The 288,358-nt window shown below is 37.7% G+C and overlaps 2 protein-coding genes across 6 annotated transcripts; one reads left to right on the top strand and one right to left on the bottom strand.

Moving 5' to 3' along the window:
• Positions 1 to 3,663: 3,663 nt before the first annotated feature.
• Positions 3,664 to 10,131, top strand: rgmd (RGM domain family, member D). Its single transcript, XM_081383634.1, has 3 exons — positions 3,664 to 3,927; positions 5,667 to 6,178; positions 8,680 to 10,131. The coding sequence occupies exons 1-3, from the start codon at positions 3,834 to 3,836 to the stop codon at positions 9,367 to 9,369; spliced, it is 1,296 nt and encodes a 431-aa protein (XP_081239760.1). The 5' UTR covers positions 3,664 to 3,833; the 3' UTR covers positions 9,370 to 10,131.
• Positions 10,132 to 22,636: 12,505 nt separating this feature from the next.
• On the bottom strand, positions 22,637 to 235,354 carry celf5a (cugbp, Elav-like family member 5a). 5 transcript variants are annotated; one of them, XM_081385149.1, is made up of 12 exons: positions 234,855 to 235,323; positions 221,106 to 221,188; positions 115,823 to 115,871; positions 71,828 to 71,956; positions 70,126 to 70,205; positions 59,082 to 59,228; positions 50,158 to 50,302; positions 34,698 to 34,913; positions 29,182 to 29,268; positions 28,111 to 28,254; positions 24,998 to 25,164; positions 22,637 to 23,298 (listed from the first exon to the last, which is right to left on the bottom strand). In XM_081385149.1, the coding sequence occupies exons 1-11, from the start codon at positions 235,210 to 235,212 to the stop codon at positions 25,037 to 25,039; spliced, it is 1,566 nt and encodes a 521-aa protein (XP_081241275.1). In that variant the 5' UTR covers positions 235,213 to 235,323; the 3' UTR covers positions 22,637 to 23,298; positions 24,998 to 25,036. The 5 variants fall into 5 exon arrangements, with proteins under 5 accessions (XP_081241275.1, XP_081241273.1, XP_081241274.1 ...); XM_081385147.1 differs by having other exon boundaries at positions 23,041 to 23,298; positions 34,698 to 34,910; positions 50,137 to 50,302; positions 59,082 to 59,255; positions 234,855 to 235,354; XM_081385148.1 differs by having other exon boundaries at positions 23,041 to 23,298; positions 59,082 to 59,255.
• Between the last annotated feature and the right edge of the window lie 53,004 nt (positions 235,355 to 288,358).

Here is a 288,358-nt window from a genome sequence, read left to right on the forward strand (position 1 = left end):
CTTGAAATGTTTTATGTTGTATGTATGTGGCTGTTAATCGGAAACCTAAAGTTCAACAACAAAGTCTTTTGGATTCACCTATTGTCAGGTATGGATGGGAGCAGCTCAGCGTTGATCCCACAGATTGCCTTTGCTTAAGCTTAGCCTTTCTTAGAGACGAGATCTAAAGCTTCTCCTCATTCTGCCTTTGTTTACTTCCTCTATCTTTCTTCACCAAACTGAGAAGACCTTATGACCCTGACTCTAAGGTTACTTGTGTGTTTATCTTTTTAAAAAGAACTGAGCTTGACACTATGTCAACAGCATCTCTTGAGCAGAAGGAAACAACTTTAAGGGGGAGTGAGGGAAAAAAAGGATTTGGTGTTTAAGCAGACAGTGTAGCACCTAAAATTAGGTGTAAATGCTTACTATTTTCAGTCTGCCAAATCTATTCAACCCAACAATGTCAGTGCACAGAAACTCTTTTCAAATGCAACTACTTTTCCAATGCAATTAAATGAACATCAAGTGCAATCATTACAAATTAATACACAACAACTCTCAGGAATAGGGCCCACATAGAACTTATCTTTCCGTACCCCCTAGGGCTCAGTTGGGCATCAATCAAGCCAGTTAAGTGGGATCCTTGAGCAGAGATGGTATCAGTGGCAGCCTCTTACAGGCACACACTTCTGTCCCTGTTATCTATGGTAATTGCTCTGAGACTCTGTCACCAGTGAAGCAAATCTCTCCTCTGTGACTCAAATGCACTACTGAGAAAAGTTTAATTTTAGCCTAACAGTGTGGGTAAACACATTTTTAGTCCTCATTTCTCACAGTTGCACAGTTGAAGGACACTAGACTCCACTTTCAACTGGTGGCTCACATACAGGTTTTGGACAGCTGCCGAAAAATGTAAAATGCAACAAACTGTAAATTTTAAGAGGCTTCAAAAGCTGTGTCCAATCAAACCTTTTGATATTTTGGCTAGTATATAATATAATCTAGTCTTAGTTAATGAAAACAACTCTGGTTGAGAACCACTGGGCAGGACCTGTCAGTGGCCCAATATTCCAGTGCCCTCCATACCAAATAGTGATGGGCCTAATAAGAAAAACAAGCAGCGCGGTGTGGAGCTGCTCCCACAGAGTGAGCACCTTAATGAGGACCATATGGAGCTGCCCAGACATACAGTCAGTGGAAACCCAATGCCTCTTCCTCTTTTTCTTCCCTCTCCTACTCTCTTTCTGTCACTTCCCTGCTCCTCTGTCTCTCACTCTTACGTCCACCTTCGAATTTATAGATGAATAAAACTTCAGGCAATTGTTTTCTTAAAGCTGACGCGTGCAATTTTTTCGCTGTTAAAAAACGTTCGCCAGCTTAATATGCACTCAGAGACACCTCTAAGTTTGTTAGTCCCTTGAAGAGTGTAAACACCGGCTCTGTGGCGTAATGAAAACATTGCTATGTTTGTTTTAATATCCCGAATATCCCAACCAGCCTGACAACAGCAACAGCAGCTCAACCAATGGCGTGAGTTTGGCCTTTTTTTCTTTCAGCCAATGACAGATGAGGGGAGTCTTTGGGAAACCTGTTTGAAAAGAATCAGTATTCAATTCCATTTGTTGTTTTGGCCTCTTACTTGGTCTAATGGTTTGTCTCGTTTTATTTCACTTCTTTTTCTTAACTTACGCTGAGTAGGAGTTCTGGGCTTTTAGCAAATGACCTTCTTCTCCTCTCTTCCCAATACTTCATCTCACTCTCTGTCAAAAAATGTAGTCTCTTTATTTCTCTGGTTTCTCAAATGGAGACTCTCCGTCCCCTCTCACTGGCCTGGCATTCAGTCCTGCCATGAAGCGGATGGCTAATTTTACCAGACTGACCTCATTCCACTATTGTATAAGAACAAGTGAGTCAGTGTCAGGAGAAATGTACTGGCTTATCCCTTCTTTTCCGTTCCTTTCTTTTCTCTTTCTCATTTTTCTTTCTTACCTGATTCATCTCTGTAACTGACTCGCTCCCTTCTTGTTTCAACCAGAGGAATATGTATATTCGCTGGGTCATGCAATGTAATATGCTCACAAATGTGGGGGAAAGAAAGAACCCTTTCTCCGCCCATCAGCCTTGTCAAGTCGTCTACTGGCTTGAGGTGCTTGTAAGGGGCTCACTGATCCATCCACCTGAGTGAATGAGGTATTTGCTTCAGTGGTCAGATTCTGAATGATGCCTCTGTAGTATCAATGCCACTATAGGCCTGAGACAGGAATGACTCCAAAAGTAGTATTTAGTAATTACTATTACCATTTAGTAATTACTAGTTCCATTGCCTATGCACATATTGCTGTAAAGGAGAATGAAATGCAGTTAAGTCAGACTTCAAGTGATAAAACCAACCTGTGAAGATACAAGAATTTAATAACAATATAATCTCAATGTATTTTAAATATATTTGGAAGTATATATGTATGTATACTAGAGCTGTATGATTATTCGTTAAAAGATCGCAATCTTATTCCTAAATTAAAATTATTTGGCTATGTCTATTAAGACTTTGATCACAGCGAACTTTCAAATATGTGTTGGCGCTGCTGCTTCTGCTGATCCAGAGAGCGCAGTTGTCATGTATAGGTATGCAACAGCTTCACAAACAGTCTTTTCAACCACACAGTATCGTTATTTCTGTGTTACAAACATTCGAAATGAATCATTCATGATCAATGAATCATTTGTTCAAAAATGCTGATTCATCCAGTAATGAAACAAGTGATGTCTTTACGAGCGAGTCATTGAATCATTCATTCGTTAAAAAAAAAATAAAAAAAAAATTCAAATTAAGTAAAAACATTTTTTTTTATAGACTGCAGCACATTTTGTCAAAACCTGTAATAAATTACAAATTAATGTGTTGTGTTGTCTATTCAGAATTGTGGGATAATTGTAATTGATCATTTTAAAACAAATTGAGATTCTCAATTTATCCAGAATCATGCAGCTCTAATATTTATATACACATATAAAAAATTAGCTATAATGTCAAAATTAATGTATACATTTTGTGTTTGCTTCAAGGGTACAGTTTCAATGGATCCTCAAAACCATTTAAAACGGTAAGCAATATATTATTTGTTTCCCTAATAACAATGTAACCTCATATCTCAAAGCACTAACTGCAAACATGATCAAACCGTAAACCAGCTCGAAGTAGTTCAACAAACCATATTACACTAGAGAATGTAGGATTAGTGTGAAGCCCATCATGAAACTGAACCCTCAGGCCAGGCTAAGCTATTTTCATTTCTTCAATCTTTCACTGCTTATTACATAGATCAGAATAATCTTTGTAGACTTTCAGCTGTCCAAAGACATGCTCTTGTGGTTTATTCCCATGCCTGTTTTTGGTATGTTTAATTCTTTATCAGTTCATGTATCTGCGAACAAGGCATTTTCTATAAATAAAAATGAAGTATTAGTCTGAATTTACTCTGATTTGACTAAAAAACAACTTCATACCAGGCATGGCAACATTTAACAAATGACTGTAATACACTGTATTAAAAAACGAGACTTGTACTGTTGTACAACCTTAAAATTGCATTGTCTCTTATAGACAAAATCGTTGATTCTTTGATGTGCATATTTTGCACTGCATAACTCCTATAAAGACGTGACTGAGCACTTGTCAGCATTCATGGAGAGGGCTGGCGACTAGAGGCTCCTCCCATGCGATGCTTTTCAGCACTTTTCCTTTGAATGACAGTGGCTGGGGAAGGGAATGAAAAAGTTGTGTGATTTTTCGCAGCCTCAACGCCGATGAGCAGCAGTTGGAGAACTGCAATCAAACTGAATGGATTGGCATGGGGAGAAGCGGCACTCTCAACCTGGCTAAGCGGCAGCTTTGGGACTGGATTTGTCTTTTAGTGGTTTCTATGTGCCTGTTACTCCGACCAGGTAAATCGTTTTTTTTTTTTTCGCTCTTATTTTGCATGCACACATCACGGAGCGAGCGATGCTGAGGGAAAAAAAAATCAACTGTTGTTTGAAGGGAAGTTGTTTAATCAAAACCACTAAAATGTATTTTGAAACTTTAGACGCACTACTTAATGCAATCGCTCATATTAATGAACTATTTAATACGCATTTAGTTCTTCTCTAGGCCAAAGTTGTGCTGCTAACTCGCTAGCAAATCAGCGCCGTGTTTGTGAAAAGATGTAAACCCAGTAACGTATATTCTTTTAAATATTGGCAGTGAGAACCAAATGTTATACTTGCCTTCTGAAAAGATGTCCGACGTGAATCTTCACAATTTACTGGTATTTACGCGCATTGCGAAATTTAGTTAGATATTATATTAGTTTGGCAAAACTTTGGCTAACCTGGCTAGCTTCTCGCCGTGTCGTTTTTTAAAGGTGTTTACTTCGAAAGCCCTTGACTGTTGACGATGAAAGTGAGACTTGACGAGTAAGGAGTAACTTACGCTATTTGTGAACTTGAACAGCAAATAGGGGTTATTTACGCTTTACGTTACTAGCGCGTTTTAACCGCCTACGCCTCTCTAAAAAGCACGCGCAGGATGTTTTTGTGTGTGTGTGTGTGTGTGTGTGTGTGTAGCTCGACAATTTTTAACGTCCGCGAGTGACTTAAATTTGTATCTACAGATTATTATTTTGTTATTGTTAAGTAAATAGTCATTAGACTACAATAATAAAACATGCATAATGAATTCTTTAATGTATTTAATCATTAATATTTAGTATGTAACGTATATGTAAATGTTTAAAATCTTAGACTGAAATACAACTTTGTCTAAATACTGTATAAAACACATCATGATTTAAAGGGTTTAGGTATTGTTTACAAGTCTGTGATGGCCCACGAATTCACAAAATATGCAATACGATCTGAGGAAAGTTATATCGAACTATTAATGCTTTTTGTCAGCTTTTGCTGGAGACATCCTGACAGACCACTATTTTACCATGAGCAATGCACTTAGGCTACACTTAATCTAGAGCAGGAAAATGTACATGGACACCACAGACTAATGCTCTGTCTCACAAATTTGCATATCTTATCACATAGCCTACATTTTGCATTAATTTCCACAGAGTTGTAGTTGCGTGGATGATGATTAGTGTAGAAAATAAACAGTATTTGGTATTAAAATTAACATTGTATTTACCTGTGTACACTACTTCCATGTTATTGTGCAATATTTTCAGTCATTACTCGCACAATACTCTAAAGTCATGGAAATCATAGGTCAAAAGGTGTGGAAACCCTTTAGAATACAATTACTGTGTCTTAGTAATGGGAGTTATTCATATTTTTACTTATGCTACCGAAATTCCATCTCATTTGTTATTGTTGGGCCTCTATTCAAAGCATTTAAAAGTCATCATATGAAATTAAGCAGTTTCACACCTTTGTTAGACCATAACCATAAAGCATTCCATATAAGGAATGTGTCCTTGGTTTGGAATAGCAATCGCCAGCTTGTAGTTCATTGGTTGCCTCGCGTGCAAGTGTCAGAATGACAAAATACAGCTGTTAAAGAGGTTTAGTGTATAGATCGCCAAGCCTAAGAACTTTAATTATGTATATCTCCATCACCAACCAACCATCAAATAATGCTTCTCTCAGTTTTAAATGTGTCTCATTAATGCCTAATTCCTCTTGATTCTCAACAGTGTTCTGCCAAACATGTCGAATTCAGCGCTGTAATGCAGAGTACGTGGCCTCATTTTCACCCTCCGGTGGCTTGCAAGAGGAGGTGCTTCCAGATGTGGACTACTGCATCGCTCTGAGGGCCTACTCGTTGTGTACGCGTCGCACGGCTCGTGGTTGTAGGGGGGACTTGGTGTACCACTCCGCTGTATTCCGTATTAAAGAGCTCTTTGCACAGCACAACTGCTCAAGCGACGGCCCAACGTCGTCGGCTAAAGCACCCAGCACTTCCAAGCCGCCAGTGGTGGACATCTGCAACTATGAAAGCAGGGTGCTCGCCTCAGGACCGGCGGCCCAACAGAAAAAGTACGGACATTGTGGATTATTCGGCGATCCTCACTTGCGGACTTTTCGAGATGAGTTCCAGACATGTAGGGTTGAGGGAGCCTGGCCGCTCATCCACAACCGGTACCTTTCAGTTCAAGTCACAAACGTACCGGTGGTTGAAGGCTCCAGTGCTACAGCAACCAACAAGGTTAGTTGTATAAACAGCCTTCCTGTTCAGAAGCGGAGTCTGATAATCATTATTTTATGAGAATGGGTTAAAGTTCTGAAACCTTCCCATCAGTGCAAGTGATAAAAATGTGAAAAACAAAAGAAAATGGTCATTATCCCCCCCTCTCCCCCTCCGCAGAAGAATTTTTCATCTTTGTGTCCATACAATGAAAGTCAATGGGGTCCAAAACCTACATTTGGACACCATTGACTTTCACTGCAAAGACAAAAAAACTTTTTTTTTCAAAATATCTTCTTCCACAGAAGAAAGTAGTTCCACAGTCGTGTAGCTTTGGAAATCACAAGGAACTTTTCCTTTAATACTATACCAAATTATATTAGTTTATATTATAGAATTACAGATATTGATTACCAAATAAATGTAACTGAAACCTAAGGGGAAAATGTTATTGCACGGTCCAGAGAAATAGTTCAAACCAAAAGCTTGAGAACACAGTCAGCCCAAAATATGATGTCATTAGGGGGATATTTTTCTCTCTCTTCTATTAAGGGACGTGAAGTTAGAGTTGAGCCGTGGTGAAAAAGCAGGACCAAAAGACTATAATAGAATTCCCCAGCTGTTTCACAAAGAGTGGGGGGAGCCACAAAAAGAGGGAATGGAAATAAATTATTCAGCCTCCAGTTACGGTCAGTTAGTTCCTGGAAGGTTAACAGACATGAAGTATTACAGTAATATGGGAATGACAATGTCTGTGTATTTTATTAAGTAATATAATACCAGGGCACATAAAACTTGTCACTTTGTTAAAATCAGTGGCCCCTGAAAGATTTTTAAAGTGTTTATGAGAATAATTGTTTAAGGATTTCTCATTAATTTCTCATTTGGCCCAAGAAGAGCTCACAGGCCTCTACGTCGACACAAGTCATTTTTATTCATTGAGTTCCATAAGTGCTATTTCTTCAGCCTTAAATGTAGTGGACATACTTGGACTAATCATGACTAAATCCTTTTTTGACAGTTGATGGTTTACAGCTCCATGACCTGAAGAGAGTTTCCTAAAATTGTGCAGTTGGATATTCCATTGATTAATCACTGACTTTTACATTAGAGATTGGCAGACGACACCGAATTGTCTGTCTGGGGTTTTCTCCGTTGTTCTACTGCCATCATGTGGCGACAACTGTTTTTCTTCTTTCTTCTTCTTCACTCTTGCAAGCTCTCTTCCAGCGTTATCCTACTATTATTTATATACTGCTATAGTTTTTGTTAATATTTTGAATTTGCTGCTATTTTGTATACTGATTTTTATGTTAAAGTTTTAGTAATTTTGTTATGTGCTTTTGTCATTTTTATGTTTCTGTTTTTAAAATATTTACTACTGTTTTCAGGTTTAAATTCAAAATGTTTTTGGTAATTTTCTCTTCCACATTCCATCATTTTCCTCATCAAATTTAGTATAGATTTTTGGCCTTTTCACCATTTTATAAATGGAGACTGAAAATAAGAAATACTTTGTCCACACTGCACAATGTGAGACGATCACAGCCAATCATAACAGTTTTGATATTTAATACATTGGTTTCATATAATTTAATAAAGTAATGCAGGATCTTGGACCAATGAGGTCGCTGTTGGTTTGGGTGCTTTGTTTGATTTAAGTAAATTTAAGTAAATATCATTATATCTAAGTAAAGCTAAAACTATTTAAAATGTTTGTTAATTGATATAAAGCTGAAATAAAATAGGTTTAAGTCAAAGTACTAAAACTAAAATTGAAATATAAAATAAAGCTAATAAGAAAAACGAATAAAATTTCACAAACACAACACAAAAAATACAAAATAAAAAAATACATTAAAATACACAAATAAAAGCTAATTCAGAAAATGAATCAACACTATAACAGTATAAATAATTTCAAAACACCACTGACCAGGGCTGCTTTTCTCAAAATCATTGTGAGATAAGTTGAACGTAGAGATCATTGGTGCCAATGGTTCTAAGATCTACTTCAGCTTGATGTGCTTTTGAGAAACAAAGCCCTGGTTGATTTAAAGGGCTAGTTCACCCAAAAATGAAAATTCTGTCATCATTTACTCTCCCTCAAGTTGTTCCAAACCTGTATGATTTCCTTTCTTCTGCTAAACACAAAAGAAGATATTTTAAAGAAGGTTGGTAATTAAACAGTTGCTGGTCCCCATTGACATCCATAGTATTTTTTTTTTCCTACTATGGAAGTCAATGGGGTCCATCAGTCGTTTGGTTACCGACTTTCTTCAAAATATCTTCTTTTGTAAAGTCATACAGGTTTGGAACAACTTGAGGGAGAGTAAATGATCTTTCATTTTTGGGTGAACTATCCCTTTAAGACGCGTTGCAACATATAGTTTTTAGAGCAAAAATCAGGCAGCACAAAAACACAATGTTGAAACAATCCTCAAGCCAATTGAAAGCAATTTCATGTATTGATTTTCGGCGTGTGCTATAACTCACCGTTTCCCGTTTAATCTCCCCCGCAGATAACCGTCATCTTCAAGTCCTATCACGACTGCACCGAGCAGAAGGTGTACCAGGCCACCACCGAGGACCTGCCGTCGGCGTTCCAGGACGGCACGCGGAGCGGTGGGAAAGGAGACGGCTTGTGGATCGTGGAGGGTAGCGGGGGTCTAGGCGTACGGCAGGTGAAGATCCACGCTCGCTACCTGGGCACGTCCATCATCGTGAGGCAGGTGGGCCGCTACCTGACGTTCGCCATCCGCATGCCCGAGGACCTGGCGGAGGAGAACGGCGGCCTGCAGCTGTGTCTGCACGGATGCCCCCGCAGCGAGGTCATCAAAGCCCACGTGCTCAACCGGCAGCAGAGCCTGCGTCCGCCGCGACTCACGGGCGGCTGGTACGGGGAGGACGATGGCGGCGAGCTTCAGCCGGGACTCTCGGCGCACGTGGACATGTTAGAACGCGCGACCACAAAGTGTCGAGAGATGCTGCAGGTGGAGGATGTTTATTTCCAGTCGTGCGTGTTCGATCTTCTCACGACAGGCGACCCGGAGTTCTCCATGGCAGCGTATGGCGCCCTGGAGGACCTTAAGGCACTTCCGCCCAGCACTCTGAAACAAAGTTTGCCTAGGACTCCACACATTTATAGTAGAGGAACGATAGTTACACCTTCAGTTTTCACAGCGCTGGTTCTTCTGCTGCTGTTGAACTGATGGAGCTGGTCTAGACGCCAGCTTGAAGATGGATACCCACCAGACAGACTGTTCCGTCAACCATGAAACCCTCCTGGAAAAACAATCAAGCTGACTTCAAACTGTCTGCAAAGTTAAGAGACTGATCCGAACCGACTCATTTCCATTTAAACATGCAGTGTTTTATTCCTTCAGAACGGATGATGGCCACAGGCTTTCTGAATGTGAAATGGAATCTGGAAACAATGAAGGCAGCTAATATGCATTTCTTTTAAGTTATCACAGATTAAAGAGTGGAAACCGTTGATACAGATGTGACGATAATGGATGAAATTATCGTGAAAGACACATAGTATGTCCTATAATGCACATCTTCCAGAATCACGAGTTTAGGTGCACTTCAAACTTTCTACTCGGACATAGGGAAATATATGTTATTTACACGGGATCCAACAACTACATGAAATGCTACCTATATCCATATATTTTTGGTTCTGGGTCCACACATCCACACATTAAGCTACAGTCACGGTAGAAAAGACCTCTTCAAGCTGCTCTGCTTATTAAGGAGAAAACAAAACAAATTCTTTATATAATAATATATTGAAAGAGTGTATATATGTGTTTTATATGTGTACATTCACCTGTGTATAGTTCTTTTAAATGTGATGTTTTGAAGCAGTTTCATCTAGTTAGATATTTTAGTTTGTATAAAACATAACTAATATGTGCTATATTGTGTAATCTGTTGCTTTCCATATTAAAAACAAAAGTTGTGACTACCTCATGATCTTTTTTTCCTCCCCTGAATATGACGCTTTCCAATCCATAGAGGGTGCTATATAGTTGAAAGTTTGTGTAACTCGACATTTTTCAGGTTTTGTCCTTAACAACTCTCTCTACACCAGTGTTAAAGTGTCTTACTGGCAACCATGAGAACTTGAGGTAATGTCATCAGAACACTTTTTAGCGCTATTTATGTAAAAGATAATGTGCAGTCAGCCATTTGTTAGAAAAATACTTACCAAATAAATAACATGAAAAAATAATTCAAGTCGAAATTACTCTTGTTATATGAGAAGAAAAATGCTGCAGAGTAATTTGAGAGACAAAAATTAGCAAAGAAAAATCATAGGAAATAGGTTGCTTGTGATGATGAACACCTCGACTGACCAATCAGAATCAAGTATTCCAGAGCGAAACGACCCTTTTCACAGACTGTGATGACGCGTTTTAACGGTCATCGGCATCGTAAATCCAACATCGTAATCGTAAAAATGTATGTACATTCATAACACTATACTAGGTATAATATTACCTTTGCATCAAATTACAAAAAACTAGTTAATGCTGCTGAGGGTGTTTCTAACACAGCGGCTGTGGTAGTGACGGTAAAGTTGACATCTTTCTCTCTTCGTTCTTACTGCCCTTATCAATATCTCTCTAACGTATACAGTTAGAGTTTTACTTATTATTTTTTGGAGTTTTACTTTTGCTATTTAAGCAAATGGGAACACACACTCACACAAAAAGAGCCTACATTCACCACTATAGAAGTTTCCCCAACCATGATGACTTCTGCTTCAGAGAAACCTGGAAATGTGAAAATGCCTGGTCATATAAACAAATCAACGCATTGCAACCATAGATATGTACACGTAGATTCCTCATTCAACCGCTCCAGACAAGTAGGCGGACCCGCCATCTTGCAACCGTCAGCGTGTCGTCACTCACAGTAAGAATCAATGATGCTCCAACATTGCAGCTTCTGGTTGAGAAATCGTAGAGATTTAAATTTTCCGAAGAAATAGGATAACCTTTAACAGGTGAGTGTGTTGGTTTTGTTTTTATATGTATTAACTCAATATTACATGTTTTTACTATGTTACTTTGCTGGAATTTATTTCATATATAGAGATTCATACAGCTTACGGTTGCAGTCTTGCTCTCGAATGTTCACGGACTGGCTTTGACCGTTCCAATATGGTGGACAGCTTATGTATAGCGGCCCACTAGCAGGTATTTTTACCCTATTATTTTAATGTATTGCCGTAATAAAAAAACACATTGGTTTGTAGCGCACTTAACAGCACTTTGTTATTCTTCTCGTCATTTCCGTACAGCTTACTTCCATGTTGAAAAATAAGGTGGATAGAAGTTTACCCAACTATGATGACTTCCGCTTCAGAGAAACCCGGAAAAGTAAAAAGTGTCATATAAACAAATAAATCAATGCATTGCTACAGCTACCAACCAATTAGAATCAAGATTTCTGTCAACATCATATATATACCTTTTTTTTAGGCCATTTTCAGTTAGTGGACAGATTTTTTTGGACTTGATTTATCGACGACACAAACAGAACCACACAAATTCTAGGACTGACCGGTTAGCCATGAACACCGTTGACGTTTGCCCTTCACTTTTTCAGCAATGCTGTTTGTGCGTCCATTGCTCATGTTCCTGCAAAGTTAAGGACTCTTCAGGCCTCTGGAACTGACGGGGGTCGTGTGACGGAGATTAAAACGTCGTCAGTTTAACCACATTCATCATGCTAAACTAAGCGTTTTCCAACACTGCCCTTCTCTTGTACTTCACCGCTCTCGGCACTCCATCACTCTCAAGTTTTAACTGCGCCCGATGTGAGCAGAAGAAAAGAGGCAGGTTCTTCATGCTAAGAGCTGTCAGAAATCATCTCATGCATTTAGCGCAGACCTGTTGCTAACATGCTGACAGCTATATGATTCTTTTACACCAGTTTTATTGTGTTTTTAATATCACGTTTAATGTGTTTGGTCTTCCTGCTTTACAATGCATTCTGTCTTTTAATTAGTCCTATTATAATGATTATGCTCTTCTGTTCTATATACAGTATTTAATGAGGTATATAAACAAATGTGTAAAAAAGGAGAATCCACTTTGTTCTTCGCTCACTTTGATCTAATAAACAAGGACAATTATTGGGCTAATGAATTAAAATAAGCCTCTAGAGTGATTATAATCACACTGGAAAAATTAATTTGACATTAATAGGATATTTGGCAAGATAAATAGACAGAACGGGACATGTCCGCACGTTGATTGATAATTGATAGATGGATGGCTCTTTTTACAAGAATACCTTTTTAATTAATAATTAGAAACCATAAACGCGAGCATTTAAAGTCTTACTGGATACATTAAAGATGCTGTATGGGATTCTTGGGCTTTAAATAATGTTACTTCGTGACAGACATTGTTGAATAAGTGTCTGAGAAATAAAACTTAACAGAAAAATATATAAATTAAAATCACAAAGGGTATTACTACTCAAATGTTTTTTTTTTTGTGTGTGTGTGTGTGTGTGTGTGTGTGTGTGTGTGTGTGTGTGTGTGTGTGTGTGTGTGACAATTTTCTTAATGAGCTTATAAATCTCTCATTATTATCACCCAATATTGGATTCAATCTTTTTGTCAACTTGTTTTCTTTTCAATTAGGACTAGTTTTATATTTCTATTTGCATCTGATTAATCGTAGGCCTCATTTATCTGAGAGTAGGCATCTAATTTTTTGAGTAAAAAAAGCATTATTTATGAATAATTTTCACAATATTAAATAAAATATGAAGGAAAATTGCTCTGTTTATCACACTAGTGTGCTTTAATGTTAAATAAGGGTGTTTGTTTTGAAATGCTTTTATTTTGTAAAAAATGGCACAGTCACACTTGTGGTGTTCCCGGTCAAAAATGACCGGCCTACAAAAAATAGCTTATAAATCACTTGTTATGCTATATTATCACCCAATATATTGGGTTCAATCTTTTTGTCAACTTGTTCTCTTTCAATTAGGAGTAGTTTTATATTTGCATCTGATTAATTGTATAGGCCTCATTTATCTGAGAGTAGGCATCTCATTTTTTGCGTAAAAAAATCTTTATTTATGAATAATTTTGGAAATATTAAATAAAATATGAAAATAATTTGCACTGTTGATCACACTAGTCTACTTTAATGTTTAGGGCCCTATCTTGCACCCAGCGCAATTGACTTTGTACACCGACACATGTACTGTATCATTCCTATTTTGCACCCGACGCACAGCAGACTTTTCCCTCCACAGACGCACGTCGGTGAATTAGGGAATGAACTTGCGCTCCCGGGGGCGGTTCAGCGAAAAGAGGAGGCGTGTTCCGGCGCAAACGTTCCCTGGTGCTGTTTTGCAGTTTCAGAAAACAATTCCGCCACAGATGAGGAAAAACCTAGTCTAAAGTCAGTGGCGCGTTATTCAGATGCTATTTTAAGGGTGCATGCTTGGCCATAATGTAGCGTGTGCACAACGCGCAAACACTTTGCTTCTCTACTCTACACACAGACGCAGCAGTTGCCATGTTTGCAAACCATACATAATTACAAGGAAAAATATTCCACACGAGGGAAATCATTGTGGTGTCCATTAAGATGTGAAAAAATAGGCATAAATCTAGCTGACACATTTACCCAAATTATTATACGCCTGTTTAACCGAAGCTAATCTGTGTGGGTTTCTCCATCCCCATACAATGTCACTTCTCTGTCTTTTACGGCACTGACGAGAACGTCGGTGTCCTCGGCTGTGAACTGCTCCTGGCGCGCGTCTGGCAAATCCGCCGTTATAATAGCATTCCGCCATGGAACAAGTGCGCCTGCTTTTAAAGGGAATGTGAGATGATGTTCTGAAACCACACCTATGAGTAATGTAGCTACTTCAGACCAACCCATTTTAGATTTGCGTCGGGCGCAAGAGTCATTTATCCCGCCGGTATAATAGCAACAGCGCCCAAGACCCGCCCACAAAGTTACTTGCATTTCGCATTTGATACTTGCGTTTCAGTTGATTTGCGTTTCTTTGATGTTCTCACACAGAAAAAGACGAAGATTTACAAATAAAGATGTTATAGCACAGACACATATAAATGCTTCACAGTGTCTTGCTTGTCATTCATTTTGTAGCAGCAGAATGGTGAAGAAGCTCTGTGTGCATGATGTTCTTCATCAGGTCATTGATCGAGATTCTAGTGAGGAGGAAGCGATGCAGGATGAATCTCAGAAGAAATCCTACCTTGCCTCACAGGGGGGGATGAAGACCAGGACAAAGTTCCATCTTTCGACCAGAATCTAATGCTCCTTCACTGCAAGATTCATCCTGCATCGCCTCCTCCTCACTAGTGTCTCGATCAATGATCTGATGAAGAACATCAGGCACACAGAGCTTCTTCACCATTGTGCTGCTACAAAATGAATGACAAGCAAGAAAACTGTGATGAAACAAAGAACATGAAAGAAAGATTCTTTTGAAACAGGGCCACTGCAGGTAACATGCTCCTGAAAACTACATTTTTCTCTTATTTTCAGTCTCTCCCATTCACTTTCAATGGCCGGCCATTTATGAACTGGAACACAAGTGTGACTCTGTGCCATTTTGTACACAATAAAAGTTTTTCAAAAGTTTTTTCATTTTATTTAATATTTCCAAAATTATTCATAAATAATACTTTTTTTACTCAAAAAATGAGATGCCTACTCTCAAATAAATGAGGCCTACGATTAATCAGATGCAAATAGAAATATAAAACTAGTCCTAATTGAAAGAGAACAAGTTGACAAAAAGATTGAATCCAACACTGGTTGATGATATAGCATAACAAGAGATTTATAAGCTATTTTTTATAGGCCGGTCATTTTTGACCGGGAACATCACAAGTGTTATAGGGTTTTGAACAGAACACAAGGGTTGAAGAAAATGTTTGCATGTCTTTGTAACCTTTTGTCATAACTCATCCTCTATGAAACAACTTTCCTTTTCGGCTGACGTCACATGAGATACATAATTTTTATTCCCGGTGAAATTGTAGTTTCATTTGGAAAAATGGTTACATTACTGAAATCAAAATGGCCTGCAGATGCAGTTCCATATTGATTTATTTCTAATATATTTAATTGCTTGTACTTTTGTTTTTTTACTCTAGACATTCAGGTTCCACGTTGCATACTATTTGTTAATAAGTCTGCGCTACAGAACTTTTTAACAAATGGCCCCTCTACACCTCCAAGCCTGGAAAACCAAGCCTGAAAATTAGGCATCTGTATCATAAATCTTGGAAAGTTATGATAATTTGCAATTCACTCCCTCATCAAAGGCAATATTACCCTAATTTATTATCTTCTCGCGTGTGAGGCGCTCAGAGGCCGTGGAGATAAGAGTCTATCAGGAGGAGGATTGATTTTCATTAACAGATTGTAATAAAGATGAACTGCTCGGCCCGCACGCTGACCAAGAGCCACACTTTATTGTAATTGGGCCAATTTATTTCATGAGCCACTGCCTCCACTTTTTAGTCTCTCCCCTTTCTTTTCTTTTCTCTCTCTCAGTTCATTACTGTAATGTTTCAACCACATCATTTATTCTCTTCCCATATTTCAGCTGCCAGACAAATTGTATATTCACTATTTCATATATCTGTCTTCACAGTATGGACTATTTACTTCTAGACCTACATTATATTACACTTTCTGAAGTGCAAACTGTAACCATTTAAAACAATTTAAGCGATTAACTAAATATTCTGCTATAAAAGCCCTAAATTACATGGAAGGACTTGAATTGGTGAATCTTTTCATTCTTTTATTTACAGAAAACATCTGATTTAACCAATTCACTAGAGGGAATCAGGCTTTCCAACACTACATTTGAAAAACAGAACCATTCTGGATGAACTAATTCACTAAAATGAATTGTCGAACCTAGCTACATATAAATAAGCAGCCCGTTCTCATCCTAGGACGTCATATACTGACGCTTTTGACATTTTGTCTACATCGAACGCACATGGCACCCTTTAGCGTCAATATGAGACGCAGATAGACATGGGCCAGAAGGCGCCTCCTAGCGGTCTAAGAAGGGTGCTTTCACATCTGTAGTTCAGTTCATTTGGTCCGGACCAAGGGTGAAAAATTATACTTTGTAGCATTTTTCAGGCGTTTTGGTTCCTTTTCACACCAGACTGATCGCTCTGGTCCGAATCAGTTTATGAGTTGATAAAACAAACCAAAATGCAGTCACGTGACTATACATCCACATCACTCGTTGGCCAGATATGTCTGGCATGTCCATAACTGCACTTCGTTTGGTCAGAATTAACGTGCGGGGAAATCCGGCAGATAACACGCCGCTGTTTACTATGGAGAGACGACTGCGTGGGCTGATTGTATCCTTCGTCATATTTTATTATATAGTTTGTCTACTACACCACTTTAGACAAACAAGATTATTTGAGAATGAAGCGAGGATGCGGTTGTTAATAATTTCTATCAGGCTCTGTCAGCACCTCCTCACAACCATAGATATCATATAAAGGCTAGATGTCTTAAGGCGGAGTCACTTCCGGCATCACCGGCGGCCATCTTTCATCACACAAATCCTCTTATCTCGCTGAAATCTGGACGGATTTACAAACGGTTTGGTTTCTTACAAACGTTATTAACGTGGCTATAATTCTGAATGCTTAAACATTTTGAACATAATTATTCATATGTATGCAGTAAAATAGCTACATCTTTGACGTTTATAACAAACCAAACCGTTTGAAAATCGGTAGAAAATTTAGCAAGTTATGGTTATTTAAAAGTACATGGACCATGTTATGAGTGAGCGAGCACCCTGTTGTAAGATGGCCGCCGTGTGCGGATGTCGAGCTCCATTGGCCAGCAGCGCGGACGAGACATCTAGCCTTTATATGATATCTATGCTCACAACTTAAAGTTTGTCCGCGAGTGCAAACTGTCAACAAACATTTCTCCTCATCCCATAATCACAGCGCAGCTGACTACGGCAACTGGTTTAGTACAAAAATGCGCAGTTCTTTGGCAGTTGGTTCTGTTCAAGGTCGGATCACGTTCTCACCACAAACGAACCGCTCCAGAGTTCGTTTCAAAACATACCGAGACCACCTCTTCGAGCAGGTCTCGTGCGCTTGTTTGGTCCGCTTTTGGTGCACACCCGAGTGCGATTGCCGCATTCACACCTGCCCAAACGAACCGCACCAGTGGGGAAAACGAACTCTAGTGCGATTCAACCGAACTAAATGAGGCCTACCCATATCCGAACAAAGCTCTGTGCGTCTCATATTGACGCTAAAGGGTGCCAGGTGCGTTCGATGTAGACCAAATGTCAAAAGCGTCAGTATATGATGCCCAAGGATGAGAATGCGTTGAAATAAGAGCGATCCATTTAGTGTGAACCTAATGAATGAACCGTTCAGGACTAACCAATTCACTAGGATGAATCAGACTTTACAAGTCTATGGGAACTTCACGTCTCTAGACCTTTCTTTTTTTTTCACTCCACTGACCTGCGTTTCACATTTTCAACAGCGCATTAAAATGCGTTCTGTGTGAACCGGCCCTTAGCTTACATATGACGGAGAGAACAGTTTAGAATGAATCGGAGACACGCCACGTCAAATAAGCATTACAGCTTGTAAACTGGGAATATTCGGAGACCTTTTACTTGTATCACAAGACCGCTATAACACCTGACTGCTGCAGATTTATTTAGGCGTTGATAGTTCTTCCACAGAAGCGTATCATTTTCAGTTAAAGGAGAACTCCGGTCAATTTTAACATTGAGCTAATTTTTTTGTAAATTTGGAGTGCTGTCAATACAGAGAACAACGACAAAAATCGGTGTTGCCTACACCGTGTTATCCTCTTTTTAAAATTTGCACCCTGTTGACTTCAATGGGGCAAGTACTAAACCTGCTTTTAGCCTCTTAACACCCTTGATGTGTCATTACAAGTGCACAGCCAATGTGAGTGATTCCTTCAGAGTGATCACGGGTTAATCTGACTGCAGTAGATGTGAAAGATATTAATAAAAATTATGTTATTTCAGCCAGCACACATACCTGTATTTACATCCTGTTTTCGGTCGAAGTCCATAGTAATCGATTGTCAAGTTCACACGCGTAATCATAGGTAGCCTACTAAGCCTATGCGTGTGAACTCGTCAATCGATTACTATGGACTTCAACCGAAAACAGGATGAAAATACAGGCATGTGCGCTGGCTGAAATAACATCATTTTTATTAATATCTTTCACATCTACTGCAGTCAGATTAACCCGTGATCACTCACATGACCTGTGCACTTGTAATGACACATCAAGGATGTTAAGAGGCTAAAAGCAGGTTTAAAACTTGCCCCCTTGAAGTCAACAGGGTGCAAATTTTAAAAAGAGGATAACACGGTGTAGGCAACACCGATTTTTGTCGTTGTTCTCTGTATTGACAGCACTCCAAATGTACAAAAAAATGAGCTCAATGTTAAAATTGACCGGAGTTCTCCTTTAACAGCTCCGAGTACGTCATCTCGAAATTACGATTACATGGCGGTAATTGCATGAGAAGTACAATCATGTGACATAAACAACAATCAACACCGTACAAATAATGTTTCAGTATGGTGTTAAGAGGATTTTGTGCTTACCTTTTCACAACTCTGTATGTTATGCTCAATACAATGCGATAAATACTACTGTAAGAACCAAACACAAATAGACTTCATACTTAAATTTAAAATTTTATTGTAAAATTGAAAAAAAGAGAGAAAGAGAGAAGCCCATTAAGTGTTTCTTTTCAATGCATACATTTTCTAAACGTAACCAATAAATAGGCGATTCATAAACAGATTGTTGTCATAAATAAATAAATAAATAAATAAATAAATATATAAACGTTCATAAATGAATTGGCAAATCATTAGATGAGTAGGCCTAACAGTAAAACAATGTAAGCAGCAAGTATTTGAGAAATGTCAACGGGATGTTTGGTTTCTCAGGCATTTGTCTCGGACATATCTTCTCTGTCTCAATAAAATAAATAAATAAATAAATAAATAAATAAACAGAAAGACTGTCCATTTCAGTTGTTCATGCAGCACCGATCACATCGCAGAGACAGATGGTGCACCTCTCGTTCTCTTTTCTTGGAAAATATCAAACAAACATTAACAAGGAAACCGAAAACAACTGTAAACAGCATTGTCTCATCCAGGCTTTAAGAACAGCGCAGGGAATGCCTGGCTCTCCCACTGCACATTTCACACAGCAAAATCAATACTCTTGATATATATTTCCTTATGCTTTGTGCTGAGAAAACCAGAACTTTAACATGATCTTTATAAAGCAAAGAAACCCCCGCCCCACCCCGAAAGCCACCCGCCCACCGACTACTCCCCCATAGAATCTGAGAAATGTGCTGCTGTTCCCTAATATACAGATTTCATATCTATAATAAGCTACTTTCCTTAGCATACAAACCATAGTTAAAGAATCATATCGTTAATATGAGTAGTACCTTTATAACACTTTAACCCCCCCGAAGCTTTCCCACCCTTTCCCCCCTTGAGCATGCTCACAGATCAAAGTTCGGCATGAAGATCTGAGCAACGAAACGTGAACGTGGTTTGAATGAGAAAAACGCAAGTATGAAATGCTGGTGGTCTGGTTTCTCCAGAAATACCTGTAGTGCATAACGTCCCCCCCCCCCCCTTGTTTCTCGCAAACGCAATTTGTATTAACGCCGTCGGTTCACCTTTCAACACATCAAGTTTCATTTTATATGCCTTTCCAATCTCATTTTTTTTTCTTTCAAGCTGTAATGATATCATCCTTCAAACTTATTAAACTTCAGGCACTAGTTGCCATTTTTAATTTGTATTACACTTGCTTTTACATGCAGGCCAAATTTAATTTGATTTTAATAATTCACATCTGGCATGGAGAGATTCTGCGAGGAAGGCCCTTGCAACTTGAGGTTATTAGACCGCCGATGCCCGAGGGCTGCATGTCTGTATATCACGGCGTTCTGATATGCCACCACAGGACAGGAGAGGGGAGATGAAATGGAGAGAGTTCAGCAGAAAAAGGCCATTATAACCTGTGAATCGAATGCGATCCATTCCGGCGCGACCTGAGGCTAAAAAACGGCTGTGATATACAGGCGACGTTAATGTTTACCAGCGAAACTTATTTCTGACGTCCGGGAGATTAAACATTTAACATACAGATATATTTTTAGGTAAGACAAACAGGTCAAATATCCACAGTGGAAATCAAATGAGGTCAAAACATGTGCTTTTCTGTCCTACCTAAATTCTAGAGCTCTGTTTTTGCATCTATTCCGGTTTATTTGTGAATTCCGTGAGGACCTGAACTTCCTGTACTTCTGTCAATATATTATCTTTCGTTTTGGCATTTCTACGAAGGCAGTGCGGAACTGACGAGTTGGCAAACGGCGAGCGGAGCGGAACGGCGGCGTGGATAAAACTGAAAAAAATAAATAAATAAATAAATGTATTAAGAACTTTAGATGAATAGAAAAACAAGAACAGGAAAATAGTTAAAGACCCCATGAAATTGTCTGGCGAGTTGATGCGTTTTCATTTTAAAACAGGAAGTTGGGTCATGGCAACTTGTTTTAAATAGCCAACCGCAAATCCTACACTTAACAAGTATTTTGTCTAATTTTACACTTAAAAATAAATCTATTGAGGAGACACAATAGACATATTCAAGATGCAATTTAGTCATATATTTATGATATATATATTTTAGATCATTTTACTGGACATCGATAATAAAAAAAGACTAATTAATACATTTTTCTGTGTAGTTAGTTGCAGGTACAGCAGAATTAGTGGGAGGGGCATTCTGACTCAAGAGCATCTGATTGGACAAAAAAATCCAAATGGTTTTGGCCTGTTTTCCAAGCTAACAAACAGCCACCAATTCCGACTCCAATTTTGACTTCATCCTAGACTTTTAAATTTGCAGTCAATGATATTTTGGTCCGTTTCCCCAGAAGACTGTAAATGAGGTAACATTAGCCTCAGAGCTAACACACAAACTAAGCATTCTAAACTCCAATTTTGATTTCACGGGGTCTTTAAGATTCTTGTCAAGTGCTTCAGAGTTGTGTATATTTGTGACTTGTCTGAGAGCAAAGCATCAGCTGCGGTTAAGTACACTATAATGTCAGACTCTGTGGCTTTTTCATTGATGGATCAGTTTGCTCCAACTGTAACCCCCCATGGCTGCTATTTGCAAGCTGTTGGTGAGCTCTTTACAGGCTGCTCATTAGACCTTTGCAGACAGTTAGTGTCAAGCTAATCCATACCAGTCTGAGAAGCATATTCTTAGAAATACGGGTTCAACTAGTTGTCCCGCGGCGTTTTCTATATCTTAAACTCATTTATTAGCGAAATGAACTTTAAAAAAATCAATGCGGAATTGATTGTGCAGGTTTCCGAGGCGAAATTTGATTATTCTTTTGAAGATGGTCCCTGTAAAATTCTGATGTGCTTCAGAAATTGTAAGCAATTACAAGTTTGTCACTTCTATTGGTCTGTTACGAACCTCAACTAGGACATTTTGTGGGCTGTGTTAGGGTTTAAGGCTTGGTATCTATGTAACTGCTTGTTCACTTACCAGTGTGCTTTATCAAGTTGATATTCAGCATTTGGCACCAACCGTGCGATGAGTTTGTTCTTGAAAGATGCACGAAAATGGACGATATGAAAGCTCTGCTGGTCCCTCGTAATGGTAAAGTTGGGCGATACTTTACAAAGCACGATCGTAAACCTGATGAAATCAAACTTTAGCAGAAAAAGCACTAAATCGGCGCACAAAAACAAAATGAACATTTCCCATCCCTGTCAAGCGTTAACTGTATTTTTCGGATTATTTACCTGTGCAATGGTACAGCAGTTATATTGCGAGTAGTTTGCGTTGAAGCCACAGGTACTTATTCTGCTCGATAAGTAAAGCTTTTATTGGATAAATATGTTAGTTTATGTGTACTGAATAACTACCCAAGGTTTCGCTAAACCAGCAACACTTCGCACATGCATATATAGATAGTCAGATACTCAGCATTTGCTCTCTGGAATGTGGCCTATTTCTGACATCGGAGTAAAAAAAAAAATTAGTAAAAAAAAAAAAAGACGATGGATGATGGACCCTTCCCTCCCTCTTTTTTTCATCATGAATGAAAATGACTGAACATGCTCCTAACAATCTCCAATCCACATATTCTACTCCACTAAAATAGTATAGCTTTTAAAATACTTTTTTTCTTCATTTTTTTTTCTATTTTGTTTAAATATTCTGAAACCCAGTAGCTATAAATGTAAAAGGAAAAGAAATCAAAATCCCTTTCCTCTTCCGACCTGAAGCGAATATTTATGCTTTTTTTTTTCTTTTTTTTTTTTTTTACTTATGTCATTAGTAGTAGTTTGTAGTATTAGTATTGTTATTAATACCATATATTTCTGTTGAGGAATAAAAATGTTTGGTCCTTTGGTCCCTTTGGGGTGAAAGATTGATCAGTTTCACTGAGGGCATGGAAACCTCGGTGACCACAGAATGTCCTGCGTTTGCTGAAAGACGGTGACAGGAGAAAAAGAAAGAGGGAAAGAGAAAGAAAGTCCACTAGCGGGACAAGAAGAACTTCTTTTTTTTTCCACTGCATTTTTCCTTGGTCTTCAAGTTTAACCCTCATTTGTCCAGTGTGATAAAAGCCATAAGCGCCTCTTCCTTTAAATAGCATATGTGTGTATAATATGTATATAGAAATCGAAGTTGTTCTCGCTTTTTTTCTTTTTTCTTTTTGTTTGTTGCTTGACTGACGGTTCGAAGCTCAGCGAGAGACAGGACATGTTGAGTTCTCTGTCTTTAGAGAGATCTTCCTCTTGTCTTTCGTGCGCTGTGCCGAGTGTGGTTTGTCCACTGGTGCCGGTTCACCCGCAATCCTCCTCTGTACCGAACATCTTCGTAAAATAAATGCTGATATGTCTTCAAAAAAATCCATTCGTGTTGTTCTTGTTTGTTTTGAAAGAAAAAGTTAAATTCCTTTTGAGATTTCACTCTTCAAATCCTGTAAAATAAAAGAAAATGATAAATAAATATACAAAAAAAGTATGTATATATATATATATATATATATATATATATATATATATATATAAATAAATATACAAAAAAAGTATATATATATATATATATATATATAACTGTGTGTGTCTACATTAAATTACTATAATATATAATAAATGTATTTAATATTGAATAACAACAAAATATATAAAGGAATATATTGTTATTTAAAAAAAATTATCAAGCTATTTATTTAAGTACAAGTTATTTATCAAGCTCGTATATTTAAGTTTAATAATTTCACTTAAATGGCAATGCAAATTAACTATTTATTGTCATTTAAGTGAAATTACTTAACTTAAATATACAAGCTTTATAAAAATGATCTTTCTAGAAGAAAATTTCAGATGGCACTTTGAGGCTTTTGCATCTGAACTCTTCATATATATATATATATATATATATATATATATATATATATATATATATATATATATATATATATATATATATATATATATATATATATATAATTATTAGATGTTATATAAATATAAAAAAAACATTTAATAATAATACCAAACATACATAAAAACACACAGGGCCCTATCTTGCACCCAGCGCAATTGACTTTGTACACCGACGCATGTATCATTCCTATTTTGCACCCGCGCAAAGCGCGCTTTTCCCTCCACAGAAGCACGTCGCTAAACTAGGGAATGAACTTGCGCTCCCTGGGCGGTTCAGCGCAAAAAAGGAGGCGTGTTCCAGCGCAAACGTTCCTTCATGCTATTTTTCAGGTTTAGAAAACAATTGCACCACTAAGCAGGAAAAAATAGTTTAAAGTCAGTGGCGCGTTGCGCATGTTATTAATATGCTATTTTAGGGGGGAAGCTTGTCCATAATCAATGTAGCGTGTGCACAACGCGCACTTTGATTCTCTCATCTACACAGAAGCAGCAGTTTTCATTTTTGCAAATCATACATTATTACGATAGATAGATAGATAGATAGATAGATAGATAGACCATTTATTATAAAAGCATACATCTAGCTTACACATTTACCCAAATTATCATAAGCCTTTTTAACCGAAGTTAATTTGGGTGGGTTTCTCCATCCCAAACGTCCCTGACGAGAGCGTTGCTCTCCTTGGCTGTGAACCGCTCCTGGTGCGCGCCTGGCAAATCCGCCGTTACAATAGGAATCCGCTTTAGAACAAACGCGTCTGCTCTTAAAGGGAATGTGAGATGACGCTCTGATTGGTTTATTTCACGTTACGCCCAAACCACACCTATGAATAATGAAGCTACTTCAGACCAACCCCTTTTAGATTTGCGCCGGGCGCAAGAGTCATTTATCCTGCCGGGAAAATAGCAACAGCGCCAAGACCCGCCCACAAAGTTACTTGCGCTTTGACACTTGCGTTTCAGATCGTAAAAATAGGGCCCACAGACTCTCTCTCTCTCTCTCTATATATATATATATAATATCATGAATATTCAATATTTTGAATAATTAATAAAATATTTAATGTTATATATTATATAATACATTAAATACCATTATAATTACATAAATGTAATTTGAATAATTCTTATACAAGTTTAATATACTGAATGTTTAATAAATCATTGAAACAAGTCTCAAGTTTATATTTACAGGTCAAATATCTTGTGTCTTCCAGTTAAGAGTGGTACCTGTGCTGTTGCTGAGAGCCCTGTGTGGGACGGGCCCTGTCAGTACGGGCGGCTCGCGTCCTTCGGCCGTTTTAACTGCACTTTCAACCTCTTCATGCCGATCTGAAAGCCGTTCATGGCCTGGATAGCAGCCTGTGCACTTGCTGGGTTGTCGAAGCTCACGAAGCCTGCAACGAGAACAGACGTGAACCAAGTCGTTTGGATACTAAAACTAACTATATAGCATCATATTAAAGAAACAGTAAAACATTCAAATCAAGCCAAAAAAATGGCTTTTTATTGAACATATTGCAACTTTAACTCTAAAATCACCATATATGCATCTGTGTGGGCTACTTTTGAGCATATTTAAGTCACTGGTGGTATAGAACAGGGACAAATCGCCCCATAGGACTCTGAAACGGGGCCACCCACAGCATACAAACCACATTCGTCCATGCGTCCTTTTAAAAGCCAGTGACCAAAAAGCCGCATTAAAGCATGGATGCACTTTCGCTGGCATCACGAGCGCCATCAGGAACCGGTCGTGAACCGTGAAAAAAAAACGGGGGCTTCCATCGGCCGTCAGCCACCTGAGAGCAGAGTGGCCTAGGCTCTTATCTGAGTCTGCAAATGCCCCCATTTCGAGGCTTGTATCTATAAGACGAGAGGGTCCACGTGGAGGTGAAGTGGGGGATAAAGCCACAAGGCTGCTTAATGGGGAATCTATGTATGTCAGTGCTCTCAGCCAAGTCCCATCGGTCCATCTCGGGCCACGGCCTGCACCGCAGATTAATTACTCTACCGAGCGCCTGTTACCCAGACCTGACATTATGCAGTAAATGCATAGTGTATAAGTCCAGGGCTCCAGACTAACTTTTTTTATTAGGAGCGCTGTAGCCCCTGACTTAAAATTTTAGGAGCGCAAGCAGAAAATTTAGGGGCACACCTTCACATTTTCCCCCTAAATAACTATTACAGACAAATGATTTGATAATAAATAGATTAAGCGTACAGAAATTATGGTGCAGTTTTATTTTAAGATCACAGGGCTCCAGACTAACATCTGAGGGCCGCGGCTCTAAGTTCTACAGAAAGTATTTGGTAGCACTGTGGGACGACAAAGCACTGAGCTTAATTTGAGGTGTATAGATAAAGTTAAATTTAATTATTATCCTTCATAATGTCTTAATATTATTTCAAAAGCAAAATGAGTGACAAAATAGATATTAGGGAGTGAAAATAGCCAATAAGCACCCTCAGCAGCTGTGTACAATGGTAATTTAGTCTTTTAAAAAAAAAGTGAGTTTTCCTACTTCTTGAAACTTTCAGTTTTATAAATAGAGACAATCTTTAAAGGATGAACAAAAATGTTTTGGTCGTCACATTAAAAAAAAAAAAATCATTTTAATAGGATATAGTTTTGAAGTGCTGTAAAAAGATGTGTAGGCTACTTTCATAACCACAGTATACCATAGTTATAGTTATGCCTGGTTCAGAATACGCAATTTTTTTTGTCTGTTACTATAGTCAATGTATCAGATTACACGATTTCGACTCCTAGAAATCTTGTCATGTCCTGGACAAGAAACATTGTCAGACTACACATTGCATTACTAACGCACGCACGCACGCACACACTCACTCACTCACTCGCGCACACACTCTCTCACTCTCTCTCGCTCGCTCGCTCGCTCACTCACTCACTCACTCACTTGTGCGCGGGCGCACACACACACACACACACACACTCATTCACTCGCGCGCACACACACACACACACACACACACTCATTCACTCGGAACCCTTCATGGAGGACCGTTAAAAAATTAAACATGCTAGTCTTCTTGTCGTGATGTAAACAAAGCATCGCACACGCGACGTCGGTTGTCGCCCACTATGAACGAGATGAAATTTACTGGTCGCACATGTGCAACTGGATGTAAAATTTAGTCGCACACTCTGAAATTTTGGTCGCAAAATGCGACCATTTGGTCGCAGTCTGGAGCCCTGAAGTCAATACCGCAAATAGGTCCTACTTCACAAATTTATATCTTATTAACCTCCCCCAGGAGACGGGAGCTGCTATTAATTGTGGCTTGGGAAATGTCTCCCCCTGGAGCAGGAACAGATGTTGATCCATAATGGGCCTTTTTGCTTCACTTAGGAGTTTTTTTCTGGCTCAGGGTTTTCTAAAAGGCAGCGGGTTGCACGTGGAAGCATTACGCTACTTAATTCAATAACGCAATACTTCCTCACTTGTATAAGTTACACTAAGCAAACATATGTATCAACATTTTACTGATATTAGGTGCATACATTTGGATTTGTGGTGAGTGACACCCCTCCTCCACTGTGATTGGATGGTTGGGTAAAAAGTGACAGTGATGAGCGCTGCGTTTTACCAAAAGTTGAACATTCTTCAACTCTCGGCTACCTGTAAAAAAACGCCGAACGCTCAGCGCTTCAGTGTGAAAAAGACGCTCAGCGCCTTGTTACGCTCATGGTGTTTTAAAAACGCGGCGCTCCCATTGAAAACAATTGAAAAAACACGCCAGCCGCGTGAAAAAACGCTTTGGTGGACACACGGCCTGAGAGAAGATCATGAACCCATGTTTACTTGTATAGCACATTTCCCACACGCTGATAGTCTCAGTTTTGCTTTAGAAAACTTGTTTAAGCTTGGCGTTTATGATGAATGCCACTGTAGTTTGTTTTATACCAATATTTTCATTCATGTTCCGTTCTGAATATAGTTACATTTAAAGTCAAGTCACCTTTATTTACATAGCGATTTTTACAATACAGACAGCTTTTACAGAGATAACCACAAAATAATGCAACAAAGTTTGTTTCTAGAAGAAAATAGCGTCATAGTCCAGCTTAAAATAAATCCAGTGATGCTTAATTGTCATTGTCCAGCTCAGTTCAGCTCTCATTTAATGGTATCAATGCAGGCAGATCAATATTATTGTTGAATATTAAAGGCCCCCAACTAAGCAAGCCAAAAGCCAAAGCCGCCTTAAAGGATTTGTTGTGGAGTGAGGGAAACTAAAATGCATGTTTATTATAAAAATACATAATTTTGTACAAAAAATGTATGTGGAAAGAAATGCATGCTGATTTGCCTCACCAAAACATTTGCTCTGGTTGGTGGCTCTATCCATGAAGACCTTGGAGGAGATGACTGTACCAAATGGAAGGAACATCTGCATGAGCTCGTTGTCACCAAATTCCTGCGGTAGATGGTAGATGAAGAGGTTGCAGCCCTCTGGTCCTGCAACACAAACAGGTTTTTATTCACTGTGAAGTTTCCATTCAAGACGAGTTTTTTTTTTTTTTTTTTTTTTTTTTTTTTTTTTTTATATAAGAACTTATATATAAATCATAGACCTTAGTCAGGGTAGCGCCATATTTAATGTTTGTCAGGAAAGAAAACGAGACTGAATGATAGAAGTACTGTGCGTTCAAGGGATTGAAGTGCGTTTAACAACATACCGATTGTCCAGCCGACGAAACGTCTTTCTGAAAAAAAAAAATTCAGTAGACAAAAACTCCATGAAATAGTTTTGACGGTTGTGAGTTATGAAATTTATGTGATCTAGGACCTTCATTCAGTGCATGTCATTGTAAATAATGTGGCTGCATCCGAAATCGCAAACCCTACTATGTAGTGGGCGAAAAACAGTGTGTTCGAATTGTGTCCGAATTCATAAAACAGTACCCGGATGACCTACTATTCCTGGCAAGATTCTGAAGTGGGCATACGATGGACACTTTACTATCCCATGAGGCCACGGGAGAGGATTTATGAATGGAAATGAAGCGACGCAACTGACGCTGGTAGGTCACATGATAATGACAACATGGCTAATGGTGTACGTCCGGATTACATTCATACTACACACATTCATACTATATAGAACATACTTTTTAGCAGTCACAAAGTAATTACATATTTAAAATAAGTACCTACTCAAGAGATTTTGCGATTTTGGACGCAGCCTATAGGTATATCCCACATAGCCTCGTTTTCATCCGGGTTAAATTCAATATGGCGTCTTACCTAACTAAGGTCTATATTGTTCATTTCAGGCATTTCATTCAGTTTGAAATATTTCAGCAAAATTACTATTCACTCATCATCATGGATGTCATATTGATGTATATGCATAGAAACGAATGAAAAATCTCTCACCCTCACCTTCTCTCTGCTGCTGCTGTTGAATGACTTGTGGTGGCTGTGGCAAGCTTTGGCCAATAGGGGTCAGTGTGGTCGCTGGGTAGATGGCTGTACGTACAAAGAGAAATTTGTGAGCACACAGCCTGTATTTATGTGATACAGCATTGAACAAGGCTAGGAGAGAGAGAGAGAGAGAGAGAGAGAGAGAGAGAGAGAGAGAGAGAGAGAGAGAGAGAGAGAGAGAGAGAGAGAGAGAGAGAGAGAGAGAGAGAGAGAGAGAGAGAGAGAGAGAGAGAGAGAGAGAGAGAGAGAGAGAGAGAGAGAGAGAGAGAGAGAGAGAATCAAACTAACAACCATCCATTTAAAGTAAGCAGCACAAAAAAAAAAAACGAATTTGTGTGTATGTGTGTGTGTGTGTGTGTGTATATATATATATGTTATATATCATATATGTTGTGTATAATTTGCCACATGTATTATTGAAAATACAATATTGCGTGCTGGCTCGGTCACCTTTCTAGAGTCGCGACATCAGCTATTTCTATATGCAGCGTGCGTCACGGTCGATGATTCGCGCTGATAATACTGTGCTGGTTTGTTTAATTTTTAGAGTGATTATTAATTATTTACGGTAACAACAACATAGTCTGTCATAATCTGTGTGTAAACAATTTCTACAAAATGAAGTGATGACAATTAAATTAAATCAAGCTATAAAGGTTCAATGTATCCTTCCCACGTATACATATATATATATACAGTGAGGAAAATAAGTATTTGAACACCCTGCTATTTTGCAAGTTCTCCCACTTAGAAATCATGGAGGGGTCTGAAATTGTCATCGTAGGTGCATGTCCACTGTGAGAGACAAAATCTAAAAAAAAAATCCAGAAATCACAATGTATGATTTTTTTAACTATTTATTTGTATGATACAGCTGCAAATAAGTATTTGAACACCTGAGAAAATCAATGTTAATATTTGGTACAGAAACCTTTGTTTGCAATTACAGAGGTCAAACATTTCCTGTAGTTTTTCACCAGGTTTGCACACACTGCAGGAGGGATTTTGGCCCACTCTTCCACACAGATCTTCTCTAGATCAGTCAGGTTTCTGGGCTGTCGCTGAGAAACACGGAGTTTGAGCTCCCTCCAAAGATTCTCTATTGGGTTTAGGTCTGGAGACTGGCTAGGCCACGCCAGAACCTTGATATGCTTCTTACAGAGCCACTCCTTGGTTATCCTGGCTGTGTGCTTCGGGTCATTGTCATGTTGGAAGACCCAGCCTCGACCCATCTTCAATGCTCTAACTGAGGGAAGGAGGTTGTTCCCCAAAATCTCGTAATACATGGCCCCGGTCATCCTCTCCTTAATACAGTGCAGTCGCCCTGTCCCATGTGCAGAAAAACACCCCCAAAGCATGATGCTACCACCCCCATGCTTCACAGTAGGGATGGTGTTCTTGGGATGGTACTCATCATTCTTCTTCCTCCAAACACGTTTAGTGGAATTATGACCAAAAAGTTCTATTTTGGTCTCATCTGACCACATGACTTTCTCCCATGACTCCTCTGGATCATCCAAATGGTCATTGGCAAACTTAAGACGGGCCTTGACATGTGCTGGTTTAAGCAGGGGAACCTTCTGTGCCATGCATGATTTCAAACCATGATGTCTTAGTGTATTACCAACAGTAACCTTGGAAACGGTGGTCCCAGCTCTTTTCAGGTCATTGACCAGCTCCTCCCGTGTAGTTCTGGGCTGATTTCTCACCTTTCTTAGGATCATTGAGACCCCACGAGGTGAGATCTTGCATGGAGCCCCAGTCTGAGGGAGATTGACAGTCATGTTTAGCTTCTTCCATTTTCTAATGATTGCTCCAACAGTGGACCTTTTTTCACCAAGCTGCTTGGCAATTTCCCCGTAGCCTTTTCCAGCCTTGTGGAGGTGTACAATTTTGTCTCTAGTGTCTTTGGACAGCTCTATGGTCTTGGCCATGTTAGTAGTTGGATTCTTACCGATTGTATGGGGTGGACAGGTGTCTTTTTGCAGCTAACGACCTCAAACAGGTGCATCTAATTTAGGATAATAAATGGAGTGGAGGTGGACATTTTTAAGGCAGACTAACAGGTCTTTGAGGGTCAGAATTCTAGCTGATAGACAGGTGTTCAAATACTTATTTGCAGCTGTATCATACAAATAAATAGTTAAAAAATCATACATTGTGATTTCTGGATTCTTTTTTTTAGATTATGTCTCTCACAGTGGACATGCACCTACGATGACAATTTCAGACCCCTCCATGATTTCCAAGTGGGAGAACTTGCAAAATAGCAGGGTGTTCAAATACTTATTTTCCTCACTGTATATATATACACGTATATATTACGGAGATTCTGGCCTTGCCACTGGTTTCAGCAAGCGGATCCAGAGCAGCGTTGGCGCCTACGCTCTGTTGTTATGTATTGTCATCACTGCCTCGCATTCTTATTGGTTTGCTGGCATATGGGGGGAGTTAATGCGCAGGGAAAGCTGTCCGCAAATCGCTCTCCCAAGAGGAAAAATGCGCTTTTTATTTTTTTTAAAGTGTTCACCTGCTATAGTGTTTCTTATTTGTCGTCTCTTAGATAGTAGTCTTTCTGCTGATGCACCGTACCGTTTAAAGGCACACTATGCAAGATTTGTACCTTAATATAACAGCTTCGAAATCATTTTGATGGTAAACAAACTCGTAGTAGGGCGAATCATCCCAATAGCAAAGCGGGGGTGGGGGGTGGGGTGCCGCTGGCAAAACCAGCAATGCAGGTTTGAGAGGTGGCGCCCCAACAAATCACGAATCACGAATTGCTTTACAGCACGACGTCACATACATCAACAACATATGAAGCAGCCTCTATGGAAGACACTAGCACGCATTTCAGACGTGAATCATGGCAGAGTCGACAAAGAAAACGAAGAAAGCACGGTCGGAAGAGTGCAGAGACGGCTCTGCGTGAGTGGGATTTACGACAGTAACGTTAAATACAAGTACTCCACAGCGACTCTAGGGGTCGCTGTTTGAGAAAAACGGAAACTCCATAGTGTGCCTTTAAAGGTGCGATACTAGTGGCACCTAGTGAATTACAAGAACATATTTTGCAAACGCCCATTTCGCAAGTCGTTCCTCCCTCAACTCAAACATCACAATCACAGCTCTTACGGGTGCTTGTGATGGCACGTCTCAACAGGTAAATGTAGGCTACTTTCAATAAAACATATTACAAATACTTTTAGCTATGTTGCTATGTGTCATGAGAGTAAGCATCTGATTATGTTAAATGTGTATTATTTTTGTGTATACTCACAATAAAAACAAAGTGTTGTGCTTTTTGCCAAATAAAGAAAAATAAACACGAGGCGAGTTCTGCCTTCTCTCTGCAAGTGTAGTCCATTCTGAAACGCGTCCGAAAAAGAACAATAACTCAGCGAATACTCAGTCAAACAGGCATACAGATGCACAGGCATGAAGCTTGAATTCTCTTCTTTTTAATGAAGTAATTTATATAAAAAACAAATATTCTCATCTTGTGAAATCTGTATTAAAAGAGAGCGATTCCAGTCGAGCTAATTACATCTGATTCAGATGTAATGTGACTCCGCCCACGGAGAGCGTGCGCTATTCAAACGCAAATGGCTGAGGCAATCCGCGCAATCCTGTGAACGCCCTCATATCAGCTCGAGAAAACACACAAGTTTATTCAGATCATTACTTGTTCACACCGTCTTGCAGCGCTGTGAGGAATAATAATAATAATGGAAAATGTCCCTCAGAAGTGCGGGTATATCGAGGAGCGAGCTGAGGAATACTAGTAAGTTTTTTCCTTATCACGTGAATTTCTTCACGTGGGTTTCTGTTTATGAATGAATGAACGGCAGAGATGCGCGCTGTTTACCACAGCAGGCAAAGACAGTTTAAATTTAAATCGCGTGTGTGAATGAATGATGATGTTTCAGCAAGCTGTATTGCTATACTGAGATGAGTAAAAATCGACTGAAATATGCTGAAATAAAATGTAGGCTATTTGTATAAGCAACGTATTAAACTGCAAATTAACAATATGCCCTAATATTTCATGAAAACAACATTACAGTTAGGCGAAATATGAAAGTAATGAATACATAGATAAAATGTAGGCCTATAATCATTTTTTTTACAAAGAAAGAGTACACTTGAAATATTGTTGAAATTGTAATATTGTTGTAATTGTAACCTTTTTAATAAAATGGCAAAACATATTTACAAGATAGATGTAAGCAAAATCTTAAATGGTCAATATAAGTCTTCTTCTAAATATATCTTTTGTCCTTGCATTGTGGCTCAGTCAGTGTCACACCTGAATGAATGGCTAATTATGCAGAGTCATTATGCAGAGTGGGTGTTCTAAGTTGTAAACCACTCCTCGTTCACGCCCCCTCGCATATTGGCTTTCCAAGCAAAACCTGTTTTACATCAATTTAAATCAATGTATTGTTTTATGTGAACGATAAAGCAAGACTATTTTCACATAATTTTGAAGAAAAAACACTAGGCGAGGACATCCATTATTCAAAAGTCTTATTGACACATATTTACTATGTGTTTTGTGGCCTTATTTCAGAAATTTTATTTTTTATTTTTTTTCAATAACCATGCATAAACATTATTCTCTCAAAAATGAAAACATGTACATACACGTGGCTCACATATTATGGTAGCCCTGTTTGTGCTTTATAAAGTGAATTTACACCTTTGCCATTAATATGTTTATAAGCAACTGAAAAAAGCACAAATGTCAGGGCATGTCAGAACATCTCAAGGGCCCCAAAAACAGCCCAGACCCCAGAGGGTTAACTCAGGTTGTGGAATCCTGGTGCTGTTCACTCTACAATGTTAATTAGTTAAGTAATTCTGTTTTCATGATATTTTTGTGAAGTTGCTTTGTCTTATGTCCACACATTTGTGTGCTGTTTTAGTTCAGCGATGGCTAATTCAGGAAAGCAGCAAGTCTAAAGTTTGCACCCTTAGTGAGCGGAGCGAGGTGTGTATTATTTGGCTCCATGTGTAAGAGAAGGAAAGACATTGACTGTTACAAGAAATGTTTTGTTGTGTATCTTATACCAGAAAAGTACATTGGTTAAGTGAGCAAATTATTGTTTTATGTGTTGTTATTTCTAAATAACTTTAAAGGTCACTTGATTTGCATTGCACATACACAAATGCATGATGATGCACTGTAAAAGAGGAAAGGATTTATTTGTCAATTTGTGCTATGCCAACGGTTCATTAACCAGCTATTTGTGTGTTTACTTCTAGTTTTCACAGTGCTCATGCTGATTCTAGAAGGATAAAAAAAAGGAGCCAAGGGCTGCTACACTAACACTCTTGTCTAGAGCAAACGTGAGCATAATAAACCCATCCAACGTAACTGAATTGGGCGCTTTTTTTTATGACTCACCACCCAGCATACCTAGTTAAAAAAGTCACCACTCACCACTAATACACATATTTCAAACGTTCACCTGTATATTGCTGCACCCCGGTGAAGGCCTGCTGTAGGGTGTCCGCAGCTGTGGGGCTTTGGGTGGAGTAAGGGGGCAGTCCGTTGGTGTACATGGCCTCGACCGCTGGGTGTCCATTGGGCTGGTGAGGGATGCTGGTGAAGCCGTTGACAATAGGAGTGACGATGCTGGGGACGGCTGATGTGGTGATGTTGGCAGGTGGTGAGCTGAGGCCTGCTGAGCCAGGAAAACAAACATAGACAGCACATTTTAGGTCAGTACTGCTACCAAACAAAGTATACAAAACGTCTGCAATTTCACATTAAAACATAAAATGTATATAGACATTTTAAAATGCTGTCGATGTGGGATGAGGTCATATACAGCATTATCTTTTTGCCAGTTAGCTTTGAGGCTAATGCTACTGTACTGATAACGATCACTAAATTCACCTGTAACACACACATACATACATACATGCATACACACACACACACATATATATATATATATATATATATAATTAATTGTTAATATCATTTATTTATAATAATATTATTTATATAGAATCTTTTTATAATTAATATATTTTAAATTATTATAGATAAGATACAGATACAGTAGTACTTATAAAAGTAATTATAAAGTTTTATAATAACTCATTAAAGAGTCATTAACAATCATCATTAGACTAGATTATGCTGAATTAATGTCCATGAAAACTAATGGAAATGGCATTGAAGTTTGATTAATATATCAAACTTTATATATAGATGAATGTAGATGAACTGCTGAACTGCTCCATCTGCAAAAGAATCCTTTAATAGACCCTTGCTAGCATGGGTCGGTGTTTGATCCCAAGCCTTGAGCGTTTCTGAGCTGTGGCTGTACAAACTACAAAACAGTTCCCATAGGATACCCTTTCAATCTGGATCCGCGGACAATGCTGGAGGATGGTCGTCATGGAAACCCCCAGCATGCCTCAATTATAATGTGGCGAAAGACCCTATAGAAAAGTCTTTATAGAAATATGACCGAGCTGATGGATTCGAACAGGTTGTAGTGCCGTTCACTTACACCATGACAGAGTGTGAACCAAGCTCTTGAACACAGAGGTTCCCAAAACTGTACTCAAGCCTCCCACTGCTGTAACCTGGGGGAATTCCAGTGGGCCGAAGAGAGCTCTCTACTCTCGTTTGTGCTATTTCCTGTTCCTAAGCTTTTTCGCGATTGTTTGCTTCCCACACAGCACATTGATGAATTAGATGACGCCTCTGCCCCATTCTTTCCGGAGCCCAGGAGATCGGGTGCGTTCGGGGATGTCCGACAGGCAGCTTCAGCCCTACCGACCACACGTGCGGGCCGAGCGGCAGCTGCGTGCTGTTATAATGTTGGGAATCTATCATTGTGATGTGACGCTTTCGAAAAGCTGAGCGCTGACGGGAGGATCCAGCCCGCAGGAAGGGTTAGGAAACAGACTAAGCTAGTCACCGAAACTCAGATCATGTTCTGGTTGAAGAATAAGACTTCAGTAGGCATCAAAAAAAGCTAGCAAGACAAGACAAATGATACAACTAGAGTGATACGAATAGAGTTAGCTCTGGATCTCATACAGATAGTGTTGCTGAATTCCACTGCACTGTTTTTCAATTGTACACTATGTAAACATGTGCTAGATGGACATGTTTGCTACGTTTGTTTTTTAAAGTTTTGTGCATGATACAGCCTTTAAAAAAAACATGGTTCTCAAGTTACAAAAAGTTCTGAAGAAAAATCTAGACATTGCATTTTTTTTCATGCATTTTTCCACACAAATAATGCGACTGATTTCAGTAAAGTTTGATGTTAGCATGTTGCTAAGCTAACAAAGATAAATTTTAACTAGATTTTGCTAATTTTACTATTACTTTTTGGTACTGAATAAAATTTACATTTAAGTTCTATGGATAATAGGATGGATATGGATAATCCTTTTGTTCCCCCCTAATGTTTTCCGAACCTCTATGTTCTGATATATTTTAATTTTAACTGTACGAACAAATAATTTGATGTTAGCAAGTGGCTAAGCAAACCAAAACAATTTAACCCTCTGATGCTCCGAGCGTAGTGGTCAAAAACGACAGTTTTTTATTTTTTTATTTTTTTTAATGAAATGAATGTACTATATTTTAGTTTGATAATATTTTTATTTAATATTTTGTTTTTTTTAGGGGATTTTATGGTACTCAATTATATCTATGCAGTATCCATTTATTCACTTTTTGTGCATAAACTTTCATAAATTTTGAATGCTTTGGAGCACAGACTTAAGTTAGGTTTTCTTTTAAAGACGACACTTGGCAGACTATTGATCAAGTGAAAAAAGTTTTAAAAAGTGAACCAAAAAACTCACAGAATTTTAAATGTAATGTTATGAATATTTTTCAAATTTTTTATATGAAATATATATTTTCCAAAACATGTTTAATTATAAAACTGTGAGAAAATCAAATCCATAAAGTTGTGTTTCAAATTTGAGCTTAAAACATTTGCATTTAATAAGATTTTGTTTGGCCGCAGTACCAAACACTTCCACTAGATGAAATTTGTTTCCCATTCATTTCCAATGCAGTCATTTTTGACCGCAAACAGTACAAGTGTGACTTTTTTTTTCCAGGAACATTTAACCTTTTCAAATTATGTCCATGCTTTTTTCTGTGTGTGTACACATAGAAAGTTCCAAAACCTTTACGGAGTTTTGTACCATTCCAATGAAGTAAAAATTTCTAAAAAAACAAAACGCTTACATTTTTCGGTAAAAAATTACAGAACAGCACCAAAGGGTTCAAATAGATTTAGCTGTTTTTAACGGTTACTTTTTTGGTATTGAATGAAAAATATATTTAATGTGTACAATTTATAGATTGTTTCCTTTAGGAACGCTCCCCTAAACTCTATATTCCGATATATTTAACCTGCTATATATCATGTTTGTATTATTCACAAAAATCTTCTGTGGTTTTAAGTCTGTCAGACATAAAGTGGGAAACCTTTCTGGAATATACTCATTGGCCTATAAAAATATGCAAAAATGATGGGTAACATACACAAGTTGAATAAACTGTTGACTAACATGCTTTAACTGGTATTTCTCTTAATATATCCACCATTTTGAATAGGCATTCTGGGATTGTTTCATGTAAAAAAAAAATACACTATGTGACTAGGTTTTGGAATAGAGCTAATGTTCATAATGTTATTAAAACTGTGTTGAGAAAATCAAGTAAATCAGTTTACTATTCTATACTGTAAACATTTTTATGCGTAATTCACAAATCAACAGAATCAATAGGCAATTCTTAGTGTGGAACCAATTACCCACTGTATCATCCTTCTCTTTGTGGTTCTGCGTAGTCCATATCATAGCAATTTGTTCCAGATGGAGTCTATTTTGGCATCCAATTCCAAAAGTCCAGAATGAATCCTTCTGTTATTAAAGAAATCTTTTATCTGTCACGCCCGTTAGTATGTTGAGCACCACGAGATGTCGAGTATTCTGCAAATACTGTTATTTCATGTTAGGGAAGTGTAATTGGATTTACATTACTGCAATCTGCCCTCGGTGCATCATGCTGATTTTCACCCGATGGTGACTACAATGAGGAACAGCTTACCATATGCACCAAAAGGATTTATTATGCAAATTATACACTGAAATCAACAAGGAACGCTGGAACCGTATCGGTAAGCAGTGCAGCCAAACCAATCACAATAACTAACTCCCATTACATCCATATTTTTTATACAGAGGCTGGCTTATGTTTATTTACTCCTGCAGAGGTTTGCTCTGGTGTAATGCAACGCAATGAGAATATTTAGTTTTACTTTATTTTGATGGTCCCTTTAACACATTCTGTTGACTATAAGTATAGTTTATACTTTACTGACTCTCATAAGTAAAGTAAAGTAAAGTAAAGTAAAGTGTTAGTAGACTGGTAGGGTTAGAATAAGTTGACATGTAGTTGCAAAGTTACTTGTAGTCAGTAGAATGTCTGTTGGGGGACCATCAAAATAGAGAGTTAGCAAATATTAAGCAAAGAGTCTACTAATACTTTAATGAGAGTTAGTTGACATGCAGTTGCAAAGTTACTTATAGTCAACAGAATGTTCAAAAGGAACCAAAATAAAGTGTTACCGAATATTTATGCTAGTCTACATATACTTTTATGGCAGATGCACAAAATTTTGTCAAAACCTTTACACCTATAAACTTGACCACAATTTACCCTTGTTTTTAAACTAGTCTTCATGTCGTTCCAAACCTGTATTTTTAGTAAGCACTAAAAATCATAGTGCTTCTATGTTGATTTTGTTTGGAGCTCGACAGCTCCAGTCCCCATTCACTTCCAAAGAGCAGCGTGAACATTCCGCTAAACGTCTCATTTTGTGTTCAACGGGAAAAAATCGACACCATTCGGGACTGTTTTGCATTAAGTTTTTCTCACATTTGGAGACAGAAAAATGGCAACATACCAAAAGAAATATAAATCAGTTCACATACGAGACTATTTCATCCAAATGCTGCAGAAATGCAACAGTGGGTTTTAAAGGTATTATAACAGCTCATTTGGTCTCCAAATGATCTTCAATGTAGTCCAATGGAACTTTTAAGAACGCTTTAGCTTGTTAACAAGTCTTAAATAGACGTCAATGCAACTGTAGGCCTCTAAACATTCATTTCAGGTACTTTACCAAACAAAATATTCATAAACATCGTGATTTTACAACCAGTGTCTCCTTTAAACAGAAAAAACAGCATCTTTAAAGGCACCAGGATGTGACACAACTGTGCAGCTGCTCCGCTTGAAACGCTTTCAGGCTTTGGTACGAGCACAATCTCGATTTCGCGGCCCCCGTGAGACAGAGAACAAAGTCAATGGGTTTTATGACCCTGAAGGCACACAAGGTGAACTCAACCGTCCCCATCATGTCCCGCGCCTTTCGGATGGCTCGCAAATACTGCATCTGACACCTCATTAACTTCGTCCGGGGCTTTAAACACAACAGAAACATCCGACATATGCTTAACCAAAGTGTAGCCTCTCATCTGTCCGTGACACATCTCCATTTAAACCGAGAAAAAAACCAGGAAGCAGGACGGGGGCTTTGCGAAACCCATCAAGCCCGTGTCAAGGTACAAACTTCAGGGCAGAGACGAATTACGCGACCAGCCTGGCTGCACAGTTTCAAGCCATTTAATCCCGCCGCTGACAATTAGACTGTCATGCCGTCGACTTGGAGCACTTTGTAGCTCAAGAGCTTGCACCTGCTGAACATTACTCTTATAAAAAAAGAAACAAAACCGGGGAAAACATCACCATGCATCACGGTAGCGATACATCCTCTAATAGAGGGCGCCATCTGGCTGAGCTTGTACGCACCATCGCGCTTAAGTGCTTTACATCTGTTAATAGAGCGGCTGCGCCATTGTTTTCAGCGAGCGCTCTTAACCCCTCTGTTGCTCTCCTAAACGCTGCATGCACCGCGGGACGTCACCACGTTACCTCCGGATGACGACGCACAGGTTTCTAGGTTACTCCGGATATTGAAACCACATATAGTGTTGTTGCACTAATGTCATATCAAATCCTCTTCATTGTAAATACCATTTACTTTTTTGACCTTGTAACATGGTATTCTCTGAATTACCTTGGGGTACTGAGCAAATGCCATGTATATGAATAAGATAATCATTCAGTACCATGGTATATATAGTATAATCTACTGATACTATCACTTTACCATTGTTCTGTCAGTACCTTTACTTAAACTATATAGTTATTATTACATGCTTAATAATAAACTGTGTTAATGTACAGAAATAACAAATTGATTTCACATTTTAAAAAGTGAAAATGTATGAAATTCATATTTATTTATTGAAATAATAATATAATAACATATTATTATTATTATTAATAATCAATCAATCATATATGCTTAACATTAAACAGTGTTAATGTACAAAAAAATTGTGAAAATGTGCATGTCAGAGCACATTTTTTGTATATTTTTAAATCTCATATTTAAAAAAAATAAATGTGTGAAATTCATTGAATTTATCAAAAAAATAAATAGAATAATGCAAAATATGTTATTATAATTACTACCACTATTAATACTAACAATAATGTATGCTTGTAAGAAATCTAATAAGTAAAATAATATTACTTATTAGAATGTTTTTGATAATACTTAACACAGCGATACTTTATTGGGCCTGCTGGCATTATAACTGCAATATTCCAAAAAAAATCCATATTGAATCCGAATATAACTGAAACAACCTTGAATGAATCAGTTCAGTCACCCTGTCCTACCAATTACATTTTAAGATTCCAAATGTAGCCAGGTTATGTCAGTCATGATATTGTTTATACACTACACAATGTGTTAAAATGGCTCATTGTGGTCCATATCATAATAATATTTACCAGATGTCGTCTATTTTATAATCCAGTATCGCAAATATTTGATCTGTACCTCCATCTGAGCACAATGAGATGTTCTGCTAATACTTTGTGACTTCAAGTTAATGTTATTTCTAACACAGAGGATATTTCGCTCTAATAATATTCCACGCTTGTGCATTAACTAAAAGATGGAAATCTGAAAGCGGCCTCAGATGATGTGACAGCTGTTCTGCCGTTCAATTGTACTCTCGCCAGATGTCTTCAGATTGCAGCACAATTCCCTAAAAACCACTTCATGATGGAAAGATGGAAGAAGGCTTTTGTTTTCAATTTTAAAGCCTGATCCAAAAACATTTATTCTGTTTATTCAAGGCGGCGCGCAATATTTCTCCGGCAACATTAGCTCTTAATATCGAACCAGATTCCAGTATAGTCCGTGCTTCCACAATGCTTTATACACAAGTCAAAACCAATCAGAGCGAGTGTGTGCTCAGAGGCAGATGTATTGAATAAACCAGAGGTGCTGTGCCTGTCAGGGAGATGCAAATGAATGAATGAACGAGAAAAAAAAAAAAACGTTATGAATATCTTATTTATTGTAGTCCTTGGAATATTTTTAACGCCAGCCGCGCTTTCTCGCCCAGGATTAATAATGCAACAGATTCCAATAGGTTCAATAATGGAAGGCAATCAGAAGAGCAGAGCTCACGCGCGCATACAGGAGCGTGTCCAACGCTGCGCATATTTCAGGACATCTTGCGCCCACAGGAGATCCGACAGTCTCTTTCAATTAAGTCAGTGTACGAGAGGCCAATTCACCCCAGCAGCTGTATTGCATGTTAATATGACATTGATCCCAGTCAAAGAGGATACAATCCAAACATAAGAGAGTGGTTGTTTTACACGGAGATGGATCATTTTTGCGAGGAATGAAGAAAAAAAATGCGTGGTTAAATCAAGGTTTCATGGAGACTTGGTATTTACACTTGGTATTAACACTTGGTATTTACATTGTACAGCAAGGTACTTAACAAGAATACCAAGGTGCATGTCCAAAAAAAAAAAGAAAGAAAAAGAAAACATTGTATTACCTTAGTACTAGTGTTATTTTAGTATAAATGAGATACTATTATAGTTTTTATTAATATTTATTATAATTTTAGGTAAAGTTTTAGTAATTTTGTTTTGTGTTTTTGTCAATTTTTTATGGTTTTAGTTCAGAAAAAAACACATTAGTCCCTTGGTACATGTCAAAATACCATGCTAGTACCATGTCTAAAAACCATGAATTTACACCAGGTGAGCATGATTCATTGGAATTTTTCCATGGTAATACTATGTTTGTGTGAGATGTACTAGGTTTCATAGTCATTTGCCATTGTAATACTATGTTTTGTGGTGTTTACCATGGCATTACTATGGTTTTATGGACATTTGCCTTGGTAACACCATGTTTTTTTTGACATTTACAATGCTATTAACATGGTTTCATGGACATTTGCCGTGGTTACACCATGTTTTTGTGACATTTACCATTGAACAATTGTGGTTTCATTAAAGGAGAACTTGGTAGCTTTTTTAACTTAATAAAACTGTCTAGAAATCATTTGGATGGTTAAACAACCTGTTCTGGTGATATTGGTGACTTTCCCCGCTCCCCCCAGCGTTCCCAGGCGGAAAACCAACCTTGCAACTTGTTCACTACCGTCCCGGCAAGATAGAAATTGGAAGTCTCGTGAGAAGCGAAAGCGAGAACGAGAACGAGCGCGAAACACAAATTGCTTTACGGCAATTCGACATAAACACACACGCATTTATGATGTATTACCAGATTACCCACCTCAGTAGACATAGCTCCACGCGATACAGTTGGCTTGCTCCGATCAAAACAAACGCACATGAGCAGCGGTAGAGAGGGGGAGGAGGCCGCCGCAAGTGAGTTTTTTACGACTGTGTTGTGAAATATACGCCCCACCACAGCTGTAGGGGGAGCTCGTGGGGAAAACATGCGACAACAAAAGGGAAAATCAGCGAAGAAGTGACTAGAGTTCGCCAGAGCCATAGGGTGCTTCTCAATTCTTATTTGTGCATCCTCGTTTCCTCTCCTCGCTTCCTTTCCTCGCGTCTCAGCTCCGCCCCCTGTAGGATGCGAGGGAAGGCTGCAAGGAAAAGACGCGAGGACGGAGGGATCGAATGAAAGCTTTTTTTATACATTGGAATCCTTGATCACTCGAGCGTCACTTCACCGCGTCATCAGCAGCGCTCAGAGGATCTGCCCTCATGTTGTTGAAATTTGTTTATTTAAGAAATTCATAATAAATAATAATAAAGAAAGATACCCTGTTGAAATATGTGAGATGTGTGGTTTATATAAACTGCAAAAGTAAAGTATAAATCAAAATTATTGTGACCAATGTGAAGGGGGAGGAGAATTTATACGTGCGTCACGTTTTAGTCGATAAAACTCTTCCGCATAGGATGCACCTGTGTATCCTCGCTCATGACTCCTCAGGAAGCCTCCTCACTCCTCGATCCTCGACTCCTCGCGGTGCAATTAGAGAATTGAGATGTCCTTCAAGATGGCTGAGCTCGATCGGTTTCCGGGTCATAGGATGGAGGACGGAGGAGAGAGGAGACGAGGAGGGATATTGAGAAGCACCCATAGAGAGAAAGAGTTGCGACACTCCCATAGACCTCCGTTGTAAACAATGGCGGGGCTTTTAACCGCCTACTTCCGGGATTTGAAGAGCGGAATAGTTCTAAACACTGTCATTTTGGCGTTGGACCCCATTCACTTACATTGCTGCGCGTCGAGTTGTTCCAGAGTTAAGTTGTTGAAATATCGACCTCTTTTGAATTGTCAACTGTCTATTTTGTATCAGAGGCCCTTTGCGATGCTTATACTGGTCTTCATTTGTACATGCACAGCGTAATTATTTATATTTTATGTTAGTTGTTTCAACCAATTTTCAAGCACTGCCTGCTAACTTAGCTAACGTCAGTTAAGAGTTCGGTAATGAATCGCTGCCACCTTTATAGCAACTTTTATTTAATTTATTTTTTTGGGGATATACTAACTTTTCATTATGTTTTATTGTCTTGAGTGAAGCGGCTTGTGAGAACAATGCTGGACCTCTAGGATTGTTATGGCCATCACCAGTCCTGTCTGTTTCATGGATCACCTGCCCCTGGTTTTTGTTTTTCTTGTTCACACAAGCACACATTTTTGTTGTCTGTCATTGTTTAATAAAAATAGTTTATTTGAAAACCTTCATTTGTATCAGCAATGCTTATAAATTCGTTTTTAATCTGTTATAGTTTTGATAATGTGTATGGCTTAATATTAAAATAATATTCTTAGTCTTAACATGATAATGTTTCACGTTGTGGTCCTGGGGGTGGTCACTTTCATCAGAAGAAGTGAGCTAGCTTGAGCGAACTCTGAACGGACCGCCACGGCAGAGCTCTTTGCGTAATCACGAAGGTAGGCTAATGGCTGAATCAAAATTTATAAGCAAAATCACGGGAATCAATAGCCTAATACAGCCCAGTTGTGCTAAAATAAATATCATGAGACGTCCATCATCAGATGAATGATATGGAAAAGTTAAGTTAGAGCCACTAAAGACATGCGAACATGAACACTAAGCTTTTCCCTCCAAAAATATAGCCTAAAACTTGTCTCCAAATGCAAAACTGACATTAACAAAATGCAATAACAGCTGAAAAAGTACTTGGGGTGTGTTTTATTTTATATTTACCGTTCAATAATGCAATCGCTGCTGTCTGTCCCATAGAAGAACATGACAGCCAGCGTATGTTTTAGAACTATTGGGGCTTACATGAACCACGTGACAGCCATAGCGGCGACATCAAAGAGTGTCGCAACTCTTTCTCTCTATGGCTCTGGAGTTCGCTAGAGTTGCTGAGTTCTCCTTTAACATGTGCCATGGTAATATCATGTTTTGTGACATTTACTATGGTAATATCATGGTTTCATAAGGATTTTCCATGATAATACCATGTTTTGTGACATTTACCATGGCCTTACAATGGTTTCATGGACATCTTGCCAGGGTAATACCATGTTTTTTACATTTCCCATGGAATTAACATGGTTTCATGGACATTTGCCATGGTTATACCATGTTATGGTAATACCATGTTTTGGTAACATTACTGTGGTTTCATGGGCATTTTGCCATGGTAATATAGTACCATGTTTTTAACACATACAATATACCATGGTAATAATATGCTTTGGACATATTAGAAATAAAATGTAAATACTATTTACATACTATATATAAATACTATTATGCATATCAAAGTACCATAATATTGACATCTGATGCTATAACTGTACCATGGTAGCACCTCAGTCATTTTGGTAAGCATTGGCATTCATACCAAAGAAAAAACTTGTTTAATTCTATAATATAAATAGTTGCAGTCCTGCAGTCTTGTGATTTTCAGGATTGCTAATACAATGGGTGATGATAAAACAAACATGCAGTGCGAGATGGATGATCCGTGATGGAAAAAGCGCATGTATTGCATTGCGAGTGTCTTGACAAAACATTTGACAAACCGTCCTGTCTGTTTGACTTAATATTTGAAGTAGCAAGTGAGTACATCTGCATGTAATGCCACACATGGATAACCTCAGCCTCGTAGAGGAGGAGTGTGGCTTGACAGCTCTGGAGCTTTAATTGGACGAGGCTTTTATGGGACTGGATGGCGGCTTGTAAAAGATGGAACCGTATTAAATCTATATGTGATGCCATTGGGAGCGTCTTGCTGTTCCAGCCCCTCAGGTAATAAAGCTTGTGTTTTAACTTTGCATGAGAGCGCAAGCGTTTGGCCATTCCACGGTCAGTCAATTAGCCACAAAACTAATAATGTGCTTTGAAATCATCTGGTCAGTTAGCTGCAAGCTACTCATATGTTGCCAAACTATGCGCTTTACCGGGAATGACAAATGATATTGTCCGGTGTCGTGGTGTACAGTGTAAATTGGTACAGCAGTGCTGTTGACAAAAGAGGAATGAGCTTTGTTAAAGCTGAGCATAATTCACTGGGTGGCATGTTTTCCGAAGAGATTGGAAAAGTGCAATACTGCTGCATAAGCAAATGCCGTAAGGTGGCCATTATCCAATAAGATCTCATTGTTTGTTTAGATTATATGATAACGGGGTGTTGGGAAAGACAATCAGAGCAGTCGTGTGTCCTAATTATCAAAGCTTCCCTAAGACGGTTAAAACGTACAATCTGAAATTCTGACACGAGTGCCATTTAGGAAAACTCAGCATTTGTGTTTTTGAAAGGTAAAATGTGACATGAGATGGGATTTGCTTAAAATCAGGGCAAGAAAGGTTATATAGTTTAGCATTTTTTTCTGAAATAGTTTATAACTAATTTTTTTTTTAAATGGCATCAGAATAAAACCTCAAGGGCTATTCACACTTCCGCTAAGTTTAACGCAAAAGGTTGCACGAAAAAGACATTTGTGAAATTGTGTATAGTTTGGTCAATCCAAAAGTAATCCTTTCTGCAAATTTTCCCTAAAGTTTCAGTACAAAAAACGGAAGAAATTTATGAAATTTTGTATAGCCTAGTTTTTGTCAATCCAGAAGTAACGCTTGTTGTCTTAACACAATGAAAACCGCAAGTTCACGTTTACATGCACAGTTCTGTTCATCCAAAAGTTATACGTACTGACTTCTAAATAAACCGAAAACAGACCGAACACGACTACGTTTAAATGCGTAGTTACACTGAAACTACAGCAGGTTTTTAAGTACCTTCACTTTAAGTAACAGTTGTCCAAGGAGACGTGACAAAATGCACAGTTGGATATGTGATACATTAACTTTTTCCCCGCCATTGATGGAAATTTCCGTCATTTATGAGACAATGCTTCCCCGCCATTGACATAAATTTCCGTCTTTCTGTGTTTTTACTGTTATACGGTAAGGGGCGCACAACTCCTGAAAGAGTACTGAATCTCCAGATCAAAAGACATGTGAAAAAGAAGCAGAAACAAGCGATTTCATATGCAAGTAGATGCTTACGTAAATTAACGTCATCATCAACATTATGCATAATTATGCCTGATGTTACCGAATGAAATGTCGACCCAAGGCGAGGTATAGGACCTTGAAGCATTAGGGGTGTTGATGGACTCGATCTACTACGTCTATGTTTTGATCATCGTTCTGAATCCGATCTGGACGTAGTCTTTGACAAAAAAAATAAAAAATAATAATTCTCAGCTTTTTGCTTAAAATGTTGCTTTTTTAAATTAAACTTACACACATTGAAGTGTTGATAAAAAAGAATGCATGAATCTAGAATAAATGTGTTATTTTCTTTAAAAGCAGAGGGTTTGTTTTCTTTTGGTTGTTATTTTTGTGAAAATGATCATAACTGCTGGCAGTGCCTAGCAACTTGGCGCACAACGCGGGCATGTACACGTGCTGGGCGAAGCCGAGCTACAATTGCATTATATAGGTGCACAAAAATAATTTTTAGTCGCTCTACAGATAAATTATTGCTTTAGTCCAGCTAAAATTTTACTCTTAAAGTGTAGGGGAGAGCCGGGACGATTGAAATGCGGGACGGATGAAACACTGAGATTTCCTTGAAACTCACTCACATCATGTACGTCAAATTTCGTTAGCACGTACAGCACGCAATGTCTACCTTACCTGCGAAAACATTTCTTCTTTACGTCGAGCCGTTTTGGAGTTTAAGCCGCAAAGCTGTTTTTGAGTGCGGTAAGTGAATTCTTTCGGGCGGAACTTTTTTTTGACTGACAAGTTGGATTTATTGTTTTATGTACTAGTGTAATGATAATACATCAGGTGTATTAGTACTGCAACACACCCTTAAGTGTGCGTTATCAGAGTTTTTTAGTAGTTTAAGGGCAAAAGAGGTTTAAATGACAGTAGGCGCTGTCGGGACGGTTGAAACAAGTGTTTCAACTGTCCCGACTGCGCATCATTCCAGTTAAACCTGGTCATAGCCTATACTGTTCATAGATTCACATACTGTTCCTAGACTTGTGTTTCTTTTAATGCAAATTAATTTTCAATTACGCAACACATCTCTTTAATAATCATCAATTGTCCAATCTTCAATCTTCAATAGATTTCATTTATCGTCTTCTGGTTGACCTAGTTTTCTTCATTTTAACAGGCTGTTCAACTAGCAAACACTCAATTATGACTCAAGGAAGAAATGTAAAAAAAATACCTGTAAACGGATTTGTCTGTCTTCCTCAAAATAGCCTATTAGAAAGATTACGAAATGCGCATAGGCTTATCGCCTATTGTTTATTGGGCGACAGAACAAAAATGGTTAATATGAACCTTTAAAGCTCCAGTATGTGACTTTGGTATTTGACCACAAGAGGGCGCAGTTTCCAACAATAACAAAGGCGAAGCTTGATGACGCTATGAAGGAGGTGACGATGGGAGATGTGGTTTATAATGCGTTTTCACCATCTAGCGATGTATCTAAATGGAATTAATGAATCATGATCACGGATGAGGTAATTTATTCGTTTTTGTATTACCTGTATGTCTTATCGTATTATTTTATGTCATCATAATTAATGAACTGCAAGGGACGTGAAATGTTATGCTATATTAGGCTATCCCGTTACAACATACAGCTATTTGTCAAATGATTTGTTTGGTTAATGTTGTGCAGTTTTACGTTTTTTATGGTTAATGCCGTGTTGTTTAACGTGTTCAAACCAATATCTAAAAGTAAATTTGAACGAACATTTGCAAGTAATGACTAAATATTTTTTTTAACATCATCTCCGATTGTAATTGTACTGCCATAATCTCGGTCACCACACGTGATAAAAAGCCTTACCAAAGTACAAAGAGCAATATAACTTTGTTTATAAGTGCTATTATTGATTTGTTTGTTCTTACCTGTCTCAATACACTCGCGAGAGAGTCTCTGACAAGTCCAGACGCGCAGCTCTCTCCATCTCGAAAACACCTGCCGATATTTATCCGGGTTTTATTCCTCCGTTTGTCACACAGTCCGTGACTCCGCGTGTATCCGAATATGGACGCTTTCGTTTTGTTGGCACTTCAATACTCGCCAAAGAGTTCGTGATCCATAACAGCTATAACCATACAGTCTATGGCTATAACGCTTTAACCACCACTTCCGCATTTTACCATGCGATATTCCGGTGATGTGGGTCATATTTTTTATTTTATTCCTTTTTTTATTCTTTGTCAGATGTCTTTATTGTTTATTGTGATAAGAAAAAAACCTCAATAAAGTTGTAAAAAAAAAAAAAAAAAAATCCGGTGTGGTGGAATATCCTATCACATGGTCCACCCCGGAAAGAAGGATAGAGAGAGCGGACATTGCGTCACTGAGGCGCGACATTTCTTTTCCGGGACGGCCAGTTATTTAAAATCGGAATTTCTCTGAAATAAAAAATCTTTGGAGACTTTTGAGATATTGTAAGTACATAACTGGAGGAAATATATCACACTGTGCAAGTTATTTTTGGAAATTTTATTACAAAATCCCTACATATTGGAGCTTTAAATTAAAATAAATTACAAAATATGTTTGTAACAATATGTACACAAGTTACTTGTCAGGTATTGTTCACAAAAACAAGCATTAGATGAATAGTTGCCGTTTAAACTGTTATGTTTCATCCGTCCCACCCATGCGTTGCAACAAAGCACAACTGCCGTTCAAAGTCAAATTTTAGTTAAATCATTCAATATTTGTACCGAATAACACATGATACTAAGAGAACACATATGTGAGTTGTTGATCACAAAAAAAAAAAAATCTATCTGTAACCTTATCTTAGAAAACGGCATTTATCTGAACAGTGTTTCAACTGTCCTGGCTCTCCCCTATGTAATCTTGTGAACTGACTGTGTGCGGCCCAGTTAACATAATGCTGTAAGAACGACCCCATCCCGTAAGAGAGGTAATGAAGCGCTGTTGCTCACCCAGTGTCTGATGAAACTCACCCGACACCGGGGTCATGGGAGTGGGCGGCAGACTGTTGATATTGAGTGCCCCCATCTGGTGGATCTGGGTGGTGGGAAAGGCCACGCTGGGCGCCAGGTAGCCTCCGTGACTGGCAGCCATGAGGGCCGCCTGCTGTTGCATCAGCTGCCGGATAGAGGAAACACAAAGCAGAAAGAGAAAAAGAGAGAGAGAAAAGTTACTAGAAGCACACAGGCTACATGGGGGCATGATGGATAGGCAGTGCTTCGCAGAGTAGAGGAGAAAGTAGAGCGGAAAAAGAGAAAAATGTGTCAACCTATGTTTAGTGAAAGCGTCCATCTTCCCAGTCAGAGGGCTGTCACAAGCCCCCTTGAAACATTTCAATAGCTGTCGGTCTGGCTCATTCTAATAGAGGGATCGACGCACATATTATTGTAGTCCTTAAGGGACCTGGGAGTTCGGAGTAGGAAAAATTGAATTGTATTCATTTTTTCCCTTTCAAACTTTAAGGTAATGCTTTCTTCATGGCCTTGACAGCGAAACTTCTCCCACCCCCCCACCCCCCGCACTTTCCTTTATGACGTGACAGCTATCAAGGCTGAATATATCACATTTACATTGAGGCAGATATTCTTAGATCCAGACCCCATGCATGTACACAAGAAACGTGTTTGTATGTCTCGTCTCTGCTAATAATGTGACCAATATTTAATTAGTTGGGAATGAAAATGAGGCTGGCAATAGATTTTCAGGAATATGCAACAATGAAAAAAAATATATACATTTTAAATAATCTCATATTTTTGTCATATGTGACCCTGGATCAACAAGTAGCACGGGTATATTTGTAGCGATAGCCAAAAATACATTGTATGGGTCAAAATTTTTAATTTTTCTTTTATGCCAAAAATCATTAGAATTTTAAGTAAAGATTAAAATATTGTAAATTTCCTACCGTAAATATATAAAACATTTATTTTTGTGAGTGAATGCAGTACAATCGCGAACATAAATGGACAACTTTAAAGACGATTTTCTGAATGTTTCGATTTGTTTGCACCCTCCGATTCCAGATTTTCAATAGTTGTATCTCAGCCAAATATTGTCCTATCATAACAAACCATTCATCAATGGAAAGCTTAGTTATTCAGCTTTCAGATTATTCAGAAATGTAAAAAAAATTTACCCATGTGACTGGTTTTGTGGTCCAGGGTCACATATATTCTTTTTCAATTGGAAATACGTCACATTACAGAAGTAAAATGGGTTACGAATGGCGTTTCACAAGTCATATCCACTGGAAATTTGTGTAAAGACGCATTTTCAACTAAAGTCTATAAGCAAGAACAATACTTCTGAAAAACGTGACACTAAACTATTCCCATCCAGCAAAAGAATACTACAACTAATCAAACAGCATTCCTGTAGATCACAGCATTTAGACCCTGAAGAGGCCAAAAGTAAGATGCAACCTCATACAATAATCATCCAGCTTCCTCTCTTCATTTGAATACTGAGGATGATATGGTTCATGTAGGCACATGGTGCTTTGCTCTCTGCCGGTGTTTTATCCCTAGATAGTAGAAAAGCATTCATTTTCTCTCATCGGCCTTGTCACTGAGCCTGAAACATGCCGTCCACCCCCAAAACAAATCTATAAGCCTCAACTGCACTATTATCTATAAACTCCTTCTTTCATTTGCATAATTCCATCAACAAACTGCTGAGGATCATCTATTATCCTACAGGTAATAATATAAGGTAAATGTAAAAATTCAGCACAAATATGCTAAATAAACTACATTAATTCAGAGGTATTAATTTTTTTTTTAAATTAACCCTATTTTTTGCAGTCATAGGTTAGACCTATATTAAATATACAGCTTAAATAAATAAATAAATAAAAATATTTCAGAGAATCTATCTTTAACACGTGCATTTTGTACACCGGCAGATTTTTTCACTTGTTTTAAATAAATTAAAAATACTTAGTTTCAAGATATAGTCTTTAAAAACTATAATATATTTAAAATATTTATGAAAACAGTATAATCTTAGATTAATAAAATATGAAACCAAACTATCGTATCGTATGCAGTGTTGTTTCTCGAGGAAATGTCTCTTGTTTTAAGGATTTTTTCAAATATATATATATATATATATATATATATATATATATATATATATATATATATATATATATATGAAGAGTTCAGATGCAAAAGCCTCTAAGTGCCATCTGAAATTTTCTTCTAGAATGATCATTTTTATCAAGCTCGTATATTTAAGTTCAGTAATTTAACTTAAATGACAATTAATAGGTAATTTGCATTGCCATTTTAGTGAAATTACTGAACTTAAATATACGACCTTGATAAAAATGATCATTCTAGAAGAAAATTTCAGATGGCACTTAGAGGCTTTTGCATCTGAACTCTTCATATATATATATATATAAAAACACATTTCGCCGCCTGAAGTGTGTTGCTAAATTGTCACGTAGGTGAGTTTGCAAGAATTTTGGAAGTTAAAAATGCGTCACGGACCACCGCTTTAATGCATTTGTCAACCTTCAAGACAGTCTGGTCTCTCTCCGCCATGTAATAGCCATGCCACAGTAATCAGATGCTTTTGTGCCCATCTCTTCCTTCCTGCTTGAATGGGGAGTCAGAGTTAAGCTGGCTGGCTCTAGCCGGGTGACAGTTTACTAATGCCCTTTAAAAGCCAGAGGGACAGGCTTTGGGCAGAGCATAGTGCGGTGAGTTGAAGACTTCCATATTGTAATTTCCCTCCATGAACGGCTCGGATAATGTCGCCTTTCATGGCTGCCACCAGATTGCCTCAGATAACGATGTGGCATTCAGTTCTGCTCTTTAGGAATTAAAACAGAAAATTGGAGGCCCAAGCATGTAATTATGTTGGGGAGAAGTGAGCAACATCAATTTGTTCTTGGAGGAGGTGGAGGGGAGAAGAGGGGAAAAAAAGAAAAGAAAAACAAGGCCCTTCGGCTGTCGGCGGTCGAATGAGACTATTAAAAAAAACATCTCTTGTGTTATCTCTGTTATTCTCATTTAAAGGCATAGTTCAGACAAAATGTAACATTTTGTCATCATTCACTCACCTGTCATTCTAAACCCTTTATTTCATGCGTAGAATATAAAAGAAGTTTAGCAGAATGCTAGCTGATCCATTCAGTCCAATGAAATTGAATGGTGACCAAAATTTTGAATGTTTAGCGCAATAATGTATGATCAAATTTGATGGTGATTTTATGGTGTTTTTGTGTTTTCAATGGAAATATTCCATACAGTGAAAGAAAATGGCAACCAAGATTTTCAGTGTTTAAAAACTGAATTACATGTTTAAAACTTACTAACGTAAAGGTGGTATACGACTTTCGAAGATTTGGAATAGCACAATGCACTTTTACTGTGATTTTATGGTGATTTTGTGTATACAATGAAAATATTCCATACAACTAACATAAAGGTGTTGTACAACTTTCGAAAACTTCTAAGGAATTTTATGGCTTTTTTTTGGTGTAGTTTTAAGTCTTGACAGCCATGGTCTCCACATGCTATTAAGAAGAAATGCGTAAAATAAAATCACACAAGTTTGGAACGACATGAAGGTGAAATAATAATTATAAATAATTACATAATTACAAATAATTATAACAATTCAACTGGGTGAACTATCCCTGAACATTTCAGAACCAAAACATTATCCAGCATCCTGAATAGAAAGGAAGCATTCAAGCGCAAGCAAAAGGCACCAAATTGCCTTCAGCGAAGTCTTCATCACTGAGGTCGTAACCTTTTCTTCCTTCAAAATGGAGAAAAAAAAACAGAAGCGGCCACGGGAAGAAGTTGTCCGGGCCACGGCGTTCGTTTAGAGTCAGGCATGTGGGGTTTTTTATGGTTTGCCGGTGGCATTAGTCTCCCTCGGAGCCACCAGGCAATCACCTCTTTATCACTTGGCAATTATCTACCCAGAACTGCTCTGTGTCTCTGCCCACCTCTGCCTGCATCACACATGACCCCTTACAGTCGGTCTGGCCCTGCTGCAGCGCACAGAGAATGGCGGGATGACTGGAGAGATATTTATAGAGAGACAAGAAATGGAGTGAGCTGAATGCGAGGACCCTGGTTATTAAGGTCCCTGGCCCTGTAAGATTGCCTGAAAACGGCTTCGCTCCTTTTTCTGCTGTTTGCTGAGGCACATCTTCAAGACTAAATTCAGAGATGGTGCCAACATCGTTTTGGTTGTACCAGAGCTTGTTTTAGGCCTGAAACATAGTTTACGCAAGCGCAGATTTTAATGCTTGGTACTAATTAACATACATACATTCCTTCTTGGAATGCACACTTTTCTTTTTTTTAAGCAGTATTTTGTCTTGATTTCCAGAAAAAAATGCACATTTTTAGAGATTTTTTTACATGAATTATAAAAATGTAATATTATTACAATTTAAAATAACTATGTTCTATTTTAAAACAATTTATTCGAATGTTCAGCATCATTACTTCAGTCTTCAGTGTCACATGATTCTTCAGAATTTTGGTGCTAAATAAAATTTTCTTATTATTATCAATGTTGAAAACACTGTAAAAAAAATAATGTTTCAACTTAAAGTAAGTGTTCGTGGTGCTTTAACATTTACGTGAGTCAATTTGAAATGTGAAGTTGTACTAAGTGACAACTTGGATATTTGAGTTGACTAAACTTAAAATGTTACTGCAGCACGAACAGTTACTTTTTTGAAGCTGCAGTCCGTAACTTTTGGCGCTCTAGCGGTTAATAAACAGAACTGCACGCGTCTTGGGGAAGAACACTGCAGCCGGACTTACTTCTCTCTGTTTATGTCTATGACGTGTCATGCAGGTACTGGGCTACTCCGCAGTGGTGACGACCCGACCAGTCTAAAATAGTCAGAATATAAACACTTATTATAGGTGTACCGTAGTGATTCAGGATAAGACAAAAACATGGTTTGGAAATTGGATTCACGATGTACTTGCTTATTATTTAAATTGTGTACATTTTACGGATTGCAGCTTTAAGTTGAAACAACTTTTTTTTACAGTGCAATTTTTCCTGCTTGATATTTTTCTGTAAACCATGATAAACTACCATTTAAAAGTCTGGAGTATGCAAGATCGGGTTCAATTAATCAGAAGTGACATTTCTATTTCAAACAAATGCTTTTCAAACTTTCCATTCATCAAAGATTCTTAAATGCACGATTTTTGATTCTTTATTCACAATGATTCATTTTCATCTTTAAAACAAGATGCATTTATTTGAGAAGCAAAAATCAATTATGAATATGGTACGTAGTTAGTTTTGTACTAATGTCCACTGTAGCGCCCCCTGTGGCAATGCTGAGAATGCAACATGTATTTGTTTTGCTTCATGAATTACTTTGCAAGAATTCTAAAAACATATCTTGCATATCTAAAAGCATTTACGCACATGTAGAATATGTTTAGGTGCGCTGAGTGCGCTTCCATTTAGGTATTTTAGTCTAGTACATTATGCGCAAAAAGGGTGTTTATGTACAGTACATAGTCCTATTTCTGCAAAGTGTCCATTTACACATAAAAGGACATTTCAAGTGAAGAATACAAAGTTCTGCTGAGAAACGAGGGGTGAGATTCTATATTTCTATATAACACATCAATCAATTTGCTTTTTTTTAGATGGTCTATAAGATTTTTTTTTTTTTTTTTTTTTTACAAACGACGCATTAAAACTAAAATGCTGTTTGAAACAGATGCCTAAAAAAGAAACAAACACTTTTAACGCTCTTCGAATATCAAACACTGTTATATTTTCCAACAACAGGGGGCAATGTAGGTCAATAGCAGAACATGTGCCCCCATCCTCAGCGCCCTCCTCCCCAAAATACCCAGACAAACATTCCCCTCATTAATGTTGGCTTCAGAACATTCTGAAGTGCTTTCAAGCAATTTGTGCGTCATATTAATCTAATGCACCGTCTCTGGTGATTGGCGTCAAGTAAAAGAGATCTTTCTGGCTTTCCATCAACAGCCGCGCTTTTATTCATCTTCCAAAAAAAAAAAGAGAGAAAAAAAGCCGAAAATGAAGATGGCTCCGCTTAGAAAAAGGAAAAAGATCAAACACGAGGCAGCGGGAGAAAAAGACAGATAAAAGCTGTTCGGCTTGTATTGACAAGAGCGTCTGAAAGAAAATTAATGTTTCTCGCTTCCATGGCGTGTTTATGTCACCCCCCCCCCCCCCCATTCCACTCCAGAGACGAGGACGGGGCCGCATCTGATATTTTCAACATCTTCATGTAATACTGAATGATAAGCTGTTTGTCAGATTTAGGAGTTAGATGTACCTTTTTAAAAAAATGCTTCTGTCTTTTGCCACGATGTTGTCAGCACTATTACCCCTCCAATTTGCGCTCAGATGCCCCCTCCTCTGCTCTGACTAAAATCCAATTTACTGGCTGTCAGCTCAACCCAGTAATCCTCTGCACAGCTGTGTTTGTGGAAGGAGCCTCTTAATTTGCTCGTCCTCCACGTTTCTAAATGTACCATTGCCATATCTGAAGCTAAATGTTAGCTTATGCTGTTTGGCGCAACGAATGCCTGTCGGAAACCCTTTCAGGCTCTGCTCAGGTGAGAAAATGAGTGAACAGTAGAACATGGAAAATGCTAGTGGAGTTAGCGACTTCCTAACTTGCTGCTACAATGCTAGCATGGCTACTATGCACTGCTAATACACTCGTTTAGGTGTTTGAAATGTTTTTAGTAAATTGCTAGGTAGTTGCTATGGTGTATTGTGTGTTTGCTGGTTGGTTACTTACTAGCCCAAGTCGAAATAGCCACAAAAAAAGTGATATTTTGGAAACAATATGAAAATTCCATTCAGAGTTTAGAAATATCATGAATGCATCTGGTCGCTACCAGCCCTATATTAATGTTAAGATTGAAAGGTAGGGTTAGGGGTAATACTTGTTTTTGTTGTTTAAGCAATTAGCACTGTGATTTTCATAACCAGTGAAAACTTTAGAATAGGCTGTGAGCTGGGTTTGCACTGGTTTAAGTTGCCTCTTAAATGCAGGATTTTTAGACTGTTTTATCATCTGCCAGATGAAAATTGTAAAGTAATTGCTTATAAAAGTTAAAGCCAACATCTACTAAACAAGCTGCACAATGTGATTAAGGCTATCATTTATATCAAATAACACACTAACATTTACTACTTAGCATTTGCATTTGTTCAGAGTAACAATTATGAAGAAAGAATGTTTTGAGGAAATGTGTCCAAAATCCCTATACCCTCATTCACTATTCCCTACATTACTAATATAGTTCACTTGAGGAAGTGAATGAAAATGCGTGAGTGAATTCACTGAATTCGCCGGAAGGGCTGCCGATTTTGCATAGTTTGTGCTTGCTGTTTAATAATCATTTGAAACTTAGCAAACTGGCAGCTCTAGTAGTAAGATGAAAAGATTTATCTTGAACTCATGGAAACTATGTATAAACCTTAACTAAACAATTCAATAATTAAATAAAAAAATTCACCTTTTTGATATTACGCTGTAGCCACATTGGACCAGCGGTTTGGTAAATGGATGGATGGATGATTCAGCTGCGGCTTCATCTTCTGATCAGACATGGGTATTCATTCAGCGCATGACTCTTACAGTGCATTATGAGTATCTCTAGCCGTTCTGAATACCTCAGTCGTATAGCCTTTATTGCAGAGCATTGTGGGATGGAATGAGTGCACCCGATAACGTCCGTCCACTATGGTTTCAGACACCACTACAAATGCCTGTCCACTCAAATAGTGCCCTATTTAAGGGTATGGGGGCGATTTTGGACACAGCCTAAGAATATTTAAAGTCTTCTTTTCTGGCTATGTTGACAATTTCGTCCATACCTTATACTGACACCTAGTGGTTTGTGGAAACAGCATTACACAAAATCATAAGTTGCCATGTGTTGTTTTTGTTAACTAAAACTAAAGTCATCATCTCAGGCGATGTGCATATAAGATTTTTAAAAAGTACATTTCATCACATGTAAAAGTTGGAAATGAGGAAAAAAAAATAGTGAGCGCCTTATTTCTATGTATCTGGTTTAAAATAATGCGCTTGTTTAGACAAGTCAAAAACAGAAAATATAACGAGCAAAAAAGAAGACCCACTTAAAAAGTCGCAAACTTTGCCACAAGCTGGATGCGATATCATAAGGCAGTCGGTTTCGACAAGGGTGGGTTGTGGCTTAGGCTGGAGCAGTGAATTATAGAGAAAGTGTCATTGCCACTGCACCCTGCACCATCTCTGACACGGGAGATAAAAGTCACTGCCAACCTCTGGGAGCCACAGCAACCACCCCGTCTGCCTTCCCGCACGCTGCTCTCGGACCATTTGCATTTCCCGCGGACGCTTCGCATCTCATGAATGCTAATAAGGGTGTATTTTTCAGCATCCCGGCCCGGCCCCCACACGTCTTCTGCTGCCATGCCGCTGTCTTTCGCTGGTCGATGCCAACAATTAATCCTGGCATTTACAAGAAAAGATTTGTCTATGCTTATCAGTACATAAACATAAGTATATCTATCTACTCCATATAGAGGAACTAACTAGAAGGATAGTTACTCCCCAACAGTTTTATAGTATCTTCCCTTAAACTGAACAATGTCCCCCATGAATGAATATTAGGTACTGACTCAACCTCTCTGCAGCTTTTCAACCTCCCACGTACTGAAGGAACCGACGCGTGCTATAAATAGCCAGGTGAAGATTTTCCTATGGAATATTCTGAGTCACTCTGGGAACGTGAGCGAGGACATGTGGGCGTGCGGGGATGGGGAGGGCACATGGGCAGCTATGAGATCATCAAAACGTGTCGGGCCTGGAGGTGTCCAAGTGCCCCAGAGAGGCAGGGGGGGTACTCACCGCATGTGCGTAGGTGCTGTAGGTGCTGAAGGGCAGGGCGATGGCAGGGTTGAAGATGCCAAACTGGCCCACCATCTGCTGCATGCGACGGATGGTGCGCTCCTTGTCCGTGTCGGCAAACTTGACCACCAGGCTGGACGACGCGCCCTGAGGGAGGAGAGAATCGGAGCCAGTCTGAGGAGAGAGGGCAGGCTGCGTTTAACCTCCCGCTTTGCAAGCGAGACCCATGACCACCACACAAAATACAACTCATAATGTACATAGATACTTGATTCTGAATTATGGTGCGGTCACATTAGCGATATTTCAGCAAAATTTTTAGAGGAAAAAAGACTTGTCAATAGTGTAGTGATGGCGAATTCACATGACCAACTTGAATCATGAATGTGTGGATTCTTATTGAAATGATTGGATTTTACGTGAAATTTTGCTGAGGAACGGTAAATGTGAACGCACCTTTACAGTAACACGCTATAGAATTCAGTGGAATTTTAGAGCAGGTCAACATGTTAACAAAGAAATCTAATGGACTGTGGTAAAGGGATAGTTCCCAGAAAATTCTGTAGTTTAAAATTCCCGTTCACACCAAGAACGTTAACTATAAAGAAGTTATCGTCCACACCAATGGACTATAAAGTTCTGTTTTTTCTAAATGCGCACTGCGTCTGCTGCTTTAAATGCTTGAACTCTTTTAAGCAGGATTGATTCTTATTGGCTGTCGATGTTTTTACCATTCATAAGCTGGAAAAAAAGTGATTCCAAAGTTATTGTTCCTCTGTGTTGTTATTGTATTACTGTAGTTGTGGTGTGAACTTCCATATTCTAACAGAACTATAATAATTATAACATTTTTATAGTTATACTTATCGTTCTTGGTGTGAACTGCCTTTTACTCAACCTCATGTTATTTCAAGCCTGTATGGAAAACTAAATAAGAATTTTTAAAGAATATCCTGAATGGATATTAAAATGAAAGAACCAAAGAACCATCAAAAAATAAAATAAAATAAAAGTGGTCCATACAACTTGCACACAACTCATCAAATCTTTTGAAGCCATACAACAACTTTGTCATAAATAATTGAAATGGTAATAATTATTATAGTTCTGTAAGAATTGACATACTTGACATTTGCTGTAGCTCTACTAAGCACATTCGCGAGAGTAAAGATGCTTGAATGAATCATGCTTTTGTGAATGATCCATTCTTTTGAGTTGGGTCTGAATGATTCGTTCATCAATTGGACTGATCTGAAACTCAAGTTCAATTTGCAATGGATTTTCAGATATTTTAAACTAATTATTTTATCACATGACTTGAAATGTAGCATACAAGTCATATGAACTACTTTTATAGTGCTTTATGGCCTTTTTAAATCTACTTTTATTGTATGCAAAAGAGCATTTCAGACAACAATTTAAAAAGTTTTAAAAACTTATTTTGTATTGCACAGAAGAAAGTATGTCATCCAGGTTTGGGATGGCATGATAGTTAGTAAATGATGAATTGTTATGAGTTTCGAATGAATTGTCCCTTTAAGAATGATCAAAAAACATTGCGTTCCTACTGTATGTGAAAGGCATGACCATGACTATTTCACTTCAACTCTTCCACCAAACACAAGATGGTTGGATGCATCTTAAATATAACAAAGACGTTTTCAAACAAAGCCTCAACATCAAACCTCATGCAATCGAACAAATGCATCTACAAAGCTGTTAGTGGCATCAGTAGACTGACATGAGCCTTGGCAGCTTGACCGTTACATAACAAAATCTATTTCAGATTTTCGTACTTGATAGGTTATGATATTGCTCCTGAAATATCAAATGGATTAGCCGAAGAACGTGGGTGTGTTTTGAGATTGACAAGGCCACCGATGATCATGTTCTGACCTTGGATGTGTGGGTTTCTGAGTCCGTCTCACTCATTCTCTCCCGTACCGTGGTAATGAAACACCTGCTGCGAGAGCCGCGCTCACATTCATTATGAATCTCTCAATGATTCGATGCTACACTTGACCTTTATCAGCCTACAACATCCTCTGTTCCAGCACTATATAGTCAGAATAAAAAAATAAATAAATACAGAATCGATTTTGGCAAAAAGGCCGAAATATGACTGTGATCTGACGGCAGAGAAAGGTTGTGCATCAGCCAAGATAAGAGGCTAGCTGAAATTGATGTGAAAATGTCGATAAGCAGCCACAATATGGGGAAATATCAGGTAAGGCCACTAGCCATGTCTGTACAGCTGAATAGGGGGCTGTGCTTTAAGACCTTAACTGGTGGATCATGACCCAACATTGGGTCGAAATTCTATATCTGGGAAGGGAAAACACAATGTTAAATAGCAATATTTAAAAAAGCATCTAATTACATAATTGTGCATAGTATTGGGCAAAAAAATTTATCCACTAAGATTCAAAAGGCATTTAGAAACTGAACATAAACCAATTTTATTTGAAGTATAAAGTCGCAATCTGGTGATTTTGTTTACTGATAAAATTGCACCATTTTGAAATACCTTTTACTTTAAAGGTACAGTATGTGAGATTGAAATGAAATGAGAGATTTGTTTCCCCCACCCCCTCCTGCTCAGACTTGACGCTCATGCGGGTTGCCAGATTGAGGACACACAACAGGAAAGAGCGCAACTGACAATGGAATGCGAGGAGACTTACTTGGAATGTAAGTTGACTGATTTATTGATTATTGATGAGTTGATATCACGTTTTAATATGCACCCATTCATAGAGATTTTTAGATGGGTGCGGAGGCTTTTTAGGTAGGGTAGAATCTGTGATCTCTGACCCAGTTTGTTCGCTGGCTTCCATGGCTGCAATATGCTGTGTTTTCCACCAACTGGCAACCTGTGATGGCGAAATACTATTGGGAAAATTGACGTGCGATATCGCACAGACCAAAACAAAAACAGACATTTCGACACGGAACGCACATTTCAAAGTAAAATAACTTGTCTGTAGCACTGTTTTTCAGAGAAACGAGTGTGTGAACTCAGCATATTTCCTAAATACATTTTTTTATGCTTTACTACAGTCAAAAACCTACATACAGCACCTTTAAATTGAATGCTGCAATGTTCTGGTTTACCACAGAACTGGCTGATCCAGATTAAAACTCTTTATCAAACAAATGCTCAAAATGCTTATGGTGAATGAGAAAAAAAAAAAACTGGAAAACCAGAACAAAGACTGCTGAAAAAGTAGGTGGTCAGTGTTGTGCTCTGTATTGTTGTCGGAACACTTAGTGAGGGCCGAGAACAAAGCAATCAGTCTGCACATCCAAGCTCAACAACTCTGGCTCTAGGCATACGGCACTCATGTGGGCGTTTGAAGGGGTTGCCAGAAACGCAACGAAAGCCAGTCGCTGGGGAGGATAAATGCAGATTTGATTTTCGATTTCACTCTGTTTGAACCCTCATGCCCTTAGCCTTCCCCAAACTTTTTTATTGTATTGTTTCCTCAACTGCTTAGTTAGGATATCATTACCAGGGACAATATCAATGCATTCAGTCACTGTTCATTTGGCGTTCTGCACGACTAAACAAAATGGAACTTTGCAGGTCAGGAATTGTACCACAAGACAATCTCCAAAAAAAAAAAAAAAAAAAAAAAAAATCTCCTTATCTTCTATCCCTTCAGGTTTTTTATCACCAAAGCAGTTAAAATTATTTCTGGGTATAACCTCAAGGGAAACTGAGACATCTGTGAATTGGAATAAAAACTTTTGGCGTTTAGAGAAGACTGGCGAGATATGTAAAAAGTTCGAACAATTCTGTCATCATTTACTAACCTTTATGACTGACTTTCTTCTGTGGAACACAAAAGAAGATATTTTGCAGAATGCCGAAGCTGCTCTTTTCCATACAATAAAAGTGAATGGTAACTAGAATTTTCAGTGAATAACATAAATGTCACTCTGTTCCTCTGTTTTAAACATATTGTTTTACTTCAGAAGACTTGGAATATAGAGTGCAAGACATTTGGACTTTTTTTAAAAAGCTTTTATGGTGTTTATTTGTACTTTTTAGAGCTCGACAGCCTTGTTCACCATCCACCTTCATTGTATAAAAAAAAAAAACTTGTTTTCCCTGTAACAAGAGTAAATGATGACAGAACATACATTTTTGAGTGAAATATGCCTTTAACGTTTTGAACTACTGGTATTAAGTTGTATGCAAACTGTAGGCCTAAGCTGTCATTTTAATATTAACCTCAAATGCGATTATCTGCAGCGCTCAGACTATTTATTGAAAACCTAGATGTTCTGCACGTCACCTTAAGCTATTAAGGAGGAGAACAAAATATTTACTTCTTAGTTCTTGGGCAATGCAAATAAAATACGAATTTCAATATTCTTTTAGTCCTCAGTTTATTTGGTATTTGTCCAATCCTTTCTTGACTGTTTGTTTGCTTTAGCTCTGAGGCATCCAGCGAATATCAGGGCCGAGGGCTTGTTGGTCCAGCAAGATATAGGCTTGTGGGAGAATGTGATAGAGAGAGAGGGAGGAAAAGGGGAGAGAGAGTGCTGGTTGATCTGTGAAGTAAAACTCTCATTAAATTTTAAGCCGCCAAGCACCCAGAGGAATTCCCATAGGTCCAGGACCCAGCGAAATGGATTCAGGAGAGAGAGTAAAACTGTGGGAATAAAAAGTGCAGCTGTTCAACAGAGGAAGAAGGAGGGAAACGAGGCCCTGGAATCAAAGAGAGAGGACCGCATCTTTACGAGAATGAGCGGCGCATGGGGCCACCGTGGTGCTTTCCCGATTCTTGAGGTCTCTTTCTTAACGTGGACCATAAAAGCACTAACTAAGCCATATATCTGATATAACTCTACACATCTGTCTCTGTGCATTAACTGTGAATAAGATAATAAGAAAGGATTATCTTGCGCATATAACATCCAGCACTGGAGCAGCTGAGCAGAACTTCTTCTTGTAGCAATCGCTTAATTTTTGTTGTATATATATATAAAAAAAAAAAAAAATTAAATGCAGATATTAAAATGTGTTGCCCATTGAAAACGCCATTGAAATTGATGGATATATATATATAGAAAAAACAATATATATACATGTATGTATGTATGTATGTATGTATATATATGAAGAGTTCAGATGCAAAAGCCTCTAAGTGCCATCTGAAATTTTCTTCTAGAATGTTCATTTTTATCAAGCTTGTATATTTAAGTTCAGTAATTTCACTTAAATAGCAATTAATAGGTCATTTTCATTGCCATTTAAGTGAAATTACTTAACTTAAATATACAAGCTTGACAAAAATGATCATTCTAGAAGAGAATTTCAGATGGCACTTAGAGGCTTTTGCATCTGAACTCTTCATATATATATATATATATATATATATATATACTGTATATATATTTTTATTTAATTTTTTTCTTCAAATATCAACACATTTTTATATCTGCATTTAAAAAAGAAAAGTGAAAATGTACAACAAAAAATATATATAAACTTATGTATGAAATATGTATATTTCAATTGAGACAATTTTATTTGTATAAATATTGAGAGATTTTCTAAAAACAATGCATGCAATAGTTGTACATCAAAATATATACATTAAAATTGGAATCTAGTAACAAACCTAAATATATAAATGTAAATCTCAAAATAGTAGAAAACATGAATATAGTTCTAAATCCAAACATATATTAATACATCTTTGTAATATATTCAGATGTACATATTAAATATGTATTCAAATGTACAACTAAAGAGAAACACGATCGAAGATGATATGAGAGATATGGAGCTAAAACAGTTGTGCAGAGCAGTCATTATACAAAAATATTTGATCACAAAATGATGCGATTGAATTATTCCAAGATGTAACTTCATTTTATGGTGCTATTATTTCAAACGAGTCTACTTTATTTTAAAATATGAGGAGATTTTAGATCACACTTTAGTTTAGGGTCCAATTCTCACTATTACCTATGACTTTTGCCTCAAACTCCAAATTGCTTTTTATTAATAGTTAATAATGTAGTTGTGTAGTTTAGGTTTTGGGTAGGATGTAGAATATGCTCATGCAGAATATTAATAAGTACTAATGAACAACCAATATCCTAGTGATATACATGCTAATGAGCAACTAGTTAACAGTGAGAATTGGACCCTAATCTAAAGTGTTACTAGTTTTTATATCAAAATGCATGTAAACCTCCAGCATCATATTCGAGCTCAGGCTGTGCGTAACCAGACATTGCTGTCTGCAATTTTGGGCCACTATTTGTCCCGTAGTTGTTGCGCAGATATCCACACAGTCATGAGGAAATGAAAATCCAGCTGAACACATTGCCATTCAACCATAGACAGTGGCAATCGGTCGGCGGCCCAAACTCTCCTAAACCAAGGAGATTGTAATATCAGATAGCAGCGGCAGTTTCATTTTCCTGTATTTGTTGAAATACCGTCAATCCCTGGCGTACACACTCGGCTGGAAATGAGACCGAAGCAGGGGGCTAGAGTTCCTTGACCCTTCCAACCTTCTCCGGGCGTAATTTCGTCCCTGGTCTTCCATTGTACAAGGCCTTCCTGAAGTCTGCCAATTTGCTTTACCGCACGGCAGTGTAAATTTTTAATTGCCCCACGTCCAAAGCACAAAACGGGAAGGGCAACGGGGGGTGGGGTGGGGTGGGGGGTGGTTGGCCGTGCACGGAATAAAGCGAATGTCAAAACCCTGCTCGCTCTAACATTATGTGCGCTTCGTATTTGTGCATATGCATACGCGCACCACGTTAAGTCCAGAAACATGCAAGCTTCTGGAGCTGAAAAATTAGTTTAGAGTATGTAGCTCTGACCTTATGGCTATGCTAGCAAGAGAAACATACATAAAAGAGGGGGAAACATAGAAAGTGGACTGCGTGTGCATGCATACTTGTGTGTGTGTGTGTGTGTGTGCATGAAGATAATGCACTGACTGCGATGAGCCGGGGGGATTTGAGATGAATATAAGATTGGATCGACTACAAGCATCAAGCATTTCTGCAATAAGGCCAGTTTCTTGCTGCCCACAAGCACATCACTAGCAGACTGCGTTATGCATTCGTATTTAAAATGAATTAGCACTCTTTTCTTCACTGGACTTCTTACTGTAATAACTACAAGGGAGTGAACTGAGGGTTGTGGGAGGCTGGCTGGTGTACAAAGCAACAAATGAAAACTTTTGCATGCTAAAGGAAGTTTTTGTGTTTATCATAGCAACAGTGAGCATTAAGACATTTTTATTTGGTTTCTAATTCTTTTGCATTGCACTTTTCTCACTTACATTGAAATCTTATTGGACTTTTTTGGCTCAAAATTAAACCAACTAAATTCTGATTGGCTGCATTTTGTCATTTCAGATTTTATTTTCCCATTTTTATTCACATTTTAGGGGTTCTATTTCTGTCACGAATTCTGCATAGTCCCGCCTATATTTAAAACTTGTCCAAAATTGTTTTTGACATTGCTGTACATTAAATCTGAAATATATTCTGATTGGTTGTCATTTGTCCGTCATTGTAATTTTTGTCTAGACAAACTCATTACTTACTGTTGCGTCACACCTATTTCTGCTGCGGCTTCTATTCCAATCACTTCCACAGTGAAATCCCTTTGATCTAAAGTCTTGTTTCTCATAAACATTAAGGGGGGGGGGGAGTATGCATTTCATGCATACTGAGTTTTTTACACTGTTAAATCCACAGAGTTGGATTCCCATGCTAAACATGGACAAAGTTTCAAAAATTAAGTTGTACGTTTGATGGAGCATTTCTGAACCAAAAATACTCCTTCCGGTTTGTCACAAGTTTCGGAAAGTTTTTTTCGAGTATGGGCATGTGTGACGTCAGATGGGGCGGAATTTCCTTATATGGGTCCTAAGGGCACTTCTATCGGAAGACTTCAACCGTAGACCAGAGCAAGAGAGCGGAAAGCAGTACGCCCATCAAAGAGCTGTGCTCGGCTTTAGGGAAGTATTTGCCGGATTTGCAGATCGTCTAATGCTTAAGGATGGAGCAGTCCCAACGATAAAGGTTCACGGTCGTGCGATGGAACCGCAGGCGGTGAGTAAAACTGCTTCAAATGTCTGTGTGTTGTTAGCTATCGGCGCGTAAGCACAGCAAGTAAACAACATGATCACGTATAGTTAATGTATCTATGGAGCATGCGATGTATGGTGTGTGTGTGTTTAAATACATTTGTTTAGCTGGCCACTGTAGGTGTCTGTTTGTTTATTGTAAAACCACTCCAAACAACAATACACAAAGAGTGTGAAAATATGTTGAAATAAATGAATTATTTCATAATAAACCACACAAAGTGCGCTTCTTCATTGAAATGCGCTACTATTCCATTGTTTTTCTACGAAAATACTAGTCTGATGTGCAAAACTGTTCCGCTTGCTACTGCTAAGTCACACACAATAATCCATAAACCAATTCATGTCCTCATAAACCACGAGTAAACACACACAAATGTTGTAAAACTCGCGCATGACATGGTGTTCTAAAAACACTGCGCTCAAGTTACATTACTACTTTTAAAAAACTCTCGAGACCTTGTGTTTTTCCCCCATTTCACTGCCCATCTCACGTTTTTCTAAGCAAAAACGCGTTCTGTATGTATGCACGTGATTCTTTAGCTCCGCCCACACGGCACGCCTCCAGCCGCTCGTTTTTTTTCCGGAAAGACTCGGTACAGCCTATCTTTCTTTTATAAATATAATACAACTAAAGACTTTTTGGAGATATGAAGGATGCAATACTACTCTATAGGTGCTCAAGATTAACATGAGAATGACTGAAACTGAGTGTGTGTCTGACATAAAACACGTCACGTCACAGAGCATTTTGCTTTGATGTATTAGTTATCAAAATGATTGGATATTTTTCAAATCATGTGTTACTTTAGTAACTGCGAGCAGCATGAGATTCTCTGATGGCGGACCGAGGGCGTGAGAGGCTGGTGGGTGTTCAGTAAGTTCGCCATTGCTTCTTTTGAAGAGTTTGCAGATAGATGAGTGCTTCATCAAGCCCTGCCTTGAGAAGAACTCCATTATCTCGGCTAAACATCTCACTTTGGCACCTGGGAGATGTGCGAGTCGTGACCCCTCCCTCTACAACTTCAGACTCAAGAGAATGGAGGCTGGTAAGGTTTTCCATAATCAATTTACCTTCCGAGATGACTATAAACCTTTTCCATCCCTCCCCTGTGAGCTTCCTCCACTCTTCCTCTGTCTCTCTACCTCTCTTTTTTTACTTTTCTATCTGGCGTTCCTTCCCGCTCTCTCTCTCTCTCTCTTTTTCGCTCTTCCACTCCCACCTCAGTACATGCCAATGAATAATTCACCAGTCAATGTGGTGAAAGGTGAGGTAAACAAGTCTATTGCCTAATGTCCCGGGAGGATGAAGGGAAGGAGAGAGGAAAGGATGTCTGAGTGTGTGTGTGAGGTGAAGATTTTAGAACTGTGGTTTATATTTCAATGTCCCTGAATCATTTGTACCTCAGTTGACCCTAAAGGTTATACAGAGAGCGGATCACACCACAGATCCATCTCTCTCACCGTTTCTCTGGCCATTTCATTCTCTTAAAGGGACAGTTAAACTAAAATGATCAGTTACATTTTACCAGGAAATAAAAATGATCAGGACATTCTTAAAAACATCAAAGTCATACAAGTTTGGAACAACATGAGGGTGAATGGAAAATAAAGACAGAATTTTCATTTCTGGGTCAACCGTTTCTTTAAAAATGCCGCTGCATTGTGGAAAATGGGGAAAAAAAGCACACACTAAAATGCATTTCGAAATTCCATAACTCGTTTGTATCCAACTGGAGTCTTTTAGCAAATAAAACAGCAGCGTGTGAGCTACTTCTGAGAGCCGAACAATGTGTGTGTGACTGAATAGCTGTGTGATTCAGACAGGCTGTGCTGAATAGCCGGCTTTTTATGGCTCAGCGTCCAGTCCTCGAGATTGAAACGGCCGGACAAAGGCCACTTGCTGATATGCTGGCAATGCAGCTATTCAACAAAACAATATGGCCAAATATGCAGTTTGGAAGTTGAAGTGACTGATCTGTTCTTACTTGTGGTGCTTGGAATTGATTTAATTGCCTGGTTCACCTTCATTCAGTCGCAAAGTATTTTCGAAAATATATCGAAATATATAATTGCAACTACTACTACTACTACTAGAAAAAAATGAAATTGGTGGACATATATATATGGGCAATTTATCAAATTTGTAATTATATAGGTGAATTTTAAAATGTGAGATGATTGAGATAACATTTTTATGACGAGGCAAGATTAGTTTCGTTTGTAAAATGTAATGTGGTGTGACACCTCAAAAAAGATCTACATTTCTGAATTAATAAAATAAGAAAAATTAAGAATGTTGTGGTCACACCACATGACTGATTGGCGGACAAAGTTTTTCAAATATATATATATATATATATGAATGATTATATATGATAATTTGACCCCTTTATGATTAGGCAAGATTATTTTAATTTGTAAATGTGTCATATGGTTTGACTCCCCAAATCCTTAAATTTAAGAAAACCAAAGAAATTTGTATATATATTTAAAAGAAACACGTTACTTTGGAAAATATATTCCAAAACAAAATAATGATTAATGTGTGTACACATGTGTTCAAGGTGTGAGTAAAATGTTTTTACTGGTTACACCACATGACATTTTCAATAAAGTGAAACTTTAAATTTGAACATGTTTTTCAAAACCATATAAAACCCAAAGAATACAAAAAGTAATTTTTTTCTAAGCACTGAAAACAAGATTTTTTTTCAAAATAGCCCATAGAATGATACAGTGACCCCAAAATATATTTGGACAGGTGTATGAAAGTCATCGTGACCGCTGATTGTCGAAGGAACATCAAAGAAAGAAAGCATCAGTAAAAAATATTTTTTCTGTGTAATTGTGTGTGTGTGTGTGTGTGTTATAGAGGAGTGTGTACGTGTTATAGAGGAGTGTGTACTCACTGGCATGGTTTGACTGCCGTGCAGGGCGCTGATTGCGGATTGAGCTTCAGCGTGTGTGGAGAACTTTACAAAGGCGCAGCCTGAAAAAAAAAGACACACACACAAAGGTACACAAACACTTTAGCCACAGCGTAGAGAAGCGCATTAAAACACTGGAGAGAGGCAGAAAGCCCTCCAACGGTAAGCAAGCTTCTCCTCTAGAGACTGTGCTGATGCAACAAGCGAGCTATTTACTGCCACATGCCCATCTATGCAAACAAATCTCAAAATACGGGATAATTGATATCATTTTAAAACGCCGCCACAGATATTCATCACGAGAATTCAAACCCTTTTGGGATTCAAGAGCAGTCGTATTGAAAACCGTTGAAAAACCTGTCAAAATATTAAGGATAGGTCTTAATGTGCCTTATACAAGCGTAACGCGTTTTATACAGTTTTTATTTAAGAATTAAGCATTTTTGGCAGAAACAGGCTTTGAAATGAAACACATTAGGAGCTAAATGAAATGTAGTTTTCTTGTCTTATTGTACAGGGAATGGTTTGACATCTATCCTTTTCTTCTCTTCCATAAGACTGGATATTCACGGATCCACCCCCTAAGTAGCAGAAATAATCCTACAGCAATTTTCGTAACACTGGCAAGGGGAAAACTCCGACTCCCACAGTGCTTTTCCAAATGCCAGGCTGTATTAGCGTCTTGCAGTGTCCCTAAAGCCTCGGTGGGCAAACAATGGAGTCTATAAAAAGTTTAATGTTCAAATATGTGTTCTTTTTCTCCATCTCTTAAGAGTCTTCAATGTTGAATGAGCGACAACTCAGAGCAAATTGTTGGTTCTTGGACAGCATAAAATGTCAACATTAAATTTTAATATTATATTTAACAGAATATGCAAAGAGAACATAAAATGTAGGGAGAGTTTTGATAGATTGTGAAAGTGGTTGTTTCCAGTATACAGCATACATACAGGTCAAAAGTCAAAACTTTGGAATAATTAAGATTTTTTTAATGGTTTTGAAAGAAGTCTCTTACTCTCACCATTTACTTGATCAAAACTGTAATGTTTTTAAATATTATTACAATTTAAAATAACTTTTGTATTTGTTCAAATATTAATTATTATTGGTGCTCAGTTTTTAATGAAATTTAAAAAAAAAATCACTTTGACAATTTTAATGTGTCCATACTGAATAAAAGGTTTTTTTATATATATATATATCTTACCCCGGACTTTTGAATGGTACTGTACAACAGTTTCCACAAAAATATTAAGCAGCACAACTGTTTTCATCATTGATAAACATAAGAAATGTTTCTTGAGCAGCAAATCAGCATTTTAGAATGATTTCTGAAGGATCATGTTGATGCTGAACATTCAGCTTATCGCAGGAATAAATTACATTTTAAAATATATGAAAATAGAAATTGGTTATTTTAAATTCTAATATTTCACAATATTACTGCTTTTACTGTATTTTTTATCAAATAAATGCAGCTTTGGTGAGAATAAGTAACATACAATACTTTCAAAAACATAAAAACATATAGTGTATATATAATATACATTTACAAACGTGTGTGTGTGTATATATACCGCTAATCATTCACAATAAGACCAGAAATGTGTACAAGAAAGCAAAAATTTCATGTTGACTGATAATATAACATCATGCAATAAAAAAAAAAATGACGTAATCCCACCTTTGCTGTTTCCATCCGGACCTCTTAGCACAGTGCACTCCTCAATGACTCCGTAGGGTTCGAAAAGACGGTACACGTCCTCCTCCGTCTGTTGTTTGTTCAGCATCCCGACGAACAGCTTCCTGTCTTCTGAAGCAAAGAAAAACAGAGCGAATGGAACGACTGGCGTAACCTCTCACCTACCCATTACCCACATACATTACTATTGTAAGCACAACCCAAATACTACTCAGACTTTTGGTCCTTGGCCAGCATGGGCAAACAGGGACTGCTTTTGCTTGGCCCATTTAGCTTGTGGAATGGAGTCGCAGCAGTAATTGTTCCCCGTGCCAAGTCTGTTCATTTTAATTTGGGGGATAATTGGGTTCAACCCCATGTTGGAAATGGTGGGTAGGCCTGAGGTGATAGCGCTAAGCTGTCGTGCTTAGAGGCTCGCTTTAATAAGAAGAAGCAGACTGCGAAGAGACAGCACTTTCTACGAAACTCTGGAGGGTGTAGATAGACCGAGAGCGCCGCTACCGCTGACCTGGAATTCAAACTAATACGGGTTGTTTTTGTCCCGTTCTATGTTTAGTCTATGGTAATTGGTTGTATTCACGGATAATACCTTTTTTGACCGAGCTGATATCTTCAATGTTATACAAAAATGATTATCACAAATTATAAAGAGCACTATGCCAGGTGATACTGCCAAATAATTTCAACACTTGACAACTTTTGCAAGTGAAACTCAGTGGAATATCCTATTGAATATTGTAAGGGTTGAAAGCATAAATTCAAACTCATCATCATTTAGCATTAAAAAGCAAGATTCTTGTAATCAAAGTTTAAGTAAGCAGAACTGGGAGATTTTTATTTTGCACTCATATATTTTAATTGCTCTTAACTTAAATATTTGAGTAAGCCGATGTATACATTTAACTTAAAATCATCATGTAATCTCAATTACAAAAATTTGAGTAGTTGAAACTTGGTTAGCTTTAACTAAACAATTCAGTAAATGCAAACTTGCAAATTGGTAACAATGCTTCGATAGCATTAGTATAGCATAGCAATTGCTGAACGAGTACAGCAATTTAGTGCAATTAATACCTGTTCTCAAACCAAGCTTATGCGCTCCACTCATCACCATGAAGGCAACCCCCCCCCCCCCAAAAAAAAACATAAACACAGAAACTCTTCTAAATTAGCATAGCAAAACATGTAACACTACTAAATATACCACTTAACATTAATCTTGCTCAAAAACATTATATAACACTTAATTTTAGTATTTACTTTCCCAGAGTGCCATGGCAAAGCATGCTGGGAAATACCAGCCCACTTTCAGTTAAATTTAAGTTTGTGTAAATTAAAAGAAGCAAGTTCATAAAACTTAAAACAATGAAACCATTCTGATTACTTAAAATGTGTCAGTTTGGTGAACTCAAAAGAAAAAGAAAGTTCTGAATACTTAATTTAATTTAAATAGTTGAATTTAAGTTTACCCAACTTCATTTTGAGCATTAGGAGATACACATTTTGAGCATACAGACACAAAAAAATATTCAAAGTTTCACTCATAGACATCCACTTTTGCCATGTACAGACATAATGAGGTAACCTGTAGAAAAGTAGAGTCACTAAAACTGAATTATGAATAATGAAACACTGAATTATTTAACACACTATTATTCAGTTTCTGAACATTTTCCTTTTCAACAAGAAAAAAAAAAAAAACAAGGCTGGGTCAAAAATGGTGGTAAGTGTGTGTCTTGCAGCCTCAACAGAAGTGTGATCCAACTAACCCTACAACTTTATCATTGCATTGATCTTTTTGAATATGTGTCAATGGGATGGATGTGTCTATTGAGTCTTCCTAAGTCTTAGTCGTATTGATATTCCTTCATTCGCTCTGGAACCTGGCCGGCTCCGTGTCTCGCCCCGGCAATGACGTGCTCTAAAATAATCACGAGTGTCAGCACGTTGTCTGGGCCTCGTGCGTGCTCTTTATCGTTTGTGGCAGGATCAGAGGGTATGTATCAAAATAGAGGCGATGCATTGTGACATCTGTCACGTTACATCGGAGAGCATTTATCTGCAAAAAAAGAAGGCCCTGAACTGGAAAATAAAAGGGCGGGGATGGGACCTGGGGGGATCTTCCGATCTGAAGGTAGGTTGGTTAAGTTCCTAGACGGATTCGCATAGATGTGGCCTTGAGGTCTTGTCGTGCTTCTTGTGACGTCTCAGCTCAAGGAAACGGGTGATGGTACTCTGGATTAATGTACGAAGCTGACCGGTATGAATTTAATACCGCGTGTGCTTCACCTCAATATTTATGCCACAAGCACTGCTGTGGTAGCGTGCTTTAAAATACACCCTTGCGGCTGTCCCATGGCTGACAGCTGAATGGAATAATACTTATGGCCGGAAAGACTGTAACAGTAACACACACTATAAATCAGTATATAGCTTGACGACAACTTAAAAGAATGGTTCATCAAAATTTTTTAATTCTCACATCATTCCTAATCCCTATGACTTTTGTTCTTTTGTGGAAAACAGAAGACATTTTGTAGGATGTGGTGGTCGCTCTTTTCCACAAATTATATAATCCATGAAGAGTGTAAGTTTCAGTCTCTCAAAAATTACCATGAAAGTAGCCAATTTTAAGTTGCTATTCAGGCGCGCATAATTTGACTAAATTGAGTCAAATCTCTTTTTTTTATCAAAACCGGTCAAAATGATTTGTCAGATTTGAGAGCAAATCATTATTTGAGTCAAACTGTTTAATTGAATCACAAAACTAATCTGAATAATTAGTTGGCAAATCAGATAGATCCAGTTCTCAAGTTCAACTCTCTGACTTCAGTCTGTTTCTAACGCAAATCTATCATATAAATATATTTGAAGTTTCAGTCCCCATTCATCGCAATTGCATGGAAAACCTCAACCAGCAGTGTTCACAATTTCTCCAAAGAAAATAAAGATTAAGGTGAGCAAATGATGACAGAATTTACATTTCTGGGTGAAACATTCCTTTAATGCGTTTCCCTTTAAATTGTTGGATACTTTATTTATCACTTTAGCTATACTCCTGTTTTTCCATGATTCAATAAACCGCAAAAGTTTTGAGAACCTCCAAGCGATTTATAAAATAAATCATCCAGAGAATGTTTTCATCACTCTTTTTGACAGGGATGAGGGATAAAGCATCACCACAGGGCCGCCGTAAGAAAATAAAAACAGACACTGCGACTGACATTACACAGAAAAGAAAATCACACAATCACACACCAGTCCATTTTAGGAAATACTGGAATACAATACAGACTGCATTAAAGGAACGTATGGAATAGCATCGCAATCTTGCATTATTCACCTTTTTTCTGTTTAGTCAGATGACAAAAGGTTATGAGAGTCGACTGTAGTCAATAATGCAGTCGCAGTCCATAAATAAGCAAGCAAAGTGAGTTTATCGACAGCATGACCACAACAGATTCATTAAAAGGCACTGGAGTGTAACACATGCTGTACAGTATCATATTATTTTGAACTATAAGTGCACTTTGATAGAGCGTTCAATCACTACAGTGACATTAAGGTGTGCTGCAGCGTTCTCATCGCACGTTTAATTGATTAGCACTCGTGATATTTGCATACTTTACTCCCCTGTGTCCTTCATATTGGGTCCGGCCCCACCAGCTGTGATACCGCCTCAAAAAAATGACTCCTATCAAGCTTCATCAACTTCAGCGGCTGGGAAGAGTTTGTTTAATACATCACACATTAAGGGGTGAATAAGATTGCTAGCTTCATGTCTAAGGGAATTTACATGTACGTCCTTGTGATATGACTGAGAGCAAATTCTTATTTGTTTAATATCATGAGTGATATTCGTTATCTTTATTATAAGAAGTATGCTGCTAGACTGCAGAATCAAAGCTATTAGGCATTGACTATAGATGGAGTTTACTAGTAAATATCTTAAATAAAGAGGACAGAATATGGGATTTCATATATTTGATGCCTCAGACCCACAAATATGATGATCCTAATGGCTACGTTCACACTGAGTTGATGGCAATGAAATTGAAATGCTGACATCCCACCATGCAAAAACTAATTTCCGGGAGACGGCTCAACACCCCATGATATAAAAAAAATATATTATACTATTATATACATTCAAAAGTATTTGTGCACCGAAAGTGAAAGTGATGTAGTTGAGTGTGATGAAAAAAGAAAAAGTTCGAAAATCCGAACGCAAGTGGTAACAGGAGTGATAATAACAGGTCTAACGGTAATGCATCTTGGCTGACCACTTGTGATCGGTTCACCAAAAATGCATTTTAACTCTTTCCCCGCCATTGACAGAAATTTTCGTCATTTGCAAGACAACGCTTCCCCACCATTGACGGAAATTTCAGTTATCACTGTTATACGATAGGGGGCACTATTACGCATCTTCTGAAATATCTCCTGATCAAAACACAGGTGGAGAAGAAGCAGAAACAAGCGATATGCTACTGTATGTAATCATGCACATGTAAAATAACGCGATCATCAACATTAAACAGCATATAAATCAAAACTGCCTAATGTTACTGAATGAAAATGTTTGGGGGCGTTGATGGACTTCAATGTTTTGATCATCGGTCTGAATCCGATCTGCATGTAGTCTTTGACAAAAACGCTATTTTCTCAGCTTTTTGCTCAAAATGTTGCTTTTTTATGAACTTACCCACATTCAAGTGTCGATAAAAAAAAGAATGCATGAAGCTAGAATAAAACGTTTTTCTTTTTATCTTTTTTTATCAGAGGCTCTGTTTTTTTCTTTTGATGTTTTGCATATTCAGACATTCATACATCAAAATATTCTGGGGGCATTGAAAAATTTGTGAAAATATTCAAAAATACTGGCCGTGGCTGGCAACTTTTTAAAAAGAAATGCCGGCAGGGAAAGAGTTAAAGGGATACTTCAGGATTTAGCATTAAGCTTTATATTAGTAGAAAACCTGTAGTATTTTCGAATTACCATGCTTTCCACCCTCATATCCCCCTGAGACAAGAGATTTATGTATTTTTTGTCTGGAAAAAATCCTCCGATGACGCAAAAATCGTCATTTTGCGTCATCGGAGGATTTTCTGGCCAGAGGCTAAAGACTACAGCCAGTAGATGGCGTTGTTCCGCATGTTTTCAGTCCGCCCATAGAGGGTGGGATCTCACTCACAGAATGTACACAGTGTCAGGCGTCTTTCTTTGGAAGCTAAGCTAGCAGGCTCTTGTTCTGTGGAGAAAGCTGAATAGTAGGAGAAAGCTGAGTAAGTAGGGGTTACCATCCTCCTTTTCCCGGACTTGTCCGGCGGGCGAGATCATTCAAAATTGTACGGGATTCAGCTTTTGCGTTCTGCGGTCGCCATTCATTGTTTACATGCACACCTTTTGTTTCAATCTAACTGAATTCATTCCGATTGGTGAATCTGAATGTAGTGTTTGCATGAACGCTAAACAAGTGATCGGTTGATGTGCGTTTTACCATTGCTGAGAAAATTCCCGCTCCTCCGTGAGAGATGCGAGACCCGGCGCGTCTCAGTAATGACGCCACCGGCCTCGCGCCGTTCTCCCGCGGCCGTCAGCCTCGTCCTGCTCGCTACAGTAAACATAATGAATGAATGGCGACTGTAGAACGCAAAAGCCGAATCCCGGACATTTTGGGCGATCTCTAAATCCCTGGCAAACTCATCACGTAGGCTAGCCTTGTTGTTTGTTTTCAACTGCGCTCCCTTACCGGTAGGTGTGGCCTCCTAAGGCAGCGAAGCAAGTGCATTCTGGGAGTTGTTGTCTTTCATCCACATAAGCCAAAAATACATTTTCTGGGTTTTCTCAGTCTAGAAAGCTCCAAATTCAAAAATTTCTTCACATTTCTTCTACTTAAATGGCCTATTTTAAATACACATTCATCTTCCCAGAGGTGAAGTATCCCTTTAATACCAGGTGGACACAGGCTTTCTCTTTTTCTTATCAAAATACACAGACTCAAATGCAGGACTGACAACCTTTTATATATACAATATATTACTATATACAGTACGAAAAACAGTCGAAGTGGCAAGGAGAAAGACTTTTTTTTTTCTGTAACTAAAGTTGTTACACAAATATATATATATATATATATATATATATAATTCACAAACTAAATGCAGATTTTATGTTCTCTAGCCCTCCATTTTCTGAGGCTCCCACAAGCCCAATTTGGACACATTAAACACACCTAAACTACAAAAAAATTATCATATTTGACAAAAAAAATCATTATAGATATCGATCCTTCTGAATAAAGGATGTGAACATTACATTAACTGCAGGTTGATCTACCACTGAATGCTTGAAACAGTAAAGCGCTAAACCTAGACCGAATTGCTATCGCGTTTTTACAATTTGTATCCCGCAAAAAGCATCCATGGAGGCTCTCAAAACATGCAGACCGTGTCCTGGCTCGCATGAGAAGATCCTGCAGCCACGGATAAGCCGGGATGAGTGTGGGAGGTGAGCGGTCGGTCGAGTTTGTAAATTATTGTCCTGAGAGAGCCGAACGACAGTGAATCATCACTTTTGGCTCTCTTTTGATTTTGCACAGGAAAGAGAGTTTGTGGAGGTTGTCATGAAAACGGGCTGTCAGTCAAGCCTAAATGGGGTTCGCGGAAAGCAGAGGGTCATTCCTAAATCTGCTGTCGGGCATGCAGTGTAAATTCCATTGTCTGAGGCGGTGATAAGGAGAAATGATGAACAATATTAGCATCTTGATAAAAAGCAACATACGAATGAACAAACACATTAACTGAGAATTACCGGGTGGTGATTATTCAACCGGAGACTGAGCAAACCGAGAGAAAAGCGCTCGGGTTTACCGTGCAGATAAGTGATGCAGACAGATAGGATGGGCTGAGATAGATTTTGCTGCTATTTCCACTTGGCAGACCAGAATCGAGCCTTTGAAAGAGGTGCGCGGCCCCGAACACTAATTAAAAACAACAACAATTACCGCATGCAACAAAACACAACCTCAACAAACAGACAGAGAGGGTTAAAGTAATTAACCTACAGAACAAACCCGGTGGATTTTGATCCAATTCATTATATGGAACATATCTTGTTTTTGTACGAACACTGGCGGAATATTCGCATCCGTCAGGACTCTCATATCTGGCAGCGATGATCGGGGGCTTCGAGGTCTTTTGGCTGCTGTCAAACTTGAGACGCATTTTCTCAGCTCTTGGAGTTTTACCTCCCGTGAGTTAATCTGAAACAATCAGCCTCGGATTAGCTCACCGAGTGTTTGGCCAAATAGATTAATCTACATACAGCCACAGACGTTTGGCAGTTTCTATCAAACAGACGGGCATCAAAATTTGATCAAGCGAAGTAAAAAAAAAACAAGTCAACAACTTAATTTTCATAACATTGTGTGCCAGAGTTACATAAACCTAAACCGCTTATGTAACTTTGCCACACAAAATATCCCAAAGAGTTCACTTGCAGGAAAGCAGGCCTGCTGGTAGGCTACAGTTCATGAAAAAAGTTTTTGCAAATATAAAGCTGTTTAATCATATAAATGATTTCACTTTTACATTATAGAGTAATATAGTAATATGGTAGGATAAGATTTAAGCTTTATATTTAAGTTTATATTTTTATACGTCAACTCAGAATTCCAATTAATGCATTTTGAAATGTTAATTATTAACATGGTTAAATATAATTATAAATATAATTAAATACAAAATTATGTATATTAGTGCTGTCAAACCGATTAATCGTGATTAATCGCACCTAACATAAATGTTTATATGTAAATGTTTATACAAAATTTACATACTTTTGTTACATGTGATTAATCGCAATTGACAATTATACAAGATTCTACTCATTTCTTTTAAAGACAATTTAATGTAATTTAAGTTAAAATGACTTAAACATCCAAGTTGATTGTAATCAACAAATTTAAGGCAGCAACTTTTTTTTTTTTTTTTTTTTTTTTTTTTTACAGTGTATGTGATTTTTGTCATATACCACCCTAGATTTTTGCTGCATTTTTGCTGCATTTTGAAATGTTAATTATTAACATGGTTAAATATAATTATAAATATAATTAAATACACAATTATGTATATTAGTGCTGTCAAACGATTAATCGTGATTAATCGCACCTAACATAAATGTTTATATGTAAATGTTTATACAAAATTTACAAACTTTTGTTACATGTGATTAATCGCAATCGACAATTATACAAGATTCTACTCATTTCTTTTAAAGACAATTTAATGTAATTTAAGTTAAAATGACTTAAACATCCAAGTTGATTGTAATCAACAAATTTAAGGCAGCAACTTTTTTTTCTTTTTTTTTTACAGTGTATGTGATTTTTGTCATATACCACCCTATATTTTTGCGGTTTCATGAAGTGTTTAATTCACTATAATTGCTTGAAAAAAGTAATTGGCTGTTTCATTACAGGTTTTGCCAACTTACCCCATTCATTTGTGATAAAATGCCCCCAACAGAAGGTCAACATCTGCTTTAATCTTGTTCAGTAGTTTTGTTTTGTTTTGCCAAGACTTTAAAGTATGAGTCTACACAGAAAATATCTTTCAAAAATAAACCAAACCTGAAGAACAATCACTGGAGTAAAGTGTGACTACTAGCCTCTGTCTCCCACATAACTTGATAAATTGAATGTATTGAAATAAGTATTTAAAAAATATAAGTATAAATGGTTACTCTTTATTTTACGGTGTCATTGTTACAGTGTAATTATATATTTAAGTACTGAGTAATATTAATTAAGTGCATGTACTTACTATAGAGTTAGAATTAGAGTTTGGTTAAGGGTTAGTTGCATGTAATTATGCATAATTTACTGTTAATACTATTGTAAGTACATGTAACATATGTAACAAGGACACTGTAAAATAAAGTGTTAACGTATAAATATATAAATTACATTTATAAATATAAAAATATTTCATGTAATTATTTAATTAATAATAAAACTGCAATACTAAAATTGTGTTTTTAACACAACTATAGGTTACTATATAGGTAAACAATAACAACACCACAAAATAAGTCCAAATAATGTTTTAGGAAATAATATAGTTTAATAAAAAATGCTTAAACCTACTGCTTACCAAGTATTTGACTACGCTACACTAAATCTTCTGAGCGTTAACTACAGTAAGTGAACCGAAACGGCGCATAGTTTAATCTAAATAGATTTGCGGTATTCTGGTTGCGCCTGCAGTTAACTGCTAGGTCAACACATAAAATAAAAACAGCCGGCTGCAGAGATGGCCTTCAGACTGCGTGTATAAATCACAGGCAGACTTGAAGCAAATGGCCAACACATTTTCCATGTCACCATTCGATCACAAACGACGTTGAAACAGGGGGGAAATATCTGTGCGCTCTAATAGCACTCTTCGATGGCTTATAGCTCTCCTGTAAGGTCCTACTTTAACAGCGAGGGAGGTAGGCTATAAGACGTGGGTTGTTTAAAATTCAGCGTTTAGAAAATTCTAGGAGTAATCGAAAGGAGTTTGTTTGTCCCTGGTTGACGCGTCATTCGCATTCAGTTGCGGCGGGAAACCTTGAACATATTATAACTGACCACGCACATATAAAACCTCTCGTGTGTAGGAGTCCCGAGGCTAATATTCGCTCTCGAATGAGGACGTGGGGGAGGAAACAGTAGAAGAAACGGCTTAAAATATTTTATCTCCTCTGTATACTTCACGGCAAATTTACACTCGATATGATAACACACGTGAAATATGACCTGCTACCTTGTCGGCTTCAACGTATTACAGCGGTGCCCATAAATCTCCAGACCGCCGCGCGACGTCCACGCGAGCTGTAGTATATAAACATTTACAATACTGCAGGGCTATTTATACTGCCTACCTTCATAATGCCATTCGCTGGGCTCTTTGGAGTCGGTTATGATATGGATTTTGTTTTTCATTACATTTATGGCTGTTTCAATTTCATAAACAAGTACAGCTTTTCTTTCATAGCTGTCGTCTGATGTAGGCCTACATAACGCAGTTGCCAACCTGTCTCTTAATTATTTTCTAATTTTTCGAGCTTCAAATGGTTGAAACCCCTTCACTTTAACAGACCCTACACACGCATACACTTTTCTTCACAAGCCCCTCAACCACATTAGTTTTGGTTGGGTAATGAGGTAGCCACATGCTGTAGTGCACTCTAATCATTAACCTCTCCTTTCTTCCTTTTCGGAGGACACGAGACAACAAACTTCATTAAGAGGTTAAAAGCAAGCAGGCATGAGTCTCAACATCACTCATAAAAGCGACAGAGTGAAGAGGCCGATACGGCCTTCTGGGAGCAAAGCAAAGCTGCTACAGAGGACGAGAGGTGAGTGAACAAGAGTGATACAGTAACTCATAAATGATGGGGAGAGCCAGCATGGAAAGCAGAAGCTGGCCAGCCTGATAGCAATATTGGCTAAATATACATATATATATGCACATTTTGTTGTTGTTGAGAAAAAACCTGTTTGGAAATGACACACTTCCCCATTAAGATATTTTACCTCATGTAATTAATATTAATGAACTAAACCAAGCCTAGCACAACTTCCTATAACAACAATATTTTATTCATAGTTGGTTCAACAATGTTTTAGGCCTAATTATTCAACTTTTATGACTAACTTAATGGCGTTAATGGCGCCCATTTTCAATTATTGTTTCCATTACTTTTTGCAATCTTATTTTTGTGGACTAAAATGATATGCAAATCACTCATAACATAGACTAAAATTAATGAATATGACATGACAACGCACCGACTAAATTTAAAAGACATTTCCATCAAAAATTATGACTGAAAGAAAAAGAAAACAACCCAACTCTTTTATATTTGGAAGTCAAAGCACTGCACAGAGCAGTTCGTGAACACACCGAGATTAAAAGATACATTCGGGATGCTCCGGCATACATGAAATGATGATTACAGTCGCACCCCTGACCTGACTAGACCATAGATAACATCTGTATTATGTATCAATAGTAATATCTGCTGACGGCGGTATAGGAATGAGTTGGAAAGTGTGAACGGAAACATTGCAAAGTATGACATGAGGGGATTTTTCATTTGATTTCGATTTTTTTTAGTCGTATGGTTGACATTACTTTTATTGAGTCATTTTTATTGACATCACATACTGTCTGAATAGGTATTGCATTTGATGAGTTACGAACTTTGTGACTAAAATCGCATACTGAGTAGGTATCCCATTTGAAGAGTTACGAATTTCGCAACTAAAATTTCATACTGAGTAGGTATCGTATTTGACGAGTTACAAACTTCGCAACTAAAATCGCATACTGAGTAGGTACTAAATTTGATGAGAAATGAAATTCGCAACCAACATCACATACAGAGTAAGTACTGCATTTGACGAGTTACGAACTTCACAACTAAAATCGCATACTGAGTAGGTACTAAATTTGACGAGGAATAAACTTTGCACCCAACATCACATTTTGAGTAGGTGCTAAATTTGATGAGAAACGAACTTGCGACCGAAATTGTGTACTGTCTGAGTAGGTACTAAATTTGATGAGGAACGATTTTTGCAACCAACATCACATACTGAGAATGTATATATATGTTTTTATATATTGTAAATGTTTTTTTTTTTACATATTATAGTATGCATGTACTATGAATGCAAACTGGACGTACTACATCTGCCATGCTGGCTTTGTCGCATCCTACGAACCTACAGTTGCAACACTTCACAGCCATTCACAACTCGCAAGTTTGTACCTCATCAAATGTAGAACCTATTCAGACAGTATGTGATGTCAGACAAACCATATGACTGAAAAATCGCATGAAATACACTCATGTCATACTTTGAATGTTTCCAGCTCATTCCTACGCCGCTGTCTGCTGATATTTCTATTGATACATAATCGAGATAGTATCTATGAACTAGTCAGGTAAGGGTTTGGGACTGCATTAAAGCATCCTCATTACACACGAGGTCAGAGGATCTCGAATGTATCTTTCAATCCATATTCATTCTCTAATCTCAGTGTGTTCACGAGCTGCTCTGTGCAGTGCTTTGACTTCAAAATCTGCAGAGTTAACAGTTACAGATGGGAAAAATGCTGGATAAGGTAAAGTGGCAAATACATAAATAAAAACATAAGCCCTCGAAAGCTAGTCCCATATCTCTGTGATTTCATAATAATGTAGGTTGGTTTCCTCCGTACAGTATACAGACTGAAATTACAGTGTGCTGCAAACTGATAAACCTTTCCTGTAACTCCTCACCTACTCTCTCATTGTAATGCTGTTTAATGCAGTCCGGAGAAGACTGTAGGAAATTGGCTCGGGATAGTGTAGTAGCTGAGAGACCCGTAGGCCTGACATTGACTTTGAGCAGATACATCTTCACACTCTGTGTGGGGTGTGTAATTTATAGAAGTAAATAGGATAACTCAGCTTGACAGAAACATCCTGACTCGGTTATGCCATTTAAAGCTTATTAGGATCAAGTCCAAAATAGAAGATGAACATTTCTGGGTGGTCAGACAGACATCTAACATAACCTGAGGGAATATCAACCATATTAGATTAATCAAGCAGATGTGGATGGGCCAATTGCAGGTGACCTCATCTAAATCTGCACGAGATTTATGTTTACGTTTGCAACTTAAATATGAAAAAAATTGAGGACATGGTACTGCAATGTCCAATGCTAAAACTTAAACCAATGGAAGTCTGAAATGCAATAATTAAGTAATATCACATAATATCACATAAGTGTGATGTTGCTTTTGTATAGCAGTCCAATAAACAAGGAGTTAATATTAAGTACAATTCATATTAGAAACAACATTGTAAAATATTTTTCTCCAAAAAGAAAATCATTCCAAACAAAGCCAATGCAGAACCATTTATTGACAACACACAGTGGTGTTGCTGAATGAATCAGGGGTTTTGAACAAATCAATAAGTTTTGAACAAATCAATTAAGTGAATTCATTAACTCACTCATGAAGACAGCCACTTGTTTAGGTCTCAAATGAATTCATTTTTTAACAAATCAACTGAGTAAATGATTCTATGACTCAGTCAAAAAGACTTGTTTTGTTCATGAATGAATTGATTGATGGAATGATTCACTGACTGACTCATAAAGAGACCTAATTGATTCATTCCAGAATGATTCAGAATTGAATTTTGAAGTGAATCGTTTGAGTGAAGGATTAATTACTAAAAGTCAAAAGACTAATTTCGTTCCTGAATGAATCAGGTTAATGAACAACTCAATGACTCATTCATTATTGGTGTATATTGGAATGCCATTGAATTAGACACAAAATACCAAACATATTTCTATATTTATTTGGTTTGATATTTTGTTATGTAATGACATATATTTGTAACTATGGCTTAAGCATCCAAATACTTTTTTGGGCAATGTAAATGCAATAGTGGCCATCTTCATTGAATTAAGTCACATAATCCGTGCAATTCCTACAAAATGTATGCCACACATCATAACTACGGACTTCAAAACAGCTGGACTCTAGGTTATGAAGGAGCCTCAGTCTTGTGGGGTTTTAACTAGCAAGAGTGGAGCTTCAATCCCAATGCTGCAGGCCTGCCTTTCCCCTAACACTTATTAAAAATAGATTTGAGGGAGAGACTCTCTCTCCCTCTCCTCTTTATAAGCTTTATCTGCAAGCTTTGACAGGCCCATTTGTTTTGATTTTTAGGATGGTGTGCTTGGTACTTAATGAAATACTGTAACTATCTATACATTGACTGACATGTTGGGTGAGGTGGCTGTAATTGGTCATCGGCTGTCATTTCCTACCACTGTTTCGCCATTGTACCCTGGGGTAGTTTGATTACATTTGTGGTTATAAGTATGGGAAAATATTTTCTCATATACAACTGTCATTATGATTTTTGATGTACCTGAAAATGTTGAATCCATAATAATTAAATATTACAGTATTTTTTCTCTTTATTGTAAGGGCAATTATATTTTAAATTGCATTCAAATTATCAATTATCTTTACATATGATATTTTTGTTCATGAGGATACATGCAGAATTAAATCAAAGTCTGTGAGCCTTTACAATAACACAATGCACTTGTCTAAAGCACTACAGCAAAAGAAAGTTTTGTCGCTTTAAGACAATATACAGTATATGCTAGTGTACTCCGTTCACTTTAGGCATATACATTGCCGTTCCAAAGTTTGGGATTGCCAAAGGCTGCATTTATGTGGTCAAAAATTCAGTAAAACAATTATACAGTGAAATATGATTACAGTAACTGTTGATTCTTTAGTGTCACATGATCCTTCAGAATTCATTGTAATATTGTAATTTGGTGATCAAGAAACATTTCATATTGTTATCAATGTTGAAATGTTTTTGCTGCTTAATATTTTATGGAAACCGAGATAAGGATTTTATTCAGGAATCTTTAATGAACGTAAAGTTCAAAAGTTCAACAGCATTTTTCTAAAAATTTGTACTGTTGGTTCACTGTTTAAATGTATTGCATCCTGGCTGAATAAAAGTATTAATTTATTTATTAAAAAAAATAAAAAATCTGAAAAATGGACCAAGAATAGTGATGACTCATCCTGAACTACCATAGATGTTCAATCCAATCAAATGCTGTCTAGAATGCCACACCCTCTAATAGCACCTGTAACTAATTAGCAAGCAGCAAATCAAAGGTCATGTCTGTAATGAAACTAAAACCTACCGGCCTTTAAAAACGAGACGAGCACTTATATGCCCTGCCTCTTCCTGTAAAAAATTATAAATTAAATTTATCACTGTAGAATAAGCTAGCACGCTTGAAGAATAATTTTCCCCAGCCGTGGTTCTTTAGCCTCATCTAACCTTAACACACTAGGATTTGCTATTGCTCATGGCAAACTCAGCTGATTCTTACGATAGCTCTCTCAGGTCCTTACGAGTAACCCTCAATAAGCGTATGATGAAATAGCAGGGACATTTTCAGATTGTAGCATATTTTAGGATGAGAAACAGTGATTATGTATCTGCCCAGTGGGTACTTCTCATCTAATTTTACATATTTGCCAGGGATTTTCAACCGCTGAGCCTCTAGGGCCTCTTTTTTTATCGACATTGTCCTTCAGCATTCCCAGAAATTCTGATTAAAATCCTAATATCCAATAAAAGTCGGACTTTCAACATTTCTGCACCGTGAAGCTGGCTAAATTGGGCTGGAAGAATCTCTCTGTCCAATAGCTCATTTCCCATTAGCCTCTGGGGGAGAAGTTTAACATTATTAGTGCTGTAGGATTTAAAAATGCTAAACTGCTGTAAAAATTCAAATAATTATGTGGATAGGTTAAAGTTTAAAAAAACAAGCACTTAGACTTGCCCTTTAACAGTGATCTATTACTATCTATGTGTGTGCGAATGTGTGGAGGTTTGTTGCACGGTAATGGCTTGAGGAAAGTTTTTATCTTTGCAGCGCAGAGTCAGCGCCTCATTACGAATTGCACCTCTTTAGCTGTAGAAGTGATACAGAGATGACTGACAGGGAGCAGAACGAGGGGCGTCTTGTATTTCAAATATCAATTGGCGGCGTCAGCGTTGCCGGGTAACGTGAGGGATTATCTGAAATTAGTTCAGTCAATTCATCATTACAAAGGGCAGTCCCTCCACTGCTGATTAGTTATTGTACACACTTGTCAATTAAATCTCCCTGGAGAGCACCACATAGAACAGGCAGTCATAAAACACAGAGGAAGGAAAGAGAGAGAGAGAGAGAGAGAGAGAGAGAGAGAGAGAGAGAGAGAGAGAGAGAGAGAGAGAGAGAGAGAGAGAGAGAGAGAGAGAGAGAGAGAGAGAGAGAGAGAGAGAGAGAGAGAGAGAGAGAGAGAGAGAGAGAGAGAGAGAGAGAGAGAGAGAGAGAGAGAGAGAGAGAGAGAGAGAGAGAGAGAGAGAGAGAGAGAGAGAGAGAGACCACAAGAATAGCAAAAAACAGGCAATGATGGGACATTTTTTCTCTTTTCTGAGGTGAGGAGAAAACGGTTTTGGCAATGTGTACATGAACTTAAATTACACTTCCAAAATAATGCTGAAGAAAATGTATTTATATACACATACTGCATGTATCATATACTTTAACATTTTACAGTTGCTACATGACAGCTGCTGAAATCAAATTTGTGCAGCATTTACAATAATAAGCTATGGGTTCAACAGGTCTCAGTGTCACATATCTGTTTTTCAAGGTTATATTGTTTTCAAACACATACTTACAGCCGAGTGAGCCAATTAAATAATCAAACATGTTGAATAATTCAAAGATATTTTTGCGTAGCTTCAATGTAGTTTGGCAGGCTACAAGCTAGTAGAGAAAAGTAGCTAACTACATTGAAGCTACTTAAGGGGGAAATATCTTTTTAAATATTTAAAAGTTGTAAAGATTATTATTTTTGTTTTGTTTCTTTACTTATTCATGAAAATTCTTTGTACTCAAGTCAGCTACTCTTCATTACTAGCTCATAGTTAGCTACATTAAGCTACATAAAGGGGCAATATCGTTTTACAGAATGTTTTGGGCTCTGTTTGAACTGCAAATTCTATCATTGCATAGTTAAAGGAGTTGTTTAAGTTAACCAAGTAAGTTAGCAAGCAGTAGTTTAAGTTATGAGTAGCTTAGCATGCCACAATTTTAAAATGGTACCCCCAAACACTAGTAACCACTAGAATTTGAGAAGCTGTGCATCGGAGGATCGACTGAAGAGCTACGTATCGGATGAGTTCAACATGTAACACCACATAATGACAAAGAAAGTGGTATAAAAAAGGTGGCAACCATTCAAAATTTGTAAAGGCAGCAAGGTAATTCATTCTTGCATTCAGTGCTCTCACCTTCTTGGTAAGCAACGGATGCCCTTTCACTATATTTGCTCTATAGCTCAGCAACCCGCTCAACTCAATATCACCAATATTTTTTTTCCCCTTCACTCAGAAGTGGTGATGCTCCCATGAGGGGGAGAGGGGAGAGGAGCTAGACTTCTATAAAGGCATAATGATGTGCTCTAAAACCGCAGGGGTGAGCGTAACCTTTCGCTTCGGAGGACGGCGTTATTAGACGAGGCAAAGTCAGCGCAGTCGTTTAAGTATGTCCTGACGGTAACTGCTATTCCCATTAGTTCCTCTGCTGTCTGTTGAAATGCTGGCATGGGGGGGGAGGTGTAAGGGTGGGGGGGAAGGGGGTGATGGAAAAAAAATGCCGCCAGAACAAGAAATAATAGACCTCTGTTTCCTACTATTTCCAATTCAATTTCCAGCCAGTGACCTGAGGTAAGGAGAGGAAATCAATGTGAGTTGGAGGGGGGTGAAGGATTGGGTGTAAGGGGGAAGAGGCAGGCCCTTCTCTTTAAGCCACAGCGCATCCATCAGCCCACAATGTCAAAGTGACAATCCTGCTTGTCTGATCCCGATGCGCCACATCCTCTTTGAACGTAAATTAAACCTTTGAACCGTGGAGTTACCTGTGATTAATATATTCTCCATGAGAGCAAGAGGTGTGAAAGCCTTGATTGATCCCATACTGCTGCAGTTCAGATGGGAACAAAAGGGTGGGGTGATTCCCGGCTGACCCTTCTTGACAGGGGCTAGAAGAGCAGATCTTCCTGCCCTTCAGAAGAAAACGAAGACTGACTTGCACAGCTCCAATCCACACTTTAATCAGTTCATTAAATGCCCCTGTCTGACGAGTAGCCTGGTTTATGGGCCGCAAGAGTACAGGCGAGCTCAAGATGTAGCAATAAGCTGAAAGTATGAGACAAGAAGGCTAGATGTTGCTCTTAAATCTACACACCCTGGGTTGATGAGATGAAACCTGAAGCCCAGGGGGTCTGGGAATCAATGCAGGAGATGGTAGATGTACATCGGCTAATGATGAGAGCATCTACGGAGGAAGCTGGCCTAATGGGGCCTTGTTCGCAAAAAACGTAGACCACTGTTTTTAATGAGCGAAATCGGTCTGCAGGATGCATGCGGCAAAAATCCACAAGTTGTAGAGTACTGTACTTACCTTGAAAAGTTTCACACTATACAGAGGGCATATATGAAGGTCGTCACTGCTTATACATGTTCAAACTCTCTGTGTATATACATTTATCACTGGGGCAGGTGACAGAGGCATTAAACCCCTCGGGGGCATTTGAGGGGCCTCAGCAGTAGAAAAGAAAAAAGGGATGGCTTAGAGGCTGCATAGTGTGGCACCAATGGCTCAGCCTAAATATGGATTCTTCTGTCTGTCACTTTTTTCTTCAAACAAGGCTTTCAAACGTCTGTTGTCTGAGGCGGTCAGAGTCGAGAGACCCCCGGCTCTAAAGTGGCAGTAAAGAAAAATGGAGGGAAATTCACAAGAAGGCGCAAGATTGGGAATAAACAGCAGAAGGGCCAAATTTCTAAAGCATGAAAGGCTTGGGATTTGCTTCCTTTTATAAAAAGACTAAAAGAAAATGAAAGGCTCAGGATTGTGCAATGTTATTTACTGAGTGTGTTTCTTATACTTGCTCTTTCTAAAGTTGTCGGGAACCTTACTAGAGTAACTAGACCTTGTCTAGTCTGAGTTTTGGAGAGTTGTCTACTCTGAATCAAGACCTAGAAAAAGTCTAACTTGCCACTGGCTTACAAATGTCTTTGTTGTCCTTTCCCTCTGTATAACTATTCTAGGTCTTGGAAACTAACTTTTCTTGGAGTTTTCATTCCCCTAGATGCCCTTTCTGCATAACAGAGAGCAAGAACGTGTCTAAGTAGACTTGAGATTGAGTACATGTGCGTGTGCATGCTTGCATTAGATGGATCCCTAGTGTTACTAATCGGCAGCGTATTAGCCTTGAGAGGCACACCACTGTCTCAGATACCAGAGTGACTATAACTGTTGCTGGGCTACAATAGCAGACTGCTGTTGAGAACACACTCTAAGACCAAAACCAAATGTACCATAGAAACAGCTGTAAGAGGCATCTTATGATTGGTTTTGAAACACATCCTTTCATGACTTCAACTCCTTAATGAGCATGCTCAAGATGTTTCTTCCCTTTAACACTAATAATCTCCATTTCTGAAATGAATACTGCTGTGCTTACTCATCAACGAACAGTCACAGACCTTTCGCCTATGTTGCCTATGTGTATGATTAAGATCTCACTCCAGATGTGCATTACGGAGACGTTTCTGACACTCTGGACAAAAATAAATATTTAATATTAAAGTCAAAGGCTCTGACCTGATATTCCTTCTTACCATGAGACAATTTAGGCTTGTCCTTGACTCATGGGCAGCAATACTTGAAATACGTTTAGATTTGGAGCAAACATCAAAGAGACTGACTGCTTACTTTTAAGTAGTTTGCACCCGGAGGCTAAAACGCGGGTTCTGAGGCTGCTGCTCCCTGTAAATAGTTTGGCTTTCAGGGCTTAGGCACCATGCAAATTTCATTCCAGCCTCCTCCTCTCCTGCCTGCATGCTGTGATCACCCAGAGGAGCCACGGGAAAATCGCCTCACATAATAGACCTGACGATTACTTTGGATTCCAGGCTACTGATCGACGCTGTTGCAAAGCGTTGCTGCTTTAAAGCACAGCTCGGGTTGAAATAGATCAAGACTCTGAACATATTTATTTTACAAAGTCAAACATACATCATGTAACTGCCAATGATAATAAGACAATTCCTTTACAATGCTAGAAAGCGGTGTAGCCAAAGTTTCCACTTGAATTGCCGTTGTATTACTAGTCCACAATCAAATAAATACTCATTATATTTGTGCCGAAAGCACTAATCATAACTTAAAATAACGCAAATAGCACAATATTACGGGGCCATAAATATAATTACTTCTAGTGCATGAAAACAATAACAAACTGTCCTAACATGTTCATATTGACTTGGGGCTGCTAAATTAAGTCATTCTGTTCATCCATTTAGAATAGGGTCCATTTAGCTTTCATGTCATTAAAGATAATACAAAATTAAATAAATACCAACATGAAGGAGTTGCTAATTCCTCCCAAAGGCATGTACACACAGAGCCGGTCCATCGATAAGCGTGCCCTTTCAAGGAAATGTTTTTTTTTTTTTCTCTCCATATTCCCACATATCACACTGCATTAGTGCTGAACAAATTTCAGTTAATTACAAAGCAAAATGCTCCCTAGACCTTTTCAATCCCTTTACCATGCTCAGTGGGGACTTGAATATTATTTACTAGAGTAGTGCAAATACATCATTGACAGTTTTGCACATTTATGTCCCACAAACCCTAAGCAACACTTGTTTCTCCAATCTTGACTTTGACCGATACAAAGGCAGCATACTATTCCAGCCATGGAACTTTAATGAAAGCTTTTGCAACGATGCATCCTCCGCTTGGTTGGTCTAATGAGATCCCTAACTGTTCCTGCCATCTGCCAAGCTGAAGTCATGACATTAGCAATGCAGCCAGTCTGGATTCATCCATTTTTATACACTCTTTTCTCTTAAGTCAACAAAAGCCAAGGAACAGACTTAGCAGTCTGCGTGCCAGACAAAAGAGCAGAATTTTTGCTTATATATCATTGCAACATAAGGTCATCGGTTTTGTAGGCAAATGCCCATTCTTTCCTTCCCACTGATGACTTCTCACATTTCAAAAATGGTTGTACCCCCCAAAAAACCTACTAGTGTGCAAGATGAAGATATATATTCTGTGTTTAACAAGGGTGTGGATATACAGAGCTCTATGGTAAATTTCATCTTTATGGGGTCTCATTACATCAGCATTTTCAACCATAAGACACATAGCCTCAGGAGCCTCTAATGTACTCTTAAAACAGTTTAGAATTATTGGCGGTTGTGTCCTGCCATCTGCACTGGTTTCTTTGCCCCGAAATCTTAGATAACCTTCCCTAACCATGCCTGGATTTCGGTCTCCCACTGAAGATTTCAAAACAGAAGTGATTCTTCCTCCTGACTCTGAATAAACATCATGTCCTTCAGAAGAACAGAGCTGACCGAGGCCATGAAGGATTAAATAGTGTCTCCCCATTAGCATTAGCACTTTCCATACTGCTTAGCTCATTCCCTTTAATGGCGTCCCTTAGCTCAGGATTACCTGTTTCTTTTGTCTCTGTTTATTCATCTGTTTGGTTGGTTGCCATTTTTGGATTGGCACTCTCGAAATCCTCTTATCAAATGAACGCCTAAGGTAGCACATGCTAAAGTTTCCACCCCTCCCCCATGAGTCTCCGATCAATGTTCCCACTGGAGAGAAAATTGAAAAAAAAGCAGTACGCCCATCGGAGACGGGATTAGGCCCTTTTCTCCCAACATGCTTAAATTGCTGTAATCTCCTATGCAGATCACATCTGCGGCTAATTGATGGATTTGCTAGAGGATCTGAGAGCGGCTCGTTCCAGTGTGTACTTGTGTTTATTTAGCCCATAGAGAGGCGGTTTGATAGCGGGGAGTGTTCTTCATCTGTAGACCACTCTTTTGAGAAAAGGGGGCTGATCAACAGTGACCTGTTTGTCAAAGAATCTCCAGACACTTCCCAAGGCCTGTATAATTACAATGTTTGTGCGTGCTCTCCAGTGTGCATGTTGTTTTGCATGAATAATGCAATGGACGCCGGGTATATTGCTGTCGCCCGTATAGAGCGGATTGCCGGCCACCTCAGAGTGTACTCGTAAGTGAAATGCAGAACGGAGCATGGTAGCCGGAGAAATGGGTCTGATATACCTCCGCGCTTATGGAATAGTTACTAGCTGACAACGGCATTTTTACATGCGCTTTTTGTTTGCTATTATCTGGTGTTATAGGTTCATGGTTTAAAATAGAGTGATCTGACATAACAGACAGCAACATTTCCCTGAACACTCTCAACATAAAAAGGCTTTTAGGCGGCGGAGCTGGTGATTATCGAGCCAGTTGGTGGGAGAAATTTTGAGCAAGTAACATATAATGAGCTATTATTCTCGTGGGGACCTGGGTTCGAGGCTGGCTTGGGTTAGGTCCCAATCCTGTTAGATCCCAGCTTTCTTTTAAGTGTTTTTGTTTATACAAGTTCAAATATTCAATGCTAAAATTTATGAAAATAAGTCGAAAATAAATTCTAACTCGTTAAGAATAGTATTTTTCTACAGTGTATAATAGCCAATAAAAAAAGCCAATGAACAAAAAAAGCAATCAAAAATATGAGGTAAAGAGGTTTGATTCCTCAACTAATACTTAGTAAAGACTGTACTTGTCCATACGTGGCAAAAAGTACACCAAGGGGGAAAGGGGTTTGTGCATATGGGGAGGAACGAGGAAGTGGTTTGACGGTTTGCTGAAAAAGTACAAATGCGAGTTGGGGGAGGGGCTTGTGTTTGCGGGCAATGATCTATTTTTTCGCCATTATCCGTGCTGCATACGTGGGGCTCATTTACATTCATGGTTATCCAGATAATGAAGCTTTCAATCCAGGGGATCCTGTGGTGAGAACAATGAACCCAATTACCTCCTGCCGCCTGCGAGATGGGATGGCAGACTCTGAGACAGATGGGAGAGGCTGTGGTCGGCCAGCGATCCAATCACATTTATCTCACTCCCCTGTTTCTCTCCACAACCTTCCTCTGTTCATGCTCACATCGCAACTTATCAACAGGCCAAGGCCAAAGCCCCGGGATCAGTATGTAGAACAACCCCTAATGCCTAATCCCCAATGCCAAAAACCTACAGCCTTGTGAAAATGCCAGGTCAAGCCTCTATACGATTCACTGATACCTCCGGGAGTTGTTGAGTATACAGACTTTCTTTATAATCAACATCATACAAGCATCTTAATAAATGCTTCTGTTCATATTGTGAATAATTCATTGGTGCATGTTACTTCGAAGAAGCTCATATACCGTAACTTGCTCCATCTCTGTAATGACTTTTCTTTTCAGGTGACATCACCAAACCCTCCCTTTTTTAGCCCCTCCTCTCCAACCACCTGTCATTAAAGGCCACTTTTCACAATCCAATCAAATCTCGATAGATAAAATAAAATTCTCATCCAGCTTTTGTGTTTAGCATTGTTTAACTATAACAAAAAATATATATATTTATAGAATTAATATCAATTTCAAACATTTAATATTTTTTATTCTTCCCTCACTCTTTTGTGCCGTAATACATGCAATGCAAATGTTCGAGAATGTGTTAGATCATTATACACAGCAAAAACAAAAGGCTTATTTTACAGTAAAAATATCTAAAAATCCCTAAAACAACACTGCATAAGACTTGTTTTCACAGATTGTATTTTGTTTTACTTTTTCTAAGTGAATAAAATCGGCCGGTGCATTAAGTACTCAAGTATTCATCAAGCATTTCAGGTATTTTAGAAAACACAAAAATGCTTTCTAAAAACGCATTAAGAAGTTATTGTTTTGCAGCGAATGAAATGCGATGATGCATTTTTCTCTACTAACAAAATATATTTTTATTTTAGGCCTCCTAAATTCTCTTTCAGTAACTTTTACAAGTTTTTGACAAGCCATTTACAAGACTGACAAATATTGCCGCCAAAAAGCATCAAATCATGTTACAACATGAATATTTCATAACAAACACAAACTATTTACGTTAAACACTCCATCAAACCTTCCAAGCGGATCGTTAAAACCTCTCAAGTCTCCTCAGAATTATTATTGTGTCCCATGTGAGATCCTAATGTTTGACTAGAACTGTTACCGGCTTCACCTGTTATTTCATCACAAAAGCATCGTTTATTACATTACACTTATTCTCCTCGGCTGATGACAGCTGACTGGAACAAAGAATAAATATAGCCGAGAGAGTGGATGGAAAAGGGCCCAAACAGCAGTTTCCTGGCAGCACCGGTAGGCAGGCGAGGCTTGGAGGAGATGACAGAAGCCAAAGGATTAATGGTCCCACTGGAAGCCAAGGTAAAGCACGCCGCTCCATCCTGACATCTTTGTACTTGTAAGAGCACACAAATTAACCAGGCGACACGGTGAATAATGGTCAGGGCGCTTCCATCAGTCCTATTTAACAATGCATGCAAAAGCACTAAATGCGTTTTGGGAGGGCGGTGGGGGCGCGAAAATATAGAACAGCGAGAGGTTGAAAAGATCATGTTGATGTACGTCCCATGTCGAGTTGTAAAATCATCATTGGGCCTATAAACATTGAGCACTCACAATATAACCCATTAGTGGCCGCAAACAATTTGCTCTATTTGGCACTTTATAAAAAAACATTTGTTTTAAACGACTAAATCTTTCATTAAAGTTGGTTTTTCATGTGTCTGTAAACACAGCAAATGATAATGGCCAGAAGAATATTTTTAATGCGAGCACTCCGAATGCAACCCATTAGTAGGAAAGGCAGTTTACCACAAAGAAAACACATCAGATGTGTGATGTGCTCTGCTGTCTGATGCGTTTAAGCAATATATGAACTGTGCTAAAGTGAAAAAGACAGCTAGGATGGATTAATTTAGCTTCGAGCCCATGTAAAAGCCCTGGGTCTTATGTGGGGTTGCCAAGTACTGTTCTCCAGGGAGACAATAGGCTGTGTTGCATAGTCTGTGTCCTTAAATTGTGAGGTTAGGCCTCTCAATGTCCTTTAACTTCTGATTATAATAATTGTCTGATAATACTGTAAATACGAAAGCATGACCAACCTTAAGAAACTGAATCAAGGTATATGAGTATATAGAAGCTAATCAGTAGCATTACCTACGAATAGGGTACACAATAGGGTTTAAAACATAAAGAAAAAATATTATAAATATTTATTAAGAGTATACAGTATTTATATCAAAAATAATAAATGGTCAGTTAAAGGAGGAATTTAATATTCAGACAATCTTGAATGTCAACCTCAGGACTGTTTTATTATTATTTTAACCAAAATTTAGATGTTTAAATACAGTTTAAAACCCATTTTCTAGCAATTAACATTGAATAATATAATATAATATAATATAATATAATATAATATAATATAATATAATATAATATAATATAATATAATATAATATAATATAATATAATTTGTCTTACAATTAACAGAATATCTTAATTGTGTAAAAAATTAAGACATTTTTTGTTTTTGGTGATTTGAATAATTTAAACATTTAAATTGAACTGATTATGAACTGTTTATTTGAACTCTTTACTGTGAATATGAATTAAACAAAATCTGTAAACAATTATGACAATTATAATTTTTGGAAATGTAAAAGGTCAAGATCTCTAAGGTGGGACAGGCCAAAATCCTCAATTATCTTAGTTTATCAAATTAGTTATCTTCTCAAACAAAATAAATTAATAACTAGTGCCTTTTGCTTAAAAAATAAAAAATAAATAAGATGTAGGCTATTTGTAGAAAGTGCCAAATTCTTAGAATCTTTCTTTAGTTTATGTGGTTTTCTCTCCTCAACAAGTGAAACAAATAACATGACTAACTACCAGTGCTCAAAGTAGCGTCTGACTACACGCAAACAATAGAAAGAGAAACTTCACCAAGGGTTCGCAGCTGTTTGCAGATGTGTCATTCTTCCGCAGCATCCTGCTTCACTCACTGTGTCTCCCACTAATGACCAGGAGGTCTGAATTCACCAACTCCCTATGGGAAGACAGCTGCCGCCCCACGCCATTCCTCTCCAGGCGTCTGTCGAGCTGCGGAGCTGGCTGTGATCCTGCCTGAACGAACTGCCGATCTGCTATATTGTGCCAGCATGGTGGCTAAGCCCATGGAAAGCCCGTCCAACCAATTTATTCTTCCCAGAATGCCAAGCAGTCTGTAATGGGGACACTGGGGAACAGAAGCTCTGGGGTCGACTCAGAGACAGGGGGCGATGCATTACAAAAAGAGCATAGCCCAAACATTCGCCTTAAAAAATAGTTCACCCAAAAATTAAGATTTTGTCATCATTTATTCCCCCTTATGTTGTTCCAAACCTGTTTTACTTTCATCTGAAGAACACAAAAGAAGGTAATTTCTTAAGAACATTTCTACTGTTTTTGTCCATATAATGTAAGTCAATGGGGTCCAAAACAAAAACATTTGGACCCCATTGACTTTCATTGTATGGACAAAAATACATATTTTCAAATCTCTTCTTTTTTGTAAGTCACACAGGTTTGAAAAGACATGAAAGTGAGTAAATGATGACAGAATTTTGGGTGAATTATCCATTAACATAAATGGTAACAGCTATTGCAAGTTATATAATATCATGAACAATATCAAAAACCTCATAATTTTTTAACCATTTTCTGTTCCACTGACTTTACTCTCATTGGTAGTTGTGATGGTATTTATTTGCATAAAGTTGTTTTCATTTTTTTCTAGGTTATGCAACCGAATTATATGTCAATAACAGAAATTGCAGACTTTTATCGACCTCTGGTCACTTTAACGCTGCAAATCCCGTCAGTGTGAACAGCAAATATTACGAAGACAGAATATTACAAAGAAGAAAAAAAATCCCAACAGTGCAATAGACTAGAATTTAATACTTACTGCAAAAAAACAGGAAGGTGGAAGGTAACACCTATAAAACCAGATGTGAATTATTCACAGAAGAATAAAGCGCCTTCTGATAGTATTTTTCATAAACGATCCTCGTTCTGCTGAAAAAAAAACCCAGCTTAAACCAGCGAAGCTTAACCAGTACCCCAAACCATCCAAATAGACTAGAATGATAAGGCTGGGAGCCTGGTTTAAGATTCTTTATGATTTCAAAAGAGTAATGTTAATATACCAAAGAAATTAAACTACAAAAAGTGATCTAGACTAACACTGATGTTGGTACTTTTACAGAGATTCCTTATTTTACCTTTGCAGTGCTGCTGCTGAAGTACAGAAGCCCTATTGAACTTCTTTTGTTGGACTAACGAATCATGCAAGTCACGTACAGGCTTCTGATAAGCAGAGTGCCTTCGGAAATGTTTGGGCCAATGGCAAGCATGCTTTAACTGCGCTAATTTGCAGCAGACTGGCAGGGCTTTCACACCAGTTAGAGACGCACTTTAGATTTTACCAGCAAGGTGAGACTATTTTTATGGGCTGCTATAGTTTCATGCTTTGCCTGATGACTTTTTCATCTGCTTAACGAAATCGCCGGGGAACGGAAAATACAAGGAAATCATAATTAATGCCAGCCTGATAAATTGAAACAAATAAGCACGCCTTAAAAAAAAAGAGCTGATTTTAGGATGCATTTATCATCACAAGTGCTTTTTGTATTCATTTTCTGTGCACTTTCGAACCATAAACTATTTCCCCTGGCCAAAATACATCATTGTAGTTTGCTTATAACCCCATTTGACGTTTAAGTCCTGCAGATGGTCTTAAAGGCTCTTTATTTGTGTTTTTGCCATGTTAACACATGACTTGTAAGTATACCTGTGCCCGTGCCAATCTCAGGTTGGCACAGGTTTGTGCCAGAAAGCTGCTTTGCTGCATGTACGGCATACCTAATCCAGGTGGTGTTCTCCAGAGTATGCCAACATCTCCCGTTTCCAAACAAGCTTTTGATAGGTGGACAAAACCCCTGGCTAGCTAGCGTACATGCTAGTGCTAGTACATGTGTAAATGAAACTGGTAAGAATAAGGCAACTTAAGGCCCTGATATACTCATGGCTAAGTTCTTTGCTTCTTCGCTTAGGGGTAAAAAGAAGATTGAAATACATAATAATTGATATACTGTTAGCAAACATCCCAGCGTTTATCAATATCAGGACTCGACATTAACGCTTGCTTGCCCAGGACAAGTGGATTTTTTGAAGGGGCAAGTGAAAGAAAATTGTATTTACCCGAACGGACAAGTAGCCTGATTAAAACTTCAGTGACAAAAAATAACTAGGGAAGCATCGAAACGCGAGAATGATTCTGATTTTATTACATTCAGTGTAAACAGTGATTGATAATGGATAGTGTATTTATGGTAACAAGGTGGTGCTGTTGAGGCTCGCGCTGCCAGTCTCTTTATGAAAGACTTTCTTGGAGAAATCAAAATGAGCGTTACAGCACACAAGAAACAAACAGAAGAAGCATACTAAAGTAAAAATTCTAAATGTTGAGTTTTTTCATTTATAGCATATGATATAGGTAAGTAACATAACACGATCAAGGGAGCTGTTTTGCCGAATATGTTCACGATTGCAAAATAATGTTACTTTGATTTTATAGTTCAATACTATTAGTTAATATTAAAGGTGGTATCAGTGATTTGTGCTCGTGCACGGCTGCACGCGAAGTCAGAGCTGAAGAAGAAGCTGGCTCAAAACCTCACAACACCCTCCCCCTGTCGGTGATTGGTTGGAACACTATTTGTTTTGGTTTTGAGTGTTTGGCTAAACCATTTGTTTTTGTGTGCAGATCTCAGAGCCTAGGCTGCCTACAGAGACGCGTTTTTTTGACGGCATGCTTATGGGGCGGGCAGCTAGTGGATCGTTAGGAAAGATTAGATGAATGTGATAAAAATATTTTTGGGCCTGAAATCACTGATACCACCTTTAAGTTATTTACAACATAGACACACTATCGACTGTTTATTTCACCAATGGAAATGGTTCCAAACAAAGATCATAGCATAACTACTGTGTATCTCAAAGCAACACTCGGTTTGAATGAATCGGTTGAATGAATGATTCAATGACTCACTCATTAAGTGACTTGCCTACACCTACTGGCGGTTTTCATGTTTAAAAGTAGCATTGCATTTTTCCTTACATTTCTTATTTCTATATTCAAAAATGTATTTAAAACAATAATCTCATAACATTATTTATTGCAGTTGTAATTTTGAAGTGTAAATTGTTTAATTTGATTGGTAACAGCCCTAGAGTGTCTTATTATTGATCAAATGTAAGAATTTGACATGAAAGATGACGCATATATTTAACATAGTAAAAAAAAAAGAAGAACTTTAAGGTAAATAACGCCCTGGGGTAAATATCAAAACTATGCAGATTTAAGTATTTAAAGGCTGAAAGAAATCTGATTAAATTATTGCTTCAGAATAAATTATACTTACACCACCCAAAATCCTTTTTTTTCTTCCCAAGGAAAAGTAGCTTCTTTATTCAGACAAGTGAATAACCGGATTTATTTGTCAGAAGGACAAGCACATGACGAGGCTTAATGCCGGGCCCTGAATATGTAAATGTATTGTGTGTGCACTTTCCTCTCAACAACAAAATAAACGTGCAACAAAAATGACAGCGGTGAGAAACCAGCAGTTCAGAAAGCATCTGATCACTGTGGATATGTTTGAACGAGCTCTGCAATCCGGCACTCCAGTCAAGTCACGTTATATATAGCACTAGATTGCAGCTATATATAGTATTAAACATGAAAAAACGGTGTCAATGTCTCTATCATTTAGAATTACAACTTCAGTTTGTACTATAAAGCGGCTCTCCAGTCTGTAAAATGAGTTTGCTGCATGTTGCCTGAACAAGGTCACATGGTGGCTTAGGATATAATAAAGGAAGGTGGATTTTTCCCTGTAGCTACATGCCTTCTTTAGCTTTAGCTGTAGTCAAGAATAAATTCAGTGGTGTGGAAGTGAGATGAATGTAGACGCAAACGCTGACGGCAGAACAAAGGAGCGTCCTGTGCGGAGGATGCTTCTGCAGCAAGTGGAAAATATTGTGATCTGTGATTATCTCCCTTTCACGTTTCATTAACGTCATCCAGATAGGACCCGAACAGCGAGCCGCATCCCCCCTACAGAGTGATCATCCCACAATCCTCTGATGAAACACCTCAAATGATCCTTTGAGATATCAAAGAGTGAGGCAAATCAAGGAATCTGTAAGAACAGTTATTATTTAATGAGGTGGCAGGGTTTGATTTCAGTTCACGCAAAACAGGTTTTTCGTCAGAATATTAAGACATAAGGCGCTTGTAAATGTAACACCTCACACTACGGAGAAGCCGTGCGCAGATCTGTTGCACACCTGACTTGTGTGTCAAGCAGCAGACCTGTTTTTTTGAGTTGCTCTGTAAATAGAAGTGCTGAACAAGTAAGAAAAAGATTGGTAAATGGTCAGTTTACTCTTTTATATGTAGTAGTTAAATGTGAAAAACATAAGACATTGGGTATCATTCACTATCAAAACGTAAAGTTAGGTCACTTATAATATATAATATGAAGCATATAAGAATGAATAATATTAAAAATTACAATTATTCTAGTATAAACTAAGAATTTATAAATTAATACTAAAGCAAAAAAAAAATGTTTTACACATTAAGCATATATATATCATTTTGAATATGAAGCATACAAATAATAATATATATAAAAAATAAAGAATTATGATTATTAGGGTACGATTACATGACAACTATGCGTTTTTGAAGTTTCACGTACAGCTGACAACACTGTCAAATTGATCTCCGTTCACACGGATCCACAAAAATGACTAAAAACGCTGTTTTATTATAACGCTGTATTATTTTCCGTTTTTAATTGAAAATGGTGTTGTGTAAACTGACCCTTATTATATAAATATATATAATTTATAAAGAAATACTAAAACAATAAATAAAATACAAATAATCAAATAATATAATTTTTAATAATTTATAACATATTTAAAATTATTTGTAATTAGATATTTAATTAGATATTTATTATATTACATATATTATGCATGCACAATGTATCATATAAATATTAAATAATTATAATTACTCATATATGACTACACAGAATCTTTAAATAAATACTAAACCACATAAAAATACTAAACTCTAATTTTTATTTAAATAATTATTTTAAATATAATCATTTATAATATATAGCATATAAAGAATAAAGTAAAAAAATAAACTTACTATATAATACAGTGCATATATATATATATATATATATATATATATAGTAATAATTTATTACAATTTGTAAGCAATTGGCCTAACAAAATAAATGTTTTTAAAATTCTGTAAATGTGTGTTTTGTGTTGGTCCTAAAATAAAAATAATAATAATAAAAAAAAAAACTGTAGAACTGCAAACTTATTAATAAATCATAATTTCTGCATGAAAACGTACATACAGACGTGGGTAAGTGTGTGAGCACGGTAAGTAAATAAAACCCAATGTTTTTACGAAGCACAAAGATCCCACAGTGCAAAATAAAAAAATACAGATTGTATTAAAAATATCCAGAGGACACATGACCTACCAGCAGCCAAAGCTAGGGAACCAACTGACATTAGATTTCAGGGTGGCAACAGGCAAGACACTCATGTTTCACAGCAAGGATTTTCCAGTCAGCCTGGGACAAGAACATTCCCACTTAAGCTTTTAGTATTGCCTTCGAGTTTTAAAGCCAGCAGGACTTATCAGTCCTTTATAGCTTGATTTGATATATCGCAGTTTGATGCTTGTTGTCAGTACCTGTGAGTTACAGCAGGTATGCGGCATGGATTAAAAAGCCTCTCCAGATTGCATTGGCCTTGCCTATTCCCGCTCTAGCAGGGACTTCAAGGTTTTGTGTTAACATTCTGAATCAGTCCCAGCATTCCTCTAAATTAATTCTCCTTTAAGCATAATTTGCTTCTCCCTTATTCCCTCGCAACATTAATAGGAGACAGATGTCCATAATGGAGTCCAAGTTTTTTTGTCCATGCAATGCATTAAATAATAGATTTTTGGGCTATTTTTTTTTCTCTCCAAAAATCCCAGGTGACAATAAAACAAAGTACTGAACTTCTCCATCCATGTGGATGATGTGATGACTGGCAAATGCAATTCTGTTTCTCTTAAATGCACAGGAGAAAAAATGATTGACTGTTTCAAACTGCTTTCAACCAGATTTATTACAGAATATTGTTATGCCATCTGTTGGGGAAAAAAGCAAAAAAAACAAAAAAAAAAAAAAACGGATTTTTATTTAATCTGTAGTCCTCTTCATTCTGAAACAATTTGATGCTTCTTCAAATATGTAAAACTAGGGTTGGATATTCAGAATCGGTTCTTATTTGGAACTGGTATCATTTTTAAATACATATTTAATAAATATTGCCAAATTTGATTTGATGTATTTTATTTATTTTTTGGTCTTCAAGTATTTACACTGTAAAAAAATTGTTTTAGCTTAAAAAAGTAAAAGTGTTTGTGTTGCCTTTAGATTTTAAGTTGAGTCAACTTGAAATATGAAGTTGTACTAAGTGGCAACTTGGATATTTGAGTTGACTAGACTGAAAATGTTAAGGAAGCACTGACACTTACAATTACATAAATAAGACACTTTAATAAAAAAAATACATGAAATCAATTAATAAATATTTTTTTTAAATGCACATTTGTGGTGTTATTAACAGATTCATACATGAATACTGTGCAAAAATACAAACTTAGTTTGTTAATGATTCATTAGTGGACGACTCTTGTGAGCCAGTTCTTTAAAAAAGATTCACAAATCAGTCTCAAATGTGGTTTTGGGATAGTATACTACTAGCATACTATTGTTCTTTTTTTTATCTAAAGAATGGTTATCCACTATAAAGAACCTTTTGTGCAATGTAAAGGTTCCATGGATGTTAAAGGTTCTTCATGGCAGCATAGAAGCCAATAAATAACCTTTATTTTTAATAGTGATACTGCAGACATAGTAATAGTAGTATGCTATGCTATTAAGACTAAATTTAAATTATTAAACAATTCACTAAATCAGCCAGAGTGGATACTGAATTAACATCCAACTCACTCACAGAACCACAGTTGATACTTCTGACATGAATCAAAACTTCATTAAACCACTAAAATAATCATTAACAAACCAGTTGTTAAACTGAAACAGAATGAGGAACAAATTCATTCAATTCCCATCCTTTTTGAAACGCATGCACACAATTGCTGCATCTCTCAAACTTTACACGTACTCACTGCCAGACCAAAAACATCATTTGAAAAAGATATAAAGGAACGGAGCTTCTTATCTCAAGCTAACCCGTTGTCGCCGGTCCGCGTGTGGCTGTTAGCACTGATTCTCCTACTGATCACGTAAGCTACGTCCTTTCCAAGACCGAGATCCCTGGTTCCTTTTTATGATAGTGCATCTCTATTATTAGTCATGAGCTCGCGTCAGGGAAGCTAATCTGAAGTGAAAAGCCCCTCATGCTCTGATCTATCCAATAAGCCTCCTCTGCCATCAAAGTGCTCTTTGAAGTTCATGTTCTCCAGACAGATTGGTTCAGGTGTCAGGTCAGAGTTCCTGTAGCCAAAGGTAACGGCAGTCATTTGAAGCCTTCCAATACCTTTATGTTCTTACCCATCCCATCATGTTTATTGCAAGGGGACAAGAAGAACAAGCTTTGTTCTAGTACAAGTTGTGTGTTTTTTCTGTCCTCTCTTTATTTTACGGTATAATATGGAGAGACTTTTGCTGGAACATGAAAAACATTGACTTGGAAAAATGCTTTGAATGACAAAGTATATATCTGTATATATCTGTATATAGATGTCCATCTGTGGACTATCCTCAGTCGGACTCTCTCTCTTGCTTCGAGGAGCTGGTGAGTGGAACCAAGACGGCATGATATTATACTGTAACTAGAGCCAAAGGATGCCAGAACAAAAGGGGATGATGCATTAAATGCATATATGAATCCGGTTATTCACTTCAAATACTTATACAGAATATATGAATCGCAGAAATTTGCGTTTTATTTTTGACAGCCATAGGAAGCATCTGCATCTGAATCGGTAGATATATTTACAGAACATTTATTGCAGCTCAGATGTGGCATGAATGCATTTACACTGCAATTACAATTGCATAAATAACAGCATGAGATTAATATGTATTAAATGGGTATTAAAAGCATAGCTCACCCAAACATTCCAGTCATCATGTGGAATTGTCACTCATGTGATATTAATATGATAACTATATCATATGATATAAATATGGGACAAAGGACTGGATTTACTAAACAGGGCAAATTAGCATGAGAGCGAAATCCCAAAAAAGCATCGATGGGAGTGGAAAGTTATGCGTGTGATCTACTGATGACGTACAAATTAGAGAACACAAACACAGCTGGATGATTTCCATAAAGACCAATGCAATCTACCAAGAGCAGTGCAAGTTAGCATCTGGTTTAACAACAAGAAAAGTTAAATAATGGCGCACATACCAGTAAATTGACTAGCGCAACCCTTAGTAAATCACCTTGCATGATTCATTTAAATACTCTCCTCCCATAAATTTTACCGCAAAAATAACCACGTGTCTTTAGCAAATCCTGACATTCATTTTTGAATGCCAAAAGAGGGTTTACTGGCGAGTTAGATAGATAGACAGATAGATAGATAGATAGATAGATAGATAGATAGATAGATAGATAGATAGATAGATAGATAGATAGATAGATAGATAGATAGATAGATAGATAGATAGATAGATAGATAGATAGATAGATAGATAGATAGATAGATAGATAGATAGATAGATAGATAGATAGATAGATAGATAGATAGATAGATAGATAGATAGACATGATTTAAAAAGTCTATTAAAAGTAAAATTTAAAAAAAGTGGCTAAAAATAAATAAACTTATTATATTGTTGACCGCCCAATCCCGTCAACAATACAAATCCTCAGTGTTGAGCCTTGGTAAGTGTGACAAAACCCTCTTCACAGCGAGTATTAAAAAAAATCCACAGGTACATAATGGGAGAGCACAGTTATCGATGCTAATGTGCTGGACGTTTTGTTCACGCTTCACAGCAAAGGTTACAGATCTTCTAACTGTGAGGCTTTTACAACCGACTAGTGAGCATTTCTTTCTCCATTACCTGCACTCTCATTTGCCTTGCCTGGCGGGGTAATCAGCAGCCCATGCCGGACAACATGACATGCGCGCACACACACAGTTCTCAGTTATAGTGAGCAAGCGTCGTTTAAAGCCTTTTTGCTGTGCCCTCTGAAGCAGCATGGGCTCTCTTTAATGGTGCATTGCTCCTGGAGTCCCCCGCCGTACCCATGTGTATCTGCCAAGGTCTGGTGTCTGTCTGCTGCTCGGGTATTTTTGGAGGTGTGGTAAGCATCATAAATAATGTACCTGTAAATGATACGTGTTTGGTCTAGCTGACAAATGGAGCAAAGGAGCAAAAAGAAGGGGGAAAAAAAAGCTCTTTGAGAGGGCAAGCCCCATTAAGGCATTTGCACCCTTTGGTGCGAAGAAGATTTGCATCGACTTGCACCCCAGAATTTCATAATTTCAGCTTAAACTGCACAGGAGAGCAGCGAGCATCTATTCCCTAGTGCTCACTTTTAAGATGATGATGAATCACATTATAGCGGCGGGACCGGTGCCAATTCGAGAAATGATGGAGGATGAATTGTTGCTAACGAACGACATATTTATATATAGCTATATGCTGTACAGACACCAATGGGGGGAAAAAAATATTCCCTCATGTTTTCATCCAGAAGTCTTCTTCAGATATCCATTAGTCTCATTCCAGACACTTTTTAAGTATCTCTCTTAAAAAGCAGCCGGCATATGCTGTCATTTGACTTTCTTTGAACTGTAGCATTTTTCTTTTCCATCGGCCAAGCTTCCTTCAGAGTGTTTTAAAGGCTTTTCCAGGCTGAAATTGAAGCATGCTAAATTATAGAATAAAAGAATTACAGACAAAAGTGCAGTTATTGAAAATCTTTCTTACTGATAGATTAGACGGTCCCCGAAACTGCCCATCGGATTGGTCTTAAAATCTCTCTCCATCGCTCCGTCGATCAGGGTCGTTTACCGACTCAAAAAGATACTTTAACAAAAAACGTGCAAATGCAAGTATAATACATACTTAAGGTTTGTAGTATGCTGCACTTATGTTGTTAGTTTGTAATTAGTGTTTACACCATGATGAATTTTTACACATATACAAAGTCTATAAAGTTTAAATCAAAGACAATTATTTAAAAAAAATGGAGAGATCAGTAACAGATCTGTGAAATATAAAAAGCACACAAAAATGTGCCCTAATTTGAAATTGTTTATAGTTTGTATTCAGCTGACTTCATTCCAAGGTGTGAGAAAAGAGGCAAAAATCATGTACAAATTCAGGCAAATACCGAAAAAAGAAGAAAAAAAGTGGTTTATAGAACCAACACACTGACTAAATCTGAATTCTGACTCGCATTATGTCTAAGGATGCTTGTGCTGTAATCCATCCTTGGATTTTACATGTAATATTCATCAGGTTGAGTTTGCTCACTTGCCACGGAAAAACCTTGAGGTATTTTCAGGCCTGCCAAAAAGTGTGTCTGTGTGTGTGATGTAAGACTCACAGGCAGTGTGTTAGAATGAGCTGGGTCTCAAAGCAGTTCTGGATGTAGTCTGTCGTAATCTCCTCCCATCTGCTAAAGGAGCTGCTCTCCCCGCACAGCGCCTGGGCCCTGGCCCGCCCCATCTGGGCTTTTCGGACTCTCCAACGCATTACCCTGACCTGTGTGAACTTGTGTGTGTGTGTGTCTATATATGTGTCGGCACTGCTGTGACTATTATATAGTTTTCTAAAGAAAATTTCTCAATTTTGTGAGTGTCTAAGTCAGGTTTGTACAGTAGCCGGGAGAGCTGCAACTGAAGAAAACACCAGCAAATTAAGAAAACATCTTCATCAGTTTGACAACACATGTGCAGCAAATACTCACAACGCAACCAAAAACAGAAACGCGCTGTAAATACAACGCACATGCAATCAGGATGTAAAAAAAAAATAAAAATACTCACCTTTCAGGTCATCGACAACACCACTGACGAGTAGACATTGAACAATAAGCATGTCCCAGCCAAGTTTGTCACTTGTTGGGGTCCCCTTGAAACATTCCCGTTGTGGTCTGTGCTATTTGAAGTGTGTTTCTGTATTTGGTTTTGTTAGTATTTGCAGCGCATTTCTGTTTGTAGTTGCATTGTGAGTATGTGCAGCGTGTTTCTGTATTTGGTTGCATTGTGAGTATTTGGTTGCATTGTGAGTATTTTCAGTGCATTTCCGTATTTGGTTGCGTTGTAAGTATTTGCAGCATGTTTCTGTATGTGGCTGCATTGTGAGTATTTGGTTTTGTTGTGAGTATGTGCAGCATGTTTCTGTATTTGATTCCATTGTGAGTATTTGGTTGCGTTGTGAGTATTTGGTTGCATTGTGAGTATTTTCAGCGTGTTTCTGTATTTGGTTGCGTTGTAAGTATTTGCAGCATGTTTCTGTATGTGGATGCATTGTGAGTATTTGGTTTTGTTGTGAGTATGTGCAGCATGTTTCTGTATTTGATTCCATTGTGAGTATTTGGTTGCGTTGTGAGTATTTGGTTGCATTGTGAGTATTTTCAGCGTGTTTCTGTATTTGGTTGCGTTGTAAGTATTTGCAGCATGTTTCTGTATGTGGCTGCATTGTGAGTATTTGGTTTCGTTGTGAGTATGTGCAGCATGTTTCTGTATTTGATTGCATTGTGAGTATTTGGTTGCGTTGTGAGTATTTGGTTGCATTGTGAGTATTTTCAGTGCATTTCTGTATTTGGTTGCGTTGTAAGTATTTGCAGCATGTTTCTGTATGTGGTTGCATTGTGAGTATTTGGTTTCGTTGTGAGTATATGTGGTTTTGTTGAGTATTTGCAGCACGTTTCTGTATTTGGTTGCATTGTGTGTATTTGGTTGCGTTGTGAGTATTTGTTTGCATTGTGCTATTTGCATTACATTTCAGTATTATTTCAAACGGATAGGCTTTACCTACATTTTGGGGATCAACTGAACCCAAAAGGATCGTAAACATGCTTGCATTGGACAAAGCCAATTGTACTCATGAGAAAAATAGTTTAATAAACCTTGTAAATAAAACCTTAAAGAAAATAAAAAAAGCATACAGGTTTCTGTGAGGTTTATGTACAAGGTTAGGGCATGAGAAATATTAGACATTACCTAAATGTGACCTAAAGGGACATCCTCACTTGAAAAAGACTGAAGAATAATAGTGCTGTAAATCAATATTTGCCCCCAAATTAATAATATAATTTAATTCTGACAGATAAAAAAAAAAAAATGCAAAAAAAAAATTCTTTAAATGAAATGCACTAAATCAACGCAATTTTAAAATGTACAGCTATGTTACCAATGTTTTTTTTAGTTTGTATCTATCATTAGCATTATATAAAAACAATAGAAGTCTATCCACATATAAATATAATGTCTGCATATAAAAAGCCAAGTAAACATGCATGTGTGCGTATTAAGTGGACAAATCACAAATCAATCTTGTCCTTCATGTGTAAGAAGGTGAGACTGACATTTTTTTGTTGAATGCTCGGGCATGCAAGATGAAATATGTCCTCGTGTGTCCTGAATATGACAGACGTATTGTGTGCATGCATGAGTGTGTTTGGCACTGGAGAACATGATAGCTTTAATGAGACGGCTGCATATGAAGGACTGTCATTAGTGCTGAGAGAGGCAGCAGCCTGGTGATTGCAGTGATTTGGCTCCGCTCTTTTTGACCTGTCCGACCAATCAGAACACCTCAAGAGCTCGCTTCAGAGCCTATGCAATCAGCCAGGACATTGGCCCACTTAGCAACAGCCACCCAGCAAAATGGAGTACACATGTAAGAACAATGTTCTCCAGCAAGCATACAGTCTATGCAACAAATGCTGTAAGATGTGAAAAAAAAAGTTAATTCTGGTTATGTATGGTCAAGTTAGTGAACCAATCGAGCAAAGTTTTGCTGGTGAAGATGATATACCTGCAATGTCTTTCTGGCAAAAGCGGTTTACCAAGGTAGTCTTTCTAGTTAACCAAGATAAAAGATTAGATCACTTAAATATGAATTCTGGCATCAGTTACTCACCCTCATGTCTTTCCCAACCCGTATTACTTTTCTTTATTCCAAAGATCACAAAAGGTGATGTTTAGTCGCTGCACTTTTCCATACAGTGCGTTGTATTCCAAGTCTTCTGAAGTCATGCGTTAAATTTAAGTAACATTCAAAAATGGCTTTGAAATCTTATTCGAGCTTCAGAATATTCAAATTTAGCACTAAACAATTACTTACTGTAGACCCATGCAGCAACCAATCATTCACATCACTTGGCCTGACATGTCAATGTCCAGCTTGAAAAAGAGCATGAAGGTGATTCAATTATGACGGAATTTTCTTAATATTTTTTTCCAAGGGGATAAGTGAACAGTTTCTTTAAAAAACCTGGAAGCGACACCAAGGATTCTGTGTGTAGGGTTAATACTAGATGTGATAAGAGTCTTGGGGAAAGAAAACGTAAACAACAACATCTACGCTATTCAATCTGACTTGTATTTTCCAAACTCTTTAGTCCGAGATAGAGGAAAACAAGTTTCATCAACCTATCTTCATTCTTCCCACTTGATACAAGCAGATAAATCATTATGAGAATGGCAGACTGAAAGCCTACCACCTTTGTCCATGCCTTTCTCTAAGGAAAAAAGGCAAGAAGAGTTTGTTTCTCAAGGTGATTGTAGCAGTGATAAGGGAGCAGTTCTTATTAGGGGTGACAGCGAAGGGGCTGCGGCGGCAGTACTGACTGGATAACCTTGTGCCTGCTCGCCCTTCTGCGCCAGGCTCCTCTGCCTTGCCTCGGCGGGGACACAATCTGCTGGCTGGAATTACCTCGCAGCTGGAGGAAAACTAAACATGATTTCTGACCTTTACTTCTTGTGTTCAACAGTAACCTTTGGTGGTCGGCTTGCACAGACGGGCTGAAATTAAATCCCGACCGCTGCGTGTACGATTATGTGCATGTTGAGGCTGAGAATGACGAGAGAATCAGCGGTTGAAATATGTTCCTTCAATTGCTGTCGTCTGTCTGGGAACCCGCTAGCTTGAAATGTTAATTGAAGCCAATTTGTTTCAACAGTATTTGGAAACCTTAAGATACAAGCTACCTTATTTCTCCTCCCCAAAATGCAGCCACTAAAGCTAATGCAAACTTAGACTGAAGAGTTGTATGAAATTATATAGCTATTTACGGAGCAGATGCCATATATCTTCAAGTGAGCTACCTTATTTCTACTAGAAATGACATTTCATGGCATCCACTGTGTGAATATATCTTCCAGCAAAATGTTATTCTTTGTCCAGGTGCACAGATGACTTAAAGAATACTCACATCTAGGTGGATGGGTTTTTAAACATGCATCTTAGCCTATGCATGTGTGAAGAGGATTAACATATATTTTTCAGACCTTTGGACCAGCCAAGCGTAACTGAAAGCAGTAATCTAGACCCTTGTTTCCCTTTTCGGAGAAAAAAAGCTACAATTACTTATGCTGTACTCGTCCTTCTTTGCTCATTACAGGCTTATTCCACCAACTTCTTCTTTTAGTGTGCAAGTTAGCATGCTTGTGCATGTTGTAAGAGGTTCCCATCCGATGAACTCATTATTCCACAGTGCTCACCCCACTCAATGACACACTCCACATCTACCCCTGACTGTCACATCCGAGCAAATTCATGCAATCGTGCCCACTATCCTTTAGACTGGAGATAATGCAGGCATGGTGAAGTGCGGCTGAATCTTAACCACGAGTGGAACCTAGAATTTAGTCAAGACGCTGAGGGGAAAATTGACCTGTTCCATTTTAGTTGAGAGGTTCAGTATGTGCATGTTTTTTCAATGTGTTGAAGCAAACGTTTGTGGCTAAATTTTCATTTGAGACACATTGGAACTTAATTCCAAATGTATGGTAGGGTCCCAAACCCTTTCCCTAAAGAGTTAAAGATTTAAATAAACATTATATTTGAAAAAAAAAGGTTAATTATTACATAACATTCAACATTCAAGACTAAAAAAAAAAAAAAAAAAGACAAAATTTGTTCCAGGGAGATTTGAAACATGTCCATGATATGCACAAGAACATGCTAAAAAAAATGTAGCAGGTAAAAGTTATTGTAGTTATTAATGCTAATACACTACATTATTTCATTTATCAACCCTTAAAGGAGAATAGGAGGATCACCAAGAGAGCTGGCAAATTTCAAACAACTGCTTCCATGGACCAACTTTTAGAAAATTCATTTACCACACTGACTGGCCTGTGTGGGGCAATTCTTAATTCTAAGCTGGAGGGAAAATTAAGAGATGAAACCTGTCATCAGGATGATTCTACTCTGAAAAAGGACAAGATGGTTGGTGTTGGGGGTATCTGCTCATGGGGGTGGGACTTTGGGGGGTAGAAGATCAAAGCGACTAAAGCTGATTTATCCTGTGTTATAGCTCAAATGCCTCTGAGAGGCATTGAACAGGCCTTCAAAAAGCAATAGCAGCCACCTTTATATCCAGCCTGTGCCAGTCATCAGGCTTGCCTGTGAAGCAAAATCAATCTGTTTCATATCAGAGATACCAGGGGAGAAGGAGAGAGAGTGTGTATGTGAGTGTACAATCTGTCCCCAAAGCTCTTTTTAATGACACATGCTGCATAACAGAGCAAGGATAGAAAAGTGTTCAATAAGGCAAACATGCTGTTATCTGGAGATGAGGACTAATATAAAAAGGCTCGGGTGATACAGAGGGAGTTGTCAGTCAAACATGCTATAATTTCTATTTTCAAATTCCCTTCCTTTTCTGCTCAGCATGGACACACTTACTTGGGCAGAAGCCCTTCAAATTCTCGCTAGCAAAAATGGTACAAGAACCACCCAATCTATGTTGTTGACAATGGTTACTTGAAATAACTTTGAAATAACTCTTAAAGGCCCTCATAAATTCAAAAATGCACATTTCATCAAGCAGCACACTGTTCTTTAAATATAACCCATCACAATATTAATTTAACTAGGCAGCATGTCAATCAGGTGACCCAACCAGGAGATTCTTTCTAATCCATGACCGCATACAGATTGAAATGATTAAAGAAATGCATCTGGAAGAACTATTTAATCACATTAGCTCTATAGACTTAATAACCAGTGACAGAAAGCCCTTGTGGAGAAGGTTTCTTGAGGTTTAGAAGATCTCTTCCTTTGTTTTTCTTTGAACAGGTGTGGTGACCTTTCAACCACTTAATGAGATTATGAGAGTAATTAGAACTGAAGCCACCGAGGGTCCCAACAGTCAACCCGCTTGAACTCGAGAGAATAACCAGTGTCCATCTGGGTGCCACCTCGGAATTAGAGTAAGAAACGTAATTAAGTCCTAATGCATGGATCCTCAACTACCCAAGGGACTGGGGGACGTGTCCATGAAAAAAGTAGCATTAGCGTACATACAGTAGCTAGCAAGCACTGCATAAAGCAATACCAAGTCTGTCAAAGCAGGACACACTCTAGGATTTGGGGTTGGGGAAGAAATCCCCTGCAACCATTAAAGTCACAATGGTGTTGGATTGCTCCTGGGGTGCTACTTTGAGCTGTTCATTTAGGATGATGTGCAACTATTGGGCCTGACTTAAGCACACTCTTCATCTCCAACATGGCCACCGAGAGGAAGGCAATAAGGGACCCAAGGAAACCCAATGGGCGCCTAGGGAGCGCTAAGGCTGGCCACTCACAGGGAAGCCCAAAGACAGCAAAGTGTCAGAGTCAATGCGAACACACACCTCTACAATGGCAAAATCAATGGGGCTTTATGAGGCATCAATCTCCTCTACAAAGGCCTGCTTGTCTACTGCTGCGATGGACCATTTGGATGTGAGACTTTGACATTAGCCATTTTCCAAAAATTGCTGGGGAAGGGATTTTGTTGACCCATTCCTAATGGTTTATCTCATTCCCTTAAAGATTCTGTTATCTGCCGTGTGGTCAAATTGGGAACATTTTTTTTTAGTTACTAAGGGTCATTGATTTTTTAACGTCCTTTGGAACGACAAAATAATGTAATCTTAGTTGTCTGTTTAGATCAAGAATGGACAACTCTGTTCCTAGAGGGACACTGTCCCACAGATTTTAGTTTCAAATCTAATCAAACACACCTAATTTTACAGCAATCCTCAAGACTTTGTTCAGACGTGTTTGATTAGGGTTGGAAATTAAATCTGTGGAACTGTGCAGATCCCTGATTTAGACCATTCAAAGAACCACAAGATTGACCATCAGTCCCTAGAAAAATACCTATTTGACTCCATTTTACACCTTTTTAAGTACAATAAACCCTCCACCATGTTTGTGTGGGTGATTTCAATAGACGGATCTATTTACAGTAAACAGCAGATCACATGCTAGAGACTTAAAACCAAGGTACTTGGCAAGTGTCCTGCAATATAATTGATTGTTAGGCAAGTTGTGCATCCTCGGCCAACCTTGCTCTACCTCCCCCCCCAACATCCATCTCTATGGCATTTACACCTTTTGTTTACAATACGCCCCTTGATTTGACCAGACATCAAGTTGGGGGTTTGGGGCTCAGGGCTCCCGTTCCAATATCTAAGCTAATTACTTTTTAATTTACAGTGTGTCGTTAATGGTCTTGGCAGGGGAAGCAAGGTTAGACAGGCAGCAGAAGCCACTTCCCTTCCGTTCACCAGCACCATGGCCTCCTTAATTAAAATGAATAATCTAGGCATCCATCAGATAGATGGAGAGAGAGTCAGAGAAAAACAATTGTGAAGATAGGAAGGTAGGTAAAAACCCTGCTGAAAAGAGCAGCTTAGGCTAGCACCAATTTCAATGAATTGTTATGGTGGTTTAGCTGGTGGATTTTATCTCAACCATCCTGACTTTTTCTGAAAATAATTGAACGAAAAAGTCTAGAAGCCTGGTGGGGAAATCAGTACACCAGTATCTCGTTAGGTAAAAGCATTCAAAACACAACCAACGCTGGCCAGTTTTGATGGTCTTTTCAGCCAGGAGAATAAAGAAGTAATGTTACAAAAGTAGTTACAAAAGCTACATCAAGAAAAAAAAAAAAGAACAAGACAACTACCTCCACGGCTCTCGCTGTCAGCTGGCTTCACCTGGATGGGGCGAGTCATCTGGAAGAAGAAAAACAGTAGAGACAAGACAAGGGGTTAGCTCAGGCACAGGAAACTGCTGTCACCGCAATAAGCCTACAGCCTGTTGAGCTTATGTCCAAAACAAAACAATCCTGTCTAAATTTTGATCAAATGCAAATATCCATATGTCACTTTGCAGGGTACTCATTGTCCCTTAAACATACAAAATACAAGAGTGGTGATTTGTACCAGCATGCCTTCAGTTGACTCGCACCCTATTTCTATTTTTGACGTGCTGCACAGTTCTAGACACTTTATTTTATCCTAAAATAAATATATTTACAAATGTCATGTGCGTGCATTGATTGCTGTTTTATTCATGCCTTTAAAATGACTTCCAATCATTATAGCAGTTCCAGGTTCCATGCGCACCTCAAGTCAAAATCCTATAGCATGTTTGATTTATATTGCCTGGTCCACTTAGTGGTCTTTAGGGTTGTGTCCCTTTAATGGCACCGACTGAATACGTTGGTACTACCGAGTATCGATTCAAATTAAATCAATCGGTGCCAAATTTCGGTACCTGAGAACGCATCTGGGTACGAGGTTTAAATACAAGTCATGCATGTTCTGCACACACACACACACACACGTGACGCTCAAAGTGTTTTTTAGCCTCTGCAGTCTCACTATTTGAGAACATGAATGCATTTCCAGAGCCGCTCTGAGAGTCACTGAAGTTCATTTTACATTTTACAGTTTCATTTAAGAAAAACTATCGTTATATCAACACACGGAAACTCAAAGGTCTTCACAACAACCCGTCAAAATAAAAGTTTGGTATAATATATTACTGTTGTACAGCTGTATACTAACACTAATAATAATAAGTTATCATCAAAAATGAATTTTTTAAGGAATAATCACTTTTTCTTCTATGTTGTAATTGTAACAGTAGGCTATAAAGCTCAATTGTGCTGCATGTAAAAGATCAATTAAATTAACGTTTTATGTCTTCATTTGATTACAAGAAAATTCACAACACAGAATTTGTGGAAAACAAAACATGTCATAGAAAATAATAATAATATTACTATAATGGTTGTTTTTATTAATATTCAAGCATCATAGACAATGGCAGGCAGCAACCAAGGCAGCTCTGGCATAATGTCAATAACACTTCTACAAATGACTTAATTCTGTACAGTTATTGAGTACAGTAAACATGCCTAAAGTACGGAAAAAAGGTACCTTTGGGTACCGGCACTGAATTTCAGGTTAAAATGTGAATGGTACCCAACCCTAGTGGTCATATTGCTAATACCCCGGACAGCTACTGTACAGCCCCTCATCTACTTATAAAAAGGTTGAAAGCTCTAAAACATTTGGCAAAAATTGGCGAAAAGTTTCAATGACACATTTCATATCAGGAATAAAATGCAACAACTCTAACATAAAATAAGCTTCCTTTTTTATCTCAAAGTCCATTTACTCCTCTCAAAAAGTCTCTAGTCTGATCAGCAAGTTGTTTTATGTTTGCTTTGCCATGCTCGCTTGGTTACAGTGTCTAGCAAGGAGGAAGTGAAATGCAACAACAATTAAAGTGGAGGCAGCCACAAGAGAGAGAGAGAGATCAATGAAGCCCTATTGATCCCTGCCCCTTAGGCTGTGGAGAGTGTCTGGAAAGGAGGGATTCTGTGGGTAGAAGGCTCACAGTAATCTACTAAAGCCTGATAAGAATGGCATTTGTTGGATTAGATGCCTCTGTCATCACAGTTTTTGTGCTCCGTATTTTGCTCGACAAATTTTTTTTTCCATTATCCCTGCAAAGGTTGAAGCTTTCTCGACTGGTTCTTATTCTAAAATCTTGAGCCAAACAGAAAGAAAACATTTGATTTATTTATTTTATTTTTTCCATCTTCTGCCCGTCGTTCAAGGATTCAAAAAGGATTTTGCTGCAGGATCAAAGGATGTTCAAAAGGTTTTTCTATGCTCCCATTTATTCTTACCTGGGGATGTAATGTAGAACAGAGTACTGTAAGTGCAGACTGTTTGATTTTTGGAGCAGTACAGCAACTTACAAAGTGATTCGGGTATATATATATTTTATACTGTAATAATTTCACATGTAAACTTCAAATTAATGTAGAAACAACAAAGGCAGTAGCCTATTTTTAAAATATTATATCTTTTTTATGAATCAAGGCCAAAACCTCTACTGTCTCTATGAAATGTTCTCAATTTTAGCCATTAATTATAGTCATTCAGCATTACAGTATAATTGAAAGCTCTCAATTTGAACATTTATAAGGCTTTATTTAAAAAAATAACAACTTTTAATGTAAGTGAACTTAAAAAATCTTCACATAAACCCATTATAATAAATGTCACATTTACCTGTGCCCTTCAATGCATCAGATATTTAGATAGGTCCAACAGGTAGGATATATACAGAAATTGAATAAAGTTATCAAACACTTCACAGTGTTCACTGCATAAATTGTGAATTAAATATAGATTAAACCTTATTAAAGCTATAAAAGTTATTCAGTCAAAATCTGTATCTTGTTCTTAACATTAATGACATCACAGCAGCAGGTTTATTAGGCTGCTGTCACTTTAAGAGCTGCCGCATATCACGCGGATCTGTTCTCACAACTCTTTACGCTCATATAAGACTTTTTTTAAGACTGTGCTTGCAGGGATACTTGACAAAATGGGCATTTTGACATAATTATGTGTGTTTTTGTCGGTTCAAGCGATGTCTTTATGTGCACACAAGTCGTGTGTGTATCACACAGAGAGGAGATTCACAGACGTGCACCAGTACCGCACTGTTCTCTCTTTTGTGTCTTGAAGAGCGTGAATGGTTTAAAAGCATTTGCATGAATAATAGTTTAATTATTATTAAACAAAACTGTTTAGGATGATAAAAGATCCATCCTGACATCTATATCAGGGTTTATTCAGTGATATAACTGGTTTGAAAGTATATTACCCCATATATTACCAGTAATAAAAGTAATAATCATAAAAGCTGATAGTGTTTTAAAGTTATGTTACATTCGAGAGAACTTTCTTTAATTGTTGAAAAACAGGACAGATCCTGTCCTAAAGGCCTACTTTTACACTATAACATCCATTCCCCAGCATCGTAATCCAATGGGAGCTTTCTATCGATCCAAAACAAACTGCTAATAGCAACACAGCAGGCCCAGTTTGGATGAAAAAGGGCCAAGAGCTGTGCAGAGATTTGCGACAAGATTACCCAAATTTGCAAAGCGCCCTTTGCAGGCTCCCCAGCCATCTGTAACCTGAAATTAAGCCTTTATGAACGCTGCAGCAACTTTCGTCTCATGCAGACGCCAATGCAAAGGCCTGGGAAGCGTTTGAGAGATAACAGGATCAACATTTTGCCTTTCTCCTCAACATATTTTCTTTTACTGTCCAACCGAAAAAAGGTCAGTTTTAAAGACAGGCCAGTCCCATAAAAGCATGACTTGTTCAAGGAGAAACACCATAATGGGATTTTAAAAAGCCTTAATAACATGCTGATATATGAGGAAGAGAGCCAGGCCAGATTCATTAAGTGTTAAACGTATCCATTTTCACCTTGAGGAACTGAATAACCTTCCTCTGAGAAATTATTCCATAAATTTATCCATCGTAAATAATAACTAGCATGGTCTAACTCTTTGTGCAAAGGGGAAAAGGCAAAAGATGTAATTCTTCTGAAGGTCGGAGTTCAGTAGCTTTGTCTTAGACTCCGGTTAAAGGAAAAGTAGAAAAAAAAAGTGTATTTGAAATACAGTAATGCACTATGATGGTGTTGCACTGCAAGAGATTTCTCCATTGCAAAGAACAGCATTTTTACTCAGTTGTTCTCAAGCATAAAGACAAACACAGTCCTAACTGTGAGATATACCCATCTCAAACAAATCATTTGACAAACGCAAACAGTTGCCCACATTAGCATTTATAGATACTTTGCAATATGCATGCAACACTGTGGATGCGACGTCTGGTAATAAAGGAGATTTTGTTTTGGGCAAGGGAACACATTCAGAACTACCTCATGTAAACGCCATCAGTGAGATGCATTTCTAACACGTTGGACTTTTGTGTAAGGTTTATGGATTCACCTCTCTAACTAGTCACTGTCCTGGTCATAAAATGCTGGTGTAATGGTCCATTTGTTTTCCTAAGAGCAATGTGTTTCTCCCTTGTACATTTAGTATCGACGGAACTCAGTTTATTGCATTTTTCTCACCTCTAATGGGATGCCTTACACTTGAGGTACACACACACACACACACACTAATATTCTCAAAAATACTGTATACTATATGTCAGTTCATTTTAAACAAATGTGGGAACAGATGGAGTTATGGTTTTGAATATGTAACAAAATGCTAAAGGCTTAGCCTGTGAATAATATTTAGATTATATGCAAATAATTAAAGCAAATCAAATAAATAATACATTATAATATAAAACATGTTATTCTAAATAAAATATATTAATAATGAATCTTTTGACAAATAGTCTATCTGTAGTAGAGTATTGGTAAAATACTTTCTTACTAATATTATAATTAGGAAATCATTAAAAAATTGTTATTGTGAACTAAAATGGACTAAACTATTAAATAGCATTTTTGTTAATTGAAACGGAGCTAAAATAAAATAAAACAAATAATAAATGAAAAAAAAAGTTCCCTTGACTGAAATAAAATAAGTTTTAGTTGAAGTACAAAAATTACTAAAACTGAAATCATAAGTTAAAGCTAAATAGAAATTAATGTAAAAAAAATCTTAAAGGTATAGCGGAGGATTTTTTTACTTCCGGGTGGATACCCTATACTATTGGTCCTCCTAATTGTCAATCATTCTGGTGAATCAATCAAACTTTTCAAAAAGTGGAGAGGGCGGGACTTATCTAAAATTCGGAAAGATCCTCCGCTATACCTTTAATTAACTGAAAATATAAAAATAATAGCCATTAAATGCTATAATAGTATATACATAATACTAAAATAACATTTATTTTCCACATACAACTATTTGAGGCAGCATTCTGGCTGTCCAAATACAACTAAACAAACGAATTACTACATAAATAAACTATGATTATGTTTATTTAAACAAAAACATTTTGGATTTAAAAAAAAAAAAAAAAATTAAACTGATCACAACCACTCAGCACAACATTAAATATAATTCACAGTCATCACTCAAATGCAATGAAAAGAAAACGCATTGATGCATCACTGCTGCAAACAATTTAAAAAAGTGGTGAGGACAAAATTGGAAATGGCAAAAAATAGGCCACCCCAACCATAAATGACACCAATGCTGTAAACACACTCATTCCACATGCATTTGCATGCACTATAGAAACAAAAAGACCAGCAGTTGACAAACTTGTTTCTCTCTCTCTCTCTCTCCTGGGAGAGTTCACTACGCCTCTCTGCTGCTTTTGTGCCTTTATTGCACAAGCGTTCTTTACTCATAAGATAAAATGAGTTTGCCTTATGCTGTGTTCCTTGCAAAAAAAACAACAACAACACGTGTTCTAATTGTGATAGATTCAAGGAGGTTTCCACACTCGGAATGGAGAACGCAACGAGGTCCAAGACAAAAACAGAGGGATGGAGGGGGTTGGAGAGGATGGAAGGCAAAGGAGAACTGCCTGCAACTGCCAGATAAGATTGCTTCTCAGTTGAGTGGCATTTCCAGAGCCGTGACTCCACCCTATTGCTCCCCCACATATGCTGATAGACTCGCGCTGGCGGAAACGCACGCTTATACGTTTCCCGCCCGCAGCAAAAAGCACCGGCGTCCCTGTGTTTGCCAATCTGTTGTTTAAACTCAGCGGAACAATTCAAATCCCCACATCCCAACAGGAGTGTGTCAGTTGCATCTCGTTTAGGGATGATGCACACGATTCGACACACCCCTCCGGTCGCCAGCATTCCAGACCGGGAATGTATTCTTCGGGATTTCCAATGTAGCCACGGGCGCAACTGTCTCTTTTGTCCTTGTCATCTGTTTCTTTAAGCACACAATACTCGATAATCATGCTGTTTGCTGTGCTGCTGTCTTTCAAAAGGGGGAGCTATCAAACAGGGTAAACAGAAAATACAGTGGGGGATATGAAACAGCCATTCTCCTGAGAGACAGTCTGTTCTCCTGTAGTGATGTTTGATTAGACACCGCTGTGCTGGGGTAGATAGAAATTCAGAACAAGCTGCTCCAAGCAAATCGGGACTGCGCCTTGTTGCCTCCGTCTATGATGAATGTGAAATAATTCCCCTATTTGTTTTACGCCGTTCTGTCTTAAATTGCATGCAGGACATTGAGTCAACATGGATGAAATTGATAGTTTGCAGTGGCTTTACAAACAGTGAATGAGGAAAAGCGTAAAGCACACGTCATTGGATGTATAAGGATGTTTAAAACGCACTGTTTTTTTCCAGGTCAGTGCCGTCACGGCTTACGGAATCCTGAAACACACTTTGAGCTTCGCTCACCTGCTGGGTTTAATGTTCAAAAGGCTTTCGCACCATATCTCTTTTTCTTTTTTTCTTTTTTGGTTCACATGCATCATTAAAACGGCTCACAACTTAAAAGATTTAAAGAATTTCATAAGACGGATTGTACATAATGTATGTATGGATTGTATATAAGATACTCTACAATGATAATGTTTGTTTGGTTAAAGGGTTAGTTCACCCAAAAATGAAAATTATCCCATAATTTAATCACCCTCAACCATCCTTTCAGTCAAACAAAATATGAGTTATATTTAAAAAAAAATATCCAGGCTCTTCCAATCTTTATAATGGGACTGAATAGTAGATTTTGAAGCCCAAAAAACGTGCATCCATCCATCATAAAAGTAATCCATACGGCTCAGGGGGTTAATAAGGCCTTCTAAAGCGAAGCGATGCGTTTTTGTAAGAAAAATATAAATAATTATAACTTTATAAACTCTAATTACTAGCTTCCGGTAATGTCCGTCTGAGCGTTCACGAGAGAGTCGAGTTCAAACTAATAGGGCAACAAACTCAAGCTCCTCCGACATTTCTCTTTACAAATTCTCGTTTTAGACTTTGAATTCGTGACCGGTGTTTTGTTTTGCTCAATCCTCTGCGCTTCCGCGTTCGTCAATACGTCATGTGTCGGGTCAGAGGTCACTCTTCCGCCAGACTCAACTTGTGTACGGATGTTTCCAGATGCTAGTAATTACAATTTATAAAGTTATAAATATGGATAATTTCTTACACAAACGCATCGCCTCACTTCAGAAGGTCTTTATTAACCCCCTGAGCCGTATGGATTACTTTTATGATGGATGGATGCACTTTTTTGGGCTTCAAAATCTCAGTTACTATTCACTCCCATTATAAAGCCTGGAAGAGCTAATATAACTCTGATTGTGTTTGGCTGAAAGAAGAAAGTCATATACATCTAGGATGGCTCGAGGGTGAGTAAACTATGGGATAATTTTCATTTTTGGGTGAACTAACCCTTTATTATAAACAATTACATTAAACAACAAAAAAAATGTAATCTAAAAACTACTGATAATTCAAAACTATAGCAACCCTGCTGTGAACAAGATTGTCTGATTAAGAGTCGGGCATCTTGCGTACGTGCGTGAGCACGCGTGTGTGTGTGTGTGTGTTTGAGCATGCCGGTGGTTTGGCTGGAGTTTAACACTGAGATAACAGCCTATTCCCTGTTCATTATTTAGCATTAGCAGATCATCAAAGCCCCTTCTCCTATGTTATTCCTAACAGGGAAATAAACACCTTTTGACTGGAGCATCCCAGCTGCGATAATTAATATTTCCAATTATTGATTTGAAAGTGCGCTGTGTGGTGACAGCCTTGGGCCTCGGCTCACCTAATAAATCTACCGTACAGGAAGGTGAGAGCGGAAGAGAGAGGGACAGCGAGAGGGAGAGTTATTCTCCAGCAGCCAGCAATTTTTAGTTAGTCTGTTTTCCACACAAAGCTACCGCATGAGTTGTAATATAGAGTATAAATAATATGGACTACTTCTATTAAGCATATACTGTAGGAGCTTGACAGATACATGGAAAAGAGCACTGAGATTTCCTTAACATTTAAAACATAAAACATTTCCTTTGTCCTTGAATTTCCAACAACATGAGGGTAAATAAGACAAAATTAGCATTTTTGCACGTGCTACTCCTTTAAAATGTAACTCATTTGTCTACCAGAGTCACTAAGAGGAAGAAAATGAGACAGAAAATAGATGAGGAAGAAGAACGAAGTGAAGAAGTATGTGCGTGTGAGGTACTTCGCTCCCAGCACCTCTGTGGAAGCCCTGATAAGAGTATCGACCGCACCGACTTGTCAATCGCAAGCGTCTGAAGTCGCAAACTCCAATAGCTTCCCTCCGATTCGCACAATACCGGAGGTCAGATGTAGCTCCACTGCCTTCGACCATTGACTCTGCACTTTCTGAGCCATCTGGAACGTCTACAGTCCTCTGAAAATGTCTATAGCTGCGCTCCAGCTAACGTCGTGTTATCTTACACCACATCAAGCTTGTGCTTTCAGCCTGACGTCCCTCAAAAGGTCATGGGTCCGGATGAAATCGTTTCCCCCCTTAAAGTTCCTCGGCCTCCTAGGTTCTCACCACACGACGAAGCTGCTGACCTTTCACAGCAATACAACCAGGATCCTACTGAAGACCGTCAGAAAGACAGTGTCTGTATGAGCGTGTACAACGGTTCCTGGAGTGAATTCAGCCTTAACACAGTTTATCTGGAAGTGGATGAAAGGTCCGAGCTAAAAAGAATTCAACAAGAACAAATAAAAAAAATGATAAAAAAGACTCTAATCCTACAAACGCTCGCAAGCCACCGGAGTGTCAAAGTGAGATAAAGAGAGAAAGGTGGTGCACAAGAGAGATTCCCTGACTTCACAGCTGCCGTGGTCTTTTATCAGGGGAAGGGCATCTTTCCCAGACATCTCTGGTAAAGGCGTTCGCAGCTCAAAGAAGCCACCTTTTTTTATGAGAGACGTGAGTTTTGTTGGAGGAAAAAAATCTGTCAACAAATTCTTAAGAAGCACCATGGTGTTTGTTTTGATCTCTTTTTATTCTCATTTTCGTTTCCAGCCCTGTCTCGTAGAGCCCTATTTGAAGACCAATTGGTGCCGTTTCATGTCAAAATGTTGGCAATCGCGTTTAGCGACTCTTATGTCTTCAAAGCCTCCTGATGCCAGTTTTAAAAGTAGGGGATGTCAGATGATAATGTTTCAACTTGCTTTACAAAAAGCACTTAAAAACAATCCTTCTGAATGGCTGAATAAGCTCCTGCTCAGAGGATTAGACCACGCCTTCTCATGAATAATTAAGAGGAACTCTGAGTGCTGATGTATCTAAATGCTACTACACAACCTACGGAAGCCATAAGAGGTCATGCATTATTAAGTGGCCTTTCCCCTATCGCCAGCATTCGCATACGAATGTCGCATTTCACCCCCTAGAGGCAGTCGCATCGAATGCAATTGTAATGGCATTTCAAACTGGTCGTGAAGCAACTGTTTCTCTCCGCTTGACAGCATAAATAATTATAAAATAACCATTACTCATAACCACTCATAAATTCTGCATATGATCGGAACTCCACGCAACTCCTGTACTACTCTCCATTGGAAATGAATGACTTCCGGGTCTCTCGCTTGTCATTTGTCGAAAAGATGGCTTTATTTATTTTATTGTTGTTGGTTTTTTTTTGGACATGAATTTCCTTACGACCTCAATGTAACAACAGGCTGTGTTTTCCAGATCTCACTCAAAATTTTCAAGATCTCAACAAATTAAAAGTTGTTCACGTAATCTTGACATAATCCGTTTTCTTGAGATCTAGAAATAAGAGATTGTTTATTGAGTTCTTGCCACAACTTGCCAGTTCTTGTTGTGATATCATCTTGAGATATCACCTTCATTTTCTCATGATTTCAGTGTAACAAAAGATTTTTTTTCCCAGGAATCTAACCTAAACTTTCTTGTGATCTTGACAGGCCCGTTGTGGGTAATCGGGAGAATTCCCGGTGGGCCGCTTCACTTTTGGGCCAGTCGAGGAATTTTTTTTTTTTTTTTTTTTTCACATTTGTCACGTTAGTTAGATTAGGCTACACACGTTCCACATTCTGACACCGCAGCGCGCAGCCTCTGTATGGGTTGTACCATGTGCGGGAGTTCTTCCCTTCCCTCCTATAGAATTGGTTGGGTCCATAGCCCGTCTTTTCCAAAACGTTTTCTCTACCGCGGGCCGCGGCACCGCCGGCGCCTACCGATAGCTGGGCCGGCCCTACCTTAACGCGTCAGGGAGGATGGATGGAAGGTAGAGGCCAGGAGGTATGGAAGCTTGTTTCCGCCACAGAAAAAAAAACATTTTAAAAGATAATTGTGACTTTATTTCTCAGAATTGCAAGATATAAAGTCAGAATTGCGTGAAATAAAGTCGCAATTGCGTGTTATAAAGTCAGAATTGCGAGATATAAAGTCAGAATTGCGTGAAATAAAGTCGCAATTGTATGTTATAAAGTCAGAATTGCGAGATATAAAGTCGCAATTGCATGTTATAAAGTCAGAATTGCGAGATATAAAGTCAGAATTGTGTGAAATAAAGTTGCAATTGCTTCTAAGTCTAATTGAATTATTATTTAACCTTTACATTATTTGTTGAACCATGGTATTAATACAAACTACACAATAGTAAGAGCTGAACTGTTGCTTCATTTATCCAATTTGGAAAAAGTGCTAATTTGGAATTCCACCATGGAAGAAGTGGGCCGGTCTTGGGCCTGAAACTCCCGGGCTGAAAAGTGGCCCCACTCCGGCCCTGGATCTTGACATAACACAAAAGTTGTTTCCTCAAGGTCTTGACTAGATATTCTCATGGTCCTGGCAAACCAATAGTTTTGTCATTGTAATAATGAAAACAGGATGATAATAATAATAATTATAATAGAGGACCTCAGACGCATCTGAAGGCATTCACTCAAAATTGTTTTCAAACCTGAAAGAAATCAGTCCAAATCATCCCTAAATAAACCCTTTCCCACTCATAATTAAAAATAGTGTGCTACTATTGTCTTCATCATGTGCAACATGTGCATATCTGTATTTCATGGCCCCTTCTACAGTACTGTATATCTGGCTAAATCCAGCACTATAGATTTCTGCTTAGAAACACATCAGGCCAGATTAAATAAAGTATGATGTATACACTAACAAAGATGAGAACACACTGGAAACCTTAGCATTTCGACAACAGGATCTCCTAAGTATGTGCTAATACAGCATTCAAGGGTCTTCATGGTATTGTGCTCTGTGCTTGCTTTGCCCTGCTGGGGCGGAACGAGAGGGAAGCTCCCCGCGCTGTCACTGACGCTACAGGATTGTGACGGATTACAGGGCACTTCTCTGACCAATGGGTGGCCAGCATCGCTTCCCGGTCAGTGACCCATAATTCCCTGCATACCTATGCCGAGTTGACGTTTCTTTAATGGGTTACAGACCTCTGGCGAGCCAACGCCTTCTCAGCGCTATGATAGCCTATTAACAATTCACCACAGCTTGCAGTTTTTTGCCTTTTTTTTTTTTTTAAGCCACCCTGCACCCGTCCATGCCACGTATAACCTCTTTCAACCTCGCGGTCCTGAGGGGATGACAACAGCAGAACAGAAAAGGAAAGAGGCAGAGGAGAGAGGGAGGCAGCGATGCAAGTCGACCAAGTGTCAGGTGTGGACAGGAAAAAAGCCGAGGGGAACGACTAGGAGATGGGAGGATAGACAGATGGAAAGGGAAAAAGAGAAAGACCTGAGGCCAGAAGTGGCATTTGCTCAAAGCCATTCACCTATCTGCCATGAGAGATGATGCAATAATGGTAATACGCTCGACTGCAGCGGTTCTCAACTGGAGGGTCGCAACTCAAAAATGGGTCACTGGTCTGTTCTGACAGGCTTTGGACAACATGGTGGGAAAAAAAAAACTATGCAGAATGCAAATAAACCAATAAACCAAATTAAATAGGTTTAGGCTTTTGTTGCTGTACGCCCAATCAAACTCTGATTTTGTCAAGAAACCAATCTTGTTTATCAACCCATTGTCCATTTCTTACAGCGTTCCATTGCACTTATCTCACATGCGATCTAATTCGCCATTGCCTCGACGATCGATAATGAAACAACAGATCTTTGTGTGTTCACTGTTTTACAGAAGGGGCTTAGTGTCTGTCATTGTGAGTGTGTTTTGTACGGACTAGAACTCGACGAGGATCCAGCATGCTTAGTCCATCTGTCTGCAGTCCAGTCCAAATCAACTCCAAAAACACAACTCCACTCTGGCATAGATAAAGAGTATACGATTTAAATAAGGACCTCATTATCTGCTTATATTATCAGCTTGTATTGATATGAATACTGATGTATTGTACACTGGTATATGTATATACACACACACACACTGTACGCCTAACTACAAGGCATTTATGAATATAAACTTTTAATAAATTGCATAAAAATCCATTCAAATATGTTTGTTGCATAAATAATATATAGCCTATTTATGATTTATTGAAAAAAAGTGACTTTCAAATGGGGATAAACTAGCAATTTAGCCGGTAATACCAGCAGTGGAAGTTGAGAAACAGTTGAGCTGACTTTTGAGAAACACATTAAAAGCATTTTCTTTCAGCTTTGTCAGTTTTTCTGTTGAATAACGATATCGTTTTGTAAGAACAGAAAATGAAATCTGCATCTTTTCTCTTTTTTTTTCACTTTTTTTGTTGAATAAGGAGTTACTAAAGTTACTAAACTGAACGAACAACCCGAATCGGTTCATGGAGGTCCCCCTTAAAACGCAAGCTAAGAAGTTCATTAATTACAGCAAAACATCACACAAGCTAAATTCCTTCTTATGCCATAATAGATTTAAATTCTACATGAAAAAAAAAATGTGAAAGCTTATTTGTTTGTTTCTCCTCTAGAATACCTCTCCCTGCATCCTCATATACATCCAGTGCAAACAAGCCAGAAAAAACACACACAGCAGTTTAGACCTTGAACTAGTGTGACCTGAGTGCTGACAGGCAGATGAACTCCAGCATTTTCCATATCCCGCCCCGATGGACTCCAACTACGTGAAAACACGGTGCAGCTATGCAGAAAACATGATGTAAGTGTCTGTCCATCTCAGAGTTCCTCTTTTATATATATATATATATATATATATATATATATATAAAAAAATATATATATATATATATATATATATATATATATATATATATATATATATATATATATATATATATATATATATATATACACACGCACACACACAACATCAGTCATTTCTGCAGAAAATTTTATTGCTGCTTTTCAGAATGCGTAAACATGTTGTGAGTGTGTTTGTTCAGTAAAAACACCATCAAATAACTAAAGCATAAACCCAGACAGCAACATAGTGTCGCCCAGATCCGGCTCACATCTAGCACGCGTGGAATCCACATGTACCAGATGTGGCCCGGATCTGGGCCGACACTATGTTGTAGTCTGGGAAGATATTGTAATTGTACTACAATACAGTGAAAGCATAATAATTTTTATTTCCGAAAAAATTGTTTTTTCACATCACATCAACTAGAATGTTACTTTCATTGACTACATTTAGATGTAATTTTAGCAAAAAATGTACTGAAAGTATGAATAGGAAATGATGAAATACTGAATATTTAAAGGACATCCTCGTCAGCAAGACAAAAAACATTGGTAGCCTACTTTTTCAGTTTTTTTTTCACAACACCCTTCTGTATTGATTTTGGGGTAAATATGCATAATTTAAACAAGCTGAGAATACACTGTAAATAAATCTTTAAAATGTATGGTATAAAAAGATAAGGTTTTACGGATTTAGAGTAAAAATTAACTGAAACAATGTTAATATACCAACCTACAGAAGTACAGTACTTGAATGTTTTACAGTATATCTTTAAAATACACTGACAACAACCAAAAACACAGGCAGTAAAGAGAAAACCACATGTAGAATAACAAATAGCTTTCAAGTATGTGCACCTTCTATATATTGCCATTTACTTCAACTTGTAGAAAATTGGTGTACAAATACAAAACTTATTTGTTTGTTTCAAATTACATTTTTTTTACAGTAAAGTATAAGATGGCGTTCCTTTTCACTTAAAAAAACTTTTAAATAACTAATAAAACTTATATTAAATACTAAAAATAAAAATAACTAATTTTAAAACATACTAAAAATAACTAATTTTCTCAGGGGGAAATATGCAGTGATAAACCAATTAACTGTGGTAAACCAATAAACCGTAATTAACTTGTAGCATTTTACTGTTAATTTTTTACAGAGTACACTCTTATTGGTATCTGAAATCATATTAGCCAAAATATTTAATAAACACACCTGAGATTCTATTCCAATTCAACTCAACTGTGGGCGCGGATTCCTATGGTCATAGGTTACATGGACACATGGGGATACAGCATGCAAGGAAACCCGCAATGTATATTGGGACATTTTCTTACACTTGGGATCTCACTAAGACACTTCCCAAGGGTTGTGGGTTGATTTACCTCTCTCGACTTCCTTCCTTTCTTTAAGCCGTATCCCACTGAGAGACAAGGCCCTTCCATAAACATTTCCATAATCATTTCCGCCACCTGTGTCCATCCCACCACGTTGACAGATGCTCGCTTCCCGTCATCCTATGCGCACAACCATCCAGGGACATTTATTTTACCCCGGCATTAATTCAACAAGGAGCATCGCATTTAAAGGTGTCAACGGTGATGTCCATGACGCTGGAGGAAAGACGGCAGAATGAAAGAGAGATGAAGCGTCTCCCTTGAACGCACTGCACTCTGCGTGAACTCTAGCCTCCTGCCATGAGCTTTGCTTTGTTTAATAATTTATTCATTTTTCATAAAGTTCACATGCTCCCCATTTTCGAAGTGTAAAGCTATGGAAACCTGCTAAATCATGCAGCATTTACATTTGAGGAAGTCGAGCCTCTTCGCTAGCCTTCTAGCTAATGCTTGAGCAATCTTGCGCGTACACATTGCGCTTGATATTTTTACCCACCGCCTGCGAAAGCGTGTTTACACATGCTAGTAATTCACATAAACCAACTCAAACGTGACAGATGATGTATCCATCATGGTGTTAAGAAGTTAAGTGCAAAAAAAAAAATGTCTTTTTCTGAAACTCCGCCTTGGCTGCACTCCACTGGAAATATGACAGCCGAGAATTATGGGAAAGGGTGGGGGGATTTCAAGCGAAAGGGAGAGAGTAAAAAAAAGAGGCCAAAGAAAAGTGATTTAGCCTCCTAGTTCATCTTCATCTGTGTCCTGTCCCAAAGACCTGGTTCATGAAATAAGTCCTGCTGAAAATCAATGCAGGGCCTGAGACTTATAAAGGTGACCCATTCGGAACAGGTGCCTTTTGTGGAGTGCTAAACTCCAGGCTTGTACCGCTAAAACCAAGCTAAGAAGAATTAATGGGGGGCATCGATTAGGTAGAGCGCAACTTAGGATTCACTAAGCAGGGAGTCATTTTAGAGTGGGAACTGTGGCGTCACAGATGGCCATTTTTGCCAATGTGTTTGAAGATCATTTAGAAACCATTGAAAGGGAGAACAATAAAAGTGATTTTTAAATAGAGTTTTCTCGCTCTCTATAACTTGGAGGGGGAAAAAATTTTGATTTTTTTTCTACAACTACCTACTATTGAGCTACAATCTATTTCAGACTTTTGCTGTACTTTATGTCCAAGTGGGAGGTTTTTGGCTAGAATCAGATCAGATATGATACTACATACTCTTCAAAAAATAATGGTTCTTTATTGGCATCTTTGGTTCCATGGAGAAACTTTAACTTCTATAGAAACTTTCTATAGAAAGTTTCTTTGTAGTGGAAAATGTTTTTTTTTTAGATTAATAAAATGTTCTTCACACTTAGAAGAAAATGGTTGTTTTAAGAATTGTTCACTGAAAGGTTCTTTGGGGAATCAAAAATGGTTCTTCTATGACATCGCTATGGGGCCATTTACACAATTGTTTTATGTATTTTAACCAACATTCATTTACACGACAACTGCGTTTTAGGGGCCTGAAAACGCAAACTTTTGAAAATGGGATTCAAAGTGCAAGTCTTTGAAAACAACACTGTTATTGTCTCTGTGTAAACTACAAAAATGTGAATTTGTGAAAACGATGCCGTTTAGGCACGTAGTGTTTCTTTACAAAGTGAGACATCGCCAACTACTGGCCTGCCATGAATAATACAGCATTAGTTGGTTTCGCGGATCCGTGTGAACGGAAATCACTTTGACAATGTTGTCGTCTGTACGCGAAAAACGTGAAGGAAACACTTTTCCATTTTTAGTTCATTGTTGTCGTGTAAACGTACCCTAAGAGTGTAGAAGTGATGCTAGAAAAATGACAAAAAAAAGCTCTGTGATTGGCCAAAATGCAGAATGGAATCTGAAAACATTTTTTAATTTTGTTTTTTGATAAATTTACAGCTAATTTAATCAAAAAAAAAAAAAAACGCATAAAAAAAATCTGCAGTTTAAAAATATAAATCAAAAAAGAAAAAAAAAGGTAAAAATTTTACTTTTATTAAAATTCAGAACTGCAAAAAAATCCCACAAAAAGTAAACTGATAAATGTCAAAAATATAAAAAGACAAAATTCTAATCTTTTTGTAGTTCATAAGCTCTAAATTGTTCTCTCCAAATTCATCATTAGTTTTCTCATCACCTGAGGCTTCTCATTTCTCAAGTATTTTTTTCCACCTTGTTTAAAATAAATCAATAATAAGTCCAGGGGAGACGAATCAACGACACATGTGGCCAGGAGGCATGAGGTCCAACATATTCCCACCTCTCTACCCTTGACGTTGCATCTCTCTCTCTCTCTCTCTCTCTCTCTCTCTCTCTCTCTCTCTCTCTCTCTCTCTCTCTCTCTCTCTCTCTCTCTCTCTCTCTCTCTCTCTCTGTGTGTGTGTGAGAGAGAAAGAATCGAGGGGAAAGATGGTGACATAAAAATTTCTGGTCTATGACAAGCGTGCCGAATCGGATGCCTCATTTATAATGTATATCGTGGATTTGTGAGTGATTTTCCATGCATACTAAAGTGGCACCAGGAAGAGTTTCTCATGGAGATGTGTATGTGTGTGTGTGGGGGTGGGGGTGGGGGTGGGGGGGGATACCAAGATCTAGAACAAAAATGAATAATTTCCTCCAGGTACCAATTTCAATTTTCAGGTGCCGTTTGTACTTCCACGCTGGCACGTCGCACATGTTCAAGAATGCGCCCCTTATAGTGTGAGTCACAGGGATTAGGCATCTCGCCACATAAACAGTTAAGATTATTCAAATTGGGATCAGACATAGCAGCTTTAACATCGTCATGTTTTCAAGTTAGGCCAGGAAGAATGTTTGGCGGATTTGCAGCATTTAACCGACACCGGCCGGTAATCTAATGACGATTTAGCAGGATTACGCCACTGTGCATATGGTGACACCTTCACCTGTTCTGTATCCTTTGGTTGTGTTGGAATAACTTGTTCTCAACTGGTTTTGTGATCCTCAAACACCCTGAAGAAAAGTCCACTATACTAGGGCAACGCAAATATGCATTAATAGTAAAATTCTGTCCGATACCAATAAACAAGTTTTAACGAATAAATATAAAAATATAAAAAGAAAATGAAGATTTGCAAAAATTTAGCAGTGTTATCATATTATTAGTGTGATTAACTTCAAGTGAGTGTCAGATGACAGCAAAGGTAATCTTACGTTATATGTAAACATGAAAAATTAAATGTAAAAAGAAAAATCTCTAATATCAACTGATAACCAATATGGTACAAACATAATGTGCATTCCTAGTAAATATGACCTGGATTACATTAAATACAGGTTTGCAACATGGCCAAAAAACACTGAAATTCAATTTCTGTAAGGTTCAGTTACTGTGTCGGAGCAGCACTTGTAAAAGCAAAACTGGTTGAGAACCGCTGGTTTAAACAACCTAGACAGCAACCATCAGCAATGCAATCTTGCATTGCAAAATGAAAATAAAAAAAGAGAAAGAATGAAATAAATAAACATGACAAGCGGCCACTTAACCGCAGACTCCCAGGCTGAAACCTGATGAGGCCCGCACCCCGGCGAAACTTCAACAAATGCTAAGTGACACGCTTAAGTGGGTTCAGGTTGTGCAACCAGAATAATTCACTAAAAATACAAATGAGGCCACACAGCGGCTGCAGGGAAGAGAGAACCAATAACTATTCGCCCATTCAAATGAGCCTCGAGGTGGAGGGTCTCCTTGGGTTCCCAGGTGCCACGCGGCGGTATTGACCGGCCTGCAGTCATCGAGCAAACACGTAAACGGCCTGTATAGACATCATGGATTCCCCTCATTGAGAATCAATATCAAATAACCCCACTGTTCACTGGCAATTATGGTCGGTATCCAACATCTCAGGCCTCTTTATTTTCCACCTCCATCATTAAATGTGACCTTCAGGCCACATTCTGGCTTTATTCTCCAGGTGGAGATGGAGGCACGGGGAACAGGCTTTTGGGGGATTCAGCTGGGGCCACATGGGAGGTTGCAGGGGCATCTTCTATGACAGATCAATTATGGTTGTACCGCTGGGCTTTGGGCCAGCTCCTCTTCCAAGGCCACTAATAGAATCCCAATGTCACCAATGACATTACTGACTAGATAGGTTAGCCTCGGGTTCTAGAGGTCTCAAGTCACTGTCCCGGTCCTGTCTTGCTGTGACCACTTGACCTATTCTTACTGGAGACGGGTAAACACCGCTTGACAAGGTGCATTGTGATAGCGTGGGACATTGATGTCCAGTTAACCTCCACGCTCACTCATAATTGTCCTCGCCATTGATTTCATGGTGCTACTGATTGCTTCTTGCTCTGAAGAGACCCAAGATTATAGATACGCTAGGTGCACGGAATATCAAATAAATGGTATTTGTGAGGTCTTGCTGCAGAGATTTCTCTTCATTGCGGTTTGACAACTTCAATATTTCGAAACCACTGCTTCTCAGCACCCAGACTGAGTCTACTAGGAGAATCAGAAATTTTGGCCAAGACAGGAAAAGTTCCCCTCAAAATGTATGACTTGTAGAACACAAAAGAAGACGCTTTTTAGTGTTCTTTTGTACATAGAATGAAAATCAATGGGGTCCAAGGTTGTATGGCGTTTATTGTATGGACAATAACAAAAATCTTCAAAATCTCTTGTTTTGTGTTCTCCAGAAGAAATAAAGTTATACATGTTTGGAATGACATGAGGGTGAGTAAATTATGACAGATTTTTTAGTTTAGGTATAATAGTCAAATTTGAAATCCAATTGAGTAAAAGTATTGTTTCAATACTACTTGAGTAATGTAAAAAAACAAACAAAAAACTAAAAGAAAAACAATGGTCTATTATTTGATGCACCTAGTCTGCAATATAATGTAAAGTGTGCATCAGCATGACTGAAAGTGGCATTAACCATACAAATTAAAGAAAGAAAACTGTTAATGGACCAAGTATGAAGCAAACCAACAAAGTCTCATTCTGAAAGAAGCTGTCTTACAAGACGTTAGCAGGATAAAGAGTTGTGACAGCTAAATGACAAAACAATCTTTTTCTATTCCAATTCTAAGTCCCTGATGGGCTATAGTCTCTGAGGTATTTTCTACACTGTCTCAGTTTCACGCCCAACACAAAACCTCTCTCTCTCTAATTCAATAGGGTGGGTTGCTGTCCGGGTGCCTAGCACAGGCAATGACAGCCCTTTTAAATTCTCCATTGCCAATTACACTTATTCCTTCTGGTGGAGAAAGCGGGCAGGGGTGGGGGAGAGGGGGGTAGAGCAAGAAGAAAAAAGGAAGAGAAAACGTGGCGACGATGAGCACTTGTTTGACAGGGCCGATGTGGAGATGGAAATGTGGTAATTTGGAGTAATTCGGCAGTGCGTCGACGGTAGCCGGGCCTGCCTGTCCGTCCACAAGAATAAATGGGGTCAGCCGCGGTTGATCGGCAACTTTCATTTATATGTAAATGACCCCCGTCACCGTAAAGCCAGCATGCAGCCACACGAACACACACACACATGCACTCAAATAGCACGTTAGCTACCATCCATCCTGCCTTAACTCTTTGCGCTTCATTTGCAAAGCATAAATACGCACATACCTCATATATACCCAGTATGTCAAACAAAACTGATGCACGTCTGTCATAATCGTCAATGCTAAGCTACAGGTTAAAAAAAAAACCAGACGCTTACAGCATGTCAACAACCAGCTAGGGCTACACGATTTGGGGAAAATGTCATATTGCGATTATTGAGGTCAATGTTGCGATTGCGATATAATAAACAAATGGTTTCATGAGTCAACTTGCTTGGTTCTCAAGGAAAATGCACATAGAGATTAGTGATAATGATGTGTATTTCTCAACTCAAATTAGCAACAACAACTAAATGCAGTGTTTTCAAATTAAAATAATATTTTTTACAAAATTAAATAACATCTTTGCATTACTGCAAACTTGTAATTGTCTCAATAGTACAATAGTATAAAATAAATAGAACAATAAATAAGAACATTTGTATGCTCATGAAAATAAAATATTTTGAACATTCTATCCAGAAAAAACAGGGACATTTAAGCAGGATGTGTATTGTGATTGTCAAAACATTTGGTAACTAAATAGAATTTTGTTAAGTTTAGTGACAACATGTTACAGTGTTTACATGGTACAATGACTAGGTATAATAGATACATGTTCATTTTTCTCAAGAAAAAATAAATATCTCACCTAATGCTGTAAACATAGAGAGCCCTGTCAGGTATTATTATTAAAGGTTAAAAATAACAATTCAAATGAAATATAATGTTTTTACTAGGCTATAATAACAACGTTACGATATTTTAATGATATAAGTAAAAATATAATAAATATTTAATATAGTGCACATATTTAGCAAAATACTCTTCACTCTATAATTTGTTTAGCCAACTAATGTGCTATGAAATGGCTTTCCTGCGGTAAATGTAACGTTATGTGACATTGTTCTTATTGACCTCTTTCCGCGTTTGAAAATCACTGATTGAACGATATTATGTATGAGGCATAACCATTTCAGTATGTTGTACTGTATCTTTCAACACACCTATTGTTCATTCGTGTTTATTTACTATTAACAAGTAAAGAGAGATGTTCGGTTCACGACCACGATCTGTCACGTCACATTTACAAGCGCCAAAACACTATTGTTTGAATTTAGTAACAAAATTGACAGAATCTGAGAGCTTTTTATTAGTGGTGTAGAAAATGGACAAACAGCTCTCAGAGAGAATTTGTTGTCATGTCCACACATACATTTATTAATTTCATAAAATCGCAGCATTTTACATCATATAATCGCATAGGCTTGACATCGCGATTGCGATTGCGATATGATTAATCGTGCAGCACTAACACCAACATATGCTAACTATCCTTTAGCTTAGCATTCTCATTCACCATACAACTTAAATAGATGCTTGAATTTACTGAAATTTTTGTTAAGTTAACATAATATTTTGCTAAATGTATCAGGTGAAACTTTAAAACAAACAAACAAACAAATAAAACAAACAAACTCCACATTTGTTTTCCCCTGACACACTGAAAGAAGAAAAAACTATTTTTGCGAGACATACGTTACATATGACATACAGTAAAAGCCAAGTTATAGTTATATATGTCAACATTTCAGACAATCGATGATACAGGATTCCATAAGAGATACAACTTCCCATACATTTGGCAAGCTGATGTACTGTTTATTTACTATGACTTATTTATGAGCCTGGGCTTTTGAAGATGTATCGATTTAATTTTCAAATCTTTAGATGATTTTGGTATCAATTAATTCATGTCCAACCTATCACTGGAATATGTAAAAGTGCATAATTTAGCTCTTTGGGTCATGAATTCTTTAGATTTAGACATTGTAAATTATTTATAGTGCTGAGATAAATCTGTCTGCGATATATCTGGCCAAACAGGGCAGCAAAATAGATATTTTTTTTCCTCACCAATAAAAGGTCCCTGTTGTAAATATGAATGATATCTTTTAATAAGGGCAGTTTTTCTTGCATTCACGGTTGCGTTGTTTCTCCTTTAATTTAATATTAAACAGTTCCTGTTTATCTGGAGCATTAAATAATGTGGACGGATATAGAAACACTTTCCTTTCAAAGTTCTCAGAGGCATTCTTGTCTTAATTTTTCAGACTCTCGCGGCATAGCTTGGCATCTAAATTCCTGCTGCAGTTGATAAGGTGGAAAGCTGCATCCTCAGTGCATTCTGGTAAGGCATGGTCAAAGAGATGCTTTCCTGCTGAGCTCAGGCCCTGAAGAACAGAAGCTGACTCAAAGTCTGTCACATCGTATTGCAGCCCACTTCCCAGCATCACACCAACTTAATGTTATAGTTCTTCTCAAATTCTGTCTTTCACGCTAACCATTTAGGCCATACTCTACCCACAATCCTCATGATATACACTAAGGTGATATGTGTGCCAAACATTTAGGGATATTAAAGGTCAATGTTGCATCTTTCCTAATAATTCAAGAAGATTTGTGAGAAAACCCATTCATAATTTTTTCAAACAAGTCTTTGAACTTGGATAAGATGGTCGAAAACACAGGGTATTTCAGGTTTTGACTTCTGCATATTATGAATCAAAGGCCAATCAAAAGCGAATCAAGGTCACCCTGTTTCTCACACAAAGCTATTGTATATTGTATATACTTATAATATAGTACATGAGTCATACTGAATACTTTTATGATAATTCTATGGTGCTTTTGTGGCTTTTTTGCAGCTTGAAAGCATCCGTTCCTGTTCACTGCAATTGTATGGAAAACAGCAACCATCATAGAGGTTTGGAACAAAAAGAAGATGAGTAAAAATCTTTTCTTTGGGGGGTGGGGGTGAACTATCCCTCTAAAGCTACAGCAGTGTCGTGAGGTGAATACTTCGAATAATTTTAACTGGGTTGAGATTATATCTAGTACTTGTCACCTCTTCTTTTTGTTAACTTGCCTTTTTAATTCATTTTCAATTTGTGCAGGATGATGTGGGTGTACTCAAATCATTTGCACGATTAACAAACCTACTGTGTTAAGACTTCCCTCAGAGGACACCTTGGCCTTCAGTATGGAGGCTACCACTTCTCAGAAATTCAAAAGATGTTGTACCCACACTGTAATTTGTATAACCTTGTGCAACCTACTACTTTCTAAAGTTAATGATCAAAGGGTCTACTGACATTCCTGTACGTTTTGTATGTATACTAAGATAATACCTTGTTTTATGTACATTTACTATGGTAATACCATGGTATTATTTGAAGTACTTTGGAGTTCCATGTAACTACTGTACCATAGTATAGGAATAATGTAATAAACCAGTGTGATATACCAAAGTATCATGGTATTAGCATCTGATATCATGCCCATACCACGTTACCGCCACAGTACATTTGTATTAGGGAATATAAAGGAAGAAGCAGTAGTATTTGACTCAGGAAATAGACAAAACAAAAACAATGTGCACAGAAAATCATAAAACAATGAAACTTTCCTCCAACCACCAGTCATTCAGAGAGTCTCTCAATATTTTTTGCACATTATAAATGTGTAAACTTCATTTCAACTTTAACAACAAAAGAATAATGGAATAACAAAAATAAAATAAAAAATAGTGCACTAGGTAGCCCTGTCCACCAGAAAATCTCATTGGTCCAAATTAATGCTGTATTCATTTTCAGAGTGGAAAGACGGGTAAATTACAATGTATCGCATTGTGACTTGTTAGGACACAGTATAACTCTCAATGTGGCTTTAATCGCCTAAAGTCGGGTTGTGCTGACTGTGTCTTCATTTGGATCGCCATCCCCAGCCCCCAAGCCCCTCCTCTCCTGCACTCTTCCTACTTCCAGTCTCTCTCTCTCTCTCTCTCTCTCTCGTTCCATCTGGGTTGGGGAATGAAGACTTCAGGGCCAAGCAAACAAATTCTAATAAATTGCTGTACCGTGACTGGAAAGCTCAAGTTCTAATCCTCCCAGTTTCTCCCACCTCTCTGCATATCGGCCGTTGCATTAATTCTCATCAATGGGCCGTGGTGGTGGTGGTACGGGGGAGTGTGGTCGTGTCCGTCCTGCCTGTTGCACCTTCACTTAAGCCCCCGCATTCATGCCTAGTACTTTTAATAAAAACGTCAGCCACCGTATCGGAGGCCAAACATTGAAGAAAAACATCCTGTAATCTGTCAGGACAAGGGAAGGCGAGAAGGTTGGAGAGAGTGAGAGATAGAGAGATATAGAGGTGAAAACAAGTGGGAAACCAAAAGGAGGCTGACACAGATTGGATGGTTTAAAGGGGGGTGGGGGGTGTAACTGTCACCATGGCAACACCTGACCTTTAAAGGTGAAGCAAAGTTGGGCAAAGTTGTCTCTCTTTCTCACTTAAAGGGGAGTGACATTTAATAGTCCCCACAGGTCAAAGGAGGGTAACAAACACCAAATAAAGGCTGCCAGTTGATTAAATAAGGGACCACTATATCATCAAGATCTCCTAGGCTTTGGGCAGTAAGCCTATCTTTAGGAAGCAGGGTCATATCTTCAAGGACTACGCTATAGGGAAGGTCCTACAATGCATGTTAGCAGCATCCAATGATCCTTTCAGACTTACGAGTCATCTGACATTCCGCTTGGGATTCTAGCTGGTGGACTTTTTGTTTTACGGTTTGACTTCTCATGCATAAAAGTTACTACAGACGTAAAAGGTTGGAGACAGGTGGGGCAATCACCCCAACCCCAATTAACTACTCCTTCAGTACCAGTAAACCTGGCACGATAAAGATCAGTCCTCCCAATACCATCCATCTTTATTGCTCCCATCTATATATCCCTCTATCCCTGTCTTTCTCCATGTCGCTGGACTCTCCGTCTTTTGTCCGTTAATTAAGCAGCACTGCATTCATCCCTAGCATGCCATTGGCCACTGGAACAGATATGGTTCCCTTGAGTTTTAAATGATTCAAACATTTGCCCTTCAATGTTCCTATGGTGGAGTGAGTGTGTATGTGTGTGTGAGGGGATTAGACCCTCGCCTCCATCTGCCTCAGCCCACACGCTCCTCTATAGAAACTCTAGCTCCTCTCTCATGGAAATTTCCACCTCTGTTTCAATCACTTCTTTTCCTGACTCATTTGCTCCAAATGTGTTTCACTTAGTCGATCAGACAAATGACTCAGCACTTTTACACATTCTCTATCACGATTTCAAAATGGTGCCACGAAGATGAAAAGAGCGAGAGAGAAAGTCTACTGAACTTTCTACACATTACACGAAGCAATCAGCACAAACCAAAATAAGTTTACACTACTTGGCTGTGGTGTAGCTGTTGTGACACATCACGTAAGCAAGAGGTGAGGAGGAAGGGGTGGAGAGAGTGAGGGCCAGAAAAACTGGAGCAGCTGTAACCTTGTGCCCCCGTTAGCTCCCAGTTGTAAATGCCCTCTAACTGAAGAGGAGCCGAGCAGGCCAGCGGTACATACAGTAAATACATTAATTACACACTCAATGTGGCTCCGAGCACCACTGTGGCAGCCGTCGAGTTGAGTGGGGGCGGTACACAGAAGACTCTCTGGGGAGCATTGTCCACAATCCCCTTAGCTAATTACAGATGCTGCAAGGGTCCATTTCCCATCACCTTTATGCTTTCACGCCTTTTATTTCAGGCATAATCTCTTAGTAGATATTTCTTACATCCCATAATGAGCCAGTTATTACTTTAGACAACAAAGAGGGTGACGGGAAGGAGGGAGGGGAAGGTTGTTAACAACTCAAACTGTTACGCTATTACGACCCTGCCAAAATCAAATAACTTGTCAAGTTGGCTGTCAGTCTGTACCGCAACCTTCCCCGGAGGTAGACTGGGCGGTACAACTGCTGAGCAACCGCATCTAATAAATACATAAATAAACGCATACATAAATAGTTCATCAGACTAGGCAGAGACATCTGAGACAGTACCTGAGGCAGCAGAGAGAGGGCAAACAGTCTACTCCACTGGCCGAGGAGATGCCTGCCTCCAATGACTGGTTAAGACTATAAACGGAAGAGGGGATTTAGTCTGTCAGTCAAGGCAGAAATGACCCTCTGTGCTGGGGCCAGACTGTAGGCCCACGCCTGGGTAACTTCTGTGCATCTGGTTCGCATGGATCCTGCAGAATTGGGCAGTTTATCTAAGCTCCATTAAGCGCCTATCTTAAAGGGATATTTCGCCCTAAAATTAAAATGAAAAAAAATGAATGAAATTTAAGTCATAAATTACTTACTAAAAGTTTTTTTTTTTTTATGTCCTGCTTGCGCTCATCCATAATGGCAGTGAATACGACCAGCAACAAGCTTTTCAAAATAGAAGCTAAAGTATCGCAGAATGATCCCAAGCGACACGTGTCATATATTCCAAGTGTTCTGGGGGTAGCCTATACAATATGAAATTGAATGTATTATTTAACGAAAATCCTGACCTTGGCAGTCCTGCTAATCCTGACACTTGTCGCATAAAGATAATTCAATGATACTTTTGCATCTTTTTAAAAAAAAAAATAAAAAAATAAACTTCTAGCTGGTCTTTATTCACTGCTCATTTTATGGAAGTTACAAATTACGGAAGAGAAATGGGCGAATTGAACTAATATGTGATCTGGATTCACTCTTAATACAAACCCGTACATGCACCGTTCCCAATCATATTTAAGAAAGGGCGAGAAAGTGGGAGTCAGAAGTGAAAGGAGAGATGTAGGTTTAGGTGGCTCTTCACATGGGCAATGTGAAATATTTCCTGTTATCAAGTTCGCTGGTCAGGGACAAGCATGGATTCCTGTATTGGGAAGATAAGTGGCTCTGATAAAGTAAGTTAACATTGATTAATCCATGAAAACGTGGAACTGCAGAGTTGGGAGTTAATGAGCAGGGTTTTCAATTGCCCCTTAACATGTGCACTCACACACACACACACACACACACACACCAAAGCTCCCTTATTCTTACCAAAGCACAGGGATGCCAGCACTTGCTTCTCTGTTATTTTGGTGTGTTGCTGTCGATCGATGGATCTGACATTTGTTAGCACAGAAGATTCATAATGCAATTGGACCTTAACAGTCCTATTGGACACCTCATGTACAAGAATGTACACCTCATCTGCACAAGAACAAAAAGGTCAGGACTAATATGGGACCTGGATATTTATCTGCAAATGCATAAAATAACAAAGAGCTTTGAGGGGCGATGAAACCCTCGATGAGCACAGGCAGCAATGGATGCTGGCAAATCTTTTCGACACTCTGGGGTCGGGTCGTTTGCTCTCTGTTGGCAAACTAGTAGCAGCAATGCAGGGGGCCAAGCATGAGATGGAATACATGAGCTGTGGAAGCATTCAAGCTCAGGAGCTTGTGTTAACAACAAATGAGGCGGGAAACTGAATTAAGGTACATGGGGAAAAAAGGTTACTGTTTGTTCCTGAAAATACGATGATGATGATGATGATGACGAGACCTTCTCGGTTCAGAATTTTCTACTTGGTTGTGTTACTACTGTGGAATTACAACTCTTAATGAAAAGGTTCTGAAACATAGTGGGTTTAATGCTACACATTTCTAGCAGTTAATGCGACGAGCAGACTTCTGTACTGTTCTCACATTTAGTACAGCCATGAAACAGACTAGGCCAAAACTGAGTCCCCGGCAATAAAGCCAGTGAGATTTCTTGAAATCCTTTTCAGTACAACATCTTCCATGCACATTTTCACACCCACATAATTTTGTCTTATGGCTATACTATTAAAAGACAATGACAATTTTAACGTTTAAGGATTGGCCCCATTCACTTCCGTTGTAAGTGCTGCACTGTAACACATTTTAAAGAAAAGATGCGAAAAATGGTATTGCATTAATGCTGTTACATTGGAACAAATGCTGTTGACAGCTTAACTTGCAATGAACCCTAAATATTCATCTAAAAAATAAACTAAAATAGTTACGTAGCTGGTCTAAGCAAGCTTAAACTGGTCAGGTTTGCCTATAGCTGGTTTAGCTGGTCTCCAAACCTAACCATCCTTCGGATGAGACGTTAAACCGAGGTCCTGACTCTCTGTGGTCATTAAAAATCCCAGGATATCCTTCGAAAAAGAGTAGGGGTGTAACCCCGGCATCCTGGCCAAATTTGCCCCTTGGCCTCTATCCATCATGGCCTCCTAATCATCCCCATATACTGATTGGCTTCATCACTGTCTCCTCTCCACCAGTAAGCTGGTGTGTGGTGGGCGTTCTGGCGCAATATGGCTGCCGTCGCATCATCCAGGTGGATGCTGCACATCGGTGGTGGTTGAGGAGATTCCCCCCTTCTATGTAAAGCGCTTTGAGGTCTCAGATAAAGCGCTATATAAATGTAACGAATTATTATTATTATTATTAACCAGCTGACAAGTGTTCAAAACTAGCAAAACAGAGTTTAGGCTGGTTTAAGCTGCTTTTCCAGCAAAAACACAATGGAAACTGTGGAATTGGAGGTAGAACAATCTGAATGTTTTCGGTGGGAAGATAGAACTAGTGTAACCGGTCTTACTCGACCCGTTACAAGCAGGATTCAAACCGACGTCTCCGACATGGAAGCCAGGCACACTAACAGGAACACTAAAGACCGCAGTCTCTAGAATCAGTGCTAGAGTGCCTCTTGAGATCAGGGGAGTGAGGTTTATCCACACAGCTCGTACTACAGTAGCTTGCTTCTGTTGCACTCATTCCCCTAAACCTCACTCCCACCCGGGTCACGGCACCAGCGTAATCGGTCCTACTCGACTCTCCCCTCCAAACGGGATTCGAACCGGTGTCTCCAGCAAGGGAGGCAGGCACGCTAGCAAGAACACTGAAGACCGCAGTCTCTAGAGTCAGTCGCTAGAGCAACTCTTGAGATCAGGGGAGTGAGGTTTATTCGCACAGCTTTTACTAGCTGGCTTCTGTTACACTTGCGCTACACAGCATTTCTCTATTCACTTTTTTGGATAAGACAGAATGTGCTGCAGCATGCTTGCTAGTATTAGCACTTCATTATCCAAAGAGCAAGGGCAAGGAAAGTTAATCTCAGCATTGGAAAGGCTCCATCTGACTAACAAAAAAATCACAAGCCCTTAAGTCAGGCACAACACTGCTAAGTCTCCCCGTGTCACTCGTGGGGGGCTTTTTCCACAGCTAATTTCCTAATTCCCCCTTGGCTTTCCTTAGAGTGTAAATCAAATGAGATTCAAGACCCTGCTCTCACCCCTTCTTTCCACTCTTCTTCTTCCTCCTCATCTCTCCATACAGACATTTGTTTTAATGCCTTTTTCCAGGAGGGGCCCCTGTTATTCCGAGAAAAAGACGGCACTACAAAAAAAGCCCCCCTCCCATGACAGCGAGTGTAAATCAGCACCCGCTGAGCAATCTAATAGCGCCTCATGGACCTTATATACCGCAGGGCTCCACCAGTCATGCATGCCTGTTATGCATGTGTGCAGACGTGATCTTTCAAAAAAGAAATGTCCTATATTGTCTAAAAGTAACTCCCTCTTTGTTTATCTCATGTAAAGTTGATGAAGGGCAATGAGCAAAGGCCCATAAGAGCAAACCCATTGCCCCGACAAGTCGTAAAAAAGTCCAGTCTGGCTTCTAAATGGCCTTGGTCATTATCTCTCATGAAAAAGCTTCAGTTTATCCATTCCAACAGGGTTTTAGGGAAGTTTCCTGCTTTGGTTGACAGTGACGATGTGGCACAATCAGCGGGCTGGCAGGGTGAGGGGTGGGCAGGGGAGGGGCGAGGATTGGGCTCTCAGTATGTGGCCCCTCAATCCGTCAGACTGCCATCCAACCGGCTCGTCACATCAGGGTATGTTGGAGATATGCCATCGGCACGCTGCGAGGCTCCGAGCCTTGGAAAGAGATCGAGAGATTTCTCCGCACAGCCCGGGAGCCTCAGATAGCGGAATGGCGGACAAGCATGAAAGCCCCTGAATGGGAGTTATTTGCTTCGTCAAACTCATTCCGACTGTGTGCGTCAATGTTTCTTCTTTGTGTGCGTGTCTCTTCTGACGTGGCCTTTTATTGTTACGTGACTTCAGCTATAAAAGCACACATGCCATATTTGATTGTATTATGAATGTCATTTACTAATGGTTAAGCATATTAAGATTTTGTAGGCACATTCCATTCTGGTAACAGCGGCATGTAGGGCGACTGCTTTCAGACTACAGGCAATAATGGCTTTCTATAAGATTTGATAAGATGTGAAATTACATTATTTAGCTACAAAATATATATCTACATGTACAAATTTTATTTGTATGATGTTACGAGCCGGTTGGATGGCAGCCCAAATATCTTTCAAGCTCCCAGGCTGCTGATATTGTACATAATCACCGTCAACCAAAGCAGAGAACTTCCTAAAAAGCCTATCGGAATTTTTTTTTATTAAATTAAATAAATTAAATAAAAGGATGATATTAAATACATATACTATATAATTCAATACAAATTCCAAGCCTAAAACAAACAAAATTAGGCTAAATCAAACAAAACAAAAAGTATGAAAAATGGATATTCATTTTGATATTTGCTAAAGACTATATTTAACAGTATTATTAAATTATTAGTGTTTTTAAATATGAACTGTAGGTGAGTATAAGGTAATATAAATGTGGAAATTAGCATGTCAAATTAAATATCCAATATCAACCAATACCAAAAAAAAAAAAAAAAAAATCTGCCAATATGAATCAGTTATATTGTGCATCCCGACAACACAGTATAGTTGACAAATTATAAAAAAATTCTTGACAGATTTTTGCAATTATATATTAAATGCAATCTACTTTACATGAATATGTGCATAGAATTTAACAGATGGTACACAATGATCAGATTGATATGCAAGTAAATTTAAGCATTTCATAAAACATTTAGTTTTGCCTTTATAAGCTCATCTCCAAGCTGTTATTTAAGTCACAGCAGGAGAGCATGTGTAGATAGTAGCGCGTAAGGGTGAAAGTGCTTCCTATGGAGCAGAGCTTTACTGAGATGCCCATGATTCATAAACCCTTATACGTGACTCATAGTCCTACTACTGACTCACCCTGGAGCGAGGTAGGGTGTGTGTGTGAGCATATGTGTGTGTGTGTGTGTGTGTGTGCACGTGCATGCGTCACGCATGTGTGCGCATCTGCGAGAGATCCTCGGCCTTCAGTTTATCAGCTGAAATGACAGCGAGGGTCAGTGCTGATGCTGAAACATACTAGCAGGCCTCTGGCTTCGAGCACTTCCCCTCTGGCAGGGGGTCATCACTGTCACTCCCTCTCTGACTCAATAACCAACACACACACACACACACACACACACACACACATATATAAACATATATCCCAAGAATGGCTGGCCGATACATTAAATATTCAAGATATATTCACGGTGAATGCCTGATGTAAAATTAAGCAACTTTGTGAATGCGGCAATGATTTATTCATGCATTTACTTGCATTTGGTCAGTAAATATGTCAATAGATTACTTTCACAATGTACTGTGACAAGTGAGCATCAAGTCAGAGATGTTTGAAAAGCACCATAATAATACAGTATACTGTATATGACAATTATTTCATGAATCAGTTCGAATGAATCCGCTGTCAGCTTCAACTAATCAATTCAAAACACTGATTCAGTGATTTGTTTGCATTATCACTACAAAATGTTCATGAAGTTCTCTGTTTTTCATATATTAAATGTACAGTATGGCATTTTTCGCCACTAGGGGTCGCTAACCTATTTACAATAACAAAGGCGTAGATTGATGACGCAACATTTGCTAAGAATTATGGATCTTGTCGTCAACGTCAAGCCGACCAATCCAATAATGTTTATGGATGACTAAATACATCAATGTTTTTATCATGACTGTGATATGAAGCAGTTCGGGATTGCTAAGATACAGCTATCAGCTCCAAACGCGACGTGAGTCCCGCGGATATAAAAGGAATATGGACATTTCATTCTACCGAACTACACACGAGTGCAGAATTACAACTCACAGGTCAGTTTATTAGACAAATTAAACTTGTGAGGTAACGCAGCGCTGTTTCACTTGATCTAACATTACACTAGCACACTAAACTGCATTTGAGTGTGTTAAAATGAATGTGTTAGTCTGTCTGTATGAGACTAGCAGTAAGCTAGATCAACATTAGAATAACATACAGATCATATTCTGACATTTTATCATTGTTGAACTATAAAACATTAATTAGTTTTATGTAAATGTGCTCACCTGTTTAATAAAGTACATGTAGGAGCGGTCGAAGTCTCGGACGTGGAGCTCTTGTTTATATACTGTCTATGGGAGCTCTCGGCATCTCGAAAACACCGCGCTGATATTGATTCTCGTTTTAGTTCTCCTCTTTTTATCCAAAGTCTGCTTGCCATGGTCCATAATGTTTGAACGAAATAACAACAGCGTGCAGATAGACATTGCGAACTACAAAGTTGTCCATGTCTGTCGCTTTGGTTACTATCAGACGGCTCTGGTTCATAGCTCTGGTTGCCATGGCAGCACGAGCGGAAACCAGGGATAACGCGGATATGACGGCATTGGCGGCGACAAAACGGAAATAAAGAAACGGGACGTTTCTCGAATTAAATTACAAATTTCTCCTGGTTTGAAAGTTGTTGGAAACAGTCGGGATAATGTAAGTACACAACTAAAAAAAATATATAACATATAGTGATTTTTGCTATTTTTAAAGCAAAAAGTTACATATTGTGCCTTTAAAATGTTTACATAAAAAAACACAAGTAAACCTTGACATTTAGAGTAATTTAGAGTCATCTTTTCTCATATGAGCATATCAGTGTTGTTGTTAACTAAAACAATTTTTTATATATATATATTATTTTTTTCATTTTAATTTAAATAAATCTGAAATAAAAAAAATGTATTAGATTGAAAACAAACTTTTTTTACACACAAAAAACACAAATTAGAAATGTTGCATTGGCAACTATTTAAAAAATATAAGTACTAAAATGACTAAAACTAACCTGAAAATAAATTAAAGGCTGTAAAATCGATTAATCCCGATTAATAGCATCTAACATAAAAGTGTGTTTACATAATATATGTGTATGTATGTATGTATGTATGTATGTATGTATGTATGTATGCATGTATGTATGTATATATTATTATATATATATATATATATATATATATATATATATATATATATATATATATATATATATATATATATGTATATATATATATATATATATATTATATGTATTTATGTGTGTGTGTGTACATACACATATATATATACACACATACATATACTGTAAACTGTATATATATATATATATATATATATATATATATATATATATATATATATATATATATATATATATATATATATATACACAGACATGCACAGAGAAATATATATATAGTATATAAATATCATTATATATATATATATATATATATATATATATATATATATATATATATACACATACACACACACACATATATTTTTTAAACACAGACTTTTATGTTAGATGCGATTAATCAGGATTAATCGATTTTACAGTCCTAATTTTAATATATAAATATCAAGTTTTCAGCTATCCTGGATACAGGCTTGCACCGTAACATGCATACATTAATGCACAAACCTTAACACACTACCATAAACGCCTGCGGGCAGCTTGCCCTAAAATTAGTCACCCACAGACACATCTTGAATGCATCCATATGATCTATAAATCACTCAAGAACCTTGTGACCTTGTTCTGCAGGACCACCAATTGCTCCAATACCAGCAGATTTTCTTGTCCTAAAAAGCACAAACCCTGGACCTCATCAGTATGGACGAGAAAGGGTTTGCGCACTGGACGATTAACACACAATTATCAGGGTGATATTTTATCCGAACGGCACCGGCTGCCATAGACCCCGAATCGTTTGGCACCGTTTCAGCCTGGCTGCCACCAAGAGGGAGTTTTACATAAATTTACCAAGTCTTCAATGAATGATTTTGGGAGGAGAGAGAAGATTGGGAGCGGGGAGGGAGGTGAAAAGAAAAAAGAAAAAAAAAAGAAAGAAAGAACTTCGCTCGCGTAAACTCGCAAAAACAAGCAGCCGCCATCCTCGGCTTTGTGTGTAATTAAATTCAATAAATAAGCAAAGGTGAAGAAATAAATCAAGTGGAAACTGATGAACAACAGGAGATTAAATGCCATTGAGGCGTGCAAACAAATATTTCAATACCGTTTTTAATAGAGGACGTGCACACACATGCGCGCACACATTCCGCCCTCTCGCCACAGCTGTTGAGCACTGCAGCAATGCACATTCACCCAAAATAATAATCACCATCATCATCATCATCCACAGCACCAGAGGCACAACACACACACAGTCAGCCTTCCATGGTGAGTGCGTCATCTCTTCCAAAGGAAGAACACAAGTCTTTATTAATGACTATCGAAGTTGCAATTAACACTGAATAATACATGAACTACAGCTGTGCAAAGCTGAAAATTAGGTGCTAAAGAGGAGGGGGCGAAATGGCTCCAGTGAATATTAATGAGCTCATTAAACGCAACAGGAACTAGTAAACTGAAGTAAGGACCGCCCACTTGCACCGCTCTGGCTGGATTCACGAAAATCGTGAATTCTTAGGATAGAGTTTGTAAGAATGTAAAACTACACAACTATCTAATCTCCTGTTGCATTCAATGCAATTCTCTCTACAAAGACGACAAAAGGGGATGTAGACAGAGGGGGAAACTACAAGGATTAGATTCTACTGTTGAGATCTGATTTTCTACTGGATGTAATGCTGCAGCAGTAGCCCAGAACATATTAGATTGGGTTTGCATAAACCCTCATTCTGTTGCCTTTCAATTAAAAGATCTTGTTATGGGTGTGCTTGTTGTTCATTTGTCTCAAAAGTATCATAAGATTTGTTTGTCAGTGGTGCATTTAGCTGTTCATGAGTGCTATTAGTCAGCAGTCAATATCAGTGAAAAATTTTAATCATCAGCAAATCAGGCATACAATAAGACATCAAAAGATGTTTAAAATCATTTATTTAAAAAAAAATTTGAAATAAAGCCCAATTCCAAAAGAATAAATTAGTGCTTGCTCCACACTCTAGTTGAGGTGGGACGAATAATTGATAAAACAATACACTGCAAAATTGTTTCCTGCAATACATTGTCAGTACCCTTGCACTAATGCAGATTGCAGCTTACTTTACTGTATACCAAAACAAGCATTTCGGTTCTTGAACAGCTAAGAGTCAGTTTAACCAATTCTAGTATGTTCAGTTTATGTTAAACTCGTGCTAGAGCGATTCAAAAGCATATGGAACTGTCTGTTCTCTAATCGCTCTCGCGGTACTTTGATGTCATACACTGACTGGTCTGTGCAGCGCTGCTTGCCTTTAAGTCGAAAAAAAAAAAAAACAGTTATCAACTTGAAGTGTGCATAACCTGAAGTGGGTGTAGCTTCAAGGGGCGTAACTTGAAGTGGGTGTAACTTGAAGGGGTGTAACTTGAAGTGGGCGTAACTTGAAGTGTGTGCAACTTAAAGGGGTGTAACTTGAAGTGGGCGTAACTTGAAGTGGGCGTAACTTGAAGTGGGCGTAACTTGAAGTGGCCATAACTTGAAGTGGCCATAACTTGAAGTGGGCGTAACTTAAAGGGGCGTAACTTAAAGGGGCGTAACTTGAAGTGGGCGTAACTTGAAGGTGCGTAACTTGAAGTGGGCGTAACTTGAAGGTGCGTAACTTGAAGTGGGCGTAACTTGAAGGGGCGTAACTTGAAGTGGCCATAACTTGAAGTGGGCGTAACTTAAAGGGGCGTAACTTGAAGTGGGCGTAACTTGAAGGTGCGTAACTTGAAGTGGGCGTAACTTGAAGGGGCGTAACTTGAAGTGGCCATAACTTGAAGTGGGCGTAACTTAAAGGGGCGTAACTTGAAGTGGGCGTAACTTGAAGGTGCGTAACTTGAAGTGGGCGTAACTTGAAGGGGCGTAACTTGAAGTGGGCGTAACTTGAAGTGGGCGTAACTTGAAGGGGCGTAACTTAAAGGGGCGTAACTTGAAGGGGCGTAACTTGAAGTGGGCGTAACTTGAAGGGGCGTAACTTGAAGGGGCGTAACTTGAAGGGGCGTAACTTGAAGGGGCGTAACTTGAAGGGGCGTAACTTGAAGGGGCGTAACTTGAAGGGGCGTAACTTGAAGTGGGCGTAACTTGAAGGGGCGTAACTTAAAGAGGCGTAACTTGAAGGGGCGTAACTTGAAGTGGGCGTAACTTGAAGGGGCTTAACTTGAAGGGGCGTAACTTGAAGGGGCGTAACTTGAAGGGGCGTAACTTGAAGTGGGCGTAACTTAAAGGGGCGTAACTTGAAGGGGCGTAACTTGAAGGGGCGTAACTTGAAGTGGGCGTAACTTGAAGGGGCGTAACTTGAAGGGGCGTAACTTGAAGTGGCCGTAACTTGAAGTCTTGCAGGTTGCAGACAGATTCTATTGTCTTGCGCTGCCTGCAGATTATCGTAATAATCATAATATGCGTGCACACTATTTACATTGCGATTAGCTTGATGAGAGTTCTAACTAGTGTTATGTTGTAATGCTTAATATTTGAAACAACCCAATAAATTCCATAAAAATCAGGAAATATACCGTACATTTTTTAAGAACATTCTTGCCTGGAATTCAAATTGTTCTTAAGTATAGTCTTTAGAAACAATCTTAAAAACCACATGTTTTAGGAATACTAAATATTATTAACTTTATTCTTAACTTAGAAAATTAGAATTGTATTCGTATAAATGTTTCATGAATCCGGCCCCTGCTAGAAACTGACCTCTTAACTCTTTCCCCGCCAGCGTTTTTGGAAAAAAGTATCCTGCCAATGCCAGCATTTTTGATCATTTTCACAAGTTTCATAGCCCCCAGGATATTTTGTTGTATGAATACCTGAACATGCAATGTCAAAAGAAAGAACACAGACTCTGATTTTGAACACGTTTTATAGCTTAAGCCATTCTTTTTTTTTACCAACACTTGAATGTGGGTAAGTTTCATTTAAAAAAGCAACATTTTGAGCAAAAAGCTGAGAAAATCACGATTTTTGCCAAAGACTACATCCAGATCGGATTCAGAACGACGTAGATCAAGTCCATAAACACCCTCAAAGCTTCACAGTCCTATAGCTCATCCTGAGTCGACAATTCACTCAGTAACACTAGGCAGTTTTGATGTATGCCGTTTAATGTTGATGATCGCGTTATTTTAGATAGGAATCTGCTTACATATGATATCGCTTGTTTCTGCTTCTTCACCTGTGTTTTGATCAGGAGATTCAGTACTCTTTCAGAAGATGTGCACTGAATATTAACATGAAGTGGGGCTTCATTTTATCTACCACAATTCACAATTTGAACAGCATGCAAAGTTATCAGAAAAATCATTTCAGGTGATGAATCATGCACAAAAAGCCTAGGAATAGTTAACAGCTCACTGGAGACAAAGATTATCAGTAACGACTTCAATTATGGTCTGTTTATCTCACAAAACCACTGCATGGTTTCAAAAGACTTGCAACATAACAGACAAGTCATTCAAATCAGTTTACTGAAACATTTATTGTACTTTTAAGTTTTGTAGCCTGAAAATTTTAGTTCCTTCTCACTTTAATTTCCACAAAAGAAAAAGTCATACAAGGTTTAACTGAAATGACACGAGGGTGAGGAAATGATGACAGAATTTTTATTTTGGGGTGAGCTATCCCTTTATGAAAATGAAAAGAGTACATTTTGAATTCATGTTGTCTTCAAGTAAACCTAAAATAAAATTCTTAAACAAACAACCAAATTTGGCTGAACTTTAGTTTTGGATCTGAGCTGAGAATCTATCAAAGATTGGCACTTTGAATGTGGGAGTTCATTTATTCATTTCAACCTGAGGTGGGTTCTTCTTACTGAATGATCTTTTGACACACACATAAATTTCTTCTAAGGGTCAGCTTTCGCTGTCCTGTTTCTTTCATAAAGCACTTCTCCTACATGTGTGTAGAACCATTTAAGCGTTCATAGTGAAAGGTTTTCAGAGAGAAATACAAGTTAATAAAAGGTAATAGTGGGCTGCTTTTGAAGGTACTCCATTCAAGGCTTGATGATTTGTGATGACCTTATAAACTGCAAAGGTTTTTGGTTACTTGTGTAAGACGGATCTCATATAACTTTTATAATTTTTTAAGGTCACCATAACAACCCTCCTAAAAGTATAAACAGCCTGTAAATGACTACAAATGATTGGTTGAAGCTGAAGTGTATAATTTCACCATTGGAATTTCAAACTGATTTCTCAAATCTGGTTGGTCAAAAAAAAAAAAAAAGTCCCGCTCCCAAACTCACACTATTGGCTGAACCACTGTTGCAGAGTAACTGGTCATTATAACAGTCCTTTTAAAAGTATAAATAACCAAAAAATTACAAAAAAGGTTAGTTGTAGCTGAAGTGTGTAATTTCACTAAATGGAACAGAAACAAATAATGACCGTTTTCAAACAGGTTTCCCAAACTCTGGCGTTCTTCTTCTGGTTGGTCAAAAAAGAAAGTTTCGCCCCCCATACGCACGTGATAGGCTGAGTGACTGTTGCTATATCAGGCTGGTCGGAAAACAGAAACAATCATTTTGATAACTGTCACTCTTTGATAAGACACATAGGATGGGAGGATAGAAATCCAACATGAAATAAAAAATTGACTTTATTTACTAATATAATTCATGTTTTCAGTCTTAAAAGTCGGCATGAAATGAAAATCCACCCTATCCATTTTATAAACGCATGTTATTGATCTTACGGCTCACATTCACATCTGCCTCCATCCAATCAACTATCGATAGATTTAACCAAGCTCCCACCCTACATTATTTTTCTTTTTCAATAATTAATTTCACTCGGATGTACACATTTTATTGGTATGTTATTCCAAAGAAAGAAAGGTTGTCTTCATAGTCTTAAAATCAAAATACAACTTGCTTATTGCCTCTGAAACTATTTTTTCCCACCGATGTAACTCTTGGATAAATATTAAACAATAGCTAAACAGCATTCTAGTACGGTATATAACACCCAACAATTTACAATTTCACTCTGAAATACATCAAATTAAGTAAAATTAGTTGCAAACAACACTTCACGAGTTTGAACATCAAATCTACTTTTGATGAGTTTTGACTACTTAAAATGGGAGACACAATGGCAGCTGCTTTACTCAGGTTACCACTTTAGGTTAAAAGTTATTTACTCTTACTCAGACCACAGGCTGCTCATTGCAGTCCTCTACAATAAAAATTCCCCTCACGTGCAAAAGTTTCAATGCGCAACTGCGCTGAGGTCTTCCTCAGCAACAAACTCGGACTCTGGCACTCTTGAGTGCAGTCATTGCAAAAACTTCCCGTTCATTTATTACTTTCTATTGCTTCCGATAGACTCCGCCAAGGCCTGGGATTGAAACTGCAAGGACGAAATCACTTTCCCTTGGCCCTCGGCTCCCGGCGGAGAACACAGATCCCTTGCTCCCCTCCTTCTCCCCACTTTCTTTCTCTCCAGTTTTAGAACAGCTGCTCTCTCCATATTATCTATCCCCCCTTCGTTTGCCTGCCCTTTTCTTCTAATCCTCACTCCCGCATGTTATAAGTCTCCCTTAGACGGAGCGCTCCGCCCGCTTTGGCGGCTGTACTGAGTTGCTGTTTTGCTGCTGGCTGGCATTTGTCTATTGTTCGACTAAGTTTTCAACTCCCACGATACAACAAGGATTTTGACTTAGCGTGCCAGTTTGTTCAAAAGGACGCTGAAGGCCGCATCAAGAGTTTGGACTGGTAATTGGCTTGTCCTTTAAATTGTGCCTTTTTGAGCCACTTCCTAGCATCAAAAGCTTGAATGACACAAAAACGGAAAAAATACACAACAAAATTGAAAAACAGGAAATATGACAAAAAAATCTAATTGAAAATATTAACAAAAACTATAATAGTATATCATTGATACGAAGGGTGTGTTTACACTTGGCATGTTTGGTTTGATTAAAACAAACTCTGGTGCGATTTCTCTGGTTTCTCGGTTCATTTGAATAAGTGTGAACCAAACGAACTCTGGTGCGGTTCAAATGAAATACGAACGGAACACTGACCAAAGACATGTAAAGGATCCAAAAACAGGAAGATGAGACCCTAATAAGGACAGAATGCTCAAGAATACCTGATTTTTATCGTCATAGTCACGATGCTGCCCATCACATTTCGGTACAGGCATTAGAACCACGACTCTACGCAGCAGATCTTCATTTGTGTGTGTGACGGAGGGATTCCTGCCGCTGTTTTGACTCCTTTACACATCTTAAAAGCTCTTCACGAGTTCTCAGCTAGTCAAAATACAATCATAAGTAGGCTACGCACATACAGCGAGCACATTTATCCCAGCACACAGCATTGTTTTGGATGTTCGGTAAGTTCCGTCACGAAATATACGTAATAAAAGCCGACCAATCAGGTTGTGAAACTATCCCTATGCCTTTAGGTTCAGTGTTAAAATGCCAATGTGAACGCTAGGCAGACCAGGACTAAATGGGTTTTTTTGGTCCGGACCAAGCTAACTGAACTACAAGTGTGAACACACCTTAAAGGGGGGGTGAAATGCTCATTTTCACTCAATCTCCTGTTAATCTTGAGTACCTATAGAGTAGTATTGCATCCTTCATATCTCCAAAAAGTCTTTAGTTTTATTATATTTATAAAAGAAAGATAGGCTGTACCGAGTCTTTCCGGAAAAAAACGAGCGGCTGGGGGCGGGCCGTGCGGGCGAAGCTAAAGCTGTGCTAACGCGCCGAGCTAACAACACAAAGAGACATTTGAAGCAGGTTTACTCACCGCCCGGTTCCAACGACCGACCGCGAACCTTTATCATTGTGACTGCTCGATCCTTAAGCATTAGACGATCTGAAAATCCGTCGATCTGGGCTTTGTTTATAAAACAATCATCGTCAAAATGCAGGGAACAAACAGTCTTACAAAACTCCCTTGATGCTCTGAAAAAACAAACTCCATCCACTGGTCCCTTAACGCTGGGATTCTTTGGGTATCTGTTCAGGGTTGTCTTGCCCTGGCAACCAAAAACCCACTTCTTTGGTGACATTGACTTCCCTAAAGCCGAGCAGAGCGCTTTGATGAGGTACTGCTTTCGCTCTCTCGCTCTGGTCTACGAGTGCGCGCGCGCCCGCGATCTTAACGGAGAAGTGCCCTTAGGACCCATATAAGGAAATTCCGCCCCAGCTGACGTCACGCAGACCCATACTCGAAGAAAACTTTCCGAAACTTGTGACAAACCGGAAGGACAATTTTTGGCACAGAAATACTCCTTCAAACGTACAATTTAATTTTTGAAACTTTGTCCATGTTTAGCATGGGAATCCAACTCTTTAACAGTGTAAAAAACTCAGTATGCATGAAATAGCATTTCACCCCCCCTTTAAAATAACACTGATTCGGTCATTATTTACTCATTCTCAAACTGTATAAAAAAGGAAGCAAAGTCAAGTCAAAGCAACAGAGAACGTGCCACAAAAGCTACAGCTTGCACAGACCTCCCACTTATTGCATTCATGAAGTGCACTCTGACCTCTAACACAATGGCCCAGAGCCTGGTAGTCTATCAGCTTTTATTGGACTCTGGTAAATCATGTCTTGCACTGGACCCTTTGTTGATCTAAATCATTGTAATGAAATGCATGATGTCAGCTGAGGACTAAAGTTCACATGGTCAGTCAATGCGCTGGCCAGAGCTAGGTATGAAGTAGCTAAAATAATGCTATAACGATTTGAAAGCGCAGAAAACATTTGTATCTTCAAAGCAAGAACTTAAAAGTGTGACAAACTGTCCAGATTTACAGTACAAGAAATAAATCTTTTGGTAGAGTTTTTTAAAAAACAATCAGTCGCTATTTAGTTCCATCACAAGAAAGCAATGAGTGTCAAAGTGAAGTCAGCTGAAGTTAAATGAAGATGTCTGGAGTCCTCTTCAGCTAATTTGCATTCTGGTCAATGCAAACCACTGTAATTTTCTGTTGGGTCATTCCGTGTCAAACCAACCAAAGTATTAAATGCCATGGATGAATATTTACTACGTAATCCACTATTTTATGGAGGGGGGTCAAAATTACAATTTTCACCTGATATTTGGACTATCATTATTTATTTATTTTACAGATAGATATGTAGGCCTATTAGTAAAATCTGTTGACTTAACTGCTTTGACATATAATGCTACAAGGATTGCTTGTGTTCTGTCTTCCTATATGGCTATATCTTAAAGATCTAAATGCATGGTCTAAAGTGCACGGTGCAATTACACTTAGGTCTGAATCCACTTCTGCTAGTTTTTAACGATGGGGAAAATGGTCGGCGCGGCGACGCATGGTCTAAAAGGGTTGTCCATTTTCTCTTAATGAGTAATGGGTGTATTTTGGGCGTAACGTGCAATAAACCAATCAGAGTCTCATCTCCCATTGCCTTTAAAAGCCAATTGTTCGCGCCATGGCGGATTCGCTATTTACATGGTGGAATTTGCAAGCGGAAAGACTGAACGCTTCTTTAATGAGGAAACTGATCTGCTCATGCGTGAGGTTAAAGCACGTAAGCAGACCATCTGCGCGTCCCTGTGTGTGTAATAAGCAGAGTGTACGCACGTAGTGCACCTGCCTATAGGCGCATACTAATGTGCCCTTTAAATAACAAAAAAATACTGCGCCATTGACTTTAAACCAGGTTTCAGTTGATCAACGGCGCAGTCTATTTCAGTGTCCTAAAAACAGCAACGTGCCAACAATGTGCCTGAACACATCTCGTTTTCAGACCAGCATAGGTGGGCGCAAATGCATTTGCTATTTAAACAATGTGGCGCAGGACGTGAAAATGATAACTGCGTCAGGCTGAAACTAGCAAAAAACACTTGCGTCGCACCTGGCGCTGCATTGCACCGGGTGTATGATAGGGCCCAAGATCTTACGGATTTAAGAATGAACCACGTTATAAAATCTTCCTGGTCCACTGACATTTATTATGACATCCGCTTCCAACATTACAATGCTAATGAAAACTTCCGTTAACTCTACAATAAGTAAATCCACTTCACCAGCAAATTGCTCTTTGACAGCGATGCCATAGAAATATACAGATTTACCACAAGTTCAAACGCAAAATTCTAAAGATTCTATTTGGTGTTGAATTACTTTCAAACAGGGCCTCATTTATCTTCTTTCACTCTCACAGTCTCTCTGAAGCTCTTTATGGGCTCTGATCACTAATCAATACAAGTGTCACATTGTGGCGGTCCTTCGCCTCTAGCAGCAGTTGACGATTCAGAGCTTCATTATGTAAAATCCATTAAACGCCTTGGTTTCAGCAATGTGGCCTCCAAAGAACACGCTTCTCAAGAAGGCCTAATATCATGATGAAATAAAAACTTAGCTTATCTAATTTACTCAACTGCCACGATCAGCAACATCTGGAAATGCTGTGTACCAACACAACATATCTTGTTTGGTTTTGACTTGGATAATAACCCTGATCAGTTTGGGCATCAGTCATGGAGGTTTTTCAGGCTCATCCAAGGCTTTTCCCACAGGGAGCTGTTCACCTGCTTACAGGGTTTTGCCGCTGCTGCATCATGGTTCTAATTTACCTGATTAGCTAAAACAAACTCCACGCTTCTTCATATGCTCCGTCGATTTATCATGGTCAATCTGCATGTCATGTAGTTTACGGGGGTAATCCAATATGAAGAATGTAAGGGAATTGCTCCATACACTGCACATCAACGAGAAACAAGATACATCTGTGATAGTGGAGTCATTCACCTCAAAAGACGAGTAAAGAAATCATTTGATCATCTCCACAGAAAATGGAGCCCTTTCCTCAAGCTCTTTACATTTTTATCTTTAAAACAATATTCCAGGTTAAAGGATGCAGATAAAATAATTTATTTAAAAAAAAAAAAATTACAAAAAAAAAAATACAAATTAAAATAATAATAATATTTTGTAAAAAAAACAATAATAATTATTATTATTATTATTACTCAGTTTGTAAAAAGTTATAAAACAATCTACTTATTTTTTAACAAATATTTAAAAAAAAATACATAACAATAACAACAATTATTATAATTATTATAACAAGTATTATTATTATTATTATTATTACTACTACTATTATTATTATTAGGAATAATAACAATTATGATTTTTGTAAAGAAAACTCAGTTTGTAAAAACAGTTGTAAAACAGTCAACTTAATGTTTTAACAATTATTAAATAATAATAATAATAATAAAATAATAATAATAATAATAAAGTATTATTATTATTATGTCTCAGTTTGCAACAAAAAAAAACTATTTTAAATAATGATAAAATTATAACAATATAATACTAGAAGACAAAGAAGAATCAATAATCATAATTTAAAAAAAATCGTATTCTCAGTTTGTTTCTACACCCACATATATTTTAACAGTTTTAACAATTATGACTGTTAAGAACTGTAAAAAAAAAAAACTAATATTATTATTAGTATTATTATTATTATAACTCAGTTTGTAAAAAGAGTTGTAAAAAGTAAACTTTTTTTATTATTATTTTCTATTATACACAACTGCTGCATTTAAACCTGGAGTATTCATTGTCATTCAAATGTCATTGGGCAAAATGTATAAATGTGACTAAATAATGATAAAAAGAAAAGACGAGGTGTATTATTATCTGAGACAACACAAAGATTTCAAACACAAAGGCAGATTACAAGACACGTGTAAACCGCCTTTAACGAACAAAGGGCATAATCGTTCTTTGGCTTGCCGGTTTGCATTAATATCATTGTCATTAGTCATTATGAGGTCATAAAAGACACGACTGTGACAAGAACCGCGTTTCTATCGTGTTCAATAAGACAAGGGAATAAACAAAAGATAGAGGCCAGACACCTTAAATAGCACGTCACAATCTTCACAAGAGGAAACATAGCTATTCAAGGGAGAGTCTCGCTGCAAAATATCATCAAAACAAAGAGATTCAGAGAATCCCTCGCAAGCCGTCTTTGAGGAGGGAGAGAAATCTAACATCTCTGACAGCCTTTGTTGAGGGCAGCCTGTCTGTTTGTGGAGCGCAGGGGGTTTGGGGGAGGTGGGCTGCTGCTAGTATCTCTGAACTCGGCTTCAAAGGCATGTTTTGGCAGAAGCTTTCATACCGTTACACGCTGGCCCACTGCTGCTCTCCCGAGAGGAAAGATAGACAAGGAACACGAGGAATAGAGAGATGGGCCGTAACGCGTCATCTACACGCAAGTTTGAAAGTCCCGGCGTATTGGAGTTAGTATATTTTATAAATATTAGTTTATTGCAGTTTGTTTGCAAAGAACCTACTTTTATATTCAAACATTACGAATGGGAATCATAACGTTCTTAATCTCCTTAAGTGACTCAATTAATGATTCTTTTAGTACTGGAATTATTTGTATTACTATATATTATTATTAAGGCAAGACACCCCAGGTAATTAGGGTAAAAAAAAAAATAATAATAATAGATATCACCATACTTCACCAGTTGATTGATTACATTAATAATTGCAAATATTTTTTTGTATTACAATCTTTCTGAAATGTTATGTTTAAATATGCAAACATTAACTAATTAAATATGCACTAATTTGCATAAATGCATAGAACAAAAATCTGAGTCAGGTTCAAAATTCTTGTTTCATTTATATATATATATATATATATATATATATATATATATATATATATATATATATATATATATATATATATATATATATATAGGTTTTTACAGAGGGGATTTTGGATATCTCTATCACTCTATTTATCAGAAAATACTGTCAACAGCCAAAATTAAATACATTTTCACCTTTTTTTAGGATTAAAATGTTGTATAAAATCAGGAAAATTATAATTGAACAAACCCCTCTGTGTATAAAACTGTGAAGTTTGGTGTATGTAAGTGCTACTGAAGTGGAGATTTCTGGCTCAATGTAGGAAGAAAAACTAATTTTGAGGAAACAGCCTTTAAAGATATATACTGCACTTGAAATCTACCGACGCAAATAGATCAAGTGCTCTAAAAGATACAGAAAAAGATGTTTTCTTTCCACTAGTCCACTTTCCACTGAAAAATCACTTCATGGAAAGCCAAAAAAGCCAAAAATGTGTCTCGCCTTAAACTGTTAACACTTATTTTTTTAAACAATTTATTATTATTAATTATGACTCAGTTTGTAAAAACAAAATGTCAACTCATTTAACTCAACTTATTTTATATTATTATTTCTTCTTTATTTTTGTATATATACATTTTTTCCTTTCCATTCCGAAACCTATTAAACATAGTCTTTGAAATTCTTGATTTTAATCCAAGAACCCAAAGTTGATACAAAAAGATACTTTGCAAAACGCTGCGACTTTGAAAAACGGACAGACTTGTCCTATCACCACACTCGATACATTTTCTTGCACTGTTCCCTGGGAAAAGCTGCAGGTTAGCGCGGTTGGGCGGATGTTTAAGGGGGTCACGTAGGAGTGATGGATTAAAATATCTGTACCAAATGAACCCTGTGTGGACACAGCTGTCTCGGCCAGAATGAAAGTCATTGCTCAGAGGGCCGGCTACTGGGCAGCGCAGTGCGGAAAAGTCTAAATGAAACCAGCAATCCCTTTGCTAGTAACTTGCCCTTTGGCCTCCTTTTCTTCTTTGACCAGGCAACTGTTAATCATCATGCAAGTTCCTACAAGATTGAAAAATAATGGAAGGAAAATTAAAATTGAGAGGGTTTGAGGATAGCAAAGGTGCTAGATGTGACGTCTCAGTCATCTTGTATGAATATTTTGGAGATTTTAATGGAGTAAATCACAAAGAATGAACCGTGCCTACTGATAGAGGCGTTTATTTGCAGACGTTGTCTAATGTGGTCGATTTGCAGATTTTTACATAGTACAGACAAAACAAAACAAAACCCAAAACAGAACTAAAAAACAAAACAAAATTAGCAAAACAAAATTAGCAAAACAACCCCCCCCCCCAAAAAAAAAAAAAAATCTACAAACAAAACACAAAGTAGAAATAAACAAACAAACAAACAAAAAAACATTATTAAAATAAAAACAAAACAAAGTTTTGTTTTAGTACTGGAAGAATAACCACTGAAACGTCTTTTCAAATACGTGACTACTGTAGTCCAATTCACTTTTAGTGAATCAAATTCTGGTGAAAACAAAAACAAAAATCAAAAAATATAAAAATAAAACTAGAAAGTAAAGTTTGTCTGGAAAAAAGCCCGGTTTACACCTGGTATTAAGATGCGTTTTGGTTGATCAGATCACAAGTGGACGGCACTAAATTCAGGTGTAAACGGGGTCTAAAACATTTTTAGCTTGTCCACTTTCAACCTCTTCCAGAGGTAGTCAAAAACGCTTTCGACTGGATTGCTAAGACCGGCTACTCTCTGCTTACTCACTTAACGCGTAAACATTAACAGACGAGCGTTACCAGACGGGATTTAAACTTTGTCGGCTGAAGACCCAAGTTTGGTTTGAAGATGAAAAATGTACCAAGCACAATGTTCTCTCACTATTCCTGATTTCTAACACACACTCTTGTGTTTGTCAGAGCAGAAATGAAAGCTGATGCTCTCTGTATGTTTTTCGGTCATCTCCAGACACGTTTATATGTAAATTGCACGAGTTTATTTAATCCATTAGATCAAAATATATGAAAAGGCCCATACATTTACCCGCCCCATACTGTACATAGACCCTTACCTCAAAGAAATCAGGACAGAAGTGGTTGAAAGTGGACAAAAGAGACACCAGGTGTAAACAGGGATGTGTCTCCAAATCTATTGTAATCCAATCAACCAAAATGCTGTAAACAGGGCCTTAAGCTTCCTAGCATGTTTTATCACGTTGTTAGCATGTCTTCGCATGTGTCTAACATTATTTTTGTAGCATGTTTTAATGCATTGCTAGCATGAATTAGCATGTTGCAAGAATTTTAGCATGTTGCTAACATGAATTACCATGTTAATAGCATGTCTTACCAAATTGTTAACATGTTGCTAACATGTTTTAGCATTTTGCTAACAACATGACATAAAAAATATAATTGCTAGTGTTTTAACTTTCTACTAGTATGTTTTAACACAACGCTAACATGTTTTAACGTTGCTAGAATGTTTTATCACATTGCTAACATGATTTAACATGTTGCTAGCATGATTTAACATGTTGCTAGCATGTTTTAACACATTGCTATCATTGAATTAGCATGTTGCTAACATGTCAAGCCTACATAAAAAAAGCTGCCACTTATCTGATAGGTCAGGTATGTGGATTTTCCCGCATTTGTAATCGCTTTCGAATCACTTTCACTTTCGAATTCGCTCACATTCAGCAGAGAGGGAAGGGAGGGGAGATGGGGGTCACAGTAACTCGTTTTGGGAGGCATGGCCCGTAAATGCCACCCCTTGGGAATTTATTCCTGAAGATATAATTATAAAATACAACCAGCAAATCAGATACAAAACACTGGAAGACCCCCCGTGAATCTTCCATTGCTTTCAACGCCAGCTGAAACCCACAACAAAAGAACGACAGACCCAACTGAGTCTTCATCTCGCATATTTCTTTTTCTTTCTCTGTCTCTCCTTCGAGACGCACATGACGCCATCCTCCCCCTCCTAATTTGTTCCTGTTTCCTTTCTTCTTCCACATCTCTTCTCTTTCAAGCTTTCTCTTCCCTCCCTCTGCCTCGGTATTTCTTTTTATATTTCTCCTTGCTCTTTATCTCCGCTTCATACGGAATAACTGTGCACTGGGGTGAGGATAATGAGGTTGTTCATCCAGAACTTCAAACCCGAGTCTCTCCGCCCGATTCTAAAAACAATTCTAATCCCGGAACAAATATTTTGACATACAGACGGAGAGAAAAGGTGTGTGCGATTCCTTGTGTCACATTTTCCAATTCAAGCATTAACAAAACAAATGCAGAATACATAGAATAAACAACCAGCATTTATTTTGTGAGAAGTGTTGCGAATTTGATAGTCAGTTCACCCAAAAGGGGGTTTCATGTACAAATGACTCAATATGTTTCAATCATAACATAATTTGAACTACTCATTTATTGTTCTCCAGTAGCGAGCAGATGTGAAATATCTATACATAAAAAGGAAAGATAATTAAAGAGAGAGAGAGAGAAAGAGAGAGAGAGAAAGATTGATAAAAGAGAGAGTGATTTCCCATCATGCCAAATTGGCCGACCAACATATTGTGCACACAGGCCCGTTAATAGTGGCAAGTTTGTAATTGTAATTGCAGTCAGTAGGGGAAAAAAAAACCATGATGCTACATTGCCCTGCCATATTTACCATAAAGCAGATTAACATGATGTAATTACCACAGCTTGGCCTGTTTAAACAGTATACATGAGATCTATCATAACAAAGAGGTCTAATATGCCTGGAGAGAGTAATCTATTATCATTTCCATGCAAAATGATAGTTGCCAGTCCATAGCATGCTTTTTAGAGCCCATAAAAAAATGAAATAAAAAATAAATACATATAATAAATTTATTTACATCTTTATAATAATATATCAAATGAATAATAAATGAAAAATAAATTAATTACTTTTATATGTATATAAAAATATTATTATTAATTTATATTTATATATAACTAATATATATAATTATATATATATACACACACTCACAATGCATTAAATTTATAAAGATGAATAAATTCATATAAATTATATATATATATAAAAAAATACATTCAACACGTTTTATATTTATATATAAATATGAATATATTATTATTTATTTATATTAATATATAACTAATGTATAATTATTTTTTAATATATACACACAATTTATTACATTAATAAAGATTAATGAATTCATAAAAAGTTTATTTATTTCATAAAAAGTTTATTTATTTATTTATTTATTTATTTTCGTAATATAATATATCAGTGGAATTATAAATTAAGGAATTCATCTAAACTATATATATATATATATATATATATATATATATATATATATATATATATTAAATTAATATACATGACATGTATAAAATAATCTTGATTATATTACATTAATACAATACAAAAAATAATTTAAAAATAATAATAATAATAAAATATATAATAATATAATAATGATTTAATATAAACTACATATTTACAGATAAATATTAATATATATTATCATTGATTTATAATAATGTATAACTAATATATATCTAAGTTATAATACACACACACTTGTTAATAAATTGTTATATATATATATATATATATATATATATATATATATATATATATATATATATATATATATATATATATATACATACACACAATTAATTTATGGCTAATCTCTTGTAACACACCAACTATTCTTCCCTTTTTAAAATAAAAAGTGATTTGGCTGGTGACAGTTTCGGAAAACCGGGATCAGGAGGGTGAAATGAAACGGACAGCTCTCTCTCCTTGTCATCACGTCCGTAATCACAACTCTTGTTTGGCTATCGACCGCGGGCCGCTGTAATTCTGCCGTGTGTTTGCCGTGTGCGTCCAGGGCAGGAGGAGACGAGCGCACGTCTGCCGTAGACAGGGCCTTCTGCTGTAATGGGGAAGCTGTAGAAATGAGCCTGTGTGCTGTTGTACTTTAGGGCAGTTCATCTCTGCAATGAATAGTCCCCTATGGGCCGGATGCTTAATGGCATTTATTAATAGAAGCATGCAGCCAGTAGTTTGGGCCAGAGCCCTCTGAGAGCCCTTTATTAAAGTGTCTGGACATAAAGGGAGGTAGAGAGAGAGAGAGAGAGAGAGAGAGAGATGTAGAGAGAGAGAGAGGTAGAGAGGTAGAGAGAGAGAGAGAGAGAGAGAGAGAGAGAGAGAGAGAGAGAGAGAGAGAGAGAGAGAGAGAGAGAGAGAGAGAGAAACTGCAAATGTGCAAGTATATTGATTGTTCAGCAGAGGAGAGAGTGTGTAGATCGCTGTGTGTGTATCAGTGTGTGAGACGGCAAGAAAAATAGATAGGAAGGACAGCCCCAAGCATTGGTAGTGACAGAGATTAAGGTAAACTAAAGCCTGACTGTCATTCTCACTGCTTTTACTAATTGCAGTTATGCTACCAGTCCAAAAGCTCAAATATTAAAGGGTTATGTACGTAAGCCAACCAAAATAAAAATTCTGTCATCATTTACTCACCCTCGTGTCTTTTGAAACCAGTATGATTATTTTTTTTTTTTCTTCAGAGGAACTCAGATGTTTAGCTGAATGTCCAAGCTGCACTTTCCATACAGTGAAAGTGAATGGTCATGAAAAACTTCACTGAATAATGACTTCAATTTCAGTCTTCTTCATACATAACTTCAGAAGACTGGGAGGATAGAGTATGATTTGTATAAACTTCTTTTATAGTTTTTGTATTTTTTAAGCTTGCCACCTCCAGTGCCAATCAACTTTATTACGGAAAAGTCATACAAGATTGGAATGACATGAAGGTGAGTAAATGATAACAGAAATTTAATTTTTGTGAGAACTATTCCTTTAATTCATTAATCTGAGAAAGATTATATGCATTGCATGATGACTGCATATGAGGTGAAACATTGGTAGCTGGATCAAAAATGTACTAAAAATACAAAAATAATAAAGGAATCCTTTCAAATAAAAAAAAAAGACAGAAAAATCTACAAATTATATCCTTAATTGTCAAGTAAGATTCCCAGAAGCAAAACAACACAACACAAAGCAAAGCAAAAGAAAGCAAAAGAAAGCAGAACAAAGCAGAACAAAGCAAAGCAAGGCAAAGCAAAACAAAGCAAAGCAAAGCAAAGCAAAAGAAAGCAAAAGAAAGCAGAACAAAGCAAAGCAAAGCAAAGCAAAGCAAAAGAAAGCAAAAGAAAGCAGAACAAAGCAAAGCAAAGCAAAACAAAGCAAAGCAAAGCAAAACAAAAAACACAACAAAAAAACAAGACAAAACAAAACAAAAAAACAAAGCAAAACAAAAAACAAAGCAAAACAACAAAATATTTACAAACTATTTTTATTTTTTCGGGAGAAATGTTTTGAATTGCAGTGAAGCGACGCAACTGACACTGTATTGACACTGTCACATCACAATGACAACGTGGCGCATGTAATATGCCCGGGTTTCTTTCATACTACACGCATTCATACTAAATAGAACATACTTTTTTTAAATGTGAAGTATATATTTGTTTAAGGGAAACATACTCAGAAAAGATGCGATTTCGGACCCAGCCATACACTATGCAGTGATGTAAATGCAAATGTTTGGTCAACAAATCTAAGTACACAATCCTGTACATACTTACTGATGCTCTATCCTCCGTACTCAAGGGGGCGACAGAGTTATGTCTGTGCTTTTAAAACGAACATTGCTAGCTATAAACAAGTTGATAGTTTAACATTAACTTTCTGAACAAGATTTTCTTTTAAACCATCGCTCCACTATGACAGTAGTCGACCTGAAAGGAACGAAAACGAACTGGCCTAACAAACGGAAAATAAAAAAGTAAGCGTGCCACTCTAATAAACATATTTTTGATTGAAAAACCATCCACTATTGTAAATAGAAAATGTATCTTACCTGAGTTGGAGAACATGGGGAGTCATTTTGTTGAAAACATGGAAAAGAGAGAAAGAGAGAAAAAAAGAGGAGTTAGTGATAATCTCGAAACAGTTCAAAGCATTTGCAGACCGTTTCATACCTTTGGCAAGAAATCACAGAGCAAATAACAGTATTTACACAGCGGATGAATCCTCATTGGTAATGCTGGCAGTGACATCACTTTGAAATGTTATACTTTTTTCACTTTTATAGGTGCCAAATTCGATGCACACTCTGTTGGTTGTGAAGATCTAAGCGTGAAACACAGTAAGCCCTGGAACAGATAACTGTTTGATGTACGGACTCCAAATAGACACTCTAAACCGGAATGTTATGAATTTAGATGGCTTGAGCGTGTGCGCATGTGTTTAGCGTGCTAATATTGCTTTCTAATGATGCCTTGCACTCTTGACCTCTGATCAGGGGGCGTTCGGGTTCACTTGGTGCGCTTAAAACATTAAATATTCATGGATGCTTCACTTGACCCTCCCACCCACATAAGCCCCACCCACCTGCCTGCGTTTATACCATCCGAGGCCATCTGCATTAGACCGAGTCAAGCTGTGCGCTCTCTCTCACCTCCTTCAAACCCTTCCATACTTCCAGCACGGAGCCAGTTCCCCATACTCTCATCCAAGGCAACCTACACTTGGCACGGCAGGCGGAGAAAACACACAGCTTGTGTCTCGGTGCTCAATCTCGCTCTCTCCCACCACCAGTGCAGAAAATAATGTACGCCAAAGATGATTTTCATACTCCTCGCCCATGCTTAATGTTATGGAAACTGAGAGGAGATTGTATAAGGCTGGGTAATACACACAGGGACGTTTATATAAATCATAGACAGTAAAAGAGGTGTTGATGTATGTATGCTATTGGATTCAAATAATGGCAGAGCTGTAAAAATATTCTTGGCATCTTAAAAAAAATTTTTTTTTTTTTTTCAACAAACAAAATACACCAATCATCAAATATAAAAAAAAATAAAAAATAAAATAAAAATAATGTATTATTATTACTATTTTATTATATATATTCCTTAAATATTCTTGTCATCATAAGATTTTTTTTCATAATTCTTCCAACAAACACAAAATAAACCTAAACTAATTATCATCCATCCATCAATCAATCAATCAATCAATCAATCAATCAGTCAACCAATTAAATAAATAAACAAATAAATATTCTAACAGATTATTTTTGGAATCATAAAATAAATAAATAAACAAATAAATAAAAAATATATATATATATATTTTTTACAACCAACACAAAATAAACCTACACTAATAATTTAATAATCTTTGTGTTAAAATATTCTTGGCATCATAAAATAAATTTTTACAAAATATATATTTTTCAACAAACAAAATAAATCTACGCCAATCATCACATAAATAAATACTCAGTTGTAATTATTGTTATACACCAATATATTTTTTGAAAAAATCATAATATTTTAGTCTATCATATATTAACATAAGGAATTTACTTGCAATTTATAAAGAATTTCAAATTAAACAAATTAATAAATTAAGTTAGATGAGCTTCAGCACTGGACAGCGTCCTATATGGCACAATAATCTGTAATAATTTATTAAGTAATAAAAAACACAATAATCCACTTTCCCCAAACACTTCTGCCATTATCCATTGGTTGACTTAACAGATAGCCCCGCCCCCAACTCATGCAATTAGTTGAGCTAACGTTGCTTTGTTGGGCTGCTTGAGATGTTCAAACAAACAGCGGTTTTGAAAGCTCCACAGAGCCACAACGTTCACAGTCTTCGGGGGAATCAACCTAGAAAGGGCTTATTTATAGTTGTCTCTGCATATTAAGCTGGGATACGAGGAAGTATTTTAACACAGTACAAAATTACACAAACCACCTTGAAAGAATATAGCAGAGTTTGTGTTTCAGCACCGGACAGCTCCCAATGAGCCTCAACTGGGAAATGCAAGGGAGTGGCAACCGGGACGAGCTTACTGAAAAAAATAAAGGGTTTAACCAACAGCGCTTCACTCAACTCCACCGTGCTGCAACATGCCAGGCCTGGAGCGAGAGTGTGCCGGAATGATAAACAAACAAGCATTTTCTATTTTTTCCAAAGGGTGGAGGAAATAAAGCTTGGGAGGAGGGCGGTGAGAAAATAAGACTCAGGGGCATTGGAACATGAGCTGATTTCAGCTGTGCGCAAACGGGCGTCAGAGGATGAGCGCCGAGCGTCAGATGTTTGAGGAGGGCTGACGCAAGAGGGGGAGGATGAAGCTACTGGCGACGTGACGCCTCTGGAAAGTTCCATGTGAGACGAGCGGAACGGGTGCAGGCACGAGCAGAAGCTGGAGAAGCTTATGTTAAAGGATTAGTTTGTCCAAAAAAGTAAGAATTCAGTTATCATTTACTCAGCTTCATGTCATTCAAAACACTTGTTTCGTTTCTCTGTGGGATGCAAAATCTTCAAACCAAGCAGATTTCTGTTCGTCCACGTGAACAACTCTAAGCTGTTGCAAAACCTGCGTAGGGAAATATCTCACCCTCACGTAAAATTCCAGATCTTGTGGATTCCTATTGAAATTTACTGGCTGTCAAAATTCGCCAAACAACAATAAATGTGGCCGCACCTTTAGATTCATGAACGATTCATTCACACTTTGTTAGTGAACCGAATTAAATGATGTTCTGAAATAACCTGGTTCAAAAGAAAATTGAATAACGACTTAAATTTGGTCCTCCATGCAAAGCTTCAGTCCTCATTCATTGTAATAGTAGGGAAAGAGCAACCAGCACATTTCTCAGATTTTCTCCCTTTTTGGTTTGCGGAGGACAGTAAGTCCATACAAGTTTGAAACATCATAAGAGAGAGCCAATAATAAAATAATTATTTTGCAAACTAATTATTAAAGGATTGTTTCAGGGGACTATGTGGAAAAGCGACAGAACATTTTCGGTTCACACAATGCGCTGGTCAGTAATTTCCATTCAGTGAACAGGGATTGGAGCTTTCATGCTTAAAATAGGACAAAAAGACATTAAAATATCCTAAAAGTAGTCCATATGACTTGTGAGCTCTATTCCGAGTCTCTATTCACTGAAAATTTACGCCAAAAATCTTTGAAAAGTCACTGAAAATTACGCCAAAAAATTCACCTCCAGTGAGCTGATAACTATCACGACCAGACCATTGAGAATCAGATCACTCTGATTAATGAACAAATCATTCTGGGTTTGAACCGAATCAAATGATTCACTGAAAACATCCGGTTCAAAATAATGTGGATAATGACTAAAAATGTGTATTCGATCCAAAACTTCAGTCTTAATTCATTGTTATTATGAAGAAACGAGCAACCAGCACATTCATCCCAATTTCTCCATTTGTGGTTTGTGGAGGAAAGTTAATAATGAATACTAATCAAACTGATTCTTTAAGCATTGTTTTGGGGGACTTCATCAACCCTGACCTCTTAACAACTACCAGAATATTTGGGGCCATATTTGTCCTTTCATTTCTCTTCCAGCAATTTAAAATTCATCATCTGCTCGATAAACAGGGATACACTCCTCACATAAATAAGGATTCACACACTCACACACACACACACACCTCTGACATTTTAATCATAGACAGGAGCACTCAGAGTTCAAGACAAAGCCCAATCACTCGCAAGATAATTTGGGCCTCCACTTCAATCAGTGGCCTTGGTAATCGCATCAGCCCCTCTTACAGTCTCTTTTCTCTTTCTCTCTCCGTCTATATCCCTCACTTTTGTTTCAGGCTTGCAGGAAACACAATGGGCTCTTTCATTCTGAAGACATGTTTAAAAAAATGCCCCATTGTCCACAAGGGCGGGCTTCAAATCAGGGGCCACCTGTAATTAATGTTACTGCAATCAAATCTTAATCAAGCTTGTACATCTTGTACTTTGCCCGTAAAAATGAACCGCTCTTTTAAAATGCTAGCGTAATTACAAAAGCAGGCAACAAGTGCATGCAATAATAATGATAATAATGTAGTGCAGTGCATTTGGGATGTCATTTCCAGAGTGTATGTATCTCTCTCTCTCTCTCTCTCTCTCTCTCTCTCTCTCTCTCTCTCTCTCTCTCTCTCTCTCTCTCTCTCTCTCTCTCTCTCTCTCTCTCTCTCTCTCTCTCTCTCTATATATATATATATATATGTGTTTAAAATAATTTTATTATATGTTATGTAATATTATGTTATTAAAAAATCCTGGAGTGAAAGAAGGACAGAGGGCATAGAGAGAAAGGAGTAGAAGCGAGGGATGAGATGGAGTGATAAGTAACTGTTTTGACAAGCAGGAGCGGAGGGATGGAAGTCTTCTGTGATGCCTCATGAAGTGACACCTTGCTGACACGCAAGCGGTCGACCCCCTGCTGCACATACCAAAATAAAGATACGAAAGCACACACACACAGAGAGAGAGAGAGAAAGAGAGAGAGAGAGAGAGAGAGAGAGAGAGAGAGAGAGAGAGAGAGAGAGAGAGAGAGAGAGAGAGAGAGAGAGAGAGAGAGAGAGAGAGAGAGAGAGAGAGAGAGAGAGAGAGAGAGAGAAAGAGACCTAAACAGTCTTCCACATCGCTCTCCTTCTCCACTGTCTGACAGATCCCAGTAGGGTGACAAGGGATAACAGCAGACAGAAGGATCAATTTAAATGATCTATGAAAGATATTAGTAATGACATTTATGAATACTTTATGGAACCTAGAGAATGTCATCATAAATTTTTATATAGGGAAATGAGTCAAGAATATAAAACAAACAGCATTAAATTTTGAGCGAGACATCCATGTCAGAGGAATATGGTGTGAGTAGGGGAAAAAAACGAGAGAGAAAGAAGGAAGACGACGGTACTTTGTCATCCGCCAACTATTCTGGGCCTTCGAGACTCTAGGCGGACAGTATAGAGGCTCCGTCGGGGCTCACGGCGGCCTGTGGGGAAGGGAACTCCAAGAAAACACTGCCATCAATACGCTTATCAGACTATTGATCGCACTCTGCAGGCGTAAGCTAAGTTGATTTTCCTGGATTAGACAAAAAGCAAAGAATCGAGTAAATACAAAATCAGCAAATGTCCTTTTAAATGCTCTTGACCCCTCAAATCTCATTGGTATTTCTCTGGATAAAAAAAAAAAACTATGACTTTTCCAACCAAACGCAAGTACCCAAGATAAAAAACTAAAATCTGAGATCGTTTTCAGTTATAAAATGAATAAACATCTATTTATTTTCTATTTTATTAATCAGTAACTTCATCTAACTTTCCAGGACAAATAAATAAAATATATGCATGAATGAATAAATAAATAAATAATAGAAAAGTTTAAAGAAACTTTAGAAATATTTATATATTTTTCTTTATTTAATCAGTAATTTCATCTTACTTTCCATTATAAATACATACATAAAAAATGTACATGGATGAATTAATGAATTAATAAATAAATTATAGAAACTTAAAAGTATAAAAAATCATATATTTTTAATAAACGCCAAAGATAAAAAAATTAAATGATGTTTGATGTTTTTCAATTATAAAAACAGTTTTTTTAATTTTTATTATTTAATTATTTAAAAGTAAAAATAATAAAACATAAAACGTAAAATATAAATACATTAATGTAAAATATAAACAAATACATAATATAAGTTAAAATATAAAAATATAAATTTAAATTAAATTAAATCAATTTAAGTTCACTTAAATGGGGGGGGGGGTGGAATATTTTGGGGTTGGAATAAAGTATTTGCTTCAAGCACCTCACTAAATTCAACAAGATTATATAATTTTATACTTTTATTTAAAAAAACAAATCACATGCACATTTAATATACAGTATAATGTTACATTTTGACCAAATTTGCGAGGAATAGTGATACCCCATCAGCTTTGACAGTTTGTGCGTTCCATATGCTGCGAACATCCCGTGCACCTTTAAGTTTACATAGCCTACAGTACGGCACAAAGATCTTTCTCGACAAGATCCTCCTTCACTGAAGAGTACGCTCTCTCTAGGGAACCGAATCTGCAAAAAGTTTTCCATCTCTGAAAGCTGTTATTTTTTAGCTTTCCCCATTTACATACCAGTGAAAATGCCTGTTTTTCTACGCACTGATGCCATGACAGGTGAGGGACTATAAAAAGCTCTACTGAACCCTGCGCAGATGGCTCAGCAGAAACACAAATCAAAGATAGAGAGAGTACAAAACTCAGAGTTTTATCATTCCCCATCCTAATTAGAGGCTTTTTAAGGTTTGGCGGAGACTGGGGCAAGTTGTCACAAGTGCTATATCTCAAGTTTTTGAGTCAAAAGTCCAAGTATACAAATGTTTCTTTTCTGTAGCAATGGTTTTGATAGTTGATTTCAAACATCTACACTGGGAGAAAAAAACAAGTAAAATGTAAGTTTCCTGTCATTCAAGTAAATTTCACATATGGAATTACTGTAAGTAAACTCTACTCAACTAAGTTAAGTAAAGTTAATAAAAAAAATAAGTAACTTCAACTTGGCCAGTAAAAGTTTGTTGTGTAATTTCTAATTAGTTGAAGTTAACTTTGCAATACTTTTTACTCAAACAATACAACGCTGAATTTAACCACGCTTTTAAAGTGCATGCTTTACTTAGAAACATCTATGTAAATAATACAATAGATACTGTGTAGATACCATATCTACTGTACATAATAGAAGTAACGCAGCACCTGAACACAGAGACCTCAATACTTGTAACATGATCGTTTTTGAGCATGAATGTATAATTTTGAGTAGAAAATTAACTCCAGATATCACAAAATGTCAAGTTACTAAACCTAACAACAAAAGCAATGATAAAACAGCTGGAAATAATTAATCTGGAAATAAAGCTGGAAATAATTTATCAACCTTATTAATTATTCAAGGCCCAGTGCATGGTGTGAACACCAGTATCAGAAAAGTTGAGTAGGTTTAACTTAATTTTATAACGTTGATATTTACACTTTAATTTCTACAAGCTTGAATTGAGTCCTAATATAGAGTTTACTTAGTTTTTTGAATTCTTCCCTGAACTACCTTTTTCATGTAGAAATGACATTTGTTTTTTTCTGTAGTATCACCACATAATATTTTCTTTCAGTATAGCTCAAAACTTCCATGAATAAGAACCATTTTCAAAACTAATCTAAGTCCAATTATAATTTCTATTGAGGCATGTTGTCACAAATGTCAAAAATGAACCCCCTAAGAAATATTCACTAAAAGTGTGACATCTAACTCCACCAACCCTTATTCTGTTTTAAACGCAGGGCTGGAGTTTTAAAACTAAATGCAAAGTAGAAAAATTCAGTAAATATCCCAAATAACTCTAATATTCCACGTCCAAGCCGCATCCTCTGGGTCATGAGGAGCTTTGTATTCAAATAGCACCTGTTGGAAATAAGCACATCCAAACGGAGAATGATTACAGTGATTTGCGTAAATGCGAGGAGCGTGCTGTAATTGCAGTGTATTGCGCAAGCGGCGAGAACCCGAGCTTGCAATCTCACCCCACAGATTTCAGAGCGCCCGAGCCGGCCAGGCTGAGCTACATCAAAAGAGGGCACGGATACCAACAGTAATTAAATCTCTGTTTCCACGGCAACACGAGTGTGTGCGTTTGACACGGGCCCGATTCGGCTGCTTATTAGCTCTGGCTAAGACGAATGCAAATATTTTGATAATAAGCAGGCGCTAATGACTCTGATGTAAAGGTGCTGATATAACCATCAAGATGTAACACCGTTGACCGAACAAGACTGCATTCATTATGGACAAACTAGAGGCCAGTGACAGTGTTAGTAACTAGCCAAAAGTTGCAATGCAACTAACTTGACCTTTTCAGAGCCATGATATTAGTGCAACTATTTTTAAAATAGCTAATAAATGAACAATAAAAGTAGCAGTAAAAAAAGCAAACAAATGCAACCAAAATGTTGTTTTTGTCACACTGTTAGCGCCTGTAACTTTACTGCCGATGTGAGGCATTCTGATGGTTCACGTAAAAGAACAGCTTCACAGATTCATGCAGAGCATTCTAGGTCTTATTTATAGTGCAAAATGTATTTGAACGTTATGATGATCTCTGTTACAGAAATATATATATATATATATATATATATATATATATATATATATATATATATATATATATATATATATATTTGTTTTTTCAGTACCGTGATATTATTGCAGCTATGTTCAAAATGTATCAAAAGATTCAAAATAATAAAAAAATTATAAATAATAAATGTATGGTGGTAATAATAATTATAATAATAATATATACAATATATAAATATATAATAACAATACAGTAACTATTTTTTTTCAATACCATGAAATTAGTAAAGCTATTTTCAAAATAGCTTTGAAATAATAATAATAATAATAATAATAATAATAGATAATGAATTTATTATAAATAATAATATAAAACAATAATAATTCTTATAACGACAACTATTATTATTATTACTATTATTATTTTTAGTATCATGATAGTGCATCTATTTTTAAAATGTAAATAATAATAATAATAACAACAATAGATAATACATTTATTATAAATAGGAATATAAAACAATAACATTAATAACTAGTAGTAGTAGTAGTAGTAGTAGTAGGATCAGTACTGTGATATTAATGCAGCTATTTAATAAAAAATAATAATAACATTAATAGATAATGAATTTATTATAAATAATAAAAACAATAACAGTAATAATAATAACAATTATTATTATTATTATATTTTTATTTTATTTTTTTATAAGTACCACGCTATTAGTGCAGGTATTTTCAAAATGGTTTACAAATAATAAATGATAAAAATAATAATATTTGTACTATAAAAAACAACAACAATAAATATTTCTGTTATAAATTATTTATAATAATATAAAACGATGTCAATAATAACAATTACTATTTTTTAGTAGTTGATAGTGCATATTTTTCACAAATGTTTATAAATAATAATAATCTAAATAATTTAAACAACAATATTATTAATAATTATTTTAATAAATGCTGTTGTTATTAATAAATAAACAAATAAATATCTTTTTTAAACATGTAACTTTACCCAATTATTCACTGAAGTAGCTTTGTATGCAGAACTTTTAGCTTTGGTGTATAACTACTCTTTCAAAAGTACAACTTAACTGTAACTGACAGATAGATAGATGGTTACGGTCCAGTTATGCTTTTTGAAATCCATTACACTGTATGCCCGCTTGATTTCAAACTGACCCAGCTCTTTCCACGCTCTCAAAAGTGCACATTAAACGGCACTCTCCGTAAAACACATTGAGCTTCCCCTAGCGTGCTCATGCCCTAAAAACTCGTACAGCATCTTCACCTCGTGCGCTCTCTTGCTTCGCCATCGCCGTTGCATATTACAAATGATGTTATTTAGCAAACGTCTAAACCGACACCCGTGGGATGCGGCAGTTGATGGGAGAAAATGCATAATATTGCATAAGGCATTAGCACAGTGTAAAGGCCCGATGATTGGTGTTAAGGTTTTCATTACATGAAGTGAGTAATTGCTTGTCACTCGGAGCTGGCTAGCCCACAATCATCCTCACTTCTGTGTCATCAATCAGCCGTTAAACTGCTGACGAACCGGGCTCCCTGTTTAAGAGCAGCGGCGGAGACCCTTTGTTCGCTTTGCGGGAGAACGCGAAGGAAACGCGCTCTTGTTGAGGAATCTGATGGACAGGACAAGATGTAGCTTTGACTTTGGATCTGTTTCAATGGAAGATGAAGGGGAATAAGTGGGAAACTGGTAACTGTGATTTTTTACAGTAAGACATGTTCCTGGATCGACATATTTTGTTGACCCTGAAACAACATTCCGGTCGAAAAATTTATTCCTAACCCTATCCCTACCCCTAAACCTACCCCTTCCCATAAGTTATCCCTAAAATCAGAGTGAAATGATAGGTGAATAACACTGATGTAGAAGCACCTCACCCTGGTTGTAAGCCTAAACTTGACATAAACTGTAAACTTGTCCCTCAAATCTGATTGGTTGATTGGAATGTTGTACCAGGAAAAAAAACAAAGATGTTGATCCAGGAACAAGTTGCACTTGGTGAAATCAGATGACAGGTGCGCAAAAGTAAAATTTTTCAACTTTAATGCTTAAAGGTCTTTAAGACCTTAAAGGGGGGGTGAAATGCTATTTCATGCATACTGAGTTTTTTACACTGGTAAAGAGTTGGATTCCCATGCTAAACATGGACAAAGTTTCAAAAACTAAGTTGTACGTTTGAAGGAGTATTTTTGTTCCAAAAATACTCCTTCCGGTTTGTCACAAGCTTCGGAAAGTTTTTTTCGAGTATGGCTCTGTCTTACGTAAGATAGAGCGGAATTTCCTTATATGGGTCCTAAGGACACTTCTCCGTTAAGATCGCGGGCGCGCGCGCACTCGTAGACTAGAGCAAGAGAGTGAAAGCAGTTCGCCATCAAAGCGCCCTGCCCGGCTTTTGGGAAGCCAATGTCACCAAAGAAGTGTGTTTTTGGTTGCCAGGGCAAGACAACCCTGCACAGATTCCCAAAGAACCCGGCGTTAAGGGACCAGTGGATGGAGTTTGTTTTCCTGAGCATAAACGGAGTTGTGTAAGACTGTTGTTCCCTGCATTTCGACGATGATTGTTTTATAAACAAAGCCCAGATCAACGGATTTGCAGATCGTCTAATGCTTAAGGATCGAGCAGTCACAATGATAAAGGTTCGCGGTCGTGTGTTGGAAGGGTGAGTAAAACTGTTGAACAAATGTCTCTTTGTGTTGTTAGCTAGGCGGGTAAGCACAGCTAAGCTTCGCCCACACGGCCCGCCCCCAGCCGCTCGTTTTTTTCCGGAAAGACTCGGTACAGCCAATCTTTCAATTAAAAATATAATAAAACAAAAGACTTTTTGGAGATATGAAGGATGCAATATTACTCTATAGGTACTCAAGATTAACAGGAGATTGAGTGAAAATGAGCATTTCACCCCCCCTTTAAAAAGGATTTCTGTGGTCCTAAACGGTGGTCCCACGTTGTACAATTGAGAGAGGTTCAAAGACAGATGCGACCTAAGATAGCCTGTGATAATTTTATGACAGAAGTTTAGCATGATCATCTCACAGTGCGTTTGCTGCTACGACCTACGTCTACTGACAAGCCAATACAAACGCAATATGAAATGGTGTATTGATCAATGTGACATGGGGCTAAAACTTAAAAGTATTACCTCAAGCTCCCTTTGCAAGAGTGTCATCCCAAGTTGGCCTCTTTTCCCTAGACACGACCGTGTCCATTTTCTCCTCTTTCGCTTCCCCCACTTTTTTCAGTGCACATAAAAACCACAATTGCCAAAGTGCGATTCATCTTTCTCTATTTGTATACCACTAGCGCATATTATGACCTTTTATTCTTCTATACTAACTTGCGTCGTAGCCACGATTCAATAGGTGTCAATCGTACAGTCTACATACATGTCGAACAAGTTTATTAAATCAAATGTCATATCAGTGTGACTGGTAATGATCTTATAAAATTGTGGAAATCGCAGTCAGTAGCAGACATAAAAAGGAAAACAAAGACATGCAAAACTAAAGTAAAACACAGGCATAATCATCAATAAAGTCACTATCCGCCTAACTTTTAAATTCCTCCAGCAGTGTTTACTTGGAGAACGGAGTATGAATCTCAATGCCTCCTTGTGACACGTGGCCAGTTGCCTAGATCTCTTCCACATCCGACTGAAAGTTGAGGCAAAGCGTAAAAGACAAGCTTTTTCATTCTTTTCTCCTTATTATTAATTTCTTTTTTATGTAATGAAGTTTCCCCGTGAGAACGGAGGGTCATGTACACACTATTACTGATGTAAGTGCAATCAGGATAAAATGCCAGAGTGCCACAAATGATGATGGCTGGGAGAAAGCGTGTGTACTCTTGCATGTGATGTATGAGTGCAGCCGTGCGTGACATTAGTATTAACCTGCATGTTTGATCTGGAGATTGACTACTAACTCAACCTGTAATCATTCTATCTATCCAATCTATCTATCCATCTGTCCATCCATCTATCTGTTTATGTAAATGTTGACATCTACATTTCCATCCGTTCCCGTCTATCTACTGTAGGTGTCAATCTACTTATCTACCCCTCAGTCTAGCCATCCAACTATCTATCCTTTTTTTAAACATTCATCTATCCATCATTATATATGTCTACATATCCATCCATGCCTGTCTGTCTGTCCATTCAACTCCATATCCATCTGTCTATCCATCCATTTGACTATCCATCCATTTGACTATCCATCCATTTGACTATCTATCTATCTATCTATCTATCTATCTATCTATCTATCTATCTATCTATCTATCTATCTATCTAGATCTGTCTGTCTATGCATTCAACTATTCATCTATCCATCTACCTATACATCCATCTGTCTGTCCATCCATCTATCCATCAGTCTACACATCCATTTGTTGCCTGATCTGTCTGTCTGTCTGTCTGTCTGTCTGTCTATCTATCTATCTGTCCGTCTACACATCTACATATATCTCATTAAGTCGGCTAAATATTGCAGGTGGTTTGTTTACCGGCTCCACACCGACATCACACTCTGAGATTTCTGAAAACTTAATATCCATCATGAAAGAAGCAGCAGGGTCCAGGGGCGGGGCTCAGTCTGCTCCTCTTGCCGGAGTAAACATTGGTTGGGCAGGCAGGCAGAGAAGAGAGAAGAGCGGCAGCGAGGAGCGATGGGAGATCAATAGCTTAATGGAATTAGCCCGGCTTTGAAAACACCTCTGCCAATCATATTTACCGAGGCTTGCTTTTCAGCGCCAAGCCTGCTCAATATTTAAAGCCAGAGCCTATGAATCGCTATCAGCACCTTAACATGGCAGCTGCTGTCCGAGGTAGTTTACCTCTAAGGCTGAAAAACGCGAATCAAGGTCTTAAAGTTGGGATCCGTCTATGGGAGACTGATTTCTTTTCACTTTTTAATACTGTATGGCCAGGGGTGCATTGTTGCCCATGCACAGATGTATTTGGAAGAAAATGCGATTTGCGCTGCCCATGTACACATACGCTTGCACAAACACACTTACGGATTCCCAATGCACCCAGATAACTTGATTCTAAGTGTAGCTGCCCGTTTTGACATTTTAAGCCATTCTACCAAATTGTCTCTGCATGGCACATGCTTAAATCTATATCCTGTCTGGTTTACCTTCCAGCTTTCACCAAACCTGACCTCCTCGCTAAACAAGTTAGAGGATCCACCTAACTTGCCCAATCTGGGTGTGGGGTCAAAGCCATCAAAGACCCTGGAGATCAAGAGAGTCCAAATGCCTGGGCAGGCCAAGCGCACAGCCTAAGAGTCATGTGGCTCGGCCCGATTACGGACGCAGAGCAGATGCCCACCTGCTCCTGCTGAACCTGGCCAAGAGTCGGGCACCCGGGGTCACCCTGGGGCGCCTTAATACGCCCGCTCCATCTGTCGCCTCGAGAAGCGAAGGGCAGAGGCGGCCAAGAGAGCAAGCATTCCTCCAGATTCCATTCCATTCCGAGTCTGGCCAGGTTGGAGAACGGAGGGATGATTAAACTGCCGGTCTTCTCTAGTTACTCCGTTATCACCCACGCACAGAGGCTCGTAGTGTCCCGGCTGACAAACTTGACATTGAACGCGCTAATGTAACAAGGGAACAGGAGCGGAGAGGAAAAGTTGACAAAGCCTTCTTGTCTACTCCGATGCAGCTCAATCTTTCTATTAAACAAAGAAGGCTAGTCAGGAAATGCTGTTTCCTGCATGGCACAACAGAAAAGGTAGGAGGAGGGAAGTTAGCAGGGTGTATGAAGATAAGTCTTGTTTTATATAGTTACATTGGCCACAGAAAGCATTTGTTGATTCTGTCGAGTCAAAAACAATAGTAAAAATGTTACACATACCAAAGTAGTTACAGACGTGACTCTGTAAGGCCACAATTCTCTCACTCTTTCTCCCATCTCTCACTCCTGGTCATAAATGATTATTATCAGTTCAAAGGCTCCCTTTATTCTAATTGCCTTGTAAATAAACTTGCTTGTCATTATTTCTCAAGCCAATTACATGCTGTCTAATAGCAATGCTTAATTAGCACACACTCTGTCGGAAAAGAGTGCGGGCGAGAAAGACAAAGAGAAGAAATGAATGGAAGCACAAGACGAATGTTGGTGGGGAGGGAGGGCGGCATTCTGCGCCTAATTATATAGTCGTCAGTTTTTCTCAGCGAGCACAATGCCCGCTAGTCATTCCCTCCCCTCCCCTGCCTCTCTCGGGTACCGTTCAATGGCCCCATACAATAGCCCTCTCCATGAGGTCTGACCCACAGGCCTTAACAGCAGGTTGGCAAGCCTGGCATTACAGAAAAGATGAAAAAAGACAGTTTGTATAGGAATTACACTCCATTTCCTTTCTGTAAGGATGGCGATTGACAGTGGTAATCTCTCTCTCCAATGACGCCGGACTATTTGCACTGCACTTCAAGTCATTTTCCACTGGAGCAAAAATCATGGCTGAATGTTTCATTTGTACAACATAACAGCGCCCTTTTATTTCTTTATTTTTTTCTATAGCTCTATAGAGATCAAAGTATGATGACTGAACTATTTTATGTGTCAAATTTTATTTCAATCATGACAACTCTTGGAATGGGTTTTAGCATGTGACTGAATATGGCAATTTTAAAGGGACAGTTCACCTAAAAAATAAAATTCTGTCATCATTTACACACCCTCGTCTCATTTCAAACCTTGATGCTCTGATGCTTAAAAAAGTTCATTAAAAGATCATAAAACTAATCCTTATGAATTGAGCGGTTTAGTCCAAATTTTCCGAAGAGACTCGATCACTTTAAATGATTGCATTTAGGCTTTTATTTACATTTAAACATTTGATCAGTGAACATAAACAGAAAAAAGATCTTCATTTGTGTACCAAAGAGGAACGAAAGTCTTACGGGTTTGGATTGACATGAGGGTGAGTAATGTCGTTTTCATTTTTTGGTGAACTATCCCTTTAAAATTGCCATATTCATTCACATAATAAATCCCATGCATGTTTCATATTTCATATTTCATCATATTAATAAACTGAATACAATAACAAACAATCTCTTATTTGGGAATCAAGTTTTGTTGTTAGATACATGTTCTCACTCTGAGCACAGAAAACAGGAACCAACAAAGAAAGTAGAAAAAAGCAATACTGTCCCTCTCTCCAGGCTCTGTTATCGGGGCATTTCAACCAGACTCGGGTGGAGGTGTGGTGATTACAACTGTGTTAAGAGCCGACATAGATCTGTACATGCCAAGATTAGACTCTGGCCATTTACAGGATCCGTGAGCGCGTGTGTGCTTGCGCATGGCTTAATACAAGACACCTGCTGCAGTAATGGTGCTTCTCTTATCCTCATTCTGCATCAGTCCATTGCCACACTTTCACCCCGTTATCAGCTGCCACTCTCCCTCTATCCTGTCCAATCAAATTTGTCACGGCAATGCCGCGGGTGCGGAGGGGAGGGACACGCTGTGCTGATAAGAGCCAGACTCCCAAAGGCTACTTTATTTATTTTTATTCGGTATTTCACGTCTGACGGTTTTTTTTTTGCTCGATTTTGAAATTTCTCGCTCTGCTCCGTTATCAGTTTGGCATTAGACAGGAAGGGGGCGGATCAGGTGGAGATAATATTGGCCACTGTTCAGCTCTGCGATGGGAAACAAAGTTACGGTTTACAAGAGACTGTATAATAACAGTAATTCATCAAGACATTAAGAATGAGAGCAGATATAGACCGGTTAACATACAGTGTCTACTGTGATCCTGACAACAACCTCAAGAATATTATAAATGCACATTTACACTTAGAATTAATTCATTATTCATGAAAATATAAATACTAATATATAAATACTACATTATGTGGACTTTGTTTAAAAGGCTTATTAGACAGAGTAAATAAAATAAAAGCATCCATTAAAACCATTACATTACTCTCAGGGTGAAGTTTACGTCTACGGCCTGAAAGTCTGTTATACAACACATTTTTTAAGTCAGTTTAATGTGATTAAAGTTGAAATGACTGTTGACTGTACTTAATTTAAGGCAGCAACTTTATTTTACAGTGTACTGTTAAGTTAAACATATGGAAAAGTCCAATACATAATGGAAAAATAGAATGTTAGACAGCATTCACCCACAGTGTTATGTTAACTAAAACTATTAAAAATAAAGTAAAAAATAAATGTTAGATGAAAAAGTTAGCTTAAAAAAGTACTAAAATTAGCCTACTAAAACTAAAACTGAAAAGCTAAGTAGAAATTTGACAAACTAACACAATGACAAAATCACACAATCACAAAAATCACTAAAACTTAAATTTAAAATGAAATGAAAGAAAAGCTAATTCAAGATATTAATAAGTACTATAATAAAACTACAAAAATAAGAATGTTGAGTCACAGTGTAACTAAGCGGAATATATGAATATAATATAGAATATAAAAAATAAGAAAATATAATAGATAATAATAGAAAATAATATAAATACCTACTGAAAAACAAATGAAAAATGTTAGTAAATCTGAATCATTTGCATGCTTTTTTACTTAAAAGTGAATGTTTATGTTTAAAAAATAAAATGGTCATTGCGACTTTTTAATCTCACAGTTGTGTCTTTTTTTCTCACAATTAAGAATTTATATCTCTCAATTCTCTCAATTCGAGACAAATAGTCCAAATTGCGAGATATAAAACTCGCAACTGCAAAAAAAAAAGATAAAATATTTTTTTTTTGTTTTTTTTTATTCCATGGGGGAAACAAGCTTCTATACTTTTGATATTGATAGGCTACTACTACCGTCTTCATTTCAACATATCTTGCACCAGCAACTTCCTCCCTCAAACTTTCCTTCCTGCAATCGCTCTTCACTAGGCGCTTTCTTTGTTTCTCATCATTTGAAAAGCATATAGACCAGCAGGAGAAAAACCCCCTGCTAGAACATTTCATCCCTCCTTCTGACCATTGCAAACTACAAATGCATTGCTTTTCCTTTTATTATATGCAGCTAAATTCACAGTGAGGCGCTTAGGTTGTGCAAAGAGAAATGGGGATATTTACAGCAAAGAGACTGCTAGCAGAAACAGATGTAAAATAACAATGTGACTTGTTTGTTCTCCTTCCAGCTCCAAATAAAGTAGAACACAGATAACAGGGTGCAATGATCACTGGCACTGTGAGACGGATACCAGGCGAACATGATGGACTCTGTTTGAAAAGTGAGTTGACTACTAGAGGTATTTTTGTATTCCCCAACTGTCTCAGACAGATGAGAGATTTAGTGCATCCATTCACACTTCTACATGATTAAAACATTCTGGCTAAAATTACAAAAAAAATTCTTATATATATGAAGAGTTCAGATGCAAAAGCCTCTAAGTGCCATCTGAAATTTTCTTCTAGAATGATCATTTTTATAAAGCTTGTATATTTAATTTAAGTAATTTCACTTAAATGACAATTAATAGGTAATTTGCATTGCCATTTAAGTGAAATTACTGAACTTAAATATACAAGCTTGATAAAAATGATCATTCTAGAAGAAAATTTCAGATGGCACTAAGAGGCTTTTGCATCTGAACTCTTCATATATATATATATATATATATATATATATATATATATATATATATATATATATATAAAGCTTGAAGGGTTATATCATTGCCTTTTCCTTTAGGATAGTGCTAGATTACTAACCCTAACCTGGTTTGCTTGTTTATTTCCAGATGGGCAAAGAAACCAAATACTTTCACACATGGCAGCATATAAAGCCTTTGTGCCCGCCAATCCAGCTATGCCTCAAAATATTTACAGACAACGCCTCTGGGTTAAGCACAGCAATTTGTTAGGAAAATAAATGACAAGATGGGTTACAGTAAAAGAGGAGGAAAGGAGGACATGGAACATCAAGCCTGGCAGATATAAAAGGAAAATGTTATTTCAGTTTGCAGGTTGAGACTGAGAAAACAACTCCACAAGGTAGTAGCTGTTAAAACAGAAGATGAGTAGAGTCTGTGAAAAGCGTGGGATGAAGTTAAATTTAGACACGATTGACATTTTGTCAGGGTTGTTGCAATGAGTGATTTGCATTTGCAAAAACTGTCTTAACATATAAGCAAATGGGCACTAAGTTACAACTTAGACACTACTATATTTAAGTACAATTGAAAAAAATGTGTTAAATATATATTTTTAAAATAATATATAAATAAAATATTATTTGTTTAGTTAAGGCTTCTATATATATATTAACTAAGGCTTCTATATATACTTTTAACTATGGTGTCCCACAGGGCTTTATTCTAGGACCGTTAGCGTTTCATAATAAATAAATAAATATATATATATATATGGACCGTTATATAAATATATATCTAGGGCCGTTAGCGTTTCATAATAAATAAATATATATATATATATATATATATATATATATATATATATATATATATATATATATATATATATATATTTATTTATTTATTATGAAATGCTAACGGTCCTAGAATAAAGCCCTGTGGGACACCATAGTTAAAAGTATCAATTGGCAATTCTGAGCAAAAATACTTTCCCCAAAACTGTCCTTTCGAGTTTGTTGAAATAAGAAAAGAAATAAGAACATAATAAATATTTAGGATTCGGCAATATTTCTAGGTTGCTGATCAAAAAAGCTAATATTTATGTATAAAAATCACGCATTCACAATTACTTGAAAAAGGAGTGTTTTACTATTTGCATGCTGTGAATGGCCCTTTCTGAACTGAGCAATTTTGGGGTCACAACTCAGCAGTTTGAGAACCACAGATCTACAAAGGCAAAAACACATAAAAACACGAAAATCTCTTTCAACATTGCTGCAGTTCCTCCGTAATCTACTTCAATGGACAGCAAACTAGCAGTATTCAGGCCAGCGCCTGCATCAACACACAGATTCCTTTTGGCCTTAGACTCTGGCAAGTACCTTCCATCACACATTTCCAGTACGGAGGAGAAATGGGCAAGATTTCCTACGCCGAGCCTCCTTCTTTCCTATGCCTTTCATCAGCCGCCAATGTTCCCCACGCTTGAAACAAACAAAAAGGATGAGCGAGAGAGGGGGAGAGAGAGAGAGAGTGTGTGTGAGGGGGGGATTGGGAGATACAGCTGATGCTGTAATCACCCTGGATATATGCAATACATTTTTCTGCTGGAGCGAAGCTGCCATCTTTCCTGAGACCAGATGGCGACATTACAACACTAAGGTTGAGTGATTACACCTTACAGACCGAGAGGTTCGGGAATGGGTGCGAAGACACGATACTACACCATGAATTATTTTCCCCACTCACTTTTATGTATTCTAATATTTGTATTTTAGTTTAAGACTAAAACATGTGACATTCTTGGTAATTTAATAATACCATGGTTTATTGGACAATATATTTTGGAAAATATCTTTCCATATTGAAGAAGCTTACAGTAACATTTAACACAACGGTACGGTGGGGTCTTAAAGTCTGAGAGCACTAGAGAAATAGTTTTTTTTTTTTTTTCATAAATTACATTATCAGACAACCAATTTAAAATTTAAATAAGACTCTGAATCCCAGTTCTTTTCTTTAAATAATGACAAGCTTCTTGAAGGAAACAAAAGTAATTATTAATTTATTTATATATATATATATATATACATTATATGTATATATACATTTTTTTACTTCTTTAATTTATAAAACGGCCAAAATCTTTGAGAGAAGATAAAAAATTCTAATATATATATATATATATATATATATATGTATATATATATATATATATTTTATTTTTTTTTTATTTTTTTTGGAAAATAAATAATTGTATATTTCAAAATGTTGCTCTAAACCTTCAATTAAAACTGCCATAGATTATTATTAGTGAATAATTGCACCAAATGACACAGCTCTCTCAGAAAAAAAATAAAAAATAAAAATAAAATAAAAATTATATATATTATTTATTTTACTACTTATATCTTTATAATATTTATTACTTTAAAAAAAAACTTTACACTAATTAAATAAAACAATACAATAATTGCATTATTGTAATTATAAAACTGTTTATTTATTTGATATATTTATTTAACTTTTTTACGATTTGAATAGTGACCAAGCTCTTTGGGGAAAAAAAAAATAATTAAATGAATTCTCATGTTTCAAGATATTGTTCTTTAACTTTATTTACAGAAGATAAATTATTGTTAGTTGTTAATTGCACTAAAATTCCTAGTGGGGTTCAAACGTCTGAGATCACTGATGAAAATGCTGATGAAAATTATATTATCAGCATAACAATATGAAGTTCAAATTAGATTTTAAATCCCATTTTTTCAATGAGGTCTCAGTTGTCCAATCTATAAGAATATGGTAATCAAATATGCTAATCAAACCATTGTCTTACCATCTGATACCATCACTGAACCATGATACTCTTTTGTAAGGCCCAATAAGAAACCATCTGCCCTGTCCCACTCTAAAAACGACTCAACAGTGTGCGTGCTCTCAAACCCATCTCATATAAGAGCTACACATGGGAAATGCGCCGACAGACAAGTGTAAGCGCACCTGGGTGGCGTGGTCACACCAGAGAAACATATCCTATCAGAGCCAGGCAATCTTGTTGCTCCGTGGTGGGAACTGAGGATTCGTGAGCCGGACTAATCTTGGAGACAGAGGTCAACAAGTTTGGAGAGTGATGTGGAGAAGATATGACACACCTGTCACATTGCAGCTTCGCCGTGAAATCCAGGCATTACCCATTCAGTGGAATGAAATGGAAATGGAATGAAAGGAAGCGTTACCAAGACTACGCCTGGAGATGGAGTGCAGGGAGGTGAAAATCGGATGTGAAAAAGGAACAGAAAGGAGAGGGAGAAGAGTGAGGAGATGTCGCGGTTACAAGAACAAAGGGCTGGAAAAAGGAAAGAGAGAGTGCGAGGGGCAACTGCCACTTCTCGTGGGGAATATAACCAATAGCGCATGTATATAATCGCTCTTTCCTCCATATTCACTGTCAGTGTGGTTTGGATGTGTTTCTGGATAGCAAAAAAGCATTTAAAAACATTTAAACATTTCAAGACAGACCTACCACGAGATTATTAAATGATATCTGCTATTTATTTTTTATTTTTTTAAGTACATTTTCAGAAATTTTCTGGTGAAGAACTACTTGACCCATAATTCTAAAGAGAGATCATCTTTGAATTCACCAATCACAGAAGTCACTGTGATTGGAAATGATAAATGTGTTAAAGCATTGTGAATGACGTAATACTCTCTGCACACTTTCAAACTACTTATATTTTGTATGTATTTGAAAATTTCGCAGTAAAAAAATAATTGAAGAATAGTTTTTAATTAATATTTATGAAAAAAAAATCTGGATAGATAGATAAAATTCTCATTTCCATCTATATACATAGAAATCCTAATGGTCCAATAATAAAGCCCTGTGGGACCCCATAGTTTAGAGTATCAATAAACCATTATGCAAAAAAATGAATCCAAATGTCAGGTTTTATTACCCAATATGTTCTTGAAGATATTCTTATGAAAAAATAAAAAGAAATAAGAAAATAATAAATGTTTCAGATTCTGTACCATTTATGAGAGTTTAATATTGTACTATAGTTTACATCAACCACATCATTGACAATGCTTTATTGGATTAGTAGTTCATTCCTTTATAGAAGACGTTAGAATATTTGACGTTAGAATATCTCGAAGATAGTTAGCTTAGTTCATTGGTTTAGCTCTTGAATGAGAATTCGTCCAAAATGAGCTAAAATCCATGTCCATAAAGCATATTAAATGACGTAACAGTATCTGCAAACTAGTAGCAAATTATAATTTTTGTACGCATTTGAGTATTTTACAGTAATTGAAATCAATGTTTGAATTAAATGAAAATTTAGGAATTAATTTAAAAATTAAAAATGACATTTTTCATTTAGGCAGCAGAACAAGCTGACATTCACTCGATATTAAAATGAGGCTAACAGATGAGCCAACCTCACAGCAACATCTCTTCAGTAAAGCAAACAACAACAAAAAACACAACAATTATTTCTTTTTAAAGACAAGCTTTCGAAGAATCAGGTCATCCTGACGAGTAATAATAGCTGCGTCTTTAAATTCACAGCCAGGAACTCTCATTGGGCGAGCTTCAGATGATTAAGAACAGCGCGGAAGGGGCGAGTACATATTTGCCCAACGGCGCGAACAGCAAATACGACGACACACATGCAAGACACACCTCTGGCGTCTCTCACCAGCATCATTATTTTCTCTTTCTTTATCCTTATATCCTTCTCTCCCTCTCTGAATTTCTTAAAGTAATTCACTCCCTTCTTCCCCTCTTCTGACATTCACCATCTTTCTCTCCGCTCTCAGCCACCCCTGGCAGGCTGACAGCCGCAACCCCTCCCTGTCTCCCCAAACCCCTCAGGCGCTTTCTCTCGCACACACACTCTCCCTTTCTTTCTATCTCTCCCTCCCCCCTTCAACCTAGTGACAGGGAGTCTTACTCATCTCCAGCCATAGCCCACAGCACTCCGCCAACATCTGCTTATATAACTTGGTTTAATTTGAAGTATCTATGCCCGAACTGTCAGGCATCTCTCTCTACTCTCCTTTCCTCTCTCAACATCTCTTCTGTCCTTTTGTTCTGTTCAGATGGGATCCAATAATAATGTGTTCCGAATACGTCCTTAGCATTGTGCTAGAAATGGCAAGGTTATGGGTTCTAATACTACCAGAGAACATAAAATAATACGCCCGTATTCAAATTTTTTATCAAATTTATTAGTGTATATGATACACCAAATGATTAAGTACATACTTACTTACACTTTCACCCCCCAATGAATTATTGTAGCAGACACATAAAACATTTAATAAACAAAAACTCGACGTCATTTGAGCAATATCACAGCAACAAGAGTGTCACACAAATCAGGCAACTGCAAGATAACAATCGTTGCCTCAACAACTGTGTAATATTCCCAGTTGCTGTGTCTGTTTTCGCCTATGTAAACAGTTTAAAATATAAAGCAGAGCCATTGCATATTTCTGAGCAACATGTTGCGTTCCAGAATAAGTCAGCATTTTTGAAAGAATCAATTGAAAGATTCATTGATTCATCTCATTTCTGAATAAATCCATGTTTTTGAATGAATCAATTGAGTGAATAGGAGTGTTCAACTTGGACCGATCGGTGGTGTATGACATCAAAGCACCGCAAGAGTGATTCAAAAGCATACAAAACCGTCCGCTCTGTAATCGCTCTCGCGGTACTTTGATGTCATACACCGATTGGTCTGCGCAGCGCCACATCAAGTCGAAGACTCCTATTGAATCAATGAATCGAATGAGTTGATTGAATGATTCAATGACTCACCAGAAAAGATTTGGTTGTGAATAAATCAGTGGCTGAATCCAAAATCACCCCCTAAACCCTCAATCACTATTCCCTACGTTAGTCCACTACTGTTCACTTGAAGGAGTGAACGAAAAGGAGTGAGAGAATTTGGACAGTTCTTGAGCATATATCGGTTGTAGACTCATTAGTGCGGTGCAATGTGGGATTAATAAGTGCACTCAATAACGTCCAGTATGGTTTTGGACACCACTACAAATGGCTGTCCCTTCAAATAACGCCCTATTTGAGGGTATAGGGGGCGATTTCAGAATCATCCATTGTTTTTGATTAAATTGTTAGATCGAATGATTCAGTGACTAAGATACAGTCGCTTGTCGCCACCTACTGGCGTACAAATGTAACCTGCAGAAAATCTCTTTCACATACAAATTGCAGGCTTGATTAACTATTAAAAATTTTAACGCACTAAATTATTTAGTATACGGAGCGAACCCTTAACCCCCCCCTCCCGAAATAATTTACCCTAAATGCACTTTCCAAATAATAATACATCCCTAATCTTGTAGTATAGTGATAGTAATCAGGTTCTGAGCCTTGCAATGATGGAGGACAGTAAGAATAGTACTTGGTGCACAAAAGCAAGTCCAAACCAAATCCACACACTAGTTTGAGGAAAAATTGGGTGCCAACTCACTGCGATCCAACCTCCACCGAGTGCTCTACTTGAGTTAATGTGGAATCTTGGTCCTCCAGTGTCGTGGCAGGATACCAAGGGTCCTCTGGCTGGATGTGGGCAGGCAGTGTCGGGCTTGTGATCGCTAACGGACTTCCCCAGAGAGTACGCAAACACATGCAGCGGGAAGATAAGGCCTGTCTGGCTCCCTACTCATGCTGCTCCAGTAAGTCTCCTTGCACGGGGTGCCAAGAAGCCTCCTTGACAATCTATCGCCAAGTGATGCCTCTATTACAATGGCTGCCCCACAGCTACAAGAGGCCCTGCACCAGCTGCAGCAGATTATAATTAGAGGAACCATGAAGTGCCCCGGACACTGGCAATTGATCTGCCTCTGACAGTCCAATATTTCCACCAGGGAAATAAAACCTTGCGCCGCATCGCAGGCTGAAGCAGGGAGAAAATGTGCGTGCGTATGTGTGTGCGCGTAGAGGGAAAAAGTGTTAAGATTCAGAGTGGTTTTCGCGACTTGTCTGTTCAAAACACGCCGTTTTGTTGATTGTGCCATGCAGCCGTCACTCTTTATCACATTGATGTTCAGATGGTCGGCTATCGAGCAATAAGCACAGGCCCTTTTGTGTCCGACAAGGAAGCGGAATGGAATCGCGGCTTAACCACGTCAATTGAAGTCATGTTTTTATTTCTCAAATGAGCTGTATGGGATCTTTTGTTCGCCATTTGAGTGTGTGGCTGTTTAAGGGTAAAAGTAATTTTGTGTCAATTCAACAAATAAATTAGATTTTTTTTTCTTCATCCCGGCATGTTGAAGCCATTGAAATGTTTCCCAGTCTTTTGTCTCCTTCGTGTTTTTCCATCAAGCTAAGCAGCAGATAAGTCTCAAACTCAAAGCCTATCAATGCTGAGCCACTAAAGACGTTAAGAAACTACAAGCAAACCAGTAAGAAAGGCCCAGAAAAGACTTTTTATGGTGAAACATGATGTAATATGGAGAGCACAAGTCAAAATAAAATATTTGATTCAGCCAAATCAATCTTCTCAAATCAAGAGAAAATTGATGTTGGCGCCATATGGGTGATTGAGGGTTCAAACCTGGCTTGCAACATTTCCCATTCCATTTATTTAGCAAAAAGGTGAAAAATAAAACTAAAAATGGAATTATTTAAAGCAAAAAAAACACTATCTTTTGGTTTGTGTTTATATTAATTAGATTATGTATCAATAGCAACATTCTTAGAAAGATCATTATTATGCCAGGTCTAAATTGACAAACGTTTTCTTTCTCCATTAAAGCAATAAGATGTGAGTAATGTTGTATTCATCTCATTTCATTGTTCTCCAGCATTGTTCCATAAATTATTTGCCAATTACACACTAAATACCCCCCAATTATACATGAAGTCATCTAACCTACACGCTGACAGTCCATTATTTAATAATATAAATTTTGCATTATGACATCACAAATGAATAAACCATGAGCGGGTGTGAGGAGTAACAGATTGAAATGAGCAACTGTCCTCTTAATTCTGATTAAGCCGTCAGTCAGACTAGCCTGGCTGAGCCGAACGATCAGAAAGAAGCTTCGTCATAAATACTTGAAGACTCAGTAAAACAGACAGAAATGAATGAGCGAGAAAGAGAAACGAGAGGATTTTAATGGTGGCAATGAGGTTTTATCGTGTACCCTTTTTCATCGAAATTCCTCATGAGACCTTTGAGGACAATGAACTCTGCTGCTGTCATCTTTCATTATAAAACACAAGCGACAAAAAGCTTTTTATCTGTTTTATAACGATCGACAGGAGCAGACACTGGGGTTAGATGTGTTGTGTAGTTTGGGTGGTGGCACATCTTACCCCCATTGTTGTCACATGACTATATCATGTGCATCACATCATCTGTCTGTGATTGAGGTATTTAAAGGTTAAAAATGTGCTTGCATGTCAAAGTAACTGATTAAAAAATAAATAAATGATATATATGTGTGTGTGCATGTACATATATAATTTTAATTTAAGGATTTAAGTAAAAACGTGTCATGTAAAAACACTCAAATGTTAAAAATATAAATATATTTTAAATATTTCTATATTTATGTTAAATGATTAGTTTAATTTCCTGATAATTTACTCACCCTTACGTCATCCAAGATGTTCATGTCTTTCTTTCTTCAGTCGAAAAGAAATGATCAAACATTCCAGGATTTTTCTCCATATAGTGGACTTCAATGGGGTCCAACGGGTTGAAGGTCGAGTAAATTGTCATGAAATTTTAATTCTGAAGTGATCTGATCCTTTAATATATATATAATGTTTCAATAGACAGCAGACACCCTGAAATATAATTTGGCGTATACATTTTACCTCAGTCTCATCTCTATAAGACAAGTTAAATAGTGGCACATCTTACCCCACGTCACCCTATCATGCAGAGTCAAGCTATCAGAGATGTATCAGCCTGTGTATCTTATAGCCAAACATGGAGTACATCAAGGCTCTATGCTTACCCTCATGTCTCATCTCTCTGACAGAAAGTAATGTGCTCTCTTTTCATCTGGGGGCCATGCCTGTATTATCGGTCTATTAGATGTATGGCAAGGCAAGACAATATTAATGGTCTTTCTCCTCTGCAAAATGAAAGAGGACTCTTGAAAAAAGAAACCACTCTCAGTTTCACTCTCAAGGCCAATGATGGTGCGGCAGATGAAAGGAGATTCGAAATGACCACTCTCTTGCTTGAGTAGCTGCTTTGACATATTGTAGCAGGCCCCTGGTTAGTAAAGGTCTGGGTAATTATGGGGAAAAAATAGCATTTGTGCTGTGCACCATCGCAAATTGTATTGGCTGCAACTTAGCAATGGTTTCATGGAGAACCTTTGGCTGTCAAGGCAATGGTTTATGATTTTGGTGGGACATATCTCCTTTCGATATGTCAGAGCCAAAGAATTCATATCGGAATGCAGCGGAGAGAAAACGAAAAATGAATGACGCTCTGAAAAGGCCTCTTGCTTGATCTTTTCACCTCATATGACTACTGCTACATTTCAGCGTTTACAATCAGCTTTGTCTTGTGTAAATTATTATTACTGTTGATTTATTTATTTTTAATCAATCAATCTTTGACAGTACTGTACACACACAGTATACTGAATATATATACTGCGTATGGGCCATTCATTGCAATTGGTGCAAACTGCTGTCCCACAAACAAAAAACACATTTAAAAAGCATATAAGTATTCAAATTTTAGATGTTTACAAAGATCCTTCAATTATCTATTGAATCCCACAATAATATTTAAAATATCAGTAAGCTTAATATATATAAAATCATAATTTATTGGGTACTTTCACAAACCCTAACCCCTAAATTTCAACTTGAAAATCTGAAAATCTCTGTGTAACTTTAAGTGAAGTCACTACCAAACACTTTTTTTCTGCAATTAAGCACACTTTTCTGGGTGTTATTCCATAAAATGTAGTTTTTATGTGTGTTTTAAGTTTCGGTTGTGACATCATGATTTTTTTGAGTGCTATTCGAAAATGTGCCGTCACGACCGAAACATGTATGTTTTGTGTAAAATAAAGCATACTGAATTATCAACTAAGATGTTATTATAGTGTTTGGTTCAATGTATAGGCCTATTCAAACTAATGAAACCTTAACTTTGAAATCAGTATGATTAACTTAATGCCTTTTACAAAGAAAGATTGGGTTCAAAATACAACAAATCTTATAAATAACACTTGAAATATTGTTAAAATTATAATTGTTATTGATTTACCTGTGAAAACTTTTTTTTTAAACAGCAAAAAATGTATTTACAAAGTAGATGTAAACAAAATATTAATAGGCCAATATAAGCCTTCTTATTCAATTATTTACTATTGTGTGTGTTTGTTTTTTTGACAGGTTAGTGACAAATTTTGGGAGAGGAAAAATATTCCAAACCTTTCTGAAAATACAATATGATAATTAACTGCACAATTACTAGAAATGTGTACCTTGGATATTATACAATTTGCATACATACAAAATTTGTGAAAAAATATTTTTTTTTTCAAGACGTTTCCAACTCTGACTTTATATATATATACACACTACTGACTTTGTGTTTTGTATTGTTTATTTTTAAAGGGGTCATATAATGCCATTTTTGTACAAGCTAATATGATTCTTTAGGGTCTAAATTAAAAGTTTGTAATATACTTTAATTAAAAATTCTCATTAGTATTGCAAGAAAACACTCATTTTATCTGGTCAAAAACAGCTCTGTTTTCAGCACGCCGTTTCAGTGCATGTGTCTTTAAATGATAATGAGCTTTGCTCACCCCGCCCCTCTGTTCTGTGCGGACACCGTTTGTAACACAATAACTATAACGCGTTGTTCATTATAAACGTGGGATTATGAATTATATTGAGAACGTCATACATAGAAAACATGCTGTAATGTACCCTGAGTGTAAACCTTAGCTGCATTCAACAATCGCTTAGACGCCATTCTGCTCATAGACAGTGCTCCAGCGTATCAACAATGACCGTGCGGACTATGACTGACAGCTCGCTCACGAGCGAGGGCGGGTCTGTGTTGAAACGCTGCTGTCAATCAACAATCGTGGGAGGACCATCGATTTTGTGACGTCACAAAATCGAACGGCTTGATTTGAGACGGCTTGATTTTTTATCATTTTATGATGGTTGTGTACAGGCACTGCCAACACACATTTCAGTACAATCAACTTGTAAAAGTGCATGTACCATTATATGACCCCTTTAATACTTTCTCATAACGTATTATTATTAATAATTATTAAAAAAATATTCTTATAAAATTTAAATACATAAAATGTTATTAGTATTAAAGTATATTATTATTTTAGAGTTTAATAATAATAATAATAATAATAATAACAACAATACATTAATAAATCATAATCATACTAATCCCTTGACTGATCTTCGGCAGTGAGAAAATCAAACAACATTACTAGTCACTGTCTGGTCATGTGATCTCAACATAGCAGCATCCATTAATTGGTTTAGCCTATATGTTAGAGTAAAACTTGATAATTAGCAAAAAAATATTACAGTGCACCTTTAAAAAGAAAAGAAAAATCACTTCAGCTTAAAAAGCAACAGCAAAAGTTCTAAACCTCTCCTAACAATAGCAGATTCTCGGAAGAGTGCAGCTATCAGAGATGGCAAGGATGATTGAACTTAGAACATCTACTGCATGTAAAGTCAATACCAGGGCTGACACTGGCTTCAATGTCTGACTGCATTAAAGCAGAAATTGTGAGCTTTCTGCATGAATGCATGGGCTAGTGATCTAATTCCTCTTGCTGTGCAGCACATTGGGAAAAACGGGGGTGGACATGGTGTGTGTGTGGGGGGGGGGGGGGTGGGAGGGGGTGATTATAAAGTGGAGTTTGAAGCAAAAGGGGTCGAAGGAGCCTTTCGGCTAATTATAAAGCGCAAGCTTAATTGGAAACCAAAGCAGCTATTTCCTATCATAAGCCCAAGAACGTGTTGTTATCTTTTTTATCTGCTCCATTTATGCAGATAGTTTATAATGAGACCCCATTACAATTATGCACAAACCGAGAACAAAGGCTGACTTGCGCCAAAAGTACAGGACTTTTAAATTAAAATATCTTGTTTAGGTTTGAGCTGCACTATCATGCTAACTCAGAGACCTCAGCCCGAGATGCTTCGTGAGATGCCTTAAAGGGACAGTTCAGCCAAAAAGCAAAATGAAAATTCTGACATCATTTTCTCACACTCGTGTCGTTCCTGACTTCTGCGGAAGGCAAGCTGAGTTAGAGGTTCGCAAATACAGGAAAATGGAATTCACACCTTTCATTGGCAATAAAGACTTCGGGGTGAACGTTCTATATTTAAAAGGCATTAGGCCGGTTGGGTCAAGCAGGGAGGCTGTCTGTAGGCTGCAAACTGGCTGTAGGGAAGCTTTAGGCACAGCACTGCTTCCAATCTCTGGAGAAAAAGCATCGCCACTGAGCAAAAAAGAAAAAAAAATAGCTTTGATGGGGACGGGATTGCGAGGCGCGGGTAAATATGTAGAGCGAGAGGGGCGAGGGAGGGTTCAAAAGAAGCACAGCATTAAAGAGAGAGAGTGGGCACTCGAGCGAGTAAATCTTGGGAGTATTTTTGTCATATGGATGAACAGATTAGTACGGGCAAAGCAGTCATTAAATAGCCTGAAGGATGTGTGTTCAGGTAAGAAGACGCTTCGGTGTTGAACAGAATGATTTGCTCCTGATTTGCATCCGTCGTTAATTGTATTGCGATGCACTGAGGTGGGGAACAATCGAGGAAGGCGATGCTTTTCAACAGGATGAGTTTGTTTTCACATGCAGCACGCACACGCTTTGGCACGCTGTCAAACGTTAGAATAACATGCAAGCTGAAACTTTTTTTCTCATTTAGTCGGCTGACAATGCACGGGGATGGGAAAGCAATTATTTGTTTTCCTTTGAAAGTCAAATTTGTTAAAAGAAATGCATTTACAATCATCCAAACTGCTGAAGCAGTTGACTGTGTTCCATAATGGCAGGTAGACTGTCTGTCTGAAGCCCACGGACAGATTTCTTCACTGGAACAAACTCAATTGAATCCAATGCATAAAATGCAAAAGCTACGCCAATTTAAAACAACACAATTTAATTCTCATCTGCTCTCAACAATCCCCTTTGGCGAGCACAATTACGTAAGTGTTAAAGACAAGGAGCAAATGGCTGAACCAGTTTCAGAACCTTGGACAGCAACACTGACAGCCTGAAGACATGGGAACTAACAATGACAAACAGACAATATGTGCAAGTGTAATAGCCTGTACTAATATTTCATTTGAAATCTAACAAAAGAGGACTATTATTCAAATCATTAATCCCCATGTATAATAACATATAATTGTGCAAATGATCAAATAAATAATAAAATAAGTATAAATAATAATCATTATTTATTTATTTTATTAATAAATTAAATATGAATATAAACAACAACAACAATAATAATAATAATAATAAATAATATATTATAAATATACAGTACTGTTATAATTATTATGGCTTATTTTTATTGTATAATTTATTATTAAATAAATAACAACAATAATAAACTAACTTCAACAAAAACAACAAATATTATTATTATTACACATATTAACTGTCATTGTTCTTAATAATAATAATAATTATTATTATTATTATTATTATTATTATTATTATTATTATTATGTATTACATATAAATAGTATTACACAGATAATTATATAATAATAATTATAATAATAATAATAATTATTATTATTATTATTATAAATATTAATAACAGTTATTGTTGATAATATAATTAAAATAATTATTATGTAAAATATAAGCAACAATATTATAACAAATATTATTATTATGGCTAATTTTTATTTGATAATTTATTATAAAATAACTGTATCAACAACAACAATAATAAAATAAAATGTACAACAACAACAACAACTATTATTATTATTAATAATAAAATATTAATAGCAGTTATTGTTGTTAATAACCATACAAGTATTATTATTATTATTATTATGGTCATTATTATTATACTACATACCTATTACATATGTATTATTATTACTATTATAAATATTAACAAGTTATTGTAAATAATTATAATAATTTTAATTTATTATACAATGAATACAATATCAACAACACAAATACATTTACAACAGCTATTATTATTACTAAAAATATTAATCGCAGTTATTGTTAATAATAATAAAAAGTATTATTATTATTATACATATTTACTACAAAAAATATAGCATATTTATTATTATAATATTAATAACAGTTATTGTTGTTAATAATATTTTTATTACTATTATTATTATATATTTGATAATAAATTCTAAAATAAAAATATGCAACAATTTGTAATAATACTGCCATTAATAATAATAATAATAATAACAACAACTATTATTATTATAATTTTTTATTTATTTTTTAAGTTTAAACCACAGCTATGACCACAGAAACCTACAAAATATGTGACCAAATAAACCTAAAATAAAAATATACTAAAGTGGTACACAAACTTGTTAAAGCCTACTAGCACCCATAATCCTGTCAAAAACTTCCTATTGTGCTATTTTAGCACAACCTACAGATGATAACAAAAAGCAAAAAAAAAGAAAGAAAGAAAGAAAGAAAGAAAGAAAGAAAGAAAGAAAGAAAGAAAGAAAGAAAGAAAGAAAGAAAGAAAGAAAGAAAGAAAGAAAGAAACTCCATGAGGAGAACAAAGGCAAACAGACCAAAAAGAGGAAAGGTTCCCTTGTTAAACATGCAGCCTTGACGTATGGTAGTGCGTGGGTATGTGCGGCGCTTTAAAACAGGATTTGTAATCTTCAGGCTGCTGCTCCCAGAGCTACTGACTGCTGACAACTCACTACTGACTTCCAATCCTGTGGGTGGTGGTCTCACTAAAACCCTGTAATTCCTCATTTCAGAATAATGCATAGCTTTTATCGGAGTAAAAAACTTCTCATTCTCTTGCACATCGATTAGTTCTCAACAGCCTTACTAAATCAAATATACAAGGAGCTGTGGATGAGCTAATGCAACATTTTGTCAACTTAATTCCATTGCATGCAATCAATTTAAATTTGTAAAATGGACGTTTACTTAATACATTTGCAATGGGAATGCAAGATTTTGTTTTTCAGACCCAGACCAACAAATATCAGAAATTGATGCAATTATGATTTTAATCTAACATCCAGCATGTAGTTTATTATTATTATGAATTATTATGCTACTAAATTAAATTGTCTAAAATCATAAACTATCAACAGCCAATGTTTGGTTAAAAAAAAAGTTAAAAAATTGTTTTTATATATATATATATATATTAATCATTAAGAATAATATGAGCTTTTTGTAAAGGAAAAGAATGTCTTATTTGCAGCTCTCTCATTAGAAAATGTGTTTCGAACTCCGCCCTTACTTAAAGCACCGCACAGAGATTCATGGAGCACTTGTCTATTTTTAGCCCAGGCTAAGCCATTTAAATCTGTGCCATGATCTTAATTCGATACCTGAACTTAATTAAACTCATCCCCAGGACCAAAGGGGCTTGAATGTAGCCAATTAGTCTCATAGTGCAAATGACGACAGACTGCTTCATTTATTCTCGTGTAACTTCTCGGTAATGAATAATGCATGGACTGTTTTCAGATGCGTTCCCTCACAGATAAGAATGAGGAGATCTAGCAGAGATGGCTTTTTGTTCGTTTTGGGTTATGTAATCATTAAATGTACGATTATGACACAACATTTTTTGAGAAGCAGTATGTTTAGTTTTTTTTTATTAGCCTATTATTATCATTTACTCACCCTCATGCAAACTGATTTTTTTGTCTTCACTCACCATAAAAGGAAAAAGGAGGAGCTTTTGGAGTCCGACAGCCACTGATTGGACAAATAATTTTCACAGACTGAGATTATGCTTTGTGTTATATTACCTTGGCATTAAATCATAGAAAACTAGTTACGGCTATTGGGTCTTTCTAATACAACGGCTGAAGGAGTGGTGGCAAATTTGACATCTTTCTCTCTTCTGGCCAACGACGAAATCAATCTCTCAATATTTTTTGCAAGTTATAAAAATGCAATCATGATCTTTTCATTTGCTATAAGAGCAAATGGGAATGCAGAATGTGTTTTTCATTCACCACTATATATATAGAGGGTTCCAGAAGTAAAAACTCCATTCATTTTCTCCATAGGGAAATGCTTTTTTTAACTCTAACTTCTGACTTCTAACGATTACGGCGACCTTCTGTGAGGTGCAGTGTTGTTAATCGATGGTATTTGCTTCTCCTGAGGCCGTCAGCCCACATTATTTAAACTTATTCTTAAAATAATAATGTTTAACAGCAGAATTTGTGGTGAAAACTACATTACCCATGATGCTGAACAGAAAAATCCACCAATCAGAGAGTCGAAACAAATTAAAATGCCCAAAATAGCTCGTTAGCTCCACCCACTTACATGAAGAACTGCCAATGACTTAATCAAGTTGGTCTCCCTATGCTCTCAAAATACTTAAACATGTGTATATATGTGCATATTTTGCAATAAACTTAAAATATTTTTTTTATATATAGAAAATCAACATTTTTAAATAGGCTAAGTAGTTGTTTTTAATTTGATTCTTCTTTTCACAATGCTTCATGGGATTGTAGTTCTTTCCCTCACTAAAGTCTTTAAGTACACAGTCTTGTAACGTTATATTTTTGTCCGATTTTCAAACACTTCTTTGCTTCAAATCAAAATTTGTAATGTTATGAATTCACCTCGAAGCTGATTAGCTTGGTTCATGGCTTATAACGTCTTTACAAAGACTTTTGTAAAGAAAATCCCTATAGGAGAAATCAATGGAAAAAAAAATTCCGGAACCAGCGCCGCTGCAAAAATAAGTGGCCACTGTTGTACTCTATAGACGTTTACCCAAATATGACGACTTCCGCTTCTGAGAACAACGGAATTGTGAGAAGATTCCTTTCACTTTCTCTGTGTGAAAGTTCACAGCAATCTGAGGGCGAGTAAATTGATAATTATAACAAGCATTTATTTATTTCAAGACATTACTGTGTGTATTGTCTATTTGCTTGTTCATTAGTTGATTAATGATGAATCATAAATCAAAAATGTAATTCTAAGCACAATTAGCCACATCAATAAATGAGCCTTACACTTCATAAATGATTGTTAAAATTCCACAGAAATATATACGGTCCTATTTTATACCTACACTTGGAACTGCCAAAGTGATAAAGCATTTCATATGCTGCACACCTTGTGTTGTTTTCCCTAATGGGATACAATCTGGTCGCTATCACATTATAATGAGGGACATCTCTAGCGTGATGCACTAACAGACCCTGTCCTCCCTGACAGCAAATACTGTTTTCGAAGAGGGAAAAAAGAAGCATGGCATATTTCTGTATATCTAATTTCCACACTGTGGGATAAATAGCAATATTTCCTGCAATAAAACTAGATATAGACAAACAATAACACCATAAAACAGAATACATTTCAAAAAAGAAGTTTAACATACATAAATAGGTAAACCACTTACATCAGCTCCGCCTAGCAAAAGATGAACACTGCAGCGCTATTACAGTAATATGAATACTGAAGGCCTCTGAGGTAATTTTCACTACAAACTGAAACAAAATGGCGCCGTTGCGTTTGTAGGCCTAGCCTACCATTTATACGAGAGAGCGCGAAAGTAGCGCCGGCTGATTTCAGTTCGGTCACGTTTACTGTTATTTCGTCGAATTTTCGCGGGCAAAATCCAACCATATACACCGGAAATTATATTTTTAAACAGCTATTTAAGGGTTCAAACAGGTCATGCTTGGTTTGAAATTAACTTTTGTGTGAGCTGTGCTTCATATAGCTATACCTTCCTTTACCCCTCACAGCGGATTGGTATCGCGTTTACATTTAGACGACGGCAAAAAATTTTAAATATCAGTCGGCTAGGTGACGCAAAGACCTGTTGCTAACGTTATGTCTGACAAGCCATGCCGTTCTCACGCCACACCATGATCTCAAGCAGTGAAAAATACACCGCGAAGCAGAGAGGACACTGACAACGGCTGACAGACAGGACAGAGCATGTTACTTTTGATAAGAAACAAAGTCTCAACTTTCAAATTTGGTCATTTTTTAAATAAATTTAAACAATAAATACCGTTTTGTGGCTCTTTAATGTGTTGTGACTGATCACTGTAGTGCCTCAGTTAAAGCTGCTCGTGAACCGATCTTCTCTTCCTTCTAGTTAATGTATAAACATGAATAAACAACATCGGAAAGAATGTTAACTGTTTCAACCATGGAAAGACGTCAAGACACACCGTTTTTCAAGTTCAAATCCACCGACGTTAGCTTTGTCGGACAAAGATGGCGGATTATGATTGGTCAGATCGCCTGTCAATCAAATTCCCTGCGATGGGTGAATTGACCAATCAGAACCGAGTATATTAGAGAGCTGTGAAATAGTAACAACACAAAAAAAATAGTTTTATAAATAGTAATAACAAGCTATAATCGTTGCCTAACTTGTTCATTATGTCTTCTTAATTGACTACTAACGCTTACTAACCACATAACGCATATTATCTTATAGACAGACAGTATTTATGTGTTGAATATTAGCCTATATATTTTGACACTCATCTCTGACTGATAACAGAATACTCCCATGTAACATTCAACACTCCCAAACATTTTAACACGTTTTGATCTCTATTGTTACATTATTATGAAAAGCAATATACTTATAAACTTGAATTGAAAAAGAAATTGTTTGCTTTAATGACAACACAGACTTGTAGAGTTCATGTAATCTCAAGAGTAAAACTTGAAGGTCATGTTATCCAGAATGATCTAAAGTGCTTTAATAAAAAGAACCGCAAGATCAATGTCACTAAATTGATTACGTGATTAGTGACAATATTAAATATATCTAACTCATTTTATGTTTCTTTGCTATTAATGTCTCAACATTTGCTTGATGTTCTGTCATCTAATTGCCTTTCACCTACCCTGAGAAACAGGGAGTGGAAACTCACATGCATGCCATTTTTCCATTGCAGAATCCTGGGATAGTGCCAAGTGACTTGGACAAACCCTGTGATGGGCTGTTGCTCTTCCTAATGCCACGATGGTGCTGCACTGAAGCATGGATGGTCTCAGGATGGATGACCACAGGAGCTGGCAAGCAGGTGAAATTAGAGTCTATGATGCCTCTCTATGGAGAACCCAAAAATAAAGCCTTGGAGGAAGCTGACCCTTAGGAGCCACTACAGCGCATCCACCCACGTACAATGAATGTGGTGTTATTAGACACCGGGCAGCCCTTAAACACAGACGAGAGCTGCAGGATGTGTGAACCGGGGGGTTCATGCAGTCTGTGGCCTTTTTAAAGTGAAATATAATAAGCTGGCATCATATATCCAGTGTACATTGTGTGGGGGTTTATATCTATTTATCTTTTCCTGTTTATGTCTGAAAAGGATGCGGGTTGAACAACTGATTGGATGCATAACATGAACTCTTTTCTGTAAAAGTATGTACTGTGGCGGTACCATAGTACAGTGGTGGTAAAACTATGGTGTGCAATAAACTACACCTAATCATGCTGTGGATGGATTATCTCGGCAAAGGAGAAGTGCTCACTAACACCAATTTAGACAGATTTGTGAACAATATTTGAGAGAAATAGGCCTTTTGTGTGCATACAAAAAGTCTTAGATCTTTGAGTTCAGCTCATGAAAAATGGGGGCAAAAACAAAAGTGTTGCGTTTATAATTTTGTTCAGTGTAGTTTATGTGATTTGTATTCATAAATGTAAACATTTTCATCTTTTTAAATGTATGAATACGAATCAGAAGATTTATATGAAATGTTTTATTAAGCTCTAATTTAAATTTAATTCATAATATGAATATGTAAGGATTATTCAATTCGATTTAATGGAATTTTACTATACAATTGAAACTTGTGAATCTTTAAAAAAAAAAAAAGTAAAATAATACCATGGAACAAAATATCATGGCATTTTTTTTTTCTTTTTTTGTATTATATACACATAGTACAGTTTGTTTGCCATATTCATATACCATGGTATTTAAATTATACTTAAAGGTACTTCCAAAGGGGAAAAACTTTAAGTTTTAGTAAAATTTAACTGTAACAGTCGGTGGTACTTTTTTTAATACCTTGTTTTTTTAATACCTTGTCAAAACAAAAAAAATAGTAATGCATAATATAATTTATAATTCATGCATAATATCATGGTACCATTTAATTACCATATTCATAAATCACGTTATTTATTATTTATTTATTCCAAGGCACCATTGTTTTGCTATCAGTGTTAAAGTCCCCATGAAATCAAAATTGACCCTATTTACTTTGTTAGCGCATATTACTAGTCTTGTGGTGAACAATTAATCCATGCAAGAAAATATTTAAAAAAAAAATTTCTTACCATGGTAATCTTTAATCAAAATCTGAAAATGCCCCTCCCCTCTGCATTGGAGGACCTTCTCCGATGACGTAGGTTTGAGGAATTGGTTTGGGCAACGCGTAACCACTCCCCTCAAACCGTTAGTCTGCTATGAGCAGAGATGGAGAGGAGGAGCGCTAGAGTAAAACCCTGCCCTCTGTTCAATATTCCGTTTCACTGGGAAATACGTCATAACACTGGAGAAAAGTCGTTTGCAACTTCCGGTTCACGGGGACTTTAACTAAAACTAATAGAACTAATTTTTGCTCATTGAAATAAAGCTGAAATATATATATTTCACAGCCACATTTCTAATTTTCATTTAAGTTGAAGTACTAAAATTACTTAAACTAAAAACGAACTTAAAATAAACTAATGCTAAGTAGAAATATTAATAAAGCACATAACTAAATGACAAACATTTTAACTAAATTTTAAATATAAAAAGTGAAAATATGATACAAATATATATAAATATACATCATGGTAGTATTAAAAAAAAAAAAAAAACATCCTATTGATCTGCTTGTAATGCCAAAAAATAAGGAGGGTAAAATGAGGACATTTTTAAGTTGGGACCTTAAAAGACGCCCCTCTGTTGGGTGGCGAGTCGCTGCCGTATGCCCAAACTCGTGACTGAATCTTCCCTTTTCTAATCGAAGGGAACAATGGATAGTATATCCATGTGGAAGACTGCCTTCTGCCCGACAGTGACACAGATCGATACATCGTAAATTATAAATAAGGGGAAAATAGGGTAAATAAACCCAGTAAATAAATGTGTGGTTGTCTTGTCTCCCCCTCCTCCCGTTCTCTCACCTAATGGATCGTGGATTGTTCATCGGTCTGATATGTAGTTTTCCACTGTTGCCATGGCGACTGGCCAGCCAGCCCCGGAGGCGAGAGGTGACGGCGAGCTACAACTCAATTCAGCTCACAAACACATGCACACACAACTCAGAAACGGGCCTTAGAGCGAAGACACACACACACAAAGACAAAATATATATACACACTCATGCATGCAACAAACAGCTCGTTTAACCCCAAAGGGCCGATTTACAATAGAAGTATTACTTCAAAAGGGTGTGTTTCAGCTACAGGCAATTTTATTGGCCCCTTTACAATTCTAAATTAATGTATTGACCCTCTTGGCCGGACAATGCGCCGCTATTATATGAAAAACATGCATCACCGTAAGTTTGTGTGCTATCTGGAGGCACCAGGGCAGCGTGATTGCTTTCCTTTTTCTTTCCCCCTCAAAGAACACCACAATATTCAGTCTGCGCGCCGTATAGTGCCACGCTGACATCTTAATGATTATCCCCGGGAGGTTTTTGGTGTTCATCATGGTTCTCCATAATGGATCAGTTCGCCGTGGCACGCCGCTCAGCGCAGTTCACGACCAGAAGCCGCAGCAGCCAGACAAAGACAAAGAAAAACAGTTCGACCAATGCGCTATTCATTTTTATCTAACTTTGGGCGGCAGACTTTCCTTATGAGAGTGGACAACATGGCGTGCGGCTTTCAAAGATGTTGATCGGCTCGTCACACGGAGTGGTTGGGCTCTAAATTGCCTCCCCGACGCGCCGCGGGCGGATTGGCCCCAGCTGTGAGGCATCCGCGCTTATGCTCCGAGGAAGAGATCTCTAGATGCCGAGGCCCAGTCCCCTGCCAGCAGTGAGGCGAACAAATGACATTTGTGTCACTTGATGTCTCCTCGCAACACGCAGTTAGAGTTTGATCAGAATTTAAATATGTTTAGCCTACGTTCCTTTAAACTTTAGTCTAACTTTACTTCTGCAATTCTACATTTTGTATTATAGCAGGAATGAATGCAGCACAGTAGTGACTCAATGTATTTCAGCACCGGACAGCGACTGTACATCAGTGACTGTCTAGTAGTGGTGCACATTTTGCTTACTGTTGAAAGGATGGTTCACCTAAAAAATTAATATTCTATCATCATTTACTGACCCTCGTGTCGTGTTCCAAACCTGTATGACTTTCTTTCATCTGTAGAACACAAAAGAAGACATTTTATCAAAGTCAATAGGGTCCAAACAACATTGAAGCCCACTGACTTTTATTATATGCACAAAAAAGACTTTTTTCAAACTATATCTTCTTTTGTGTTACATAGAATTTTGATGGTTTTGATTCAATTAAAGTACTGGACAGTAGAGCAATTAGGAAAGTAAAGTTGCTAAATATAAACTTTAAATGCAGGCTTGTAGCCTTGTTTGAAAGTTTTTGGGGTTTTTTTATTAAAAGGCTTTGAATTTTAAGGTTTACACATCCTTATAGACCGAGAAAATGATAGATTGTTAGATAGAATGATAGACAGAATGGAATAACTTTAGTTAGGGCAATAGAACTTTAGATAGAACGTTAAATATAATGAAAGAATGATAGAACATTAGATAAAATGAGATAGAATGATCGAAATACCACCAGTAGAATGATAGACAGAACAATAGAAAGAATGAAAGGATGATTAAACATTAGAATAAAAGAATGATAGAATGTTAGATCAATATAAATAATGTTAGATAAAAAAGAGCAACAGAAATAACAACAGAACGACAGAAAGAACAAAAATGATGACAAAGAATGAAGGAACAACAGAAAAAACACAATGATAGAAAGAACAAGAATGAAAGAAAGAATGACAAAGAACGTCAGAAAAAAAAAGAAAGATAGATCTCTAAACATATAAATTTAGCAGAGCACCATGAATGTTCCAAGCTGCACTTGTCCCCGAGTCAATAATCAATTTCAGCACCGGACAGCGACCCTGCAGACCCTTGAGTTTCCAGCACAGGCCTTAACTACATAAAACAATTGGATTTAAACTTCCTTTTCAGGAGAACAGAGACATCTAGTCACACTTTCCGCACTTCCATATGGCATATGTTATAACCGGCTCAAAATGATCGACAAGAACTTGATAATATTCTCACATTATATTAATCAACAGGCTTCCACAAACTCTGCAGCCCGACCAGGAATATCCCTTTAAATCCGGATCAGCGTTCAATGCAAATGACCTCGACTCTACCACCTACGATGCGCTTTCCCCGTGTGCCCATGTTCAGAGTCACGACCTCACATGCTCCGCGCGTGAGTGTTGGCGGCCTCGCTTCCCTAATCTAACCTCCGGGGATCACGGACAGTCCCTTATCACGACTCCTGTCAATCAAACGTAATGACACAACCCACAGCGAATCGGACGGGGGCCTCGTATCCGCTGACAAATGCAGTGCCCTACCTTCTGCGTCCAGGGCAGATCTGCCTTTCAAATGAGCGAGGGAGAGAGAGATATAATGAGAGAGAGGAGGGGTTTCTCTCTGGTTTTAACGTGAACTTCTGCTCTCACACCCCGCTGAAAGTATGGCTTCAAGCTGTCGACATGACCCGATGTCCTCGCCTCCTCCTGATTTCTCTCTCCTTCCTCTTAGTCGTTCCCTCTAGCTAGTGCTAATCTCCCACTCCTTATTGCTCGATCTGTCTTCGCTGGATCCATCGCCTCAGAGACTCCGCTTCTTTTTGTTTGTCATTCTTTATCTCTCTAATTCTAAACAATCTTTCTAGCTCCGCAGCACAGGGCGTCTTTCATTCCCTCTTTCGACGTGATCGGAAGGGGGCACGTGTCGGAAACAATTAGGACCGGAAAAGTGTCATAAAAATCTTGGATATCTCAGCGATAACGTGTCATGAGTTATTCTATATCCCAGTTTCTGCTGAAACTCAATGGGAAAAAAAATGGTTTATATTCTAAATAACCATGTGATAATGAACAATTATGTAACTCATTTCCCTTATTTTTACATTTAGATTTCCTTTGCCGTCATCTAGTTCATCTTTAAAAACAGTCATTTAAAGGGATAGTTCACCGAAAATGAAAATTCTATCATCATTTACTCGCCCCCAAGTTGTTCTAAACCTGTAGGAGTTTCTTTGTTCCGCTGAACTCAAAAGAAGATATTTTGAAGAATGTTGGTACCCAAACAGTTTTTAGGCACCATTGACTTCCATAGTATTTATTTTCCATACTATGGAAGTTAATGTAGCCCCACAACTATCACTTACCACCTTTTACAAGACAAGTAAAAGAAATCACAAGAGGGTATTACTGATGTATTTTATATCATAGAATAAAGAGTGAAAATATCTCGGGCTTGTGTTTACCACATACCTAAAGCATTTAACCAACAAAAAAAACATTGACTTCAGGACTGGAATTGCTAAAATGCTCGTTTCCTGGTTTTGGCCCACAAAAATAAGTCATCCCTGCATCACTCTATAGCTGTGTGGACATCTACCTCCATATAAACTGACACATTTCAACAGTCACACAATATGTAACTCCATACCCAAACCTTGCCCCAAAAATATGAACACTTCGTCTATTCCAGTATCCTGGCTGCAGCCTCCAAAAACCTTCAGAAACCACTGGCCACTATTTGTCTTTCCCTTATCCTCCCCACCTTTTCGCTCTTTCAAAGAGCTCGCTGGGCCGCACCTGCGCTCACAAACCAGCTAAGGGGACAGGAAGACAGATTGGCAGGCGGGAGATGTGGGTCTTCACCGGGGCCCTCGTTCAGCCCTCATTCCTCCTGTCCTGAAGCCAGACTCCTTCAGACAAGACCCCAGAGAGAGAGCACTGTGCCGTAAGTACAACCACTACAACACCGGCTAGTGTACACACACACATACACACGCGTTACGCACGGCTAACCCAGATCACAACGTCACATGACTCAATCCCACAGACGGCTGCTCCCCGGTCCAGCTACAACCTGAAATAGACTAAAAATACCAAAATAAAACACATTAATATTTCTCTCTTTTTTCCCCCAACTCATACAGCCAACAAAAAAGTACTTGTGCCACAAGAACGCATAACTAATAGCCCGTTATGGAAGATTATTTTGTTTTCAAAGCATTTTACCATAACTAAGAGGGTCATATTTGTAATGGAAGACAGAAATTGGCAACAGTCCCGGATATCTGGAAAACATTTAGGGCTCGAACAGGCAGCAGAGCTCCACTTCAATCTGAAGCGTAAATTGTGCTTAAGAGTGAAACAGAAGGTGAGAACAAGAAATTCCAGGCAAAAAGTTGTGGTAACGGGACTGTTCTCCAATCTTAGTTAATTAAGAAAAGCCTTGTCGGCAGTGCAGATCAGGAAGCCATTAGCTTGTTTATGTGCTGTTTTTGTTGTTCCTTCTCACAGGAATGTGCCAAAGTGCACTGCCAGCTTTTCACTAAATACCTTAAAAAGAGCAAATGGCTCATGGGGGGGTGAGGTTTGGCTAAACATCTGGCAAATGTAGTACAGGGAAAAAGAAAAGAAAAAAAAACATAGTACCATGGCACTTTTTTGTTAGTATACCTTAATATACCATGGTATTTACGGGGTAGTCCAAAGTACTTCAAGGAATTATGGAAGCTGCAAATGCTTTGGTAAATCAAAATTATTACATAAAAAGTGATAATTATGAGATAAAAGTTGAAATTGAGATAAAGTCAAAATTTACATGACAAAATGTAGAAATTGGGATACAAAATATCAAAATTGACAATCAAATTATGACAAAAAGTCAAAACTATGAGATTAACAAGTCACAATTATAAGATTTAAAAAAAGCAATTATGGCGAAAATGGATACAAAGTCAAAATTGACAACATCATTTTGACAAAAAAGTCACAATTGTGACAAAAAGTTAAAATTATGGAATAAAAAAACTAAATTGGCATAATTACCTAAATTAATTGACAAATAGTCGAAATTGGGAAACAAAGTAAAAAAAAGAAAAGGGATAATTATGAGATAAAAAGTAAACATTTGCATAATACCATAATTATGGCAAAAAGTAGAAATTGGGATAAAATTGTCAAAACTGCCAAAAATAAATTGACTAAAAGTCGAAATTGGGATACAAAGTCAAAATTGACAACATAGTTATGATAAAAAGGTCATAATTATGACATAAAAAGTGATAATTATGAGATAAAAGTTGAAATTATGAGATAGTCTAAATTGACATGACAAAATGTATAAATTGGGATACAAAATATCAAAATTGACAATCAAATTATGACAAAAAGTCAAAACTATGAGATAAAAAAGTCACAATTTTAAGATTTAAAAAAAAGCAATTATGGCAAAAATGGATACAAAGTCAAAATTGACAACATCATTTTGACAAAAAAAGTCACAATTGTGACAAAAAGTTAAAATTATGGAATAAAAAAAACTAAATTGGCATAATTACCTAAATAAATTTTCAAATAGTCAAAAAAAGAAAAGGCATAATTATGAGATAAAAAGTAAACATTTGCATAATACCATAATTATGGCAAAAAGTAGAAATTGGGATAAAATTGTCAAAACTGCCAAAAATAAATTGACTAAAAGTCGAAATTGGGATACAAAGTCAAAATTGACAACATAGTTATGATAAAAAAGGTCATAATTATGACATAAAAAGTGATAATTATGAGATAAAAGTTGAAATTATGAGATAAAGTCAAAATTTACATGACAAAATGTATAAATTGGGATAAAAAATATCAAAATTGACTAAATCAAATTATGACAAAAAGCCAAAACTATGAAATTAACAAGTCACAATTATAAGATAAAAAAAAAAAGCAATTATGGCGAAAATGGGATACAAAGTCAAAATTGACAACATAGTTATGATAAAAAGGTCATAATTATGACATAAAAAGTGATAATTATGAGATAAAAAGTTTAAATGGCATAATACCATAATTATAGACAAAGTCAAAATTGACAACATAATTATGATAAAAAAGACAATTTCAACTTTTATCTCATAATCATGACTTGGTATCACATTTAGACTTTATCTCATAATTATGAGGGCTTCCGTAAAGAATACTGTGGTAAATGTATTAAAACATAATCTTACCATTTAAAAAAAAGTTTGTATATTCAGTGTCATGATATTTACAGAAAGAAAGAAAGAAAGAAAGAAAGAAAGAAAGAAAGAAAGAAAGAAAGAAAGAAAGAAAGAAAGAAAGAAAGAAAGAAAGAAAGAAAGAAAGTAAGTAAGAAAGAAAGAAAGAAAGAAAGAAAGAAAGAAAGAAAGAAAGAAAGAAAGAAAGAAAGAAAGAAAGAAAGAAAGAAAGAAAGAAAGAAAGAAAGAAAGAAAGAAAGAACTATGTTAATCCAGCTTTTTCTCTCGTTTCAGGGTTGTTGTTGAGAAGTGAAATCCCTGAGGATCACTCTAGTGCAATGGCTTTTTACTATGTACATTACAGCCCTGTGCCATTACACACACACACACACACACACACCCCGTGTAACGCTGCAGTCATATGTCTGCATCTCTCCTCCATTGTGGTAAAGCCATAACAGCGGAAGCGGCACTATAAAACTTCATGAAGTGAGAAGCACAGTCTCGTGTGCAGCTCCGCTGTGATTTCTCATATGACAGCACTGGAGACTTTCTATTCATCACACACTGCTGGCCATGTAACTGCATTACCACAAACCCCAGACGCAAATATCCACCGCAATCCACACGCTCACTTCATTGTCTATCTAGTCAATGAATCAGCGGATTTGAGAGAGAAACAGACAAATGGAGAAAGACAAGCAGGCAGTGGGAAACATGCTCAAATTTTCCAAAGTCCAAAGGCAAACAAATGTTGAAAATGATATTGGAGATTATCAGAGAAACGTAGAATAACTGTTTGCCTTGTAGATAAAAATCAACGACTAAACAAAGGCGATTTTTGCTGTGCTGTTGTTTGTGCATTGCTACTTTAAATCCATTTTCAATGTGGTTACATAATATTCAACAAAAACTGCTGTATTTATATTCTGAACATGTTGCTTATGACTTTGTGTTCCCTGAAAATGATTTTTCATTTTCTAGAAAATATTTATTTGTTTTTTAGTAGTATCTCTTACAGTTAATTAAAAAGTAATAATAAATATAAAAGAAAAAAGTAACAATGTAAAAAAAAATATTATATAATTTTTAAAATATAATTATTTAAAAAATACAGTGGGATCCAAAATAATCTATTAAAATGCAATTATAAAAATAATAAACTGTATTAAAATAATAATAATGTAATTTTAAAATATAAATGCATTATTTATTTATTTATTTTTAGACAGTGGTATATATTACTGTTACAACCATGAATTAAACTAAAAATAACAACAACAAAAATATAAAATAATAAAATAAATATAAAAAATATAATTAACAAATACAGTGGAGTCGAAAAGCATTGCAACTATTAATAAAACTTGTAATTCTAAACATAATAACATTGAACTGAATTACAATTGTATAATATATGTAAAGTATATTTAATTTTTGTATTAAATTAGTAAAAGGGCTTATATTAACAATCATCTGAGTTTTCTCCCACTTTGCTTTATTGCCAGCAGAACTGATCAGTGATCTAGAAATAGTGCAGAATATGAAATATTTATTATTCACTGTACATAATAACTTTTCTTTGTTGCAAACTTCCTAAAACTTCTGGATATAATTAGATTTCAGGCCCCACTGTATTTATAATAGTCATGCCCATCACGCTTCATTAATTTGATTTGATATGAGCGGCCGTCAGCATCCTATCAGAGTGTTTATTCTGAGAAAAGCATAAAGCTTTGTCAGCACACACAGTGTTCACACTCAGGGTAACACCTTCTGCGTTCCTTACATATTCCACGTCCATCAAAAGCTAAAAATACAGCCTTGTTAGTTTAGAAGAGCAATTACATTATTGCTGATTTGCCATTATAACAAGACTTCATCGGTTACGGATCCCAAAAAGGGATAGAGAGCATTTTGGGTTTCCCAAAGAATCATCTCACTGGACAGTTCTTAAAGGGATGGTTCGGAGTAAAATCAACCTAGGGTCCTTTGCACCATGACCTCGAGCCAAACACCCCCTCCCAGAAGCCTTTTTTCCCTTGGTCGAACATTATTAAAGTTACAGCTTATTTAGAGATATCAGCCGAATGGCTTAGTGCAGGTGCTAATGGATCCAAGGTTGTATCTCGTAAATTAAGTGACCTCGACGTCCAGGTTAGCAGTAGCATTAGCCGTCAGGCCAGTGTTATTTAAATAAACTCCTGATGTATTTACAAACTTTCCAATGCCATGTTTTATGAGTACAGAACCTATTTGTACTACTGTAGAAGTTTGGTACCATTCTGGGCATTATTAGTGGGGTAATTTACGAGATACAACCTTGGATCCATTAGCGCCTGCACTAAGCCATTCGGCTGATATCTCTAAATAAGAACCTTTTTCCACTATAAAGAACATTGGAAAGGTTCCATGTACGCCAATAAAGAACCTTAAATACTTCACCCAAAAATGTTGTTCCACACAAAAGATGATATTTAGAAAAATGTTGGTAATCAAACAGTTGATGGTCCCCATTGACTTCCATAGTATTTATTTTTTCATACTATGGAAGTCAATGGGTATGTCAAATGTTTGGTTACCAAAATTCTTCAAAATATCCTCTTTTTAGTTCAACAGAAGAAAGAAACTCAGGTTTGGAACAACATAAGGGTGAGTAAATAATGACCGAATTTTCATTTCTGGGTACACTTTCCCTTTAAGAACTGTTGACTGAGGGTTCTTTGGGAAACCAAAAAAAGTTCTTTTCTAAAGCACTTTTGGAACCTTTATTTTTAACAGTGTGTTCTTTTCCTGGCAAAAACAAAATTGGCCTTTTCACAAGTCTTCCACAGACGGAAGTGATAACAAGCAATGAATCTGGGCGTAAAACACACACCTTAAATTACACCGGATTTGCCGCGACTCCAGAGGAGCAGGTGAATTTGCAATTCCAGCAGGGGTGTGGAGCCCCGCGGACAGCATGAGCTCATACACAAACAGAAACATGGTGCAGCCGCTTTTTAAATTGCACGGCAGGGTTGAGAGAGGTGTTGTGTGTGTGCCGATACAAACCGTTTTCTTCATCTTCACAGTGTTTTGACTGTAAACACTGTAGACGGATGTATACACTGCCACACTGCAATTAAGAGGAATATAAAACACTTGTGCGAGTTGTGCCTGGAAGGTGCACCATAAATATCTTCACATATTTGTCCATCTAGATTTTTTAATACATTTTGAATCTTCACTGTAACCTTGTTTGCAACTTATGTCTGGGAATTAAAAGTAATATAGATAGATTCTAAAAATGGTTAGCTGCTATAATGCGACAAATTCAATTTGCAGTTATGAATCATCTTTTTCACCAGCTGCTTGGAAACGCCGGTGCACTTTATATAAATACACTTTAAATACTGCTGAGATTAATTCCTTCTTGTTAGCATTTTACATCAATATGTTGAGTGACCTCAATTAAATTTTCATAAAATGAAACTTTGATTCATATTGGTACGTTTGATTCATGTTAGTCACACATCCTTTAGTCACTTAGTTTATATAATGTTTATATAATGTGCATATATGTATACTGTATTATTATTGTTGTCATTAAATAAATTATGTAATATATATATATATATATATATATATATATATATATATATATATATATATATATATATATATATATATATATATATATATATATATATATGAAAGGCAGGGTTGAGAGAGGTGAAACTTTTTTTATGTAATTGAATTTAATAATGTATTATTGTTATTTTTGTTGTTGTTGTTGTTGTTGTTGTTGTTATTAATAATAATAACACATTATTAAATTTGATGAAATAAAAAAAATATATATATGAAAACTTTTGAAAACCACTGTAGGGATTTTTACCAATACCAATTACCAATAATCTAAAATTGTGAAAGACTATCTTTCAGTAATTGTATTATTATTATTTTTTTTTTTATAATAAGTAATAAAGCAATTGATTAATTGGTTTTATTTAGAGCAATGGCATAGCAAATGTATCCAACCCCTTTTTTTTTTATAATTTCCAGCTTCACCCCCTATTACTTTCTGGTCAGTACTTTTTGTTTGGCTGCAAACCTGTAAACAGTAATCGCACTACTTATTCTGCTCACTTGCCAAATCAGTTGGCCGAATGTTACATCACCTAACTAAAATTCATGAAGATAAGGTTAATAATATTTCTCCACACATTTCAGTCCATTTCTATGCCCCTGTTTTTAAGTACCAACTTAAAATGTCCACCCTGACTCTGACCAGCCACGCACACAAACAAAATCAACTATTCATCCCGCTATACACAAACATACACAGATCACTGCCGTTAGCCCTAGATGATCTTGACAAGCTGCCATGTATACATGGTGATGTTATCACCACATCTCACACATTGCGGAGCTGATGTTCCTCAGAGGTCACTGATGGGGAAGCGCACTATTGAGGCAGACAGCTGTCAGAACGCCTTCCTCGCCTTCACCCAACTTCCTCCTCCTGCTCCTCCTCTGTCCTCCGACAGACACGGCCACTCCTATAATGGGGCTCACATGTGGCCTCCCTGTCATTGCGATTCTTAGCAGTACGTTGAACGTGAAGGCTCTGTGAAATCCCAGCTGGAATTAAACTGGGAGGATCTATGTCGTGTGATCAATCTTGGCAGTTGCTACATGTGAGATGTGCTCTGGGAATGCTCCATACAGAAAAATACTCAGTTAGCTATTGTTTCTCATGTACAACTGCTAGCTGAGCACAATTTAGCCCCCTACGATATTTTGTGACAATTACTCTGTAGCCTCTGGCAATCTGCATATCAAGCAGGATTTAGCAAACAAACAACTGGCATATTTACTTACCATCAATGTTGCAAGACGGGGTTGTTGGGGAAAGATTTAGGGACAGGCCGTTTGGCCAAGACTCACTGCAGGCCAGATCAATTTAGCAGCTGTAAAAAAGCTTTTCAAAATGAACTAGCTGTGGGTTGACTGAGTGGCTAATCAGTTTTAAAGAGATAGTTCAGCCAAAAAAGAAAATGGTGTCATTATATACACTCCCCCCTAATATCAATGGGATCCAAAACAACTCCATTGACTTTCATTGACTTCAAAATATCTTCTTTTGTGTTCCGTAGAATGGCATACAGGTTTGGAACAACATGAGGGTGAGAAAACAAAGACTTTTAGGTGAACTGTCTCTTTAAGAAAAAGCCCTGAATAATTTGACTGGTTTCAGGTTCACCTGACCCAGATTGGACACATTTCTAAGAGGTTTTTAAGATGTGTTCTTGTGTTTAGAGCGCAACCGAATAAAAAAAAAAGTGTGACGCGTTTTCTTTTTTTTTTATTAGGCTACTATTTAAATTTTGAAAAATAAAATAAAAAGTTGTGTGAGACATGATGCAACAGCCAAAGATGTCTGTTTAAATTTGTATGGCTGTGGACGCAGTGTTTTTAATGTGATAAATTTAGGAGACGCACCTTTTCCTGAGAGGTTTTAACAGTGCAAACTGTAAAAGCTAACGCACGCAACACTGTCAGCATGCTAATTAAAGCACCACCACTAAAATATTAAACTAAAAAATACATACCAAAAAAAAAAGAAAGAAACGAGTCAACCATCATGTCCTATTCCTAGCAGGCAAACATAAAAACATGCCTCTAGTTCTCAGACTCTTCAACAAACACCTACTACCTTATTCGCAGTTATCTCAGGGGATGACAACACTGGTAAGTGAAGCTGATGCAATGATGTCACACATGCAGCAAGTCTGTGTGCATGTGCGCGCGTGTTTCTCTCACCCCACAGTGAGATGTATTCTCAACAGGTCTGGATGACATGTGTCACATTCTGAGTGCCCCCTCCTTCATGTGTTTTTCTCTCCTTTCAGGCTCAAATGTTCTATTAGGGGTAAAAGCATGTGTGGGTGGGTGTGTGTTTGACATAGTTGCCCTGAATCCAACGTGGCACTAAATCAAACACCACTTGTCATTTAAAAGTTTTCATTTTGAAGCTGCCAGAAAATTATCGCAGGCTATCTTTGGTCGCAAAACTTTGAACCTTTCTCACTGTACGAAGTAGGAACACCGTTTAGGAGCCACAACCAAAGAAATCCCCACGATTGGTCATGTTTCACCTGGGGAAAGCACAAAATCGTACATTGTGTACCAATCATTAGACATCTCTGAACATATTATATTACATTTCTATTTCAAATCTCTAGAATCTCTGTAAAATCAGTGTATGACTAATATGGATCATCATGTTTTGCACAAGCTTGTGGAGTTCGTGCCAACTGAGGCGCAAGAGGAAACATTTAAAATACTAAGAAATATCTATCAATTTATCCCATGCTATAATTTGCCATAATTGCAATTGTGATGAGTTTCCAGCAGGTTACTTCAGGAGATGTCTGTCTGGACTGGCAGCATGGCAACAATGTGTCATTGTCAAACCATTCACTATGGTTGTGTAAGGCCGTGCAGACTACTGTCAGACCTCCTTGTGAGTTTTGTGCTTTGAATGTCATCGCAATTGCCAGCAAAACTCAGAAGCACACAACTTTCAATGGAAACACCCTCGATGCACCCCGCTATGTTTATTTTTGTGCATCTGGAATACTTTTGTGCAACTGGGCAACAATGACTCACTGGCTTTTTGCGTAAATGGAGCAGTTTGGAAAAATTGAGAGAACAAATGAATTGACATTTGCTATCACTGCATCCCCAAGCCCTGTGCTGAAAGCATCGGATCAATGCTTGCAAATGTCCCCGGGGAGAAGTACCATGAAACGGCTCAAAGCTTGATCTTAAAAGGCTGGGTTATCGACTGATTTCTGTTCCAAAGGCTTTAACTCTCTGTCTAAAACATGCAGCTTTAGCTTTGACTGGCATGGTGGTCCTCTTAAAGAGGTGAGGCGAAAGGCTGGCAGTGGACTTACCCCCGGCAGTGTCTTCTGTTCGTGGAGAGCGTTCTGGGCTTTGATGGCCGACTCACGGGCGCAGTAGGTGAGGAACGCGCAGCCTGTGAGACAAAAAGGAAAGGAGACTTTCAATGACTTGGATAGACAGTGGTCTTGAACTCTATACTGCCAGATATCGGCGCATGGCCAAAGTCATTTGAAGTAACCAAACAGCCTCATTAGGACAAAAACATCAGCATGACATTTACATTTATTCATTTAGAGCAGATTTTAAATTACAAATCATTATACTATAAGTAGAAGCAATGGAGTAAGGAAGAAAACAATACAGATGCTGCTGGTTTGCTATTCTTGGCTAGCTTAAGAGAGTCTCCCAGCCTGACCAGACTGGAAGACCAAATAAGCCAACAGACCAGACTGGAAGACCAAATAAGACAAGCTTAGGCTGTTAAGATGGCTTGTCCAGCAGAAACCTTACCAAATTAGAGCAGAAGTGCAGAAAAGTATCATTCACTACAAGAGTAATGTTAGTCACACATTCCACAGGTTCTTGTTTTCTCTCGAGTTGTTGCACACTTTACACAACTACCTTATTTCCAAGAAAACAAGTCGCAACTGATTATAAGTCGGGTCAAAATTGCATCGTTGAGAGAGAAATAAATACACACACAGATAAGTAGCATAAATCAAATTTTATTATAGTGTCATTCATTATAAACAAGATTCATTATAAATACTAAACAAATTTATATAAATTGAAACTGAAAGTCTGGGCATGTGGGAAATGAGCTATACAAATAAAAATTGTGTTCATTTCTCTCATTCGGCACAAATCCAAAATTACGCAAGCTTTGTGTGCTTGACATTAATTGCATTATAATTTGCTTTGGAATATAAGCCACAGCATGTTTCAGATTATAAATAAAAACGTGACCGGAAAATATAGTAATTGGAAAGTAGTGTCAATTACAAGGTGGCATTACTACAATCCCAAAATGGCATCAATTATCCAATTAGCTAATATAAGGACAATGAGTTTCAGTCTTAACATTTTTCCACCACCGAGGAACAGTGAAAGTGAAGGTTTCTGAAAGCTATTCACTGACCAACACTGAGCAGGGAAGGAACATAAATCTGGGGAAATAAGTTTAGGTAAGAGCCCCAAGATGTTTGCTTTGAATCAGACAGACCAAAAGGACGAGAAGATAGACTGGTTTAATTTGAGCAAAGCAAAAAGCATTCAAGATTAATTTCATTCAAGATTCAAGTCTACCCGCAACATTGTGTTCCCATCGAGTTTCACTGATCGCCAGCACAGGAAAACGAGCCAGAACAAAGCCTCCGCGTCCCTTACAATGACAGGGCCAGAGGTGCTGTGAGGAGTCCCTGCAGACAGGCTAAATACAGACAGTCTATTTTCTAACATGGGGGAGCCTGTCCAGTCCGCTTTACACTGGATGTGCCCGTGTGTGTTTCTCCGTATGTGTGCTTGTGTGTGTGTGTTTGAGCAAGTCCATAGATCAGCCAGCAGTCCCTGTCCGAGGCTCTCGGCTGGCTGGAATAAGCCCTGACTACCCTTGACACCCTGACAGAGAGGCGAACAGTGCTGGAGAACTAGTAAGAGAAACTTTGAGTCTCTCGGGTTCCTAGACAGAGATGTGAATTCATAAAAACATGCACATATACACAGCCGATTATATAACCCTTCTGCCGAAAGTATCACAGAAAAGGAGACTTTGCGGGAAAAAGATCCCTGAGCCCATTAATTTTTGTGACGTTAACAGTGCTAACTGGTTTTACAGTAAAGCAACTCTCAGATTTGCATGATAACCGACTCACTGCAATGCGGGGATCACATTTTTGTATATGTGAAAGTAACTACTAAGCAGTCATATCGCTGTCTCTTCCTTCTGTCACCTTTTCTCTCTTAACCCATGTTCAACTGCACAGAAATAAACACTGTGTATTTATATGTTAAAGATGAAGTTTATAACATAACCAACGTCACCAAACAGAATTCCTAACATTTTTATTGTTTTCAAACAAGATTCCAAACATGTTTCCACTGTCCATCTGCTATTGGTCAAACAAAGAGATCGCCCCGCCCCAAACTCACACCACTGGTCGAGCTCAAACAAACAATCCACAATATTAACACTTAGTAGCTTAGAGTTTTATAGTAGCTTATTGTATAACTCAGTGAACTTTTGTTCTTTGACTACAGATTTTAGAGTATATCTTCCATTTAATTTGATGCAAACATAAAAAATTGTGGTGGAGAAAGCGGGCAGTTTGGTATGTCATATTTTCTTGGAAGGCCACCTGTATTTTTCATAAACCATGTTTTTCAGAGTTTTCAATGTTTTGTCAGCTGTATGATCATCACCCAAGAAAACAACACTACAAAATGTTTGTATGGATTGGAGTTCAGGCCCAGCAGACTTGTTTTTATTTGCGTCCAACTAAATGAGCCATCTATTCTCACTAAGGTCAATAGAAGCCAATTTAACTCAAAAGACAGCAGATAATAAAGAATAAATGCTAATAATCAATCAAAACCCACTATATGAGTACTTGAAGTGACTTAGGGTCATGAACAGGTAATGTTCATGTCTTCAAGAAAACATTGTCTTCACAGAAAGACTTGGACAAACAAACAAGCAAGTCACTTGTGTTACTTTATATTTATTATTGCATCAGTCCCACTAACCCTGCATTGCTTTCAAATACATCAAAGCTTTATTATGTCTCAAATTCTCCCACCAAGGTTATTTTCAATTTGTGGCGAACTTGATCTGCAAATGCTCAAAAACCAAATTGGATATATTCAAATGGCATTCACAAAGAAAATCCAGAGTAAATTAGTTGCCCCACTAATATAAGCAAAAGAATAGTGTGTGTGACGTGTCCATTAGAGAGAGAGAAAGTGACAGTAAAACAGATAGCAAGAGAAGCATTTTAATTCTAATCCCTTCACTTTAATGCATGGTGTTATTGCAGCCCATAGGCACCAATTGGAATCCAAACACGTACAAATTACTGCCCTGCTGTTGCATACCAGGCGCGCAATTTTGGGCTGCATGATGAAATTATTTGAAACTCGACATAAAAGTATCAGCCATGGAAATGGCTGATGCAGCACCCTAAGGACAGAGTGTGGAAATGATCTACCGCATTGTTTGATAAAAATCTCTATTGTTTGATCAAATGCGATTTAAAAATTAACAAAGGAAGCTGACAGTTAGTAGCTAAATTTTGAGCTCATATAATCCTTTTTCTATATGTAGCTGAAAGGTTCCTGATAAAACACTTCACTGAAAGGGAATATTAATAGAGGGTGGTTCAAAAACCTGACAAAACTTGGAAAATCTGGGATTTTTTTTACCCATTTAAACCTGGAAACGTTTTAAAAAATGAAGATAAAATATTTCAAGTTCATTAATCAACTGTTTTTACTGTAATTACATTTCTTAATGTGTTATGCTGATATTTAAATAAAAATTTGCCAAAAAAAAATATAAAATAATATGTGAAATATATTAATTAATTAGAATTAAAATGAAAAATGTAATGCTTTTCACTAGTGGTTTCATACTTTCGGATGTATTTTAAAATGATTTCTCCTGAATCACCAAAACAAAAAAGTCAAAAGCAGCAAAAATGTGCCTCTCTTTATTCCGGGGCAAAAATGACATCTAACCCCCGTGCTAATAAGCAATCACACAGACAGAGGCCCATGAGGCCTGCAGGTCTGAGGAATGGCGTAGACTAGAGTTTCATGGGGAGGTAGAGAGGCTTAGCAGTAATTAAGCAAGCTGAATTGAAGGTGCCGCTCCCTCCCTCTGCTCCTGACAGCCCCCATTTGCTGGTTGTTTTTTATAGTAAAAGCCGAGCCATCACACCACTGTTCCTGCCCCCCTTCATAACTGTGTGCAAGCCCTGAACTGTGAGGTGCCTGTTAAGTGCGAAGGTCTTGGTGCTAAATCTGCTTCCGTGCCCCCATTCTCCACGTTCTCGCCTGAGCACTTTGCAACTTCGCGAACACTCCCGTCACTCACACCTCCTACTCGTTCCCGACACGTTTAAGTTTAGCTCTGAGAACAAAGGACTGAACTTAAAACTGTTGTGTGGTTATTAAGAAAATGTTTTTAATAAAGCCCTAGCTGATTCAATATCGACATACAGTATTCCACACAGTGTACATATATAGACGGTTTCTCACTATATTGTATAGATACTTTAGATCATTGTATTTATTTTTATTTATTTTTTTATTTTTTGCATTCATATGCTTTACAAAGCGTCTAAACAATGCAAAATGAAACAGATTCACTTTTGCATTTGGTTCGGTTTCAGTCAAGATTCAATTGCAATATTGCATAAGGAGCCTTGTCAGTCTTATTTTGGTATAACAACAACATACTGTAATTTTGCCTTCACTTCTTTTTGTATTTGTCTGGAGTTACCAAAAGTCATTTCTAAGTCATTTTATGCGATATAAATGGATTGCAATTGAATCTATGGGGTTTTGAATCACATTTGTATTATGATGTGTAAGAGATTCTGCAGATTAAATGGTTAATAGACCTTATTCACAGCAGTGCCATCTTTGATATTTAACAGGAATGAAAGTGAGACTGTGAGGGATAGACATGCATCTCTTCAGTGGGTTGTACTGTTATTTAATGTTTTTGGATTGTTCTGCTGACGAAACACTGCAAAAATATCTTTCAGAGAAACTTCAGTAGACAAAAAATCCCAGACAACATGAGCTGTGGAAATTTTTTACAGCAGATGCCATTGAAAACACGGTAAGTCTATCCCTCACAGCCTCTCTTTCATACATGTCATGGTGCTGCTCTGAATAAGGTCTATGGGATGACCAGAGAAAGTGTGAGCAACGTGTTTTTTTTTTGTCAAAGGGATGGTTCAGAGTAAAATCAACCTAGGGTCCTTTGCACCATGACCTCGAGCCAAACACCCCCCCAGAAGCCTTTTTTCCCTTGGTCGAACATTATTAAAGTTAGAGATTATTTAGAGATATCAGCCGAATGGCTTAGTGCAGGCGCTAATGGATCCAAGGTTGTATCTCGTAAATTACCCCACTAATAATGCCCAGAATGGTACCAAACTTCTACAGTAGTACAAATAGGTTCTGTACTCATTAAACATGGCATTGGAAAGTTTGTAAGTACATCAGGAGTTTATTTAAATAACACTTGCCTGATGGCTAATGCTACTGCTAACCCGCATGTCGAGGTCACTTCAGTGATTTGGGAAAAGCATGTAAATCCTTATGCATCGCTTTCTGCCAGGACTTTTACGTGCTTTTCCCAAATCACGGAAGTGACCTCGACGTCCGGGTTAGCAGTAGCATTAGCCGTCAGGCAAGTGTTATTTAAATAAACTCCTGATGTACTTACAAACTTTCCAATGGCTTGTTTAATGAGTACAGAACCTATTTGTACTACTGTAGTAGTTTGGTACCATTCTGGGCATTATTAGTGGGGTAATTTACGAGATACAACCTTGGATCCATTAGCGCCTGCACTAAGCCATTCGGCTGATATCTCTAAATAAGCTCTAACTTTAATAATGTTCGACCAAGGGAATAAAAGCTTCTGGGGGGGGGGGGTGTTTGGCTCAAGGTCATGGTGCAAAGGACCCTAGGTTGATTTTACTCCGAACCATCCCTTCAAGAAACAACCTTTGTCATGTTAAGAGCAAGAGGAAAAAATACAGGCAGCCACATTACAATGGCACCAGGATCATATTAACTAAAAAAGGTAATTTATCCAAATGTGTGCGCAATGTGGCACTTGCAATCGTGCATGACAACACGTGAATGTTTCTTGTGAAATCTTTCGGCAAGCGGTGTCGCTTTCAGTGTCACTCGCAGTTAGCGCGTATCATGTAAAACACCTTAATGCGTTGACCGCCTCCCATGAAAAAACGCATATGGGCTTGATTTCCTCCGAACCTCTTTCTTAGTCACTGTCCAGACAACAATATTGTCCCTTCCCTCGCCTAATTACTTTGTAATGAGTATTGTAATATAAGCGGTGCGCTAGCGTAACCTGTAAACCTTAATTAAGCCTGCCACCTTTAAATGTGCTCAACCTCCATGTACTAGAGCAAAACTATATGTACATAGTTGCCATTATTCAGCTTATGAATTAAAGTTAAAAGTTTTTGTGGGAAATGATGCCTTGCTTGCACACTGAAAATTTATAGCAGTTCTGAAAAATTTGATGCAAACAAAATCAGCAACTGTATAAATAGTGGAAAATTTTGCACTATAGCAACTGTGGATATGGAAAATGTGGCTTCCTAATACATATGCAAGAGTTGTTTGTCATGGCAAGACTCAAATAGGTCTAGATCAGCGTTTGTGTTGTGAATTAGAAATATCGAGGGGTGACACTGTGTCTTGCGGCATGCTGGGAAGTCCTCAGCCAGAAAACTCTGATGCTGCACTGAGTGCAAGAAGGGTACAGCGGAACAAAGACACTTCCTCAGTAGGCTACATCTGTTTCTCCTCCTCTCCCTCTCTTTCTGTCTTCAGAGGATGGCTGGCATACGAGCAGTGATGCCAGCAGTGGCAGCTTAACCTATTTTCGGAAATGCCACAGATTTCTATTAATAGCCCTGCTGAGCAGCAGGCCTCTCCACACATCCCTGACGGGTCCCACAAACCCACTGATAACATCCTCTCCCATATCACCTTTCATCAATGCTCATGAGACAGCATCACTTCCCAATACTAAAATAAAAACAACAAGAATATTCGGTAGCGGATATTGTGATGAAGCAATCTGGGAAAGGTTCTGGTGAAATTCTTCAACAATGCCTGGCTCATTCATAATAAAAAGGCCTATTTGTTATACCCAATAATTAAATCCACCTAGTACGTAGTATTTTCCATAATTGACTCTAGGGGGCGTTTATGTTTGGTTAGACACTAATGCGTATAATATCAACATACGGGCAATCTTCTAAAACATAAACTCTTACAAATTTTTACGAACCCTCTATTGCACATTTCGTTTTTCAACTTGTGAGTGGAATTCCGTATATTTTGTTGTTGACGTCAAAGCATCAAATCGACATGCATCTATTCGAACGGTATTTTGCGAAAAAATACCTGCTATTGGTAAAAGAAAACAGTGTCAAACTGATATCGAACGGGTTTTGCAACACCCTAGAAAAAAGTGAACAAAATGACCGCACCAAGTCAACACTGTAAAAGATTATATGATAAATTTTCAACGTTATTATAAGTTCTACAAAATTCAACGAATTTAAGTCAGTTTGATGTAATTTAAGTTGAAATGACTTAAACATCCAAGTTGATTGTACTTAAAAATTGAAGGCAGCAACTTCTTTTTTACAGTGAATGTAGAAACCAAACTTTTCTGCTTATGTAATGTTAATAACTTTACATATTGTTAGACCTACTGAATACTAAAACAACCGTTACAATAAACAACTTTGGTATTGTTGTGTCATCATTTCATGTTCAGACCCACTGATAGAACTTCACTTTGGGTACAAGTACCTACAAATACTACGCGAACCTGATCTTTAATGCACAGTCTCATCCTGTCGTACTCTCAACATCATGACGACGTCCCCCATCTGCCCCGCCAAACCTCCCCTTTCATATTAAATCCTTTTGTTTCCACCCTCTCCTGTCTGCCGAAGTGGATCTGGCTCTCCCATCCTGTCAGAAAGGCCCGTCACTCCGCCGGTGCCTCCGGATTAAAGGCACCATTTGTTTTCAGTGGTTCTGACAATCACTCCATCTCTCTCAGTCTGTTCATCTATTGTGCTTAGCCCTTTGCCTTCCTGTCATTTTTCCCTGTCCACTCGAGCTGCCTATGTGTGTGTGCATGGCATTTGTCACAGCTCTCTGACTGACATAATGGCCATGCCCTCCTTCCTGAGATCAAAGGAAGTGGAAAAAGGCTTTTCTGCTCAAATTCCAACAAGGCATTTACATATTTCCAAGCCGTTCTCATCAACGCCAACAGAATCTTTCTTTCGCTGTTCATTAGTCAACCGTGCTGAGTGTTGATTTATTTTCCTCTCGACAATAAATCTTTCGTTCAGGAAGCTTGAAAAAACAGAACAACAGTTCGACTGCAGGAAATGTCGGAAAGAACAGACATACCGGTGTATCATACGTTTCATTCTCTGTCATCATTTTCTTTTTCCCTCCATGAAAAACAGCACCTCTGAACTAACCTTGTAAAAAATTTATTGCGCAAAACACTAAACAGAGAAGAGCAACTAATAAGCTTTAACCCAAAAGAATTGACCTCCATTTTGAAATGGATCGAGAAAATTTAGCAGTTTAACGATGAAGTGAGTAATTTATACACCCCTTGCGTCGCTAAACAGAATAAATCAAGCATCGTCTTCAGAAATTCGCGTTTTTGTCGTTTACACTGAGAACGTTTTCAGGCACCCAAAACCCTGTTGTCGTGTAGCTGAACGGCCAAAACGCATAAAAAGTTTTACATTTTTTGTTGAAAACGGTGTCGTGTAAACATCCCCCAAGACTCGCAAAGCAGCTTAGGCTGGAATTTTTTTAACCTGGTTAATGATCGTTTTCAAAAAAGTTTTTGTAAACACTTCCCCCATTTACCATTGGTCAGCCAAAGAGATAGTCCCGCCCCCAAAGTTTTACCATTGGTTGAGCAAATGTTATCATGTCAGGCTGGGGTGTGTTTCCCAAAAGCATTGTTGGTATGGTCTCATGTTCCATAGTTAGCAACACAGTTCAACGATTCAATGTTTCCTGAAACCATAGTTCCAACGAACATTTGCAAACAGCATCGTAAAGTTGTGTAGTCAAAACTACAGCTCTCGACGTGGTTATAGTTTCTGGAAGTATAGTTTCTTGTTAGTATGATGTGGAATTAAAATACAAAATACACAAACTAAAATGCAGTACAATCTTTAATTTTATGCATGTACATATTTCATTCTACGTCTTTCAGTTTGTCAAGACAATGAAAGCACTTTTTTAAAGAGATCTATATGGTTGAACCAACACGGTACAAACAATGGATATGCGAAAATGCAAAAGAAAATTTACATCATTCTACAGGAAAAGCAAGCCAGGTCAAGAAATGTTTTTAAATGAATTCGCCACAGTTGCAATATTTTCACAGAAATTGAGTAACAAACGGTTTACTTTTAGTTGTATCTGTATATTAAGATCTGATGGAAGAAAATATTTTAACATGAAAAAGAATACACATCCAAACAAATGATTTCACCTAACAGTAACATTAAATATATAATTTTCATCGCTTAAGTACAACTTAAAAAACGTAATGTTTAATACGTTTATTTTCTTGGATCCTACAGCAGTGAGATTACAAATTACAGATCAATCTGGGAAGCAGCATGGCGTAGAGGGAGTCGGGTGGGCTTTCTATTAGCAAACACAGCAGACATTATGACACGTTTGAAGACCAGCTTATTATCCGCCGTAAACACGGTCACAAGGGAGAGATACACCGCATCTTATAATAGCGCATCAATAATTTCGCTTTTGTGTTTTATGTTCGGACCACAAAACGGACATGTTACGTAAGGTCACTGAACCTCTTTCCTCAGAAGGATGTCTAGAATACTCTACTATAAGTGCCATCTCCTGATGAAATGTAATGGCCTTAAAAAAAACATTTTCCATCTTAAAAAAAAGATAAATAACCCCCTCCGCATGGAGGAAAGTCCATCTAAAAGCAGGTAAAGGGGAGATAAGTGGCCAGGTCACATGAAAAGACAAGTAGCTCAAAGCAAAGCTCGCTGGTAGAGGAGGAAACATCTCATCCTGACATTCAGAGCTACGGTTCTTCCCAGTAGAGCTGCTGAAGCATTGCATTTTTTATTAATCGGCTTTGTTGCATATTACAGAATTTACACATTTTTGGGTCTATGGACTGTCAGACTAGTTTTAAGTCATAAAGAAGCCACCGGACATATTTACCTTCCAAAGCAGAGCCAATGACCTCCTGTTTAAAGACTCCATGAAAATCGCTCGAAAAGTAGAGTTTTCATTTCTTTCTACCGACAGCTGAGGGTAGGGAGGATATGATGTAATTGACCGGCGACGCAATGACATAGACCGCGTCACTGGTTAAAATTGCATATTTCTCTGGATTAAAACATTGTTGGATAAATGTGGGATAACATAATTACACAAATCAACATAATATATCATTGTTCTAGTGGTTTTTTGATATTTTAATGCAAAAATCTTACATATTGTGCCTTAAAGAAGGGTACTCGTCCAAATGAATTGCATATCCCAACATTGGTTCTTCGAACAAAATAGGTTTTATCTTCCTATTAATAAGGGATTTATGATGTAATTTTGCTGAAAGGCAACAGAACGATTTAATTCAAACCTTTTATAACAGTGTAAATAAAACTATTCAAATCAATATCCAACAAGGTTACCTTTACATTTATATAGATTGAACCTTTCAATAGCCTGGCTTTAAATTAAAACTGTTTAATACTTTATAAGATTATTTCTAAGATGTCGGCCATAAATGCATTGGCACAATATGTCCCTTGAAAGCAAGTATTGACAATCTAGAGTAGAACATGTAAATGTGGTGGCATTAAGCACAGACATTCAGTCAGCATCAGGTTTAAGGCTAAAGAACCTTGCATATGTTGGTGTATAGTGTTCTCCATGCCCCTTGCATTGTAAGCCAACACAAGCTTATCCTTGGACATCTTCACCTGCAGAGTGCAAAATGTGCATAAGAAGCTTTCAAAGCAATGCAACAATAGTCTATTTATGCTAAACACAGCAGGAGATCTATATACCACGCTCATGTATTACAAATACAGCATAGCAAGTGTCTCCAGCTTTGCAGGCACATCTGTGGGTATAAAACCCATTTTCAACTCCATACTAAATATAAAAACTTTAATAAAATGCTGATCTCAACTGATCACAGGTGAAAAGCCTGAAGGGGAAAAGCTCACCTGTTAATACAAATCAAGAGACAGCAATTGTTAAGCCCATGGAACAGACCTCATAATAATGTTCATATTGCACACCGCAGGCTAGATGACTCCAACATGCTTTAATTGCATAGAAGCAGCCACTGTAGAGGGACAAACCAAGTGATCCGAGCGACAGCAACCTCAGACAATAACTACAGTTGCTAATCCTCCTCCGTCATTACGGTCATGGTTTATTACCACGCTTAGCAAACTAATGCTGTGTTTTCCTGTGTGGATTAGCGAGCTGACTTAGCGCCGAAACATGTTCCCTCCCTCTGAAACCTACATATGATCCCTTTAGTCTGAAGAACTGTTAAAAACAGATGCACAGATGTCTTGTTTTCACAGCTAAATCGCTTATCTTCAATGAAATTTTGCGAATTGTATTTATGCAAACTAGTACTGGCATCATCTGTTGCACTCCATCACGTTTTGAATGAAAAATTACATTAGCATCCACAGCGACATTTTAGCCAAACATTTAAACAACCTTGGGGTCTACATCACCAATGCAGTCCATATTGAGACGACATGCAAGACTGCACAATCTCTATAAGCTGACAAAAAGTGTATGTAAATATTTGCTGACTTGTTCTTATCTTCACATCCCCTCATAGAATAATACATAAGATGAAAAGAAATTCCATCCTGAAGAACAATTCTCTGTACGATCCTTTAGAACTCATTTTCAGTTCCTGTCCCAAAGGCAGCTACATCACAAGCACAATCAGGTAGTTTAGGATGAAAAAATTGGGCCTATGATGTTGTACAGACAGCAAGTTCAACTAATATGTACGCAACCAACCATAATATTCATTAAAACAACACAGCTATTCAGTAACAACGTCAATTTGTATAAGTCTTCAGGAATTACCTAGGTTTTAAGAATAATAGCTTTCATTTTATAAATTAAACAAGCCTGTAAACTCACATTCTTGTGTTTTACTGACCACTATTTTTGACGCAAAATTAGCATTTGAGGTTATTAACCACATACCTAATTTTACTTATAAATGGAAAATCACCATTATAAAACCATTGTTAATTCCTGAGGGAGCCCAATGGCTCCAAAATTTAAATTCACTACAAACTGAAAAGCTCTATATTTTAGACGTCTAACTGATGTGACTATTCAGCTCACAGTAATGCACTAGATAAGGTGTATCCACATAAGCTTGACATCCATCAATGCCCAAGAGGACTATCCTTATTGAGAAACAGTCAACTCAGATTGGATGCTCCCTGGCCTGGTGTTTCTGTCTTGTATTATTTGCTATATAAGTTATTACTTCAAATAATACAATAATTTGCATGTCACTATTGATGCAAATTGATCAAAGACGGATAGACGCGTGAGCTATCTTGTCAGAAATGGCGCGCTTTCATAACGGTCGATTGTGGTAAGTAGCTACTTTCTTAACTTCCCTCTAAAAGTTCAAATCCAATTTTGTCATGCAAATCCACCCTAGAGCTTATCATTTGTTACAGATACCTAAAATCAATAATAAGTTTGACATCTCAGCTCGTTTTCTAGACCTAAACCGTTTGGTTTAGTTCAATTTACCCAAATGAGACTCTCGCACATGAAGTCAATGTATATTCTCATTATTCTGACATGTTCAACACATAAACCCCATATGAAGAAGGGCTTCTCACGGGGTAAATATCGTGGATGAACGCTTGAGCAAATAGAGCCTTATTAGCATAATTATAAACACACCGCTGATATGAAGCCAATAGAAACTGACACTAACGAAGACAAATGTGAATATTCTGTTTCCGACACATATCGCTTCAGGAGAGTAAACGACAAGAACGAGATTATACCAAAATAGAGGTTTAATTTTAGTCTTTGTCTTCTGGTTTGAGTGGGATACATGACGTAGCCTATTCAATGTCAGTTGTCAAGTAGAACGTCACGCCACAGTGTAACGCGTTCTAGTTCCGTGACGCACAACTGAACGTGTTCTAAGAGCAAATGTGATCAGATAAGTAAAGATGCGCGTTTTTCTGTAGGCTACTATTAATATTTTCTCGCGTGTTTCATTACTCTGGCACCTGTTTGGTTCATTTAACAGTTATATTTTGAAAAATGAGGTTCGTTATGTATTGTGATTGAACGTTTTTCATATTAATATGCATATAATCATAATAAAAACGCCGGTTCATCTGCGAAAACTGCATATGTCAGATTGCACAAGGAAGCGCTGGGGTGGTGGGAGTATTTCCCCATTGGAAAGGAAAGAAGACGCAAAAGAAAGACTCTTTAAATATGAATTGTCTAAGCCTCTTTGCCCCAGTTTCGAATGAAAGCTTTCTAAATCAAATTGCCATAGAGAAAGGCAAGGTCCACAGACATGCTATATGAGGGACAATACATAATAACATTCATGCAAGCAACAATGCAAAGGTTCAAAACTGAGAAGATAAGTTCTCTCTAAACAATGCAAGTGTATAACAGTGCATGGCTAAATGGACCTGATACAGTTTCAGCAGGCTATGGGTTGAATGTTGACATGACAGTGGACCACAAAAATGGCACGTATGATTTATAATAAATATTACAATAATGCATGGTTCGTGGTTGATAATGCAGAAGACAATATTAAATAAAAATAAAAAAACATATTCACACGTCTAATTATGAATGTGTCACTAGGAAAGAAAACATTATTATAGTGTTAACCACCCAAAAATCACAGACTCTATTAAGGGGAATCACGCGTTTACCTTTGTGCATGCCGGTGTATCGGTCCTTTAATACTGTCAATTCGTGGATTTTCCCAAACTGTTCGAATAATGGTTTCAGATCTTTTTCCTCAAGGTTCCGCGGTATTTGCCCGATAAAGAGTTTTATGGCATCTTGGTCTTTCATGGTGCCGTTCTCCTGATGAATGGAGATGGATTCTGACCCGTTCATGGGATTAGGGAATGGGATCTGAGCGTACTGGTGCTGGTGCGGGATTAGGAGGAGTGGATGTTGGGTCGGAGCTGCCCCGGGTCCAGTGAAAAGCAGGCTGGAGTAAGCGGGATGGGGCGGCTGTGGGTGCTGCTCCCTTCTTGTCTCAGTCTGAGTGAATCTGGCCATTCTGAGCTGGGAGCAGACTGGATAATAATAATGACAACACACATACACACACAGGCACACACACAGTAAGAGAGAGCGAGCAGTCAGCTGGAAACACAGACTTACTTTCTCGGCGATACACACACGCACACATACACACCGTCGAAGTGGATGTTTAGGGGGTGGGGGAGACGCCGCGCCATTTGTTGCTCCAGAGCGACACCCAGTGGCCAACGCGTGCCATCAGGCCCACACTCAGCGTGGATCGACTAAAAACACTTCAGTTTTCGTCAGAGTACTTTCGTTCCGAACAAAAACAAGACAACAAATAGGATTAGACGTTTATAAACCATTTGAGCCTCTGAACACGGAGTAAAATATGAGTTCTTTGTACAAAGTGGACGTTTACAAAGCAGCGCAATGCAACGCTGAAAACTGTCTGTTTGTTGCACTTGCAACATCCGGGTAAATTAATATTAGGCTAGGAACTATACGGTTATCCGGACCACACCTATTTGGGTAGGGCAGGGTAGGGTAGGGTTAGGGTTAGGGTTAGGGTTAGGGTTAGGGTTAGGTTAACCGTGGATTGACAGTCTATAAGTGATGGCATCTATCATTTAATTTTATTACCAATGGCAGTTGGAAATTTATTTAGATATTTAAATGTAGAAATGTGTCATTAATGTTGTTAAAAGGGTATTTTAAAGTCACGAACAATGACTAATAAATGAATAAATATATAGATATAAAATAATGCAATAAACATTTACTAAACAACAAAAAATGTAACATAAAACAACTGCACATTATTTTATATCTATAAAAGTCCCGTTAAAAATACAGGAAATGTAAAAAAGAAACTTGGAGACTATATATATACATATTTTAACTTTTAACTTGCTTTGTTAATATGTTCAGAGTAAATTATAATTCATACTTTTTAGTTAAATTAAAAAATGTTATTGTAAAATTGCATGTACTTTTCTGTTAAATATATGAAGAGTTCAGATGCAAAAGCCTCTAAATGCCATCTGAAATTTTCTTCTAGAATGATCATTTTTATCAAGCTCATATATTTAAAATAAATAATTTCACTAAAATGGCAATGAAGATTACCTATTAATTGTCATTTAAGTGAAATTACTGAACTTAAATATACAAGCTTGATAAAAATGATCATTCTATAAGAAAATTTCAGATGGCACTTAGAGGCTTTTGCATCTGAACTCTTCATATTATTATTATTTATTTATTTCAGTTTAGCCTATTAACTTAGTAACTTAGAGTTTGAGGAACTTACGGTTAACTAATTGATGGTTTAACTGTAGAATTGTTCCATTTTCTTTCCATTAAAATTACTAAGAAATGTATAGTGTAGTGCCATGATATATTGTTTATAACTCTCTGAATACCATTTTTGGCCTTTTTTTTTTTTTTTTTTTGTTAGGGTGCTTACAGTGTGAGGCTTTCGATTGAATAAAAGGTAACCAGAAATTGTAATTTATTTTTTGCATTTTTGTAAGCGAAGCCATCTGAGAATTAATTGCATATGCTGACATTATCTGTCACTACGGTTACAGGTGTTATTCAAGGCCATTCTGAGAAAACAGACTGTAATTGACCTTAGTTCCCTGTCCATAAAGATAGCTTTTGTCTGCTATTATACAACACAACTTGAAATACTCATTAGTCAATGCAATTGTCGGTCCCAAATACTGACTGTGTGAATACAGCCATATTTTATAAACTAAAGCGAACAGACGCAACAGTGAGACTTGCATTAGTTTCTTTTCTCTTTTACTTATAAAACATAGGAGAATGGCCTTTGATCAGGTTGCTTTTATGTGTCAGAAGTAGCTAGCAGCATCTTTAAATAAATATGTTGTTTAGAATGGTAGAAGGCCTGCTTAGATCCCACCTCGTTGACAAAACGCAACAAGAACATCACTTCAAATTCCACTGCTCACGAGGAAAGATGTCCTTGCAGGACTTATTATAGAAGTTGTTTAGCTAGATCTCAATAACTGCAGAATATGTATCCATTTCCATGCATATTTCATGTAACCATTCATGCAAAGTTCCAAACAGTTGCTCAATTAAAAGAAAACAGTATTTTTTATGCTGCTCTTTAAAGTAGCTGTCACATCGCACCCTGGTGTGAATCTTGAATTTGTGGAAAGGATGAGAAACACAACATCAGGCTTTTGTAAACTGGCAGTATCAATGTTTCTAGGAACTATAAGACAAAGCAATTTCATAAATATAAGTGATAGAGCATAAGTGATCTACACTTCATCCTCTTGGCAGGAAGTTTATCTGGCTTCAAGTTGGTATGTAATGCACTTTTTTCACGATCCAATCAATCATTGATTTATAAAATCAAGCATTGCCCTATTATTTGTATTTTGTTGAATATCCTGAAATACATTAGTAAAGTAAAATGGTCAAACATTTTATGTTGGCTTTAAATTTATTTTATAAATTAATATATATATTTAAGTATGGAAGCTAGTTTCCGCCACAGAATAAAAAACAAAAAAGGTAATTGCGACTTTTTATCTTGCAATTCAGACAATTCAGAATTGGGTGATATAAAGGCGCAATTGTGCGTTATAAAGTCAGAATTGTGAGATATAAACTATATATATAATATATATATAGGCTATATATATCGCAATTCTGACTTTACAACACACAATTGTGAGTTCATATTTTATGACTTTATAACAAGCCAATTTTGACTTTTTTTCTCAGAATTTAAACTCGCAATTGTGAGATAAAAAGTCGCAATTATCTTTAAAAATGTTTTATTCTGTGGCAGAAACAATCTTCCATATGTTAAGCATTTGTGTGTACAATCAAATATTTTCTTTGTGCCCCGAACTTTACGAGTTGGGGGCGCCAGTGAGAAACATGTAGCTACCACAATACTTATAGGTAGTAGCCTATTTAGCAGGGACATTGTCAGGCTTTTTTATTTACAACAAAATAAGCTAATTGCCTGCACAAAATATACATTGAAATGTATAGGTATGAAACAGCTTTACAAACAGTGTGTTCAATCACACAGTTTCGTTATTTCTGTGTTACAAATATTCAAATTATCACAGAAGTACTGGGATAAAACTTTATAGTTCAGATATAAACACTGATGTCTACGGAAGTGATCAACATAGTCAAATCATTTTTAAAGTAGCTTGCCGCTTTAAATAACTGTTATATTGATTACATTGTTAGGCCACTAGGTGGCAATAAGTTACTGTTAATATGTATTTGTCATTGAATCATTCATTCAAGAGATTTGTTCAGTAATGAAACAAGTATTTATGAGTGAGTCATTCAATTTCATTTTCATTCATCTGATTTTTTTTATTTTTTTTATTATTCTTTCAAAATGATTAAACATTTTTAAATAGACGGCAACAATTACCATTTTGTCAGAACCTCTAGTAAATTACATGTTATTTTGTTTAATTGCCTGTTCAGAATCGTGATCTCTATTTGGAAAAAAAAATGTGATTCTCAATTTATCCATAATTGTGCAGCTCTAATGCAATGATAAAGTTTACAGTGGCTTCCTAAATTAATTAAAAACATAAAAAAGCAAAACACACCTGATGCAAATTCTTTGCTCTTCAATTTCTAAAATTAGAGTTAAAAAAAACCTTGCTGTATTTTTGTGTAGTTAATTAAAGGGGTGGTATAATGCCCTTTTCACAAGATGTAAAATGAACCTCTGATGTCCCAAGAGTGTGTATGTGAAGTTTTAGCTCAAAATACCCCACAGATATTTTTATATAGCATGTTAAAGTTGTCAAAGTGAGCAAAAACGCACCATTTTTGTGTCTGTCCCTTTAAATGCAAATGAGCTGCTGCTTCCGCACAGGGGGCGGAGCTTCAACAGCTCGCGTCCTTTTACCTCACACACACATGCACTGAAAATATAAAAAACTTTTAGCCTTTTATGTTCAAACTTCAAATGTTTGTTGTAGTCCTTAAAAAGCAATTTCTTTAAAAGAAAATATCTCTCTTTGCTTTGAACTTTGAGCGTCATGGCTTTGCAGATGTTGTTTATGTTCAAACAGCAACATTACACACTAAAGTTAGAAAACCCCTTTAAGAGAAGGTAGGCTACACTGCCATCTTGCTCCCAACAAAGTGTCTTGAACGCACCTGGCATCGTAAACACGACTTCCCAACTTGAAAATACGAACTTCCCCGGAGGATTTGAACGCACCATTCTTTCAGTCCATCGGTTGTTGATTGGATGGAGGCGATCTTATAATGCAAGCTTGCAATCGATTGTAAGAAAGGGGTGGAATTTAAGCAGACAAAATTAATGGAAAAGTCCAGCATACTTCACCAGAGAGAAGATTGAGTTATGATATTTTGATAAAAAAAAACTCAAAAATGCATACATGCATATTGAATTGTTAACAATAATGATTATTAAGATGCATTTAGAAAATAGATGGGTTCATTTCCATTTCAGGCCGACTTTAAGTAAGTCGGTGGTGATGCAGTATATGTGCGGGCTATTTTTAGGCCTGAGTTTGATAGAAGTGTGAGGAGGGAGAACTTCCAGTTCATGTGCTTTATTGACCACCACCATTAGTATTTCGCCTGGCTGAGGGGGCGTGACAAGAAATCAATGACACCAGCGCCATTAGCGCGAACCAAAGAAGTAGCATTACAATTTAACATGCAAACGTTTTTTAGCCGCTGGTTGTTAAGCACTCAGTGGGTGTGGAGAGGCAGTCAAGCTTGGCCTTCCCAGTCTACAGTAAGTGGCTGGGGCTCAGGGGAGAGTCGTAGACAGCTGAAGGGGGCACTTAACACACTGTGCCGCCGCTAACCTGAACAAAGATCAGACACGGCTGCAAAAGTGAGTTCATCCATGATCTCAAGCCCACATGGATGCAGCCACACACGTAGAAACGCTTTGTGCTTCCTCTTCCAGATTATGGCATTTTCACCCTACAACTGTAGAAGCAACCGGGGCTAGTTGTCACACTTTTTTCCCAACACTGTAAAAAATTATTTTCATGATTTGTTATCAAAGCATTTTTTCTTATGTTAAATCAACTTAGATCATTTATGTGGTTCAGATAACTTAATATTTTTAGTTTCTGTTGCTTAATCCAATCTCCTTCATTGTATTAACTTTTTTTTTTTACTTTACTAACTTTCATTTTAACCCTTTCATGCATAGTGGTCACTACAGTGGACAGCTATTAAAAAAGCATTTTCTTGAATTTGCTGGGGTTTGATGACATAGTTGCACATCAACCTCTTCAGTGGACCCTGGTGCATCATCCAATTCATTGCAACCAAGTGGCAAGCCGTTGTGTTTCGATTTTTTTCTCCCTCCAAACCAAGATGGCCAAGGGTCAGTCAGACATGCCAAGTTGCTCCGGAATATCCACCCATTCCTTCTATCCTAGGAGACTCTTGTAGGTAAAAAAAAATATTGCAGCATCAAGCAATATCTAATGAGTCCTATTAAATTTTCCAAGTGTTGATTTTAGATTGGGAGAAAAATCTGATAAATCATCTGTCCACTATAGTGGACCTCATGCATCAATGGCTATATTTCAACTACAATTCATACTTATACAGTGAATATTGTTTTTGAAAATACTTAATCTGCAGCAACTTTTTTTGACTGTAAATAAATGTATTTGCATTATTAGAATGTAATTTTCATTGACATCAAAAAAAGTTATGTGATTACATAATGTATGTGACTTGTAATGCATTACTTGTTAGATCAAAAAGTAATCTGATTTCATAATGCACGTTATTGTAATGTGTTTCTTTACTCATAACATCAAAAAGTAATCTGATTACATAATGCATGTTACTTGTAATGTGTTTCTTTACTCGTAACATCAAAAAGTAATCTGTTTATGTAATGCATGTTACTTGTAATACATTACTTGTAACATTAAAAAAATCTGATTACGTAATGCATGTTACTTGTAATGCGTTTCTTTACTTGTAACATCAAAAAGTAATCTGATTACGTAATACACATTACTTGTAATTAATTACTTTACTTGTTAGATCAAAAAGTAATCTGATTAGGTAATGCATGTTACTTGTAATACATTACTCGTAACATTAAAAAAAATCTGATTACGTAATGCATGTTACTTGTAACACATTACTTGTAACATCAAAAAAGTAAACTGAATGCGTTATGCATGTTACTTGTAATGTGTTACCCCCAACACTGATCATTTCAGATGAGATTGAAAAAAACGTATCACTAGGTTTTCTCAGAGGAGGGCTATGCTAGAAATGTGTCCATCTTGAACATGAATTATCAGCTAATAAGGGTAAATTGAGGGAGCATCTGAGTGGTTTCCACAGTTGTACCTTGACAGACTGTAGAAAATTCTGATGGAATCACGTCCTCATGTTCTGATATCAAAGATACGCGAAGTGCAACTTGTATGAAGTTCAATTGCCTTTGCAATATTTTGCATTTATATTTGTTGTATATATTTTAAAGTTTTCACATGATTTGATATCATTTTATTGATTAGTTTGTTAAATACACATACTTTATCTGTTTGATTATTGTATTAGGCTGTTTAATACAGTATCTCTTCAGTTTAAACCATAACCGCATGCTGTCCACTCAAGTGGACATCTGAAAATCTCTTTGAAAAAATGTATAAAAAAGAAAAAAATTCAAATCTTGTTTTTCATGCCCTAAGAACAATAAAAACACATAGGAGAAAATTCTGACTGAGGTTATCATAATTCATGCATGAAAGGGTTAAAGCAACCAGGTTACTTACTTAAACCAACAATAATTTTTTACTGTTTTTTTGAAAGTCAATTAATTAAGTCTTGACTACAAAAAGATGCAGAACATTTTCCATTATTTTAGAATATATTTCTTTGATAAGTCTTAGACTTTATTTCTATATTATTCAATCTAAGTATATTTATATTGTCCAATTTTTTAAGTATTTTTCATGATTTATTTTAATATTGTAAATGTATTTTCTTGCCTCAATTTGGCATTTAAGGGGTTGCACTATGTATGTGATTGGCATTTAAGGGCAAGTGTAAACTAATGTAAATATTTAAATATGTCAGCCTGCAGAGCATATGTTGAACTCTAGGGGGCGCCCTATATTCATTTTGATTCCTTGTGTCTGTCAGCTTGGTCTTGAATGTAGTAACCAAATGCAATTTGCGGGTTAATACGTTGAATAACATTCTTTTGGTCTGTGTAGTTTATTAATGTAGCTCTTACAAAGCATGACTAATCATTTGGCCATGACTTGGACAAAGGCTGGCTTAATGACTTAAGGACTTTCAAAGGCTTAGTGATTCTGTTTTATTAATTTATTTAATGTGGACATCCTGAAGCTTACCTTAATGGTTAATTGCCTAAAAGCTATGTGGGCGTTTATCACAAAAGTAGGAATTTCCACCCAAGCAAAAAAGTAATTATGCCCACATATGCTTTTGCCTTATTTGTCTTATTATGGTTCAAATATGTGTGCTTATGGATCTCCTGACATGCAGTCTATCATTTCTGACTGTGATGAAAGTCAGTTTAAGACAGCTGTAGCATGGAAGTGTTAAAATATCAAATTCCATACTGTCAAAACCGCAATTCATAATTGATGGAATGGCATCTCGCAAGATGGAGAAAACAAACTTTTTAGTGTTTGACAGATTTGGCGGTTACTACTTCAAGTTGCTTCATTTTAAGCATAAACAAATTAAAAACAAAACAAAAATCTGCCAATGCAGTACTGACACAAAACACGCTTAAATTCAACACGCAATATATGAAAACAAGTCTTAATATTTTAAGCAGTGTTTCTTCCCAAGAAAAATGTATCATGTTTCAAGGATTTTTAACTGGAAGACATGCCAAAAGAGACTAAGAGATTAAAACTCATTAGGGAATACATTTTTGCATTGCATCTGGTGGAAAACGTATGAAGTGCAAGTATGAGAAGAGACACATCTGTGTTTGTCTGCAGTCAGCTGAGACCTCACTAGTGACAGAGAACTTTCCTCTAACAGTGAAACAAACTGTTGCAGTCACACTACAGGCTCCCAAACCTGTGTTGACTATTGATCCATTTCTACAAGTAGTGCCATTTTCCACATACTGAAACTGAGGTTAATCACTATCATTTTATATTGGGTTACTGTGTAAACACATGGGAGAGTGTGGATGTCGAATGGTGTGCAAAACACTCTTCTTTATCACTTTGCAAGTCCACGTTTCTCCCCTTGACAACATCTGTCAGATTATCACAAGCACTCTCTTCCAGAATGTCATCTAGGTCGTTGTAGAAGGGATATGAATCTTTAATTTCACCAAGTTCACCACTTTGTCACATCTCTTGTATTTCTACTGTAACTTCCTAACGTTTGCATGATATTGCATCCTTCATGTTCTGAGAAGACAAAATGAAATCTTTTGTATGTGCTGAGGGCAGTTATCATTTTAAGTAGTCCTCTTTACAGCCATTGTAAGGGGTTTGTTGCAAGGATTTTTCCTTGACTGAAGATTTCAGCAACGGGTGGTGAGATCTTTGCTTTTACATTGCACAAATAAATAGGACCAAAAAAGGACTGGTTTCAATCAAAAACGGTTCATTTATGGGTGTAAAGTTGGTCTGAAACCACTTGGAGTGCCTTAGATGTTGAGTTGGCTAGCTTACAAATGTAATCACCAATATATTAAATAGAAATGGCATTTAAAGCAAATTGTTGTGCAATTAGAAACACAATTTAGTTTCCCTAAACACAATTTAGAGTAAAAAGTTTCCCTCTTTGTGTTCATTGTAACCAGAAGCTTTCAGGCTGTGAAATCTTCCACATCTCCAGGCATCTTTTATACACACCGTGGGTGGCACGGATGCGACTTGAGTGAATTGGTCATTGAAATGATGCAATTTTGTGCAAGAAAGTCTTAAAAGAAATAGCAGTGAATTTGAACTTCTGTAGAAAAAGTATGTGAACCCTTTGGATTGATCTGATCTTCAGCAAGAAAAAAACACTGAAACTCTTTCATGTTAATATCGAACATACCATAAACATTCGCAGTGCACATTGGATGTGAACCCTTGGATTTTATAACTGGTTGACCTTCTTCGGTAGCAGCCATAATCTCCACCACAAGATGTTAACTGTAATCTCACATCAGACCTGCACAACAGTCAGCGTCTTACAAAACTGTTTCAGTTCAGTGATATTCTTGCGATGTCTGGTGTAAATCATCCTTTTGAGACCATGCCAAAAACCTTTCAATCTCGCTGAGGTCAGGACTCTGACTAGGACACTCCAAAAAGCATTGAGGGCCCTATCTTGCACCCAGCGCAATTGACTTTGTACACTGACGCATGTATCATTCCTATTTTGCACCCGCGCAAAGCGGACTTTTCCCTCCAAAGACGCACGTCGGTTAACTAGCAAATACACTTGCGCTCCCCGGGGCGGTTCAGCGCAAAGAGGAGGCGTGTTCCGGCGCAAACGTTCCCTCATGCTATTTTGCAGGTTTAGAAACCAATTCCGCCAGTGACCAGGAAAAACCTAGTCTAAAGTCAGTGGCGCGTTGCGCATGTTATTCATGCTATTTTAAGGGCGCATGCTTGGCCATAATCAATGTAGCGTGTGCACAACGCGCATTACAATTTGATGCTCTCATCTACACAGAAGCAGCCGTTTTCATTTTTGCAAATCATACATTATTACTAAGAAAAATATTAGGTCTTGTAGGTCTTGATAAGCCTAGGGCTTCTACGTATCCCTTTTCGAACAGTGTGATTATTATGCAAAAAAAAAAAAAAAGGTTTTGTTTTTCTTGATTTTGTTTTATTTTTATTGATGGATATTTAATGTGTTGCTGTCTTTGGTTTAATTTATTTTTTAATTGTTCGAAATAAAGATTTCATTCATTTATTCATATTAATACACGAGGGAAATCATTGTTGTGTCCATGAAGATGTGAAAATAAAATAGGCATAAATCTAGCTTACACATTTAATCATACGCCCAAATTATCATACGCCTGTTTCACCGAAGCTAATTTGGGTGTGTTTGTTTCTCCATCCCCAGTGTCACTTCTCTGTGTTTTACGGCCGTGACGAGGACGTCGGTCTCCTTGGCTGTGAACCGCTCCTGGTGCGCGCCTGGCAAATCCGCCGTTATAATAGGAATCCGCTTAGAAAAAGCGCGCCCGCTCTTAAAGGGAATGTGAGATGTCGCTCGCTCTGATTGGTTTATTTCACGTTACGCCCAAACCACACCTATGAATAATGAAGCTACTTCAGACCAACCCCTTTTAGATTTGCGTCGGGCGCAAGAGTCATTTATCCCGCCGGGAAAATAGCAACAGCGCCAAGACCCGCCCACAAAGTTACTTGCGCTTTGCGCTTTGACACTTGCGTTTCAGAGCGTTAAAATAGGGCCCACTGTCTTCTTTTGATGTTGCTTTGTTGTGCCCTTTTTTCTCCTTTTATCTAAACAAATGTTGGTTTCTTCTGACAGCACAATATTTTGCTCTTATTTTTATTCGTTTGCTTCAAGTTACAAGGACACATTCATGAGGAATGTGTCCTTGTAACCTGAAGCAAACGAATAATGTGGAAAATCAGTTGAAAATCAACTGAGATGAGCTCAGTTGGTTTTCAACCTATTGATTCTCTTTTGCATCACAAACTCATTCAGCTACCTGTTGCTCTCACAGAAAATTTTAAAAGCCAGCTGCGACCTTTATCAACTAAAATGAGTTTAATTTTGTTTGAAATCAGTTGATAGATTAAAAGCCTGCACACCTCATTGCGCTTCAAACAAAAAAGGCCAATTAAACTCAACCAAATGGCCCTTGGTGCAAGTGCATCAATGGGTGGATATTCATGTTGTTCAGAATTGACCATCATGGGTATTATTAAAATAGTCAAACTGTAGGAAACTTTTATAAATTGAATAGATTTGCACGTCTTTCATCCTCATTCTGAGGCTTCAGACAGGAGTGACATCTGAGGAGCAGCGATAGCATGGATTACTTAGTAGTGGATTACTTAGTATATCAATGTATAAATGTATTCAAATGATGTCTACACGCAGCTCTTGCTGTCATTTTAAGTTATAGCAGAACTAATTCTAACAGTACAAGTGTGCTTTTTCAGCTCCAGATTTTCATGTTTTTTTCCCCAAATGGCAAAAATGCATTTTTAAATAGTTTTACATAAATATATAAGTTTTAGTTATTTATATATTCTCATATATATTTTGCATCTCTTATGTATTTTCTTGCCTCTTAATGTATATTTTGTGGTATATTTTGGCATTTGAAAATTTAAAGTGCTCCTGTTATGCCTTTAAAGGTCTCCAACAAAAGGTTTACATGCATACAAGGTAAAATTTGAAAAAAAATTTGAAGATTCTCGCCACGTCAGAAATAAAATACTTCCGTACTATATAGTATGCTAAAAACAGTACACCAAAAGAGAAGTATGTCCGAATTCGAAAAACAGTAGGCAAAAAGTCCCCGGATGACCTAATACTTGTGCCGAGATTCTGAAGTGTGAATATGATAGACACGTTGCTATCCCATGAGGCCACAGGAAGGGATTTATGAATGGAAATGAAGCAACGCAACTAACGCTGGTCATGCGTTGTCACATGACTATGGCTATGTCACATGATAATGACAACATGGCAGATGTAGTATATCCAAATTTCATTCATATGACACATAATAATACTAAGGGATTGACATTAATACCCCACAAATGCCGGTGGATTTCAGCAATGGCGTGTAACGCAGTTTCTCCTGCTAGCCACTTTGGAGGGTTAAATTATATATAAATCATATATATATATATATATATATATATTTTTTTTTTTTTGTCTTTTAAAATGGCATCTGAAATAATAAACTGCAATTTAGTGTTGTCAAAAATATTGATTTTGCAATACATATTGATACTAAAATATCCAAAATGCTTCCAATACTCATCTCCTGCAGAATAGATACACAATACCAGCTGCGATTTCTCACTGTGACATCTTGCTGGGCTTGAATTTCGGCGTGGGATTGCGTGTTTTGCGCATAATTTTACTCATTCCCGCAGATTTTGTGCTCACACCCGAAGTGTGCGCACATAAAGCCAATCTCACTATTAACTTGAGAACTTTTTTGCTGCTTATTGCACTTAAAGGTGCTGTCTGTAAGAATGACCTAGTGGTTGAAATCGGTACTGCAGTCAAATTCAAAATATCAGATATCGTTTTTCCCCCGCCCCCACCTCCTCAGACTAGACTCTGACGCGATTTGCCAGTTTGAGGACACGCAACAGGAGCGAGCACAATTGACTACGAAAACCGAGGAGACTTACAGACTGTAAGTTAATGAGTTGATTTATCCGTGTTTTAATATGCTCTCGTTCATAGAGATTTAAACTCTACATTTAAACAGTCAAACTAGCCACAGTGGCTGGTTAGCAAAAAAGTGAATGTCAAGCCCTGTTCATACTATAACATACTTTTTAACAGTCGCAAAGTAAATTCAAATTCAAATGTAGTACCTACAATTTCGGATGCAGCGTCAGTCTCTATAAACCCCTCCTTTCCGCGAGACTACTCTGCTCTGATTGGTCAGACAGCCCATTATTTTGTGATTGGTCTATAGTCAGAAACGAAACGCCTATTTCCATATCTAAATTTCAGCTCCAGAGGCTTTCTCAGCACTTATACACAGTGATACGAACAGTAACATATTCCTTAAGCTGTGCTTTTAACAATATATTTAGTATATATTTGAAATATGTTTTCCTAGTATATTTTCCAATGTATTTTTTCTCAAGGGATTGAATAGAATGTTTCTTGTTGTTACAGCATGTTATCATTCTTTCATACTTCATTGACCACATTCTTCTTTTAAGCTTGAAAACAAAATAACAGTCTGAAGTCATTGGTTTATTGAGATCATTAACAAGGGGATAAATAAATAAGTACATTCGTACATAAATAAAAGCAAAAACCTGTCTAAACTATTCAGCAGACTGCAGACTGAACAGACGAATCCCGAGAGAGAGCACATACCTCGCTCTGCGAAACAATAGCAAATGCTCAGAGGCATCAAACAGATGCTATTTGTATCACTGAACTCTTTTTATTCTATTAGATTTTTAGTATGCACACAAAACATACCTGCCTCTTCCTGACCGAGGCAATACTTCATTACTGCCCCTAAGTGAGTTTTAAAACTCTTTGGGGCACAATCTTAAGGGCCATGCATTTATTATTCCCTCTTGCATTGCCCATCAGCCATTTATCATATCTTAAACTTACTGACATGTTAATGTGCCCATTGCCTTATAGTCTGATTGTCTCGCTGTGTTGCAGTGTTGTCTATTTACTAAGCTGGAGTTATACCCAAGGAATTCAGTTTAGGCAGGATGCTCAGTCAGTGCCCTGTGGTGTTATTGAGTCTCGACCCATTTCCACACTTCAACAATACAGACTTTACAGGTGCAGCAAGAATTTACGCACAAGTATTTTTGCTGAACTACACAGGCAGAATTAAAGTGATAGCACATTGTTTGTGGTATTCGTGTATTGACACGAAAATCTAGTAATTTCACTATAAATGCTTGTAACTAAAGTCTACTGTGTTTCACAGTCAGCATATGACTTTCTAGCCTGGATGCCAGCCGAACTTAGCCCCGCCCACAACATTTGAGGTCGGGAAGTTCGGTCTGGACTTGATCTGTTGTGGAGCAACTATGCCGAACCAGAGCTGTTCGGACCAATCAAATTGTCAGGGCGGGCTTTATACGATGATGGACAGATGATCAGCAGTAACATAATCATTCATGTCACCAAAGAGCGCTTGGGTTGAGAATGGCTGGAGAATTGAGATGTGTAGATTCCGCCATCGCGTCTGTTATAGAAGAATTTGTTGATCGGAAAGATGAATGAAGAACATACTTCACTTACTCCGTTGCTCTGATTGGTTGTAGGTCTATCCAATTGAGTGCAGAGGCATTTTCTTTCCTGGTTCGGTTGAAATCACAGCCCAATGGAGCAGTATCAGACTCATATTCTGACTAGAATCTGAGTATGACGACGTCAGGCTAATGACTTTCTGCCCTGGGAAAAGCCAGGAAAACTACATCTTAACTCACATTTAGAAAAACAAGATGGATGGCGCTTGTCTCTTCAGAGGTGGGAAAACAAAGGTTTCTGTGACGTGCATAAAGATTTAAATGCAAAAGAAAAGGCATGGGAGTTGGCTGTTTGTGTGGCCCTGCGGCCCCGTGGAAAATGGTATGCTATCGGACCGAGGTGGGGTCCCACTTCCACTACCTCACATTGGGCCTCGTCCTATACTCGTGACGGTCTTGTGTGTGAATAGTAGGTTTTAATTTAAAATGTTGTGATATACCCTGAAAACATGGACACTACCAGTGGACTAGCCTACACAAAAATTCAGATACGCAGAATTAGAAACATATCTGTTTTATATCAATATTCTAATCAATATTTTCAAACAATGTAAGTTTCATAAGACTGTATATGAAAAACTACTCGATCAAAAGAGTTAACACAACTACAAGCCAAGTATACTTTGAATACTTAATTATACTTTTAAGTATATCTCGATCAAAAGATTGAGTACAAGTACAGGCCAAATATACTTGGACTTTTCACTCAGTGTCAAGTACACTTAAAGCGGTTGGTATAATGCCCTTTTCACAAGATGTAAAATAAGTCTCTGATGTCCCCAGAGTGTGTATGTGAAGTATTATCTCAAAATACCCCACAGACATTTTTATATAGCATGTTCAATTTATCACTTTTTGAGGGTGAGCAAAAACGCACCGTTTTTGTGTCTGTTCCTTTAAATGCAAATGAGCTGCTGCTCCCGGCACAGTGGGCGGAGCTACAAGAGCTTGTGTCCTTTTACCTCACACAGACATGCACTGAAAATCTCAATGTTTATGTTCAAACCGGAGTCAGACAATAATAGAGAGACTCAAGAAGAGGTGACAACATGTAGAAGCAACAGGACATTTCTGAATGGTTAGTTGGTTAGTTGATGAATTTATGTAGCTTATGTATAGTTATCTTCTAGTCATTGATTAGCAAATTCTGTCTTGATAATCTATAAATCGTGTTACGGGGGCGGGGTTTATGTAAATGTTAGGGTTTGTGATGTCACTAACCCAGGAGGAATGTCGTGTAGTCCCTACAAGACGTTTGTTGTAGTCCTTAAAAAATATCTTCCTTTGCTTTGAACTTTGAGCATCGTGGCTTTGCAGATGTTGTTTGTGCTCAAACAGCAACATTACACACTAACTAATGTTAGAAAAGTGAAATCATAATCAACCACCCCTTTAAGTGTAATTTTAAGTATATTTCTGAGAAGTACATAAAGTATATTTTTGAGAAGTATATAAAATGTAGACTGAAAGAGTATACTTTCTTATTTTTAGTTTAAAAGAAGTATGCTAATAGAACACTTGAATAAATTGTGACCAGACTGTGGGATTGCTTCAGATCAATCATTTTAGGAAGATCTCAGCTGTGCTGTAAGACAACCACTCTTATTTAATGGGCTGCTGATGTATGTGTACAATTGAAGCCTTGTTTCTCAGAACCTGAAGTGATTTTAGACTCACCAGGTTATGAAAAATATTTCTCCTTCCAACAGCGTGATTGCCCATTAAAGATGGGTTTGGTGCATTCGAACACAATCAGTTATTCATGACAGGATCTTCATTTCAAAGCTAATTGAATTCAGACTAAACCCACTGCTGAACTAAAAAAATCCCACTAGAGAATGATTGGTTGTCACTGTCTGTCATAAATCATGTGGACCAAAAAATACGTTATTAAGCTCTTTGGTAACAGAAGCAATGAACTGCAAAATTATATTGAGCTATTTTAGAGTTTCAAACATGAGACGCATAATTGGACTCATAAATTGGACGCAGCTGTTCCCAGCGCCACTGTATCAGGTTGTCGAGTTTCAGGGAAAGCAGAAAAGCATCTCTCAACGGTTCACGCATCTCTCGACGGTTCGGCGTAAAATCTCGGCACTCGAATCTCATTGTCTTGTGCCTCGACAGCTATTCTGAGATACCACTACATCTCTCTGTGTGCCTCGGAGGGCAGATATATGCAACTGAGAAAAGTAAACACAAAGTCTGTTTCATCCTTAGCAGACTTTTTTGTCTGCAAATTCGGTTAGAGAGTTTATATTGCGCACTGGTTTTCCCCAGAGGCGCAACTTTAGTTAGTTTCCCCTTAATATAAAAGCAAAGTCAGTCTTCGGATAGCTTTAAACATTTGCCTATTTTTTGCACTCTTGGAAGAAAAGATTATATATAGAATATTAAAGGTTTCTGTCAGGTGCTTCATATACAGTATAACTTTTTAGGGTTTCCTATCATGGGATCATATAATGGATTTAGTTTTAATGAATTAATTTAGCTTCAGATTTGATGTATTAAACAGTTCATAAACATACTTTTATGAGCAGAAAAAAAAATATGTCAAACATGAAAGTATTATGCAGACATTTAAGACATTTCTCCTTATATAGAACCTTTTTGGCATAATTTGTACCACAGTTTTTACATCAACGCAATGTTAATGGGTTAATTTACAAGCTATAAATGCCAGTTGGCCCATATCCTGGATTCACTTGAAAGTTCAAACCTTATTAACATATTGTCTAAATATAGTGATAATAAGCTGTTACCTTCCAGGTCACATTTAAAAGAGATTTGTAGCTCAAAACAGACCCTCTAGTGCACCGTCAGTGCCTGTTTAAGGTTATCAGAATCCCGTTATACCAACAAGAAAATAGGGAAAATATCCAGGGTTATTTGCATATACATGAAAGGATTTGAGAAGTAGGGCAAAAATCTGAAAATTTTAACATTGCTCCAGCATGTACCTTGGTTTTTGGTCTCTGTCAGCCCATCCAGATAATCCTAAAGCTTGATTGACAGTCCTCAAAGTATTTTGACAGCCGTTTGGTGACAGGACCGACGTGACTTTCGATCGACATTGAAAGTCCTTCAAACTTTCATAACTCGAATGTATTGGTCTACCTGCCCATGTAATTAAAAGCTGGAGGGTGAAAACAAATCAGACGTATTTGTATGTACATGCTGTTGATTTATGTTTTTTTCAAATTGCCTTCAAAATTATTAATAGGTGAAGAGCACTCACTCTTAAAAGCTTTGTGAGCAACAAATTAATCAATGCACCAGCTTATACATTAAAGGAGAACTCCGGTCAATTTTAACATTGAGCTAATTTTTTTGTAAATTTGGAGTGCTGTCAATACAGAGAACAACGACAAAAATCGGTGTTGCCTACACCGTGTTATCCTCTTTTTAAAATTTGCACCCTGTTGACTTCAATGGGGCAAGTTTTAAACCTGCTTTTAGCCTCTTACATTACATATTTACATCCTGTTTTCGGTCGAAGTCCATAGTAATCGATTGTCGAGTTCACACGCATAGGTTTAGTTACCTATGCGCGTGAACTCGACAATCGATTACTATGGACTTCGACCGAAAACAGGAAGAAAATACAGGTATGTGCGCTGGCTGAAATAACATCATTTTTATTACAGTTTTTCTCGATTGCTTAAACACATTTCTTGAAACTATGCCTCGTATTCTCAAAACTATAAAACCAAATCCATAACGTCTCACCCAATTCCCCAAACATCCTATTTTCAGGTTAAAATGAAGCTCTACAGTCAAAACCATTCACTCTTGCTGAAAAACCAAACTTTGCCCTCAAACAGGACACACAAGCCCTCAAAAACACACACACTACAACATAGTCTAAGACACTGGTGCAATAATTTCAAAACAACATTTCCAAAACTGGTAAGTTATGTTGCTTGTGGTTCCCCCATCACAAACCTTTTCACATGATGAACACAAAAGACACAACCAGTGGATACATTGGCACATTTTTATTATGACCGCCGCTAGTGTAGCTAGCGAAAGCGGTCATATAGGGATTGTCAAAGTTTTTTTTTTTTTTTTTTTTTCATCACCTTACTGAATTTTTCGTCAACGATACCAGGGACACCGAAGCACCGGGGAACATGAAATTTGGTGGGCATGTAGCCCCACTAGACTTCTAAGGAAAAATTTCGTTTGGTCCCCGGGGGCCACTCCCCCCCCCGCGCTGGGCCCCCCCAAACCCAAAAAAATTCAGTTTTTCCTAAATAACTACCTGAACCGTGGCACAGAGGATGAAGAAATTTTTATGGTATGTTGGTCTACTAGACTTTTAAGGAAAAATTTCGTATGGTCCCCGGGGGCCACTTCCCCCCCCCCCGCGCTGGGGCCCCCGTAAATTTTTCGCCAACGATACCAGGGACACCGAAACACCGGGGAACATGAAATTTGGTGGGCATGTAGCCCCACTAGACTTCTACGGAAAAATTTCGTTTGGTCCCCGGGGGCCACTGCCCCCCCGCGCTGGGCCCCCCTAAACCCAAAAAAATGCGTTTTTTCCTAAATAACTACCTGAACCGTGGCACCGAGGATGAAGAAATTTTTATGGTATGTTGGTCTAATAGACTTTTACGGAAAAATTTCGTTTGGTCCCCGGGGGCCACTCCCCCCCCCCGCGCTGGGGCCCCCGTAAATTTTTCGTCAACGATACCAGGGACACCGAAGCACCGGGGAACATGAAATTTGGTGGGCATGTAGCCCCACTAGACTTCTACGGAAAAATTTTGTTTGGTCCCCGGGGGCCACCCCCCCCCCCCGCGCTGGGCCCCCCCAAAACCAAAAAAATGCAGTTTTTCCTAAATAACTACCTGAACCGTGGCACCGAGGATGAAGAAATTTTCATGGTATGTTGGTCTACTAGACTTTTACGGAAAAATTTCGTTTGGTCCCCGGGGGCCACTCCCCCCCCCCCCCCGCGCTGGGGCCCCCGTAAATTTTTCGTCAACGATACCAGGGACACCGAAGCACCGGGGAACATGAAATTTGGTGGGCATGTAGCCCCACTACACTTCTACGGTAAAATTTTGTTTGGTCCCCGGGGGCCATTCCCCCCCCCGCGCTGGGCCCCCCCAAAACCAAAAAAATGCAGTTTTTCCTAAATAACTACCTGAACCGTGGCACCGAGGATGAAGAAATTTTTATGGTATGTTGGTCTACTAGACTTTTACGGAAAACTTTTGTTTGGTCCCCGGGGGCCACTTCCCCCCCTGCGCTGGGGCCCCCGTAAATTTTTCGTCAACGATACCAGGGACACCGAAACACCGGGGAACATGAAATTTGGTGGGCATGTAGCCCCACTAGACTTCTACGGAAAAAATTCGTTTGGTCCCCGGGGGCCACTCCCCCCCCGCGCTGGGCCGTCCCAAACCCCCAAAAAATGCAGTTTTTCCTAAATAACTACCTGAACCGTGGCACCGAGGATGAAGAAATTTTTATGGTATGTTGCTCTTAAGGGCCCACATCAACCTAGCCCATAATCACTCATTTGTGATTTGCGCCCCTCCCATAAAAAATGAAAATGCAATATTATTCTGCTTTAATCGCCCCTATCTTCAGTGGAGATGTTCAGAACTGCACCATATTTCATGTGTATGATTAACTTGACATCCTCTGGGGGTATCCTCTGCTAAGTTTCGTAGAATTTCATCCATGGGGGGGTATAAAATAAATTCATTTATGTGCACATTTAGTGACTGTACACTCATCGGCCTGTAGATGGTGCTGTTGAGCGAAGGGTTGCTGGTTTAGGATGATACTGTCACACACACACATGCAGGAATACAAACAAACGCAAGCATGCACACACACTGACTTCCACACGCACAGACACACACCCATACACACACATACAAATCCACATGCACAGACACACACAAACAAACACAAACGCGCACACACACACACACACACACACACACACACACACACAGAGAGAGACAGACATGCACATACTACTACTTTTTTTAGGTATATACATAAACACGCAATACAGCCAAATTACTCCACGTCATTTATTTTTGTGGAAAGCCAGTGCAGGCCTGAGCGGCGGTCATATTTTGTACCGTGATGCGGTACATCTAGTTCATACACAGAAAACACACACACACAAAAACATTTTTTTTTTCCTGTTTTACTCTTTTTTTTTACCTTTTTTTTTTACTCTCTCCTCTAATTTTTTTTTTATATTTACTTACAGTAAGATGTGTGTGACCAACATATGACAGTAAAAGAGCACACACAAACCATATTCTAATATGGAATTCGAGTTGTATTGGAATGGTAAAGAGTGTTGGGACGTAACAGGAGGGCCTCCACTCAAGGATACAATATGATGGACATGTCTAAGAATGTTCCACATATGGTTGAAATACCATCATTTGCCTAGAAAGATAACATTCTGGGAGTCAAGACTATAAAGGAGAAAGGATGCTCTCCCTTCACTGTCACACTCTGCAGCCACACTGTGTGACTGTACGACTGCTGGCCTTTTCTTGCAAGAAAATAAACCTCATCAAAGACTATTGGAAATGTTTGTCTCTTATTCAGTGATATAATTTTGTTTGCCACCACACCTCCCTGAAGGTTCTCGAGGCGACGGTAAAGTGACTCAAATTTGGCCTTACTCGTAGCCGAGCCTCCCTCATAGTCATAACATTGACAAAGACATGGGCAACTAGAGTGGCTTGAATTTCATCTGACACTGCTTGTCTTCTTGTCCTTGCCCTTCCTCCTCCTCCTCCTCATTCTTATCCCTCTTCCTTCATGTCTTTCTGGATCCATTGTTCCAAAACGCAATAAACTGATTTGGGCCCTTTTATCTATCTATTGAAGGTTCTGATTGATGTGTGTTAAATTTTGACTCTTAGTGTTTCCACCTGGGTAATTGTGTGCTAACTGAGCTGAAGCTGTGCTGACTTGAGTGAACAATTTTGAATGCTAGTGCTTTCTAAATGACAACATGGTCTAAGCAATGAGAAATTAAGGGATTTGTGTGTAGAGTTTTGCAGTGACAGTTCAACAAATTTGACTCATGTGTCAAAACAGGGAATAGTGTTTATAGTTTAGTGAAATGGGTGTGCTTTTTGATAAATGGCGTTATGGTTTTGAAATTTTAGTTCAAAAGCCTGGTTATAGTGTTTAAGCAATCGAGAAAAACTGTAATATCTTTCAAATCTACTGCAGTCAGATTCACCCGTGATCACTCTGAAGGAATCACTCACATGACCTGTGCACTTGTAATGACACATCAAGGATGTTAAGAGGCTAAAAGCTGGTTTAAAACTTGCCCCATTGAAGTCAACAGGGTGCAAATTTTAAAAAGAGGATAACATGGTGTAGGCAACACCGATTTTTGTCGTTGTTCTCTGTATTGACAGCACTCCAAATTTACAAAAAAATGAGCTCAATGTTAAAATTGACCAGAGTTCTCCTTTAACATCTGTTGGCAGATTCCTTGGCTTAAGCATTCATTCCAGATATAAAACTTTGCTGCGGTTTTAATTATTTTGTGGCCTTTGACCCATAATTACATAGTGAATTTAAATGGGACTAGATATTTCAGATGAGGGAAGCCAATTGACTTTTGTCGCTTCAAAGGCTTCCTGGTAACCATATATGAGAATTAATAATCAGATATCACTAAATTTTCATCTAAAATAATATTGAAAATATTTGTTTAACTGGAGAAAGAATGATCTTCTTGGGGCTTACTGCTTTATTTTACTGTGTAAAATAATATTATATAAAATAATATGTGAAATATAATATTTTACTTTCTGATCGTGTGCCAGCCCTTCATCAAAAGTTCCTTTTTTAGCATACAGCGCAACCCTTTTCTGATTTTGTATTGCGTAACATCAATACTTTCTACTTTGACTTCAGAAGTAAAGTTGTATTTAGCCAGTGTGGCAAATTGTTGACAAAACTTTAAATGTATTTGAGCTCTGCATGTATGAGGCAATTATTGAACCTTGCAATCTGTCGAAGCAACCGTTCCCGGCTTGCTGACGCACAACATGCAGACTATTTTCGACACATTCAATAAAAAGAGACGTATACATTTGTACTTCTCTCTCTGTCACTTGCTGTGTCTCTCTGTTTCAGTCAAAGCCAAAACTTTAGCATCCTGCATAATCTAATACCCTGTGTGGATTACGTGAGGTAAAAAGGGAATAAAATGCATAATAAAAATACATAATGATCAGTGTCGGGTGTAGTGCATTTCTAATGAATGTAATTGAATTACTTGTAAAAGTAAAGTAAGGGATTACTCCTAATTTTTCTGTCATTTAATTAGTTACAGTTACTGTGTTTAACATCAAAATTGAACATCTAATGTTAAAATGTGTTTTTAATGTAACCTTGCTTTAATTTGTTCAGTTCAAGAATAATTGATGCAATTTCATATTAATTATAAAAAATATATATATATTAAAAGAGCAGCTTTGTGTCTGTCCTTTTTGATGGATTTTTTAATTAACCATAACTAACATTTGTTTTTTAAATGCATTTGTCCCCTTTGACGAAAACTTGTGACTTTGGTTATGTGAGTAAAAATAACAAATATGGGAAATGAAACTAGACAGATGTCTAAACATGAAACCTTGTGGTTACCTAGTAACAAGAGGGCTTGTCTATGAAGAACCAATCAAATTGTAGGGAAATTATGTAAAGTTTCATGTCATTTTCACCCATTCTCCTTTTTTATAAAAACTGTTGTATTTGTGTTCACTCTGGGATTCTCAATGAAATTTGTCTGAGATCCTCTGGCCATGATGTATTCTTCTTTTTGGGGGAGATTCTTTGAGAACTGCTCGGGATCTCCTTCGGCCATGATTAAAGCATTTGAAGGACATTTGCTGAAGTCTGTTGGTTTATTATTGCTGCGCAGCAAGTCAGATAGGGGAGCAAGCTGGTTAGGGGAACAAGTTAGTTAGGTGACTCGACCGACGTCGACTGTAGACGTAAAAATTATTTAACGGGGACGTCGACTGTAGACGAGACCCAGAGAAACAAACGCTGACTGAAGACGTTTGGGGACGTCAATTGCAGACGAGACCCAGATAGACTAAACGTTGATTGTAGACAAGACCCAGATAGACTAAACGTTGATTGTAGACGAGACCCAGATAGACTAAACGTTGATTGTAGACGAGACCCAGATAGACTAAACGTTGATTGTAGACGAGACCCAGATAGACTAAACGTTGATTGTAGACGAGACCCAGATAGACTAAACGTTGATTGTAGACGAGACCCAGATAGACTAAACGTTGATTGTAGACGAGACCCAGATAGACTAAACGTTGATTGTAGACGAGACCCAGATAGACTAAACGTTGATTGTAGACAAGACCCAGATAGACTAAACGTTGATTGTAGACGAGACCCAGATAGACTAAACATCGGTTGTAGACGAGGCCCAGGTACATAGTTAGGTTTAGGGAAAAATCTACCACACCTTGTATTGTTCAACGGGTCGAGGTTGATAGAAAGCAATTAGTAATAAGTAATGCAATACTTTTTAGAGAGAGTAATGAGTACAGTAATATAATTACTGTAACATTTGCATGTGTAGATAATCCACCAAAAAGAGAGAACGAATGATCGAAGTACTTTTTTATAAACAGGAACCATATAACACTACACTTAGGAACAACGTTAATGCAAAACAATGCATTGAGGAGAACTAAGGGCTTAAATACATCAAGAGGCTAATCAACAGAACTATAGACAGGTGTGTAACATAATCAGAAACCATGGAAACAAACAAAGATTTGGAACACAGGCAAGCAGAAACAAAACAGAACCAAACCAAAACACAATGAAACTAAACATAATGGCGACAATTAAGATGTAATTAGTAGCTAGTAATTAATTACTTTTTTTAGAGTAACTGGTAAAGATATTATATTATATTACATTACATTACATTACAGATACATTTGATTATTAAAATTCTATACTATTTTGTGTAAATAAATTTAAAAATAAAAGTCTCTGTGTGGATTGTAATAGGTAGACAACCAAAAAATACAGGGTGGGCCATTTATATGGATACACCGTAATAACATGGGAATGGTTGGTGATATTAAAGTCCGGGTGGGCCATTCTCCCACTCTTCACACACTGATAGCAACACCGCAAGAGAAATGCCAGCACAGGCATCCAGTATCCGTAGTTACAGGTGCTGCACATCTCGTATCTTCACACCATAGACAATTGTCTTCAGATGACCCCAAAGATAAAAGTCTAAGGGGGTCAGATCGGGATACCTTGGGGGCCATTCAGTGTGTGAAGAGTGGGAGAACAGGGTTGCATTGACAATCCAACACAATGGGCAGCACATTGAACACATTTTATAAGTGGTCAGAAACTTGTAAATAACTCATGAACGAATAAAGTTACGTTGAAACCAAGCACAGCATTGTTTGTCTTGTGACATTACCAATAAGTTTGATGTGTCACATGGCCCTCTTCCTATTGAAAAAACAAAAGTTGTATCCAATATGGCCGACTTCTAAATGGCCACCATGGTCACCACCCATCTTGAGGAGTTTGCCCCCTCACATATACTAATGTGCCACAAACAGGACTTTAATATCACCAACCATTCCCATGTTATTATGGTGTATCCATATAAATGGCCCACCCTGTACTTAGTAAAAGGACTTTACAAGTATAAAAATGAAAAGCGATGGTATGTTCAGATAGTTTTTTTTTAATATTACATTAATAATTACATTATTTTACTTGACTGATAAATAACTTATACATTTGAATAAATATTCCAATTCAATAATATATTTGCAAAAAATATTGATAAAATGAAAATCAGTTGATTTAAATGTTACAAGTAAATTTATGCACCACAGCATTATAATGTACAGCATGAAAATGGATTTTCATTTTGAGATTTTGTATGCACCCTCTGCTACGTGTGAGTCTGTCAGTAAGCCGTCAGTGGATCAATACGTTTGGCCTTGAGCAGCCAACGTCACGCTGATAACTCTGCTAATATGACCATTTGAAATAGGAAGCAGCACAACGGGAGGCTTTCCAGAAATCCCTTTATAGTATGTCAGACTTATCGGTGCGGATGGCCTCCGGTCCGGTCTACCTGAAAACACGTCATTATCTACACCAAAAAACACGCTGCTCAAATGAAAACTGAGAAGTCTGGGGAAAATTGAGATGTTGTTTAGCTTTACATGTGCAAGCTAACACATTTCCTTTGGTTATGGTGAAAGCTATAATGATACATTTTATGGTAGACTGATATTGCATCTCTTGGGTTTTATGTGTAGCTTATAGTTTTGAAAAACAATCTTGTACTATGCTATTAGTTGGGAGGGCACGCTGCCTTTATTTCTAGTAGTTTCAAGTTCATAGGGGTAAAATATAGTCTGTTTCCGTAGGCGTACTTTAGGAAGGGTCTAAATTAAAGTCTTGATTGACAGTCTGAACACTGTAATCTACATTGGCATTTACTGCAGACAAAATCAGAAGACATTATAGGAGCTTTAAAGACGTATCAGGTCTCAATTGCAGTGTTGGGGATCAAGTAGTGCACACAATAACTAGCTCTGCAATTATCCTGCTTTTACCAGACTGTGTCACTTTTTGGTTTTTAATATAGCATTACATTGCATACGCAACCTTTTTTCTTAAATGTTTGTGACCTGTGAAGAACTGCTATGGAAGCCTGTTCACACCTAAAAAATTAAAATTAAAAGGTAATTGCGACCCTATATCTAAAATGTATGACTTTATATCTCATAACTGTGAATATTTTTCCTATAATATGAAAATATGTTTTGCCTTGGCAACTAACTGAAATTAAGTTGACATACTCAAATTGCTAAAACTGAAATATTTTTTTTTAAAGCTAAGTAGAAATATAAAAAAAATCACAAAAGCACATTACTAAATCTTAAGCTAAAATGAAAATGAAAACTGGAAAATATAAAAAAAAATTAAAATATTAATAAATACTATAAATAATACTAAAATAACAATGATCTAACTGAAAACTGCCCTCTCTCACTCTTTTACATAATGATGAAAGATAATTTTGGATGCTTTATGAAATCAAAAATGATCCATTAAAAAAAGTAATGTTTGTTACTTATATTTTTAATTTACTTACATAAGGTTTGTGTAAATCGATTATAGATTTAATGCTGATATTCTTTTTTAATCAGTGTTATTTTGGTACTATTATATATTTTAATTATTTTATTAATTTTGTAATGTGCTTTTGTCATTTTTATTAGTTTTTTTTTTAATATTTTCGTTTCCATTCATTTTTTTCCAGGTTTTTATTTTATTTTAGTACTTTAACCTAAACTTACTTTATTTTATTTCAACATATTTCTCATCAAAGTTTAAGTTTTGCAACTCATATTTAAAATTTCTTTAATTTATTTCATATTTTTTTATAATTAATCTATTTTTAATTCAGATAACAATAACAACTGATGATTGAAGTATCCCTTAAGTATAGCTTCAGTGTACTTTTGTTAGTAAAGTAGTAAAAACTACTATTTGCAAAAACTACTTTTTTTAAATTTGACTTTAAATTGAGAAGTTTAGCAAGCTACAGTTACAGTAACTATCCCAATTCTGCTTTACTGTTAAGTTTAGTTCTCACTCATAAAGAGACATAAGCCGAAGAACTCGAGCAATTTACACACAGCCCAATATTTTTCTGTCAAGCTTGTGTGCTTGCGTGCCGTTTGAATACTGATATATGCCATGCTGATATGGCATACGGAAAACAGGTGAAGAGGGATAGGCAGCCAAAGCCTCCCGCATATATCCTGATTGCATCCGTCCTGCTTCTGTCCTCTAATTAACTTGCAAAATGAACATTTTCTTTGTTTCCCACCTAGTCGTCACTGTCTGTTTGAGCATGCTATTATACTTCCACCATAAAATGGATGATAGCCCACTGTGAAAAGTGATTGACAGATTGATCAGGATGCGCACGCAACTGTAATATTTCATGAATATATTAATATTATATTAAACGTAGCATTTTTTCTCATGTAATATTTTTCCCATTATAATATTTGGAATTATAATCAAATTTGAATTAGTCTTTTAATATATTAACATATTTTATTTTGCTTTTTATGCATTTGTGGTGAGTCTTTCTGAAGGTGGCATTGTTACACTAGTAGATAGTGACAAGTATTAAATATATGCATAAATAAATAAATGCTACATTTGAGTATAATATTAATATACTCATGAAATATGATCATCATTTTATTTATAATATGATGCAATGTTTAAAATATGATGATAATATTTAAATGAATATCTCGGTGGGGCCGAGAGCCTTGGGAACAGAACGATCTCAGAACTGGTCTCAAGTCTCACAGAGGAGCTTCGGAAGGATAAAAGGAGGAGTGACGACAGTGAAGGATGAGAGAGGACCAGGCCTGGGACATTTATGTTGTGTTTAATTATCTTTACTTTTGTTTTGTGTAGTTTTTTTATTTTGTCATTAAAGTTACATTGATCTTTTGCTGGTTCCCGCCTCCTTCTTCCCTGAGCCTTTAAACCTGGTTACAAATAGATTAATAATATATTAAAATGTATAGCATATTTAATACTTTGCCCATTAGGCTATAATATTTTTATTTTAATCAAGATTTAATCACTTTTTAATGTATTAACATTATATTATATATTTATGCATTTGAGTTGTTTGTGACAAGTGATCATCTTTATGTCAATAAATCATTGATTCAACTGATTCACTTTTAGGAACGAAACAACGGCTGCATCCAAAATCGCAGTAGGCGAAAAACAGTATGTAACTAAAGATGTCCGAATTCACAGTACTCATTAAAGAGTAGGCAAAAAGTACCCGGATGACCTACTATTCCCGGCGAGATTCTGAAGTGTGCATACGATGAACACTTTACTATCCCATGAGGCCACGGGAGAGCATTTGTGAATTGACGTGAAGCGACGCAACTGACGCTGGTAGGTCACATGATAATGACAATATGGCGAATGTAGTGCGTCCAGATTACATTCATACTACACACATTCATATATATATTTTTTAGAGGTTAATAAGTATTTACTTATGCAAAATAAGTACCTACTCAAGAGAGTATGCGATTTCAGACGCAGCCCATGTGTTTTTATGAGCGAATCATTTGAGTCATTCACTCAAACGATTTGTTCAAACATGCTGACTCGCTCAGAAACTAAACAAGTGACCGTCTATATAAGTGAATCATTTACTCAACTGATTTATTAACAGATTAACTTGTATAAAAGTCATTTTGCTAATAAGCGTTATAAATGTACAGTGTTATTGTGATATAATATTTCATTAATACGAATTTTTTGCACTTATCTAAGTTTATATTTTGTCCATTATAATAAACTACTAAATTTTCACAAGTGCTCTCAGACGTTTTGCCCCCCCCCCCCCCCCCCCCCCCACTATATTGAATATTCACATCAGTTCTAAATTATATAGAAAATATAATTGTATTATCTTAATTAATGCAACAACAAGTCATAAAGACAAATTTGGGTCGGGGGCATTTTAGACGACTGCAGTAGATCAGAGCTGAAGTGCTGCCATAAGAGATTCTTATGCCAGTCAGAGCAGACTCATTAATTCATGGGAGCGAAACAAGGGAGCGTTACATGCCCGTCGGGGCATTCAGTTTCACTTTACAACTGCCAACTGGCTTACTAATGTTTATCATGGATTTCCTGGCTGTTAATCTAAGTCTTGATGTTGTGTGGAGTAATTGGCAGACCTCAGCTGACAGGTGGGCAGAAGGAGACGCAAAGAACTAAAAATGTGTCTGAATCCTACACCCTTGCGTCCTCCAAAATGTTTAAAATTAATTGTTGCCGGAAGGCACGAGCAGTCACATGAAAGTCCTTTCGAAAGACTCCTACAGACAGTTCAAGTTCAAGTGGTTTGCAGCTGCTATTAAACAAAATTCCACAGCCTCTTGGTTTTGACAAAATGTGATGTAAAAGGCCTTGGGTTGTATATAGAAAGACAGACGGAGAGAGAAACAACCGGGGGCATTTATTCTCTCAGATTTCTGAGAAATGAACTTTAAAAGACAGTAAACAGATCAATACTTTTCTTAATGATTCGAAAACCTTCACATTGGTGACACTGAAAACGTTATTCATTTTTCAGAAAGATTTAATTTTACCACCAAGTTGCCATTGTTGTCATTTATTTTGAATCCATCCTTGCTTAAAGCTTTAATTTTTATTTTATTTTATTTTTTAAATCTTACTGGCCACAAACTTTTGAATGGTTCAGTAGTGTGTATGCAGTTTAAATATAGCAAAAATGGCTGATTATTAGCCCATATCTCGCGTGGCTGGTTTAAAACACAGACATTTAAAAAAATGGGAAATATAGTATCTTGATTTAAAAGGAGATGTAACATGAACATGGACATCACACTTCCAACTGAGAGAAATTTAATTTATGCAAATATTGAAATTGAAAAATTATTTGTAAAACTGCAGAGCGACATAATTCAATTCCTGTAATGTACAAAAAACAAGTAATAAAAACTCAGTGAGTGTTTTAGCGCAATTTTCTCACGTCATGGAATCACAACACTAAGAGATAGTAAATCTTTTCCTGGATTTTTTTTGTGCGTTCCCGAGATTAGACCTTCCTTAACATAATGCCGAAAACCCGAAGTCTCTAGGTGGTCTGGTTGAGGAGTAGATAGAAGTGCAAGATTGGTGCGCACAGACAGAACAGAAATCATGAGTTAACAATCGCAATTTTGTCCGGTGGAAAATTGCGCTAAAAATGCTCATAATATAGCCTAAGTCTGTTAATATGTGATAAAGTGCAGGTGCGGCATTAAAGGAGAACTTGGTAACTTTTTTAACTTAATAAAACTGTCTAGAATTCATTTGGATGGTTAAACAACCTGTTCTGGTGATATTGGTGACTTTCCCCGCTCCCCCCAGCGTTCCCAGGCGGAAAACCAACCTTGCAACTTGGGGACTACCGTCCCGGCAAGATAGAAATTGGAAGTCTCGTGAGAAGCGAGAACGAGAACGAGCGCGAAACACAAATTGCTTTACGGCAATTCGACATAAACACGCATGTATGATGTATTACCAGATTACCCACCTCGGTAGACATAGCTCCACACGATACAGTTGGCTTGCTCCGATCAAAACAAACGCACATGAGCAGCGGTAGAGAGGGGGAGGAGGCCGGCGCAAATGAGTTTTTTACGACCGTGTTGTGAAATATACCCCCCCCCCCCCCCACAGCTGTAGGGGGAGCTCGTGGGGAAAACATGCGACAACAAAAGGAAAAATCAGCGAAGAAGTGACTAGAGTTTGCTAGAGTTGCCGAGTTCTCCTTTAAATTGAATTTCACTCAATGCGTTTTCTAAATACGTGTTATTGATCTCATCCAATAATCCGTTTCATTCGGATATATACGTCACGATACAGAAAAAAAAGATCTGTCCCTACTTCCATTCCATAGCGAATTTTTAAGCGAACATACAACAAATTCTTGCAGTAAAGCTGCATGTATATAGGCCAAAAAAACTATTAAGCAAAGTTTAGATCTTAGATCAATGTCCCAGGCAGCAATATTTGTCAAAGCCTTGCATTTGGTTTTAAAATGTATAGTGCAACAATGCCAGAGCAAAATTAGCATTAAAGGGATAGTTTACCCGATAGTTTGTCATCATTTACTGACCCTCAAGTTGTTCCAAACCTGTATGAGTTTCTTTCTTCTGTTGAACACAAAAGAAAATATTTTACAGAATGATGGTAACTGGACAGTTGACAGTAGCCACTGACTTCCATAGTATTTATTTATCCTATGGAAGTCAATGGCTACAGTCAAATGTTTGATTACCAACATTCTTCAGAATATCTTCTTTCGTGTTCAAATAACTCATACAGGGTTGGAACCACTTTAGGGTGAGTAAATGATGACAGAACCTCAACAAAGTCCCAAACACCAACTTTCTTTGGTCAAAGCAAATGCTTTATAGTCCTAAACTGTCTTCAGATGCTTTAGAAAGCCTAACGGTGGGCATGTTTGTCATTGAAGAGAATGAATCAATATTAAATGATGTTTGTTTCCACTGTGTACTTTTTTTCCTGAAAGCTCTAGCTCAGCAGTATACTTTTCAAGTCAATTCAAGTCATTTTATCCCCCCTGTCGCACAAGACTGTGTTAGGTGAACTTCAAAGGCACATCTCACCGGGAAAGGGACATGGCTGAAGTGCATCATGCCTGCTCCATCGCTAATCGTTGCCAGCGGATTCAATTTGCACCCGTTCGGCTGGAGAGACATCCTCATCCTCGACGCTGCCCTCTGGGAGCTCGCCTGCAATCTCTTAAGAGGGCTGTCAAGGACAAGGCACTAGATTACAATAGCAATCATCACTTTCACATAGGTACATGTGCACATACATCTGGCGAATTACACCACACGTCCGCGCGCCAATTTCTCTTGCTAATGCAATCAACGTGCTATTCCATTGTGTTCACCGGAGACGAGATGCCATTTACTCAGCAAACATGAATGACAGCTTGTTGGCACTCTCAGTTTCATTGTGCCATTGGAATCCATTATCTGTCATAACCCCTGTATTTTTTAGGGGTTTGTGCGTATGGATCCGATGGGGGGTTGGACGGTTCCCCACGGGACTGACCTGCAGGGAGTCCGTGTGCTGCTTTTGATAAATTGCTATGTGTTTGATCCACAGGCTTCCTGACAGCTGCTGATTAAGTATCGAGGGGTAAGGAGGCAATGGGCAAACTCAGTTGCGACGTAAAGACTCCCATTTAATCAGGGCGTAATTAAAATATTCTGTCTGCATCCATCCCGAGTTTCAAAGCAAACCACCTTTAGGCGCTACGAAAAGGTTAACTGCCACCGCTTACGTCCTGCCAAAGTGACGAGGAAGGGATTTGGTCTGTCAGCATTGTTTTTTTGAGGCCCTGAAACCCCATAGGCGTTGCCCTGGGTCAGAGGCTCAGGCACCATTAAGGAAATGAATGCAGCTCTGTTGTTGTTGCTTTTTTTTTTTCATCCTTTTTGCTCTAATCTTCTCTTCTTTGCCAAGCATCCATCCAGACGCACACATCTCTGCCCACTTTTCCTCTCCCCAGAGATCTGCTGTTCTCTCCAACCCACCTTTAACTTTCCCTTTCTTCTTCCTCACCCTGGCTTTTCATGTTTCTTATAAATCCGTATCGAAAACTAACACATATAGATAGATAGATAGATAGATAGATAGATAGATAGATAGATAGATAGATAGATAGATAGATAGATAGATAGATAGATAGATAGATAGATAGATAGATAGATAGATAGATAGATAGATAGATAGAACAAAATATTTGCTTTAATCATATAAGGTATAAGTGTAAATAACTTTTAGTGTAGTGAATGCTACACTCATCACCTAAATTTTAATGCTAACCCCCAAATTTCCAACATAGAAACATTCAACACTAACAAGTTTCCAAATCTCTTACTCATAAACCCATCTAATAACACTTAATTTCACCCTTTAATCTCCCCATCAAGTTGCATGCAAAGCATGCTGGGAACTGGCAATGTCCTGCCAATGAAAGTTTATGCCAATGAAAAATGCCCATATAGTCCCATTGATTGAGTAGGATTTAATCCATTTAGAATAAATTAAAATGGATTGCACGTAATGTTCCAAAAAAAAAAAAAAAAGCTAAATTTATGAAGTAAATTGAACAAGTAGCAACATTTTTAGAGTTTGAAAACATCATCTCAACCATTGCTATTCCACTTTTTGTGCTAAATCAGCTGCATTTCCGAGTAAATGGGAACACGTATTGGTCTTTGCCAAGTGACCATTTATCAATACAGTATAATATGAAACAGAAATATTATTCCATTTGAGTTTTTCTTCTTCTTCCATAGACCATTAAGGCTACAGTGGTGCTACTTTCCGTGCCTGCAGGAGAAATGACAGTCCTACACTTTCCTTTTTTTATGATGTAACTTGTCTTTAATGGCTGGTAAAATGCCTAGACTGAATGACACTGTAATGTCAGAACAATTTCAGTTTTCTCTATTTTCATTCCTTTGTCACTAGTAGAACATTAACCATTTCATTTGGTTTTCACACACTTTTTTCTCATATTTTTCCCCAAGGACTTTTTTTTTTCATAACGTATTTCTGCCCGGACAGCATCATTAATCTATTCAATTAATGCGCTCATTTAAGGCCTCAGGAAATTGAAATTATGTTCTTTATCAAGCATGGAGATAATCTATCACTATGTTTGTTTGTGTGATGTTAGCTGTGGTATTCTAGATTGCGGCCTACATTTACGCACATCATGAATCATCTGACAGACACAATTTAGGACATTCTGAGCATTCTGGGCCATGCATAATTCATTAATGATTCACTGTGATAAAATATTAACAACTCATTGACTGAAAACATCTTTTCATATATTGATCAATTGCTACAGAGTGGATGTACACCAGAAAAGCAAATCTTCTAAAGATGACCTTTCTAAAATATAATTTCTAAAACAGCCCTAACCCTTACCACTCTGTATATAGAAGAGCGTATTTTCTCAATAGATTTAAGCTATGAGTAGTATACACATTAAAAATCAAGATCTCTAAGGGCTGATTCACTCATAACGTGATTTTGTGTTTCTATTTAAAAACTCTAGGTAGTGAAATTAAAAAAAAACGCAACATCTAGAGGCACATTTTTTAAAAGTTTCAAAACTTTTGCAAATTTGTGCATTTGCACTCAATAGGATGCAAAAGAGTCTGAGAGTTTTGCCACTGATTTCCGACACAGAATAAAAATTAAAAAAGTAATTGCGACTTTTAATCTCACAATTCTGACTTTTTTTCTCAGAATTGATTGATATAAACTTGCAATTGCGAGAAATAAAGTCAGAATTACAAGATATAATTTGAAATTCTGATTTTATTTCTCGCAATTCTGACATAATAACTAACAATTGTGAGTTTATGCCCCAATTGCAAGAAAAAGAGTCAGAATAGCAAGAAAAAAGTCAGAATTGTGAGTTTATTTCTTGCAATTCTGCATGTTATAAGTTATAATTATCCATTTTTACAAGATTAACTATTTTTAACTTGAATGGCAAGATTTTATAATGTTGTGTCATTCGCAAGATATGAAACGCAAGCACAGTAGTAAAACACGTCCTTCTAGCGCATTTTTATATAGAAAACCAATGGAAATGCAGTGCAGTGGAATGCAAAAACTCTTTCTGTGTGAATGATACCAAGCTTCAAAAAGGACATAAAAGTATCATGAAAGCATCCATATGTCATGTGCACTAGGTGCGTTCGCGCCATGTCATAATTACCGTGATTACGAGTTTTCAACTTGTAAAAAGCATTCACATCCTCGTAGAGTTCGTATTTACAACTTGTATTTTCTTCTTGTACCTCATGACCGCTGCAGATTCATTTAGACGCATAATTCCCAGCTCCGAGTAGAACGTCATTTGTTGTCATCTCAAAATTACGGTAATTACGACATGGCGTGAATGCAGCATTCCAAGTCTTCGGAAGTCTGATGATAACTTGACATCACATGACTTGTGTGATAAACAGACCAAAGCCCCTTTCACACAGAGATTCTGGAAAATACACGGATAAAGTGACCCGGGATTTCACCCGGGTTCATTTGATTTTGGTTCATTCACACTGCCAGTGATTTTCCGGAATCAGAGAAGTGCGTTCACACACAACCCTTAAATATCCCGTAAAGACACGTGACATTGATGTGACATGTAATGTCTCAGCAGCGTCTTAAGTTTGCGATTTCTCTCTCGAGAAACCACGCTTGTGCATTTTTTTCTCTGATTCGATCATAAACGTGCGCATTACGTACCGTTTCACAGCTGGCGAACGATTCCGGCTTCAGCGTCATCACTACGACACGGCATTATTACAGCTTTTGTTCACACAGCGCATGTTCCGGTACTGAACACAGCAATGTTACTAGGTCCCCAACCCGGCATCGATGCCGGCATCAATCCCGGGTCGTGTTTGCGTTCACACAGAAGGCGTTCTGGCAATTTGCCGGGATCATCGCGCTGTGTGAAAGGGGCTCAAGTGAACTTTAGTGGCCTGTTTTGAACCTTTCAGTCCCTGTTGAGCATCCAGCACATTCTTCAAAATATCTTCTATTGTGTTCTACTGAAGAGGGGTCATGCTGTTTTGTAGTGACATGAGGTGAGTAAAAAAATAACAGAATTTTCACTTTTGGGTGAACTTTTCCTTTAAAAGACAATCAAAAGCAAGTTAAAATAATTTATTCCACAGAGAAACCTCTGGCTCTGGACTTTGGAAACACAATGCAGCAATCATTTGCACCATCAGGAGAGAAAAACATTAAATGAAGGGGTCTCAGGTACGTCCTACGTCTTCACAACTTAGATTAGCATTAGATTACAGAGCTGAGCACCAGGACAAAGCTTACTGAAATAGTCATTTGTTTTAGAGGTCAAAGAGGAGATACAAATTTAAGACACTTTGATTTCAGGCAAACACAGAACAGACTCATTAATCTAAATGAACAGCCTTTAACCTTCATTTTTGTACTTTGAGATTGAAAAGATAAGATAATTGGGAATGAGATGGGTGGATTTTCAGACGTATAGGTCAAAGAGCATCCGGCACTCAATTGGACGTTCATACAAGCTCAGTAAATTAAACTTGGGGGGTCGTGCTGTCTTGGCCATGCCTGATCAAATATATGGAAATGCATTCGCCTGACAGCTCAAGCTTCTGCTTTTACTTGGATCTTCTAGGCATCCATGGCCGAGATGTAATTTCCTAACTTTTCCACTTATTTTCAGCACAGAATTTTGTATGATATAAGACTGCAGGGATTTAGCAGGAAAATGTGAAATATGATATGGGGGGGGGGGTGGAATCAGTTTTCAATTGGTGGCCAAACCAAATAAAAAAAAATGTGATGTGAGCGCTCCGCATCTTTTTCATATTCTGATGGCAACACTCTATCAACACCAATTATTTTCCCATTGTTTGCATTGGAACAGCTGAGGATAATGAGAAGCAGTTGAGCAGGCAACTTCAGATAAATACACATGTTAACGTGTACTCTCCAGCCATGGTTTATTAATATCTTGTTTGTCTCATTAAAAAATTATGAAGTTGCTTCATCCTCAACAAACATGAATAACTATTGCTCTGTATTCAGGCTGCGAATCCATTCAAACTTTTAAAGGGGTCATCGGATGCAAAATTCACTTTTATATGGTGTTTGCATATAAATGTGTCTTTGCAGTGTGTGGACACAACCACCATACAATGAAAAAATCCTCAAAATTCCTCTAAAAGTCTAAACACACTCAATAATCAGGCGTTTGGATTTTCTGAGCACTATGATGTCATAATGCTCATGCTCCGCCCACGACCACTGACGGACTGTCCCGTATTAGCATATTACTACCCTCAGCCATTCAACACCCCCCATGGAAGAGAGGGGTGGGGTGAGCAGTTGCTCATTATCATTTAATAAGACATGCACCGAAACAGCTCACTGTGAACAAAGCTGTTTATGAGGAGGTAAAAAGAGTGTTGTTTCACACAACCTTTGAGGAATTTTAACCAAAGTGTATTACAAACTTTACATGAAGACCCTAAAGAATCATACCAACTTGTGGAAAATGGGCACCCCTTTCATTGAACATGATACTTGCAAATTAAACATAGGCTATATATCTATACTGGCTGTGAAAAGACCCCCAAAATTAATACAATTTTGAAGACATTGCATTATTGTGGCATGCAAAAACATTGAGTACACATTTAAAAAGTCTATTACGTCCATTTCACTGGCATACATACAGCCTCCAATTTTTAAGTTTTGGTCTATTTCTTACTCAAAGCCAAACAAGCGTGCAGCCATCTTTCAAATTTTGTAGAATTTAGACATATTTTTATGTCAAAGAGTAATCTGGTGAAGTGGATTTACTTATAGAGTTAACAAAAGTTATCATGAGCATTGTAGTATTTGAATCGGATGTCATAACAAACGTCAGGAGACTGGGAAGATTTTAAAACGAGCGGTTCATTCATAAATCTGTAAGATCTTACCTTCATACTGTGGAAATATATACTGTGGAAATATAAACCGATATATATTTTAAAAAAATGGCGCAGCACTGAAAAGGGGTGGGGCTACATAAGGTCTATAGATTTAGTTGGAAATTGGTTCCATAATGATTAACAGTTCTTGTAAGTGCATTCTTCCACCAGAACACAGTTGTAAAATACTCTGAAAGTCTTACCTGCATTACTATTCAGTACAAAACATACAGCTCGACCAGTGAAGTCTGATTCTCGAGCAAAGGGCTCAAATTTAGCTGTTTTTTGGTGAATCAAAAACATACAGCCTGACCAGTGAAGTCAGACTTCCTGGTCATTATTAGTTTCTATATTTACTTATTAGTTCCTCACCTGTTCGTAGTTCTGTTGATTACGCTGTCTGTGTATTTAAACCCTTAGGGGCGGTTTACACAACATAGTTTTCAACTAAAAACAACCGTTCATTACACAACAACAGCGTTTTGAGGGCCTGAAAATGCAGGTTTTTGAAAACGATACTGCTATTGTCTCTGTTAGGGATGTTAACCGATGACCGTTTGACCGATGGTTGACCGTATCAACGTTAACCGATCAAAGTTGTCGGTAGTCGTTAAAAAAAAAAAATAGTTATCTCTAAGTTAGGCTATTATAGACAGTGGACTAAACGCTTCTACAGTTAGCCATCTCATTCCAAGATCTTTTTGTGTGAAGTGAACAAATCCCTCACACTCAATTTTTCATAACTCGCCTGTTTGTACTTAATAAACCAATAAAAACATTTGGCGCGAGGTCACAGCGTTTGGGTTCGCGCGCTCACAAGTTTTGCGAAAAGTAAAGGCTACAGGCTAAAACACTCGAGGTTAAAGCAGAGTCTCTTCAGAGCTGTCATTTTCTTAAATGAGCTTCTAACGCTAGACAAACATCTTTATTTTAAACGCGATCACCTTGTACCCAAACCATTTCGAAACTAAGGAGCCATTTGTCCTCCGATTACATACAAGCTCCTCGGCGCCGCGTTTGCGGGACTCATGTTTCGCCATGTGTTTCACGCTGTAGGGGATTTAAAAAAAGTGACGTGAGTGTGTGTGTGTGTGTGTGTGTGTGTGAGTGCCGGGAGGCAGAGCGGCAGAGAGATGCGATGCGACAGAGTTGCGAAATTGCAGGCGCGTCTCGAAATGGCTGTTATTTCAAATAGCGTAGCATATTTTAAACTAATCGGTTAACCGGTTTCAACCGGCTAATGAGGCTCGGTGGTCGGTTAAGAAAATTTTTAGTTTTCGCCATCCCTAGTCTCTGTGTAAACAACAAAAACGTGAATTTGTGAAAACGGTGATGTCATGCACGTGCGTATAACTTGCTCAATTAGTTGATCAGATCTTTACTTGTTCAGAATCGTTACATTCTTTATGTTTCCCATTTATAGGCTTCGTATGGTATTTTCTTTTGAAGAGTGAAAGCTTTAAAGGCACAATGTTTTGCAGTTTTCGTTTTTTCTCAAACAGCGACCCCTAGAGTCGCTGTGGAGTACTTGTATTTAACGTTACTGTCGTAAATGCCACTCACGCAGAGCCGTCTCCGCACTCTTCCGATCGCGCTTTCTTAGTTTTCTTCGTCGACTCTGCCATGATTCACATCTGAAATGCGTGCTTCCATAGAGGGTGCTTCATATGTTGTTGATGTATGTGACGTCGTGCTGTAAAGCAAGTCGTGATTCTCGCGAGATTTGTCAGGACGCCACCTCTCAAACTTGCATTGCTGGTTTTGCCAGCGGCGTCCCCCTCCCCCGCCCCCCGTTTTGCTATAGGGATGATTCACCATACTACGAGTTTGTTTACCATCAAAATTATTTCGAAGCTGTTATATTAAAGGAGAACTCCGGTCAATTTTAACATTGAGCTCATTTTTTTGTAAATTTGGAGTGCTGTCAGTACAGAGAACAACGACAAAAATCGGTGTTGCCTACACCGTGTTATCCTCTTTTTAAAATTTGCACCCTGTTGACTTCAATGGGGCAAGTACTAAACCTGCTTTTAGCCTCTTAACATCCTTGATGTGTCATTACAAGTGCACAGCCAATGTGAGTGATTCCTTCAGAGTGATCACAGTGAATCTGACTGCACTAGATGTGAAAGATATGAATAAAAATCATGTTATTTCAGCCAGCGCACATACCTGTATTTACATCCTGTATTTACATCCGAAGTCCATAGTAATCGATTGTCGAGTTCACGCGCGTGATCATAGGTAACTAAACCTATGTGCGTGAACTCGACAATTTGTAATTTGTGCACTTGTAATGACACATCAAGGATGTTAAGAGGCTAAAAGCAGGTTTAACCCTCTGGGGACCAAGGTGTTTTTGGGGCCCTTGAGAAGTTCTGACATGCCTTGACATTTGTGCTTTTTTCAGTTATTTATAAACATGTTAATGACAAAGGTGTAAATTCACTCTATATAGCACAAACAGGGCTACCATAATATGCAAGCAACTTGTATGTACATGTTTGTATTTTTAAGAGAATAATGTTTATGCGTGGTTATTGGAAAAAATAAAAATGAAAGTTGCTGAATTAAGACCACAAAACACATATTAAATATGTGTCCACAAGACTTTTGACCAATGGATGTGGTCCCTTTGAGTTCTAGCTTCAAAATTATATGAAAATAGTCTTGCTTTATCGTTCACAAAAAAAAAATACATTGATTTAAATGGTGTAAAACAGGTTTTGCTTGGAAAGCCAATATGCGAGGGGGAGGAGTAGTTCACACCCACTCTGCATAATGACTCTGCCTAATGAGCCATCCTTTCAGGTGTGACACTGACTGAGCCACAATACAAGGACAAAGGATGTATTTAGAAGAAGACTTATATTGACCATTTAAGATTTTGCTTACATCTCTCTTGTAAATATGTTTTGCTATTTTATTAAAAATGTTACAATTACAACAATAATTACAATTTCAACAATATTTCAAGTGTACTCTTTCTTTGTAAAAAAGAAAAAGAAAAAAAGATTATAGGCCTACATTTTATCATATGTATTCATTAGTTTGAATATAGCCGCATTGGAACATCTAACATCTTAGTCTATGACTTTATTTTTGACAAATATATATATATATATATATATAACGTTAGATATGAGCAGAAATTGCTAAACAAAAGCTTATTTTATGTGGCAGTATATTTTACAGTAGCCTAAAAACTGTACCCAAATCTAGTCAACAAGTGACTGACTGTAGCGTTGTTTTTATGAAATATTAGGGCATATAAATGCTAATTTGCAGTTTAATACGTTGCTTGTACAAATACATTTTATTTCAACATATTCTAGTCGATTTTTACTCATCTCAGTAGGCTATAGCAAAGCAGTTTATTCTTTCACACACAGACGCGCGATTTATATTTAGGCTAAACAGTCTTTACAAATATGTACCCTTCATTCATCTCACAGAAAGGCGAGTCATATTATAGAAATGCGATTCATCTTTTTGCGGTTTGCATAGGCCTACACTAACGTTATTCCATAACGTTATTCCACACGTGAGAAAAGAAAACAGCCTACCTCACTCCTCAGCGGGATCTGCTCCTCATATCAGGATATATTGTTCCTCATATCAGCACTGTTCTGAGGAATCTTTTCTCCATAAGGTAGGCTATATTATGCCTCACTCGATCGCGACGCGCTTTGTTTACAGCTGATGTGGGCGTTTCACAGATCTTCAATAGTTCTCAGAATTTGCGTTTGAATAGCACGCGCTCTCCGTGGGCGTGTCACATTACTGTGAATTAGCTCGTAATGAGGTCGACTGGAGTCGCTCTCTTTTTATACAGATTACAGAAGCTGATAATATTTGTTTTTTATATAAATGACTTCATTTAACAGATGCGATCTCAAGCTTTATGCCCGTGGGTCTGTTTGCCTGTTTGACTGAATTTTCGCGGAGTTATAGATCATTTTCGAACGCGTTTCAAATGGGAGTTTACGGATAGAGAGAAGGCAGAAATCGCATCATGTTAAAGTTTCTTTATTTGTCAAAAAGCAAAACACTTTATTTTTATTTTGAATATACAGAAAAAAAATAGAAACTGAACAGGATCGATTGATGTATAACACGAAAACTAAAGATCAAAATTAACAGAGCATTTTGTGTTTATTTTTCATTGCTAAAAAAAAAAACGAGCAAAACGCGCCGGCGCGTTTTTGGTCCCCAGAGGGTTAAAACTTGCCACATTGAAGTCAACAGGGTGCAAATTTTAAAAAGAGGATAACACGGTGTAGGCAACACCGATTTTTGTCGTTGTTCTCTGTATTGACAGCACTCCAAATTTACAAAAAAATTAGCTCAATGTTAAAATTGACCGGAGTTCTCCTTTAAGGTACAAATCTTGCATAGTGTGCCTTTAATCCTTAGAATGTCTTCTGTGTTCCTCGGAGGAGAGAAAGGCACATGGGTTTGGAACAACATGGGTGAGTATACAATGACAGAATTTTATGTTCAACTTAATGTTTACTCAGCTACATCCTCATGCTAGTCGCCAGTGCGCTATAGGTTATTGGAGCACAACACTTCCAGTCTTTAAATTCGCTGAGTCACCACATTGTGATTACACTGAACACCTTAGCACCTCAAAACACTCTCAGCAAGTCAAAGCTAATCAGATTGATGTGTACCATCTTTCCACCCACTGTCGTTTCTGCCGGATTGTTCATGCTGGCGTAGGAAGATTCGCTCCCCGCTGGTGGCACGATCCCAGAGGTCAAGCAATCACACAAAGCGAAAAGATACCAGGTCGCAGCAAAAGTGGCAGTCTCGCTTGGTTTTGTCTTCTCCTTCTTGACTTAACCGGGGCTGATATCCGTCGCGAAGGTTGAAGGCTGTGCTTTCTTTGCCGATGGTGACTTTTGCATTTGACTCATTGCACAGTGAGAAGCGAAGATAAGGCCGGGACGCCGGGTGATATTTCAGCCCTGTTATTGTCTTTGTGCTGGACACGATCGTTATCCATGCCGGGGGCAGCCAAGAAAAGGTCAGCCTCCCATTGCTAGGCCAAATAGGCCAGAGTTAAGATACATTACATATGAACATAATGAGACTAAAGCAATTTTCACAGATGCCATGTACACACACAGATGTAATGTCTCAATGTTGATCCTGGTGCACAAGTAAATGACAGCTCGACTGTGGGTAGGTCCTGGCCAGAATTATTGCCAACCATGATAAATATAAGCAAAGAAGCCTGTCAAAATAAATCTGCATTTCCTTTTTTTATCACATACAAATCTATCCTTTCATTGAACTAAAACAATAAAAAATTAGGGGGAGTTGGTCACTGTCCCATTATGAAATAAATGTTTTTTCTCCATTATTATTGGCACCCTTTTGTTCAATACTTTTTGCACCCTTCTTTTTCCAAGGTAACAGTTCTGAGTCTTCTCTAATGCCTGATGAGGATGAAGATCAGAGACCATTCCTCCACACAGAATCTCTCCAGATCCTTCAAATTGCTTCTTCTCTTCAGTTTTCTATAGGGTTCAGGTCAGGGGACTGGGATGCTCATGGACCTTCATTTTGTGCTCAGTGACCCATTTTTGTGTTGATTTCGATGTTTGTTTTGGATCATTGTCCTGATGGAAGATCCAACCACGGCCCATTATACGATTTCTAGCAGAGGCAGTCATGTATCTGAACAAGAAGTCCAGCACCTCCAGCAAAACAATAGGCCCACAACATTAAAGATCCATCAGTATTTTTAACCGTGGGCGTGGGGTACTTTTTATCCCTGTTTGCACCAAACTCATCTGGTGGGTTTGCTGCCACAAAGCTATTTTTTTAGTTTCATCTGACCATAGAAACCAGTCCCGTTTGAAGTTCCAGTCGTGTCTAACAACTGAGCATGCTTAAGTTTGTTTTTTGGCCACTCAAACTCTCCTCCTCACCGTGCATTAAGACAATACACATGTCCTCTTCCTGGCAGATCCCTAACATCTCTATTTGGAACTTCTTAATTATTTCCCTGATGGTGGAAATGGGAATTTTCAAAACATTAGCTATTTTCTTACAGACACTTTCTATTTTGTGAAGCTCAACAATCTTTTGCTGCACATCAGAACTATATTCTTTGGTTTTAATCATTGTGATGGATGATTAAGGGAATTTGGCCTTTATGTGTTTCCTCATATTTATACTCCTGTAAAACAGAAAGTCATGGCTGGACAATGTCGTGTTCCTAGTCACTCTGGTGTGCTAAAAACGTAAATATGAATGGGAATATACTTCAGAGATATTTTACTCATAAAAATTTCTAGGGGTGAAAATAATTGTGGCCAATGTGTATTAGATAATTCGTAATGTGATTTCCCCCACTTTCATTTGTTAGATTTTGTGTGTGTGTGTGTGTGTGTGTGTGTGTGTGTGTGTGTGTGTGTGTGTGTGTGTGTGTGTGTGTGTGTGTGTGTGTGTGTGTGTGTGTGTGTGTGTGTGTGTGTGTGTGTGTGTGTGTGTGTGTGTATATAATACCAACCTGGAAAATGTCCACCTGCTTTGGGATGTTTTTGGACCGTTTGTTAGAGAGGTGATTGATTGAATGAGTTGTCCTTGCTATGCCTGATTGACACATGGCAATTATGAGCCCACTTTTTAGAAAGTGAAAATTGCTTCTTGGAAAGGCGCAATTGACATGAAAATAGGGCAGAGCTGAGAAATATCGCTCCATCTTCCTCCTCTTTCTAAATTATTTCTTATTGTTTCATTTCAGACTATGAAAGACTGAAGCTTGTTTTTAAATACGGATGCATTCAGAAGAATAAAGGCGCCTGAAATCAATGGCGCTGGAAAGGCTTTCTGAGTCAGAGAGCCCTCTTGTATCTGTTGATCATGGCTTCTCTCCCACTCAGCCGGAGTAGGTCGGGATGTGTGGGAGAAAGTAGCTCGTCGCTACTTTTCTTTGAAAACTGTTGAGGTTTTTATTTCAAACCCCATCAAAGTTCCTCTCAGGGCCCTTGAGAAATCTCGGGAGGGAGTGACCGAGCGCCTGTGTCACAAAATGAAAAGATTTTGTGGGAACACATTAGAGAATAATAAACTTAATTGAACACCGAGGCCCCCGCTTGGTCAGTGTCCTAATAAATATGGAGATAAGCTCATTCTTCAAGCTGAGAGTAAGTAATTGAATATCCACCTGGACTTCTGGGGCTTTTTGGACTTTGATGGTCCATGTGCGACAGTTGAGTCAGGAATGTGGTATTCAAGAAGCGTTCTGGAAATACTCAGCCCTCTCTCTGACTCGCCAAATAATCAAGACTGTGAAAAGGCTGCCGTGGAGTGCATTAGCCTGGGTCATGCATGGCAGATAGCATTTATCATTGACACCTCTTGGATGGAAAACTAAGTAGTTCCGGGTTACGTCTTTATTTTTGAGTGACTTTGAGGAAGCGGACAATCCTGTTGAGCTTTGCCTGATGGATCACCCTCACATGATCCACTTATGTCAAAGCGTAGTATCTGGGTCTACAAAGAAAGTGAAATCTTCCCTTGAATAGATCCCTCAGACTCACGCGTCAGATTAAGTTTAGGACCATGTCTGGGGGTCAAGATAAAAATCTATCTATCTATCTATCTATCTATCTATCTATCTATCTATCTATCCGTTCGACCGTCTGTCCATCTTTTTAAATTATATAATTTTTCAATTATTATTTATTGATATGTACTAGCTAGCATATATGCATATGCATATATTACATTATATAATTTAATTACAATTTTTTTTTATATTATAACCATACATTATGTTATAATATAATTTTATTTAATGTTTAATTTTACAATTATATAGTTAATAATATAGTAATAAATATTTGTAAATGTATTTTTTTTAACATTTAAAATAATTACATTTTTGGATTTTTATCAAATATGAAATATTTAAATAAAATGTTTAAAAGCAAAAAAAATCTTGAATATAAAATAATAAAAAAAAATAAAACATTCTTTGTGTTAAAAAATAAGAATAAAAATGTAAAAAAACAACATTTTACATCTGTATAGAATGTGTCTGTAATATATGTTATATTTAGATATTTTATTTCTTTTTTCTGAATGACATTTATTACAAAAGTGGTCGCAGTTACAATTATACTGTTAAGAAATAATAATATTTGTTGGCTGAAATAATGCTATTATATTTTTGCGTTATGCGCCCCACTATTCATCAGCATGTGCCGAGTAAACTGTATCCTTTACCCTCCAATAATGGTGGAAATGTTCAATATATAAAGCAAAGACTTAAATAACAATAAAACCTACAACAACTAGCCTCAGTCTCAGTTTTTATATGAGTGTTCGTGTGTTCAGTGTGTCAATCTCTTTCTGGTTCCCCTCGAAGTTCCTAATCAGACATTAATGAGAAACAATTAACCACCCTAATCCTCCCGGCCAGCTCACACAGCCCTAATGAAAGGTCACAGGAGTTTCAGTGCGTCTTGAAGCCGGTCGAGATGACTTGAGGATTCAACTCCAACTTTCTTTGTGAACGAAGCTGCTCATTTCTAACTAATGGACCTGAAATCATAACGTGAAGTCGCAGAGTGTCAAAGATTTTCTTTTTTATCTCAGATTTTCTCATGCTCGCCATGCTCCCGTCTCCCCCTCTCACATTTCCTGCTGCTTAAACTTCAAAAAGTTTGCCTCATTAACACAAAAGTTGGTCCCTCCCTTACATTTCACCTTCACTAGATGCAGACAGATTTCATAATTCATCATTTCGTTGAATTTCAATGATAGCGGTGCTGCACAGAGACCTATAAATTAATCACAGTATATATTTCATAAAGAAAAAGGCTTCAGGATTTTGAAACATGAGGATGTGAATCCTGCTGTGGTCTTCAACAATGGCACCTCCAAGGGGTCCCCCTAACCACCAAGATCATATTAATCTTTGGTTTAACTCAAAAGGATCATTTCAATGTACAGTAGTGGTTCAGAAAGGTGCCGGCCATCTGAAACGAGGTTTATCTTGACATAAACAAATACAATACTACTGTAAATGTCTAATGATAATGTTGGCATTATATTTGTTTGGCTTAGTTTCATCGCGTTTTAGTTCTGTTATCCTGTGTGACCTATCGGGGGCTGTTTACACCTGGCCACTTCATGCGTTTTCTGTGATCGGATAGCTATCCAATCGTGAAAAGACCAGGTGTAAATGCCCTCCGAAACGCATTCGAGACGGATTTGAATCCGATCGCTCAAACCACTTCAGGAGGTGGTCTAGGCCACATTCCAGAAGAAACTGGACAAGTGTAAATGCATCTGGTTGCTGAAACCACATATGTACATTTTACTCCTCCCAAAAATAATAAAAAATAAACGTGTGAGAGCTTGTTATAGGCTATATGGAATGTTATAGCCAGTTATGATGACGCTACTGGAACACGCATCAAGCCCCGTTCACACTACAAGCGACTTTGCCGCTGCATGTCGCCAGTGGCTGGCGGTGAGGTCGTTAGTGGGCGTTCCCACTACTGGTTGCCTAGTAATGTTTGTGAGTGACATACACGGATGTTACTTCATGTTGTAGACAACAAAACTGTTTTCTTGCCTCTACAAGCTAACATTTTGGAAGGAAAAGTCTAAATATAAATGGAATCAGTACATTAAATGCATAATATTAAAGATGAATGAGAAACAGCGAGTGCCCTGTGCTATCGCGGCTATTTAACTGCAGCAAATGGGCAAATACTGGTCTTTCTGAGTTCACGAAACCATTCGGGCTCGGAGTCAGCACGACAAGTACTACTGTATGTACACAGAGACATATCATAAATTATTGGACAGTTTCTGACTGCTAAAATAAACTTCTCATTCATCTTGCCTCGGTCGGACGCGGCACTGAAGAGTGACGGCTCCACTGACTTCACTCCTATAGGCGGATCTTTTGTGACGTCATTGTTTATGTTTGCCGCGTTGCATCACGGGAATCGTGTGGCAGGAAACACCGCTAGATACCTGTAATTTGATTGTTTTGCACGTTTGGAGGAGGATTTAGAGAAGATGATGGTTCACTCTTGCTGTGTGGTCGATTGTACGGCTCGTTGGGGGGCCTGATAAAAAGTTTTTTCGAATTCCCTCCGAAAAGGATCGCGAAAAACGAAAGAAATGGTTGCGTGCGCTCTGAAGCCTGGATTCCTAACGTTACTGATCGAGTTTGTGAGGCTCATTTTGTTCATGGTAGGTCTAGTCTTAGTGACTATGTATTTATAGAAGATTGAATAAAATAAAAAATAATAAAACTGAGTCAAATCAACCGAGTCATATGTTTTCGCGTTCTGATTCTTCCGCACTATAAGCAGAGGCGCACCTTCCATGAATGGCCTATTTTATAACTGTTTTCATATTTAGGGCGCACCGGATTATAAGGCGCATAGAATAGAAGATACTGCAGTCAAACGTTTGACTGGGTTTGCGTTATGCAGTGGTCACCAACCTTTTCAAGCCTATAAGATCACATCCAAGTCCAAATGTAAACCAAGATCTTCCACTTGCAAAAAAATATGAAAAAAACAAGTGGCTGAGCTGTAAAACCTTGTTTATACTCGACGTGTCCGCATGAGCGCGAAGGTAATAAAAAAACTAATATCCGTCTGCTCGGGCAGATTCGGATTAACAGCGCGCGCGCCTCCGCATCCGCAGATGCACGACTTTGAGCCGAATCTGCCCGAGCAGACGGATATTAGTACATCTCATCATCACCCAGTTTGCGCGTCTAAATCAGTTGTATGGTCTGGTGTTCAGTCTAAAACAAAACAGTTGCGTCAAGTATAAATGCCTCGTCTGTTTGGGGAGTTGCACGCACAGTCAGCGGAGATCTCATATGGGCTTTGAATAACTTCGATTTTGTCACCAATACAAATTTTGAGCTTCTCTCCAAACCTCCTCCGGTCTTCAGATGTTAAAGTGCTTATATATTGTGGATTTTGCCCGCTAACTCTCTTGAAAGTGCTCGTCGCGTCTTTACAGCCCGCAATACTGTTTGATTTGTTGCCACACAACCACTCGCGCATGCGTACAAAGATGTCAACAAAGATCCTCCTATTGGTTGTGTCGCTCCGAAAGTCGCTCTTGATTTGCATAAAGTTGAACAGATCTCAACTTTGTCGCGTCGCCAGACACGCCCCATCCAGTCGCCAACGGTCGTTATCTGTTATCTGAGAAAACACATGAAGTGGCCAGGTGTAAACAGCCCCCAAGTGTGCCAGTTTGTTTCCATGATTCATCATTCTCATTTAGTCTGTGTATACAGTATACTACTTTTTTTTCAGTTCTTTGTTCGTTCTCATCTATGTTAGAGGTTGTGTTTCTCCAACCCGTTTCGTGAGTTATACAATTAAAGACTGTTCCCTTGATCTATTCGTCTTTGTGCACTTAAACAACCAGTGACACATATCATGTTGAGGTGAAGATCAATTATAAGTCATTTAATTTAACAGTAAAATAAAGCGAATCTAACAAGAAGCAAACGAAACAGTGTGTAGAACACCAAATCTTACTGTCAAACAAGGGGAAATGAAGCAGTCAATCAAGTTTACATGATTTACAAGATGGATTTCCACTTTAATCAACAATTATATAAGAAACATGACAAATGTAAACATATAAAGAAAAAAATTAAAACCGTTATATCTTTTGCTGCCAGGGCGCTGCCATTGTGTGCAGTATTCTAACGTGTGACGTCACGGGGTTGGTTGGCTTTAAACCTGGCTGAATGTATTCATATCACGACGTCAAACTGTCTACACCACGGAGTTTTGACCGCGAACAACTGTTAGGTACAGTCATTAATAGCTAACAGCTGTAAGCATGAACTAGCTAACACTAATTTAGTGTTTAGCTAACTTTAGTGGAGTTTATTAGTACCAGACAAAAAGACGACGTCTAACGTTAACGTTAACAAACTGCACATGGAAACATTGTTCGCGATGTCTGCCATCATATTCATGTCTCTTGTCAACACCATAAGTTAGCATGTATTATGCATTTGAGCCGATACGGCGTGGGAACCGAGCAGTGGTAAGTTACGTTGTTATGTCGAACAGCCGGTGGTGGTTTTGGGCGAAGAGCGGGTTGGTAAGTTGCAACGCGTGTGGCTGTTGTAATGCGATGCCCACCGTGTCAGAGTCCATCTGCTGTATATAACATATAACGTTAGACTTCATTAGTTGTTCGCGGTCAAAACTCCGTGGTGTAGACAGTTTGACGTCGTGATATTAATACATTCAGCCAGGTTTATTAAAGCCAACCAACCTCGTGACGTCACACGTTAGAATACTGCACACAATGGCAGCGCCCTGGCAGCAAAAGATATAACGGTTTTTCTTTTATATGTTTACTTTTGTCATGTTTCTTATATAATTGTTGATTATAGTGGAAATCCATCTTGTAAATCATGTAAACTTGATTGACTGCTTCATTTCCCCTTTAACTCTCAGTTGATTAAACCAAACCTTGCTTACTCAAGGTATGCTGGTTCCAAAAACACGTCCGGAGTATGTTCACGGAAAACATGCCAGACATTCTCAACAGAGTGACGAATCGACGGGTCACCATGGAAACGGATGCTAAGAAAAATTGCTCCAAACTACTTCTTTCTTCTTCTTTTGTTAAATGCTAATATGCTTATTGGATATCACCACCTGGTGGTTGTGCAATCATTTTCCAATCTTTTCGTTTAATCATCTTTAATCACTTGAACAAGAACTATATCGTTTGTGTAATGCTAATTATATAATAAATAAAAAGACTTCTGATTAAACTAAATACAGTCTGCGCATGCTAAGATAACATGGCTCTATACGTTTATTTTTTGTTTAGTCATTTTGCTTCCACATTGCTTGAAAGGTAAGATATATCAAATATCATTTCACGAGTTCACACTTACAAATAAGTCAGATAGAATAAATGCGTATTTGGCGTGCTGTCCGAGGAGAGGGCTCCGGGCTCGGTATTCGGCCCGAACCCAGAGTACTCCCCCCGTATTCCTGGCTGTGAAAGAACAAGCCAAGAGTGAGGAGTCGGGGTGGTGGAGGGATGCTGAAAACTGTCAAGGAAGTTAGATGAGTTGACAGAGTGAATATATATGTTTCCTCTCATGCTGATAGGGTAGACATGGTAATTGTTTGATGAGTTGATTGATTACTTGATTATTTGAACGTGCTCCTCCCGAACTTTGTTAATAAAACATCATATCATGTCATATTATATCACGCCCACTGGAGCCTCATCAATAGGACACGCATGCGCTGAACGCCTCTGAAGTAAACTAACCCGATAACAGAGGCAGCTCCGGAGCAGGTTATGTTCAGAGAGTAGGTTTGCTATGGCTACTTACAACCCTGAAAGTTACCTCCGTTTTTGGAACCAAAAGTTGAGGTTATCCGCTTACTTACCCTTAAACATACCAGGGTATGTCACATAACCTGCTTTCTGGGACACCCCCCTGATGTGAATGAAATGAGGAACGAAATACTCAGGGTGAATGAACTCAATGAATCAACTAATTAATCAAAAACCATGGTAACAAATGAAGAGCGGGAAAATGGCATAAAGGAAAATAGGTCATTGAGAGAAACAAACCAAATGAAAACGAAAACAAAGCAAGCAGCCAGTGACTAGGCTATTTATTTATTTGTATTAAATAATTATATATTATATATTTTAATATATATATACATACACACTGTTCTGTTCTGTTCTGTTCTGTTCTGTTCTGTTCTGTTCTGTTCTGTTCTGTTCTGTTCTGTTCAGCTGAATAAATTGGAGGCAAATTGGACAAAATGATGAGAGGGAATCCAGATAGATTTATTTCTGTTTACAGAGTATTATTCAACTGAACATGTGCCACCTAGTGTTCTGACAAATCCAACAGGAAAATGGAGCATACAAATGTTTGATGATTAACTGCTATTTTTATCTCCCTCAGCAGGAAAACAGTTCAAATCCAATGCCTGGCTGAAAATGAAAGGCGAATTCAGAGCTTGTGTGACAAAAAAAAAAAAAAAAAAAAAAAAATGATTTTGAAATGTTCTGACAATAACACAACACAAAAGTGAAAAAATGATCAATCTCATATTTTGTACTATTTTGTACTGTAATTCAATTACAGAAAGGAAGGGGTCTCAAATGTCACACCTCTCTCTAACTTAAACTAGGTGGCAGGGCTGAATTTTTGTCAGGGAATTTGTTTGCTAGGGAACTGTACCACCGGTCCATTCCTGTCACATGCCTGTCCTGTCTTGTGCTGCACATGGGTGTTTTGTTATTTTGGGCCATGTGCTCATGTCATTGTCTGATCCCTCCCACTTGTTATCTGATTATTGTTTGAGTTTTTCCACCTGTTCCCTCTTGATTAGTTCCCTTTATAAGTCCCCTCTTGTTTGCAGTCTGTGTCGGTTCATTGTCTAATGTTCTTGTGTTTTGTTCCCAGTGTTTTGATCTGTTTAAGTTTTGTTCTAGTGTTTCCCCCACGTGGGAGTTTTGTTTGTACCTTTTTGCTTGTTTTGTTAATTAAAGTCTTATCTTGTTTTGCTGCATTTGAGTCCTCGTTTATGTTTCTTGACCGTATCGTGACAGAATGAACCGACCCATGAGGACTCAGCGGAGAAAGGGGGCGCAACCAGTCTCCTGTCCGCACTGGGAGCGGATTCTCCAATTTCAGAAACTAATCTCCCTTCGTCAGCAGGGGACGGGGGTGAGAGAATTCAGTCACGTGTTTTGTAGCGCAGCTGAGGGGCTGAATCTTGACGTGGAGGCTCGTAAAGACTTATTTAATCATGCGCTCGACGAACCGATGGACTGGCTGATCCGATCGGCGTTTGACGGGGTCACTTTTGAGGCGATGGTGGAGGGTCTTATTCGCCATCAGGAGAGAATGGCCAGGAAGGTGGTCCCAGTTCTGGTGATCCCGAGTCCGATGGTCCCGAGTCCAGTGGTCCCAGTTCCGGTGGTCCCGAAACGAAGGAGAAGGAAGACTCCCTCCGTCCCAGTCCCGGTGGTCCCAGTCCCGGTGGTCCCGAGTCCGGTGGTCCCAGTTCCGGTGGTCCCGAGTCCGGTGGTCCCAGTTCCGGTGGTCCCAGTTCCGGTGATCCCGAGTCCGGTTCACGTCACGCCTGCCGAGCCTGTGTCTTCGGACAAGATGGCCGCCGCCGAGCCTTTTCACGTCACGCCTGCCGAGCCTGTGTCTTCGGACAAGATGGCCGCCGCCGAGCCTGTTCACGTCACGCCTGCCGAGCCTGTGTCTTCGGACAAGATGGCCGCCGCCGAGCCTGTTCACGTCACGCCTGCTGAGCCTGTGTCTTCGGACAAGATGGCCGCCGCCGAGCCTGTTCACGTCACGCCTGCCGAGCCTGTGTCTTTGGACAAGATGGCCGCCGCCGAGCCTGTTCACATCACGCCTGCCGAGCCTGTGTCCCCTGACAAGATGGCCGCCGTCGAGCCGGTGTCTGTTCCTGAGCCTGAGCCGGTGGTGCCAGTTCCAGGACCTGAGCCGGTGGTGCCAGTTCCAGTGCCTGAGCCGGTGGTGCCAGTTCCAGTGCCAGTTCCAGTGGTGCTAGTTCCAGTGCCTGAGCCGGTGGTGCCAGTTCCAGTACCAGTTCCGGTGGTACCAGTTCCAGTGCCTGAGCTGGTGGTGCCTGAGCCAGTGGTGCCAGTTCCAGTGCCTGAGCCGGTGGTGCCAGTTCCAGTGCCTGAGCCGGTGGTGCCAGTTCCAGTGCCTGAGCCGGTGGTGCCAGTTCCAGTGCCTGAGCCGGTGGTGCCAGTTCCAGTGCCTGAGCCGGTGGTGCCAGTTCCAGTGCCTGAGCCGGTGGTGTCAGTTCCAGTTCCTGAGCCGGTGGTGTCAGTTCCTGAGCCGGTGGTGTCAGTTCCTGAGCCGGTGGTGTCAGTTCCTGAGCCGGTGGTGTCAGT

Source organism: Scardinius erythrophthalmus (assembly GCF_964197995.2).
Source record: "Scardinius erythrophthalmus genome assembly, chromosome: 14".
Classification (NCBI taxonomy): domain Eukaryota; kingdom Metazoa; phylum Chordata; class Actinopteri; order Cypriniformes; family Leuciscidae; genus Scardinius; species Scardinius erythrophthalmus.

Excerpts from the sequence above, each read along its gene's own strand:
- celf5a (XM_081385145.1), bottom strand. The coding sequence starts at position 235,212 with ATGGCCAGATTCACTCAGACTGAGACAAGAAGGGAGCAGCACCCACAG. Across the intron at positions 59,256-70,125 it reads ACGGCAGTCAAACCATGCCA|ACTGGCTCCGATTCTCTCCT; the intron begins GTGAGTACACAC and ends CTCTCTCCTCAG. Across the intron at positions 34,911-50,136 it reads TGAGTTTCATCAGACACTGG|GCCTCAGCTCACCACCTGCC; the intron begins GTGAGCAACAGC and ends CTGGCTCAGCAG.
- rgmd (XM_081383634.1), top strand. The coding sequence starts at position 3,834 with ATGGGGAGAAGCGGCACTCTCAACCTGGCTAAGCGGCAGCTTTGGGAC. Across the intron at positions 3,928-5,666 it reads GTGCCTGTTACTCCGACCAG|TGTTCTGCCAAACATGTCGA; the intron begins GTAAATCGTTTT and ends GATTCTCAACAG. Across the intron at positions 6,179-8,679 it reads GTGCTACAGCAACCAACAAG|ATAACCGTCATCTTCAAGTC; the intron begins GTTAGTTGTATA and ends TCTCCCCCGCAG.